Raw genomic sequence first — 288,358 nt, 5'->3', positions numbered from 1 at the left:
TATTACACGAGTCCAGAATTTTCAGAACCACAAACCCTCCTTTTGCCCTTACATAGGCAATTGACCTATCCTCACGCTAATCTGAGTCCAGGTCTATATTCCTAAAGTCATTGAGATGTTGCTGTAACATCATCCTAGTACTTAGCTCGTCTCTTGATACAGGTTTCCTTACACATGATGTAGCACAGAGGCCACATATTGCAGGAGCACACTGCACACACAGACAGAACAGGAAAAGAATGGCCAAGACCATCCCAATGACCATCAGAATTTTCCATCCCCAGGCGGATATCAGTTCCCAGAACCATCCCATTAACGACCAATCTCCTTTATCCACATGAATAGATTCGGAAATCTTATGCAGTTTGGAGATGGCCTGGTACACTGTTGGAGCGTTATCTGGAATGAAAACACAGCAACTCGATTGGATCAATTTACATACCCCACCTCGGTCTGCAAATATGACATCTAATGCGACCCTGTTCTGAAGGGTCATAAGACGGTCCGACTGGAGCTCAGCAGTCAAGGTACTAAGGGCACCAGCAGTTTCAACTACTGTGGACTCAACCACCCTTGTCAATTGCCTTATGTTCCTGCTATTAACCATTGGTCCCCAGAACGGCAGAAAACCCTTTACGAAGTCCCAAAATTCTTGTTCTGCAGTGTCTTCTTTACTCAAGACACCTCTAACTATCCTTGTCTTGTGGTAGTCTGCCGCTGCTGTGTAGGTGGGAGGCAACAGGAACGAAACAAAACATGTGCCCGAAAAGTCAGGGGGCAACCATGTATAGGCTCTATCATGGCAGATGAAATAGGTACCCTTAGCTGCTAAAAACGAAGAGGAAGTCTGAGATACAAAAACATACGTTTCAGTGCAGATACTCTTCCCTAACTGAGCTCTGCGATTCTTGCCAGTACCTTGCAGACACAGGTGACCCTGATGGGGTACAATCCAAATCGGGGAAGATCTCTTAGCTTGCTGTTTCTCACTCAGAGTAGCTCCATATCCGGTCACGTTCCATCCTATGTATACTAGTGTCTCATCTCTCGGGATAGTCTCATAGGAAATATCTTCCTTAATCATATCTACTATACCTTTAACTAGAGCACTATTCTTAGGATTGTCTGTTACAGAACGTAGGGGGTAGACTTCATGTGCATAGATGAACATTGTTCAGTATGCCCACACAGAACCATTGTGGCTGAATGGCAGGACCAGATAAGGGATACCTTTATCTGTTGTGTGAGGCATAATACCACACACCCAACAGTTAGTCGTGTTCATTACTAGTTGGTGTTGGTGCAAAAGCTGAACAAAGGAGTTATTAATAAACTCTAATTCGCTGATTCGTGTTCAGGAAGGGGCTGAAAAGAATGAGAGGAAACAGTAGAAAGAGGAGGTGTAGGCGATGTAGTGGGTGCAAATGTTACTCGAAAAGAGATAAAACATACCCTATTAAAAATATCATCACACTGAATAACATGAAAATGCACAATAGCAAAAAGCTTTTCTTTGTCATCATTTTACATATTCTGCTTTTAAAGTTCGTTTCTTTGGCAGGTCTCTCCATCTCGAAAAACTCCATCCTCTATAATATGCTGCTCGCGATGGTTGGGTGTTCTATGCTAAGGAATGCTTCTGTCAGTCCAGGGCAACTCCCTTAGACCAACCAGAACTGTCGACCTAACGTCTTCAGCTGCACCCCAAAGACTTTGGGCAACCGCGACCCTACAGCGGAACCCGGATGGTGGTTCGAAAAACAAAAATAAAAAAGTTTCTCAGATGGGAGAGCTGCACTTTCAAAAATAGCAAAGGAAAGGAATATCTTTTTATTAGTTCATAGTTCTCGGCCTCAGATTATATCGTTGCTTTCCCGGTATTGTCTGGTCTCGGAACAAGAGTTCAGGTTCTGTAGTGTCCAATCGAGCTGACGGTGATACAGCCGGTTGCAAAATATTGTCACTCTCTTTTTCAGTAAGTGTTCCTTTTACACGTGCATCACTGAAAGGCAGAAAACGAGGCACGGTTTCAGTCTCTGAGTCGGCGACACCCTCCTGGACCCACCGGTCGTACGGCAGAGGCAAGTGCACCCTCTTGCAATGTACACCGTGGATCCAGTCCTTCTTTCCTTCCACTCGAACAGCTTATCTTGTTGAAAGAAGGACGAGGTGTGGGCCGGTCCACCTGGGCTGGTCGTTCTTTGTTCGCTGAAAGTTTTTCACTAGAACCCAGGATCCAGGATCGAACTGATGTCCTGGAGCTTCAGAGACCTGAGGCAGTGTATCATGCACCTGTTGGTGTAAAACACGCAATTTAGCCGTCAATTGGTACAAATAGTCAAGCAAAACAGGGTATTCGATTTCACTGAACTTTGTAGGCCTTGGCACTCCCCATATGTTGGCCGGGCGGCCAAAAACAATCTCATAAGGACTAAGTCCCACTCGCGAATGCACAGTCATTCTGGTTGATAGGAGTGCTAAAGGTAGAGCGTCAGGCCATTTAAGACCAAAGCTCGCTTGAATTTTGGCCAGTTTAAGTTTTAACGTGCCATTGTAGCATTCTACTAGTCCAGAGGGGTGATTTGCAGCGTGGAACTTCTGTTGGATGCCTAGCCCTTCACATACTTTCTTCATCACTCGACCCACAAATTCACTCCCATTGTCACTCCAGACCATTCTCGGCATTCCAAATCTAGGGAAGAACTCTTTCACAAGGGCTTTAGCTGTGGATAAGGCAGTGTTGTCCTTTAGGGGGTAGGCTTCCACCCATCTTGAAAAGGCACAAACAAAAACGGGTACGTATTTTAAATTGTTGCACCTCTCCATGTGGATAAAATCTAGCTGCAAAACCTCCAACGGATACGTAGGAGGTGCAAAATGACCAGCTGGAGTTGGGGTTCCCCTACCAGGATTGTATTTTAGACACACCATGCAATTCTTGACCACATTCTGTGCACACTTAGGAATTCCAGAATTTTACCATACTGGAGCCAACAACTTACAAATCCCTTTCACACTGATGTGAGCCATTCCATGGGCCATTGTAACCACTGCAAGCACATACGCATCGGGTAGCAACCATCTCTGATGCTCTGACAATTGAATCCAACAACCATTTGCATCCATTTTACCCGTACTTTCTCTCCACACACTCAATTCTTTCAGCTTGGATCGATTTCACACTCTCTATCGTGTCTTCACACATACCAACGTCACCAATCCATCTTGCGGGGCCCGCAACATACATTCGGCTCATCACATCCCTCGCTGTTTCTTTTGCGATTTCATGAGCAAATGCATTTCCACGACCAACATCATCAGTCACCTTCTTGTGTGCGCTACATTTCACAATCGCAACTTGCCACGGCAAAGTAAGTGACTCAAGAAGCTCATTCACCAACTGACCATGCTGTATCTTAGCTCTGTGCGAAGTCAGGAACCCACGTTCTTTCCACAATCGTCCAAAACTGTGAGCCACCCCAAATGCATACTGGCTGTTGGTATAGATGGTCACTTTTATTCCTTTCGACAACAAACATGCTCTTGTAAGTGCAATCAATTCTGCTGCTTGAGCTGAATTATGTGGGATACGTCCAGTTTCAACAATTGTATGCAAAGTTGTGACAGCATATGCTGCAGTCGTATCACCATTCGGAAGCTTGAAGCATGAACCATCCACCCATAAGGTACCATCACACTTTACAAGAGGAGTGTCCCTAAGATATATTCTCCCTTTCGTTTATTCTTCTGTTCTAAGAAAACAATCATGCTGTTCTGAAGCATCTAATTCCTCTACACTCGGCAACAACGTAGCTGGGTTAAGAGTGTTGCACCTTTTTATGCGCACATGATTCGCTAACAATGTCAACTCGTAACCTGACAATCGAGCACTAGTTAAGTGCTGTGTCTTGGTTCTGTTTAACAACGTGTCCACTGCATGTGGAACCATCACAATTAACGTGTTAATCATCACTAAACCAGCAGACTGTCGAATAGAAACAGCTGCTGCCGCTGTTGCTCTTAAACAACTCTGCAATGCTTTAGCTACCGGATCCAAAGTCGACGAAAAATACGCACATGGATGCTGCTTGTCTCCAAACAACTGTGTCAACACTGATAATGCACAACCTTATTTCTCATGGACATACAATGTAAAGGGCTTACTGTAGTTGGGGGTACCCAACACAGGAGCCAAACATAATGCCTCACGCAATTCGGAAAAACTTTTCAGACACTCTTCAGACCATGGGACGGGATTCGGTGTATCTTTATAAGTTAATGCCACCAAAGGTTTGGCCAGCAAGGAAAAATTTGGTATCCATTGCCTGCAATATGATGTAATGCCCAAGAAAGCACGCACTTCTCTCTGTGTTCTTGGCACACTCAATTTTGCTATTGCCTGAATTCTTTCTGGGGTCAGTTTCCTTCCCTCCTTCGATAAGAGATGACCTAAGTAGGTCACTTGTCGACAATATTGCAATTTTGAGAGAGACACTTTGTGATGCAACTCACACAAATGACGCAATAAAGACAACGTGGCTTCTTTACAGATTTCCTCAGTATCTGCAGCAACAAGCAAATCATCAACATACTGAATGAGGGTAGCGCCATCAGGTAAAACAATCGTATCAAGCTGTGTTTTTAAAGCTTGACTATATATTGATGGACTTTCACAGTAGCCCTGGGGAGCCCGTTTAAAGCGGAAGCTTCGACCTCCTAAACTGAAGCCAAAAATATCCCTACTCTCCTCAGCAATCGGGATGCTGAAGAAAGCATTCTTCAAGTCAATCACCGAAAACCAGGTGGCAGAAGCTGGAATCATAGTCAATAATGCAGTAATGTCAGGAACAACTGGAAATTGTGGCACAACTATTTTATTCACCTCTCTATGATCAATCCCAAATCTGTAAACAGGTGGCTGGGAAGGGTCAGTTTGCTTTAAAACAGGCATAACAGGACTATTGTAAACGTTTCCTCTTGTCTCTTCAATTACATCTTTTTCAATCAGATCATAAATGATCGCTAGTAAAGCTTTTTCACCTTCACTAGAAATTTTATATTGGGGAATGCGTGGCATTTTAACATTGGCTTTCAAAGTTACAACATATGGTGGTATTTCCAAAAGACCCACATCATTAGGACCAGTAGCCCAAAGAATATCAGGAAGAAACGACAATTCTGTCGGACGTTTATCCCTTGACAAGTACATTGGAGAAACCACTTTCTTACCCAGTGTAAGTTGTACTCTCGAAGGAGAACAGTACAAAGTTGCATACAATCTTTTTAACAGATCCAATCCCAACAAGTTTTCACCACAACCTGTTGTCAGAATAAGGGGTGCTTCGAATTCACAAGGACCAACAGAAAGAGACATAGGACTAGAAACTGTGTTTCTAACCGGGGCGCCAGAAAAACCTACTGATACATTTGTTTCACCAGACAAAGGTGCGCCAGGGAGTTTGGAGTGCATAATAGAACTCTTTGTAGCACCAGTATCCAACAGAAAAGGTTCTGACACACCTGATGTAATCACCTCAACGTAAGGTCCACTCTGATCTACTGGAACTGAAAGAACTCCCTCTCTTTGTCTATGGCTGTCCTAGCAATTATTACCTTCCATATGCTCATCTTCTGCATAGTAATCATCAGCATAGTACTGAGCTGTCCTACCAGACGCGTTATTCTGCTGATCAAAACTATTCATTACATTTTGAGGCGGAAAGGAACGTGCGTTGTGGGGGACGTTTCCACGTCCTCTACCTCTTGGAGCTTGCTGAACACCTCGACCTCGTGCACCTGAAACACCATTTGCGCGCTGTAACAAAACAGGGCAACTATACTTAAAATGACTCTCTTCCTTACAATATGAACACTGATTGGGACCTGCAGGGACACGTGGTTGAGTATACTCGATTATTTGTGAGTTCCTCTGAAACTGTTGAGGCTGCTGATAATTATTCTGATAGTTACTCTGAGCACCACTATTCTAACCACCACGTGGCGGGTACGCTTGCTGTAACAGAACCTTCGATTTCAACTCTTTCGTTTTCTTTTCTGCTCTATCTTTCTCATCTTTGTCTCGATTTTCGTAGTACTGTGCAGTAGCCAATATCTGTGCTGAAGAGGAAACTGCCCAAGAACTTTCTGAATCTTTTAATTTTTTACACAACTCGGGAAGTAAATTATGCACAAATTTATCGACGAACAACCGTTGACCACCTTCTGTGCTCATATCTTGACCACTGTGGTCAACAAACGTTTCTTCAAACCTGGTGAAGAAATCTGACACCGTTTCATCTTTCTTCTGCTTGCACGCAGACAACTTGTCCCAATTCACACGCATCGCAGGCATTAAAGTTTTCATGTAATTAATGATCCTACCAGGGAGATCTGCTACTAAAGGCTCTGGTTTAGCACCACCAACTTGTCGGGCATCTGCAGCAGTAATATTGGCCCATGAGTCACCTAACTCCTGATCATGGTCTGCATGACGAATCTTTCCCCATAAAGGCTGTGGAACAACATTCCCAAACAACATGTCTATATCGGCCAAATTCATAATGCAAGAGCCTGCAGTCTGTGACAATTCTTTGTAATACCCTGCAGGATTTTTACGGGGATCAGGCAATGTCTGCTTAAGGGCCAAAACTTCAGCTCGCTTCCACGGAACATGTACCCAGACACTGAAAATGTGCTGGCACAGCATCAACGTGATTAGCTACATCAGCCGCAACGGCGCCCTTCCATACTGGAGGGACTTCTCTCATTGGGTACTGTCTCACCTTCTTCTTAACAGAGGAATCAGACTCAAACAACGACCTAGAAACACCTTCAGTCCTAAGCGACAACAACGTCGCAACTGCTTTCTTAACATCTGAACCCACAATTGCGCCTTTTGAAAACTCGAACCGTACATGGCTCAATTCGGGCGGATTAGATTCCAAATCATTGTCCTCTAAATCTTCACCTATGAAAGTACACATTTTCTCAAAAACGTACCTCTGTTTTGATGCTTCCCACTGATGGAAGACATCCATAACAGACTCTAGCCCGTACCTCGTCGGGTCGGTAGCCCATTTATGTGCTAAATAATTCAACGTTTCCTTCTCCCTAGAATCAGGCAGTTGACTACGCAACTGCTTACGCTCTGTGTCAGGAGTTACACTTGTTGCACCAAAGAGAGGATATAGGAGACTAGTAACAGTACTAGCCACTCTCTGTCGGACAGAAGGAGAAGTCGATGAAAAGACAAGCGGAAAAGCAGGGTGAGGCAAGGCAGATGCAGAGGCAGTGTCAGGAGGAGTACCAGGAGTGGTAGTCGTTATAGTAGTTAAAGTTGTAGGGAGAAAAGGCAGAGCAGATGTCAAAGCCGGTGGCCCTTGAGGAGGCTGCACCGGAGGAGCAGGAGCCAGCTGGAGAACAGCTGGTGGCTGTGGAGGAGGAACAGGAGACAATACAACCAAAGGTTGCGCAACTAAAGGTTGCGGAGGTGCCGTAGCATTCTGCGCATAAGGGGGTGGCGAACTCAACAAATGTGACATTAGGGGATCTTTTTCAAGTTCTTTTGCTGCATCTTGCTGAAGAGGCGGCAAACTGGATAGCATTTATCTATTACCATTTTACGTTGCCTGTGCAACTGCTCACTCATCTGTTCTTCTTCGTTATCTTTATACTGCATAGCAGCTTGCATTATCGAAATACCCCTTTCTCTCTTATTTTTCTTCGCTAATTTAATTTCCTTCTGTTTGGCTTCCTTACGCCATAGGCGGAAAGAGTCAAACATCGCCGGCCGGGCTTTCTTCTTAAAAAGTTTAACTTCGAGGTTATCTAAGATTTCCGTGTCAAAGCTACCATATTGGGGCCATTTTAAAACACCATCTTTTCTGGTGTATCGGATCCATACTTCATTATATGTGATGGGGCCTACTCCATGTTTCACATATAATTCATAAGTTGGAGTTCCAATCGGAGGAACCGGACACGAGTCCTCCAATCGGGAATCCCTATTACTACCACAACAAAACAAATTTCCAAGTCTGCTAAGACCAGGCATCTTCGCTCTCTAGTCTAGCTTCAAACTTCAAAGGATTATCGATTACCATATTCTCGTGAATACACGAGTCCTTCGGCTTTGGTACTTGCAAGTTCCAAATCAAAGATCCCAAGGGGATACCCAAACTAAGACCAAGTAAGGACTGGGAGACGCTCCACTTATACTTAACTGAGATATCGATGACGTCACCAGAAGATTCGTCTATTGTTTCGCTCTACCAATCATCAAGGGTCCAAATCAGGGCGATAGCCAGGGCAGCAGTCCTTCGTAGCCGTCGGGAAGCGGGGAACCTCGCAGCAAAGACTTTTGGACCACGTCGACATGCAGGGGTCGACGAAGTGGCGGCCTTCCTCCAGAATTTTCACATGAAGCTCCTCACGAACCTCTGGCTTGGACCGGTACCGTTGGTATCGCCCCACGTTGGGCGCCAGCTGAGGTACTGGGTTTTTCAGAACCGGTACCGAACCGGTAACCCAGCGGTGTCAGGGTACACCCTAAGACCTCGAGTACTTTCCTGATTCAGACGCAGAAACTCAGAGTCTTCTAGGTGAAGTCAAAGATCGAATTTATTGGCTGCAACCAAGTAACAGGCGTCCTAGAAGTACAACAACACGGTGTGTATATTCTCAGGAGACTGCTCCATCTCACAAAGCCAGGCTTCTCTTTTTATACAAAATATTAAGCTTTAGGCAAACATTCTTGGCATTACTGTTGACCATTCACATATTTCCACTACAAAGAAAAAGCAGAGTCATGATGACAAGCCCATATTTCAGTTTGTCCAGTCCACAACAAATTACCCGGCAAGGCCCAACATTTTCATCAGATATTGGTGTACCCCCAATAAAAACGGGCACCTCCTCCTCGTAAAACAAGACATATGTAAAGAAACAGGGACAGGTGTGAGCAAGATTAGGCAGGGTGTGTGTGCAATGAAAAGGTTTATGGCATGTTGTGCCTTGATGCTATCTCGCTCGGCCACTGGGAATGGAACTGGCCGGGCAGGTTCGGCCTGGGGCAATGGTTTCAACTTGCCCAGGTCAAAGAAAAGTCAATTAAGGTGTATGTGTCCTTTGGAATCGAATTTGGCTGTATTATAAGCCTATGTGAGGGCAACTCACAAAATGGCTGCCGTACACAAACTGGAAGCCAAGGGTTCAGGACAAAAATGACGATTTCGAGGTGAAATCGTTACTGGAATATGACGAAAATGCTTGTACATAGTGTACTGGCCATTCTCGGTCTTTTGATACCAAAATCGTCATACTGCGGCAAAGTTTATTACACGAGTCCAGAACTTTCAGAACCACACTTTATCTAAAATATAGACACAGAATGCTTTGCTCCAATAGTTACTGTTGCAGATGGTCTAGTAATCCTAATGCCATTGATAGGGGCCAAGTGTGTAAAATGCAGAAAGAATCGGACATGCATTTGCTATTCTTTTAAAAATATTACATTGGTCTTTGAAAAAATGCATTATTTCAATTTTCTGGGTGATTGGATAACGGGACATGACGAGGCTGAGCACAAGAAAACTTATAGTCTTTAGTGTGTCCAAATTCCTTTTCTATATGTGGAATACTAGTCTTTAGAGTATCCAAGTTCCTTGTCTCTAAGTGTACTACAAGAAGGAAGTTCTTCACATTGGAATCTGAATATGTGTTCACTCCATCGGCAAATTGATTTACTGGTAATTCAGGGATACAACTAAAACAACTAGATTATTTCTATCCTAGATATATGATTTCTCCAAGACAACATCAGGTTCCCCAAACCCAGAGGCAATATGATCATGATGACTATTTGTACTTTCCTCAGATTACAAATAGATATAATGCCCTACTAGGTCTAGATAGTCTGGACTGACATAATCATTCCTCGCCTCAAAATGATTCTTCTCATTCCCATTCTAACCTGTTATCTGTTAAAGATGTATCTCCCACAAACACCAACGTCGCTTATCCTATCCCTTCTTATCCAGAACTGTTACCGTTGCCCACTTTAGAAACTCGGGGTACGGTCATGACATGGAATGTGGCAGGTTTAGTCACTAAAATACAAGACCCTCAGTGGCATGCGATCATTTCAACCCACTCGATTATTGCCATCCAAGAAACGTGGGTAACGGAACCACTACACATATTGGGCTATCAGACATTCTTTACCCCAGCTATCCCTAGTAAAAAAGGTAGAGCAAAGGGAGGTTTAGTCACATATGTGTCCATTACGATGGGCCCGACTATTCGGAAGTCATATTTGGATAATTCATACTTCCAAATTTTACTGGCATCCTGGGGACACCAAAAAAACCTGGCCTTTGTAAATTTTTACAATAACATTCCAGCATTAGATCTGGACAAAACATTTAAAAATCTGGTTAATAAACAAAATTCGTTAGAAGACCAAATAATGGGGGATATGGCTGTCATTTGGGCAGGCGACTTCAATTGCTCAACCTGCCCTATGAGTACTAAGGGGCATTGTGGTACAGATGAGGATGAACAAGGGGGAACAGGTCATCATTTTGTCCACACAAAAGTTGGGGACGTATTGAATACACTAATGGGGGATTTCTCACTTGTTTTCTTAAATGAGCTTTGCAACCCACCCAAGAATTTTTTTCTAACTTTTAACGGTAGGGGAGCGAAGACAACAATAGATTTCATATTATTTTCATCTCGGTATGTCTCTTTGGTAGCAGACTGGGAGACCCTCTGTTCCCCAATGAGTGATCATTATCCCATACTAGCTACTCTAATTCTTGAGTCAAAGAGTAAACCCCCTTCTATATGTCCTAAGCATGACTTTAATCTAATCCTGGGCCAAAAAAATGGTTTTACCATCAAGTGGAACAAAGTTGTTCCGGAAACCTTTTTAAAAAACCTTGTGAGTTCATCCTTTAGTGAGTTTAACGTCTGCCTGTCCTTGGAGGGTGATCCGGTCAAGGTGATCGAGGCGTTTGGTAAAATTTGTTCTTCTATAAAAAATCTTTTAACAAGAACATTTTCAAACTCCTCGAAGGGCTCCAAGGGCTGGTTTGACGCAAAATGTACAAGGGCCCTGAGGACCCTAAAGAAGGTCCTTCATACATCCACAGCCAGTAGATCTGAGGTTAAGCTTGCGAGGTTAAATTACCGCAAGTCATTATTGGTCAGGAAACAAGATCTTAAAACCCAGGCTTGGAAAACACTACGGGAGGCTTCAGAAATAAGGGACAACGTGGCCTTTTGGAAGGCCGTCAATGCTCCTTATTATCAGCACCACACTGGCCCTATAATAGATAATGCTATTTCAGCGCAAGACTGGGTTCTTCATTTTGAGCGACTTTATAGCGCCCTTCCCTGCTCGCCAACTCCCATTATCGTGGGACCTAACACAGAATTGCAGGGCTCTACAACCTAGATAGACGTTTGTTTTAATTTACAGGAGGTTCAAAAAGCTTTAAAAGAAAGTTCGGCTGCGAAATAATGTCCCAATTGACATTTTTAAAACATACCCTGACCTCTCGGCTCCTATCCTTACTAACGTCCTTAACTGCTCTAACAAGATCGGCTTCATAAAAACCTGGCAGGAGTCAGTCCTTGTTTCTATCTTTAAAAAAGGGGACAGAAATGATCCTGCCTGCTATCGGCCGATTTCCCTTTTAGACGGCCTTATGAAGATTGCAGGCAGGATCATTCTGTCCCGAATCCAGGAATGGCTTGAAGAGAGGGACGTTCTTTCCCCGCTCCAATATGGGTTCAGGCGTGGGCGGGGAACGATAGAGCAGGGTTTGAACGTAGCTCTTATAACTGCCAAATATACGCACGCTAGAGCTAATAATCTGTACATTACATACTTAGATCTTAGCTCTGCCTTTGATTGCGTAAGGCATGATTTGTTATGGCAAACACTAAGGGACATAGGGCTGGACATAAATATTTTAAATTTTATTAAACAACTCTATTTTGGTGCAGGTGCACAAGTTAGATATGGAAAAAAGGGGGAATGTACAGATTTCTTTCGGATCCATAGAGGGGTTAGACAGGGGTGCATCTTGGAACCCCTGTTGTTTAACCTGTACATTAACGGTGTGGGTGTTAAAATGGTGCAGAATTATAACGATTACCCATACCGATATTGCTTTATGCCGACGATGCGGCTGTCCTTTCACAGACCAAGAGGGGACTTCAAAGGGCTGTGGATACCTTCTCACATTTTATGACTGAACGGGGCCTCAATATAAACATATCAAAAACCTACACAATGTCCTGTGGTACCAAGAAAGTGAGAGCTCCATGTAGTATTTTTTTACAAAATAAACCGCTGGAAGTAACAGATACTTTCTGTTATTTAGGAGTTCTCTTTGATCGCCGTTCTACTTGGAAACCAGCAGTGAAGACAAGAGCCCTTTTGTTTAAAAAAAGCCATTGGAGCTCTTTTAAACTTTTCTAAAAAAATAGGGTCAAGACCTCCTAGGAAGCTCCTTCAGATATACAGAGCAAAATGTGTGTCAATAGGTACATATGGTGCTGGTCTATGGGGATGGTCATCGGCCGAAGCAATTCAATCTGCAGAAAACAAATTTTTCCACTACCTTTTAGCATTACCACCCAGCACGTCTACCTATGTTCTTCATGAGGAGCTGAGACTAGTCTACATTACTGACATCATAAGGGTGGCCCCAGTTTTACTCTGGCACAACATCTGGACCAATCCAGCAACTTCCTTCAATAGATTGATAACAGAGGACTGTCTACAAAGTGATGGAGTTAAAAATGTAAAATGGTTCTCCTATATTAAGAGCTTTGTAAACGATATTGGTCACCCAGAATATTTCCAAAATCCCTCATCATTGGACCTGGTGTCGCGATCAACTTTAAAAAAGGTTTTGTTGGAGCATTTGGAAATTAAGAGATGGGGTAATGAGAGGTTAAAAACAACAGTAAAAAATCATGATGCTGTCATCCTCCATAATACTATCCAGCTCTATCTCTTAATAGTTCACCCTTTATATGATCGTAGACTACTGACTTACTTCAGGTTGGAAACCTTTTTTAGATTAATTATGTTCCCAATATGTAAGGAATGGTCCAAAGAGAAAGTAACTTGTCCATGTGACATGTCTTCCTTTCAATCTAACATTCATTTTACATTGTATTGTACCTTTTATGCATATCCAAGGAGACACATTTTAAGGCCCCTATTGCGTACTTGGGGAGTACGAAAGTCCAGGGAGGCTTACAATAAATTGTGTTGTTTGGCCGATCAACATACAATCATTACAGTAACAGCCTTTTTGAAAGTAGTATTAAGATTACGACGCTCTATCGCATTAGATTAATTGGTCTCCCATTCAAAAATTTTTAATCTTAAATACACTTTGTGCATCTAGGTACAGGTTTTTTAGCATCTTAATTTAGTTATGCAATATTTTAAGGAATTACTATGTGTTATATGAATCTGTTTGTAATTATGATGAAACTCAAATAGATGTATTTTTTTATGTGCTTTTATGAACTGTTTTTACAATTCGAATAAAGCTTTTTGAACTTGAACTACTGGTAATTCACCAGAAGTGTTTTATGTAAGTATAATGGTTTTTAATAACTGCATTTATATTTTTATATATAAGATGTATTTTTTCTGTGGTGTGTTTAATGTGGTTTGCCCTGAAAAAACTCAATTATTGAATAGTTATTAACAATCTAATTCAATTCTAGAGTCAGATTTTTTATAATTTTCAAGGGAAATAATTTTTTTAAACTTACATTTTCCATTCACAAAGTTCCTGGAGGCTAATTTGTATTAGCGCTTCAGCTTCTCCTAGCCTGGACTTGACCAAAATAAATAGTGAGTGAGGTGTGGCATTTCTCCCAGGAGAATACAATAGGCTAGCATAACTGTGCAGAAATTAATCCTCCGAGCTTACCAGAATAAGCATAGCATGTACCTTTTTTTGCAACATCTGTCTGAAATTACTATCTTTTGAATGGTATACCGCCATATTTTTGCCTTGCCTGTTTTACTGACTGTAGAACTCTGTGCTCTTTACTACTGCTCTCCAGTTGTAAATTGCCTGTGCTCCCCCTTTCATCATGTAGAATTGGTATACTCGTACTTGGCATACTTAACTTACCTTCAATTCCCTAGTGTGTACCTAGTATATAGTACAAAGTGTACGCAGAGCTTGTAAGGTAAATGTCACTAGTAGATGCAGAACTCAATGAGCCATCTACTACAGCAAGAGTACAAATATGACTGTAGGCCTACCATTGTCTGACTGTTGCAGTTTTAAACTGCAACTTCAACCAGTCAAAATAACCCCTTTTGATAGGCCAAAGCTGTCTTTTTAAACGATGATATGTCACCCCTAAGTTGGCCTTAATGCCCATAAGGCAGGGTACATGCTATTTAAAAGAAGGACAAAAAGAAAATTCTTGTTAAACATGTCTTCACAGTGAAAAAGTCCCCAAAACGATTTTCATCGGAGCAAGGCTAGCTGTTTCGTAGCAAAGCATTGGGCTGCAATTTTTCATTTAATAATGTAATCCCCGGCTAGGAAACAGCTACAAATTCATTCTTTGACTTTTTGAATTATTTATTAATAGCACAATCCACAGGTGATATAGGATTTTTAATAGAAGTCTACGGTAAACTCCGCTCCTCAATCAGAGTGCCCTGTGGCAGAGTGTTTTTTTCACACGTGGCTTGCTAGCAATATACTGGTAAGCACAAGTGAGAAAATAAAGTGCTAGACCACCTCCTGGCAAGATTTCTCAACATGGACGGGTGCAGCAGGTCGCAACTGTTTGAGTTGAGAAAGCTGCAGCTTGAGTAGAAAATCTACCTAAGTGGGAGAAAAAGCAGCGCCCCATTGTGATTTTACAGTGGTGGACAAGCTCCTGGCACTAAAAGTTAGTGCGGGCAGCATGACGCACCGCAACTCTACCACTCATGGAACTCCGCAGAGCCATACAGAGTTTTTGGTTAACTCCGTGGAACTCAGCGGATTGAAACTCTGCAAGTTCCACCCACCCCTAATTTGTAATACATATTAAGGTAAAGGTACTTTCAGAAAGTTACCTTTGCCCTTCTCAAAGCCTCTTGAGACCTATTTGCATGAGCTCCTGCTGTCACCTGGGAGCTAAATAGCCCCTTGATGAGGAATGAAAACTTCTACCAGAGCAGGGCAAAGGCCTTGGGTGTGGGAAGCTGCTTCTGTTCCACTGGCACCATGAACATTTGGGCTGTGCCAGGGAACAAGATTACCTTACAAGTGGCCTAACCTGTCACAGCAAATATTAGTGCACACCTAAGCAGGATGCTTCTGTTTCCTCAGTCAGGCAGGCACCTATTCCATTGGACATATATCCCTTTATCGAGGAAATGGGACTTAAGGTGTATATATTCTCAACCTTTTTCTACGCTTTTGTAAAATGAAGTTGTGAGCCACTAACAATTAAAAAAAAATCTTTGTATTGAGAGATCTTTGTCACCAAGTTTTCTTAACGATTGATTTGACATTAATGAAATGTTGCCATAACCAATGTTGAATTGTATTGTTATTGTCAAGATTTTAAATAAGCGACAATGAATTCTGAACCTGTTGAAGCACATAGGAAAATGAAATAGGTCAAATAACACTATTTTCAATGTCATTGTCTAACTAGGAGGCCACTAATGTACATCTAAGTGACATTACACATGCAGTCATTCATTGCATATTGCTGATTAGAAAATACATGTATGCATGCCATTAATTAGTTTAAAATGAAACCTGAAACCTGATAATGGCTTTTTTTGCAGTAATAAAACATACAGTTTGCTGATGGAACACAACTCACTGTCCACAAAATCAGTTTCTCTTTTGGTACCTTAAGGAAAACGAAGAATCAAAAGAGCCACGTGCAAACGGTTTGTCTCACAAATAGTTCTTCTCACCCCACTTTCTATCTTGTGTGATGTCAAAGTATTCATTATTTTCTGATATTCTTTTACATTCTTGCGAAAAGATACACAACTGTGGTATCAAATCGTCGACACATTTCAATTATTCAATGATATATATTGATAAATTCTATTGATTTATACCAATGCGACTTAAAAGAAGGAGGCGCCCATTCACAACCCCTCTGCCTTCCAATTCACATAGTGTGGAAAACTGTATCTTTCAGCTCTGAAATACATTTCCAGCTAGTAGAACAACCCTTGTACATTGCGACTCTTATTATTGCGGTCTCAAAAAACTGTGATTTTACTAATTACAGGCTTTGTGCCTGCAGAAATCCAAATCTCATTCAGAAGTCCCAGAGGGCAAAATCTTTGGAATCTCCGAGGTATGCAAACTGTTCCATAAACATTCACGAAAGAAACAAAAAGGAACCTCCTTACACCGGGTCCGTCACTCACCCCTAAAACCTCAAGATTGAAAACTGGTCTTGGTATTTAGAAATTTGATAACCCAAAGGGATTAAGGTGTTTACAATTACACTAGAGAAAAAAATAAGTTAAAATCATTTAACTCATAGTTTATAGGACCGATGAATGGAAGACCAAAATAGATTAACTGCAATCCTAGTTATGGCCATTAAAATGCTATTTTGATTTTGCAGTCCTAAAAGAAGGCGGCCAGTGTACTTGAAAGACTAACTCGTTGTACCATTTGTCAAACGTCTATGAGATTTGCACAGGCGGCACATTTACATTCTCAATTAAATTAAAGGTAATCTTTTGAAGATTCACTATTTATTCAAAACATTAAGTTTAATTTATGTCTGAGGATAGACGGAATTTATCGTTTCCACCTCATGTAGCACCTGAGCTCTACTTACCTTCTTGCTGCGTTTCTTTTATTCGAACTGCTGAAGCCAATAATTGCTGTTAATGGACACTTGACTGATTATGGCCGGTCAGATGCTATTATCTCCACCCTTTGCCTTGTCAGGCAAATTTAATTACAATTAAAAACGAGATTTAGGCCTGCAAGAAATTGCCTCCAAACTAAACTCTAAGAGGGCGTCTAAATAACTGAATTGGAAATGTCAGCACTCCTTACGAAATATTTCCGTGGCACGGAGAGACACAGAGGGCTAATGGTTAAACATTAAAGCTTCTTATTTGTCAACAAATGCAAATGAATGTGCAATTAACTGATGATTAAATGTTAACCTGATTGATTTTACCATCCAAACACAATTATAAAGTCTGTGAATCTAAACCAGACACGAAGGCTTCAGGATAATGGGGATGAAGAAATGAGCAGACATTTTGTTCTCACCTACTCCATCCCCCCCACGCTGCTCTGTGCCAACCTTCACCTAATTCAAGCCCAATCACTTTCTTTTCCTCTGTCTTCTTTGTTAAAAAGAAAAAAAAATGCAACTTGAAAGTCGGCATGGTACGCGTAGATTTTTTCTGCTACTTATATTGTTCTCATTGTTTTTATAGCAAGGAATGTCACGGTTATGATGCAAAACAAAAACAAGATTAGATTTGCAATTCATGGCTAGCTATGTGTAACATAGGACCTCGACTGTTCATTAAACGACACGTAATACCACCGCCACTTCAGTGAAATAATCACTATTAACCTCTCCAGTCGCTAAACTAGTCATACAATGACATCACTAGGTGAGGTACTACTCTCAGCAGGATTCTACTCTTTGTAATTAGGTGTGTCTGCAATGTACACAAAAGAGGAAAAGTCACTGCTGCTTTGCTAAAAATATATATTATTGTACAGATTAATAACAGATGAAATGTTACGAATCTTCTTTCAACATAAAGTTGCCTCTTTAATGGATACCTAAAGATACACAACATTAATTTCACCACCAGCGATGTCAGGGATGATGCAAACAGGTGTTTGATGCTGGAGGTCATCTGTGATGTCAAATAAGGATGCCATTCCTGATACAATACATACACGTCTCGGCAAATCTTAGAAATATTACCAGGTCTGCAGGTCTAGTGACTTGAATTATCTACCCAACTTGAATTTGATGCATTCCACCGACAAACTGAGAGCACAGAACGTAAAGTCTGCTATGTGCGGCAGTGAAAAGGTGGCCAAGTGACCGCCAATCCACATTCAAATGATCTTTACAAATAATTTAAAAGGGAACTCTCATTACTCCTTATAGTACAGTGTCACCTTCCGCTCAAAACAAATGATGGTTGATTACTCAGGGCCAGAGGAGGGTGATATTCTGAAGGCGGCCCACCTACGGTCAGCGAGGGGGCCCGGTGGGCCGAATTTCAGACATGGTCAGTGATCATTAACTTAGTTGACTGGTCTTCCCAAGCAAGCCGGGAAGTGATGACAGACTGTGTGTGTGCCATGACTGATATCACTGCTCGCAATGCTGCTGGCAGGAGGGAGGCCTTTCTCACGCTGGTTTCTTATCGACTAGATGACAATGGGACTCACACATCTCAAGATCGCAGAATGAGTGTGAGATTGTCGTCAGGCTAGAAGGAGCCAGGCACAGCCAATATGATTTTGCACTCCCTGATTAAATGCCAGCAAGAGGCAGTGGCGTCACTAGGGTTGGTGTCACCCAGTGCGGGTAACTCGTGGTGTCACCCCCACACGACTTTTAGCACCACACAGACTTCTAGGCGTCAAGAGGAGGCGATGTTACATGGATACTAGAGGCCGCAGCCACTGTCTGGCAAAATATGATCGCTGAAGAATCACCTTGGTGGCACTCTGCCCTCATGTGGTCAGTCAGGTCCCCAGTTACCTCATACTAATGACGCAGATAATGTGATCAACAATATATTATTAATATTACTATTAAGACTGGATCAGCCAATACATCCCAGGTCTGTTTTGTCCTATGAATAATAGACGCTGTTGGGAGGGAGGGTGAGGGGGGGGGGTTAAAGCAGACCAATGAAACTTGAATGTGGAAAAGGCCGCTTTATTTGGAACAGGTGCGCATCACAATTAAATGAACCTCGGCAAAAGCCTTCCAAAACTAAACCTCACTAAATAAATAAATAACCTTAAACCCGCCCCCCACCCCCTCCCCTAAAATGTCATGGCCCCTCCCCCACCCATACAATACAACATTTCAAAACATTACAACAACATTATAAAACATTACATCATCATTATAAAACATTACATCATCATATCAACCCCATAACTTATAAATACCAGGCCCTCCGATAACCAACTCACATGCCTGCCCCTTCACCTCTGTCAAACCCCCCAAAACGTGTAATCAAACAGCCAATGACCAACTTATCCTTTCCCTGCCGATAACCCAACCTGATCATTAATGAACAAAAATATGTCACAAACTGCCCCGAAACAACTAGACCCCGCACGGCACCGGCTCCACGCGACAAATTACAACTGAAAACCCCCTGCACCACTGCTCCGAACAAAAACCTGCCAAATAAAAAAACATAAACCAAAGAAGAGAGAAAAAGAGGAAAAAACTAAATGTCAACAATAATAAAACGGGACGAAAAACAGTAACTAAGCTGATGATAAAAATTTGGGAGGGAGGGAGGGACAAAAATTCCTAGCTAACCTCCTAGCCACCAGGTCACAAAACCTAAAATGGTGGCTGGGAGGCGGGGACAAGGGACCCTATACGATTGGGCTACAAAATCCTACTAGGAAGCAGCCCAAAATGCCTTCCAGAAAGTTCTGCATACCAAACCCCCCCCCCCGACCCTCCCAAATCGCCCCGGGGGGACCTCCCTACGGTCGGCAACCCCCCCAAGACCCCCTTGGGAGGGAGGGTGAGGGGGGGTTAAAGCAGACCAATGAAACTTGAATGTGGAAAAGGCCGCTTTATTTGGAACAGGTGCGCATCACAATTAAAGAAACCTCAGCAAAAGCCTTCCAAAACTAAACCTCACTAAATAAATAAATAACATTAACCCCGCCCCCCACCCCCTCCCCTAAAATTTCATGACCTCTCCCCCACCCCTACAATATAACATTTCAAAACATTACAACATTATAAAATATTACATCATCATTATAAAACATTACATCATCATATCAACCCCATAACTTATAAATACCAGGCCTTCCGATAACCAACTCACATGCCTGCCCCTTCACCTTTGTCAAACCCCCCAAAACATGTAATCAAACAACCAATGACCAACTTATCCTTTCCCTGCCGATAACCCAACCTGACCATTAATCAACAAAAATCTGCCACAAACTGCCCCGAAACAACTGGATCCCTCCACCCAGGAAGGTGGGGGGGAGCAAAAACTACCCTATCATTCATCGCTGCACGTTCAAAGCTCTAGCCAAAACTTATCTTAATTCCAACAAATATAGGTCCATTCCTACTCTAGATAAATGAACTCCATCATCCCTGAAAAATTCCACAGACTCAAAACGTATCTCTCTATGAGACACTCTTCCAAAACCCAATTGACGGCAAAATCTGGAAACTTCAGCGTTAACCTTCTTCCTAGCATGGTCAATCGCTCTAGGATTCACCGCTCCTCTCCAAATCCTACGCGGAACCAATTCTGTCCATAAAACATGACAACCAGACCAACGCTCCTTAATGACAGCTAAATCCCTCTTAATCGCCCGCAACAAGACCACTCCTTTAGTTGCACAAAGATCATTCTCACCCAAATGAATGAGTAATATATCCGGGCAGCAAATCCCAACCACTCCTTTATTGAGACATGGAACAAGTTCCCTCCAAAGCATCCCCCCTTTTCCTTTCCAAACAATGTTAAACATTTTATCATTGAAACCAAGCATTTCACCAAAATAACTTTGAGTCATTTTAACCTAAGCCCATTTAATGTACGAATGCCCCACAATCCAAACCGTCACCACTCGAGACCAGGGCCTAGCTACTGAACCTGTAAAAGAAAAAACAATGAATACTCAAGGCAAAGAGGATGACGCATGCGCCTCCCCCGCGGTGCCCCGCACATATCGTTTAAAGCACTTAGAAGACCAGCGTCCCAACCGCATGATATCCCTTTGAGACCACCCTCTATTGTATGCTTCTGTCGCAGCACCAATCCTAAAAGAATGCGTTCCATATTGATCCCCATCCAAGCCAATCTTCTACAAAGCTTTACGCAAAACCATGCGCAATTGATAAGCTGTAACAGGCGCCTTATTAATGTGCTGAAAAACAAGGTCACAATCAAGACCCCCAGAAAGCGTGCGCCAACGGTGAGCCAACCGCAATGGACAAGTAACGTTCGGCAAATGAGCCTCCAACCACACCCCCTTTCCCACCTTCTTCTGATCAGTGTTAGAGCTAGAAAGCCACACATGCACATCTTCCTCCGAGCAAAAAACGTCCCGCAAGTTAACCCCTCCCTTAGATTTAGCACCCAACAACTCTGAAACTCGAAAGGCCCCAATAAACATGAAAGCCATCAACATGGCAAACAAACACGCCTCTAAATCATCTCTGCAAACAGGAGGCAGAATCTCTAAAAGCCGAGCCAGCGTCTGCCAAGAGAAGGGAGCCCTAAGCATTTTTCTACCTCCCCGCTCCCTGGCCCAACCCTCAAGCATTCTCCTACCAATCTCACCAGCCGAAGGAGAATAACCCCAAAAAAGCTTACCCATGAAGGAAATCCCTGCCAACTTCCCTGCAATAGTCACCCTAGACAAACCCTTATCCATAAAATCCGAGATGAACTGAATCACATCCTCGGAACGACGCCAATTCTCCTCTCGCCTGCATGCGCCTGATTCCAAGAACCCTTTCTATGCGAGAGAATATGCAGCACGCGTGGACACAGACAAAGAACCTACCACCAGCTGTAAATCCCGACGTTGCCTACGTGCCACAGATGTATTGGCATTGGGGTCGGTGATCTGTCCGCCTCCCTGGCCAGTCCACGGAATCTCCCCCACTGTGAACGAGACAAACCATCCGCTATGACATTGTCCACACCAGGTATGTGCAAGGTTCGAAAAGTAATGTCATGTTTCAAACAGCCAAGTACAAAAACTCTCAGTAGTTTCAATATCTGCTCATCCCTGGCTGACTGTTGATTAACAATCTCCACCACAGCCATGTTATCAACTCGAAACAGGACTTTTTTATTTGCCAGCTCCTCCCCCCAAAGTGTCAATGCCACTAGCAATGGAAAAAGCTCAAGAAATGTAATGCTCCTTCCACCATTCATCCATTCTTCTGGCCATTTCTCTGCACACCATCTCCCATTCCAATACAAGCCCAAAGCCCTCGCTGCCCGCAGCATCCGAGAACATTTGCACGTCCCATTGAAAATCCACATCTCTGACCAGTGGCACACCATTGAATGAATTTAGGAAAAATGACCACATTCGCAAATCCTCCTTGACACCTGCTGATAAGCGTACACGATGGTGAGGCAAATGCTGACCAGCCAGAGCCCTGCCCAATCTTCGACAAAAAGTCCTCCCTGCTCTTACCACTCTGCACGCAAAATTGAGATGTCCCAATAACACTTGAATCTCCTTCACCTTCACTTTCTGTTTCGATAACATAACTCCCAACAATTCCAGCATCTTTACTTTTTTGTCAGCTGGCAAACGAGCCCGCATTGCCACTGAATCAATTTCAATGCCCAGAAATGAAAGGACTGTAGCAGGACCCATCGTTTTCTCTGGAGCTAAAGGCACACCCAGCTCTTCCATGAGCCCATGGAAAGTGTCCAGAGCTGTCTGGCACTCCGCAGGGCCCGTGGAACCAACACAAAATAAATCATCTAAGTAGTGCGTCACAAGCATATGACCTGAATGGTGCGTAAATTGCCACTGCAAAAAAGTACTGAAACATTCAAAAAGAGCACATGACATGGAGCAACCCATTGGTAATGCTTTGTCCACGTACCATTTTTTTCTAAAAATGGATGCCCAGAAGACACCAGTCATCTGACATACCCTAAACATGCCACAGGGTCCCATTCACAGGGCATTACAATAGCCAAAACATACCATGCAGTGCAGGGGAGACCAATAGGTGGCATTGAACCCAATCTGTACTGTTCAGGGTGCATTGTCACCCAGCCTGGTAGGTCATTACTGACCCAGAACTGTTGGGGCCATGTATGGTGCAGGGGATTGCACTCACATGTCATCAGGCCACATGTTGGACAGGGTATTTGATTCCCCCCAAATGGTCACACATACATCTATCTTACAAAAATGGTAATCATTCACATATGAGCCTGTTTGTGCCTTGATTGATCATTGTTCATGTATAGTGCACTGGTCACATGTAAGGAGCTAGGTGAAGAAGATAAACAAGCATGGGTGCTGTCTGATGTGTGTCACATGCTATATAACATATATTGACTTGAGAAGGTCCCAGCATTGCCATCATATGGAAAATCAAATTGGACTGTCTCATAGCAATCAAAGCCTGGCACCCTTGCCCATGTTGCAAGCTAGGATGGCCTTGTACCTTGTCTGTTCTCTGTGCACCTCATATATGATGTGCCTGCTATCTGAATACACTAATATTGCATGCATATGTCCTTCATGATGGCATTCCTACTGTCCCTTATGCTACAGATCAAACATGCAGACAATACCAGGCGTTTGTAATGTCATTGGACTGTGCTTCTTATGTACTAAGTGTACATGTTCAACATTCACAGAGAGATGTACCATGTTTTATCTCGTAGTTGGACCAGCCCCATACACCCGTGGTGAGGTGACGACCTTCTGAGATCCCAATTCTACTAGTGAGTGTCACCTTATTGTTTCTGTGATCTGTAGGGATTGTGTGTGCTTGTTCAAATGGGTTACAGTGAGATGTGTAAGGGGTATCATCACTCTGCAGAAACAAGCTGTACCTTACATGTGGATTCACTACAGAAGTAGGACAAAGTTGCATACAAAGTTGCTATTTGGATTATTTTCCAATGTATACAGGCCCATATGACTGATGTTTCTTAATATGCTGTGCTACTGTTGTGGCAGCTATGGTATGGATGCTTATGGCACATGTACCATCACCTGCCCCAAAACCAATTGATGGTCATTTGTTCTAATGTCTCTCACTCGTACTATGGTCAAAAATTGGCAACATGTTACCTGAAATATGTGACACAAATGTTGCATGGGATAGGCTGTGATTTTCCTGACACAGAATGTTTGCCCAAGTCTGAATATTATCAGGACATAGGTGTGGTTGGGGTGTAACTTACATCCCAGACCATACTTCCAATTGTCAACGGCACATCAAATGTTGAAATGTACACAGTGGACATTTTATCAAAGTATGTGTCCTCCTATATGTGTTCACATCATCCCATGCACATGCCTGTAGATTACCATCCTCCACCCTAGCAACATTGGTACAGTCTGAATGATTGAAGGAATGTCAGACGTTCATGCCACTCAAATAGTGAATTGTTTTGTAATCCATACATGTACTTGTAGCCAACGTTTGGACTCCAATGGAGTTGGGTGATCATGTGAACAGATTCAGTATAACAACTCATGATTCCATCCCAGCATAGATGTTGCATATGTGTTTGTGAGGTGGCATAATTAACATGTATCATTCATGATGGCATAACCAGTAGGCAAGTTAAATATCTCCATTTGTTGCAGTGAGTGCATAAGTCCATTGTCCATGCCAATGACTTACTTGAGTTCACCCTTAGCCCACATGGATCATGATATATGGCAAATGTCATTCAGCATCATGGGTACCAGTGCATCACTCAAAGTATTGCATTTTGGTGATGTGATATAGGATGCCAGAAGAGATATTTCCAAAATGGCATGGTGGTACAAAGGAAGTTGTGATGAAGATCAATGTGAACATGGAAATGGAGGGTTGAACTTCTATCTGGCTATGTACTGCATATTGTCACTGTAGCCGTACACATGGAAATTTATGGTACTTTTGCTGTGGCAAGTCTACCCTGGCTGTGATGAAATCTACACCATTACAGACTGAATGGGTATGAGTGGATGTGGGACAAGTCACCAGTCCACAGATGCCAATTCTAATACATGCCTGACTGCTACCCCATATACCCAATGCCATGTAATAGACACGTGTCCATACCTTTGTAGTGTTTTGTGAAAAATAAGGCCAATGTGTTAAGTACCAAAGGAATGTATGCACTGTCTTGTCAACATACGAAACATTTTACAGTCCAGCTACTGTTGCCGTTATCCATACTTTCTCCCCATGGAATATCACCATTGAACCATTTTTTCCAATTACCTGTTTGACATAGCACAATATACTACTACATATGAGATCTAGAGCATGCATGCACAAACTCATAATATGGATGAAGTATGAGTTGATGTTTATCTAGGTAACAATTTGCACAGAAACTTATGGGCACACTTTTGGATATATGAAGGGCCACATTCCACTAGTAGGTTTCCATTACGTGGTATAGGTTAAAGTGTTCCAGTTATGTGCATTTGTTATCCTTTGAGAAGAGTGAAACAAGTCTTTTGGTTTGGAGGTAACTAGCCACACTCTCTCTATGTCGCAGTGGCAGTGTCAATCTATGCTGCGATGTGTGTGGCCTTGTGTATCTGACATAACAGTGAAACATTGCTGAGGCACAATACTTGTACATGCTACACATTACTAATTTCACATAAGTGATATTCCATTGATTTTACCCTCTAGCATGCTGCATGACTATCCCCAGGAAGTACTTAGAGATGGACCATGTGTACCATTCCTTGTGTAAACAACATCATTGTGCAGAATCTGTGTGAATATGCACATGGGTCAACATTTATTAGGCAAGACACTGCCTTTTCCTGTATCTACAAGGCCAAGACCTGAGTACTTTTGTATTGTAACTTCAGGAGAAGTACATGCTTCTTCTGACGGTTGGTCATAATTTATTCCAGATATGTCTGATATTTGGATGTACATGCCACTTGTGCAGCTAATTGTAACTAATGCAGGCAATTAATAAAAACATAAACAATTTTCAGCTTGGTCTGATTCAGATGTCCTTCCTGTTCAAAAGAAAACATGACCACTGAGCAGGAATGCCAGTGTCCCATCAGAATGCAGAGGTACCGCCACATAAGCCACATGGCCAAGGCCTTTCAGAAAATCGGGAGCCAGTACGAGGAGGCAAAGGCAGCAGGGACCTAGAAGTCACCGCCTCTGGCCCAGAAAGCACAGGACAGGGCAAACACCAGGCTTGAAGTCAACCTCTCCCAAGGTAATCCCGGTCCAGTAAAAGGACCCTCCACAGCACTGCTAGCAGTGGCACCAGAGGCAGTGACCCCTACTCCTACTCAGCCTACGGACTTTCAGAGGAAGGCCCTGAAGTTCAATTCAGACATTACATTGAGTCTGACAAGGCTGGAATGTTACGTGGCAACATTGATGCTGATGGTGCGATCCGTAGACAAATTTGCTGAGCAAGCACATTTAGGCCCTCACTCCAACCTTGGCATATATATATATTCACTGAAAAAGCCATAGGTTTCACACCAGTTATAGTTAGGAATTAGCATTTAAAAAAACCTATTAAATTCACGGAAAAAACCATAGGTTTCACACCAGTTATAGTTAGCTGGAAATTTTACTGACATAAAACCATTGAAATTCCCACGTTATAGTTAGTTGGACTCACTATAACTCGCGCGCCCGCAATGCACTGCTGATGTTGTCACATATTACATCATTCATGACATGGTTAGTGACACGATGATATTCCTTGGCTACAACTTTAAGCCAACCCCATAAGATATAGGTTTGATAAAACTGTGTATTGATAACAAGGGTATACATACACCTCTTTTCTATTCTGTAAACACAGTGACCCCTACCTATAGCTTCTCTGCACAAATCTCATCATGACATAAACTACATAACACTAAATCGCACTACGGTGAATCGCATAGCGATGACAGGTTAATACACTGATTATAGAGATGCGATGCGTGCTTTTTTGCCTGACGCATCTATTCGAAACACATGTTTTTTCGAATAGAATATGAGTCGTTACAGAGAGCTTCAAAATACGTGCTATCACTCGATATGATAATACAACATCTCTAGTTTATCTCCAGTCTATCTGCATCAAAGGAATGTGTTACATTCAATTACCCATGACGCCGCACATTGGCTGTCGGTGTGCCCTTTGGGTGCGATAACCTGTTTACTTTCTACTTGTACTAGTGTCTTTTTAGCAATCGGGGCAATCTGCATCATGAAAGTAAAAAAGTCGACATGACTAAAATAAGGAGACAGCTTCCCTCATCTGGTTAACTTATGCAACACGCTCAATTCTTTGAGTGACTGCTTTCTACAAATACTTGGTTCTCGCATGAAAAACGAGCGTTTATTTCTCCCGGCCGCCTCGCGCTGTCATTGGTAGTTCATTCAACCAATGAGTGAGGAACAACGTAATAATAAATACTAACCGGGACTATTCATTTCCGTTTCCGGTTTTGTGCGCCCAATCAGGTGAACACTAATATCATTACAGCATGGGGAAACAGCGAGGCACACAGTCTCCGTTTTCCGTACTCACTACTGGCTGGGGTCTAGAACTATTGACCAATCAAAATGCAGCCATTTTTTGAGCTAGCTGCCAGTCAGGTCCGCCACAGCCCTTTTTACACGCTCACACACGCAGCCTCACCACCTTCCCCTCGGCTCAGTTAAACGACCGAGGCAACGACGGACAGGTGGGTGAGCGCTGCGCGATTTTTACAGATATCTTTGCAAAATAGACTGTTTGGGTCTATATGGGCGGATACAATGAATAACATTTAGTCTCTCTTTAATACCTGCAAGTTGTTTTGACTTAGCCACATCTGGTTTCATTATTGTCCCAGCAATTCACTATTACTTTGAAACACTTTGTTTTTTAGATATAGTTTTTCATTCTCAATATTGGGGATAACATAGATTGATGGCAAACAGTTGATCAACTCCCTAAGGGGCTTATATAGGAGTCTCCTCTCACTAACCCGATGACCCGTGGTCCTGCCTTGCTCTGCTCGCTTTTTTAGCTGTTGCTCCTCAAAAGTTATATATTCTATGTCTAGAAGTGCAAGTTTATCCCCTTTCTTTTCATTTAGAGCGTGGCCTCTTTCTTCCTGAGCGAGTGCCAGGAGAGGTGAGGCCTTTCCTCCCTTCAATGATGGGTGAGTAGATAATGCATGACTGTAATATGGTATTTACAGTGTTTGGAAATTAGTCTGTACATACTTAGATCCACTCAATTTCTGAGAGACTATTATGTATTGTATATAGACCATTTTCTCTTTTCTTTTTTCTCTGTGTGTTTTGATTTCACAGGAGAGTTCTTGGACTGAAGAGACCATACCATTGGTAGGTCCTTTTTCACAATTGCAGTAGTGTACTTCATAGGTCCTGACGAAAGCCCGTGAGGGCTGAAACATGTTGACCACTTTATATCTTTGATGGTTAGTAATATTTTTCAAAATACTATACCCACTCTGCTTTTAGAACATACCGTCCTGATGGTCACCCTTAATAAAATTATTTGTTAGTCATCACAACAGGTATTTTTAACCTTTTCACCACTATTGTTTTCTTTTGGGCACTGCAATTTTTCCTATCAGCTCTTTGTAACACCCGTCTTCTGTGTGATGGTTGATTTCTTGCGCGTTTGATGATCCGCACTTTACAACCCTCATTGAATTAATTGAGGAGTTGCCTTACGGGCATCATTCGCAGCTATAAAACCCAGATGACGAGGCTTCACCAATCAGGTGTGCTGATGGGTTTCTTCACTCATGAGTTGAGACTTTTCTGACTTTTCTGACTACTCTCCTGTGTTTTCTTATATAACCACTAAATATTAAATGTTCTCTCAGATAACCACTAGGTATCAGACATGCTATTCCTTCATAATAAGTATTATCTATTATGAGAATTTATTAGACCTATTGTATCTTCCGTGTTTTTTGATTATTGAGTTGGGGGACAAGATACCAATTGGTCTTTAAAACTTTTCCCCTAGGACCCCCCTCACATGTTTGTTTTTTGATGGTTAGTGACATCACTGATGACATCACTGATGACATCTCAAATGACATCACTGATGACATCACTGGTGACATCTCAATTGACATCACTGATGACATCACTGATGACATCATCCAGTGTCTGTGTGTTTCTGTAAAGTTAAAATATGTTTTACATATTGAAGAGTAAGTGTATGTATGAGTGTCTGGATGAAGGATTTAGTAGGTGCGTGACTGACTGTATGAGTGAGTGATTAAATGTGTCTTTGTGAATGCATGGGTTAGTGACTAAACTGTCTGAATGTGTACATCATTATGTTTGTTGTTGTGTAAGCTGCTGCATGTGAGAGTTGTCATATATAAATGACTATATCTAACAGCCTGTGATTGCAGAAGTGACTGTATCTATCAATATGTACTTGTATCAGTGATTGTAAAATACAGTAAGTATGTGTTAGTCTATGTTTAAATACGCAAGGTTTTGTGTGTATAACTGTATAGTTGTGGAAATGGGAGTGTGATTGACTCTTTACATGACTGACTAGGTGTATGAGTAACTCCATGGATGAGTGGCAGTGTGTGAGTCTCTGTATAGGTGTATGAGTGCATATGTTGGTCTTGTATTGATGAGTGACTGTATGTATGAAAGATTGTATGGGTGAATAAGTGGATGTGTGTGTAAACCTAGAAATCAGTGAGTGCGTATGTGGTAAGTGGTTTTACTGTGTCAATGGTTTCAGGAATGGTAGTTTCTATTCAACACCAGGTGTATCATGTGTTAGATTAGAGTGTGAGGAGGTGTATTGTATTATCACATGGATGATGTCATCAGTGATGTCATCAGTGATGTCATTTGAGATGTCATCAGTGATGTCACTAACCATGTCATGAATGATATAATATGTGACATCATCAGCAGTGCATTGCGGGCGCGCGAGTTATAGTGAGTCCAACTAACAATAATGTGGGAATTTCAATGGTTTTATGTCAGTAAAATTTCCAGCTAACTATAACTGGTGTGAAACCTATGGTTTGTTCAGTGAATTTAATAGGTTTTTTAAATGCTAATTCCTAACTATAACTGGTGTGAAACCTATGGTTTTTTCAGTGAATTTCATAGGTTTTTTTAATAGCTAATTTCTATAGCTATGAAAGATAATATTTTTTATAATGAATCCTATATTGTATATTTATGTAATACTATTTTTTTTATGTATATTGTACATGTTTATTTATTTATTTATTTATTGGCCTGGAGCGCTCCCGGTGCGCGTACCGGTGAGCGCACCGGTAAGCGCAATCTTGCGGCACGCCCCGGTGACCGTACCTGGGAGCGTCCCGTTAGCACTATTGCCGCGAACGAAAACAGCATCGTGACGTATCGCGTAGCCGCGTGATGCCTCTTATGACGCACGGCGTAAGCGCACCCGGAAGCGCCCGAGTGCATATGATCGCGCAACGTAAGCGCCCCCCGGGGACCTGAAAATAACACTTTTCATTGGTTCAGAACACTTTTGGTTTCCAAATGATGAAAGCCCGGGTCATGTGACCTGAAAATAACACTTTTCATTGGTTTAGAACAGTTTTGTTTTCCAAATGATGAAAGCCCCCACCTTTTTTCCTCATTCTCACTTTGTTCTTTGAGTGAGGAAGACCTGTTTCCATTCATTCAGAAATGGCTACAGTAGCAGCAGCAGCCGGAGCATCTGCCCCACCACCACCACCACCAACACAAGGACCACCACAACAACACATTGGTGGTGAGGAAGAAGAGGAGGAGGAGGAGGAGGAGGAGGAGGAGGAGGAGGAGGAGGAGAGGAGGTTCCTGCCTGAAGACAATCCCCCTTATAAACCAAGAGAGCACATTGTGTGGGAGTTTTTTAAATTCCCAAGAGGCCAAAAGAAAGTCAATGTGGCAAAAGTGACTTGTCTGATCTGTGGCACTGAACTTTCCAGGGGGAACCCTACAAAAAAGTATTCTTTTGGTAATTACACCATGATTCGCCACATGCAACGCAGGCATCCCAACAACTATTCTGCGGCAGAGGTTAGAGAACTGTCCAGAAAACTTCCCCAATCTTCTTCCAGAGCCTCAACAAGCAAACAACCTACTCCATCGGGTCTAGAGGCAAGGGAGGTGGTCCTAAACATCCAAACCCAGTTTGGAGATTTTAAACTTGTTTGTATCTATTGCGGGACTACAATTTCGTATGGCGAGAAAAGTATAAAGCTAATCAACCGTGCAGGAGAGAACCACATCTGCCGAAAGAAGCCTTCATTTTTTTCCTGATTTTTTTTGCTCCAGTTGAGCCGTTTACAATTCCCTGTTTTTTGTTTGTCCCCATAAAAAATACAAAAAAAATATAAAATTGTTCATAAAAGCCAAAAAAAGTAAAAAATGTTCAAAAAAACTATAAAAAAATATAAAACAACAAAAAGAATTAAAAAAAAGTTCTTTTTAGAACTACCTCCAATTTATAAAAAAAATGCTACATTTTTATAAAACTCTGTCATTCTTTTTTCTCCAGGGTACGCGTACCAGTACGCGCACCGGGGCGCGCACCAAAAAAAAAATAAAAAAAAATAATAAAGGAGTGAGCATGAGAGAAGGGGACAGATAGAGTGATGTTAAGAGAAAGAGAGCTAGAGGGAGCAACACAGAGGGACTGTGTATTAGATAGTAAGACAGAGAGAAGGTGTAATAGGGTATAAGTGAGAAAAGGAAAATGAATAAGGGAGCGAAAGAAGGGAAGAGAGAGGAAGAAGACTAAAGCAGAGGTACTGGGAGAATGTGAGTGGGTGTTGAAAGTAAAAGGAAGGACAGTAAAGGATGGGGAATGAGGGGTAGTGACGGAACCGGAGTAAAGGAACAGCGGTGAGGGAGGGTGAGAAAAGAGCAGTGAGTGTAAGTAAAGAGGGGTGAAATAGGGTGGATAAAAGTGAATAAGGGTAAGACATGGGAGTGAACGAGAGAAAGGACAGAGAGAGTAAAGGAAGGAGTGACTGAAAGGGTCTGAGTGAAGCAGCAAAGAAAGGTAAGTGAGGGAGTGTGGGTGAGTTGTAGGGAGTGAGCATGACGAAAGAGTAGTGACAGAGTGAGGGGACAGAGACAGTGACGGTAAGAGAGACAGACTGAGGGAACGGAAGTGAGGAACTGTGAGGATAGAGAGACTGAGAGAAGGAGTGAGAGGAGTGGAGTAAGTGAGTAAGGGAAAGGGAATGAGTGAGGGACCGAAGGAAGGGAACAGAGGGTAAGGGAAGTAAAGCAAGGGGACTGAAAGAAGTTGAATGTGGTGGAGAGTAAGGGAAAGAGGAGTAAACATGGAGGATAAGAATAAGTGAGGAAAGCAGAGTATGGAAACAGGAGTGTGGTAGGGTGAGAGAATAGAGTAGTGAGGTTAAAGCAAAGGGTGATGACAAACTACATTTTTTTAGTCACACTTACCATATAATTAATGTAAATTTAATTACATGTTTATACTACACTTTGTATCTGTGAAAGAAAGAAGGAAAAATAAGTTATAATTAGTAAAATATATATTTTAAAATAGAAGAGACAAGTCAAGAGGTTAAAAATCATAAAAGTGTACTAAGAAATAAAATAAGAGTGAAGGACACAGAAAGGGAAATAAAGTAATGTAGAAGGACAAAAAGAGGGGAAAAAATAGAAGGAGAGCAAATTACTAAGAGTAGGGCAGATACATTCAGTGACAGAGAGGAAGAGAAGAAGAGAGAAATAAACTGAAGGTGAGAAAGATACTAAAAGAATGTGAGTTAGCAAAACTAAATCAGGAAACAGGAGTAAGTAAAAAGAGAATGACTGAGAGGGAAAGGAGTCTGATTGAGGATGCATTTACAAGAATGAGGAATGTAAGATGACTGAGAGTGAGTGAAGGGGAGTCACAGAGTGAAGGGATGAAGGGAGAGAGGATAATATAGAAGGATTGAGGGAAAAGGAGTGAGGAAGTTAGTAGACAGAGGGACTAAGGGAAGGACTGAGTGAAGTGGAGTACAATGAGTGAGGAAAGGAAAATGAGTAAGGGAGCAAAAGAAGGAAAGATAGGGGAGGAGGACTAAAGCAGTGGTACTGAGAGAATGTGATTCGGTGATGAAAGTAAAGAGAAGGACACTGAAAGATAGGAAATGAGGGGTAGTAATGGTACCGGACTAAAAGAAATGGGGTGAAGAACGATGAGAGAGGAGCAGTGAAGTTGTTGTAAGAGAAATGATAGAAGGTAGATAAACACAAGTGAGCATAACACAAGGAGACTGAGGGACTGAGGACATAGAGGTAGTGAACGGAAAATAAAGAGAAGAGGTCAAAAGAAAGGAGCAAAGAAAGATAAGTGAGGGAGAGTGGGTGAGTTATAGTGACAGAGTGCGACAAAAGAGGTGAGTGAGTAAAGAGGAATTACTAAAAGAGCAAAGGAGGAAAAGACGGAAAAGGGAAGTAAAGCAGAGAGACTGAAAGCTGAAAAGTGGTGCAAGGGAGAGAGGGGATGCAGATAGTTGAAATGGAAATGAGGGGTTGTGAAAGAAGTAGAGTAAACGGATGGGGTTGAAACAGAGTGAGAGAAAGGCAGTGTGAGTAAGTAAAGAGAGCTGAAAGTGAGTGGAAAAAGGAAAGTGAGTGTGAGACAATGGGAATACAATTTAAATTACACAATACAAACTATAGAATGAATTGTACAACATGTTAGATAGTTTATTTTTGCTGTTCTCAGAATATATTGAATTTCACTAAAAACAGTGAGTTCAAAATACTCATCATATGACAGCGGGAAAAAAAAACACAATCTAAAAGATTGTGTTTAAAAAAAAACCATATAAACTTAAAATTCACATATGTACACTAATCTTTGATTCACTTACTTTTCTTTTAAGCCAAATAGTACATCATGAAGATCCTTTTCATTGGAAAATACTCTGCTGTTCTCTAAAACTTCCATTTCATCAACTTTCTATAAGAAAAGCTCCAAGAACATCTGAAATATTTTTCAATGTTTTCATTTCCTCCTTGTGTTCAGTCATGACTCTTTGCTCAATCCTTCACTTTTTCTTAAGGCCAAATAGTGTCAGATGCATCAGTATGTTTTCAAATTACTCAAAACAAACTCTGAAATTACCGTTTTCCCGACGTTCTAAAAGAAAAGCTCATAGAACATTTTCACAATGTTTAAATATTCATATTTCCATCTCTGGCTTACTCATATTCAACATTTCCTATAATACTGATATCACTTACTATGAGATCCACTTACAGTACCTATATGACAACTCAATTTTTTATATTATCTTGATCACTTTTACTCAGAATATAATTTTAAACAGTAAACTAACTTTTATTAACTGCTCCGGTCTTCATAGGCCAATTACCTTTACTTAAATGTTGGTTCTAAAAACACTAGGTATGAATTTTTTAAGTCAAAAGGCAAACGTTGTTTGAAAGTCAAATGAGTATCATTACACAGCTTCCACCCTTTTTGACATTTTAAATAGCATGTGTAATGCCCTGATGTTGTCGAAGTACCGTCATGATAAATGATAGCTACAGTTGCAAAGGTTCTTCCTGCTTGGGGAAAACATGTTTTAGGACCCCCCTCTTTTCTCAGCCCCCGCTTGACAAATCGCCGCCAAACTTTCTGGGAAGGAGTGGAAATGAGCTGGCCAAAAGTTTGGAAAATTTCACGCACATTCATCAACTAGCGCAAAAGTTACTCCAAATAGAATGTTGCGGATTTCCTATGGATAATAGGTCCTAACTATATCTACCTAATGGCGATACATATATATGTATAACATATTTAAACTTTAAAAAAACACACATTCACTGGATGATGTCATCAGTAATGTCATTTGAGATGTCATTAGTGATGTCACCAGTGATGTCACTGACCATGTCATGAGTGATGTAATATGTGACATCATCAGCAGTGCATTGCGGGCGCGCGAGTTATAGTTAGCTCTACTAACTATAACAGCTGAATTTCTCTGGTTTTGTATGAGTAAAATGTCCAACTAACTATAACGTCCGTGAAACCTGTGTTTTTTTCAGTGAGTATACAAATATATATATATATATATATATATTTTTTTTTTAAAAAGCCGCGAGGCGAAACGCGTCGATAGGGGGGAGAAGGCTGAGCACCGAATAAAGCATCTTGAAGCTTTAAATCAATACTCTGAGTGTGCCTTTCATTTTCGTAAGCTAGAGGAGTGCTTGCTGTTTGAAGTATATATATTACCTACTGGCGGTCGCCAGTAGGTATATATAGTTAGGATTTTTTCCCTATGGGATTTTTGAAAATTCTATGTCTAATAACTTTGGTGTTTGTGGACGGAATTGGCTGAAATTTTCTGGAAAATGGAACATTTTGTTTCTGAGCAGCCCCCGGAAATTTGGGGGGGGGTTCGTCAAGGGGGGGCCGAGAAAAAAGGGGGGTCCCAAAACGTGTTTTTAACATTGAGTTTTCCATAGGGCGGTTGGCCTCACTTTTAGCCCGAACGGCTGAATGGATTTCCACGAAACTTGGCAAAATTGTAGGGACTGGTAGCCCGATGTGCCTTTGCTAGGTCTCAATATATGTGCTTCAGTGGATTTTGAGAAATTAACGTTCAAAAAAAGATATATATCTGTAACAGCGGACCGGGCAGCGCTCCGGTTCGCGGACTTTACGCGTAACGGAACTTCGCGTAGCGAAGCTGATTGGCTCTCCGGTGTCTGTCAACATTCTAAACAGTCCGGAGCGGCCGCCATCTTGTCTCTCGGTAGGATTGAGAGATAAGAGGAGGCCAAAACAAAGGGGGAAATTACCATAAGGGGGCATAGTAGATCCTCCCTGACTCCCTAGGTTTAATGTGGAGGCTTTAAAAGGGCCCCGCGGGGCAAAAAAAAAAATTTTTTTTTTGTTTTTTTGCGTGGGTAGCGCCCGGTTCGCGAACCGGGAAGCGTTCTGGGCAGCGTACTATAAGGAAAAAAGAATGATAGACTTTTCAAATACTGTATGTTAATTGATTGTTGGTTTTGTTGACTATTTTTTAATTTTTTTATTTTTTAAGCAATTATTTATTATTGTGATTGTGTTTGAAAATGTAATAACATTTCTAACATTTAACTAGTTTATGAATTACATATAAAAATGATTAAAGACTCAAACAAGTTTTTAATATTACATACAATTTTATTTTTCGGATTGTTTTTCAAAATTTAATAGAACGTCTAGCATTTGACTGTCCGATATGTCCTCTTGTTGAGTGAACATAAGTTCCCACATTTGACCGTCATCATAATGAAGTAAATGATCCACAGATTCTACACATTGAACTAATTCATGGTCCCATGATTCATCCATGAAATCTGAGTCATCATTGTCCTCAATATCTTTTTCTGTGTTGTTCTCCAGAACAATTTCGAAGGAAACATTCTGCTCACCTTCCATTTTATTGCTGTAATTTGCATAAAAAATAAATATATCAGTAGAGATAGGGCACTGTTGGGTTTAAGTTCAGACAGGTACTTGTGAGTTTATAACAGAGAAGTAATCTATGGGCACTGTATGGTTTCAGGCGTGAAGTAGTACTATTAAAAAGTGCCTGTGAAGAAGCCTAAGTAAATTCATAATTATACCACAGAAACCTAAATCAATCCATAATTATAATAAAGAAGCCTTTCTCAATGTCTAACTCTTACAGAGGGATAGTATATAACTATCTGAAAATGTTTTCAAATTTATAAAATAATATTTCACCTTCTAAAAACAAGTTTAAGTTGTGAGTGAAAATGATCTTGCAATGTAGTTCTGGAAGTAGTAGTCAAAATGGCTGTGTTTCTCTCTCTTCCTTTATATATATATTCAGGTACATAGCCAATCAAATGTCAGGTAAAAAAAGTAGAAAATGAAAGTAACATTTTAATTGGTTGTCAATTCCAACACTTCAGATGTGTTTTGTGAAGTAATTTACCTCAGGGTATTTAGAGAGGTCTACAGGCTAAATGGTTAAATGGAATTTCAATCAAATTTGTGAAAATGGTAGGCATTGGTATGTAGTATGAGCTAATCTATATTTGGTGAAATTGTCTCCAGTCGCTTTTCTGTAAACTACTTTCCCACCTTTTTTGATGGTGCGCTTCCCAGGGAGCGACCCGGTACGCGAACTGGCGAGCGCCCCGGTTCGCGAACCTTAAGCGTTACGGGAGTCCACCATTTTGTGTTTCGGTCGAATTAAGATACAAGATGGAGGGCAAATAATGTTCAGAATGGGTAGAAGGGGGCACGGTAGACTTATCTTGACCCCCTAGGTTTTCTGAGGGTGGCTGAGGAGGCCCATATGTGCGAAAAAAAACCATTTTTTTAAAAATTTAGCGAGGTTAGCTCCCGGTTCGCGTACCGGGTAGCGCCCCAGGGAGCGTACTTTGCTGAAAATTAGTGAAAAATGTTAGAGTAAAATAATAATTGTGAGTGATCAGATGTAGGGTAGCTCTGAGAAGAGCTTTTGGGTTTATGGTACATTTAGGTACTTATAAGTAGGTACCAATGCACAGTCTTAAATTCAGAATGAAAATTCTGTTGCCCTCATCTGAGAAGTGAACTCCATCTCCTCTGTAGATATCTTGCATGTAGTAACACAAGTTATTGTTGTACAGGGAGCCCATTCCATGGTCTCTCATGTAAGCTGAAACAGATTTGTTTACATGCTTCCTCGACTTCTCAATTTGTGGACAAAATTGGTTTGACCACCTCCATTTCTGTCTTTGGCATATATTTGAATATACCAAGGCAGTCTGAGGAAAAAGTGCCATTAATTGCTCAAAGGTGTCCTTTAAAAGCATTTCCAGACCTACCCCAGTCAAAGTGCCCAAATCATTACCTCCACAGTGCACAATTAACAGGTCAGGTTTTGGCAAATGCATAAAGGTTTTCACCAATGGTATCAATTGGTGACATTTTAATCCTCTGTGGCCAAACCACTTAATTTCCACATCTTGTAAATTGAGGTTAGGTAAATTCCTGTTCTCAGCATACCTCTGAGCCCAATGGATGTAACTATGTCCAACAATCCAGACAGAAAACATGGTGAGAGAAGGTTCTCCTGCAGTCAGATGAAGTGTGGCAATGAAATGGCAGTTGAAAAAATAAGAGTTTAAAATGAAAAAAACTGTGGAATTTCTGTGTTAATGAAGCAGTAACAGTGATTGGTGGATTTTGATTGCTGAAAACAGAAAGTTAGGGTGCATGGATGAGTTCTTTGAAAGATGTATTTTGAGTGGTCAAGAAAAAATCATTAAATGAAAGAATGCACTGGATATGAGGCGCACTGAGAGTTCAGAGTTCAATTGCAACATTGTTGTGTGAACTTGCAAACACCAGAGGCCTTCAAGGAGGTGGTTGCTATGCAAAAAAGGCAGAAAGGGCAGAGGGGGGAAGGGTTTTGATTTGAAAAAAAGTGAGGGAAGAGTTTTGATTGGGTGACATGAGAGATATGTGTGAAGAATTACAGCATTTCTGTGCTTTTGATAGCTGCAGACTCTGGAGTGCATACCTTTTGCTCTGCTGAAGACAAATTGGTGTGTTTCTGAGACTGTTTTGAAACTCAAAGTATTTGCTAAGGTGAGAAAAGATTTCTTTAATTTAGATAGAGAATAGTGTGCTTTAAGGAGAAAATTATGAAGAAAGTTGTGTTTTTCAAATGTTGCTTTGTCTCAAGTGTTTTACAAATAGATTTTGTTTCTTTGAGAAAATGTAATTGGAGAAAATGTGAAGTATTAGTACTGACAGGGTGTTATTGTGCATAGGAGCTGTGGAGTCTTTTCAAATTATGACTTGAAAATCGTTTTTGAGGAAAATGAATGGTTATAATATTTATGACAAGGACATAATGGTGTATGCTTCTTTATAAGGCAATTGAGTGTCTCTGATGTTATTTTTCCCATTTTAATGTGAGACCTTTCTCTGTGGAGCAAATTGCTTGTAAATATGCTCCCACCTGTGCATGGCAAATTTAGATTTTGAATGTTTGCGTTACATAGCCATGTTAAAAGTGACACAACCATGCTGGAAAGGCAATCAAAAAACGCTTTCATGTGTCTTAAGGACATTTTAAGTCATTTCTCCATGCGCAGTGTTTTGAAATTATGATTTGAAAATCGTTTTTGGGGAAAAGGAATGGTTTTTAAATTTATGACAAGGACATAATGGTGTATGCTTCTTTATAAGGCATTTCAGTGTCTCTGATGTCATTTTTCCCATATTACATTAAAAGACCTTTCCCCGTGGGGCACATTCCTTGTAAATATGCTCCCACCTGTGCATGGCAAATTTAGATTTTGAATGTTTGTGTTACATAGCCATGTTAAAAGTGACCCAACCATGCTTGAAAGGCAATCAAAAAACGCTTTCATGTGTCTTAAGGACATTTTAAGTCATTTCCCCATGTGCAGTGTTTTCAAATTATGATTTGAAAATCGTTTTTGGGGAAAAGGAATGGTTTGTAAATTTATGACAAGGATATAATGGTGTATGCTTCTTTATAAGGCATTTCAGTGTCTCTGATGTCATTTTTCCCATATTACATTAAAAGACCTTTCCCCGTGGGGCACATTCCTTGTAAATATGGTCCCACCTGTGCATGGTAAATTTAGATTTTGACTGTTTGAGTTACATAGCCATGTTAAAAGTGACCCAAAAACTTGCAAAGGCTTTAAAAAAACACTTTCATGTGTCTTAAGGACATTTTAAGTCATTTCCCCGTGGGCAGTGTTTTCAAATTATGACTTGAAAATCGTTTTCGAGGTAAGGTAATGTTGTTAAAATTTATGTGTGCCATATGCCCCCAAATTTCTTTTTCAGGGGTGCAGCAGGGTGTTCTTGAGACACCCCTGCACCTTTGGAAAAATTCCTAATTTGCGATGAGCTAATTGCTAATCGCAAATTGCACCTTCATTCCTATGGGCCTCCTGGCCCATGGAAATGAATGGGTAATTTGCAATTAGCAATTTGCTCATCGCAAATTAGGAATGGTAAAGAATCGCTATTTATTCCTTAAAATTCGCTATTTTGGAAATGCAAAATAGTTTGATGATACATATGGCGGTTCATCTCTAACAAGATAAGAAGCTTAGGGATACATTTATGATGACTGGCGCAATGAAGTGGACATCACTTACTTCATTGGTAGGCCTTTACATGTATTATCTCCTCTGTATTGTTCATCAAGTGTAACTTTGATCTGCAATCCTGAGTAGGCCTCACCTTAAACAAACCTCTGGATAGGCCACACCTTATCGTCATCCTGAATTAATCATTTAAAATGCTAGGGACAGATTTATGAAAGGTGTATGCCTCTTTTGCGCCACTGTGCGTCACTTTTCTGATGCAGCGGCGGTGCAAAAGATTTGCTATGAGGCGACAAAATTACAAATTGATGCATTTAGGCAGATGTGTCATGGTGTAAAAAACACCGTGCCACATGAAACTGATGCAGCAGTGATGCAAAAGATGCACCATGTTGCAAGACAGGCCTCACTTGGGGCCATATGTATGAAGCTAATTAGCATTTGCAAAGGCCGAAGTTCTGTGAATTTCGGCCTTTGCGAATGCTAATTAGACAAATGGTATGTATCAAACAAGTTTGATGCAAAATAAGGAATAGCAAAATTTGCTATTCTTTATTTTGCGATTGCACTGAAGGATTTGCAAATTTTGTGATTTCTTAAATGCAATGTATAAAACAAAAAATATGCAAAAAATGCCATTAAGGATTTGCAAATTACCACCAACTTATAGTTGGTGGTAATTTGCGAATTCTTTTCAAAAAGCTTTTTTTCCAAAAAACAAAAGGTGACATATGACGCCCATACATGCCCTTAGGGCATGTATGTGCGCCATATGCCCCCAAATTTCTTTTTCAGGGGGTGCAGCAGGGTGTTCTTGAGACACCCATGCACCCTTGGAAAAATTCCTAATTTGCGATGAGCTAATTGCTAATCGCAAATTGCAATTTCATTCCTATGGGCCTCCTGGCCCATGGAAATGAATGAGTAATTTGCAATTAGCAATTTGCTCATTGCAAATTAGGAATGGTAAAGAATCGCTATTTATTCCTTAAAATTCGCTATTTAGGAAATGCTAAATAGTTTGATGATACATATGGCAGTTCATCTCTAACAAGATAAGAAGCATAGGGATAGATTTATGATGACTGGCACAATGAAGTGGACATAACTTACTTCATTGGTAGGCCTTTACATGTATTATCTCCTCTGTATTGTTCATCAAGTGTAACTTTGATCTGCAATCCTGAGTAGGCCTCACCTTAAACAAACCTCTGGATAGGCCACACCTTATTGTCATCCTGAATTAATCATTTAAAATGCTAGGGACAGATTTATGATAGGTGTATGCCTCTTTTGCGCCACTGTGCGTCACTTTTCTGATGCAGCGGCGGTGCAAAAGATTTGCTATGATGCGACAAAATTACAAATTGATGCATTTAGGCAGATGTGTCATGGTGTAAAAAAAACGTGCCACATGAAACCGATGCAGCAGTGATGCAAAAGATGCACCATGTTGCAAGACAGGCCTCACTTGGGGCCATATGTATCAAGCTAATTAGCATTCGCAAAGGCCAAAATTCTGTGAATTTCAGCCTTTGCGAATGCTAATTAGACAAATGGTATGTATCAAACAAGTTTGATGCAAAATAAGGAATAGCAAAATTTGCTATTCCTAATTTTGCGATTGCACTGAAGGATTTGCAAATTTTGCGATTCCTTAAATGCAATGTATCAAACAAAAAATATGCAAAAAATGCCATTAAGGATTTGCAAATTACCACCAACTTCTAGTTGGTGGTAATTTGCGAATTCTTTTCAAAAAGTTTTTTTTCCCAAAAACAAAAGGTGCCATATGACGCCCATACATGCCCTTAGGGCATGTATGTGCGCCATATGCCCCCAAATTTCTTTTTCAGGGGGTGCAGCAGGGTGTTCTTGAGACACCCCTGCACCTTTGGAAAAATTCCTAATTTGCGATGAGCTAATTGCTAATCGCAAATTGCACCTTCATTCCTATGGGCCTCCTGGCCCATGGAAATGAATGGGTAATTTGCAATTAGCAATTTGCTCATCACAAATTAGGAATGGTAAAGAATCGCTATTTATCCCTTAAAATTCGCTATTTAGGAAATGCAAAATAGTTTGATGATACATATGGCGGTTCATCTCTAACAAGATAAGAAGCTTAGGGATAGATTTATGATGGCTGGCGCATCACCAGGGATGTGCCAGTCATCCTGCGCTGCTGTTCCGCCACCCATGGTGTGCTGCATTTACAATGCGGCGCAGCATGGGGCAAAAATGGCACAGATGCGTGACGCATCTGTGCCGTAAAGGTGGCGCAATGCTGGAGTTGTATCGCAAGTGTGATGCAGCTCCAGCAAGGCTCAGGGGTGCCCCATCTCCACAATGTTGCGTCAAGACCTATGCCTGCTTCAAGCAGGCGCAGGGTTTTGACGTAGCTTTCTCCTATCTGATTGTAAATGCGGCACACCATGGGTGGCAGAGCAGCGGTGCACGTTAACTGGTGCATGCCTGGGGATGTGCCATTTAACATAAATCTGCCCCTTTACATTTAAGTATGTGCAGGGGACACAGAGTCGGTGAGGCTTATCCAAGGTTAAGAAGAGATGAGTCCTGTTCACTGAAAAATTAGACATAGGCTTCACCTGCTCAGCATCGCTGGACATGGCTATATAATAGCTGCAAAATGTTACTCTTGTTAAACAATTTTACTATTATAATCTCTGAGATTTATCTCTTACTCTGCAACATCTCATTGTTGTTATCTTTCTTTAAAGATAAAGACAACATCAACATGAGCGACAATCAGCAATCAGTTGATTTTGACCTCATCATTGAACTCGTAATTGAAACATCAGTCGATGTTGATCCCTTGGATGATTTAAATCCTGAGGATGAAGAAGAACGTGATGAGGATGCAGATTTGTCCGAATTATATGACATAGGATGGGAAGCTGACGTGCTTGAGCCTATGGAACTATAAACATTTATTTTAAAAATTTATAATAAATAAAAAGTAAAAATGTAAACCGTTTAATTTAAAAATAAAGACACCTTCAAAAACAGGTTATGTGTAGTGTCTTCAATAAAATATTAAAATATGCTCATAAAATTAGATCAGATTCACATATAAAATAGCACAGGTAACATGAATATAAATTCCATTTCTTTTCTGCTATTTCTGTATTCTAAATTTGCCAAGCACTAAAAAATCTTCTATGTAAAAATGTCAAGTAGTGTTTTAAGTTTTTGATTACTGTTATTGATTTACTGTTGGGTAATAGTGGTTAATAACATTTTTTAATATATTTTACCACAGATTCAACTGCAGATCATTTCAAGATTTCACCATGCCAACGAAAGAAAGACTGAGAAAGGCTGCAAAACGTCAAAGACAGCAGGTGAATGAAAAAAAGCAGCAGTCCTCTAATAAAAAGATTTGTCAAGTCACCAAGAAAGCACCGGGTAAGAGTACAAAAACATTCATAAGAAATATTTGTAGTAAAAAAAATATTACTACAGAAAATGTTTCAGTCCAGAAAAAGAGAAGCAATTCAAACGGAAAGGAAAGGCAATGAAAAATTTTACTGCTAGAGCAAGAGATAACTCTGTGCATGATATTAGAAGGAAACAACAGTTTAGGGACATTCGTAAACGAATGTTCCGCAACAGGATAATTGGCAATTTGTTAAAAAATATTAAGAAAGGTCAACAGAAAGTGGTTTTTTATAAGAGAAAAAAAAAAGTTGAGAAAGTTATTGATCAGGCATTTGAAATTAAACGTAAGTTATTTATTTTGATAATCAATAGAATTAGGAAGCTAAACAAGGCAATTTATGATTTCAAAAGAAATAGTAGATGGAAGAGAATAGTTAATCGTAGTAATTTTTGTGAAGTTTTTTCTGGAGAATGGATGCATAGTTCAAGCTGTGAGGCATTTTTTAATGAGGATAATGATTTGGTGCATGCAGTTGACACCAGTGGTCGTGCTTATGAAGTGAAAGATGGTTGTCCAGTTCAAAAAGAAAAACTTGTGACAACAGAGGCAGAAGAGGTGTTAGGTAATGAGGTTTTAGGAAGACGTGCTAAGGGTCCTGTGTACACCTGGAAGTGTAGTAGTATTTGCAGTGTGCGACAGGATTCCATCAATTTGCTTTGTGATTTTGTACGGTCATTTAATAAGAAAAGTTTGAAGCAGAAAATGAGGTTGTTGCAAGAATTAGATCCTTGCAGAGTGAGAGAAGTGACAGGTTTGCATGGTCATTCACTGGCTTGTCTTTCCAGGAGAGTATGCCAGAGTGTTTTTCATCATTTCAGGATGCTAGCAGTGCATCATAATAAAGTGAGGAAATTAGTTAGAATGTTGTATTATGCTAAGAGTCCAGCAATTATGCTTAAACAATTATGCGCTGCTCTTTTGCATGGTTCTGAAATAGATGTGAAGAATATATGTGAAGAAATTGAGTTTTGTTACTTTGGAAGTAAAGAGGAGAATGTTGAAATTGACCAAGAAGAAGCGGGTAATGTGGAAGATAGTGTACAGGTTTCCAGTACAGATAATTTCCAGAGGGAAATTGCGACGTTTCAGGTCAAATCAAGTGAGAGGCCAAATTTCACTTGTGTGTGTTGTCGACGCACTTATTATAAGAATCAGACTAAGTTAGTGGATTTATATGCAAAAAGTGAAAGGGAAAATAATAGTGAATGGAAGGATTTCACAACATACTTGATGGCAGAAAATTGTTTTGATTTGGGATTGGATCAACGTGTGTGTACTTATTGTTGTTGCAAATTAAATCAAAACCAGATGCCTGCTAGAGCAGTTCATAATAATCTGGAATTGGTTGAGATTCCTTCTGAATTGAAGGATTTAAATACTTATGAATCTATTTTGATTCAAAGTATCCATCCCTTTCAGGCTATTGTAAGAATGGAGACAGGGAAATTGCCTCCATCAGATTTACAGAGAGGATTAAAGGGAAGAGTTGTTTATTTGCCTCTAGATTTGAAGAAAAACATTAACACAATTGGAGTAGAAAAAGTGGAAGAGGAACCTCTGGTTATCTTAGTTAATGGGGTTCCGACAAAGAATAAGAAAATATGGCAAGATTTAGTGGATGTTAGGAAAGTTAAAAAGGCAACATTGTATTTGAAAAAAAATAATAAATACTATAAGAATGTATATGTTGCAGAAGAGGAAGTAAGTAAGGAAGAGGATAGCGATTTGTGTGCTGGTCAAATTGAGAAAGTAGAACCCTCTACTAGTGAAGAAATATATGAACATTATAGTGTTCATCCTTTGCATTCCAAGGAAGTCATGGGGAATGCTATTGAGTTGTTTCAAATGAAACAAGCCAAAGGGAGTCCCATTAGTGTTTGGGAGGAAAGTTTGGAAGCTCGGTGTTTCCCACAGCTTTTTCCAACAGGTCAGGGAGGAAGATATGATGAGCGACCTCATCAAATTCCTGCTTCTGAATACCGGACTTTGCGATTGTATGCAGGAGATGCTAGGTTTCGACAATGCATTCCTTATTTGTTTCATCTCCTGTTTGAAAGCGATCTGTCTGGACTGTCGTATGCAGTGAACCACATCTTGAAAAGTGGTATACACATGCAAAACATCTCGGCAAGTGACTTTATGGATAAAGTCAATGTCCAAGACAGTATTTTGGATTCTCACCTGATTAATCTCATGGCGTGTCAGCGTGGTACTAATGAGTACTGGTACCGTCGTCATGGTGATTTAAAATGTATGCTGAGGAACTTAGGAACTCCCACATGGTTCCTCATTCTGAGCTGTGCCGAGTATGGCTGGGAAGACTTACTTGAATTTCTACGAGAGGCAAATGCTAACGTAGAAAACATCGAATTCAAGACACCCGGAGAACTGTGCTCTTTGGATCCAGTCAATGTATGTAGGTACTTCAATCATAGATTTGAAGCTATGATGTCTTTCATCATGAATAAGAAGAATCCACCTCTTGGAGAGGTGTTGGATTTCTTCTGGAGAAAGGAGTACCAAGCAAGAGGTGCTCCTCATATACATATGTTGTTGTGGATCAAGGATGTACCTAAATTTGGAACGGATCCAGAAGACTCAGTGATGAGTTTTATACAACAGTATTCTACGTGTGCTGTTCCAAACGCAAAGGAGAAGAAAAGCCTAAGAGAAAAAGTTCTGCGTTTCCAAAGCCATCGATGTGGAAAGTACTGTCGTCGTAAATTCCGAAACAAGGACAAGTTCTACACCAAATGTCGTTTCGGCTTTCCACGACCGGTGATTTCTAAAGGAAGAGTAAACAGTTTGATGTCTTCGCTGCGACATAATGTGATGAAGAAATCACCTAAAAACACATACAATTTGAAGAGGAACGAAGAGTCCAAGTACATCAACGACTACAACCCGGTGATTTTGTCCATGTGGAATGCTAACATGGATATACAGTTTGTGGCTGATAACTGTATGGCTGTGGCTCGGTATGTGACATCTTACATCACCAAAAAAGAGAAGACAGAATTGAAGGATATGTGGGAGGACATTTCCCATGAAAAGAGCCTCAGCAAGAAGTTGTACAGTTTCAGTCTGAAGATGTTGTCGCATCGAGAAATCGGAGCGTACGAATGTTCTGACCGGTTGTCTTCAGCAAGTCTCTATGCCAAGTCCAGGAGTATTGTTTGGGCGAGTCTTGGTCTTGATGCAACGCGTAATCGAGTTCTCAAACCTGTGCGGGAAATTGAGTATTTGGTGGAAAAGGAGCCAAACAGTACCGACATTTTGAAGACCAACATGTTGGATACATATTATCCAAATCGAAGCATTCACCTCGAGAATGTTTGTCTGTATGAGGTTCTTCAAAATTACATATTCAAGAGGAACATCAAAGAAGATACTGAGAAAGGAGTGTATGCTGTGATAGGAAGTGAGGGATGTCTGGTCAAGCAAAGAAAATGCCACTTGGTAAACCATCGAAAATTGAGTGGCGAATCTCCTGAAAAAAAGGAGTTTTTCTATTTAGCACTTTTGCAACTTTTCAAGCCTTGGCGTGCAGAAGAGGAACTGCTTGGAGATTTTCTCTGTTACGAAGACTCTTTCAATGCCGCCAAGGAGACCATAGAATGTCCTGCTTTTCCCAAATATGTAGAAATGTTGAATGCGGAAATTGAGCAGGAAGCAATGATTGCAGCCGAGATTGCCAGAGACAGTTCTCAGGACAGTCAGAGTTCTGCTTCATTGAGTCAGGATCCACTAGGAGGACCTGTTATCGAAAATGAAGCTGCCACTGCTATGAATGAAGTGGAAAGAGCCATGGCACATGCTCAGGAGGATGCGGTTAACTTAGAAGAGTTGGAAAGACAACTCAACGTTGAGCAGAGGAAAATATATGACGAAGTTACCATGCAAATTGATCATGGATTAAGTCATGACAAGAAAGAGTGCTCATGTATGTCGTTGAAGCCTGTCCGACTGTACGTGAGTGGAGAAGCGGGAACTGGAAAAAGTTTCCTTATTAAAGCAATTTCATGTTATTTGCAGGAAAGGACAGAGTCATCGCTGTCTTGTGTTGTCACCGCTCCAACTGGACTGGCAGCACATAACATTAAAGGGATTACTTTACATCGTTTACTGATGCTGCCAGTGGAGCATGACAACAAATTACAATATCACAAGCTATCTGGAGATGCTTGTTTTGAAGTTTCAAGAATCTTGAGGAAAATGAAACTTCTTATCATTGACGAAGTAAGCATGGTTTCCAATGTCATGCTTGCCTTTGTGCATTTGAGAATGCAAGAAGTTCTCAAAACAGAGTATGATGTGTTATTTGGTGGCAAACACATCATTGTTTTCGGAGATCTTCTGCAGCTGACACCAGTGAAAGGGCAACCTGTGTTCAAAATGCTCACGCATGAAGATACGAGGAAGTGCCTAGGCAGCATTGGCAACGTCAATATATGGTTAAACTTCAATTATGCTGAACTGCATGAAAATATGCGTCAGGCGAAGGATGAAGTTTACAAGACTATTCTACAAGATGTTAGAATTGGAAAAGTGACCGAGCATGGGAAAGAAGCTTTACATGCACGATTACTGTCAAATTTATATGCAGAACAAGATGTTGTGCCTGAGAATATTTTTCAGAAAATTACTGAGAAGAAATCTGGAATATGTTTGATGCCAACTCTTGCAGAATGTGCCAAATTCAACAACAAAATGTTGCATTTAGAAAAGCAAGAGATTGTGAAACTGGAAGCTATTGACAGAGTAGAGCATATGGGATCAACAATTATTTTGTCTGAGAATCTGAAAACAAAATTGGATTCATTAGAGAAGAGTATATCTAAAACTGCAGGTTTTGAAAAGACTCTGAATGTGTGCTTGAACTGCCGTATAATTTTAAGAAGGAATTTACATGTTGAAAGAGGTCTGGTAAATGGATCAATGGGTAATGTTGTTGATTTTGTAAAATACAGAAATAGAGATGGAATTGAATTTTTAAAAATTAAATTTGATGGCATTGAGGAAGTACAGCTAATTGGTCGTTGTTCTGCTAGATTTTTGCTTGTAAAAGACTTATATGTTCGCCGTAAGCAGTTTCCTGTTTGCTTGGCATATGCGGTGACAATCCATAAATCGCAAGGTTTAAGTGTAGACAGTGCATTGGTGAATATTGGCAGTTCTGTGTTCAAGGAGGGTATGGCATATGTGGCATTGTCACGAGTTAGAACTTTATCGGGATTGTACTTGATTGAGTGTGATGTCACAAGCATTTGTGCGGATCTTGATTGTGTTAAGGAATATAATAGGTTAAGAAGAGAGTATGCGCCACATTTGCCTCAATATCCTTTGTTTGAGAAACGTGTGGTAGGCCGGAAACGAAGAAATGTGACCAATACTGGGGAGGTTGTAGCAAAAAGACGAAAAGTCGATGAACCTGAAATTATAAGCAGAAACAAAAAGGATTCTGTTGAAGATGTTGTTGGTTTTCAATTTGAAAACAGTTCTGGTGTCAACTGCTATGCTAATGTAGTGGTTAATGTTTTGTTTTCTCTAGAAAATGTAAAAGAAGAGATTGTGGTCAATTCTGATCAAAGATTTTGCAGTTTGTTAAATTCTGTCTTAGAAAAATGTAGCACTGATAGAACAAACATAGAAAGTGTGTCTGAAATTCGAAATCTGTTAGACAGATGTTCAGGCCAAACACAATTCTCTCAAAATATTCAGCAAGATTGTCAGGAGTTTTTAATGTATATGCTTGATGTATTGCATGCTGAAGGTGTAGATGTAGATCAGCTGTTTGGGCTTTCTTATCAATGGCAGCATGACTGCGAGAACTGTAGGGTATCAAGTACTACTAGTGTAGACTCAGAAAGATTTATATATTTAACTTTGCCAGACAGTAAATCAGTCTCCTTTAATAAGCCAGTAAAAGCAGCTGATCAAAACATGGAGTGTAGCCAATGTAAATCTGAAATGATGTCCACATTATTTATACGAACATATGGCCAGTATGTCATTTTAATGTTCCAACGATGTAGGCCTGATGGAACAAAATTGACAACTTTAATTAAAAATTTTGTGGCTTCACAGTTGTCAATATCAGGAAGGACTTTTGTAACTGCAGCAATTATATATCATGACGGTCCTTCAATAACATCAGGACATTACACAGCTTATTTAAAGTCTAGAAATGGCTGGTCATTCTGCAATGATTCTGTTTTAATTTTCACAAAAAATTGCCGTATGACCTTAAAAACTCTTACCTGGTGTTTTTAAAACCAAAATTTTAGGGAAAGAATCTCGGGATGTGCTCTGAGGAATTTCAAGAAGTTCTAATGGCTCCTACACGATTTGGCCTTGAGGATAAGTGTAGTTCAGAGACATAACTTCTAACTATAAGACTGGACGTCATGGAGAAATAAGTGCACTTTGAATGAGTTCAGAAAAACTGTTTCTTTTTATAAGCTAATTGAAGCAGCCAATCAAAACATAGAGTAGAGGGAATGTAAGTCTGCAATGCTGTCTACTGTTTTACATTGCTTTGTGATTAAAAGTGATGTAGAGAATTAAATAATTGTAGTAGTCATAGAGGTAGTGTAAGTCTGCTTCATAGTAAGCAGTATCAGTGTCATAGGAAATGTAGAACATGACTGAGCAAGAAGGGGAAGATATTACTAGTCCAGGATTGTGAAAATGATCTTCAACATTTTAATTGTGAAAGTTGCGGAAATACAACATGACGGGATTGGCTTACAAGAATTCCAAGAGTTATAAATGGCTCTGACACGATTTGGCCTTGTGGAAACGTGTGGTAGAGAGCGAGAAGGCATTTATTGTATTTATCATGTTTTTCAAAACGATGGAGGTTTTCTTTCAGAAAGTGGCGGGCTGAAAGTAATAACAGCACAACAGAGTGTAAGCTGTTCATAGGACATCCTTCGCCGTCATGGAAAGTAAGTTAACTTTAAGGAGTTCTGAATTCTGATTTGTTATGTTGTATGGGTTTTTTAAACACAATCATTTTGATTGTGTTTTTTTTCCCCGCTGTTATATGATGAATACCTTCAAGTCACTGTTTTTAGTGAAATTTGATACATTCTGAGAACAGCAAAAATAAACCATTTAACATGTATAATTAATTCTGTACTGTTTCCATTTATGATGTACATTTAGAACTGTGTAGGAGGCATGGAGAAGGAGAGGCTTCTGTAAGTGTCAAAGTTCTTGCATACAGTGCTCATATTCTACGTAGTCTTTCATATGATAGACTACATTTCCACAATGAGATACCTAAGCAAAGGAAACACAGGTCATATGATTGTGGAATGAGCAAAAAAAATTGCATGTTTTTCAATTATATTACCTGTGTTTCCTAACATTACACACCACATTGTGTAGATGAGGTTTAGGCCTGTTCCTGGAGACAGAGGAGGTCTGACATTTGTTCAAGAGTGCAGTGGACATTACTCACTTCGTTGGTAGGCCTCCACATGTATTATCTTCTCTGTATTCTTCAACAAACCTAAATTCCATCTGCAACCCTGAGTAGGACTTACCTGAAACAAATCTGTGGATAGGTTACACCTTATTGGCATCTTGAAACAATCATTTAAAATGTTAGGGTCAGATTTATGGTGGCCGTGCGCCTCTTTTGCTCCATTGTGGGTCACTTTTGTGTAAAAGATGCACCATGTTGCAAGATAGGTTTCAGTTCATCTCCAGCAAGATACCATCAGTTTAAAATGTATATAATTAGCATTGTGTAGGGGGCATGCAGAAGCAAAAGCTTTTATAAGTGTCAAAGTTGTTGCATGCAGTGCTGCACTTCTAAGTACTGTTTAATATGCTGGACTACATCTGCACTATGAGATACCTAAGCAAAGGCAACACAGGTGATGTGATTGTGAAATGAGGAAAAGAAACTCCACATTTTTCAATTACATCACCTGTGTTTCCTAAGTTTATGAATGACATTGTGCAGATGAAGTTTAGGTCTGTCCACGGACACAGAAGAGGTCTGGCCTTTGTTCAAGAGTGAAGTGGACATGACTTACTTCATTGGTAGGCCTTCACATGTATTATGTCCTCTGTTCTCTTCAAACAACTCGAAATTTCATTTGGAACCCTGAGTAGGTCTCACCTCAAACAAACCTCTGGATAGGACACATCTTATTGGCATCCTGAAGCAATCATTTAAAATGTTAGTGTCTTGCGACACTTTTCTGAGACAACAGCAGTGCAAAAGATGCACCATGTTTTAAGATAGGCCTCACTTCATCTGCATCAAGATACTGTTAGTTTAAAATGTATATCTTTAGGACTGTGTAGGGGTCCTGGAGAAGCAGAAGCTTCTGTCAGTGTCAAAGTTGTTGAAAAACTGTTTGTCCTTCAATCTTTTCCCTTGTCTTTTGTAATTTTTAAATACATGTTTTAATATTTTTCAAATGTTTGTTCTCTCTTTCACAGATTCAATCAATCAATCAATCAATCAGGAGTTTGTTAAAGCGCGACTACTCACCCGTAAGGGTCTCAAGGCGCTAGGGGTGGGGGGGGTTGGGGAGGTGCAGGTTCCATTCCATCAAGGAGGGGGTCTGTCGAAGAGCCATGTTTTGAGGTTTCTTGTGAAGATGGGGAGCGATGTTGTCTGTCTGAGGTGGAGCGGACGGGCGTTCCATGCTTTGGCCGCGAGGAAGGAGAAGGAGCGGCCTCCCGATCTGGTCTTTCTGGTGCGGGGGACCACAGCGTAGGAAAGCTGGGCTGATCGTAGGGTCCTTTGGGGTGCGTGGAATTTGAGTCGGCTGTTCAGGTATGCTGGTCCGGTGCCGTGGAGGGCCTTGTGTGCGTGGGTGAGCATCTTAAAGGTGATTCTCGCCTCGACGGGGAGCCAGTGGAGTGTGCGCAGGTGCTGGGAGATGTGGCAGTGTTTTGGCAGGTTGAGGACCAGTCTTGCGGCGGCGTTCTGGATGTTCTGTAGCTTGCAGATGAGGTTTTTGTTTATTCTGGCGTAGAGTGCGTTGCCGTAGTCGAGTCTGCTGGTGACCAGGGCGTGAGTGACTGTCTTTCGGTGTTCGAGGGGGATCCATTTGAAGGTCTTACGAAGGAGGCGGAGGGTGTGGAAGCAGGAGGATGAGACAGAGTTGATCTGGCGGTCCATTTTGAGCTCGGAGTCCAGGATGATTCCCAGGTTGCGTGCGTGGTCTGTGGGGGTTGGAGGGTTTCCGAGGGCGGTGGGCCACCAGGTGTCACTCCAGGCGTCGGGGTTTGGGCCCATGATGAGTACTACTGTTTTGTTGGTGTTTAGTTGTAGGCAGCTGTTTTTCATCCATTTGGCGACGGCTTCCATGCCTTCTCGAAAGTTGCGTCTGGCGGTGTTGGGCTCGTTGGATAGGGAGAGGATGAGCTGGGTGTCGTCTGCATATGACACGATGTTGAGTCCGTAGGTTCTGACGATGGGGGCAAGTGGAGCCATGTAGATGTTGAAGAGCGTCGGGCTGAGGGAGGAGCCCTGGGGGACTCCGCAGGTGATAGGTGTGGGGTCCGAGAGGAAAGGGGGGAGTCTGACCCGCTGCGTCCTGCTGGAGAGGAAGGAGCAGATCCAGTCGAGGGCCTTGTCCTGGATTCCTGCATCGTAGAGTCTGCGTATTAGGGTGCGGTGGGAGACTGTGTCGAACGCCGCTGATAGGTCGAGGAGGATGAGGGCTACTGTTTCTCCTTTGTCCAGTAAGGTGCGGATGTCGTCTGTTGCGGCGAGGAGGGCGGTTTCCGTACTGTGGTTTTTTCTGAAGCCGGATTGGGAGGAGTCGAGGATGTTGTGTTCTTCAATGAATGTGGCGAGTTGGCTGTTGATGGCTTTCTCGATGACTTTCGCTGGGAACGGGAGCAGGGAGATGGGTCTGTAGTTTTTGAGGTCGGTGGGGTCCGCTGAGGGTTTCTTTAGGAGGGGGTTGACCTCGGCGTGTTTCCAGTCGTCGGGGAATGAGGCGGTCGCCAGGGAGCGGTTGATGGTTTGGCGGAGGATGGGTGCGATGGTGAAAGTATAAAAACAAAAAGTGAGTAATTTAACGACAATTATAAGGTAAATGTTTTGTATTCTTTTCGTTACATTTCTATCACATTCACCTACTATTAGTTCCACAGCTTCATTTCTTTAACCCTCAGTTTCCTGCCTTTGCTACTTTCCTCATTCCTTTCTCTATTACCTACTTACTCAACTCCTTCCACTCTTTTTCTCAGTCCCTCTCTTCTCATAGTTCCTCACTCTTGTTCACTCACTCCGTCTCTATTACTCTTAGTGTCTTTGACTGATCACTCTTTCACTACTTGTTCATAATGCTTTCTCTGTGTAGTTGAAGCACACTAAGGGGCATATTATGAACACAACCAATAAAATTATTGCTGTTTTTATTGGCAGAAAACTGGTGCAAAAGTGGTTTTAGCGGCAGTTTTCTGCTGCAAAAGCGGCTTTGGTGACATATTTCTGCCGATAAAAGCTGCAAAACTTTTATTGCCTATGTTGATGATATGGCTCTATGTTATTTACATTTCTTTGCTGTTTCAATTAATCTTTTTCTGTTACTTCTTCTTTTCTGTTTTCTATTTTTTCTCTCTGTTATTCCCCATGTTTTAATCTTATTTTGAACATTTTTTTCTTTCACTTGCTTATCTATTTTGTTTTTAACAATTATACCCTCTTCCGTCTTTTCTTCGGTAAATAGATCTATTAAACAGTATCTCTGGTTTACTCCCTATAGCTGTCTTTCTTTTAACATCACTCCCTGTTTACTTTCCTTATACTTACTCTTCTTTTTTTTAAAAAAAAAATATTTTTTTTGTTTCGCTCCCGGTTCGCGAACCGGGAAGCGAACTGGGAAGCGAACTAAAAGAAATAGAGCTTGCCAGAGTGCTAAACATTCTAGCAATTTTTTTTGAAAGGGGAGGTAGTTCTGAAAAGAACTTTTTTTTTAATGTTTTTGTTGTTTTATATTTTTTTTTTATTTTTTGAACATTTTTTGTTTTTTTTGTATTTTTTGAACAATTTTATATTTTTTTTGGTTTTTTTGGGGGGGAAACAACAAAAAACAGGCATTGAAAAGGGCTCAACAGGAGCAAAAAAAAAATTACTGTCTGGGGCGGTTAGGACAATTGTGATTGTTATAAGCTAGGTTGATTGAATTAATGCTCATGTTACCACATGATATCAATGCACCGCAGTGCAGACAAGCATATTTCATATGCCCAAAATTCTCCTGGATGTTTAGCACGGTTTCCCGTGCCTCTGCTGCTGTCAATGATATTAACGATGTTGACCTGGCCACAGGAGTTGCTGTTGGGTTTTCTTCCATGTCCCGTATCTCCGCCCGGCTGTAATTCAATGGATGCCACCTGTTCATGTACCGATGCATGGTATAGTTCCCATAGCTATACTTTTTATCAGTCCCTCTTGATAATTTCTCTTTGCAAATGAGGCAGGTGACATACCTCGCATTTACTTTTTTCTGCCTGGAGGGATTGAAAAAAACTGCCAAATGAAACTGGCTTTCCTATGGGAAACTCGGGGCACCTCTTCCAAGAACTGTGGTCCTTCTCTCTCCTCTTCCTCTAGTTCTTCCTCTTCCTCCTCTGTGTTGGTGATGACCTGGGGAGGTGGTCCTCTCTTCCCATGAGGAGGTGGAGGTGGTGGTGGGGGTGCACCAGCTGAAGCAACTACTGAAGCCATTGCTCTACTATGAATAAAGGTCTTCCTCTCACAATGATGAAAGTCAGAGTGAGGAAAGAAGGAGGGGTTTTCATCATTTGGGAAAAACAATAGTTCTAAACCAATGAAAAGTGTTATTTTTAGGTCACCTGACCTAGCCTTACATGATTATGAAACCAAAAGTTAAATGAACCAATGAAAAGTTTTATTAACAAGTCACATGACCTCTCACGCTTATGTTACGCGCTGCGGAACGCGCCCCGGATCGCTTCCGGTTCGCTGCGCTTCGCGCCTCGGTTCGCGCTCCGGAGCACTTCCGGGTGCGCTAACGCGGCGCGTCATAAGATGCATTACGCGGCAACGCGATACATCGCGCTTTCGCGACGCGCCGCGGATCGCTTCCGGGGAGCTGCGCTTCGCGTCCCAATTCACGTACCGGAGCACTTCCGGGTGCGCTAACGCGGCGCGTCATAAGACGCATTACGCGACAACGTGATACGCGCGCTTCCGCGACGCGTCACGATGTTGATTTCTAACGCGGCAGTTGCGCTAACGGAACGTTTACCGGTTCGCGGACCGGGTCGCGGCATCAAATTGAGCTAACGGAAAGCTTCCCGGTTCGCGAACCGGGAGCGAAACAAAAAAAATATTTTTAAAAAAAATTATTAATAAACATATAAAATATATTTTGGGATTTAAAGAAGAATACATTTTACAGCTATAGATATTAGCTTTTAAAAAACCAATGAAATTCACTGAAAAAACCATAGGTTATAGACCATATATAGTTAGGAATTAGCATTTAAAAAACCTTATTTTACTCACACAAAACCATTGAAATTCCATATATAGTTAGTTGTACTAACTATATATCATGCACCCGCAATCCACTGCTGATCATGTCACATATTACATCATTCATGACATGGTCAGTGACATCACTGATGACATCACTGATGACATCTCAAATGACATTTTTTTTTATTTTTTGCCCCGCGGGGCACTTTAATATCCCCCTCATCAATCCTAGGGGGTCAGGAGTGGTCTACCTTGCCCCCTTTCCTTCATTTCCCCCTTCGTTTTTCACCACATCTTGTCTCTCGATCGTACCGAGAGACAAGATGGCGGCCGCTCCGGACTGTTTAGAATGTTGACAGACACCGGAGAGCCAATCAGCTTCACTTCGCGAAGTTCCGTTACGCGTCAGGTACGCGAACCGGGGCGCTAACCGGAGCGCTGTCACAGATATATATTTTTTTAAACGTTAATTTCTCAAAATCCACTGGAGCACATATATTGAGACATAGCAAAGGCACGTCGGGCAAACCATATCTACAATTTTGCCAAGTTTCATGTAAATCTATTCAGCCGTTCGAGCTAAAAGTGAGTCCAACCGCCCTATGGAAAAATGAATGGGAAAAACGCGTTTTGGGACCCCCTTTTTTCTCGGCCCCCCCTTGACAAAAACCCCCCAAATTTTAAGGGGCTGCTCAGAAACAAAATGTGCCATTTTCCTGAAAATTTCAGCCAATTCCGTCCACAAACGCCAAAGTTATTAGACATAGAATTTTCAGAAATCCCATAGAGAAAAAATCCTAACTATATATACCCACTGGCTATCGCCAGTAGGTAATATACATATATAAACATATATAATCTGCATATCTATATAAATATAAATGCATGCATACATATACATATATGCATACATATGCATGTTATTTACATGAAAGTTTTAAAAACACTAATAAAAGCAAAGCTAAAAAGCCACCTCATTACAAACAGAATGGCTTTAACTTAAACGAGGGCGAGATCTATTGCATTTTCAATGCTTGTTTACTTTGGTTCTATCAAGAAGGCATTCAGATGTGTCACACATTTGCCATAAATTCTGAATGTTAGCACTCTAGTTGCTCATTAGATCACTGTAGTAAAGCTAGTGCTCACCAGGGAAGTCTGCTGCTAATCATGGTTTGCAGCCATTTTCCCGCATTTTTTATCCCGCAGACTTTCAGTCCGCATACCATTATCCCGCAAGGTCATTGACCTCGCATACCATAATCCCGCATTTTTTCAAAACGCATGTGCATTTATCGCGCATGCCTTTACAAAGAATTACGTTTTAAAGGCATGTATGGTAAATGCATTTGCGTTGTGAAAACCACGATGACGAGAGAGGTAAGTGGGTTTGTGTTAATTTTTTCGTGGGTTAGTGATTGTGTAGTGTAGTGTTGTGTAGTGTTGTGTTAGTGTAGTGTAGAGTTGTGGTGGTTGTTTAGTGTAGGGTCATGCTGGGGGTAGTGTTTTAGGGTTTAGGGTTGTGTTGTAGTGTTTGCGTAGTGTAGGGTCATGCTGGGGGTAGTGTTTTAGGGTTTAGGGTAGTGTTGTAGTGTTTGCGTAGTGTAGGGTCATGCTGGGGGTAGTGTTTTAGGGTTTAGGGTTGTGTTGTAGTGTTTGCGTAGTGTAGGGTCATGCTGGGGCTAGTGTTTTAGGGTTTAGGGTAGTGTTGTAGTGTTTGCGTAGTGTAGGGTCATGCTGGGCGTAGTGTTTTAGGGTTTAGGATAGTGTTGTAGTGTTTGCGTAGTGTAGGGTCATGCTGGGGGTAGTGTTTTAGGGTTTTGGGTAGTGTTGTAGTGTTTGCGTAGTGTAGGGTCATGCTGGGGTGTAGTATTTTAGGGTTTAGGGTAGTGTTGTAGTGTTTGCGTAGTGTAGGGTCATGCTGGGGGTAGTATTTTAGGGTTTTGGGTAGTGTTGTAGTGTTTGCGTAGTGTAGGGTCATGCTGGGGGTAGTGTTTTAGGGTTTTGGGTAGTGTTGTAGTGTTTGCGTAGTGTAGGGTCATGCTGGGGTGTAGTGTTTTAGGGTTTTGGGTAGTGTTGTAGTGTTTGCGTAGTGTAGGGTCATGCTGGGATGTAGTGTTTTAGGGTTTTGGGTAGTGTTGTAGTGTTTGCGTAGTGTAGGGTCATGCTGGGGGTAGTGTTTTAGGGTTTTGGGTAGTGTTGTAGTGTTTGCGTAGTGTAGGGTCATGCTGGGGGTAGTGTTTTAGGGTTTTGGGTAGTGTTGTAGTATTTGCGTAGTGTAGGGTCATGCTGGGGGGTAGTGTTTTAGGGTTTTGGGTAGTGTTGTAGTGTTTGCGTAGTGTAGGGTCATGCTGGGGGTAGTGTTTTAGGGTTTTGGGTATTGTTGTAGTATTTGCATAGTGTAGGGTCATGCTGGGGGTAGTGTTTTAGGGTTTAGGGTAGTGTTGTAGTGTTTGCGTAGTGTAGGGTCATGCTGGGGGTAGTGTTTTAGGGTTTAGGGTAGTGTTGTAGTGTTTGCGTAGTGTAGGGTCATGCTGGGGGTAGTGTTTTAGGGTTTAGGGTAGTGTTGTAGTGTTTGCGTAGTGTAGGGTCATGCTGGGGGTAGTGTTTTAGGGTTTAGGGTAGTGTTGTAGTGTTTGTGTAGTGTAGGGTCATGCTGGGGGTAGTGTTTTAGGGTTTAGGGTAGTGTTGTACTGTTTGTGTAGTGTAGGGTCATGCTGGGGGTAGTGTTTTAGGGTTTAGGGTAGTTTAGTTGTTTAGTGTATGCTAAAGGCATATTCGTTCTAAAAGTTTTCGTTATTTTAATTTGCGGCCTAATAGTACATGCGGGATTTTTTTTGCGGACTGATGGTATGCGGGATTTCGTCATATATTCGCTAATCATACTTTCTATGGCAAAATGAACCCCCTCATTTTGTTCATTTTTAAATTAAATGTTTTAAGAGTTACCACTTTATTCCAATCAAGATGGCTTCAGGTGTGCCATACCTTTGTAATAAGTAGGACTGTCAGCACTCTAGTTGTTCTTTAGAACACTCTGGGACATTCTGTCATTGGGCTATAGTTGGGCTACATCTGGCTGATATTTGGGCTACATTTGTTTTTTTTGTCTCTGGTGGCCATCTTTGGGCTACATTGGGCTACATTGGGCTACATTGGGCTACATTTGGGCTCCAACATATATATAGCCCAATGTAGCCCAATATATATTTTTCAAAGTTAATTTTCGTAAAAACCACTGGAGCCTATATCTTGAGACATAGCAAAGGCACATCAGGCTACCAGTCCCTACAATTTTGCCAAGTTTGGTGTAAATCCATTCAGCCGTTCAGGCTAAAAGTGAGGCCAACCGCCCTATGGAAAATTGCATGGGAAAAACACGTTTTGGGACCCCCCTTTTTTCTCGGCCCCCCCTTGACGAAACCCCCCCAAATTTTCAGGGGCTGCTCAGAAACACAACATTCCATTTTCCTGAAAATTTCAGCCAATTCCGTCCTCAAACGCCATAGTTATTCGACATAGAATTTTCAAAAATCCCATAGGAAAAAAATCCTAACTATATATACCTACTGGCTATCGCCAGTAGGTAATATATATATATATATATATATATATATATATATATATATATATATATATATATATATATATATATATATATATATATATATATATATATATATATATATATATATATATATATATATATATATATATAAAATTCGATATTTTGTATAACTACATTTTTTTCATCAACATTTTTTTCGATACTTTTGTACTTACCTGTTTAAGTATAGGGAGTCAATATTTTGGCATTCTAATTTTTTGCATCGATATTTTAAACTTCTATATTTTTATCATCAATACTTTGTTAGTGAACCCTACATAGCAATAATGGGTGCCTTATACCGCAACATTGTTGCTGAGCTGGCAAACCAGCAGGCCCTTCTTTGTGATGTGCTGACTTACTTGTTCTTACAGATAAATCCTGCTGGGGACAGGGGATACACGTCTTTAGCCCCTGATGTGTGTGTGTGTGTGCCTCCCTTGCCACCTGCACCGACAACACCTCCCTCACGGGAGGTCCAACATACATCAGAGGACAAAGGTGTGGGTTTTTTCTCTTTCCAATTAAAAACTGGCCTGTAGCATTTCTCTGTGTCACATGGCTGGTTTCCCAATTTACCTGTGCTTATGGCCATGCCATTGTACTTCTCAACTTGTCTGTATTGCTTTCCCAACTGTTGATCTCGCCCATTTGTGGACTGTGTATGTGGCCATTCTTCCACCCTAATGGCAACCTATTCCTCCTCCTCAACGGGAACACTTCTCTACTCCACGTCACATGACATGTATCCACCAAGGACTCTGTCTGGACATCCAAAGGCTCACACACTATGGGGTGATTACGATGGAGGGCAGATCGCCACCGCCCGGCCGGTGGTGGCGATCCACCCGCTAGCACAACCTGATTTACCCCGCCATAATATAATGAGGGGGGGGGTATTGCAGCGGACTTTTCTACCGGTCGGCAATCATTACGATTACCGGCAGGGCGGACTTGGGCACTGATATGGTGGCACCACCATCCATATTAGGATGGGTGTTTTCAAAGACCTTTCCATGGTGCTTTGTAACTCTCTAAATTCATTTTTCTCTGATAAAATTAGCATTATCAAACAAAGCATTCTCATCACTCAGTCTCCCCTTTTACTGGCAGACACTTTCCATAATACTGCGACCCTGAATTTGTTCCCCCCTGTTGACAGCATTATGTTACTCAAACTTCTCGCCAAAGTTAAATCAGGTTCCCCTGATGACATATGCCCCCCTTACATCCTGAAAGAAGTGGGAACTAGTATTCCTGAGGGTATACTTTCTTTATTGAATGGAACGCTCACTCAGGGTAAAGTCCCTGACAAATTTAAAAAAGCCCTTCTCATTCGTCTGATAAAAAAAGTAGGAGCCAACCCGCTGGACCTGCAAAATTATAGGCCCATATCCCTGCTGCCTTACTGTGCCAAACTTCTGGAGGCTCATGTTTGCAACAGCATCTCCAAATTCTTGGAAGAATCAGAGTACCTTGCACCTAACCAGGCTGGTTTCCGCCCATGCCACTCTACTGAGGCGGTTATTCTTTCGGTGCAGAATACTCTGAGACGGAATGCGGACGAAGGAATCCATCAGGCTCTGGTGCTACTGGACCTCTCAGCTGCATTCGACACGGTCGACTATAACATCTTGGTCGACCGTGTCGAGCAGGCAGGTCTTAGGGGCCCGGCGCTGAGCTGGATTCGCTCATTTATCACTGGGCGCACTCAGGCTGTCAGACTGGGACCTTTCACTGCCCCCACCATACCTTCCACCTGTGGAGTCCCTCAGGGCTCTTCGTTATCACCTCTGCTTTTTAATTTATATTTACGTCCCCTTTTGTACTCCCTTAGGAGGGCCAAAGTGACAATCTTCAACTACGCAGATGATTTGCAGCTCATTTTTCCTTTGAACACCAAGGACTCTGTGGTTGAATTTAAAAATACTATGTCCCACATTTTGAATTGGATGAACTGCAATCATCTGAAACTCAACCCTGGCAAGACCGAACTGGTCTTGCCGGGACAGAGTGCTCTCAGTTGGAACCCCAGCTTTTGGCCTTCCAGTATGGGAGCCCCTCCATCCAAGTCCTCCTCGGTTAAGAGCCTGGGAATACACATCAGCGAGGACCTTTCTCTCAAAAAAACAAGTAGGAGCAGTTGTCTCAGCTAGCTTCTTCCAGCTGAAGAAAATCAAGAAAATCGCCTGTTTCTTTTCCCCAGCTGCCCTCACTCAGATTGTCATCTCCCTGGTTCTGTCCAGATTAGATTTTTCCAACAGTCTTTATTTCGGCATTCAAATTGGAGAGCTAAAACGCCTTCAGCTGGTTCAGAATCAGGCAGCCAGACTTCTCCTGAACCTTTCTAAGAGGCAGTCTGTTAGACTCGGCCTGAAGCAGCTACACTGGCTGCCTGTGGAGCAGCGTGTGGCTTTTAAGACAGGGTGCATTTTATTCAAGTCTCTGCATGACTCTGGCCCCCTCTTCATTAGAGACATGTTTAAGAGATACATCCCTCCCCGCAACCTCCGGTCTATCCACAAATCCCTTCTGACTGTCCCACCCTATAAGAGGAAACGTCTTGGAGGCAGCTGTTTTGACCATCTTGCAGCTGGCTGCTGGAACTCTCTTCCCCTCCACCTGAAACTGAATGATAACATCCTCAGTTTTAGACATTCCCTGAAAACTTGGCTTTTCACTCAGGCGCATTGCTGAGCTGCTCACCCTCTACTGTGACCTATGCGCTCGTTCCTTCCTATAGCGCCATGAAGCCCTCGGGCGTACGAGCGCTTACAAATACATACTAACATTAACATTAACATTAACATGGAAAGGCTGGCATGAATTGCTTTGAGGCCCAATACATTGCCATGCATAAGGTGGCCTGCACTGCGCAGTGCTTGCCACCTTGTGCATGGCAATGCACAACATGCCATTTTGGCATTGCAGCGGGTGCAAAGCAGTACCCGCCAAAATGTCAAGATTGTGGAATGCGACCGCCAGGGTGGCGGTCACATCTTAATCATTGGTGCGGGACTGCCGCATGCCTGGCAGCCGGTCCCAGCACCGCTAGGGCCCTGTTAGATCTGGGGGTCTCTAGTTGGCAGAGGTAGGTACCAATGTCCAAATAGGGACCAATGCTTCTAGTCAGGGTAAGGGGGATACGCTCTTTGGATAACCCCTGCTCACCCCCTTGGTAGCTTGGCACGAACATACAGGCTTATCAAAGGCAATGTGTAAATGATTTGTACCAACACTCACAGTAACACAGTGAAAACACCACAAATGGACTCCACACCAGTTTAGAAAACTAAAGTATTATTATGCAGACTACACAAGACCAAAATGACAAAAATCCAACATACAGTGTTCCAAAATACGTCTTTAAAAAGAGTTTAAATGTTTGTACCAAAAAAAACACAGTTGCATCACATTTATCCCAAAGTACCTGTAGATGTGACAAAAGTTCCAAGCGGCAGCTGCAGTGTCAGAAAACAAGTGATGAAACACTCCTGAGACCCTGGGGAGGCGATGCGACAAACCCACTGCACGCAGCGGGCAGGTTGCATCGAATTCATTTTGTATGGGGAGCGATGTGATACCTTGTATGGATTCCGGTTTGCAGGTTCTCCGGTAGGAAACGTCTTGCACAGGCACGATGCGACGATCTTCGGTGCAGCGGCGATGCGCAGCACAGCATTGATCCTATTCTGTCGCGGCCACTCGATACGTTGGTGCTGGACTCTGCAACAATGTTCGCAGCTACGGGATGCGGTTCGCCGGCAAGCGGTGCGACGATTCTCACAGTGACGACAGGCTCTGCGACCATATCCACAGCGACAGGAATCTTCCCGCACCAGGTCGATGCGCTCCGCAAGCGAGCGACGCAGTGGTGCTTGCCGCGGCAACAGGCGCTGCAACGATCTTCGCGGCAACGGGAATCCTCTCGCACTGTGGACGATGCTCTCCACAAGCGAGCGATGCATGCAAAATTGTAGATCTTCTTTTTTTCTTTTCCAGCTCCCCAAACAGCAGGAACAACCTCCAGAGGTCCCAGAACTGGATCAAGCACTCTAGGCAGGTCAGAACTCACACAGCTGAGTTCAGGCGGAAAGCTGAGGGTGAAGTCCTTTTGTTCCTGGGACTTCTAAACAGGAGGCCAGCTCTCCTCAGGCCCTTGGAGATCTCTTCAGGCAGCGGAGACAGCAACAGCAAAGTCCTTCCCCTCTCCTTGGCAGAAAAGCAACTGCAGGTCAGCCTACAAACACACACTAGGGCAGTCCTACCTCTTCAGTCTTACAGGTTTTCTCCTTGGCAGAGGTTCCTGCTTGATTCCAGGATGATCTATAGTCTTGGGGTCTGGTCCCCAATATTTATACCAATATTCTGTTTGTTCTCTAAAGGCAGAGAGGCCTTTGCCTAGTCCAAACCAGTTCTGGTCAGTCCTGGAGCACTCCGTATTAATGATTCCTTCTTTCCTTTCACAGTGCAGGGCAGAGACATCAGACGCACCACAGGAGGTGGATACAGCATTGTGGAGGGAAGGCACAGCCCTATTCAGGTCCCAGCTGCAATTCCTCCCACCCATCTACATGTAGATCTCTCTATTCAGCACTACGCTGACTCACCCTGTATCCTGGAATCCAACAGCCCCTGTCACTCAAACTCCCAACAAGGAATACACAACCTAGCAGAGGCAGGCTTGGATGGTTAGACAAGAAAATACCTACTTTCTATAAGTGGTACTTTCAAACACAGAATGTTAAAACCAACTTCAATAAAAGATGTGTTTCACCATTCCTAGTTCAGGCATCCTAAACTCGAATAGCTACCATGTTCCCTGGGTTAGTTAGGATTATAAGAGGTTATAATCAAACTGCCCATTGTGGCCTATGAGGAACAGGTAGCCTTGCAGTAGTGAAAAACAAAAATGGCTGTAATTCACTATCATTACATGCCACACACATCAGGGCATGTCCTACCGTTTGCCGGCAATGCACCCTGCTCTTGGGCCTACCACAGGGGTGGCTAATATGCAGAAAAGGGAAGGTTTAGGGACCGGCAAGTGGCTGCACTAGCCCAGTCAACATGTCAATTAGCAACTGTACACAGGCACAGCTGTGGCAAGCCTGAGACACCATTTCAGGGCTACTCCTGTGGGTGGCACAATCAGTGCTGCAGGTCTACTAGTAGCATTTGAATCACCAGCCCTGGCACACTCAGTGCACTTTACTAGGGACCTACTGGTAAAACATAAATGCCAAACATGGATAACCAATCACAATAACAATTTATACGGAGAGAATATGCACTTTGGTACTGATCAGCAGTGGTAAAGTGCCCAGGGTCCTATAGCCAACAACCACTGGTCAGGAAAAATAAAGAAGAAAGAAGCAAAAGGTTTGGGTATAACCCTGCAAAAAGGGCCATTTCCAACAGGTCCCTTTGTTTGGGTTGCTGCCCCAAGGACTGTAACTTGCTCTTGGTCCACATACCAATAAATTCACTAACCAGAACCAGTGTGTTGTAAAACTAATCAGGATTGGGCTAAGTAGACAATGATCAAAGTGCTGACCCAGAAGACACTACCTACTATATAAACAAAAATGTGCATCTTAAACCCAATGGTAAAACTGCACCGGCCATGCAAAATTGTGATCCCTTGGTGCATCTAAACTAGCTAATAGTTACCCAAGGTCACATGCATGAAGTGCTACAATAAGCAACTGAATGACATTACTGCCCAGGTGAGGGAAGCAAGGAGGAAGAAGCAAAAAGTTTGGAGATAACCTTGGAAAAAGTGCCATTTCCAACACAACCCCCTTCCAGCCTAAAGCCAGGGTAGACCAAATGATACCTCAATGGGATTCCCTGCTTAGGGCGATAGAACACGGAAACTGGCCCAAACAGCAGGGGACTATTCCTGTTCTACGCCTTCCTGAACCAGTTGGATCCCTCTATCCATACTCTCAGGTCCCACTAGGCTAAACAATGGGAGGCCCTTCTCTTCACCTGGGTACCCCATCTGTGCAGCACCTAAGCTTACTTCACTTACAGATGTGTCCACACTGTAGACAGTACCCATCTGGCCAACACAACAGTGTGGCCCAGTCCACCTCAGGGTGTGACTCCTACCCCTCTTCCAGGGGCAACCCTGTCCACAGGACAACCAGCCACAGGTGCCACTGACAACTCTCAGTGATGAGAGCCAGGTCTCCTGCCTTTCAGATCTCTCTAACCTCTGTGGCATCAGAAGTTTGGGGCAGTAGCCCCAGCTGCCTGGTACCTTACCGCCACTCTCCCTCCTGCCAAGTCAAGTAGGGCAACCTGATACTGGCTCAGCAGCCCAGGGTCTGTACCCTCAGGCTGACCAGAGGTCACAGGCGAGGCTCTCCTCTCCCTACCCTGCCTTCTGGGTTCCCGCACTCTCCTCCCAGGAGAGGTGCCCTGGGAACACAACTCTCCTACCAGTTCAGGACCTTTCTCCAACAACTGGTCTGCAAATCTAGGGTCTAAACCCTTGGGTTGCACCGGGGTCAGAGGTGAGGACTCCCTCTCTCTATACCCCTTCCAGAGGGTTGCACCACCCCAACTGGGGTGGTACCCCAGGAAGCCAAACCAGTCACGATGCTGTTTACAGATGTCCTTCACTCCAGGTCAGGCAGATACTGAACCTGGCCTCACAGCCCAGGGACTAAACCCTGTGGTGGAACACTTGCCTGGCATGCCAGGACTGCCTGGGACTTGCACATTATCCCCCCAAGGGTGACATATGACTCATGTGTCTTGTGACAGTCCGCCTGGTGCAGATCTCCTGACCCCTGTCCACCTGACAGTGTGTGAAGATCCTCCAGGGCAGAAGTGGTGTCACCATGGTCACTCCTGGGAGACTCAGCACTTCTGGCTGGTCCCTGACCCACTGGTTCTCCCACTGGGGAACACATCTCCCTCTCCCCCCTCAGTCTGGACTTCTGCACCGTCCCAACTGGAGTGGTACCGCCAGACACCAGAACCACTGGAGCTCTGGTTACAGATGCTCCCGGTTCTCCTGACACTAGGAAGTACCCCTCAAATGGCCTGCAAGTACAGCCTAGGTCCCCAACCTGGTGCTCCCTTATGGAACCCTTCAGGCCCTGAGACTGGGTTACGGGCACCTTGGGACCCACAGTCCCACACTCACTCCTTCTCCACTGAGACAGAATGTTAGCCCCTCCAACCCCCCACTACAATGGGACCTAACTGGGCTGCACTCAACCTCTTCCACCTCACAGGTCTGGAAGATATCTGCGCCACTCCTTTTGGGATCACTCCCCAATGCCTCTTCAGACTCTCTGGAATCCACCAAGAGGTCTGCCTCCTGCGCAAGTTCCCTAGAATCAAATAACTCACACTCCACCGGGTGTTGGCAGAGCTCTGGAAAACAGGGACTTAAAATATGCTCTCCAAAAAATGAATCACAAAACCCCCTACAAGGGTTAACCAAACTATCCTTTCCCTCACAATCCAGTGCTTTACACATGTACCCCACACCACTCTCCTGAGACTGCAAGACAGTATCTGACTGTCTCTGTCACACAACCCATACTCTTCTGGGTGGTCTTCACACTCACACACCAAGGTTTCCACCATGGGGAAACCCCTCTCCCTGCATCTCTCATCTAGAGTCAGTAGATTATTCCTCCCAGCACTAGGAATACGGTCTCCTGTGTCAGTCCCCCAATCTACTTCAAGGATACTTCACACTACTGGAGCTACCTCATAAACCGGAACCCACTGGTGTACGCCAACCCCCTCCCTCAAGTTAGGTGCCACATCTCTAGGTGTTTGTACCTCTCCCTCAGCACTAGATACTATAATCATGCTGCCACCATCTGAGCTGGACTCCACCTCCAACTCAGCAAAACTCACTTCCTGGGCTGAGACGCTCATGGCCTCAAGCCTCTCGAGCTCCAAAAACAAGCTCCCTCATTCTCAATTCATGGGCCAATCTCGATTCTTCCAAGGCATAAATCTTCTTGCTCTCCTCTTCCTTGTTCTGAATTTCTATTTCCATCAGCTTTGTCTCAAGCCTCATGACTTCTAATTCATGTTCTCTGACCCTTTGGTTTTCCTCCAACTCCTCTGGGGAAAAACTTCTAGTGGAATGGTTGCTGCCAGCTCTGGAGACTGCTCTGGACACAGGCAGATTCTGTGACCTGAAACCATCCCCTTGTTCATCCTCATCCACCTCTGCATCATCTGTCCCTCCAGCCTCTTTGGTCTTCCACCAGGCCCCTAAGGCCTTCCGTAGCTCCTCCTTCCTGGAGCTGCTCTCCGTGGGACATCCAAAGCTCATATGGAACTTCTTGAGTTGTCCTACTTTGTAATCACTTAACATTTCAATATCAAACTCCAGTTCTGCAACATCACTTGCTGGTTTACCCTTCTGAGACATGATGCGTGGATGACTCGAGGATCAGATCAATAATAGAACCAAAATAAAACACAGTATGTGGTTGCGTAGTGGTCTGCACTAAACTAGTGATGTACTCCATTTACTGTGGGTCAAGTACAAATACAAGTTCGAATCCTCACCGCTGACCACCAATTTTAGATCTGGGGGTCTCTAGTTGGCAGATGTCAGTACCAATGTCCAAATAGGGACCCTTGCTTCTAGTCAGGGTAAGGGGGGATATACTCTTTGGGTAACCCCTGATCATCCCCTTGGTAGCTTGGCACGAGCATATGTGCTTATCAAAAGCAATGTGTAAATGATTTGTACCAACACTCACAGTAACACAGTGAAAACACCACAAATGGACTCCTCACCAGTTTAGAAAAATATATATTTGTTATCTAGACTACACAACATCAAAACGACAGAAATCCAACATACACTGTTCCAAAATAAGTCTTTGAAAAGAGTTCAAAGGTGTGCACCAAAATAAGCCACAGTGGTATCACTTTTGGCCTAGAGTACCTGTAGATGAGACAAAAGTTCCAAGCGGCAGCAGCAGCGTCAGAAAACAAGCGATGCGTCGCTCCTGAGACCCTGGGGAGGCAATGCGACAACGCCGCTGCACACAGCAGATGGGTTGCGTCGAATTCGGTCTGTAGGGGAGCGATGCGATACCTTGTATGGATTCTGGTTTGTAGGTCCTCCGGTAGGAAGCGTCTCACACAGGCACGATTCGACAATGTTTGGTGCAGAGGCGATGTGGGGCGCAGGTTTGATCCTCTTCTGTCGCGGCCCTCGATGCTTTGGCGCTGGACTCTGCGATAATGTTCGCAGCAACGGGATGCGGTCGGCAGGCAAGCGATGCGACAGTTCTCACAGTGACAACAGGCTCTGCGATGATATTCGCAGCAACAGGAACCTTCCTGCATCGGGGTGATGTGGTCCGCAAGTGAGCGACGCGTCAGGTCTTGCCGCGGAAACAGGCAATGCGACGAACTTTGTGGTGACGGGAATCTTCTCGCACTGTCGACGATATGCTCTGCAAGCGTGCGATGCATGCAAACTTGTAGATCTTCTTTTCTTCTTTTCCAGCTCCCCAAACAGCAGGAACAACCTCCAGAGGCCCCACAATTGGACCAAGCACTCTAGGCAGGTCAGAACTCATACAGCAGAGTTCAGGGGGAAAGCTGGGGTGAAGACCTTTTGTTCCTGGGACTTCTTAACCGGAGACCAGCTCTACTCAGGCCATTGAAGATCTCTTCAAGGTGGGGGCATAGCAACAGCAACGTCCTTCCCCTCTCCCTGGCAGAAAAGCAACTGCAGGTCAGCCTACAAACACACAGCAGGGCAGTCCTTCCTCTTCAGTCTTCCAGCTTTTCTTCTTGGCAGAAGTCCCTTCTTGATTCCAGGATTATCTAAAGTCATGGGGTCTGGGTCCCAGTGTGTATACCAATTTTTTCTTTGTTCCCTGAAGGCAGAGAGGCTTTTGCCTAGTCCAAACCAGTTCTGGTCAGTCCTGGAGTACTCTGTTTAGATGACTCCTTCTTTCCTTTCACAGTGCAGGGCAGAGACATCAAATGCAAAACAGGAGGTGGAGTCAGCATTGTGGAGGGAAGGCACAGCCCTATGCAGGTCCCAGGTGCAATTCCTCTCACCCATCTATATGTAGATCTCTCTATTCAGCACTGTGCTGACTCACCCTGTCTCCTGGAATCCCCCAGGCCCTGTCACTCAAACTCCAGACAAGGAATACACAACCTAGCAGAGGCAGGCTTGAATGGTTAGACAAGAAAATACCTAATTTCTAAAAGTGGCATTTTCAAACAGAGAAAGTTAAAACCAGCTTCATTAAAAGATGTATTTTATCATTCTAGGTTCAGGCATACTATCTCGAATTTCTAACATGTTCCCTGGGTCAGTTAGGATTATAAGAGGTTATATTCAAACTGCCCATTCTGGCCTATGGGGAACAGGTAGCCTTGCAATAGTGAAATACGAAAATGGATGTAATTCATTATCAGGATATGCCACACACATCAGGGCATGTCCTAACTTTTGCCTACAATGCACCCTGCCCTTGGCCCTACCATAGGGGTGGCTAATATGCAGAAAAGGGAAGGTTTAGGGACTGATAAGTGGGTGAACTTGCCCAGTCAACATGGTAGTTAGCAACTGCACACAGGCACTGCGGTGGCAGGCCTGAGACACCATTTCAGGGCTACTCATTTGGGTGGTACACGCAGTGATGCAGGCCCACTAGTAGAATTTGAATCACCTGCCCTGACACAATCAATGCACTTTACTAGGGACCTACTGGTAAAACAAATATGCCAATCATGGATAACCAATCACAATAACAATTTATACAGAGAGAATATGCACTTTAGCACTGATCAGCAGTGGTAAAGTGCCCAGAGTCCTATAGCCAACAACCACAGGTCAGGAAAAATAAAGAAGGAAGAAGCAAAAAGTTTTGGGATAACCCTGCAAAAAGGGCCATTTCCAACCGGCCCTTTTGTTTGGGTTGCTGCCCCAAGGACTGCAACTTGCTCTTGGTCCATATACCAATAAATTCACTAACCAGAACCAGTGTGTTGTAAAACTATTCAGGATTGGGCTAAGTAGACAATGATCAAAGTGCTGACCCAGAAGACACTACCTACTATCTAAAGTAAAATGTGCATCTTAAACCCAAGGGTAAAACTGCACCAGCCATGCAAAATTGTGATCCCTATGTGCATCTAAACTAGCTAATAGTTACCTAAGGTCACATGCATGAAGTGCTACAATAAGCAACTGAATGACGTTTCTGCCCAGGTGAGGGATACCTCCATGCATACTGACGAGCAGACAACAGTGATGTAACAACAAAGTGGTGCTACCGAAAGTGTGTAAGTGGCTGCCATCAGTATGGCACACAACACATCCAAGTTTAGTCACAATGGTTTGACTCAATCATCCTTCCAAAACACGTAGCATCACATACATTCACAGTGCAACATTAGGTTAAAACCTGTTTTGGGCTGTGTGTCCATTTACAGCAAGGGTGCCATCTAAAGTGCACAAAAACGTTTGAAGATCCCTTAAGTGAGTCCATTACAAACTCAACAGGATCCATTCCTCAGGTCCCTCACATGTTTACAGAGACTGCCAGGAAATCCTACAGCATGTGCTCTACCCAATCAAAGCATACATGGCAAATTCCACACAGTTATTGAGCAAGCAGTGGTGACAGTGCAAAGCATATTTTATTTAAAACACCAATAAAAAACTAATATTCAAAACTAACTAACCTACACTAGCTATCCCTACCTAAATTCTGTCTACACTATCCTATGCTAAATCATCTACACTATCCCTAACTTAAAACTATCCTAACCTACCTAATCTTAACTTATAGAATTCTACACAGATACCACAATGGACAGTTTAAAACATCAACCCTCCACCCCACTTAATACACATTTGCATACGTGATTAACGTAAACTACACCTGTACAAAAACTACCTAAACATTAAAAGCTAAACAAATATATTTGTTTTGCCTTTTTTATACACATACTAAACATTAGCCCCCCAGTTAACAACCTACTCACCCATATCCCAACCTAAGAACACAACATTTTTTACATTGATAAAAACACTAAAACTAACCTACCCTATCACTAAAGCTAAAACCTATACTAACCTTTTTTTAAACTATATACATGAAGTCCACTTGTGTCCTGAGGTCCTCAGGACACAATAGGACCTCATCGCCTCACCAGCAGTGCACCAGAAGATGCGTTTGTAGAGTGGTGAGTAAAGGGGAATGGCCTTGGACCACCACTCTGCAACGCAGCTCTGTGGCGCTTACTGGAGGTACCTAGTGGGCTAATTGGTCCCCAGGGACCCTCAGGATTCAAGGGTGCTTACTCCCCCGTTGTGCAATGGGACAGGGGGCATATTTGCACACTTGTTATGTCAGGCCCCTCCCACTCCCTGCACCACTGTGCAAACACGCCCCATAGTGCATTGTAAGTTGGGGGATTATGTCCCCTTAAATCCTGAGGGACCCTGGGGGCCCACTAGCCCACCAGGTACCTCCAGTAAGCACCCATAAGCGCCACAGAGCTGTGTTGCAGAGAGATGTAAAAAGGGGCTTGGCCTCAGACCATGTCTTTGAGGCTAGGGCTATTAACTAAGCCCTGGAGAGGTGGTGGTCACTGGGACTGGGGGACCCCCGGGCCCCTGTTAGTTAATTTTGGCATTGCCCCCGGGACCTGGCCCAACTGGGAGCTCATTAAAATGAAGCGCGGGAGGCCTTGTTTAAATTAATTTTTTTCTCGGCAGGATTCACTGCCCAGCGCGAATTCTGTTGATTTTATGTTTTAAAAATGCTTTTTTTAGTCCTGGGTGTCTTTGTGGGACCCCCTGATTAGGCCTAGGGGGTCACATTGTTTCTAACCTGCCCCCTTTTCTGGTTTCTCATCTTCTTTTTTCTCTTTTCACTGTTGACATCATCTAGTGATCGTGTCTTTCTCTAAAGTTTAAATTTGTTTTATTTATATGCCAAGCTGTATTGACGAATGATTGGGTGTATGAGTGTCTGTATGGACGATTTAGTAGGTACGTGACTGACTGTATAAGTGATTGATTAAATGTGTCTTAGTGAATGCATGGGTTAGTGACTAAACTGTGTGAAAGTCTGTATCAATCTGTCTGTTGTTGTGTAAGCTGCTGCATGGGTTGGTGAGTAGCTGCATGAGTGTCTATATGAGTCATCGATTGCTTGCCTGAGTATTTGTATGGCTGCCTGAGTGTGTGTGTGTGGGTGGGAGGTGACTCTGTGTATAGATGTGTGCGTGGTTGATTCACTGGGTGTATGGGTTCAAGAGTGCATGTGGAAAGGAAACAATTGTATGGGTGACCGTGTTTATATATGGGTGTGTTGGTGACTGAATGGATGTCTCAGTGGTACATGTGCAAGTAACTACATATGTAAAAGGCAGTATATGTGAGTGATTGTGTATATAAATAACTATATGTGAGAGTCAGTAATTGTGAGAGTGGCTGCATGGATGAGTGTGTATTTGTATCAGTGATTCTATAAGAGAGCAATTATGTGTTAGTATCTTTAATATTAAGTGAGGTTGTGTCTGTATAACTATATAGGTGATTAAATGGAAGTATGAATGATTCTTTGTATGACTGACTAGGTGGCATATGAGTGCATATGATAAAGTTGTATTGATGAGTGACTGCATGTATGCGTGACTATATGGTGAATGAGTGGATGAGTGTGTAGACTTAGGAATCAATCAGTGTGTATTTAGTAACTGGTATTGATGTGTCTATTTTTTCGAAAATGGTAGACTGTATTTTAGAGTGGGTATATCAAAGGTTATAATCAGGTGTGAGGAGGGGCATCAGATTATCACGTGGATGATGTTATCAGTGATGTCACTGACCATGTTATGAATGATATAATATGTGATGTCATCAGCTGAACTAACTATAACGCCGGAATTTCTAACTAACATCCTATCTTTTTTTTATTTCCTATAGATATACACATATATATATTTTATAAAAATTGTCAATAATTTTTAGTTATTTTATACAAAAGTCACACATCCTTCGTGCACCCTACATGGTGGCTGTGCGCATTCTGGTAGCCATTTTGAAAAGATGCGCTAGGGTCACGACTTTGGCGTAATTTTTAAAGTATAAAATATATTTAAATTAATTATAAATAAAAGTTTCCCTTTAAGTGTTTGTCTAAATTTATTTATAAAAGTATTTTTAAAGTATTATTTTCAATATAATTTCGGCAAAAGTAAAAATACGAAATGTGTGGTGTAGCCGCTTAGTGTGCACAACTTCTCCCCGCATGTATTTCCGGGGTCGCACCTTGATCGCGCCAAAACTTGCCAAAGTTATGACTTCGGCGTATTTTTAAAGTTGAAAAAAGAACTATAGAAAGTTTGAATATGAGATTAGAGCAAATAGGTTTGATAATCATGGGCCATATGTAGGAAGCCGAATAGCGACCGCAAATGCCTAAATTCGCAGGAATTTTAGCCTTTGTGATGGCAATTTGGCTTTGAGCAATGTAGGTAAGATTAAACCTACTTGAAAAATAAGGAATCGCAAAAATTGTGATTCCATATTTGCGATTGCATTTAAGGAATCGCTAATTTGCGATTCCCTAAATGCAATGTAAGTAGCACAAAAGAAAGTGCACTCTATCCTTAAGGAACCGCTAATTACTACCAACTTTAAGTTGGTGGTAATTAGCGATTTCCTTTTAAAAAACACTTTTATGCTTTTTTTAAAACTGCCATGTGGCACACATTCATGCCCTTCGGGCATGTATGTGCGCCACATGTGCACACATGCACATTTCAGGGGTGCAATAGGGTGTCCTTTTGGAACCCTTGCACCCTTGAAATTGCGCCTGGATTTAGCGAGTGCCTCTTGGTCACCCGCAAATTGCGGGCGCAAATCCTAATCATTCCTATAGGCCTCCTGGCCCATAGGAACGAATGGGATGGTATTCCTTGATTGCAAATCTCAATTAGCGATTCGCATTTAAGGAATATTAAGGAATCACAAATATTTTTGCGATTCCTACCTACATTCAATTTAGTGAGTCCTTAAATGCGATGCGGTGAAAATCGCTATTGAGGTCTTGGTAAATTGAATTTACCTACATCTGGCCCATAGTTACTAAAATATTATAGAAACTTTTATTTATAGTTTATATTCATGTATGCAATATTTCACGGGTGCACGAAGGGTGCGTGACGTAGCCGCGCACCATACGCGACTTTATGTCAGTGGAAAAAAGAACGGATCAGATTGGTTTACAACATTTTTATTCTAGCTGAGGAAGTATCCATCCCTATGAACTTCCATTTATCTTTAACATCCTTTGAGAGACCTATTCCTTGCTTCTCTGTGTTTTGAATTTTGAATTGAATTTTGTGTGTGTATTTGATTTTTTTATAGCAAGAATGGCATCTAATCTTGCTACAGTAGACCCTTTGCTGTGGAGGAGGAGGAACAACTTCAGCAGAAGAACCAGAAAAAGAAGGAGAGTATTGTATGGATTTTCATTACAGTACCAGAGGGTCATTAAAAAGTCAATGCAATAAAGGTGACCTGTATTACATGCTCCAGAGTGCTTTCCAGAGGGTCTGAGAAGAAGTACTCATGTGGTACTTCTAGTATGAAGTACCACCTGGAAATAATTCATCCAGTCCATCTCGCCAGGGAAGAGTGATGGAGGGAGTTGAATGCTGCAGCAGAGAGAGACCATAATGCTGCATCAACATCTGATCAGCAATTTGCAGCTCCTCCAAGGTCCCACATCGTGCCTGAACTCTTGAATGCAACTTTATGTTGCAAGAATTGCAATGTTGAACTCTGCATTGCCAAACAATGCCTTGATGTTATTACTGATGCATTAAAAGCACCCAAAATGCTATTTTGTTATGTGCTTCTGATTTTGTTAAAGTTTTTTTTCTTGTTCCTCAGTTTTTCTGTTATTTGAAAAATCAAAAACACACTAAAAAATTACAAAAGCTTAAAAAATACAAAATAAAATCAACATTGTTTAGAAAATAAAAAGAATGGTTCTTACGGAGCCACCGTTAATGGTTAAAAAAAGAAAAATAACCTGAGAGATTGTACAAAAGTATGGAGACTGTGTTGGTGATTATTAAACTGCAAGGCTACTGCATGGTTGTTTTATGAATGGTTCAGTAGTGGAACATGATTGAATGAGTTCATGGATAATAGTTTGGATGATTTGAGGTGTACACGTGGAGTGACAGCGTGATTGCTGGACTGCATGGATACTACCTGGGTAATTGAAGGAGTGAATCAGTAGTATGTACCTTGTAACAGGTCTGTATGGATACTGTACAGAGGATTCTAGCAGTGGTTGAGTTAGTGGCTGGGACATTGTATGAGTATGTGAGCAGTGACTGGATGATTACAGTGCTGTAAAGAGTGTGCATGGTTAATTTATAAGTGCTGAGGTATTGGCAGAGTGATTGGAAAAGTACATCGTGCTAGATGGGTGATTGGAGAAGTGCATGGGGAGTGACAGTGTGTTTGCTACACTGCATAGGTAGTACATGGGTAATTAGAGGAGTGTATCAGTAGTGTATAGCTGGTTAGAGGTCTGTATGGATAATGCACAAAGAATTGTAGCAGTGCTTGTTAGTGTCTGCACCATTGCATAAGTACGTGACTAGTAACTGGATGATTAGAGTGCTGTAAAGAGTGTGCATATTGTATTTATAAGTGCTTGAGTATTGGCGGAGTGATTGGATAACATACTGCTAGATGGGTGATTGGAGAACTGCATGGGGACTGACAGGATGATTGATTGCTAGAGTGCATGGGTACTACCAGGGTATTTAGTGGAGTTAATCAGTAGTATATATATGGTTAGAGGTCTGCATGGATAGTGCACAGAGGATTGTAGCAGTGCTTGTGTTAGTTCCTGGGCCATTGTATGAGCATGTGAGCAGTGACTGGATGACTACAGTGCTGTGAAGAGTGCATGATGTATTTATAAGTGCTTGGTGGGTTTTGGTGAAGTGATTGGATAAGTACATTGTGCTAGATGGATGATTGGAGAAGTGCATGGGGACTGAAAGAAGGATTGCTAGACTACATGGGTACTACCAGGGTATTTAGAGGAGTGAATCCGTGGTATGTAGCTGGTTAGAGGTCTGTATGGATAGTGCACAGAGGATTGTAGCAATGCTTGTGTTAGTGCTTGGGCCATTGTATGAGTACGTGAGCAGTGTCTGGATGATTACAGTGCGGCAAAGAGAGTGCATGGTGAATTTATAAGTGCTTTGGTAATGGCCGAGTGATTGGATAAGTAGATAGTGTGGATGGGTAATAGGAGAAGTGCATGGGACTGACATGAGGATTCTTAGACTACATGGTTACTACCTGAGTAATTTGAGGAGTGAATCAGAAGTGAGTTGCTGGTTAGAGGTCTGTATGGATAGTGCATAGAGAATTGTGGCAGTGTCTGTTACTATCTGCACCATTGCCTAAGTACGTGACTAGTAACTGGATGATTAGAGTACTGCAAGGAGAGCATTTGATGAATTTATAAGTGATTGGGTATTAGCAGAGAGATTGGATAAGTATATAGTACTGGCTGAGTGACTGGAGGTGGGCATGGGGAGCAACAGTATCTTTGATAGACTGCATGGGTAATACCTGGGTGAATTAATCTTACCTGTTTTCAAGTAGAGATGAAAGTATTAGTAACATTCTCTCACTTCTTTTTTTTGTAATGTAAATGTAATGATTTTTAAACCTTTGTAGTAGGGTCTATTTTTTTTTTACAACACAACATAATTATACAATTACATCACATATTCAATGTGCCTTTTTTTGCTGTCTTCAGATTCTATTGAATGCCCCCATACACAGTGATTTCAATGTTGATCATCAAATGACAGCGGAGAAAAAATACACTCAATAAGATTGTTAAAAAAAACATATTTCTCTTCAAAATATCCACAACAAACTCAACTTTGTATTTACATTTTCACAAATGAACATCCTTAGTAAGTAAGTAAGTAAGTAAGCTTTATTTCGATACAGTACATATCCTAAAAGCAATACAAAGCATCAAATAAAACAATACAATTTACATAATATAAAATACCTTCAGGTTTGATAATAAAAGCAATAAAAGCAATAAGAGCGAGATGCGCAAATAAGGGTAGCATTAACATTTGAACACCCATACGGAATATAGTTCATCAAGGGGCACTTTACTGAAGCAGCAGCTTCCTTGAGGTTCTTATACACCAGGCCCAACCTAAAAATTTTGCCATACAACATGCAAAAAATGGGCGGGCATCTGAGCATAGTATGCGTAGGGCTTCTGAGTGTGATCTTGTTCCTAGGCTCCTACACAATGGTTTTAGCCATTTCGATCTAGGTGCTGCATAAGCCTTACACTCAAACAGTAAGTGGGCGATGGACTCAACCCTTGAAGCACAGAACGGGCAATGTGGAAGCGTTTGAAGTGGAGGTTTCCAGGTAGAGGTAAACGAGCCTAGGGGGAGCACACCCACTCTAAATTTAAAATACAGTGATCTGTCTCCAGAATTATGAATCAGGTCCAGATAGGGTTCCCTATAGGGGATCTCTTTGACCAACAAGAACTTGGCGACAGATTTGCAATGGTTGGAATTGTGTATTCTCTTATTGTGTACCCATAGCCAATACACCCTCTTCAGGAACTGCTTGGGGGGTGCGGTTTTGTTGACCCAGGCGTCACCCAAATCCAGCTCATAAAGCAGGCGTTTGACTTCCCTAAACCAGGGTATCTTACTGCAACCTGGAAGCGACAGAAGGTCTTTTAGGGCGTCAGCGTAGCTACACAATTCGGGGACGTTCCAGATCCGGGACCAGAGAAGCAAAGGTCGTAAATTAGCTTGCTCACAGATTGGGCGAGTGCCTGTATCTAACAGTAGTGGGATTGTAGGAGTACTATGGGGCAACCTCATCAAATCCTTGTGGAAATTATTTTCAAGGTGGGCCAGGGTATCAACTTTCTGTAAGCCCCACAGTTCAGCCCCATACAGGGCGGCACTCACAACCCGCGCTCTGTAGATATCTATCAATGCCCCGATTGGTTTTAAGGATGAGGCTCGCTGTTCCTTAAGCAAGGCTCCTGTGGCCCTTTTGTGAGTCAGGAATACCTTTTGGTGGTGTGCCTTCCAGCTCATGGTATCACAGAGCCGTATTCCGAGGTAATCAAATTCCCTGACTCTTTCAAGGGGGATAGAGTCTAAGGCAGGAGGGGTAACGGATTTCTTAGGAGGGTTAAGGACAAGGAATTTAGTCTTGCCTATATTTATTGCCAATCCCCTAGAGTCACAAAAAGATTTAAAACTTGTGAGCAATTTCTGAATGCCCGCAGGTGTTTTGGATATCAGAAGGGTGTCGTCCGCAAACAGGAGAGTTGGAACTTTTCTGCCCGCCAGGGTGGGTGCATCTGCTGGATGTTCCAAGAGATGCCCCACCACTCCGTTTACATAAAGAGAAAACAGAGTGGGGGCAAGCACACACCCCTGGCGGACACCCCTGTCTACTGGGATACGAGATGTTTTTTCTCCCTGGACACCCCATCTGATCTGGGCGAAATTGTCTTCGTGGAATTTTCTGAGCAAAAGCAGCAAGTAGGGTGGTAGGCCTAGTCCATCGAGGACATTCCAAAGTAGTGCCCGTGGGACCAGGTCGAAGGCAGTACGCAAGTCTATAAAGACTAAGTACAAACTGCCCCCTCCCAGTACCACCACCTTCCAATATATCATTAGGAGACGGAATGTCTGCTCGATGGTGCCTGTCCCTGATCTGAATCCTGCCTGAAAATCAGACAGAATTTTTCCCTCGTCAACCCACTGCAGAATCCTACCCAGAACCACCTTGCCTGCCACCTTTTGGGTTGAATCCAGCAAACTGATGGGACGGTAGTTGGCTGGATCGTCCCTGCTGCCTTTCTTAAATATTGGCACAACTTCAGCGCCCCTCCAAGAGTCAGGAAAGGAGCCTCCCATCAAGACCTCGTTTAGCAGTGAAGCAATTAATCTGCTCCATACTGCTGGATGGGACTTCAAAAGGTCGCCTGGGATTCCATCGGGGCCCGGGGCCTTGTTAGAAGCAATACCACCAATTGCCCTTTCAACTTCCTGGTTAGTGAAGGGGTCAACGATGACAGGGGAGAAGACTGTTGGGCTGTTCAAGAGGCCCGGGCCCGGGCATGCAAGGGATATCCCCTGAGTCTCAGAGTATAGTTTGGAAAAGTGAGCAAACCAAACGTCACCGGGAATGTTGCAGGTTATCTGCTGGTCAATGGGCTTGTCCCTTGCTCTTAAAAGATCCCAAAAACCCTTCGAGTCCTTCCTTTTACTTGCCTCAGTTAACTCACACCAAAAATAATATTCATAATTCTCCTTGGCCTCAGTCACCGTTTTTTTATAGAATTTCCTTGCGGATTTGATAATGACTGGATCCCTATTCTTTACTGCAGTGATGAGATCCCCCCTAGCAGCTCTACATTTGGCGGAATACCATTTAGCTCTAGCTTTGTTGGCACCATTAGCTACAGACCTGGCCTTGGGTTGAGGAATAACAAACAAATCACTCAAGGATACTACGGTCTCTATGAATAATGGTAGCACTTTAGTGTTCGGTGGGCATAAAGTGTCAAGCCAGGATACCACCACAGACAAGATGGTCCCAGCTTGCATCAGTCTAGCCTCGTCTTTTTTAACTTTAGCCCACTTCAATCGTCTGCCACAGTTCGTTGGTACAATGTTATGGGATGATTTCCAGATGTGGGAAGGCTTGACCTGGTTCTTCATCTGCCACGGGGAAGACAAGGTTAGGGAGAGGGGGTTGTGGTCGCTGTCGGAAGACGTGATGACCTCCATGTCATGGTGAAGAGGCCAGAGATTATAGTTCAACATGATAAAATCTATTCTGGAGGTATGGCCCGTCCTATTATATGTGTGGGCACCCCCAGGATCCGATTTGGATCGACCATTCGTTGAGCGCAAGTTGTGTTCCATGCAAAGTGCAGTGATGTCTATCGCACTTTGCGTCCATTTTGGAATTGGGTCGAGAGTCAAAATCGGTATTCCTCTTTTAGTGTCCTCATCGAAAGACTCCAAAATGTCCTCCCTTGCCAGTGGTTCAAAGCAACAGTTAAAGTCGCCTGCAAGGAGGACGTAGGAGTTAATATTGCAAGCAGCCAGATCTTTACTTAGGCCTGTTGATGGCAAGCTGGATGACCCATTTCTAGCACCTCTCAAGTACAGATTAAAAACCTCTAGCATCCTTCCCCCATCACAATGAATTGAAATCCTCTGTAGGTCAGGAGATTGGGTGGGCCTATGACTCACCTTTAGGCCCAGAGCAATACTGACCCATATCAAGAGGCCGCCAGATGGGCGACCCTTAGATCCGCTTTGCTGGTGAGCTGGGACAAAGTAGGTTGTGAACCCTACCCTATGTTTAGGTTCCTGAGACCAGGTTTCTTGCAGAATGCAGATGTTAAAAGGCTCTAAGAACGCATTCCATTCCGGGTTATCGAGGTTGCGAGCAAGCCCTGCCACATTCCAGCTTACAATCTTTAACAGTGATACCTCTAAGGAGGAATGGTTGATGGAATGGGTAAGTGCAAATGGAGAGGACACAGCCAATGACGGTGGCCTATCTAAGGGCTCATTTTTAGAGTTGTTAGGAGCCATAGTATCCTCCAGTGGGTAAGCCGGTGCTGGGGTGAGCCGGGGTAATGAAGACAGTGGAATATGGGAGGCGACCAACTGGGACTCCCTACCATAATGACAAGGCTCACCTAGGATGGTCGAATCAGCCAATGCAACCTTGCTCATGTCTGTCATCCCACCCTCTAGCAGTGGAATGTTAGGTGTTCCTATTAAGTCAGAAGGGCGTTCAATGGCTAAGGATTCCTTAGAGACAGAGGGGGATTCACAAGGCCTTCCGGCTTGTGGTGATATTACAATCCCCCCTGTGTGGTGATCAGGGTGCTTAAGGAGTCAATCTACTTCCTCTAGGCCTCCAAATCTATTAGAGGTAGGGAAGCCGTTCCAGTGTGAGTAGGGATCCACATTCTTAAAATGGCCTTTCCTTGGTTGGTGGTGGACTAGTGACCAATTATTAATTTGGTTGTGAGTGGGGCGTGGAGGATAAAAAAAGGACAATGGCCTGGGGATAACAGAGGAACCCTCACTACAGGGCCATGAACATATATGCTGCGCCGTGTGGGGGTCATCGAATGTTACGACTATACAGTCCCCAGGAATGGATTTCCTAGTTGGGCCCACCCATGACGTTCTGCGCACCATCAAGACTCTACTTCTATGGCCATTAGGGATGGGTCTATTGACATTAAGCCAATGCATTATTTTGTTGTTCAGGGACCAGTGGTTCTCATGTTGGTCGATACCTATCTGGGGAACTCCCGTCAGGACAACCACAAAATCATTGGCCTCCGGTGGAAGGTCAATGTAACCCCCTCTAAAGTTGTTCTTAACTGAGAAGTCCTGGGTGTGCTGGCTGGCCGGTTTACTAAGTTGTGGTTTGGTGGTGGCTCCAGGTTTGTGGTTAACCGGAGGGTGTGTAGGGGCACGTTTGGGGGCCCTAGGGTTTGAAATGGTTGAAATTTTATCCACAGCCACAGTCCTTGGTTTAGGGACCGGGCGTGTAGTACGTGGAATAGTAGGAGGAGGTTGGGGGACTTGCGGTGTGGGAGCTGGAGGTGTTAAATCAGCGTCAGGGACGCCCTTATTCTCAAGACTTCTCAGACCGAGAGTGGCAAGAGCAATAATGCTCTTTTCCATCTCAAGTAGGTTATTTTCGATCCGCGAGAGTCTGAGATCTAGGGGAGAGAGGAGATGTTTTAGGGTTTCCCACACCAGCTCTATGAATTCTCTGTCATTCTTACCCAACCCATCCGCCTGCAAGCCCTCAGCCTCTACAGTCACATTGGCTGATACAGCGGTAGACCCGACCCCCCCTTCCATCATTTTAGGCTGTACCTCCGGAGCCTGACCACCTTGGATTAGAGTGGTCCGGCCTTCGGGCAATACCAGATCGTGTGAAGCAACGATCTTCGCCTTCTTCCGGGAGTAAGCGGAACGGGAACGATGTTTTGGTTTGGTTTGGGATACACTGGGGGCGTTGAATATCACTGGGGGTGGAAGGTTAGAAATAGGATTCTCGGGACAGACAATGGCAGGTACACTCGTATCGCTAGGTTTGGGTGATAGTGTAGGTTGCGAAGTAAGGGTGTGTGGGAGCAGGGTTGGATGAACTTCGGCCTGAGTAATTACACAACGGGGTACGGTTGTTCGCTTTGGAGTGACCGCGGCAGCTATGGGGCCTAGGGAGGATCTTTTAGAGGTAGCAATAACCTCCGACAGTCTTCTAGCCGCTACCAACTCTAAGGATACACGAGCTTGAAGTTTCGATATTTCCTGATCTATGGCGAAGTTGGTACGGGAAATAAAATCATCCATGGGGCCACTGATTGGATGACCACCTTTAGAGGTTTTACTCCTAGTTAGCCTAGAACACATGTCGTAACAAAAGTGAGGAAAACAATGAGATTATGAATAGGCAGGTAGAAGTAAATCACAGACCTAAGTGGGTACTTGGTGAAGTAGGAAGGGCGAAAGAGAGAGGGCCAGGCCAGTCCTCCTAGGCCTCAAACGGTCCCGCCCTTGTCCCGGGCTTCTCCCGGCGCCCCCGGAAAGATACTGCGGCGGGAAGATACTTCCTCTATATAGCGATTATCTTCGGTTCAAAGCAATTGGCCACCGAGAGGGCGGGGCCGGCAGGGAGAGCAGCCCAGCTGTACACGGGCGGGCGGGGACTCCTGGTCCTTGGAGTCCGCCGCTGTTGCTCGCAGCCCTGCCGGTCACAACAGAAGAGGCCCCTTGCTAGAATTCACAAGCCGCTACAAACCGCGAAGCGGGACCCGCGGAGCGGGTCCGGCGAGGCGTGGCGGCAGTGGCGGCAGTAGCAGTAGTAGCAGGCTGTCAGCAGGTGTAAAAGTTTGCGTGGATGATCCGTTGGAGGGCACAGCGTTTTTGGAGACAGTCCGAATTATATCTGTGCACAGAAGGCTCAGGAGGTATGGGGCAGCGCGTTCCGCGTTCCGAACGCCAAGACTTGAAACGCTGGTGCAATATGCCTCACCTCGTCACACCACCACAGCGCCGTATCCCGCTGCTGTCCGGTTATCCTGCGATGTCCCCGTGATGTCCAGCGACCCCCCGGCTCACACCAGCAGTTACCGACTATCCGCGGCGATCAGTTTAGGCAGTTTGGGCGGCTTAGGCAGCTTGGCAGGGCCGGTGAAATGGCGATGGCGTTTTTGCTTGCTGCCGCTGTCGTTCTTTCCGTTACTGCTCTCTCTCTGCTCACTCGCAGCTCACTAGCGCCCTCTCGTGTCCTCCTTCAGTATGATAACATAAGTAACATAGTATATAATACAAAGATCAAATATGTGACCACCTTCTTTTGAACATAATTTTCCAAATGCAATATGAAAGACCAGAATCAATAATTAAACCGTAATTATCAATAATTTCCCATTTGGCCGAATTATGTTTCTGAAAATATTTCTATTGAGTATATCAAAAATAAACTTTTGAATTCATATTCACACCTTCCCAATAGGCCAAATGATGATTTTGAAAACATTTGCAATGAGGATATCCAAGATAGACTTCAAAATTCGTATTCACATTTTCAATAGAGCGAATGATGTATTTAAAATCATTGATAATGGAAATATCCAAAATATACTTAGTAATTCATGTTGACATCTTCTCAGAATTTTGGCATTAAAAATATTAAATATGAATTTGGTAATTCATTAGGCAACCGAAATTTGAACTCTCAGGAGTCTATTACAATGGTAGACAGACTTTATCAGTCCGCCACCGTAACGTAACTGTAAAGTAATGCAGAACCGTCCGCCAGTGGTGCGGCAGTCCTGCACCCGCAAATAGGATGCTACCGCCACTGTGGCAGTTTGATCCCCTATTCCCAGCATTGTGGTAGGGGTGCTCACAGCACCGCCGCCACAATGCTGGGAATGCATGTTGTGCATTGGCATGCACAAGGTGACAGGCACTGCGCGGTGCCTGCTACCTTGCCCATGCCAATGCAGGGGGTACCATGTGCACCGCCGACCCCCAACTTCCTGGGGGCCTGCTACAGGCCCCCTAAGGCAAAAACACATGCCTTTCCATGGCAGCAATGCTGTCATGGAAAAGCTGATCTCAGCTGTAATCCTAATATAGATGGTGGTGTCTTGCAGTCACCGCCACCATATTAACCATGTTTTCTGCCTGGTCTATGAGGCTACCGGCGGAAAAACGGCGCACGGTCTTCCTGTCCGCTGCGGAACCCCCAGCCATCACAATATGGCGGGGGGTCTTTGAAGTGTGGATGATGGGCGGATCTCCCCCACCGGACCAGCGGTGATTACCGCCGGGCCGGCAGTGGCGATCCGCCCGCCATGCTAATGGGCCCCTTTATGTGCATCATTACATAGTGTCCATCCTTTATTGCACTTTAAATACAAAGTATAGTGTCCAGATGTTGAAGTAGGTCCATCGCGGAAAACAATAGCCACTGTTTTAAAAGTTCTTCCAGAAATCGACACTTGACCTGCCACAAAATGTTTAATTTTGTTCCATCTCCTCTACAACGTTGCAGCATTAAAATGATATATTGTCCACATCCTTCTATAGATAATGTTGACAACATTTTCCGAGTTGAACTGAGTAAATTCCATATCTTGATTAGCTGATTTCACTAATTTGTTGAAAGACACTACTTTGCAATCTGGTATTGTCAAATATATGAATCGTTCAGTGTCTATTTTAGTGGTAGACACTTGTCCCCTTGTGGAAAAGCAATCCTGCTTTGCTTCATTGAAGCAAGAGCATGTTTCCCTGCTCTCACTTCAATGAAGGAAATCAGAGTTGGCTCTTTCAGGGCGGGAGCCGTGTGGCTCCCGCCCTGTCACAGCAAACAGCAGTGTCCCGGGGGTGGGCACCCCGGGACACTTTAGGGGCCGGTCCTCATTGGTGGCAAGCCCCAGGGCCATAGATGGCTTCTGGAAGGGGGCCGGCTGGCCCCCCTCCCAACCTATGCAAAGCCCAGGGGAGGTGGAGGTCCCCGGGGCCTGGGTGTACATAACGGCCCCCCAAATTTAAATATTAAGTGCCCCGTAGAGGTGGTGGTCCCGGGGGCAGTGTGTGGGGGCTTGAGCCCCCCACACTAATTATTATTTAGAGCCTCGGGGAGGTGGCGCTTCCCAGGGCTCGGGGGGGCTTCTTTCATTTACATATATGCCCCAGGGAGGTGGCAGTCCCTGAGGCAGCCCCTACGCATTTATTTTAGAAGCCCCGGGGAAGTTGCGGTCCCCGGGGCTGTGGCGGGGCAGCATGCCCCCTTTGTATTAGATTTAATTAGCCCCAGGGAGGTGGCGGTCCCCGGGGCTGTGGGGGCCCCCGTGGGCCTCTGCAAATTTGAACCACATTGGCCCCGTAACCTGGCCCACCCGGGAGCCTCATTAAAATAAAGCGCGGGAGCTCATGCTTCATTTTTTAAAATAATTTTGGCGGAATTTGCGACCCCAATTCAAATTCCGCCAACATTTTTTTTTTAAATGCTGTTTTTGGCCCTGGGCGTCCTTGTGGGACCCCCTGAGCAGGCCTAGGGGATCAGGGGGTTTCTAGTATGCCCCCTTTTCTTGTTTTTTTTCTTTGTTTTACTCAGTTAACAAGATGGCTGTCAACATCTCCTGGTTTAGAGTGTTGGCAGCCAATGAGAAGGAAGCTCATGCTTGGGAGGGTTCGCAAACCCACCGCGTCCACAGATACATCCATTTTTTCTTTTTCTAATTTCTCAGAAACTACTGAACAGATTTACACCATTTAAACAAAAGGTCTCTTTCTGAACCAAGGGCTATCTTTTTGCCAAATTTGCAGTAATTATGTTCAGCAGTTCGGGCTGTAGCTTTGTCTAAAGTTTCCTATGGAAATTGACATGGGAAAATCACCCTGAAACTTTCGGGACAGGAGCTGACTGGAGTGGGCTACTAGTTTTGAAAAATTCGCAAAGATTCGTCAAACGGCGCAAAAGTTATTGTGAAAAGAAAAAACACGTTTTTAATAGAAACGTGGTCTTAACTATAGCTACTCACTGGTGACCGCCAGTAGGTAATATATATAAATATATCATCAGCACATAAACCTAACTTACCTGTGATCATGCTGTGTTATACAAAACAAAAATATTACTCAATGAGCCCCAAAACCTCAACACCTAGCAGGTCGAGCAGGTCCTGTTTCTAGTCAAATATGTCAGCCCAGTGGTACACCAGCTGCTGCTGGTTGAGCTGGATGCCTGTGCTGTGGAGCACACACCACCACAATTGCCCCCAGAACAGACAATGCTCCTGGAGGGCGTATTCCTATCTGGTCCTGCTGGCAAAATAGCGCTGCACCCAAAAAGATTAGTGCAGCTACCTCAACCTTGCTGAAAATCGGGCCGGCTGCACCCTGCTTGCCTGTGTCGTCCTCAGGGGGTGCAGTTGGCAGTGACGCTATCTGTTTCTGCCATGGTGGACTGAACTGGTTGGGATGGGAGACATTGGCGTAATGAACCTTGAGGGGCCTCCCTGCAAGTCTTGTAGTGGGGCCCCCTCCGGGCTCAATCCAGAGCTCTGCAGCCAGAGTGCTGTGCTGAGGGGGCCCCCTGGAGCTTGGGGCCCCCAGCACCACAGGGGCTTGTGTTACGCCCCTAATGGGATGGAGTCAGACTGGATGGGAAGGAAAAAGGAAACAGGAGGAGGAAAACTAAGGAAAGGAAAACAAACAAAGTACTAAACGTATTAGTTCACAAATGCATATAGACAGATCGAAAGACAGACAGTAATACAAAGAAATAAATGAAAGGTTGGATTTGGAAGTGGGTGATTGGATGGGGTGGATTAGCTAGGATTGAGGTTGGGAAAAGACAGCAGGCAGGAGAAAGCTAGGCAGATGCAGTGGCAAAATGGCCATGCGCTTGCGAACTGCATGATGCTGTTCACACAGATTTTTCAGCGTGGAACGTGGTACCTACACTAAGCGCCCCCACCCACCCTCCTGTGCAGTGTTTGTTTTCCACCCATTCACCGGTATCTAGCGGAGTGTTTTTGTAACTCCGTTCCGTAAGTCCGGCCTAGGTCTGCACAAAGCACAGTTTGTGCAACCTTGTTCCAAAATACTTATAATTTCTATCACGAAGTTTGTCTTGTTGACCCTGACAGAACCAGTGACTCCCTCATGGCATTACTATGAAATAAATGCACGCTACAGCCACCCCTCACTTGGCTGTACTGTTGTGGGAGTGAGGAAAATATATATCAATTATAGATCTCAATTAGACATTTTATTAGACATTTTTAGGACCGCATCTCCTATTAATTTTTCCTAAAGTGTTAGACTGGCATTCTATCGCACAAAGCTAGTTCAGATCAAAAAAGTAACATTTCCATCTCGTTAAGGTTTTTTTAAAGTGCCTTGAATATCTGTAAAACCATCAAAGACAAACTTTGTTTCCTGTTTTACAGATAGTCCTTCTCCCATAATATGATCATCACAGCACGTTCCGCAATTCCCACCAAAATCACGCTGCCTATTTACGGGAGCTCTGTCCCCAGGACAGTTTAATACACAATGCAAGAACTACCGCAGTTGGTTTTATTCCAGCATTTGAGAGCCAATAATCATTGTTTGTAGTGATATGTTCATCTGTTAAACAGTTTCTGTTCTAACTACTGATGCATTCTTTAAATGCTTGCACCAAGAGAATTAATCATTTTTTTTAACTTTATTTCGAGTTGGATGGACGAACTAAAATGGGCAGATTTGTGTCCGATGTATTAGGAGTACATTGATGTCAATGGCAATCTAAGTACTGCGGACAGAACATCTGCTACTTTTTGGCGGCTCTCCCGATCCAACGTATTCTAAATAAGGCACTTAAGCCCTTGTGTTTTAAGACATTTCTCTATAGACACAGAATGAATTACACTTTTTGATACACCAGACCCATGTTGCCCTCATAATTCCTTCAATTAATGTGTTAGAATGCCTTTGAAACATTTCCAATTCACCTCCAAGGGGAATGGTGGAAATTAGATTTACAAATTGCTATTATTATGTGAATAGGGATCTTGTATAGAGCAATGGACTTAGGTGTATTTAGGCATGAAAAATGTGAGTTAATACAGTCTAGAAATGTCAGAAGCTGAGATGAAAACAAATAACATGTTTACAGTTGAACAATAGCCAAATTACAGGCAATTTCAAGCTTTAATAGCTCCACAAATGCCTAGTAATTAATAACACAGTGTACAAAGGCACGGTGACCATAGGGAAGAAACAGAATACAAGGTAATTTTGTTTTTGGTTTAAGGTGAGGGCACTCAAGCATACATACTGTGCAAACAGCTCACCTCGCTGACAAGTATGAGTTATTGGAACAAAGTTAAAAAATATGCAATTGAAATAATTTTTGTACCATTCTCCCCATGGCTAGGGACATTATGGGTTAAAGTTGCTCACAATAGTGCATTGATTCATTTGATGTCTTTAACCTAAATATGTGATCACTTTTTTCTGTGTCTTGAGAAAGTCTACCTGCTCTTACTTCCAGCACGAAAAAAGAAAAAAAAGGATGGAACCTTAAAGCTGAACTTCAGTTATTATCATTTGCTTTTCACTGTGAGCTTTCCAAGCCGAGGGAATACTTCAATATTTTATCGGCTGTATCTCTATAGATTGGTTTTCATGTTCCTCTGGAATAACGCCCTATAAAGGCTACAAATTGCTGCTCTGCCTCTCTGATATATGCTTGAGGCCAAATGGGAATTTTATCGGAGATGCATTTTGCAATTGCCTCCCACAGCTTTTTACTCAACCTTTACTAGACTTTTAGTCTGCTACGCAGCCTGTACGCTTCACACCACGAAATGTTGTTCATTTCCATGATGCTACGATTGGAAATTAAAAATGACAAGAAAAGAATTGGAAGACGAGACCTGCCTCTGAAACTGACTGCAGGAGTCATATTTAAGCGAAAAGAATAGACGCCAGAGCCAATCACCAAGCACTGCACTGGCGACCCATACACAAAATCAGCTCCGCCGCAAGCAGCTCCATCTCAAATGGATTTCTACTAAACGTGCCCTGTAGTATGTATTGCCCATTTACAAGAAAACAACTTTAAATATGTATTTTAAATAGTTGTGAAGTACTCACATCATGGAAAGAAATGCGCGAGGCGTGGCCACTATTGAGTCGATTCCCCAATATGCCATGTGTAGCGGAAGTGACAGCACATGACATTGGGCCTGTGATATGCTCAGGATCAGTAATATAACAAAAAAAAGTTGCTTAAGGAGGCAAAAGTCTATGTTACACACATAGGGCCTGATTCAAAGAACTAACAAGACAAAATCCTAAACTTACTACAATTTTGGTATTCACAGACTGCACTTACTCATTTTGGTATTCACAGAAGGCACTTACTCATTTCGGTATTCACAGAAGTTAGGACTCCCAACTTTAGGACTTCTAAATGCCTTCTGTGAATACCGAAATTCTTAAAGTTAGGATTTTTCTAAGTTTAGGAGTAGGAAAGTTAGGAGTCCTAACTTTACTACTCCTAAACTGAGAAAAATCCGAACTTCACAACTTTCGGTATTCACAGAAGGCATTTAGGAGTCCTAAAGTTAGGAATCCTAACTTCTGTTAATACCGAAATGAGTACGTGCCTTCTGTGAATACCAAAATGGTAGTAAGTTTAGGATTTTGTCTTAAGTTAGTTCTGTTAATCAGGCCCATGCAGTGCTGCCATCATGTCAGAAATGCAGCCTGCACACACCCATGGGCAGCCATCACTTGCCTGAGGACTGTGCAATAACACCCGATACGAGACACCAATGTGAGATTCCTACCCAAGAGGAAAAGGCACAAGTATGATTGGAAGGTAAACTCAGGCACAGGCATCAAGAACGCATCATCTGTTGCTGCAGTGCAGGCTTCAGTCATACTCATGGGATAGATATGTGGCAGAAGTGCAAACTTCACCTATCAAACAAAACAAGGAGTACTAGTGCACACATTATGCCTGCACTTGGGCTAGGCTAAGCCTCTTAAGGACATTCGTGGCTTCCATGCCGAAGAAAAAACTCTCTCTCCTAAAGATTCCAGCTGACAGCAATTTGGGTGAGAAACAAAACAAGCATTGTCTGGTGCTGTCATTAGTATGTAGCTGAATATCGCTACAACCACCTGTGTTCGAATACAAAAGATACTGGATTAATGTGCCAACCTATTAGTTTCTAAACGTCAGCATAAGGATAGGCCAATTCAGGCACACACTTCAATGCCAGTCTGTCAATCCACAAATCAGGCACGCATTTCTATTCTGAACAGTTAGACATTTCACAAACGCCAGTCAATCCATGTAAAAAGGAATCTAGAGACTCATGCAGGAAATCTTCCAACAGTTTAATATGATCTTCTAAGTGTTTCTATGCTTCCACAAGAATAACTGCAGATTGACACGGATAATGTTCTATAGAATATGAAGCATCTCGCTCCTCTTCTACCTTCAACGTCCTACTCGTTTCACATCCTGCTCTTTCCAAACATACATTCAGTCATAATATCTCTGAAAATGTTTTTGAAGGGGGTGGGTTATGGGAAGGAAAAAAGGTACAGATCTCCCCTGTCCTTCCTTTATCCAAACATGCATTTTGAATTCATTGATTTGTAATTTTGCTACATGGTGTAGGCTAATATAATTATAGGATAATCTCAAAATGACCACAGTCATGGCATCCTGGTAACTATCCACATTAATTTGTTTACCTGCTTGGCATACACTGTACACTAACTTGTCTTTATTGTTTTTTTTTGTGTGAAGTTTTATATAGCTGTGAATTAGACCCGAAGTTATCAGAGCGCCTTACCTGAGCATCAGTTACGTTACAGACATACACATTCATTTGTCTTAGGCAAGGGGAGATTAAGTGCTTTGCACAGAATGTTAAGTGTCCCTGCAGAGACTCGAAACCCGTTTCCCACCTCTGAGGTCGACTACCCTAGCAGTTTGGCCACATTATCTCCCAGCAGATTTAGGCAAGCAACACAATTGGTGTAGTAGCTGAAAGCAATGTGCCCAAGATCACACAGTATGGGCATGCCAGAATTTGAACCATTATCTTTACTTCAAGCCAACAATGTTGCCATCAAATGTATCTGCCCTTCAATATATACGTCATGAACAAATTTGCTAGTGAATAGAACTGCCAAAAAAGCCTTAATGAATATTGTGTTTGTCACTTTACTCTTTGCCCAAGGAACACCGTTTATTAAAAATAATAAGCATTCTTATGTATATTGCTGAAGACCATTTATTGTTATATCAGCCAATGCAAATTGTATAATGACAGTCTTTTCTGACTGGCAACCCCGGCTAATGGCTGTGCCTTTAGGAAGGTTAAAAGTTGTGTATCAGTACAGGTGGGACATTCACTGCCAAGGACTGGTGGCCAATGGAGCGTGTTTCTGTTCAATAGGGGTGATGTTCAATCAGTGCACACCTATGCCATATCATCCTATGTTCAAGAGAACCTGCCATGAGGACTTTGCTGGAATCCTTCCCCCTGGCATAATAGGTCATCCACATTCATCCCTTGGTGATTCGTGCTCTTAGTTGATAAACAACGCAGACAGCCCTGTGGAGTCGGTAACACAGAGCCACAATCTTCTTCAGGTGATTCAGCAACCCCTTCCTGCCATGAATCCTCTGTAAAAACTCTGATGTCAGCCTATATGCACTACTGACAGTCCTAAGGCACAACATTTCTCATGAAATGCCTTTCCAAGCATTGTGCAACTCTCTGAATGATTATTTCATTGATAAAATTATTGCTATCAAGGCTGGTATACCCAAGCACCCACTTATCCCGAGTTTACCTGCTTTGTTCCATAACAATAGTACGTTAAGTCATTTTCCTGATATTAATACCGAAACCTTCCATAACCTCTTAGTGAAAGTTAAATCAGGCACTCTCTCTGATTGTTGCCCGCCCCTCATACTTGAGGACTGCCTTGCTGCTTTGCCAGGTCCTGTACTCACTCTTTTGAAAGAGTCTCTCTCATCTGGTCATGTCCCTATGGCTTTTAAGAAAGCATTAGTGGTACCTCTTTTAACAAAAACAGGAGTTGACCCCTCACTTCCATCTAATTACCGCCCAATTTCCTTGTTCCCGTTTTTAGCAAAGGTATTGGAGACCTATGTAGCCAAATGCCTTTCTAATTTCCTGGAGGATTCTAAATACTTTGATCCTCATCAGGCAGGGTTTCAGCCAGCACATTCCACCGAATCTGTCATTCTTACTGTCTTGGATACTCTTCGGGACCATGCTGATAAAGGCTCTCCTCAGGCATTAGTACTATTGGATTTTTCTGCCGCTTTTGACACGGTCGACCATGCTATTTTGGCCGACCATGTCAAACTTGCTGGCATTCAAGCGTGGCAGCTTGTTGGCTCACCTCATTTTTGGATGACCGGTCTCAGGCTGTCCGTCAAGGGCACTTTCTGGCCCCCCCACGTAAAATCACCTGTGGAGTCCCACAGGGCTCGGCACTCTCCTCCCATTTGTTTAACATTTATATTGCCCCCTTGATTCAATCTTTGAAGGAAAGAAAGGTGACAGTCTTCAACTATGCTGACGACCATAAGTTGGTCTTCAAGATTGATGGCTCTCACAGCTCTGCCGTGGATTTTCAGGCCACAATGTTATATATACAACAATGGATGGACCTTTATCATTTTAAGCTAAACCCGGTAAAACGGAGCTTGTTCTGACCGGGGATAGTCATAAGTTCTGGGGCCCACTCTATTGGCCACCAGAGCTAGGTCCCTCTCCGTCTCCGTCCCCTTCAGCCAAAACATTGGGAGTTTCCCTCAATAATGAACTCACGTTGAAATCTCAGGTTGGCACAGTGATTTCTAAGTGTTTCTTCCAGCTGCGTAAGATCAGAAAGATTCACCGCTTCTTCACTCATGATGCATTGATTCAGATTTTAATTGCCACCGTCCTGTCACATCTGGATAATGCCAACTCCGTGTATCTGGGTATGCCACTTGTTTAAACGGCTGCAGCTGGTTCAAAATCATGCAGCCCGGTTGATCTTCCGACAACAAAGATGGCAACCAGCTACGCCCCTGTTGAGGAAACTACACTGGCTCCCCATTTCCCAGAGATGTGCCTTTAAAACAGGCTGCCTTGTTTTTAAAGCTCTGCATGGCAAAAGCCCTGCATTCATTTACAGCCTGATACTTAGGTATTCACCTTCAAGCAACCTTGGATCTGCCCATCTCTCACTCCTCTCTACTCCATTATTCAAGCAAGTTCGTCAAGGAGGCTGCAGGTTTGCGGTCCTCGCTCCTAAACTATGAAATTCCCTTCCACTGGAAATACGGTCCAGCACTGACCTTTTGCAATTCAGAAAGCTTCTTAAAACCTGGCTATTCCGGCAAGCACACAATTAAACATTTCTTGGATAGCACACTGAGCCTGTTAGCGCCATGAAGCAATCCGGTGTAAGTGCGCTCTACAAATGATCATTAACATTAACATTAACATGAGGACTCCTGTGTTGTCTATGAACATTGCAGACACAGAGGACATCTTCAAAGAGGATGAGAATGGGGTTGCATCCTGAGTGTGAGGCTTTTCTAGCATTGTTTATGCCACATTATGCTATCAGGTGTCAAATCAGACCAAGAGCTGTTAAGGTAGCGAATATGAAGAGAAAGAATAAAGAAAAGGGACAGTCAGAAACAGAGGGATAGAGGACTATGAGAAATACCAGGGCCAGTGACACTTAGGTCCAGCCCAGTCTATGTTAGGCGACTCTTTGTATCAGTGATGACGCAAGCAGCACTCATGTGTTCTTAACACTGTCATAACCACATCAGGGGCATAAATACACCAGGGCAAGCGTCAGCACCACCACCATCGGTAAGCTGAATGTGAAGAAATGAACATTGAAAATTTCCTAGGCTAACTTGTACTGCATGGGAGTTGGAAGGGCTACAAAGCAGATCTGCCATTAATCCTTTGCAGCTCATAGGGTATTCATGGCTGCTGGAAGTTTGCCTCTTAGCGTTAGGCTTCTAGATGCAAGGAAACAAAGTGGATCACCACCTCCCTGGACTCCGTACTCCCACTAAGAACCAGGGAGGATAAAAACGGTAAACCCGGGTCCGCCCCGTGGTACACTTCGGACCTCCGACTACTCCGCAAAAACTGTAAAAGAGCCGAATGGCTTTGGAGGAAAGACTGGCAGCACACCAGCAAGGAAGCATACCATAATACAGTCAGACTCTACAAAGATGCCATTAGGCACGCCAAAGCTTCCCATTATGACACGCGGATAACAGAATCCTCCAATTCGGCCAGGGAATCCTTCCTAATTGTTAAGGAGCTGCTTAAAGTACCTAACTCTCCTTCCTCCAGTTCCCCCCCGGTGGACCGAAGTAATGATCTAGCCACCTATTTCGACGACAAAATCGCCCGTATTCTAGCTTCCCTCCCATCTCCTGGTCCCGCCAGCCATTTGGACAATCCTCCACCTCCCAGCCAGACCGAAAATAATCCCCGCCCTCAACTTGCGACATTCAGGCCAGTAACTTACGTAGAGGTAGAACGAACCATGACCAAAATGAGAAGCGGATCACCTCTGGATCCGGCTCCCATTAGATTCCTCAAAACCGTGGCCCCTGTCATCGTCCCCACGGTCATGGAGCTTATTAATAGCTCACTTGCCCAGGGATCTGTTCCTGCCAGCTGGAAGAGCGCCGTGGTAAAAGCACTCCTTAAAAAACCCCAGCTCGATCCAGCAGATATGGCAAACTACCGACCAATATCACTCCTTCCGGCAATCAGCAAGGTAGCTGAGAAACTGGTCAACGGACAATTGTCCCAGTTCTTTGAAACAAACAACGTCCTACGGGAATCCCAAACTGGATTTCGCCCGGGTCATGGCACAGATACTGCCCTCCTCGCCGTCATCGAGGAGGCAAGGCGCATACTGGATTCAGGAGGGTCAGTGGCAGTGATCCTCCTGGATCTCAGTGCAGCCTTCGACACAGTTAACCATCGTGTCCTTCTCCACCGACTCGCGGCAGCAGGGATCACCGGGACGGCACTCAGCTGGATAGAATCCTTCCTCACCGGACGCACGTTCCAGGTATGGGACGGCAATTACCACTCATCCACCCTCCCCCTCACAAGCGGGGTCCCTCAGGGATCTTCCCTGAGCCCAACGCTTTTTAATGCATATATGGCCCCTCTTGAAGACGTGGTGACACCATTTGACATAAAAATGGTAAGCTACGCTGATGACACTCAACTGGTCGTCTCCTTATCCCAACTAGTCGACCACCCAGAGAACCTGGCCAACTGTCTCACACAAATCCACAGCTGGATGAGTGATTCATCATTAAAATTAAATGGGTCTAAGACGGAAGTGATGCTCCTGGGAAAACAATGGGCGACCATCCCCCCAACAGTCTGGCCTGACGTGTACGGAGAAATCCCTTCTCCGAAGCGTGAAATCAAAACCCTTGGAGTGTGGCTAGAACCTGAGCTCACCATGAAGACGCAAGCGGCCAAAACTGCGGGTACCTGTTTTGGGCTCATGCGTACTACCCGTAAGATTCTCCCCTTATTACCACCTGCTTCCAGGAAACTCCTTATCCAGGGACTAGTATTGTCCCGTCTGGATTATAGCAATATGGTCTACCTCGGAGCCCCAGAGGCCACATTGACGAAACTGCAGCGGACACAGAACGCTGCGGCACGTCTGCTCATGAACCTTCCCTCGAGGGTGTCAGCAAAACCAGCCCTCAAGGCCCTGCACTGGCTCCCTGTGCGCCAAAGGGTGGAATTCAAAGCCATGTGCACGACACACAAACTAATCAACGGATCTGGCCCTGCGATCCTCAGCAGCTTGGTCACCCCCTACAAAGCATCCAGATCCCTCCGTTCGGAGAATGAGCACTTAGCCAACATCCCCAAATTCAAAAGGACACGCACAGGAGGACGACGATTCTCGGTTCAAGCGGCCTTGGTATGGAACTCCCTCCCATGCACCCTCAGACTGGAATCCAGTTACCTGGTTTTTCGCAAAAAACTGAAAACGCACCTATTCCCGAAATAAATGTCCCTCCTCCCTTCCCTTCCCTCAATGGATATCAGCCTTTTTACAGCGCGGGGATGCCCTTGGGTCACCAGGCGCTATACAAATCGCTAAATAAAATAAAATAAAATAAATAAAGTGTGTGGTGTTAGAGTGGAAGGAGAAGCCTGCTTGTAGTCAAAAGAGGCTGCCTCGATATGTAGTTCTGTTGTAGAGGACCTTTTTTTTTCTCCCCTTGTTGGACTGGGCCCTTCTGGCAGGTCCACCCCTGAAGTTGTGCTTGTTATATGTGACCTGGGGATGGTGATTCCCCCTCTGAGTGCGTGTAGATGAGAGAAGCCTGCCCTCCCATAGGACTGCATGGGGAATGGGTGTGTCCCTGATAGTTCCTGGTGCGTGGGGGGTACAGGCTCGAGTCTGGTATGTGTGGACTCGTGTGATTGAGTGCTGCAAGATGATGTAAGCGGCGTGTGTGTGACTAGAAGGGAAGTGCCACTTCTAGACATCGGTGTGTGTGTGCAGTGAGTATGCTGGCGCGTGATTGGCTGAAGCCAGCTGGGGAGCCTGACTTCAGGAGTCTGTGTGGGTCTGCCCCGGTTGTGAATGGAGAGATTAACATGCTGATGTGAGGGAGGGGCTGTGCCTGTGTCCTGTATGGGTCTGGGCTTCCCCCCACACTGCTGGCTCCACCCACCTGGGGTGCATCTGGTGTCCTAGCCTGGCCAGTAACAAGAAATTCCTTACAACCAGTTCTAGCTGGTTCTCATCCTGCCTGCCCCTTTTTAGACAAAGGGGTCTCCTGTATAAAAGGAGGGTGTGCCCTTTTCTCTCTCTCTTGCCAGCTTGTCCTGACTGAATCCTGCCAGGGGCATGCTGCTGCTTGGGCTCAGGGGAAAGGATTGCCTCCCTGAGCCCTGCCCTGCTCCTGAACTACTGGGATCCTGGACTTCCTTGGGACTCTGCTATCTATGGCCCTAGCGCTTGAGAGCGCTTTCCTGCTATCCTAGCGCCTTGGGGCGCTTCATTCATGCTTCTAGCACTTGGGAGCGCTTTCCTGCTGTCCTAGCGCCTTGGGGCGCTGCATCCCGGCTTCTAGCGCTTTCCTGTCATCCTAGCGCCTTGGGGCGCTCATGCGTGTTTCTAGCGCTGGGAGCGCTATATTCCACAAGCCGGTGCCCACCCGGCATTTGCCCCGTTCGTGCGAGGGGAGCCCGAGCCCCCAGCGAGTGCCTACCTCGCTTGCCCGTCATGGCTACAATTATTGAGGGAGCCTACTCCTCGTTAATCCCCCCCGTGTTTACCGCCGCAGCCCGGGACCCCTCGTGAGGCCCGCCCCCGGGCCGCGCTCTGATTGGCTGCCGGCCCGGCCTGGGCTGATGACGTTTCCCCGGGCCGCGCTCTGATTGGCCGGCGGCCCGGGGAGCTGTGGAGGCGGAGGAGACAGAGCCGAGCAATGCAGGGGGCAGCGGGAGCCGACTCCGCGCCCCTTGCGTCCACCCAGCAGAAGTGCCGCTTCCCCCCCGGGGCCCCCAGGAGCGAGAGGGAGCCCCGGAGAGCGGGGAGAAACCGGCGTGTCTGCCGCCGACCGGTGAGTGCTGCAGGAGGGAAGGCGGGGCGTCGGAGCACATTGCCGGTGCTCGCCCCTCCCCTCCAGCGCGAGCACACATGTGCTTAGTGGCCCGCGGGGCCCCCAGTGATGCCGGGTCCCCCGAGGGGGACCCCACCTGCCCGCAACTTTGTCCCTGAGCCCCGTGAGGCTCCACCTTTGGCCCCTGTCCCTATGAGCCTGCAAGGCTCCGCCCACCATTTTGTTCTCGAGCCCCGAGATGGCTCCCACGTGGCCCTTGCTTCTCGAGCCCAGAGAGGCTCCCCCATTTGGCGCATTCCTCCTGAGCCTGAGAGGCTCCACCCTAGCCCATTGTTCCGAGTCTGTGAGGCTCCCACGTGTTGGCCCCATCCTTGGTCCCCAGCTGCCCAGCACTTCGTGGGCAGCTGCTACGTGTAGGTGTGCGCCGGGCTGCTTACAGCCTGTCCTGAACATTGAGACTCTGGGCGTCCTAGCCCCAGGAGGCCAGCTGGCCTGTTGAAAGTATTGGCTAATGTTAACTTTGCTTCTTGAGAGTTATTCTGTGTTTCCTTCCTACAGGTACGTCTGTGGGGTTATGTACCGTGCCATTCCTTCCCTCCTGTATAACCTTGCCTCATGTATGTTGATACTGGTTAGAGTGAGTTCTATTGCTAGTCCTATGTAACCCCGGGGCGTGACGTATTCTAATGCTAAGCTCCTGGTGATTATGTGTTCTAGTCCTAGTTCGAGGAACCTCCCAGTTGTTATATGTTCTGAATGCCAACTCCATCATGTGCATATTCCTGGCAGTGGTCCCATGGCCCTGTCCTGTATATTTTCCCTTGTAAATCCTGCCCGTGCCTCAGGCACCCTGTAAGGTATGTGTTCCTATGTGTCCTTTTTAATACAAAGACTATTTTCATATATACTTGGTGTGGAGTTCCTTTTGTGGGGGGGCCCGGGACGTTGTTGCTGGGGGTGCGTGCGCAAATGCTTTACACATGACCTCCGAGATAGGCCTGGCTGCTCGCGCCACGTTACCTAGAGGGCGAGTAGGGGTTGTCTTGGTGGGTGACCCCCTGGCCCTGACGGGGGAGTGGTGGTCTCTGACTGACTCTGGCGCAAGCTCTGGTCAGCCGGGGATCCCATTTCCTACATTGGTGGCAGCGGTGGGATCCGGACTTGTGTTTGCGCAGTACCACAGCGATAACCAGCCCCACTACAACACTCTGCAGTTTAGATTGTCACAAAGAAAAGAAACTATTGGTGCACGTTGCTAAAAATATCGGTTCTGGTGGAAAATGTGGTTCCGGTGCACGTTGCTAAAAATATTTGTTTAGTGAAAAATGTGGTTCTGGTGCACTCTGCTAAAGGTGTCTGTTTTTGTGAAAAATGTGGTTCTGGTGCACTGTGAGTTAGGTGTCCCTAGCTCGGGAGGGTCGATCATCCCCCTAAGTGCAATGTGTTTTCGGGATTCACCAGAATGGTGGGATCCAGTGGTGGCAGGGAAATTGTGTCCAATATGTGCGGTCCTTGTCCCTTCCCTAGAGTAATGGTACCTGCGCCACATGCGTCAGGTTGAGGAATCAGGGACGGTAAAAACTGTCTTACCAGTCAAGGGGAGGGTGTGTGGATGAATGTTGAGGTGTGCTGATTAATGGAGTGTAAGTTCTCTGAGAGGGGGAGCTTGCTGAATAATGGAGTGTAAGTTCTCTGGGATGAGGAGCTTGCTGAAGCAACGATAATTGTATCCTACCTACCCCGCTGAATGTGTTTGATGCATCATGTGTTCCGTACACCGCTGAATGTGTTTTATGCGTCAGGTGTCCTACCTACCCCGCTGAATGTGTTTGATGCATCATGTGTTCCGTACACCGCTGAATGTGTTTTATGCGTCAGGTGTCCTACCTTCCCCGCTGAATGTTGTTGATGCATCATGTGTTCCGTACACCGCTGAATGTGTTTTATGCGTCAGGTGTCCCTCTTGCTGAATGAATGTTAAGTTGTATCCCGGACAAGGAAGACCTGCTGGCGCTGCCGCGGCTTGCCTTGGGGAGAGCTGAACACTGAGACCTGCTGGCGCTACCGCGGCTCATCTTGTGGAATGTATGTTAAGTTGTATCCCGGACAAGGAAGACCTGCTGGTGCTGCCGCGGCTTGCCTTGGGGAGAGCTGAACACTGAGACCTGCTGGCGCTGCCGCGGCTCATCTTGTTGCTTGAATGTTGAGTTGTATCCCGGACAAGGAAGACCTGCTGGCGCTGCCGCGGCTTGCCTTGGGGAGAGCTGAACACTGAGACCTGCTGGCGCTGCCGCGGCTCATCTTGTGGAATGTATGTTAAGTTGTATCCCGGACAAGGAAGACCTGCTGGCGCTGCCGCGGCTTGTCTTGGGGAGAGCTGAACACTGACACCTGCTGGCGCTGCCGCGGCTCATCTTGTGGAATGTATGTTAAGTTGTATCCTGGACAAGGAAGACCTGCTGGCGCTGCCGCGGCTTGCCTTGGGGAGAGCTGAACACTTAGCCTGCTGGCGCTGCCGTGGCTCATCTTGCTGAATGAATGTTAGGTGCGGAACTGGACGGGGGTCAGAGGGAGTCTGACTCCTGGGCATCCGGTGAACTTAGTTCCCAGGTGGTAGACCAGTGGAGGGAGGAAGTTCTGAAACTGGTAGGAGAGCGTGTTCTGAGGGTGCTTCTCCTGGGAGAGCGCGGTACTTCAGAAGTAGAGGTAGGGTGGGACATTCTTGCCCGTGACCTCTGGCCAGTTTTCAGGGAACGCTGTTGTCTTGCTGCACTTTTTGTCACAACTGATGAATGCTTGCTTTTTATTTTTAACACACAACACTTTTTCTCCTAACAGAAGCTTGACTTCTAAGAACACGATCAGGGTCAAGCTCAAGTAGTTCAAACCAGGTGAGAGCTCAGCTCGACCACAAGAAATGTGTCCAATTAATCGTTAGCACTAAGCACTTTTCCATTTTCAGTTAAACGTTTACTTTTATGACAAAGTTGATTTTAATAAATGTGTTTAGTTTTAATAAAGCTTTTAAACTTAAATAGACTCTGTGGTTTTTGGTCCTCCAGACTAGAGTGGATGAGCTAAAGGTTTTGGAATTTTTGCAAGCATGAGTGCCTCTGACACTTCTTGACTGTGACTCCGTACTCTTGCCCTGCGTAGGATAATCTAATGATCATTGGGGATCAATTATCGGTGACTTAGGGAGCTAAATGACTCTGCCACACTATCTAGTCAGTAAGGAGATTGGGGGTTCTTCAAAGTCTGATATCACTGAGGTATGTGGAAAGAAAGTCTACCTGCGCCTATTATAATTGATAAACAATGCACTATTTAGTGTTCATAGTTCGGTTTGTGCAGATTTGTCCCTGCAACAGTGGTAGAATGGATTGTCCTTCTATCCAAAACAAAAGTAAAGTAGTATCTTATTCTTTCTTGGTGGTCATTCACCTTTTTATTGTTGGCAATTGTCAAAGCATAAACATTTAGAAGACTTGAAAAGACATTATGGACAATCCCAGAGGACTGCACTCAGTGCATAGAGCTATTGCTGACTAGAATGGGAGTCCAATGGAATTGCCAAATGTGCAATCTTAGTTAGCTACACAGACAGACTAATAAGAATAATCTAGTAATACCACAGGGAGTCATAGTCGAGGCAGGATAAGAATTTAGATCCAGTCTACAAGAAGATCAAAGACGATTTAGAAAAAATCGAATGAGGAACGCTAGGAAAAAATAGGTACTCTTTATTAAAATTAAAACTTACTGGGGCCAGCAAAGGAGCCCTCGCCTGCCCGATCCTGGCCTGCATCCTCCTGAACAGCACTCTCCTCCTGTGTCCTCTTGCCCTTGGGGGGAGCTGATGTACAACATGAAAGAAAGAAAGACCAGAAAACATGGATGAGATTTGTCAACCAAATCAAACATTTCAAAAGAACTATAACCAAATATTTTTGAGAAATAGCAAATAGATAGACAACTATTCCACGGGATATATTGACCTATCTCATGTGGTATACTACGTTATTCGTATTGCCTGATTTGCGGACCGTTGACTTTCAAAGTTCCAATGTAACTCAATAAACAGACTACTAAAAAGGTTTGCCTAGGCCTGGCAGGCAGCAGTCCGCAGCACGCAAAGTGACAGACAAAGTCCATCCGGCTTGCAGATCAGTGAATACTCAAACTATCAATCCACCGACCACCACCACTATTTCTTCTTATAGCCATGTGTCTAAAGGAAGGACTGGACTTCAGTCTGTTGGGGCTGATTTAGAAGTCCCTTGCGGCTCATTTTCCTCCATTGTTGCGTGACTTTTGTGACACAGCGGCAGAACAAAAGAGTCGCCATGGTGCGACGTATATATTAAAAAAAACGCATATGGGAGATGCATCACGTTGTAAAGCCCTGCGCCATCAGGGGGCGTTCCGGCGCAAGGGAGGGCGTTCCTGCGCAGGAACGAATCCAAAATGTGGGTGAGGGAAATCTACAAGATGTCAATCAGTCACTTTTAGGACAATGATGCGTGACTCAAACCCTGCGCCTGCTTGAAGCCGACGTACGGCTTGATGCAGCATTGGGGAGATAGGGCACCCCAGAGCATTGCTGGAGCTGCGCCATCGTTGGCACGCAACTCCAGCAATGCGCCGCCTTTACGGCACAGATGCGTAAGGCTTCTGTGACGTTTTGGGCCAGTGGGTGGTGGTGGCATGGCGCACAATTACTGCTGCATCCCTGCTACTTTGCAGGGATGCGCCGGTAATTGAAAATATGACCCTTAGTGTCTAGCATTACGCAGTTCTTATCTTTACACTACACTCATACATAATTTCTCAGGCCAATGAAATGAACACAAAATACAAAACAAATAAGCATAGTAGCAAGCAAGGCTACTGAGAAGGAGAGCAGTGCACCTGAAATGCATAGAAGATTTTGAAATATAATTTACCTACAATGTAATCGGCAGCATTATTGCTCTTGGTAAAGAACAAAGATTTGCAAATACCAGAGCCGGATAAAACAGAGTAGTGATGAATAGCTACTACTACTCACCAAGCCCGGGGACCTCTACGCCGAGCGCGTCCAGCAAGTCCCGTTCCCGGTCCATGACATCCGTCCAGCGGTGGGTGGCCTGGTTATAGGTGCGCCGGACCCCAGAGAGCTTAAACATGGCCCGGCACACCTTCTCCCACCGCTTCCGGCGCTCCCGGATGCCATAGCCGGTTGCGATCTTGCCGCCTCCCAGGATGGTCTTGGGGAGGCGGCGCTGGACGTAGAAGATTAGTGCGGCCACCTCCTCCGCGCTAAAGATCTCCCGTGGCACCACTTGCTCCCCCCTCAAACGCCCGCACGGGAGCCGGGCACGGGGTGCGGGACCCTTCCCCTTCTCAGGGTGCTTCCCGGCTCCCTTTACCATGGTCTGGGCAGAAATAAAGTTAAATGATAAAGAAGAAATAGAATAGTGAAGAAGAAAAGAAAAGAGTTTAAAAAAGTAGTTTAAAATTAACTAAAAGTAGCAGAAAACACAAAAATATAGAGCTAGAAAAATAGAGGGATAGATAATAAGTAAAGTAGATCAAATAAACTTCAAACAAGCAAAGGATGGCAGAGATTCAGAGAGGATACAGAAAGCATGCCCAGAACCATAGCAATGAATGAGAAACAAGATGGCCGCGCCCATTCACGACCGCGTGGGTAAGTTTGCGCGAGATTTTCCTCGCGATCACGTGCGAAATTGTACTAGCGAGCAGCACACTTTGCGAGATTACACATAGCGGCCGGAAACGGAATTACGTCACGCAAACAAGATGGCCGCGCCCGTGTACGACCGCGTGGGTAAGTTCGCAAACGTATCACTACAAGCGCCTTGCGAACATGCAAAAAATCACGCGAACATACACGCCGCAAACAAAAAATTAATGTATTCGCACGCATTCGCGGCTTCCGAAATCGATCTCGCACGGATTCGCGCCCCGCGAATAGCGCAAAATTGCAGAAAAACGATTTTTGCTAAACTGAAAGCAATCACCAGGTGCAAAAGTTCAAACTTAACATTAGTAACCATTCACTCTAGTGCTTCCTGAGGGGCCCCTCCAGAGTTCAGTTGCCTATTTGCAACTATTCTATGACCCTGCTATGACCCAAACAGCAGGCTCATAGAATAGCTACAAGTAGACCATAAAGGTCCTGTGAAAAAAAATAGCACTGCAACAGAAAGCAAATTACAGATAAGGAAGGAAGCAGGTGCCAGCCAGACTGAAAGTTTCAAAATTACTGACACATTAATCACCCCCAAATTAATTCATGACAGTTGAAGAAGGGCAGGTGTGCTTGCTTTCACTGCAACAGAAAGCAAATTACAGATAAGGAAGGAAGCAGGTGCCAGCCAGACTGGAAGTTTCAAAATTACTGACACATTAATCAACACCAAATTAATTCATGGCAGTTGAAGCAGGGCAGGTGTGGTTGCTTTTTTTCACCCCCATAATATACAGTGATAAACAAACCTAATGGGTGGCAGTGAGGAGGATGTACCAGAGGGTGGCATGGGTGTACCAGAGGGTGGCAGTGGTGAAACAGAGGGTGCTGTGAACCTGTGATGATAAACCAGACGTATAAACAACAAAGTCGGTGCCGTTGCGAGCCGAAAAGTAAGTTCGCAATTGCGAAATGGTCCACAAATCCTCGCGAACACGCGCCAACACAAAAAATGTAAAAATCCGCAAATCCGCGAGAGTTCGCGTATGTTTGCGGATTGCGAATCCGTAAATACGCAAATTCGCGTACGCGAGATCCGCTAGATCCGCCCATGCTTAGTGCGGACCCTAGGTGGGAGAGAAAGTGGTAAAGTGGAACTACACGAAGAAGGGGAGTGGAGAGTGGCTGTCGTGGGCCAGAGGTTACCACCCCCCACTCCGGGTTGGCATGGACCAGTAGTATCTGGGTGGCCTAGGGCCAGGTCCTAGCCGTGGTCAACTAAGGAGTACCAGTGGGGTAGCCTAGTTGGGCCTATGTTTTTTTATTTTTTTTCTGTATTTTTAAGTATGTGTGTGTCGATAAGATCAAAGTGGCGTAGAACTGGAGGGGGGCCCTGCAGTGCGGGCCTGCGTCCATGTTTTTTTTCCGCCCAAAGCAGGGAAGTCCATCACGGTGGTGATTGGCCTACCCTGCGTTTTGGCTGGAAGGGGGCCGTGTTGGACTGGGCCCTTCTGGCAGGTCCACCCCTGAAGTTGTGCTTGTTATATGTGACCTGGGGATGGTGATTCCCCCTCTGAGTGCGTGTAGATGAGAGAAGCCTGCCCTCCCATAGGACTGCATGGGGAATGGGTGTGTCCCAGATAGTTCCTGGTGCGTGGGGGGTACAGGCTCGAGTCTGGTATGTGTGGACTCGTGTGATTGAGTGCTGCAAGATGATGTAAGCGGCGTGTGTGTGACTAGAAGGGAAGTGCCACTTCTAGACATCGGTGTGTGTGTGCAGTGAGTATGCTGGCGCGTGATTGGCTGAAGCCAGCTGGGGAGCCTGACTCCAGGAGTCTGTGTGGGTCTGCCCCAGTTGTGAATGGAGAGATTAACATGCTGATGTGAGGGAGGGGCTGTGCCTGTGTCCTGTATGGGTCTGGGCTTTCCCCCACAATTCTGGCTCCACCCACCTGGGTTGCGTCTGGTGTCCTAGCCTGGCCAGTAACAAGAAATTCCTTACAACCAGTTCTAGCTGGTTCTCATCCTGCCTGCCCCTTTTTAGACAAAGGGGTCTCCTGTATAAAAGGAGGGTGTGCCCTTTTCTCTCTCTCTTGCCTGCTTGTCCTGACTGAATCCTGCCAGGGGCATGCTGCTGCTTGGGCTCAGGGGAAAGGCGTGCTCCCTGAGCCCTGCCCGCTCCTGAACTACTGGGATCCTGGACTTCCTTGGAACTCTGCTATCTATGGCCCTAGCGCTTGGGAGCGCTTTCCTGCTATCCTAGCGCCTTGGGGCGCTTCATTCATGCTTCTAGCGCTTGGGAGCGCTTTCCTGCTGTCCTAGCGCCTTGGGGCACTGCATCCCGGCTTCTAGCGCTTTCCTGTCGTCCTAGCGCCTTGGGGCGCTCATGCGTGTTTCTAGCACTGGGAGCGCTATATTTCACAAGCCGGTGCTCACCCGGCATTTGCCCCGTTCGTGCGAGGGGGCCCGAGCCCCCAGCGAGTGCCTACCTCGCTTGCCCATCATGGCTACAATTATTGAGGGAGCCTACTCCTCGTTAATCCCCCCCGTGTTCACCGCCGCAGCCTGGGACCCCTCGTGAGGCCCGCCCCCGAGCCGCGCTCTGATTGGCTGCCGGCCCGGGCTGGGCTGAGGACGTTTCCCCGGGCCGGGCTCTGATTGGCCGGCGGCCCGGGGAGCTGTGGAGGCGGAGGAGACAGAGCCGAGCAATGCAGGGGGCAGCGGGAGCCGACTCCGCGCCCCTTGCGTCCACCCAGCAGAAGTGCCGCTTCCCCCCCGGGGCCCCCAGGAGCGAGAGGGAGCCCCGGAGAGCGAGGAGAAACCGGCGCGTCTGCCGCCGACCGGTGAGTGCTGCAGGAGGGGAGGCGGGGCGTCGGAGCACATTGCCGGTGCTCGCCCCTCCCCTCCAGCACGAGCACACATGTGCTTAGAGGCCCGCGGGGCCCCCAGTGATGCCCCCGCGAGGCTCCGTCCCGGCCCCTGGGGCCCCCAGTGATGCCGGGTCCCCGAGGGGGATCCCGCCTGGCCAAACCTTGCCCCCTGAGCCCCGAGAGGCTCCATCTGCATTTCCGGCCCCTGAGCCCGAGAGGCTCCATCTGCATTTCTGGCCCCTGAGCCCCGAGAGGTTCCACCACAGACACCGAGCTCCGAGAGGCTCCACCATTGTCCTCGAGCCCCGAGAGGCTCCACCTTTGGCCCCTGTCCCTATGAGCCTGCAAGGCTCCGCCCACCATTTTGTTCTCGAGCCCCGAGATGGCTCCCACGTGGCCCTTGCTTCTCGAGCCCAGAGAGGCTCCACCATTTGGCGCATTCCTCCTGAGCCTGAGAGGCTCCACCCTAGCCCATTGTTCCGAGTCTGTGAGGCTCCCACGTGTTGGCCCCATCCTTGGTCCCCAGCTTCCCAGCACTTCGTGGGCAGCTGCTACGTGTAGGTGTGCGCCGGGCTGCTTACAGCCTGTCCTGAACATTGAGACTCTGCGCGTCCTAGCCCCAGGAGGCCAGGTGGCCTGTTGAAAGTATTGGCTAATGTTAACTTTGCTTCTTGAGAGTTATTCTGTGTTTCCTTCCTACAAGTACGTCTGTGGGGTTATGTACCGTGCCATTCCTTCCCTCCTGTATAACCTTGCCTCATGTATGTTGATACTGGTTAGAGTGAGTTCTATTGCTAGTCCTATCAAACCCCGGGGCGTGACGTATTCTAATGCTAAGCTCCTGGTGATTATGTGTTCTAGTCCTAGTTCGAGGAACCTCCCAGTTGTTATATGTTCTGAATGCCAACTCCATCATGTGCATATTCCTGGCAGTGGTCCCATGGCCCTGTCCTGTATATTTTCCCTTGTAAATCCTGCCCGTGCCTCAGGCACCCTGTAAGGTATGTGTTCCTATGTGTCCATTTTAATACAAAGACTATTTTCATATATACTTGGTGTGGAGTTCCTTTTGTGGGGGGGCCCGGGAGGTTGTTGCTGGGGGTGCGTGCGCAAATGCTTTACACATGACCTCCGAGATAGGCCTGGCTGCTCGCGCCACGTTACCTAGAGGGCGAGTAGGGGGTGTCTTGGTGGGTGACCCCCTGGCCCTGACGGGGGAGTGGTGGTATCTGACTGACTCTGGCGCAAGCTCTGGTCGGCCGGTGAATCCACATGATGCTTATCTTCGGAATTTATCACTCCAGCAGTAGTAAAGTGTCACCCAAGGTGTCAAATGTAAGCAATTGTAAATCCCCAAATGAGCACAATGAAAATATGAAAATGTCAGCCATATTTACATTGGAAATGTGACAGCTATGTGGTGCTGTAGGAGACACAGAAACACTCACTGGTGTAAAGTATCCTTGCAAAGTGTTGGTGATCTTGGATTTGACTAAGACTTTTTTATTAATATGCCCCCATCATCATGAGGTTTGATGATTGCCATGTTAATCTAGATGAGTAGCAAAACTAATTGTGTTACATGTATTTCTCTCTCCTCACCTCGTGGTAGTACAAACAATAATTTATGACATGGCAGTGGCACATCATGGCTGGTTGGACCCAAGCTTGACATTGTGTGTTGGTTATGACAGGGTTCAGCGCATTTAGTCTAAGTCTGAACTCTAATTGGACAACAACTGTGTGATCTTAGCTCCTCCATGAAAACTGTTACTTCATTGATCAATTCCCACAATTGTGTAGTCATCACCAAGATAGCTGTGAGGAAATAACTAGGGAAGAGTGGAGGATATGCCTTATTACTAGGCCAGGGCGGGGTTTGCATAGTCATGCTATGCGGAACACCTCTAAGTGTGCAAAAACTCTGTGTGCTATGCAGAGTTCAGCGTTTGTGTGGAGTTCCATTCTTATGCCCCTTCGTATGAAGTTTACGTTATGCATCAACACAAAGTGCGTTCTCAGGCAGAAATCTCACGTGAAAAGCACCTCGTAGGGCACATGGGTGCAGCCATCTTGTTTTTCACTCTGTTTATGGTGCTGGGGCCTACTTTTTCATCTTCTCTTAATCTGTTTAATCCTTCCCATTATTAAACTTATTTCCCCTCATTTTTATTTATTATCTTACCATTTGTATTCGTGTATGTGTTTTTAAATTTTTTTGCTGTTTTTGCATGAGCTTTGTACTTTTTACATTTTTTGCTTTACATCCTTATTTTTTTACCTTTGTTCCTTTTTTCCTGTTTCTTTTTTCTCCCTTCACTTTAGTCCAATGGCAGAAAAGGGCAGCTGCAGTTCTAGGCTGTACAAAAGCACCAACAGCTGCCTTCCTTGCACAAGGGGGTGCGTGAAGGTATGCAGCCCGCAAACTCTTTTTCTGAAGGTGGAGGTGGGAGGTGGGAGCCCTGGCATTTTAGGTCCATCGCAACCTCCCCGGCAGCAGGCAGCATTCCTAGTAGTGGGTATGGACTCCAGAAGCTTCAGCAACATTGGAAGAGGGTGATACACCAGTGGACCGATGTCCTGGACCTAGACCAGGACCTGCTGGACCTGCTGGACCTGCTAGGTGTTGAGGTGTTGAGGCCGGGGGGCTCTGAGAGTAATTATTACTACTTGTGTTCTAAACTTCTATGCTAATATTTTTTTCCCAAATAGCAAGCATGCATACTGACACGCAGGTAAGTAAAGTTTACAATTATTGAGATATTGTTATTCTAGACAGGTGCTCGGCGCTACCTAATCGTATTTGTTGGCGCTCGCTTGGGCTGATCATGTAAGAAGTCATGCAGAGAATCCTGTGTGCTTTCATTAAGAAAGTGGTAGTTACTATTAGTGAGTTACAGTGTTCTCTCATCCTTTATTGTTTTGTAGCTCGTACAGTGTCAAGCAATTTCCGAGTGATATGTATGTATGCATCCATCTATGCATTGAAAAATGCAGACTTTAAATTGGCCCATTAAAGGGGGTTGAGAGTAGGCCTAGTTGAGAGACTGCGAAGGAGAAAAGAAGCAAATCTCATTTGTTGCAAATTATTAATAGTTCTAAAATCTGGTTTAGGAAATTTGGAATCGGGTTAGGTAGGTTTTGGAGATTTGGAATAGGATGGTCCGAGATACTACTAGTCGATCAAATTTAGAAAAAGTTAATGTTATTGCGATTGCCATTTCTTGCTCAAAATATTTGAAAGAGTATTTACCACCAATCTTTTTTCTTTTCTTTATGTCTTACATCAAAATCCAGGGGCGAGAAGAGGGCTGATGAGGCTGGTGAGGGAGCTGGAGGTGCCTCTCAAAGTTCTGCGACCAATTGATCTGATGGCCTCAGTAATATGTATTTCCTTAACTAGTACCGCTCCACATTTTAAATTATTTCTGTCTGTCTCTTAATTTTTTTCCAAATCCTGTTCGATCTTTCCATTTTCTAAATTCTTATTATCATATTTACCTATTTTATATATGTCCAGTTTCTGTACTTTACTTCAAACTGTCTGTGCAGTCTGTCTGTAGCTTCCTTTCTTCTGCTATGTCAGTAAGCTGTCCCTCTCCCCTTATACATTTTGTGGACTGGTGTTGGTACTGTAAGTCTCAGAGAACCCATTGGTCACTTACTACTACTCTGCTGTGAATATTGCATACCCATTTAAGGTATTCTACGCAAGTTTGTTGAGATGAGAAGGCTTTCTTCTTCTTGCTCATGCTCAAACAGTGAAATGAGAGAGTGGCCATGGTCATGTTGGACCCCCCAATGATGTGCATGTGTTCTTAAAGTATATCAGCAGTTCATGATGACCATGTACCATGGCTAGAAGAACGTATGAGGAGGATAGCTCAGGTGCATTTGCCAATATACATATATATATATATTCACTGAAAAAACCATAGGTTATAGACCATATATAGTTAGGAATTAGCATTTAAAAAACCTTATTTTACTCACACAAAACCATTGAAATTCCATATATAGTTAGTTGCACTAACTATATATCGCGCACCCGCAATCCACTGCTGATGATGTCACATATTACATCATTCATGACATGGTCAGTGACATCACTGATGACATCACTGATGACATCTCAAATGACATCACTGATGACATCACTGATGACATCTCAAATGACATCACTGATGACATCACTGATGACATCTCAAATGACATCACTGATGACATCACTGATGACATCATCCAGTGACTGTGTGTTTCTGTAAAGTTTAAATATGTTTTACATATTGAAGAATGAGTAGATGTATAAGTGTCTGGATAAAGCATTTAGTAGGTGGGTGACTGACTGTATGAGTGAGTGATTAAATGTGTCTCACTGAGTGCATGGGTTAGTGACTAAACCGTCTTAATTTGTGCATTATTATGTCTGTTGTTCTGTAAACTGCTGCATGTGTTGATCAGTAGCTATATGAGTAACTATATGGGTTATTGATTGATTGTCCAAGTATTTGTATGGGAGACTGAGTGTGTGTGTGGCTGGCTGGGAGATGTGTGACTCTGTGCAGATCAATGTGTACTTGTATCAATGATTGTATAAGAGAGTAAGTATGTGTTAGTATATGTTTGAAAATGTAAGGTACTCTATGTTTAAGTGTATAGATTAGAAAATGGAAGTGTGATTGATTCTTTACAGGACTGACTAGGTGTGTGAGTAACTCCATGGATGAGTGGCAGAGTGTGAGTGTCTGTATAGGTGTATGAGTGCATATGATAGTGTTGTAAAGATGAGTGATTGTATGTATGAATCATTGTATGGGTGAATGAGTAAATGTGTGTGTAGACATAGGAATCAGTGAGTGCGTATGTAGTAACTAGTATTGGTGTGTCAATGGTTTCAAAAATTATACTCTGTATTTAACACTGGGTGTAACAGAGGTTATATTAAAATGTGAGGAGATGCATTGTATTGTCACATGAATGATATCATCAGTGATGTGGTCATTGATGTCATTTGAGATGTCATCAGTGATGTCATCAGTGATGTCATTTGAGATGTCATCAGTGATGTCATCAGTGATGTCACTGACCATGTCATGAATGATGTAATATGTGACATCATCAGCAGTGGATTGCGGGTGCGCGATATATAGTTAGTGCAACTAACTATATATGGAATTTCAATGGTTTTGTGTGAGTAAAATAAGGTTTTTTAAATGCTAATTCCTAACTATATATGGTCTATAACCTATGGTTTTTTCAGTGAATTTTCAAGGTTTTGTAAATGCTCATTCCTAACTATATATGGTCTATAACCTATGGTTTTTTCAGTGAATTTCATTGGTTTTTTAAAAGCTAATATCTGTAGCTGTAAAATGTATTCTTCTTTAAATCCCAAAATATATTTTATATGTTTATTAATAAAAAAAATTTAATACTTTTTTTTTGTTCGCTCCCGGTTCGCGAACCGGGAAGCTTCCCGTTAGCTCATCTTGATGCCGCGACCCAGTCCGCGAACCGGTAAACGTTCCGTTAGCGCAACTGCCGCGTTAGAAAACAAAATCGTGACGCGTCGCGTCCGCATGACGTTTCGCGTTGTCGCGTGATACGTCATATGACGCGCCGCGTTAGCGTACCCGGAAGTGAACCGGTACGCGAACGAGGCGCGAAGCGCAGCTTCCCGGAAGCGATCCGGGACGCGGCCCAAAGCGCGTAACGTAAACACAGCAGGTCATGTGACTTGTTAATAACACTTTTCATTGGGTTCATTTCACTTTTGGTTTCCTAATGATGTAAGACTAGGTCATGTGATCTAAAATTAACACTTTTCATTGGTTTAGAACTATTGTTTTTCCCAAATGATGAAAACCCCTCCTTCTTTCCTCACTCTGACTTTCATCTTTGTGAGAGAAAGACCCTTTGTTACCAGTGAGCAATGGCTTCTTTAGTAGCTTCAGCTGGTGCTTCCCCACCACCTCCACCACATCCAAGGAAGAGAGGACCACCTGCTGAAGTTATAATTCAGCAAGAAGAGGAAGAAGAGGAAGAGGAGGAAGAGCAGGAAGAGAGGCATTTTTTGCCTGAGGAGCCCAGGAGGTCTCACCTGAAAGAGAATTTTATTTGGCAATTTTTTAAATTTCCCAAAGGCCAGAAAAAAGTAAATGCAAGGTACGTAACTTGCCTTATATGTCAAGATAGACTGTCCAGAGGGATCGAGAAGAAATACAGCTACGGAAACTACACAATGCATCGCCATATGAGTAGGTGGCATCCAAACAACTACAGTGCTGCACAGTTACGTAATGAACAAGATAATCCCCCTATTATGGCCAGAAGATCTGTTGTACCGGAAGTGACGGGACCAGAGGGGAGGGAGATGGTGCCGAATATACAAATGAGATTCGGGGAAGTAAAGCAAGTCTGCGTACATTGCAATGGGTCCATTTGCTACAGAGAAAGTAGCATCACTCTGATCAACAGAGCTATCGAGAATCATGTTTGTCCGAAACGCCCCAGACAATAAATTCTTTTTTTTTGTTGCTCCTGTTGAGCCCTTTAAAATGAATCGTTTTCGTTTCCCCCCCCCAAAAAAAACAAAAAAATATAAAACCGTTCAGAAAATACAAAAAAAGTAAAAAAATGTTCAGAAAAATAATAAAAAAAATATAAAACAACAAAAACAATACAAAAAAAAGTTCTTTTCAGAACTACCTCCCCGTTATAAAAAATTGGTAGAATATTTGGAACTCTGCCAACCTCTATTTCTCTTGGTTCGCTTCCCGGTTCGCTCGACGGTACGCGAACCGGGAGCGAACCAAAAAATGTTTTTTAAAAAAAAGAACAGTAAGTATAAGGGAAGGAAACAGAAAGTTATGTTAAAAGAAAGACAGCTATAGGGGAGTAAACTAGAGATACTGTTACCCGCAATCCACTGCTGATGATGTCACATATTACATCATTCATGACATGGTCAGTGACATCATCAGCAGAGGATTGCGGGTAACAGTATCCCTAGTTTACTCCCTATATCTGTCTTTTTTTTGACATAACTGTCTGTTTCCTTCCCTTATACTTACTGTTCTTTTTTTAAAAATTTTTTTTGATCAGTCAGAAACAGTGACAGTAATAGAGACAGAGTGAGTGACCAAGAGTGAAGAAGTATGAGAAGAGAGGGACTAAGAAAAATAGTGGAAGGAGTAGAGTAATTAAGTAATAGAGAAAGGAATGAGGGAAGTAGCAAAGGCAGGAAAGTGATGGTTAAAGAAATGAAGCAATGGAACTAATAGAAGTTAAATGTGATAGAAATATAACGAAAAGAGTACAAAACATTTACCTTATAATTGTCATTAAGTTAGTCATTTGTTATTTTTATACTTTCAATCTGTGAAAGAGAGAACAAAAATTTGAAAAATATTAAAACATGTTTTTAATAAATTAGAAAAGACAAGGGAAAAAATAGAAGGACAAACAGTTTTTCAACAACTTTGACACTTACAGAAGCCTCTGCTTCTGCAGGCCCCCTACACAGTTCTAAAAATATACATTTTAAACTAACAGTATCTTGATGCAGATGAAGTGAGTCCTATCTTGCAACATGGTGCATCTTTTGCATGACTGCTGCATCGGTTTCATGTGGCATTGTTTTTTTACAGCATGACACATCTGCCTAGATTCATCATTTTATAATTTTGTCTCCTCATAGCAAATCTTTTCAACCGCCACTGCGTCACAAAAGTGACGCACAGTGGCGCAAAAGAGGCACACACTTATCATAAATCTGTCCCTAACATGTTAAATGATTGATTCAGGATGACAATAAGGTGTGGCCTATCCAGAGGTTTGTTTAAGGTGAGGCCTACTCAGGGTTGCAGATCAAATTTACACTTGTTGAACAATACAGAGGAGATAATACATGTGAAGGCCTACTAATGAAGTAAGTCATGTCCACTTCACTCTTGAACAAAGGCCAGACCTCTTCTGTGTCCGTGGACAGACCTAAACTTCATCTGCACAATGTCATTCGTAAACTTAGGAAACACAGGTGATGTAATTGAAAAATGTAGAGTTTATTTTCCTCATTTCACAATCACATCACCTGTGTTGCCTTTGCTTAGGTATCTCATAGTGCAGATGGAGTCTAGCATATCAAACAGTACACAGAAGTTGAGCAGTGTATACAACAATTTTGACACTTAGAAAAGCTTCAGCTTCTGCATGCCCCCTACACAGTGCTAATTATATACATTTTAAACTGATGGTATCTTGCTGGAGATGAACTGAAACCTATCTTGCAACATGGTGCATCTTTTACACAAAAGTGACCCACAGCGGAGCAAAAGAGGCGCACAGCCATCATAAATCTGACCCTAACATTTTAAATCATTGTTTCAAGATGCCGATAAGCTGTAACCTATTCACAGATTTGTTTCAGGTAAGGTCTACTCAGAGTTGCAGATGAAATTTAGGTTTGTTGAAGAATACAGAGGAGAAAATACATGTGCAGGCCTACCAACCAAGTGTGTCATGTCCACTGCACTCTTGAACAAATGTCAGACCTCCTCTGTCTCCAGGAACAGGCCTAAACCTCATCTACACAATGTGATGTGTAATGTTAGGAAACACAGGTAATATAATTGAAAAACGTGCAATTTTTTTTGCTCATTCCACAATCATATCACCTGTGTTTCCTTTGCTTAGGTATCTCATTGTGGAAATGTAGTCTATCATATGAAAGACTACGTGGAATATGAGCACTGTATGCAACAACTTTGACACTTACAGAAGCCTCACCTTCTCCATGCCTCCTACACAGTTCTACATGTACATCATAAATGCAAACAGTACAGAATTAATTATACATGTTAAATGGTTTATTTTTGCTGTTCTCAGAATGTATCAAATTTCACTAAAAACAGTGACTTGAAGGTATTCATCATATAACAGCGGGGAAAAAAAAACACAATCAAAATGATTGTGTTTAAAAAACCCATACAACATAACAAATCAAAATTCAGAACTCCTTAAAGTTAACTTACTTTCCATGACGTCGAAGGATGTCCTATGAACAGCTTACACTCTGTTGTGCTGTTATTACTTTCAGCCCGCCACTTTCTGAAAGAAAACCTCCATCGTTTTGAAAAATATGTTACATACAATAAATGACTTCTCGCTCTCTACCACACGTTTCCACAAGGCCAAATCGTGTCAGAGCCATTTATAACTCTTGGAATTCTTGTAAGCCAATCCCGTCATGTTGTATTTCCGCAACTTTCAGAATTAAAATGTTGAAGATCATTTTCACAATCCTGGATTACTAATATCTCCCCCTTCTTGCTCAGTCATGTTCTACATTTCCTATGACACTAATACTGCTTACTATGAAGCAGACTTACACTACCTCTATGACTACTACAATTATTTAATTCTCTACATCACTTTTAATCACAAAGCAATGTAAAACAGTAGACAGCATTGCAGACTTACATTCCCTCTACTCCATGTTTTGATTGGCTGCTTCAATTAGCTTATAAAAAGAAACAGTTTTTCTGAACTCATTCAAAGTGCACTTATTTCTCCATGACGTCCAGTGTTATGGTAAGAAGTTATGTCTCTGTACTACACTTATCCTCAAGGCCAAATCGTGTAGGAGCCATTAGAACTTCTTGAAATTCCTCAGAGCACATCCCGAGATTCTTTCCCTAAAATTTTGGTTTTAAAAACACCAGGTAAGAGTTTTTAAGGTCAAACAGCAATTTTTTTTTGAAAATTAAAACAGAATCATTGCAGAATGACCAGCCATTTCTAGACTTTAAATAAGCTGTGTAATGTCCTGATGTTATTAAAGGACCGTCATGATATATAATTGCTGCAGTTACAAAAGTCCTTCCTGATATTGACAACTGTGAAGCCACAACATTTTTAATTAAAGTTGTCAATTTTGTTCCATCAGGCCTACATCGTTGGAACATTAAAATAACATACTGGCCATATGTTCGTATGAATAATGTGGACATCATTTCAGATTTACATTGGCTACACTCCATGTTGTGATCAGCTGCTTTTACTAGTTTATTAAAAGAGACTGATTTACTGTCTGGCAAAGTTAAATATATAAATCTTTCTGAGTCTACACTAGTAGTACTTGATACCCTACAGTTCTCGCAGTCATGCTGCCATTGATAAGAAAGCCCAAACAGGTGATCTACATCTACACCTTCAGCATGCAATACATCAAGCATATACATTAAAAACTCCTGACAATCTTGCTGAATATTTTGAGAGAATTGTGTTTGGCCTGAACATCTGTCTAACAGATTTCGAATTTCAGACACACTTTCTATTTTTGTTCTATCAGTGCTACATTTCTCTAACACAGAATTTAACAAACTGCAAAATCTTTGATCAGAATTGACCACAATCTCTTCTTTTACAATTTCTAGAGAAAACAAAACATTAACCACTACATTAGCATAGCAGTTGACACCAGAACTGTTTTCAAATTGAAAACCAACAACATCTTCAACAGAATCCTTTTTGTTTCTGCTTATAATTTCAGGTTCATCGACTTTTCGTCTTTTTGCTACAACCTCCCCAGTATTGGTCACATTTCTTCGTTTCCGGCCTACCACACGTTTCTCAAACAAAGGATATTGAGGCAAATGTGGCGCATACTCTCTTCTTAACCTATTGTATTCCTTAACACAATCTAGATCCGCACAAATGTTTGTGACATCACACTCAATCAAGTACAATCCCGATAAAGTTCTAACTCGTGACAATGCCACATATGCCATACCCTCCTTGAACACAGAACTGCCAATATTCACCAATGCACTGTCTACACTTAAACCTTGCGATTTATGGATTGTCACCGCATATGCCAAGCAAACAGGAAACTGCTTACGGCGAACATATAAGTCTTTTACAAGCAAAAATCTAGCAGAACAACGACCAATTAGCTGTACTTCCTCAATGCCATCAAATTTAATTTTTAACCCCTTCGACGCTCATGACGAGCTGGGCTCGTCATGAGGTAGCCTCCTGCTACGCTGATGACGAGCCCAGCTCGTCATGAAACATGCGATACCGCAAATCTCAGCGTACGGGCGGAATTCCGCCCGCACGCATGCGGTTAAAAATTCAATTCCATCTCTATTTCTGTATTTTACAAAATCAACAACATTACCCATTGATCCATTTACCAGACCTCTTTCAACATGTAAATTCCTTCTTAAAATTATACGGCAGTTCAAGCACACATTCAGAGTCTTTTCAAAACCTGCAGTTTTAGATATAGTCTTCTCTAATGAATCCAATTTTGTTTTCAAATTCTCAGACAAAATAATTGTTGATCCCATATGCTCTACTCTGTCAATAGCTTCCAGTTTCACAATCTCTTGCTTTTCTAAATGCAACATTTTGTTGTTGAATTTGGCACATTCTGCAAGAGTTGGCATCAAACATATTCCAGATTTCTTCTCAGTAATTTTCTGAAAAATATTCTCAGGCACAACATCTTGTTCTGGATATAAATTTGACAGTAATCGTGCATGTAAAGATTCTTTCCCATGCTCGGTCACTTTTCAAATTCTAACATCTTGTAGAATAGTCTTGTAAACTTCATCCTTCGCCTGACGCATATTTTCATGCAGTTCAGCATAATTGAAGTTTAACCATATATTGACGTTGCCAATGCTCCCTAGGCACTTCCTGGTATCTTCATGCGTGAGCATTTTGAACACAGGTTGCCCTTTCACTGGTGTCAGCTGCAGAAGATCTCCGAAAACAATGATGTGTTTGCCACCAAATAACACATCATAGTCTGTTTTGAGAACTTCTTGCATTCTCAAATGCACAAAGGCAAGCATGACATTGGAAACCATGCTTACTTCGTCAATGATAAGAAGTTTCATTTTCCTCAAGATTCTTGAAACTTCACAACAAGCATCTCCAGATAGCTTGTGATATTGTAATTTGTTGTCATGCTCCACTGGCAGCATCAGTAAACGATGTAAAGTAATCCCTATAATGTTATGTGCTGCCAGTCCAGTTGGAGCGATGACAACACAAGACAGCAATGACTCTGTCCTTTCCTGCAAATAACATGAAATTGCTTTAATAAGGAAACTTTTTCCAGTTCCCGCTTCTCCACTCACGTACAGTCGGACAGGCTTCAACGACGTACATGAGCACTCTTTCTTGTCATGACTTAATCCATGATCAATTTGCATGGTAACTTCGTCATATATTTTCCTCTGCTCAACGTTGAGTTGTCTTTCCAACTCTTCTAAGTTTACCGCATCCTCCTGAGCATGTGCCATGGCTCTTTCCACTTCATTCATGGCAGTGGCAGCTTCATTTTCGATAACAGGTCCTCCTAGTGGATCCTGACTCAATGAAGCAGAACTCTGACTGTCCTGAGAACTGTCTCTGGCAATCTCGGCTGCAATCGTTGCTTCCTGCTCAATTTCCACATTCAACATTTCTACATATTTGGGAAAAGCAGGACATTCTATGGTCTCCTTGGCAGCATTGAAAGAGTCTTCGTAACAGAGGAAATCTCCAAGCAGTTCCTCTTCTGCACGCCAAGGCTTGAAAAGTTGCAAAAGTGCTAAATAGAAAAACTCCTTTTTTTCAGGAGATTCGCCACTCAATTTTCGATGGTTTACCAAGTGGCATTTTCTTTGCTTGACCAGACATCCCTCACTTCCTATTACAGCATACACTCCTTTCTCAGTATCTTCTTTGATGTTCCTCTTGAATATGTAATTTTGAAGAACCTCATACAGACAAACATTCTCGAGGTGACTGCTTCGATTTGGATAATATGTATCCAACATGTTGGTCTTCAAAATGTCGGTACTGTTTGGCTCCTTTTCCGCCAAATACTCACTTTCCCGCACAGGTTTCAGAACTCGATTACGCGTTGCAGCAAGACCAAGACTCGCCCAAACGATACTCCTGGACTTGGCATAGAGACTTGCTGAAGACAACCGGTCAGAACATTCGTAAGCTCCGATTTCTCGATGCGACAACATCTTCAGACTGAAACTGTACAACTTCTTGCTGAGGCTCTTTTCATGGGAAATGTCCTCCCACATATCCTTCAATTCTGTCTTCTCTTTTTTGGTGATGTAAGATGTCACATACCGAGCCACAGCCGTACAGTTATCAGCCACAAACTGTATATCCATGTTAGCATTCCACATGGACAAAATCACCGGGTTGTAGTCGTTGATGTACTTAGACTCTTCATTCCTCTTCAAATTGTATGTGTTTTTAGGTGATTTCTTCATCACATTATGTCGCAGCGAAGACATCAAACTGTTTACTCTTCCTTTAGAAATCACCGGTCGTGGAAAGCCGAAACGACATTTGGTGTAGAACTTGTCCTTGTTTCGGAATTTACGACGACAGTACTTTCCACATCGATGGCTTTGGAAACGTAGAACTTTTTCTCTTAAGCTTTTCTTCTCCTTTGCATTTGGAACAGCACACGTAGAATACTGTTGTATGAAACTCATCACTGAGTCTTCTGGATCCGTTCCAAATTTAGGTGCATCCTTGATCCACAGCAACATATGTATATGAGGAGCACCTCTTGCTTGGTACTCCTTTCTCCAGAAGAAATCCAACACCTCTCCAAGAGGTGGATTCTTCTTATTCATGATGAAAGACATCATAGCTTCAAATCTATGATTGAAGTACCTGCATACATTGACTGGATCCAAAGAGCACAGTTCTCCGGGTGTCTTGAATTCGATGTTTTCGATGTTTCCATTTGCCTCTCGTAGAAATTCAAGTAAGTCTTCCCAGTCATACTCGGCACAGCTCAGAGTGAGGAACCATGTGGGAGTTCCTAAGTTCCTCAGCATACATTTTAAATCACCATGACGACGGTACCAGTACTCATTAGTACCACGCTGACACGCCATGAGATTAATCAGGTGAGAATCCAAAATACTGTCCTGGACATTGACTTTATCCATAAAGTCACTTGCCGAGATGTTTTGCATGTGTATACCACATTTCAAGATGTGGTTCCCTGCATATGACAGTCCAGACAGATCGCTTTCAAACAGGAGATGAAACAAATAGGGAATGCATTGTCGAAACCTAGCATCTCCTGCATACAATCGCAAAGTCCGGTATTCAGAAGCAGGAATTTGATGAGGTCGCTCATCATATCTTCCTCCCTGACCTGTTGGAAAAAGCTGTGGAAAACACCTAGCTTCCAAACTTTCCTCCCAAACACTAATGGGACTCCCTTTGGCTTGTTTCATTTGAAACAACTCAATAGCATTCCCCATGACTTCCTTGGAATGCAAAGGATGAACACTATAATGTTCATATATTTCTTCACTAGTAGGGGGTTCTACTTTCTCAATTTGACCAGCACACAAATCGCTATCCTCTTCCTCACTTACTTCCTCCTCTGCAACATATACATTCCTATAGTATTTATTATTTTTTTTCAAATACAATGTTGCCTTTTTAACTTTCCTAACATCCACTAAATCTTGCCATATTTTCTTATTCTTTGTTGGAACCCCATTAACTAAGATAACCAGAGGTTCCTCTTCCACTTTTTCTACTCCAATTGTGTTAATGTTTTTCTTCAAATCTAGAGGCAAATAAACAACTCTTCCCTTTAATCCTCTCTGTAAATCTGATGGAGGCAATTTCCCTGTCTTTGCCTCCATTCTTACAATAGCCTGAAAGGGATGGATACTTTGAATCAAAATAGATTCATAAGTATTTAAATCCTTCAATACAGAAGGAATCTCAACCAATTCCAGATTATTATGAACTGCTCTAGCAGGCATCTGGTTTTGATTTAATTTGTTACAACAATAAGTACACACACGTTGATCCAATCCCAAATCAAAACAATTTTCTACCATCAAGTATGTTGTGAAATCCTTCCATTCACTATTATTTTCCCTTTCACTTTTTGCATATAAATCCACTAACTTAGTCTGATTCTTATAATAACTGCGTTTACAACACACACAAGTGAAATTTGGCCTCTCACTTGATTTCACCTCAAACGTCGCAATTTCCCTCTGGAAATTATCTGTACTGGAAACCTGTACACTATCTTCCACATTACCCGCTTCTTCTTGGTCAATTTCAACATTCTCCTCTTTACTTCCAAAGTAACAAAACTCAATTTCTTCACATATATTCTTCACATCTATTTCAGAACCATGCAAAAGAGCAGCGCATAATTGTTTAAGCATAATTGCTGGACTCTTAGCATAATACAACATTCTAACTAATTTCCTCACTTTATTATGATGCACTGCTAGCATCCTGAAATGATGAAAAACACTCTGGCATACTCTCCTGGAAAGACAAGCCAGTGAATGACCATGCAAACCTGTCACTTCTCTCACTCTGCAAGGATCTAATTCTTGCAACAACTTCATTTTCTGCTTCAAACTTTTCTTATTAAATGACCGTACAAAATCACAAAGCAGATTGATGGAATCCTGTCGCACACTGCAAATACTACTACACTTCCAGGTATACACAGGACCCTTAGGACGTCTTCCTAAAACCTCATTACCTAATACCTCTTCTGCCTCTGTTGTCACAAGTTTTTCTTTTTCAACTGGACAACCATCTTTCACTTCATAAGCTCGACCACTGGTGTCAACTGCATGCACCAAATCATTATCCTGGAAATAACTCTCCTCATTAAAAAATGCCTCACAGCTTGAACTATGCATCCATTCTCCAGAAAAAATTTCACAAAAATTACTACGATTAACTATTCTCTTCCATCTACTATTTCTTTTGAAATCATAAATTGCCTTGTTTAGCTTCCTAATTCTATTGATTATCAAAATAAATAACTTACGTTTAATTTCAAATGCCTGATCAATAACTTTCTCAACTATTTTTTTTCTCTTATAAAAAACCACTTTCTGTTGACCTTTCTTAATATTTTTTAACAAATTGCCAATTATCCTGTTGCGGAACATTCGTTTACGAATGTCCCTAAACTGTTGTTTCCTTCTACTATCATGCACAGAGTTATCTCTTGCTCTAGCAGTAACATTTTTCATTGGCCTTTCCTTTCCGTTTGAATTGCTTCTCTTTTTCTGGACTGAAACATTTTCTGTAGTAATATTTTTTTTACTACAGATATTTCTTATGAATGTTTTTGTACTCTTACCCGGTGCTTTCTTGGAGACTTGACAAATCTTTTTGTTAGAGGACTGCTGCTTTTTTTCATTGACCTGCTGTCTTTGACGTTTTGCAGCCTTTCTCAGTCTTTCTTTGGTTGGCATGCTGAAATCTTGAAATGATCTGCAGTTGAATCTGTGGTAAAATATATTAAAATTTTTTATTAACCACTATTACCCAACAGTAAATCAATAACAGTAATCAAAAACTTAAAACACTACTTGACATTTTTACATAGAAGATTTTTTAGTGCTTGCCAAATTTATAATACAGAAATAGCAGAAAAGAAATGGAATTTATATTCATTTTACCTGTGCTGTTTTATATGTGAATCTGATCTAATTTTATGAGCATATTTTAATATTTTATTGAAGACACTACACATAACCTGTTTTTGAAGGTGTCTTTATTTTTAAATTAAACGGTTTACATTTTTACTTTTTATTTATTATAAATTTTTAAAATAAATGTTTATAGTTCCATAGGCTCAAGCACGTCAGCTTCCCATCCTATGTCATACAATTCTGACAAATCTGCATCCTCATCACGTTCTTCTTCATCCTCAGGATTTAAATCATCCAAGGGATCAACATCCACTGATGTTTCAATTACGAGTTCAATGATGAGGTCGAAATCAACTGATTGCTGATTGTCGCTCATGTTGATGTTGTCTTTATCTTTAAAGAAAGATAACAACAATGAGATGTTGCAGAGTAAGAGACAAATCTCAGAGATTATAATAGTAAAATTGTTTAACAAGAGTAACATTTTGCACCTATTATTTAGCCATGTCCAGCGATGCTGAGGAGGTGAAGCCTATGTCCAATTTTTCAGTGAACAGGACTCATCTCTTCTTAACCTTGGATAAGCCTCACCGACTCTGTGTCCCCTGCACATACTTAAATGTAAAGGGGCAGATTTATGTTAACTGGCACATCCCCAGGGATGCACCAGTTAACGTGCACCGCTGCTCTGCCACCCATGGTGTGCCGCATTTACAATCAGATAGGACAAAGCTGCGTCAAAACCCTGCGCCTGCTTGAAGCAGGCATAGGTCTTGACGCAGCATTGTGGAGATGGAGCACCCCTGAGCCTTGCTGGAGCTGCATCGCACTTGCAATACAACTCCAGCAATGCGCCACCTTTACGGCACAGATGCGTCACGCATCTGTGCCGTTTTTGCCCCATGGTGCGCCGCATTGTAAATGCAGCACACCATGGGTGGCGGAACAGCGGCGCAGGATGACTGGCACATCCCTGGTGATGCGCCAGTCATCATAAATCTATCCCTAAGCTTCTTATCTTGTTAGAGATGAACTGCCATATGTATCATCAAACTATTTTGCATTTCCTAAATAGCGAATTTTAAGGAATAAATAGCGATTCTTTACCATTCCTAATTTGCGATGAGCAAATTGCTAATTGCAAATTACCCATTCATTTCCATGGGCCAGGAGGCCCATAGGAATGAAGGTGCAATTTGCGATTAGCAATTAGCTCATCGCAAATTAGGAATATTTCCAAGGGTGCAGGGGTGTCTCAAGAACACCCTGCTGCACCCCTGAAAAAGAAATTTGGGGGCATATGGTGCACATACATGCCCTAAGGGCATGTATGGGCGTCATATGGCACCTTTTGTTTTTTGGAAAAAAAGCTTTTTGAAAAGAATTCGCAAATTATCACCAACTAGAAGTTGGTGGTAATTTGCAAATCCTTAATGGCATTTTTTGCATATTTTTTGTTTGATACATTGCATTTAAGAAATCGCTATATTTGCAAATCCTTCAGCGCAATCGCAAAATAAGGAATAGCAAATTTTGCTATTCCTTATTTTGCATCAAATTGTTTGATACATACCATTTGTCTAATTAGCATTCGCAAAGGCCGAAATTCACAGAATTTCGGCCTTTGCGAATGCTAATTAGCTTGATACATATGGCCCCAAGTGAGGCCTGTCTTGCAACATGGTGCATCTTTTGCATCACTGCTGCATCGGTTTCATGTGGCACGGTGTTTTTTACACCATGACACATCTGCCTAAATGCATCAATTTGTAATTTTGTCGCCTCATAGCAAATCTTTTGCACCGCCGCTGCATCACAAAAGTGACGCACAGTGGCGCAAAAGAGGCATACACCTATCATAAATCTGTCCCTAGCATTTTAAATGATTAATTCAGGATGTCGATAAGGTGTGGCCTATCCAGAGGTTTGTTTAAGGTGAGGCCTACTCAGGATTGCAGATCAAAGTTACGCTTGATGAAGAATACAGAGGAGATAATACATGTAAAGGTCTACCAATGAAGTAAGTGATGTCCACTTCATTGCGCCAGTCATCATAAATGTATCCCTAAGCTTCTTATCTTGTTAGAGATGAACCGCCATATGTATCATCAAACTATTTTGCATTTCCTAAATAGTGAATTTTAAGGAATAAATAGCGATTCTTTACCATTCCTAATTTGCGATGAGCAAATTGCTAATTGCAAATTACCCATTCATTTCCATGGGCCAGGAGGCCCATAGGAATGAAGGTGCAATTTGCGATTAGCAATTAGCTCATCGCAAATTAGGAATTTTTCCAAGGGTGCAGGGGTGTCTCAAGAACACCCTGCTGCACCCCTGAAAAAGAAATTTGGGGGCATATGGCGCACATACATGCCCTAAGGGCATGTATGGGCGTCATATGGCACCTTTTGTTTTTTGGAAAAAAAGCTTTTTGAAAAGAATTCGCAAATTACCACCAACTAGAAGTTGGTGGTAATTTGCAAATCCTTAATGGCATTTTTTGCATATTTTTTGTTTGATACATTGCATTTAAGAAATCGCAAAATGTGCAAATCCTTCAGTGCAATCGCAAAATAAGGAATAGCAAATTTTGCTATTCCTTATTTTGCATCAAATTGTTTGATACATACCATTTGTCTAATTAGCATTCGCAAAGGCCGAAATTCACAGAATTTCGGCCTTTGCGAATGCTAATTAGCTTGATACATATGGCCCCAAGTGAGGCCTGTCTTGCAACATGGTGCATCTTTTGCATCACTGCTGCATCGGTTTCATGTGGCACGGTGTTTTTTACACCATGACACATCTGCCTAAATGCATCAATTTGTAATTTTGTCGCCTCATAGCAAATCTTTTGCACCGCCGCTGCATCACAAAAGTGACGCACAGTGGCGCAAAAGCGGCATACACCTATCATAAATCTGTCCCTAGCATTTTAAATGATTAATTCAGGATGACGATAAGGTGTGGCCTATCCAGAGGTTTGTTTAAGGTGAGGCCTACTCAGGATTGCAGATCAAAGTTACGCTTGATGAAGAATACAGAGGAGATAATACATGTAAAGGTCTACCAATGAAATAAGTGATGTCCACTTCATTGCGCCAGTCATCATAAATGTATCCCTAAGCTTCTTATCTTGTTAGAGATGAACCGCCATATGTATCATCAAACTATTTTGCATTTCCTAAATAGTGAATTTTAAGGAATAAATAGCGATTCTTTACCATTCCTAATTTGCGATGAGCAAATTGCTAATTGCAAATTACCCATTCATTTCCATGGGCCAGGAGGCCCATAGGAATGAAGGTGCAATTTGCGATTAGCAATTAGCTCATCGCAAATTAGGAATTTTTCCAAGGGTGCAGGGGTGTCTCAAGAACACCCTGCTGCACCCCTGAAAAAGAAATTTGGGGGCATATGGCGCACATAAATTTTAAAAACATTCCTTTACCTCAAAAACGATTTTCAAGTCATAATTTGAAAACACTGCCCACGGGGAAATGACTTAAAATGTCCTTAAGACACATGAAAGTGTTTTTTTAAAGCCTTTGCAACTTTTTTGGGTCACTTTTAACATGGCTATGTAACTCAAACAGTCAAAATCTAAATTTACCATGCACAGGTGGGAGCATATTTACAAGGAATTTGCTCCACGGGGAAAGGTCTTTTAATTTAATATGGGAAAAATAACATCAGAGACACTGAAATGCCTTATAAAGAAGCATACACCATTATGTCCTTGTCATAAATTTTAAAACCATTCCTTTTCCCCAAAAACGATTTTCAAATCATAATTTGAAAACACTCCACATGGGGAAATGACTTAAAATGTCCTTAAGACACATGAAAGCGTTTTTTGATTGCCTTTGCATCATGTTTGGGTCACTTTTAACATGGCTATGTAACGCAAACATTTCAAAATCTAAATTTGCCATGCACAGGTGGGAGCATATTTACAAGCAATTTGCTCCACAGGGAAAGGTCTTACATTAAAATGGGAAAAATAACATCAGAGACACTCAATTGCCTTATAAAGAAGCATACACCATTATGTCCTTGTCATACATTTTAAAACCATTCCTTTTCCCCAGAAACGATTTTCAAATCATAATTTGAAAACACTCCACATGGGGAAATGACTTAAAATGTCCTTAAGACACATGAAAGCATTTTTTGATTGCCTTTGCAGCATGTTTGGGTCACTTTTAACATGGCTATGTAACGCAAATATTCAAAATCTAAATTTGCCATGCACAGGTGGGAGCATATTTACAAGCAATTTGCTTCGCAGGGAAAGGTCTTACATTAAAATGGGAAAAATAACATCAGAGACACTCAATTGCCTTATAAAGAAGCATACACCATTATGTCCATGTCATAAATTTTAAAACCATTCCTTTTCCTCAAAAACGATTTTCAAGTAATAATTTGAAAACACTCCACAGCTCCTATGCACAAAAAAACCCTGTCAGTACTAATACTGCACATTTTCTCCAATTACAATTTCTCAAAGAAACAAAATCTATTTGTAAAACACTTGAGACAAAGCAACATTTGAAAAACACAACTTTCTTCATAATTTTCTCCTTAAAGCACACTATTCTCTATCTAAATTAAAGAAATCTTTTCTCACCTTAGCAAATACTTTGAGTTTCAAAACAGTCTCAGAAACACACCAATTTGTCTTCAGCAGAGCAAAAGGTATGCACTCCAGAGTCTGCAGCTATCAAAAGCACAGAAATGCTGTAATTCTTCACACATATCTCTCATGTCACCCAATCAAAACTCTTCCCTCACTTTTTTTCAAATCAAAACCCTTCCCCCCTCTGCCCTCTCTGCTTTTTTTGCATAGCAACCACCTCTTGGAAGACCTCTGATGTTTGCAAGTTCACACAACAATGTTGCAATTGAACTCTGAACTCTCAGTGCACCTGCATATCCAGTGCATTCTTTCATTTAATGATTTTTTCTTGACCACTCAAAATACATCTTTCAAAGAACTCATCCATGCACCCTAACTTTCTGTTTTCAGCAATCAAAATCCACCAATCACTGTTACTGCTTCATTAACACAGAAACTCCACAGTTTTTTTCATTTTAAACTCTTATTTTTTCAACTGCCATTTCATTGCCACACTTCATCTGACTGCAGGAGAACCTTCTCTCACCATGTTTTCTGTCTGGATTGTTGGACATAGTTACATCTATTGGGCTCAGAGGTATGCTGAGAACAGAAATTTACCTAACCTCAATTTACAAGATGTGGAAATTAAGTGGTTTGGCCACAGAGGATTAAAATGTCACCAAGTGATACCATTGGTGAAAACCTTTATGCATTTGCCAAAACCTGACCTGTTAATTGTGCACTGTGGAGGTAATGATTTGGGCATTTTGACTGGGGTAGGTCTGGAAATGCTTTTAAAGGACACCTTTGAGCAATTAATGGCACTTTTTCCTCAGACTGCCTTGGTATATTCAAATATATGCCAAAGACAGAAATGGAGGTGGTCGAACCAATTTTGTCCACAAATTGAGAAGTCGAGGAAGCATGTAAACAAATCTGTTTCAGCTTACATGAGAGACCATGGAATGGGCTCCATGTACAACAATAACTTGCGTTTCTACATGCAAGATATCTACAGAGGAGATGGAGTTCACTTCTCAGATGAGGGCAACAGAGTTTTCATTCTGAATTTAAGACTGTGCATTGGTACCTACTTATAAGTACCTAAATGTACCATAAACCCAAAAGCTCTTCTCAGAGCTACCCTACATCTGATCACTCACAATTATTATTTTTCTCTAACTTTTTTCACTAATTTTCAACAAAGTACGCTCCCCGGGGCGCTACCCGGTATGCGAACCGGAAGCTAACCTCGCGAAAATTTTTTAAAAAATGTTTTTTTTCGCACATATAAGACTCCTCAGCCACCCTCAGAAAACCTAGGGGGTCAAGATAAGTCTACCGTGCCCCCTTCTACCCATTCTGAACATTATTTGCCCTCCATCTTGTATCTTAAGTTGACCGAAACACAAAATGGTGGACTCCCGTAACGCTTAAGGTTCGCGTACCGGGGCGCTCGCCAGTTCGCGTACCGGGGCGCTCCCCGGGAAGCGCACCATCAAAAAAGGTGGGAAAGTAATTTACAGAAAAACGACTGGAGACACTCTCACCAAATATAGATTAGCTCATACTACATACCAATCCCTACCATTTTCACAAATTTGATTGAAATTCCATTTAGCCATTTAGCCTGTAGACCTCTCTAAATATCCTGAGGTAAATTACTTCACAAAACACATCTGAAGTGTTGGAATTGACAACCAATGAAAATGTTACTTTCATTTTCTACTTTTATTACCTGACATTTGATTGGTTATGTACCTGAATATATATAAAAAAAGAGAGAGAAACACAGCCATTTTGACTACTACTTCCTGGAGTACATTGCAAGTGCATTTTCACTGACAACTTAAACTTGTTTTTAATAGGTAAGATGTTATTTTATAAATTTGAAAGGAGAACTATGTTATGCACTTTAAATTAATTTGGGAAAACATTTTCAGATAGTTATATACTGTCCCTCTGTAAGAGTTAGACATTGAGAAAGGCTTGTTTATTATAATTATGGATTGATTTAGGTTTCTGTGCTATAATTATCAAATTACTTAGACTTCTTCGCAGGCACTTTTTAATAGTACTACTTCACGCCTGAAACCATACAGTGCCCATAGATAACTTCTCTGTTATAAACTCACAAGTACCTGTCTGAACTTAAACCCAACAGTGCCCTATCTCTACTGATATATTTATTTTTTATGCAAATTACAGCAAGAAAATGGAAGGAGAGCAGATTATTTCCTTCAAAATTGTTCTGGAGAACAACACAGAAAAAGTTATTGAGGACAATGATGACTCAGATTTCATGGATGAATCACGGGACCATGAATTAGTTCAATGTGTAGATGCAGTAGATTCGCTGATTGAAAATGAGGACATTTCCGACAATTTGTTGTTAAATGTTCTGTTAAATTTGGAAAAAGAATCACAAAAATAAAATTATTTAATAATCAAAAATTGTTCGAGACTTTAATCATTTTTATATGTAATTCATAAACTAGTACCTAATTGATTATAATGTAAAGTCAGACTTATAGTATACTGTGCAACTTTTTTATGTTACATAGTAATTTTGCTCATAGTTACTTCCTTTCTCCAACTATATTATCTCCAATGTGTATTTAACAACTCTTTTTCATCTCCTGCCTCCATGTTCTTTCTGCTTTCCTGACAGACTATGATATGGATTCCATATTCCACAATAACTTCTGAAACAACATGCAAGATATCTACAAAGGAGACGGTGTATATTAATTTTTTGACTCTGCATTGGTACCTACATATTGCTACTTAAATAAAAAAAAAACAAAAAAAAAACAACAAAACGAACAATCAATAAACTTACAATATTTTAAAAGTCTATCATTCTTTTTTCCTCATAGTACGCTCCCCAGTACGCTTCCCGGTTCGCGAACCGGGCGCTCACCACGCAAAAAACAAAAAAATTTTTTTTTTTTTTTGTTGCCCTGCGGGGCCCTTTTAAAGCCTCCACATCAAGCCTAGGGGGTCAGGGAGGATCTACTATGCCCCCTTATGGTCATTTCCCCCTTTGTTTTGGCCTCCTCTTGTCTCTCGATCCTACCGAGAGACAAGATGGCGGCCGCTCAGGACTGTTTAGAATGTTGACAGACACCGGAGAGCCAATCAGCTTCGCTTCGCGAAGTTCCGTTACGCGTAAAGTACGCGAACCGGAGCGCTGCCCGGAGCGCGCTTACAGATATATATCTTTTTTTAAACGTTAATTTCTCAAAATCCACTGGAGCACATATATTGAGACCTAGCAAAGGCACATCGGGCTAACAGTCCCTACAATTTTGCCAAGTTTCGTGCAAATCCATTCAGCCATTCGGGCTAAAAGTGAGGCCAACCACCCTATGGAAATTAACATTGGAAAAACACGTTTTGGGACCCCCCTTTTTTCTCAGCCCCCCCTTGACGAACCCCCCCCAAATTTTCAGGGGCTGCTCAGAAACAAAATGTTCCATTTTCCTGAAAATTTCAGCCAATTCCGTCCACAAACGCCAAAGTTATTAGACATAGAATTTTCAAAAATCCCATAGGGAAAAAATCCTAACTTTATATACCTACTGGCGACCGCCAGTAGGTTATATATGTATGTATATATATATATATATATATATATATATATATATATATATTCACTGAAAAAACCATAGGTTATAGACCATATATAGTTAGGAATTAGCATTTAAAAAACCTTATTTTACTCACACAAAACCAATGAAATTCCATATATAGTTAGTTGTACTAACTATATATCGCGCACCCGCAATCCACTGCTGATCATGTCACATATTACATCATTCATGACATGGTCAGTGACATCACTGATGACATCACTGATGACATCTCAAATGACATCACTGATGACATCACTGATGACATCTCAAATGACATCACTGATGACATCACTGATGACATCTCAAATGACATCACTGATGACAACATCCAGTGACTGTATTTTTCTGTAAAGTTAAAATATGTCTTACATATTGAAGAATGAGTGGATGTATAAGTGTCTGGATGAAGGATTTAGTAGGTGCATGACTGACTGTATGAGTGAGTGGTTAAATGTGTCTCATTGAGTGCATGGGTTAGTGACTAAACTGTCTTAATTTGCGCATCATTATGTCTGTTGTTCTGTAAACTGCTGCATGTGTTGATCAGTAGCTATATGAGTAACTATATGGGTTATTGATTGGTTGCCCAAGCATTTGCATGGGAAACTGAGAGTGTGTGTGGGTGGCTGGGAAGGTGTATGACTCTGTGCATAATGTATGGGTTCAAAAGTGCATGTGGAAACAGCTGTATGGGTGGTTGACTGTGTGCATGACTGTATTGGTGAGTGAATGGATATCTCAGTGCTACATGTCAAAGTAAGTACATATGTAAAACACAGTACATGTGAGAGTTGACATATATAAATAACTGTGCATAAGAGCCAGTGAATGTGTGAGTGGCTGTATGGATCATTGTGCTCTTGTATCCAGGATTGTATAAGTGAGTAAATATGTTTAGTATATGTTTGAATAAGTAAGGTGTGTTTAACTGTATAGTTAAGGAAATGGAGGTGTGATTGATTGTTTGCATGACTGACTAGGTGTGTGTGTAACTTCATGGATGAGTGACAATCTGCGAGTCTGTGTTTACACTGAGTGTATCTAAGGTTATATTAGAGTCTGAAGAGGTTCATCGTATTATCACATGAATGATGTCATCAGTGATGTGATCAGTAATGTCAAATGAGATGTCATCAGTGATGTCATTTGAGATGTCATTTGAGATGTCATCAGTGATGTCATCAGTGATGTCATTAGTGATGTCATTTGAGATGTCATCAGTGATGTCATCAGTGATGTCATTTGAGATGTCATCAGTGATGTCATCAGTGATGTCATTTGAGATGTCATCAGTGATGTCATCAGTGATGTCATTTGAGATGTCATCAGTGATGTCATCAGTGATGTCACTGACCATGTCATGAATGATGTAATATGTGACATGATCAGCAGTGGATTGCGGGTGCGCGATATATAGTTAGTACAACTAACTATATATGGAATTTCATTGGTTTTGTGTGAGTAAAATAAGGTTTTTTAAATGCTAATTCCTAACTATATATGGTCTATAACCTATGGTTTTTTCAGTGAATTTTCAAGGTTTTGTAAATGCTAATTCCTAACTATATATGGTCTATAACCTATGGTTTTTTCAATGAATTTCATTGGTTTTTTAAAAGCTAATATCTATAGCTGTAAAATGTATTCTTCTTTAAATCCCAAAATATATTTTATATGTTTATTAATAATTTTTTTTAAATATTTTTTTTGTTTCGCTCCCGGTCCGCGAACCGGGAAGCTTCCCGTTAGCTCAATTTGATTCCGCGATCCGGTCCGCGAACCGGTAAGAAATCAACATAGTGACGGTATCGCGTTGCCGCGTAATGCGTCTTATGACGTACTGCGTTAGCGCACCCGGAAGTGCCCCGGGGCGCGGACCGAGGCGCGAAACGCAGCTCCCCGGAAGCGATCCGCGGCGCGAAAGCGCGACGTATCGCGTTGCCGCGAAATGCGTCTTGTGACGTATCGCGTTAGCGCACCCGGAAGTGTCCCGGGGCGCGGACCGAGGCGCGAAGCGGAGCGACCCGGAAGCTAACCGGGGAGCGTTCCGCAGCGCGTAACATGAGCGTGAGAGGTCATGTGACTTGTTAATAAAACTTTTCATTGGTTCATTTCACTTTTAGTTTCATAATTATGGAAGGCTAGGTCAGGTGACCTAAAAATAACACTTTTCATTGGTTGAGAAGTATTGTTTTTTCCAAATGATGAAAACCCCTCCTTCTTTCCTCACTCTGACTTTCATCATTGTGAGAGGAAGACCTATTTTGCTTGTTGGAAGACCTATTTTGCTTGTGTGAAAATGGCTTCATTGGTTGCTTCAGCTGGTGGACCCCCACCACCACCTCCACCTCCTCATGGGAAGAGAGGACCACCTCCCCAGGTGATTACCAACACTGAGGAGGAAGATGAAGAAATGGATGAGGAGGGAGAAGAACCACAATTCCTGGAAGAGTTGCCCCGGGTTTCCAGAAAGAAAGCCAGTTTCATCTGGCAGTTTTTTTCGATGCCTCGTGGACAAAAAAAAGTAAACGCGAGGTATGTCACCTGCCTCATATGCAAGGAACAATTGTCCAGAGGGACGGACAAAAAATACAGTTATGGTAATCACACCATGCATAGGCACATGACGAGGAAACATCCCCTAAATTACAGCCGGGCGGAATTAAGGGATATGCTGGACAATCCTAGACCAACTCCTGTGGCCAGACCAACAATACCGGTTTCTTTAACACCAGAGGAGGCACGGGAAACTGTGCCAAATATCCAACAAAATTTTGGGCATATGATACATTTATGTATGCACTGTCGTGCATTATTAGCTTGTGGCAACATGAGCATCAATGCACTCAACCTTGCACATGAACACCATGATTGCCCTAACCGCCCACAGTAATTTTTTTTTGCTCCTGTTGAGCCCTTTTCAACGCCTGTTTTTTGTTGTTTCCCCCCCCCAAAAAAACCAAAAAAAATATAAAATCGTTCAAAAAATACAAAAAAAACAAAAAATGTTCAAAAAATTAAAAAAAAATATAAAACAACAAAAATATTTAAAAAAAAGTTCTTTTCAGAACTACCTTCCCTTTCAAAAAAAATTGCTACAATGTTTAGCACTCTGGCAAGCTCTATTTCTTTTGGTTTGCTCCCGGGTTAGCTTCCCGGTACGCGGACCGGGAGCTAACCAAAAAATTTTTTTTTTTTAAAAAAAAAGTGTAAGTATAAGGAAAGTAAACAGAGAGTGATGTTAAAAGAAAGACAGCTATAGGGAGTAAAGAAGAGATACTGTTTAATAGATCTATTTACCGAAGAAAAGACAGAAGAGGGTATAATTGTGAAAAACAAAATAGATAACGAAGTGAAAGAAAAACAAGCATTGGCATAGCCAATAGGTCTCGCCTTTGGGACCTTCTAAGTATTTAGTTATGCAGCATAATATCCTTGGTGCAGCAACATCAACTGTTGCATGGCTAAACACGTATAAGGTCCCAAAGGCGAGACCTATTGTCTATGCCAATGCTTGTTTCTTAAGTAGTATTGCAATACGTCTGACTCTTCCATGTGAAAAGATCTTATCTTGTGCTCTAAAGATTGCTAAAGTCTCGACAGAGAACAGGCTAGGCTGTAAGTAGGGTAAATTGCGCTTGGTGATCTGTTTGAGGGAGCGTCTGCTTTGCCTGGTGTCTTTGGAGAGCAATTTTGATTGGTATACTGGACAATGTTAGTTTTATTGGTCCAGTAGACAATTAAACTGCTGCATGACCACACTGTGTGATCCTGGGCACACTTTACAAATTCTACCTACCATCCAGCGGCTGAAGTGCAAATTGTAAAACCTGATAGCTGGGCACAATTACAGTGTCATTGCAGGCACACCCTGTGTGATCTTGGACATTTATCACATCTCAAAGTACTTTTAAATGCTTGAGCTTGGGATAAACCCTAGAAAAATACTCTCATGCATTTGACCTACCCAGGTGTTTGCTGCTACGTGCTTGATAAGAAATAATGCAACACACAATTGCAACTTCTGTGCCCCTTCCAAATAAACACTAGAAATCAGAGTTCTAATTAGTCTCTAGAATGAGTAAGATGCCCTCCAGCCTCCACTTGAAAGCAGTGGTGTATAGTTTGAGGGGAGTGAGGGGGGAGCGAGGGAGGCATGCAATACTTTAACGCAGGTAAAAGTGTCCAAAGTCACACCATCTGCCCACTAAAGAGCGGCTCGCAGTGGCCGGCTGGCCCGGCTGATTAGGGGAGCTGTTGGTGCCGAGCCTGGTGGGGCAGGTCCCAGCTGTGCTCTGCCGGGCTGCAGGCAGCTCAGTTATTAGGCAGCTGGTGGCGTGGGGACCACTGCTATTCCGTCTGTAATGTGCCCGAGCCTCCCGGCAGGTGGGGGGATCACAAGAGCGACCGCTCCCACCCTCGGAGGCTAATTAATTGGCAGAACAAGAGCGCATTAAGGCGGATATAGGAGGGAGCCCTGTGCTGGCACCTTCTGAGTGTATGAGCTAAAGGCAGGTGGTTGTGTGTTTCAAATGCCTCTCAGACTACAAAACGCAGCGAATGCTACGTCCAAATCTGAAATTAGGAGTGCTCGTGTGCACGTGCCTAGGTATGTCTATCTAAGTGTGTGTGCTTCATAGTAATAGTCTATGTGTCACTGCATCTTAGACTGTGTGCCACTTTAAGCATGTAACAGTGTGAGGGTATGCACTACTGCGCTTGTGAGTCACGCTGTTTGCGAGTGGGTTTGTACCTGACAATTACTGACCTTGCAGTTGTGTGTGACTCACTCTGTGTCTGTGCCACTTTATGCGTGTGCATTTAACCTTGAGTGCCTGTGTATGTGGAGCGTGATGTACTGCGTGTGTGTGCGCATGTGTGTACAGCGAGTTACTGTATGTGGCCTACTGTGAGTGTGCGTGTGTGAGCCACTGTGTTTGTGTGCGTGTCCCACGCTGTGCTGTGTATCTATCTATGTTTGTTAGTGTGTGTGTGCTGCTGTGTAGGTACCACTGTATGTGTAAGCGGGTGCTGGAGTGTATAGACAAACACACGTGAATCCTCAGTTTGTATGCAATGTACGTCACACGTAATTTACGGTCCTGTTCCGCTTTATTTTATTTTGATTACAGTATAAAAAATGCTTGTTTATATTAGACTGGGGAATACAAACAGGAATCTAGTCTTCAAAGGGAGAGCTGCATGCCAATGTAGAACAAGCACCGGGCAGCTTATAACCCTACTCTGCGATGTTCTTGACTCCCATGCCATTGTTCACCATTTGAGTGAAGTCATGACCCCGCCTACCGAGCGGGGTAAGAAATGCTGTTCACAAGTGTGGTTGTAGCTGTCTGGGCACTTAAATATGTTGCAGCTGTCACGTTACTTAAAAACATTGTGAGAGCCTAAGTAAAACTAGAGTGAATTATCGCATGGCATTTTATGTACAGCCCTAATGCTGCTGCGGCAGAATGGCACCATGTCCTGGAAATACAATAACAGAGACCAGAGCGTCTGTAAATGTCCATGAATCGGGCACCACGCTGAGCCAGGGAAACACTCGAACAATAACAAGGAGAAACACGAGAGATGGCCTGCGGCCGTCAAAGTGAAAGTACGGCCGGCGGAGGAGAAATGCGACACGGCGGGCAGGGGAGGGGGCGGAGCGGGGAGAGCGGCATGAGGGTGTGAAGCAGCAGGGGCCTGAGACGAGGCCGCCTTGCCTTTGATGTGGTAATGCGAGGCAAGCGGCTGGTGGCATTGTGCACGCGCTTTCACGTGCACTGGAAGAAATCGCCTGGGAATCGCCTGATCTCGGTAAGCTCTGTTTAAGCTGCAATAGATCGAGCTCCCGCTCTCAATGCGCACATGCGCATTGAGATAGGTCGCTCGACCTAAAAAAGAGAGTATAACATTAACAAAGAAGAGTTTCTTGGAGAATGTGAGTGAATGTTCAAAATAAGATTAAAACATGGGGAATAACAGAGAGAAAAAATAGAAAACAGAAAACAAAAAATAACAGAAAAAGATTAATTGAAACAGCAAAGAAATGTAAGTAACATAGAGCCATATCATCAACATAGGCAATAAAAGTTTTGCAGCTTTTATTGGCAGAAATGTGTCGCTAAAGCTGCTTTTGCGGCAGAAAACTGCCACTAAAACTACTTTTGCACCAGTTTTCTGCCAATAAAAACAGCAATAATTTTATTGGCTGTGTTCATAATATGCCCCTTAGTGTGCTTCAACTACACAGAGAAAGCATTATGAACAAATAGTGATACAGTGATCAGTCAAAGACACTAAGAGTAATAGAGACGGAGTGAGTGAACAAGAGTGAGGAACTATGAGAAGAGAGGGACTGAGAAAAAGAGTGGAAGGAGTTGAGTAAGTAGGTAATAGAGAAAGGAATGAGGGAAGTAGCAAAGGCAGGAAACTGAGGATTAAAGAAATGAAGCAGTGGAACTAATAGTAGTTCAATGTGATAGAAATGTAACGAAAAGAGTACAAAATATTTACCTTATAATTGTCGTTAAATTACTCACTTTTTGTTTTTATACTTTCAATCTGTGAAAGAGAGAACAAACATTTGAAAAATATTAAAACATGTATTTAAAAATTACAAAAGACAAGGGCAAAGATTGAAGGACAAACAGTTTTTCAACAACTTTGACACTTACAGAAGCTTCTGCTTCTCCAGGCCCCCCTAAAGATATACATTTTAAACTAACAGTATCTTGATGCAGATGAAGTGAGGCCTATCTTAAAACATGGTGCATATTTTGCATTGCTGTTGTTTCAGAAAAGTGTTGCAAGACACTAAAATTTTAAATAATTGCTTCAGGATGCCAATAAGATGTCTACTATCCAGAGTTTTGTTTCAGGTGAGGCCTACTCAGGGTTGCAGATGAAATTTCGAGTTGTTGTGTTGTATAGCTCCTATATATCCTTATATCGTGTTAAGTTAGCATAGGTACATTTGAGATTTAAACGCCATTTTTCCTTTCTTGCAACTTCTGCACACGACCCTTAATTGTTGACTTAGCTTTCAACCTAGTGGTTTGCCGTGGTGTATGTGAGAATAATATGTTATTGCTCTGATATCAGTTTTGTTTAATAAACCATGTCTGCACGGAGAGTGCTGAAGTTTCAGGAGCAACACGATATGGAATTGTTATGAGGTCTGATCTCCACGCCTTCATAGTCATAACACAAGTGCAGCCTTTGCCAACTTGGGCTTGAGGCGGGATTGATATTGCTTTGCACGAGAATTGTTAACACACTTGATGCGGTGCACATGCAGAGAGAGCTGGTGTATGCTGATGTGATTCCTTCATGCTAGGACACTAAGGTATGGGCCCGCCCTAAAACGACCCAAAGAGACCTTCTTAGCTAATAATATAGTATATGTGTTAGGGAGGGTGAGATATAAGTGTTGTTAACTCTTATTCATTACAGCATGTTAACATGCTGTCACCATTCGCTTTTTATGTCTTAGTAACTATGCTGCTAATTTTGCTACTGATAATAAGTATACTTGTATTATCTAAGATACTGCGCCTGAGAAGACGGCATTAGTAAATAAACATTTCAAATGCACATGTGTCTTCTTTACTCCATGTTCTGGTTTGTAATGATAATATAACGAAAGAGTGTTCATGAGTCCCACGTACCCTGAGGTACTGTAAGTTCATGTTCTGGTTTGTCTAAACATTGGGAGTTTTGATATGTCCAATGAGACACTGTAGCTAGCTAGGTAAGGGGTGAGTTGGTTGCTAAGGTAAGTTTTGGGACACCCTAATTTGCCGAGGTTCCACTCCTCTGTGCACAGTTCTGTGTGAGTACAGAAACCCTGCAACATGGCGCCCAACGGTTTCGGTGGTCTTATATCATGACACTCGAGTAGTTTATCGTTCATGCCTTAACCCCTTCACGTCCGTTTCCGGAAAACGGGGTGTTGGTGAAACCTACCTATTTTTTGAAATAGGTCTTTATTCAAGCTTGATTCTTACTTCAACGGTTTCTTTGAATTACTACCCAGTTGTGCTACAAAGTATTCTTTGTGTTTTCTAGTTTCCAATTCTGTAATGGCGGCAGCGGTGGCTATTGCGCAGCATAGTCGCGTAGCGGTACGCAACCATCTTCAGACGTACCAGGTCCCAGTAGATGGGATGGCTGTGATTTTCGTGGTATGTGCAGATCCGGCGTTTCCTTACGAGTTGTTTTACTCTTGGGTTACGTTTCCGGCTGTGGACGCTAATTCTGGTTTGTTCCACTCCTACACCGCCTCGGATGTCCCGGCTGAATATACGCCGTACAGGGCATTGGAAATACCTATTGATCATTGGCAGCATCGAGTTTGGTTTGATGGCGCCCTCCCCCACTCTTTGTCCCCTGCGAGGTTAGGTCCACTCTCAATTCCAGGTACAAATTGGCCTGCGTTGGGTGGCTTTACCCCGCACCCGAATCACGGGGCTTGTACCCTGGCAGAAATTCGCAGGCTACATGTAGTTTCCATTTCCGTGATTCGTGCTTTAGTGCAATAAATCGGTCGACATCTTCCTGGTGGTCCCCAGGGGGGTGCGGCCGCTCCCATGGAACGAGGCGGAATGCGTCTCAATCCAGTGATGGTTAATTCGGTTTTTGGTGCGCGTCCTGTTGACAACGATGACTTCCCATTCTGGCTAGCGGAGAAGTTTGATCAACTGGAGGCGGTTTTTCCGAATTCTACTCCTGCTGATAAACATAGAATGTTAACGATTACTCTACCGAAGGATATTACTCCTGAACTTGCTGACTGTGAAAGCTGGGGAAAAACTTTTGCAGCGGTTTATACGAGGTGCTTCGGCACCTCGTCTATGAATGCTCTGCCTGAAATCATTAGACGTGTTCAGAATGATCACGGTCCAGAGGCAGCGGTTGAATTGGGTATGCGCCTGTGTGGTTCTTTTGAGATTGTAAGTGATCTCATTCTCTCCAATGTTAAAGGAGATGCAGTTAACTTTCAGGTGTCGAATGCTTTGGCTGCTCTGCCCGATGCCGACAAACCCCGCCAGTTAGCAAAGATTGTGGTGGCCGCTTATAAGACAATTGGCCGCACAAGTAGAGGTCTGAAATATTTTCCAGTGAAGGATAAAAAACAACCTCAGGGACAATCTGCAGTGACAGATGTCCAGCCCAAGTCCAAAAAACAGATTTGGCCTAAAAAACAGACACAGGGGAAGCAGACTAGGCAAACTCAGGATCCTGCTCCTGCAATACAAGCTCCTGCGCCGGCCGACAGAGTTTATGATTTGCGCGATCGCGCGATGATTAAATCACCTGATCGTTTTCAGGGTTCTGATCAACGCTCTCCTCGTTCCTTTCAGGAAACATCGGCCCAGAAGACCGGTGGTGGAGGAGGGGGTGGACGTGGACGTGGTGGCCAGCAAGGACGTGGTCAGTCCCGCCAGACTGACGGCGCAGTGAAGCAGGAGGATTCTACGCCTAAGCGTCCGCAGTTTGCGAAGAAGAAAGTCGCGGCCTTAACTGCGCATAGATATGCCACAGATAGTGAGAACGCGGCTTCGGAATCTGACGTGGGCTCTGACCTTGCTGGACAGCGCGGCGGAGATTACCATAGTCAGAGAGGCGCTCCGTACACTACTGAAGGTGACAGCGACTGAAGTTTTTGTTGTTATAGAAACAGCCGATACGAGATTGGCTCCCCCTGAAAGGCTTTTTGAAATTGTCCTGTTAATTGAAGGTGACATACAGCGTACTGTCAGAGGGGTATTTTGGGAGAACCTTTCGTCTACGTACGACATTTTGCTTTCCGAGGCTGACTGGCCCCCACCTTTTGTGCTCGCGGCGCCGCGAGGGGAGGAGGTGATCCTACCCAGTTTCGCGAACACTGTCTCGAAAGAGCATGCGCAGCATTTTGCAGAAGAGTGGGCTCGGGCTCTCGCACCGGCTCTGTACCGTAACCAATGTGGTTGGGATAGATTGTCGCCTTGCCACGAAATTCCGTTGCGGTCTCAGCCGCAGCCTCAACCTCAATATCCCGTTCGTCGCGGAAATCCTTGAACAATTGGAATATCAGGGAGTTATTGAAACGTGTGTGTCACCGATGAATAATCCCCTTTTTACTGTGAACAAACCTGACGGATCATATCGTTTGGTTTTGGATTACCGGCATTTAAACTCGCATTGCCGTAACTGTGCTGTACAGAATACCCACGGCTCTGCCCTAGTGGATAGTCTCGTGCGTAAGCGTTTCAAGACAACGCTTGACATATCCAATGGTTTTTATGCCCACAGATTGGACAGCTTTAGCTCCCAATGGACCAGTTTTACGAGCGCTGGAGTCCAAAAGCAATTCCGGCGTCTTCCAATGGGCTACAAGAATAGTCCTGGTATATTTACCGCTCGAATTGTCTCTATTCTGGAGGCACTCGACCCTGATGCTTTTTCGTATGTGGATGACATATATCTCACAGACGACGATATTTGGGAGCATTTGTGTCGTGTAAATTCTGTTATTTGCAACTTCGCTGACATGGGTTACAAATTTAACTTTGCAAAATCGCACATTGCTGAACACACAGTGTTGTTTTTGGGCTATGAGCTCAACAATGAAGGTAGAGGTTTGGCTCCTCACTTCTTGGAGAAGTGCGCACAATTGCGCGCTCCAACAACACTGAAAAAATTACAATCTTTACTGGGCTTTTTGAATTTCGGCAGGACTTACATTCCGGAATATGCCCAGCGTATCAAGCCTTTGTATGCTTTGATACAACCAACTTTCTCAAAATCATGCTGGCTGCCTGAGCATTCAGCAATTTTGCAATCCTTGCAGGCTGATCTGCTCGCTTCTAAATATTTACTGACTCGTGATAACCACACCAACCTGGTAATAAGAATAATTCCTGGGACGGTGGGTTTCACATACCTCACTTTTAATGAAGGTGACACAGTACCTATTGCTTACAAGTCACACTTGTACACTTCGGCTGAGATGCGGTTTCCCACAGTAGAAAAGGTTTTAACTGCTGTACAGATGGCTATTCTAAAGGAACGAGCACTGTCTCAGGGGAAACGCATCCTAGTGGTAACACCCTGTCCTCACTTGGAGGCAGTCACGAAAGCCAGTGTACCGAATTCAAAGGCTTTGCACCCTCGGTGGATTCAGTGGGCAGCGTCATTGTCATCCACGGATGTCATGTTTATTTTTGACGCTTCCTTACGGTCGCAGGAGTACTTGCAGTATGAATTCGTTCATCCTGCTCCTCTGGCTATGCGACCTTTGGAGGACTTCCATTGCATCATTTACACTGATGGGTCGGCGCAGGTTGCGCATGGCTCTAAACATGCCTACGTTTCCGCATGCGCCATTGTGGTCGGTGCTATGTTGAATGATGAGTTCGTTTCCAGGGAAGTGCACACGTTGCCCCTGGGAGATTGCACCGCACAATTGGCAGAGCTTCGTGCTCTCTTACTAGCTTTGGAGTACGCAGATCCAAGTGTTACTACTCTAATTGTAAGTGATTCTTACTACTGTGTCCAGTCTTACAATGAAAACTTGTTCTTTTGGATTCAAAATGATTTTCATGATTCCAAGGGTAGCACAATAAAACATAAAATGATCTGGGTTCGAGTGGCAGAGCTTAAGGCTATGTTGCCACTCGTTTATGTGATTCATACTCTCGGTCATCAGCGCGTGGGAGTTCACGCTGTTGGCAACTCGCTTGCTGATGAAGCGGCGAAATCAGCAGTATCTACATACTTAGTTGCAGCAGTTACTAGGTCTAAAACCAAGATTGATAGCGACATCTTGGCAGCGATTGCTGCCTCTGAGAAGGGAAGTAAACATCCTGCGGGGTTCCCTTCGAAGTATAAATACCACTTAAGTCCCGAAAAGGTTCCTTTTGTGACAATTCCTGATGTTGGGGAACGGCTGATTCCCAACTCGGATCGCAGAGCAGACTTGATTACAGCGGCTCATGAAGGTGTGGCGTCTGCGCATGCGGGCGTCTCGGCCACTGTAACTCAATTACAATTACGTTTCTGGTGGCGGGGACTGTACAAACAGACGCGTGATTATGTCCTTCTTTGTGACATATGCCAGCAGATTAAACCTTCAACTGCTACGCGTCCGCCTCAGACTCAGTTGTACATTTCTAATAAACCGCTAGGCTGTGTTTATTTAGATCACTGCGGTCCATTTTCATCTGATACTGCGTATAAATACATCTTAGTAGCAGTTGACTCATGCACACGCTTTGTGTGGGTATGGCCACATCGCAGCGCTGATTCACGGACTGTCATTAGAGATTTGCGTATCTTTATAGGGATTTTTGCCTGTGGTACCTTCCATTCGGATCAGGGTCCGGCTTTCGCCTCTAAGGCGTATAAGGATGCCATGACTTCGATGGGGGTCCAAGTCAAGTTTTCGTCACCCTACAGACCTGAGGGTAATAGTGTAGTTGAACGAATGAACCGTGATTTAAAGCAATCTTTGACAGCCCGAGTTATAGGCACTGGCAGAAACTGGCTGGCTCACCTCTATGGCGTGCAGCGTGCTCTTAATAATCTCCCTAGAAGGTCTCTGGGTGGGCGGACCCCATACGAAATGCTCTTTGGCATCAAGATGTACGTCCCTGACCTTGACGGTCTAGACTCTGTGGTTCGCGCCACTTCCTTTGACGCAGATGAACATTGCAATGTTTTACAGAATATACAAAAGACCAGAGACAGTCTTGCAAAGGAACATTTGCCCTCCACATCGGATGATGCGTTGCAGATCCCGGTAGTTGGCTGGCTACCCCAAGTTGGAGAACTGGTTCGGGAGAAGATCGACAACAAGAAAGAGTTTGGTCCCTCCTATCGAGCTCCGGTCCCAGTGCTTGGAGTGAAGGGCACAAGAACAGTCATTTTACCACCACTTCCAGGTCGTAAGGAAAACAGATTTATTTCTATTGACAATGTCAAGATACACAGAGTGGCCGATTCTTCTTAGCATGACACCAGCTGTTTCCTGTCCTTCCATTGTGAGAAATTCAATCATGCCCACTGCTTCTAATAATGAACCTGAGGTGGCCATCGAATTGCCTGCTGTTTCCAGTCCATTATTGAATAATTTACCGGGAACTAACCTTGATGAGACAGACTATACATACCCCACTGATTTGTCCATGCCTGACCTGCAAGCTCGTTTAGCCACGGAATCCAGATTTTCATTTGACTCTGCTTCCCTTGCCTCGAAAAAACCCTCTCAAATTGCAGTATATGCTAGCCTGTTTAAAAAACATTTTTTAATACCTCCTTGGATATACATTTGGCTGGTCCTTTTTTCGGTTTACCTTTTTATGTCAATTGGTTTTGTGTTTTATTTTTTTCGAATTATGAATGGACACTATGTCGAGGAGAGAACATGCATTACTCATTTAAATGGAACTTTGGCCCCACTTTCCTCTTCACATTCTACACACAGATTAAAAAGGGACTTGACTTTGGTTAACATCACAGCCTGGCCTGTTCTGGATGGAATCGCGTGGGATGCAGTTCGGTTTCAAATACATGGCCCAACGGAAGTCGTTAATGTTCCTAATGTACTTAGAGTGAATATGGGGGATGTGGTGAAACAAAACATTCGTTCTGATGATTGGGATGTTAATGCTGTGGAAAGTTTGTTTTCTGATTTGAAATACTATGCTGCTTTTGATGCTGAGGATTTATATTTAGAATCTGCTAATTATGGTGAATTGTTCTGTTACCAACATTATGGCAATCACTTCTTACACAAAACATCTTCCCGAAGGGATGCTGTTAATTTTACTCAGTGGGAACATTGCCCGGCACCTACACAAGGGAGTTCAGAAACGTTTCTTAAAAAGTATACTTATTTCACTGACTTTAATCAGTCCAATCCCGAGTCCTTTTATTTTAGGTTTCAAAGACAGCCACTGTCCAAGGTTAGACTTACCGATACCAAATTGTTGTATTCGAGGGCCTTCCTAAATCAATTAGTTACTGGGGGCTATGAGTTATGGAAGGAAACCATAGACCTTAAATCGGTTTGGGGTTCAAGGGTCTGGCAGGTACGAGGCACTGAGGCTTTGCACCGTGCATGTCTCATCCCGAATCATATGTTGTTTTTAAATGAAACCATTTCCCAGACCACATGCTTTGGATTGGCTACATCTAAAAGGTTGAACACCCCGTCATTCCCGGAGTTGGAGGAATATGAGGATTGGAGTAATTTTACTCAATTGTCCATTAAAGATATACAGGCTCTGCTTCTTAATTCCTCCTTTAACATTTCCAGTATGAATCCTAAGGGTTGGCTGCTTTGGCACCGTAGTGCTGATTCTTGCCAAAAAAGATTTTTGAATATAACTGACAGTTTTAAGACTGTTAGATCTGATCCCCGGTTTGATTTGAGTCATACTGTCACCTCTTACTCTGTGGGCAAATTGTGTCAAGCTTGGCTGAAACATTCAACTTTACCTGCGGTTCAGTATCACCTTTCCAAACTGAATGCAGACGTGGATTTAAATGATTTCATTAAAGGCCCAGCTAGTGGCAGGTCGAAAAGGTGGTTATATGGGGTTTACAATGAAATTTGGAAACTATCACAGATTGAGGCTGCTTCACGCCTTAGGGCTATTGATCAGGCGAATCTCGAGAAAGTGCTTGCAGTTGTTGACAATAGCATTAACGTGCTTTCCTCTAGAATTTACACATTGGATAATATTGTGTCGTCTGTTGTTGATATTGTGCATGATGAAGTGTCTGTATTATACCATGGTCAAAATCAATTACGGTCAATCATGCAGTTTGCATGGACACTTCAGACTCTGAAAATGGGTAAAGTTCCCTGGGGATACATGAACGTTTCCTCTTTGTTTGCACCGTTTAATTTGACAGACAAACAACGCTTGCTTTCAATGCGTGATGCTTCCTTTTCTATGCTACATATTGAAAGGTTGGATTCTTTGCCTCTTTCTGTGGCAGAGGCCACTGCTGCTACGTGGCTTATCCACGGTTTAATAACACTGCCTTTTGCTTTATATAAGTTTTCAAATTGTATGAAATATGTGCCAATAGGTCGTTTTGAACCCATGGGTAGCGGTTTTCTTCATGAGGTCTGGTCACTCCCATACACATACAGATGTTTCAAGGATGAACAGGAGGTTTATCTAACAGGGGATGAGTGTACTGAGACGCCAGATCATTCTTTAATGTGCAGACACATACAGTTACACGGTTCATGTAACAAGGACCGACCGAATATGGCTTGCGTTTTACAGGGCACGCCAGTTCCTGCTATCATCCCCACGTTTAAATTGTTAGAGAATGGTAGTTATTTAATGCTCAATAATGAAAACTGTTGTGGTTTAATTAAAGGTATAGCTTTCATAGTAACAGTCAGTGAGCGAGTTATTTGCTGCAGAAATGTTCTTTATCCTCCCACACGTGAACATAGGGAGTCTTCCATTTGGCCACAGATACCGACCTTGGGAGCAGAATTCAGCGGCATGGCTAGAATAAGAGCTCTATTGTCCCAGAAGGAGGTGGCCTTGAGCTCGGCCCGTGAAACTTTCGTGCTTCACATTGCTAACACCCGTACGGAGGTTCAGGCTCTTTTAAACACTGATTTGCCTTTGCATTTCGGAGCCATGGTCCGTTCAATCTTTAACGCATCCTCCACAACGGGCCTAGCACATTTTTTTAAAGTTGTTAGCGGTGGTCTCGTGACTTCCTTTGAGAAGATTTTTGGAGTCATCCCTGCCTTCTTCCATTCTATTTTTTCGTCCTTATTTGGAGGGTTCCCGTTTTTACTTGCATTAGCGGCTGGCGCATTGGTGGTTTTCTGCCTTTTTAAATATGGATGCCCTTCCTGTGCAAGACCACGCTCAGCTGCTACTGACGCGGTTTCGCAACCGCATGCTTGATTATTATGGCACACTGCCGTTGGCGACTCTAAGCACGGCGTTTGGATTATCTTTTCGGTTCTCCTATTTCACCTGTGTCCAGCCTGTATTTCGCTGCCTGACCTGTGATTTCCTTTGGGCCATTGATTTGTGTCTCTGCGGACCAATATCTTCTGACGTCGATTTTGATCAACTGATGAGTCCTATCATGGCTCACGAGTTGGTTTGTTCTGACGAAAGGATTATGGCCTTGGCGGTGGCACATGGACTAATGGGTCCCTGGGATGTGTTGTCGGCAGCGCAAAATTTCTTGGAACGAAGTTTTCTTGAAAACCCACCGAGCTGTCCTCTGATGGTTATAGAGGATCCGGTGCTGGAGGATCACGTATGTTCCTTTCATCTTTTAAATTGGATGGCTGAACTGTTTTCGGATGAGGACAGTGACTTCCTCCTGGAGGCTGTTGCAGCTTACTTTTCATATACAGTCTTATCATAGACACTGCCTCAAATTGACATGCTGATTGATAGCATTTCCTTGATTTTATTGACTTTTGGTCATGACATTTTATTTTTGCTTGCCTATTGGCTTGAGCCACATTATACTTGTGGGCTATTTTTTAGCATTAGTTTTTATAATTGAATTTTTATTCATGCTCGTTTACAATTGGATTCTGCTCTCATGTGATGGCACTTCTGTTATCTTATTTAGTCCGTTCTCGGATCATGGGGGGGTGTTGTATAGCTCCTATATATCCTTATATCGTGTTAAGTTAGCATAGGTACATTTGAGATTTAAACGCCATTTTTCCTTTCTTGCAACTTCTGCACACGACCCTTAATTGTTGACTTAGCTTTCAACCTAGTGGTTTGCCGTGGTGTATGTGAGAATAATATGTTATTGCTCTGATATCAGTTTTGTTTAATAAACCATGTCTGCACGGAGAGTGCTGAAGTTTCAGGAGCAACACGATATGGAATTGTTATGAGGTCTGATCTCCACGCCTTCATAGTCATAACACAAGTGCAGCCTTTGCCAACTTGGGCTTGAGGCGGGATTGATATTGCTTTGCACGAGAATTGTTAACACACTTGATGCGGTGCACATGCAGAGAGAGCTGGTGTATGCTGATGTGATTCCTTCATGCTAGGACACTAAGGTATGGGCCCGCCCTAAAACGACCCAAAGAGACCTTCTTAGCTAATAATATAGTATATGTGTTAGGGAGGGTGAGATATAAGTGTTGTTAACTCTTATTCATTACAGCATGTTAACATGCTGTCACCATTCGCTTTTTATGTCTTAGTAACTATGCTGCTAATTTTGCTACTGATAATAAGTATACTTGTATTATCTAAGATACTGCGCCTGAGAAGACGGCATTAGTAAATAAACATTTCAAATGCACATGTGTCTTCTTTACTCCATGTTCTGGTTTGTAATGATAATATAACGAAAGAGTGTTCATGAGTCCCACGTACCCTGAGGTACTGTAAGTTCATGTTCTGGTTTGTCTAAACATTGGGAGTTTTGATATGTCCAATGAGACACTGTAGCTAGCTAGGTAAGGGGTGAGTTGGTTGCTAAGGTAAGTTTTGGGACACCCTAATTTGCCGAGGTTCCACTCCTCTGTGCACAGTTCTGTGTGAGTACAGAAACCCTGCAACAGTTGAAGAGAATAGAGGACATAATACATGTGAAGGTCTACCAATGAAGTGAGTCATGTCCACTGCACTCTTCAACAAAGTCCAAACCTCCTATGTTTCCCTGGACAGACCTAAACTTTATCTGCACAATGTGATTCGTAATGATAGGAAACACAGGTGATGTAATTGAAATACATGCAATTTATTTTGCTCATTTCACAATCACATCACTTGTGTTTCCTTTGCTTAGGTATCTCATTGTGCAGATGTAGTCTAGCATATGAAAGAATACGCAGAAGTGCAGCACTGCATGCAACAACTTTGACACTTACAGAAGCCTCACCTTCTCCATGCCTCCTACACAGTTCTACATATACATCATAAATGCAAACAGTACAGAATTAATTATACATGTTAAATGGTTTATTTTTGCTGTTCTCAGAATGTATCAAAATTCACTAAAAACAGTGACTTGAAGGTATTCATCATGTAACAGCGGGGAAAAAAAACAACACAATCAAAATGATTGTGTTAAAAAAAACCCATACAACATCAGAAATCAAAATTCAGAACTCCTTAAAGTTAACTTACTTTCCATGACGTCCAAGGATGTCCTATGAACAGCTTACACTCTTTTGTGCTGTTATTACTTTCAGCCCGCCACTTTCTGAAAGAAAATCTCCATCGTTTTTAAAAACACGTTACATGCAATAAATGACTTCTTGCTCTCTACCACAATTTTCCACAAGGCCAAATCTGGTCAGAGCCATTTATAACTCTTGGATTTCTTGTAAGCCAATCCCGTCATTTGGCATTTCCGCAACTTTCAGAATTAAAATGTTGAAGATCATTTTCACAATCCTGGAATAGTAATATCTTCCCCTTCTTGCTCAGTCATGTTCTACTTTTCCTATGACACTGATACAAGCAGACTTACACTACCTCTATGACTACTACAATTATTTAATTCTCTACATCACTTTTAATCACAAAGCAATGTAAAACAGTAGACAGCATTGCAGACTTACATTCCCTCTACTCCATGTTTTGATTGGCTGCTTCAATTAGTTTATAAAAAGAAACAGTTTTTCTGAACTCATTCAAAGTGCACGTATTTCTCCATAATGTCCAGTCCTATGGTTAGAAGTTATGTCTCTGAACTACACTTATCCTCAAGGCCAAATTGTGTAGGAGCCATTAGAACTTCTTGAAATTCCACAGAGCACATCCCGAGATTATTTCCCTAAAATGTTGGTTTTAAAAACACCAGGTAAGAGTTTTTAAGGTCATACGGCAATTTTTTTTTGAAAATTAAAACAGAATCATTGCAGAATGACCAGCCATTTCTAGACTTTAAATAAGCTGTGTAATGTCCTAATGTTATTGAAGGGCCGTCATGATATATAATTGCTGCAGTTACAAAAGTCCTTCCTGATATTGACAACTGCGAAGCTACAAAATTTTTAATTAAAGTTGTCAATTTTTTTCCATCAGGCCTACATCGTTGGAACATTAAAATGACATACTGGCCATATGTTCGTATAAATAATGTGGACATCATTTCAGATTTACATTGGCTACACTCCATGTTGTGATCAGCTGCTTTTACTAGCTTATTAAAGGAGACTGATTTACTGTCTGGCAAAGTTAAATATATAAATCTTTCTGAGTCTACACTAGTAGTACTTGTTACCATACAGTTCTCGCAGTCATGCTGCCATTGATAAGAAAGCCCAAACAGCTGATCTACATCTACACCTTCAGCATGTAATACATCAAGCATATACATTAAAAACTCCTGACAATCTTGCTGAATATTTTGAGAGAATTGTGTTTGGCCTGAACATCTGTCTAACAGATTTCGAATTTCAGACACACTTTCTATGTTTCTTCTATCAGTGGTACATTTCTCTAACACAGAATTTAACAAACTGCAAAATCTTTGATCAGAATTGACCACAATCTCTTCTTTTACATTTTTTAGAGAAAACAAAACATTAACCACTACATTAGCATAGCAGTTGACACCAGAACTGTTTTCAAACTGAAAACCAACAACATCTTCAACAGAATCCTTTTTGTTTCTGCTTGTAATTTTAGGTTCATTGACTTTTTGTCTTTTTGCTACAACCTCCCCAGTATTGTTCTCATTTCTTCGTTTCCGGCCTACCACACGTTTCTCAAACAAAGGATACTGAGGCAAATGTGGCGCATACTCTCTTCTTAACCTATTGTATTCCTTAACACAATCTAGATCCGCACAAATGTTTGTGACATCACACTCAATCAAGTACAATCCCGATAAAGTTCTAACTCGTGACAATGCCACATATGCCATACCCTCCTTGAACACAGAACTGCCAATATTCACCAATGCACTGTCTACACTTAAACCTTGCGATTTATGAATTGTCACCGCATATGCCAAGCAAACAGGAAACTGCTTACGGCGAACATATAAGTCTTTTACAAGCAAAAATCTAGCAGAACAACGAGCAATTAGCTGTACTTCCTCAATGCCATCAAATTTAATTTTTAAAAATTCAATTCCATCTCTATTTCTGTATTTCACAAAATCAACAACATTACCCATTGATCCATTTACCAGACCTCTTTCAACATGTAAATTCCTTCTTAAAATTATACGGCAGTTCAAGCACACATTCAGAGTCTTTTCAAAACCTGCAGTTTTAGATATACTCTTCTCTAATGAATCCAATTTTGTTTTCAGATTCTCAGACAAAATAATTGTTGATCCCATATGCTCTACTCTATCAATAGCTTCCAGTTTCACAATCTCTTGCTTTTCTAAATGCAACATTTTGTTGTTAAATTTGGCACATTCTGCGAGAGTTGGCATCAAACATATTCCAGATTTCTTCTCAGTAATTTTCTGAAAAATATTCTCAGGCACGACATCTTGTTCTGGATATAAATTTGACAGTAATCGTGCATGTAAAGCTTCTTTCTCATGCTCGGTCACTTTTCCAATTCTAACATCTTGTAGAATAGTCTTGTAAACTTCATCCTTCGCCTGACGCATATTTTCATGCAGTTCAGCATAATTGAAGTTTAACCATATATTGACGTTGCCAATGCTGCCTAGGCACTTCCTGGTATCTTCATGCGTGAGCATTTTGAACACAGGTTGCCCTTTCACTGGTGTCAGCTGCAGAAGATCTCCGAAAACAATGATGTGTTTGCCACCAAATAACACATCATACTCTGTTTTGAGAACTTCTTGCATCCTCAAATGCACAAAGGCAAGCATGACATTGGAAACCATGCTTACTTCGTCAATGATAAGAAGTTTCATTTTCCTCAAGATTCTTGAAACTTCAAAACAAGCATCTCCAGATAGCTTGTGATATTGTAATTTGTTGTCATGCTCCACTGGCAGCATCAGTAAACGATGTAAAGTAATCCCTTTAATATTATGTGCTGCCAGTCCAGTTGGAGCAGTGACAACACAAGACAGCGATGACTCTGTCCTTTCCTGCAAATAGCATGAAATTGCTTTAATGAGGAAACTTTTTCCAGTTCCCGCTTCTCCACTCACGTACAGTCGGACAGGCTTCAACGACGTACATGAGCACTCTTTCTTATCATGACTTAATCCATGATCAATTTGCATGGTAACTTCGTCATATATTTTCCTCTGCTCAACGTTGAGTTGTCTTTCCAACTCTTCTAAGTTAACCGCATCCTCTTGAGCATGTGCCATGGCTCTTTCCACTTCATTCATAGCAGTGGCAGCTTCATTTTCGATAACAGGTCCTCCTAGTGGATCCTGACTCAATGAAGCAGAACTCTGACTGTCCTGAGAACTGTCTCTGGCAATCTCGGCTGCAATTGTTGCTTCCTGCTCAATTTCCGCATTCAACATTTCTACATATTTGGGAAAAGCAGGACATTCTATGGTCTCCTTGGCGGCATTGAAAGAGTCTTCGTAACAGAGGAAATCTCCAAGCAGTTCCTCTTCTGCACGCCAAGGCTTGAAAAGTTGCAAAAGTGCTAAATAGAAAAACTCCTTTTTTTCAGGAGATTCACCACTCAATTTTCAATGGTTTACCAAGTGGCATTTTCTTTGCTTGACCAGACATCCCTCACTTCCTATTACAGCATACACTCCTTTCTCAGTATCTTCTTTGATGTTCCTCTTGAATATGTAATTTTGCAGAACCTCATACAGACAAACATTCTCGAGGTGACTGCTTCGATTTGGATAATATGTATCCAACATGTTTGTCTTCAAAATGTCGGTACTGTTTGGCTCCTTTTCCGCCAAATACTCAATTTCCCGCACAGGTTTGAGAACTCGATTACGCGTTGCTGCAAGACCAAGACTCGCCCAAACGATACTCCTGGACTCGGCATAGAGACTTGCTGAAGACAACCGGTCAGAACATTCGTACGCTCCGATTTCTCGATGCGACAACATCTTCAGACTGAAACTGTACAACTTCTTGCTGAGGCTCTTTTCATGGGAAATGTCCTCCCACATATCCTTCAATTCTGTCTTCTCTTTTTTGGTGATGTAAGACGTCACATACCGAGCCACAGCCATACAGTTATCAGCCACAAACTGTATATCCATGTTAGCATTCCACATGGACAAAATCACCGGGTTGTAGTCGTTGATGTACTTGGACTCTTGGTTCCTCTTCAAATTGTAAGTGTTTTTAGGTGATTTCTTCATGACATTGTGTCGCAGCGAAGACATCAAACTGTTTACTCTTCCTTTAGAAATCACCGGTCGTGGAAAGCCGAAACGACATTTAGTGTAGAACTTGTCCTTGTTTCGGAATTTACGACGGCAGTACTTTCCACATCGATGGCTTTGGAAACGCAGAACTTTTTCTCTTAGGCTTTTCTTCTCCTTTGCGTTTGGAACAGCACACGTAGAATACTGTTGGATGAAACTCATCACTGAGTCTTCTGGATCCGTTCCAAATTTAGGTGCATCCTTGATCCACAGCAACATATGTATATGAGGAGCACCTCTTGCTTGGTACTCCTTTCTCCAGAAGAAATCCAACACCTCTCCAAGAGGTGGATTCTTCTTATTCATGATGAAAGACATCATAGCTTCAAATCTATGATTGAAGTACCTACATACATTGACTGGATCCAAAGAGCACAGTTCTCCAGGTGTCTTGAATTCGATGTTATCTACGTTAGCATTTGCCTCTCGTAGAAATTCAAGTAAGTCTTCCCAGCCATACTCGGCACAGCTCAGAGTGAGGAACCATGTGGGAGTACCTAAGTTCCTCAGCATACATTTTAAATCACCATGACGACGGTACCAGTACTCATTAGTACCACGCTGACACGCCATGAGATTAATCAGGTGAGAATCCAAAATACTGTCTTGGACATTGACTTTATCCATAAAGTCACTTGCCGAGATGTTTTGCATGTGTATACCACTTTTCAAGATGTGGTTCACTGCATATGACAGTCCAGACAGATCGCTTTCAAACAGGAGATGAAACAAATAAGGAATGCATTGTCGAAACCTAGCATCTCCTGCATACAATCGCAAAGTCCGGTATTCAGAAGCAGGAATTTGATGAGGTCGCTCATCATATCTTCCTCCCTGACCTGTTGGAAAAAGCTGTGGGAAACACCGAGCTTCCAAACTTTCCTCCCAAACACTAATGGGACTCCCTTTGGCTTGTTTCATTTGAAACAACTCAATAGCATTCCCCATGACTTCCTTGGAATGCAAAGGATGAACACTATAATGTTCATATATTTCTTCACTAGTAGAGGGTTCTACTTTCTCAATTTGACCAGCACACAAATCGCTATCCTCTTCCTCACTTACTTCCTCTTCTGCAACATATACATTCTTATAGTATTTATTATTTTTTTTCAAATACAATGTTGCCTTTTTAACTTTCCTAACATCTACTAAATCTTGCCATATTTTCTTATTCTTTGTCGGAACCCCATTAACTAAGATAACCAGAGGTTCCTCTTCCACTTTTTCTACTCCAATTGTGTTAATGTTTTTCTTCAAATCTAGAGGCAAATAAACAACTCTTCCCTTTAATCCTCTCTGTAAATCTGATGGAGGCAATTTCCCTGTCTTTGGCTCCATTCTTACAATAGCCTGAAAGGGATGGATACTTTGAATCAAAATAGATTCATAAGTATTTAAATCCTTCAATTCAGAAGGAATCTCAACCAATTCCAGATTATTATGAACTGCTCTAGCAGGCATCTGGTTTTGATTTAATTTGCAACAACAATAAGTACACACACGTTGATCCAATCCCAAATCAAAACAATTTTCTACCATCAAGTATGTTGCAAAATCCTTCCATTCACTATTATTTTCCCTTTCACTTTTTGCATATAAATCCACTAACTTAGTCTGATTCTTATAATAAGTGCGTCGACAACACACACAAGTGAAATTAGGCCTCTCACTTGATTTCACCTCAAACGTCGCAATTTCCCTCTGGAAATTATCTGTACTGGAAACCTGTACACTATCTTCCACATGACCCTCTTCTTCTTGCTCAATTTCAACATTCTCCTCTTTACTTCCAAAGTAACAAAACTCAATTTCTTCACATATATTCTTCACATCTATTTCAGAACTATGCAAAAGAGCAGCGCATAATTGTTTAAGCATAATTGCTGGACTCTTAGCATAATACAACATTCTAACTAATTTCCTCACTTTGTTATGATGCACTGCTAGCATCCTGAAATGATGAAAAACACTCTGGCATACTCTCCTGGAAAGACAAGCCAGTGAATGTCCATGCAAACCTGTCACTTCTCTTACTCTGCAAGGATCTAATTCTTGCAACAACATCATTTTCTGCTTCAAACTTTTCTTATTAAAGGACCGTACAAAATCACAAAGCAAATTGATGGAATCCTGTCGCACACTGCAAATACTACTACACTTCCAGGTGTACACAGGACCCTTAGCACGTCTTCCTAAAACCTCATTACCTAACACCTCTTCTGCCTCTGTTGTCACAAGTTTTTCTTTTTCAACTGGACAACCATCTTTCACTTCATAAGCACGACCACTGGTGTCAACTGCATGCACCAAATCATTATCCTGGAAATAACTCTCCTCATTAAAAAATGCCTCACAGCTTGAACTATGCATCCATTCTCCAGAAAAAACTTCACAAAAATTACTACGATTAACTATTCTCTTCCATCTACTATTTCTTTTGAAATCAAAAATTGCCTTGTTTAGCTTCTTAATTCTATTGATTATCAAAATAAATAACTTACGTTTAATTTCAAATGCCTGATCAATAACTTTCTCAACTTTTTTTTTTGTCTTATAAAAAACCAGTTTCTGTTGACCTTTCTTAATATTTTTTAACAAATTGCCAATTATCCTGTTCCGGAACATTCGTTTACGAATCTCCCTAAACTGTTGTTTCCTTCTACTATCATGCACAGAGTTATCTCTTGCTCTAGCAGTAACATTTTTCATTGGCCTTTCTTTTCCATTTGATTTCCTTCTCGTTTTATGGACTGAAACATTTTCTGTAGTAATATTTTTTTTACTACACATATTTCTTATAAATTGTTTTGTGCTCTTACCCGGTGCTTTCTTCGTGACTTGACAAATCTTTTTGTTAGAGGACTGCTGCGTATTTTTTTTCACCTGCTGTCTTTGACGTTTTGCAGCCTTTCTCTGTCTTTCTATTGTAGGCATGGTGAAATCTTGAAAGGATCTGCAGTTGAATCTGTGGAAAAATATAATAAATAATGTTATTAACCATTATTACCAAACAGTAAATCAGTAACAGTGATAAAAAACTTAACACACTACTTGACATTTTAATTAGAAGATTTTTTAGTCGTTGGCAAATTTACAATACAGAAATACCAGAAAAGAAATGACATTTATATTTATGTTACCTATGCTATTTTATATGCGAATCTGATCTAATTTTATGAGCATATTTTAATATTTTATTGAAGACACTACACATAACCTGCTTTTGAAGGTGTCTTTATTTTTAAATTAAACGGTTTACCTTTTTACTTTTTATTAATTATAAATTTTAAAAATAAATGTTTATATTTCCAAAGGCTCAAGCAGGTCAGCTTCCCATCCTATATCATATAATTCGGACAAATCTGCATCCTCATCACGCTCTTCTTCATCCTCAGGATTTAAATCATCCAAGGGATCAACATCCACTGATGTTTCAATTACAAGTTCAATGATGAGGTCAAAATCAACTGATTGCAGATTGTCGCTCATGTTGAGGTTGTCTTTATCTTTAAAGAAAGATAACAACAATGAGATGTTGCAGAGTAAGAGACAAATCTCACAGATTATAATAGTAAAATTGTTTAACAAGAGTAACATTTTGCAGCTATTATTTAGCCATGTCCAGCGATGCTGAGCAGGTGAAGCCTATGTCTAATCTTTCACTGAACAGGACTCATCTCTTCTTAACCTTGGATAAGCCTCACCGACTCTGTGTCCCCTGCACATACTTAAATGTAAAGGGGCAGATTTATGTTAAATGGCACATCCCCAGGCATGCACCAGTTAACGTGCACCACTGCTCTGCCACCCATGGTGTGCCGCATTTACAATCAGATAGGAGAAACCTGCGTCAAAACCCTGCGCCTGCTTGAAGCAGGCATAGGTCTTGACGCAACATTGTGGAGATGGTGCACCCCTGAGCCTTGCTGGAGCTGCATCGCACTTGCGATACAACTCCAGCAATGCGCCACCTTAACGGCACAGATGCGTCAAGCATCTTTGCCGTTTTTGCCCCATGCTGTGCCGCATTGTAAATGCAGCACACCATGGGTGGCGGAACAGCGGCGCAAGATGACTGGCACATCCCTGGTGATGCGCCAGTCATCATAAATCTATCCCTAAGCTTCTTATCTTGTTAGAGATGAACTGCCATATGTATCATCAAAATATTTTGCATTTCCTAAATAGCGAATTTTAAGGAATAAATAGCGATTCTTTACCATTCCTAATTTGCGATGAGCAAATTGCTAATTGCAAGTTACCCATTCATTTCCATGGGCTAGGAGGCTCATAGGAATGAAGGTTTAATTTGCGATTAGCAATTTGCTCATCACAAATTAGGAATTTTTCCAAGGGTGCAGGGGCGTCTCAAGAACACCCTGCTGCACCCCTGAAAAAGAAATTTGGGGGCATATGGCACACATACATGCCCTAAGGGCATGTGTTGGCGTCATATGGGACCTTTTGTTTTTTTAAAAAAAAGCTTTTTGAAAAGAATTCACAAATTACCACCAATTTACCACAATAGTTTCCAAATCCTTAATGTCATTTTTTACATATTTTTTGTTTGATACATTGCATTTAAGTAGTCACAAAATTTGCAAATCCTTCAGTGCAATTGCAAAATAAGGAATAGCAAATTTTGCTACTCCTTATTTTGCATCAAACTTGTTTGATACATACCATTTGTCTAATTAACATTCGCAAAGGCCAAAATTCGTAGAATTTTGATCTTTGCGAATGCTAATTAGCTTGATACATATGGCCCCAAGTGAGGCCTGTCTTACGACATGGTGCATCTTTTGCATCACTGCTGCATCGGTTTCATGTGGTACGTTTTTTTTACACCATGACATATCTGCCTAAATGCATCAATTTGTAATGTTGTCGCCTCATAGCAAATCTTTTGCACCGCCGCTGCATCATAAAAGTGACGCACAGTGGCACAAAAGAGGCATACACCTATCATAAATCTGTCCCTAGCATTTTAAATGATTAATCCAGGATGACGATAAGGTGTGGCCTATCCAGAGGTTTGTTTAAGGTGAGGCCTACTCAGGATTGCAGATTAAAGTTACGCTTGATGAAGAATACAGAGGAGATAATACATGTAAAGGCCTACCAATGAAGTAAGTAATGTGCACTTTATTGCGCCAGTCATCATAAATGTATCCCTAAGCTTCTTATCTTGTTACAGATGAACCACCATATGTACCATCAAACTATTTTGCATTTCCTAAATAGCAAATTTTAAGGAATAAATAGCAATTCTTTACTATTCCTAATTTGCAATGAGCAAATTGCTAATTGCAAATTACCCATTCATTTCCATGGGCTAGGAGGCTCATAGGAATGAAGGTTGCAATTTGCGATTAGCAATTAGCTCATCACAAAATAGGAATTTTTTCAAGCGTGCAGGGGTATCTCAAGAACACCCTGCTGCACCCCTGAAAAATAAATTTGGGGGCATATGGCACACCTACATGCCCTAAGGGCATGTATGGGCGTCATATGGGACCTTTTGTTTTTTGGAAAAAAATGCTTTTTGAAAAGAATTCGCAATTTACCACAAACTAGAAGTTGGTGGTAGTTTCCAAATCCTTAATATCATTTTTTACATATTTTTTGTTTGATACATTGCATTTAAGGAATCGCAAATTTTGAATTAAGGACATTTTAAGTCATTTCCACATGTGCAGTGTTTTCAAATTATGATTTGAAAATCGTTTTTGGGGAAAAGTAATGGTTTGCAAATTTATGACAAGGACATAATGGTGTATGCTTCTCTATAAGGCATTTCAGTGTCTCTGATGTCATTTTTCCCATATTACATTATAAGACCTTTCCCCATGGAGCACATTCCTTGTAAATATGCTCCCACCTGTGCATGGCGAATTTAGATTTTGACTGTTTGAGTCACATAGCCATGTTAAAAGTGACCCAAAAAAATTGCAAACGTTTTAAAAAAACACATTCATGTGTCTTAAGGACATTTTAAGTCCTTTCCCCATGGACAATGTTTTCTAAGTGGCGCAAAAGAGGCATACACCTATCATAAATCTGTCCCTAGCATTTTAAATGATTAATTCAGGATAACAATAAGATGTGGCCTATCCAGAGGTTTGTTTAAAGTGAGGCCTACTCAGGATTGCAGATTAAAGTTACGCTTGATGAAGAATACAGAGGAGATAATACATGTAAAGCTCTACCAATGAAGTAAGTGATTTCTACTTCATTGCGCCAGTCATCATAAATGTATCCCTAAGCTTCTTATCTTGTTAGACATCAACCGCCATATGTATCATATAACTATTTTGCATTTCCAAAAAAGCGAATTTTAAGGAATAAATAGCGATTCTTTACCATTCCAAATTTGCGATGAGAAAATTGCTAATTGCAAATTACCCATTCATTTCCATGGGCTAGGAGGCTCATATAAATGAAGGTGCAATTTGCGATTAACAATTTGCTCATCACAAATTAGGAATTTTTTCCAACGGTGCAGGGGTGTCTCAAGAACACCCTGCTGCACCCCTGAAAAAGAAATTTGGGGGCATATGGCGCACATAAATTTTAACAACATTCCTTTACCTCAAAAACGATTTTCAAATCATAATTTCAAAACACTACACATGGGAAAATTACTTAAAATGTCCTTAAGACACATAAAAGCGTTTTTTGATTGCCTTTCCTGCATGGTTGGGTCACTTTTAACATGGCTATGTAACACAAACATTCAAAATCTAAATTTTCCATGCACATGTGGGAGCATATTTACAAGCAATTTGCGCCACAGAGAAAGGTCTTACACTAAAATGAGAAAAATAACATCAGGGACAGTCCATTGCCTTATAAAGAAGCATACACCATTATGTCCTTGTCATGAATTTAAAAACAATTCCTTTTCCCCAAAAACGATTTTCAAATCATAATTTCAAAACACTGCACATGGCAAAATTACTTAAAATGTCCTTAAGACACATAAAAGCATTTTTTCATTGCCTTTCCAGCATGTTTGTATCACTTTTAACATGGCTATGTAACACAAACATTCAAAATCAAAATTTTCCATGCACATGTGGGAGCATATTTACAAGCAATTTGCGCCACATAATTCATAATTTTCTCCTTAAAGCACACTATTCTCTATCTAAATTAAAGAAATATTTTCTCACCTTAGCAAATACTTTGAGTTTGAAAACAGTCTCAGAAACACACCAATTTGTCTTCAGCAGAGCAAAAGGTATGCACTCCAGAGTCTGCAGCTATCAAAAGCACAGAAATGCTGTAATTCTTCACACATATTTCTCATGTCACCCAATCAAAACTCTTCCCTCACTTTTTTTCAAATGAAAACCCTTCCCCCCTCTGCCCTTTCTGTCTTTTCTGCATGGCAACCACCTCTTGGAAGACTTCTGGTGTTTGCAAGTTTACACAACTTTGTTGCAATTGAACTCTGAACTCTCAGTGCACCTGCATATCCAGTGCATTCTTTCATTTAATGATTTTTTATTGACCACTCAAAATACATCTTTCAAATAACTCATCCGTGCACCCTAACTTTCTGTTTTCAGCAATCAAAATCCACCAATCACTGTTACTGCTTCATGAACACAGAAACTCCACAGTTTTTTTCATTTTAAACTCTCATTTTTTCAACTGCCATTTCATTGCCACACTTCATCTGACTGCAGGAGAACCTTCTCTCACCATGTTTTCTGTCTGGATTGTTGGACATAGTTATATTCACTGGGCTCAAAGGTACGTTGAAAACAGGAAATTACCTAACCTCAATTTACAAGATGTGGAAATTAAGTGGTTTGGCCACAGAGGATTAAAATGTCACCAATTGATACCATTGGTGAAAACCTTTATGCATTTGCCCAAACCTGACCTGTTAATTGTGCACTGTGGAGGTAATGACTTGGGCACTTTGACTGGTGTAGGTCTGGAAATGCTTTTAAAGGACACCTTTGAGCAATTAATGGCACTTTTTCCTCAGACTGCCTTGGTATATTCAAATATATGCCAAAGACAGAAATGGAGGTGGTCAAACCAATTTTGTCCACAAATTGAGAAGTCGAGGAAGCATGTAAACAAATCTGTTTCAGCTTACATGAGAGACCATGGAATGGGCTCCCTGTACAACAATAACTTGCGTTACTACATGCAAGATATCTACAGAGGAGATGGAGTTCACTTCTCAGATGAGGGCAACAGAATTTTCACTCTGAATTTAAGAATGTGCATTGGTACCTACTTATAAGTACCTAAATGTACCATAAACCCAAAAGCTCTTCTCAGAGCTACCCTACATCTGATCACTCACAATTATTATTGTACTCTAACATTTTTCACTAATTTTCAACAAAGTACGCTCCCTGGGGCGCTACCCGGTACGCGAACCGGGAGCTAACCTCGCGAAATTTTTTAAAAAAATGGTTTTTTTTCGCACATATGGGCCTCCTCAGCCACCCTCACAAAACCTAGGGGGTCAAGATAAGTCTACCGTGCCCCCTTCTACCCATTCTGAACATTATTTGCCCTCCATCTTGTATCTTAATTCGACCGAAACACAAAATGGTGGACTTCTGGAACGCTTAAGGTCCGCGAACCGAGGCGCTCAACGGTTCGCGTACCGGGTAGCTCCCTTGGAAGCGCACCATCAAAAAAGGTGGGAAAGTAGTTCACAGAAAAGCCACTGGAGACAATTTCACCAAATATAGATTAGCTCATACTACATACCAATCCCTACCATTTTCACAAATTTGATTGGAATTCCATTTAGTCATTTAGCCTGTAGACCTCTCTAAATACCCTGAGGTAAATTACTTCACAAAACACATCTGAAGTGTTGGAATTGACAACCAATGAAAATGTTACTTTCATTTTCTACTTTTTTTACCTGACATTTGATTGGTTATGTACCTGAATATATATAAAGGAAGAGAGAGAAACACAGCCATTTTGACTACTACTTCCTGAACTACATTGCAAGATCATTTTCACTCACAACTTAAACTTGTTTTTAGAAGGTGAGATATTATTTTATAAATTTGAAAACATTTTCAGATAGTTATATACTATCCCTCTGTAAGAGTTAGACATTGAGAAAGGCTTCTTTATTATAATTATGGATTGATTTAGGTTTCTGTGGTATAATTATGAATTTACTTAGGCTTCTTCACAGGCACTTTTTAATAGTACTACTTCACGCCTGAAACCATACAGTGCCCATAGATTACTTCTCTGTTATAAACTCACAAGTACCTGTCTGAACTTAAACCCAACAGTGCCCTATCTCTACTGATATATTTATTTTTTATGCAAATTACAGCAAGAAAATGGAAGGTGAGCAGAATGTTTCCTTTGAAATTTTTCTGGAGAACAACACAGAAAAAGATATTGAGGACAATGATGACTCAGATTTCATGGATGAATCACGGGACCATGAATTAGTTCAATGTGTAGAATCTGTGGATCATTTACTTCATTATGATGACGGTCAAATGTGGGAACTTATGTTCACTCAACAAGAGGACATATCGGACAGTCAAATGCTAGACGTTCTATTAAATTTTGAAAAACAATCCGAAAAATAAAATTGTATGTAATATTAAAAAATTGTTTGAGTCTTTAATCATTTTTATATGTAATTAATAAACTAGTTAAATGTTAGAAATGTTATTAAATTTTCAACCACAATCACAATAATAAATAATTGCTTAAAAACTAAAAAAAAAAAAAATAATCAACAAAACCAACAATCAATTAACATACTGCATTTGAAAAGTCTCTCATTCATTTTTCATTGCAGTACGCTGCCCAGAACGCTTCCCGGTTCGCGGACCGGGCGCTACCCACGAAAAAAAACAAAAAAAAAATTTTTTTTTTTTTGCCCCGCGGGGCCCTTTTAAAGCCTCCACATTAAACCTAGGGGGTCAGGGAGGATCTACTATGCCCCCTTATGGTTATTTCCCCCTTTGTTTTGGCCTCCTCTTGTCTCTCAATCCTACCGAGAGACAAGATGGCGGCCGCTCCGGACTGTTTAGAATGTTGACAGACACCGGAGAGCCAATCAGCTTCGCTACGCGAAGTTCTGGTACGCGCCCCGGTCCGCGAACCGGGGAGCTGCCCGGTCCGCTGTTACAGATATATATCTTTTTTTAAACGTTAATTTCTCAAAATCCACTGGAGCACATATATTGAGACCTACAAAAGGCACATCGGGCTACCAGTCCCTACAATTTTGCCAAGTTTCGTGCAAATCCATTCAGCCGTTCGGGCTAAAAGTGAGGCCAACCGCCCTATGGAAAACTCAATGTTAAAAACACGTTTTGGGACCCCCCTTTTTTCTCGGCCCCCCCTGGACGAACCCCCCCCAAATTTTCAGGGGCTGCTCAGAAACAAAATGTTCCATTTTCCAGAAAATTTCATCCAATTCCGTCCACAAACGCCAAAGTTATTAGACATAGAATTTTCAAAAATCCCATAGGGAAAAAATCCTAACTATATATACCTACTGGCGACCGCCAGTAGGTAATATATATATATATATATATATATATATATATATATATATATATATATATATATATATATATATATATATATATATTCACAGAAAAAACCATAGGTTATAGACCATATATAGTTAGGAATTAGCATTTACAAAACCTTGAAAATTCACTGAAAAAACCATAGGTTATAGACCATATATAGTTAGGAATTAGCATTTAGAAAACCTTATTTTACTCACACAAAACCATTGAAATTCCATATATAGTTAGTTGCACTAACTATATATCGCGCACCCGCAATCCACTGCTGATGATGTCACATATTACATCATTCATGACATGGTCAGTGACATCACTGATGACATCACTGATGAAATCTCAAATGACATCACTGATGACATCACTGACAACAACATCCAGTGATTTTTTGTTTCTATAAAGTTTAAATATGTCTTACATATTGAAGAATGAGTGGATGTGTAAGTGTCTGGACGAAGGATTTAGTAGGTGCATGACTGACTGTATGAGTGAGTGATTAAATGTGTCTCACTGACTGCATGGGTTAGTGACTAAACTGTCTTAATTTGTGCATCATTATGTCTGTTGTTCTGTAAACTGCTGCATGTGTTGATCAGTAGCTATATGAGTAACTATATGGGTTATTGATTGATTGCCCAAGTATTTGTATGGGAGACTGAGTGTGTGTGTGGCTAGCTGGGAGGTGTGTGACTCTGTGCAGATCAATCTGTACTTGTATCAATGATTGTATAAGAAGGTAAGTATGTGTTAGTATATGTTTGAAAATGTAAGGTGCTCTATGTTTAACTGTATAGACAAGAAAATGGAAGTGTCATTGATTCTTTACAGGACTGACTAGGTGTGTGAGTAACTCCATGGATGAGTGGCAGACTGTGAGTGTCTGTATAGGTGTATGAGTGCATATGATAGTGTTGTAAAGATGAGTGATTGTATGTATGAATGATTGTATGGGTGAATGAGTGAAGGTGTGTGTAGACGTAGCAATCAGTGAGTGCGTATGTAGTAACTAGTATTGGTGTGTCAATGGTTTCAAAAATTATACTCTCTTTTTAACACTGGGTGAAACAGAGGTTATATTAAAATGTGAGGAGATGCATTGTATTGTCACATGAATGATATCATCAGTGATGTGGTCATTGATGTCAAATGAGATGTCATCAGTGATGTCATCAGTGATGTCATTTGAGATGTCATCAGTGATGTCATCAGTGATGTCACTGACCATGTCATGAATGATGTAATATGTGACATCATCAGCAGTGGATTGCGGGTGCGCGATATATAGTTAGTGCAACTAACTATATATGGAATTTCAATGGTTTTGTGTGAGTAAAATAAGGTTTTCTAAATGCTAATTCCTAACTATATATGGTCTATAACCTATGGTTTTTTCAGTGAATTTTCAAGGTTTTGTAAATGCTAATTCCTAACTATATATGGTCTATAACCTATGGTTTTTTCTGTGAATTTCATTGGTTTTTTAACAGCTAATATCTGTAGCTGTAAAATGTATTCTTCTTTAAATCCAAAAATATATTTTATATGTTTATGAATAATTATTTTTTTAAATATATTTTTTTCTTCGTTCCCGCTTCGCGAATCGGGAAGCTTCCCGTTAGCTGACCTTGATGCCGCGAAATAGACCGCGAGCCGGTAAACGTTTCTTTACCGCAAGTGCCGTGTTAGAAAACAACATCGTGACGCCTCCCGTCCGCATGACGTTTCACGTTGTCGCGTGATACGTCATATGACGTGCTACGTTAGCGAACTGGTACGCGAAGCGAGTCGCAAAGCGCAGGTTTCTGGAAGCAAACCGGGAGGCCCTGCAAAGCGCTTAACGTAAACACAGCAAGTCATGTGACTTGGTAATAACACTTTTCATTGGTTCATTTCACTTTTGGTTTCCTAATGATGTAAGACTAGGTCATATAATCTAAAATGAACACTTTTGATTGGTTGAGAACTCTTGTTTTTCCCAAATGATGAAAATCCCTCCTTCTTTCCTCACTCTGACTTTCATCATTGTGAGAGAAAGACCCTTTGTGATCACTGAGCAATGGCTTCTTTAGTAGCTTCAGCTGGTGCTTCCCCACCACCTCCACCACATCCAAGGAAGAGTGGACCACCTGCTCAAGTTATAATTCAACAAGAAGAAGAAGAAGAGGAACAGGACGACGAGCACGAAGAGAGGCAGTTTTTGCCTGAGCAGCCCAGGACGTCTCACCGGAAAGAAAACTTCATTTGGCAATTTTTTTAAATTCCCAAAGGTCAGAAAAAAGTAAATGCAAGATACGTAACTTGCCTTATATGTCAAGATAGACTGTCCAGAGGAACCGAGAAAAAATACAGTTTCGGAAACTACACAATGCATCGCCATATGACTAGGTGGCATCCTAACAACTACAGTGCTGCACAGTTTCGGAACGACCTAGATAATCTCCCTATTATGGCCAGAAGATCTGTTGTACCGGAAGTAACGGGACCAGAGGGCAGGTAGATGGTGCCAAATATACAAATGAAATTTGGTGAAGTAAAACACATCTGCGTATTTTGCGATGGATTCATTTCCTACGGAGAAAAAAGCATCACTCTGATCAACAGAGCTATTGACTATCATATGCAAGTTTGTACGAAACGCCCAAAATAATAAATACTTCTTTTTTTGTTTTGTTGCTCCTGTTGAGCCCTTTACAATGAATCGTTTTCATTGCCCCCTCCAAGAAAAACCCAAAAAAATATAAAACTGTTCAGAAAAATTCAAAAAAAGTAAAAAAATGTTCCGAAAAATAATAAAAAAAATATAAAACAACAAAAACAATAAAAAAAAAAGTTATTTTCAGAACTACCTCCCCGTTATTAAAAAATTGGTACAATATTTGGAACTGTGCCAACCTCTATTTCTCTTAGTTCGCTTCCCAGTTCGCTCGCCGGTACGCGAACCAGAAGCGAACCAAAAACAGTAAGTATAAGGGAAGGAAACAGACACTTATGTTAAAAGAAAGACAGCTATAGGGGAGTAAACTAGAGATACTATTACCCGTAATCCACTGCTGATGATGTCACATATTACATCATTCATGACATGCTCAGTGACATCATCAGCAGAGGATTGCGGGTTTTTTGGCAACGTGCCTTATCCACGGTTTAATAACGCTGCCTTTTGCTTTATATAAGTTTTCAAATTGTATGAAATATATACCAATAGGTCGTTATGAACCTTTAGGTAGTGCTTTTCTTCATGAGGTCTGGTCGCTTCCATACACATACAGATGTTTCAAAGATGATCAAGAAGTTTATCTGAATGGAGAGGAATGCACTGAGACGCCAGATCATTCACTAATGTGTAGGCACATACAGTTACACGGTTCATGCAACAAACACCGACCAAATATGGCTTGCGTGTTGCAAGGCACGCCAGTTCCTGCTATCATCCCCACGTTCAAGTTGTTGGAAAATGGTAGTTATTTGATGCTCAATAATGAAGATTGTTCTGAGTTAATTAAAAGTATTCCTTTTATCGTAACAGTAAGTGAACGGGTTATTTGCTGCAGAAATGTTCTATTTCCTCCCACACATGAACATAGGGAGTTTTCAATCTGGCCACAAATACCAACCTTGGGACAGATTTCAACGGCATGGCAAGAATAAGAGCTCTTTTGTCTCAGAGAGAGGTGGCCTTGAGTTCGGCCCGTGAAACTTTCGTGCTTCACATAGCGAACACCCGTACAGAGGTGCAGACCCTTTTCAATTCAGATTTGCCTTTCAATTTCAGCAAGATGGTTCCGACTATCTTTAACGCATCCTCCACAAGACCCTGGCGCACTTTTTTAAAGTTGTTACCAGTGGTCTCGTGACTTCATTTGAGAAAATCTTTGGAGTCATCCCTGCTTCCTTTCATTCTATTTTCTCCACTCTGGTTCGTGGATTGGCATTTTTACTTGCATTACCAGCGGACGCTCTTGTGCTTTTTTACATTTTTAAATATGGATGTCCCTCCTATGCAACCTCCCACCCTGCAGCTGCTGACACTGTTCCGCAATCGCATGCTAGAATATTATGGCACAATGCCGTTGGCGATATTAAGCACGGCATATGGATTATCTTTTCGATTCTCCTACTTCACCTGTGTCCAGCCTGTATTTCACTGCCTGACCTGTGATTTCGATTGGGCCATTGATTTGTGTCTCTGCGGACCGGTTTCTCCTGACGTCGACTTTAATCAGCTGATGACTCCTATCATTACTCACGAGTTGGTTTGTCCTGGCGAAAGGATTATGGCTGTGGCATTGATGCATGGACTACTTGGTCCCTGGAATTTACTGGCGGCAGCACAGTCTTTCTTGGAACAGAGCTTTCTTGAAAACCCACCGAGCTGTCCTCTGATGGTGATAGAGGATCCGGTGCTGGGAGAGCACGTATGTTCTTTTCCGCTTTTAAATTGGATGGCTGAACTGTTTTCGGATGAAGACGGTGACTTCCTATTGGAGGCTGTTGCAGCTTATTTTGCATACACAGTTATGTCATAGACCTTTTTCATGTTTGATATGCTGAGTACTAGCATTTCATTGACAATTCATTGACTTATTTGTCAAGTTTTTATTATTTACCTTGCCTATTGGCTTAAGACTCGATAAAGTACTTGGCTGTTTTATTTTTCTTTAGCATTAAATTTTCCTAGTTTTTAATGCTTTACCTTGCGGACCGTCCACATATAAACTTGCAATCTGCTCTCATGAGATGGCACTTCTATTATCTAATTCAGTTCGTTTCCGGATCATGGGGAGGTGTCATCTAGGTCCTAGATATCTTTACACCGTGTTAAGTTAGCATGGGCTCATTACCGGTTTAAACGCCATTTTTCCTTTTTTGCAACTTCTGCACACGACACTTAGTTGTTGCTTTAGCTTTCCACCTAGTAGTTCATCGTGGTTTACATGAGAATAATATGTTATTGCTCTACTATCTGCTTTGCTTGTTAAACTATATCTGTACAGCGAGTGCTAAAGTTTCAAGAACAACACGATACAGAATTGTTATGAGGTCTGATCTCCACGACTTCATACTCATAACATAAGTGCAACTTCTGCCAATTCTGGGCATGAGGCGGGTTTTATATTGCTTTGCCGAACACACATACACAACAGTTGATGCGGTTCACATGAAGAGAGAGCTGGTGTATGCTGATGTGATTCCTTCAAATCTAAGACACTAAAGTATGGGCACGCCCTAAACCAACACAAAGAGACCTTCTTAGCAAATAATATAATATGTGTATTAGGGAGGGTGAGATATAAGCAGCCGCGGGCCGTGGAGGGAGTTACGGTGAGGCAGGGAGGCGGGGAGGGGGAGAAGCAGGGTGGAGCCCTCTCTACCTTGCCCCTCCCCCTCCCCGCCTCCCTGCCCCACCGTAACTCCCTCCACGGCCCGCGGCTGCTTATAAGTGTTGCTAACTCTTATTCATTTACAGCATGTTAACATACTGTCACCATTCGCTTTTTATGTACTAGTAACTATGCTGGTAATTTTGCTACTGATAATATGTGTACTTGTATTCTCCACCCTGCTTCTCCCCCTCCCCGCCTCCCTGCCTCACCGTAACTCCCTCCACGGCCCGCGGCTGCTTATAAGTGTTGCTAACTCTTATTCATTTACAGCATGTTAACATACTATCACCATTCGCTTTTTATGTACTAGTAACTATGCTGGTAATTTTGCTACTGATAATATGTGTACTTGTATTATCTAAGATACTACGCCTGAGAAGACGGCATTAGTAAATAAACATTTCAAATACACATGTGTTCTTCTTAACTCCATGTTCTGGTTTCTAAGAAATATATAACGACCGACTGTTCATGAGTTCCACGTATCCTGAGGTACTATAAGTTCATATTCTGGATTGTCTAAACATTGAGAGTTTGTTATATCCAATGTGACACTGTACCTAGCTTGCTAAGGAGTTTTTGATTACTAACGTGAGTTTTGGGACACCCTAATTCGCCGAGGTTCCAATCCTCTGTCCACAGTTCTGTGTGAGAACAGAAACCCTGCGACAGGGGCACCCCCGACCCTTGCTGGAGCTTCATCACACTTGCGATACAACTCCAGCAATGCGCCACCTTTACGGCACAGATACATCACGCATCTGTGCTGTTTTTGCCCCATGATGCGCCGCATTGTAAATGCAGCACACCATAGGTGACGGAACAGCGGCACAGAATGACTAACACATCCCTGGTGATGCGCCAGTCATCATAAATGTATCCCTATGCTTCTTATCTTGTTAGAGATGAACCGCCATATGTATCATCAAAGTTTTTTTCATTTCCTAAATAGCGAACTTTAAGGAATAAATAGCGATTCTTTACCATTCCTAGTTTGCGATTAGCTATTTGCTAATTACAAATTACCCATTCATTTCCTTCATTTCCATAGGGCGGTTGGACTCACTTTTAGCTCGAACGGCTGAATGGATTTCCACGAAACTTGGCAAAATTGTAGGGACTGGTAGCCCGATGTGCCTTTGCTATGTCTCAAGATATATGCTCCAGTGGTTTTTACGAAAATTAACTTTGAAAAATATATATTGGGCTACATTGGCCTATATATATGTTGGAGCCCAAATGTAGCCCAATGTAGCCCAATGAAGCCCAATGTAGCCCAATGTAGCCCAAAGATGGCCGCCAGACACACAAAAAAACAAATGTAGCCCAAATATCAGCCAGATGTAGCCCAACTATAGCCCAGTGACAGAATGACCAATCAGCTTCGCAAACCTCCGTTACGCGAAGCGGAGCGCTGTTACAGATATATATCTTTTTTTGAACGTTAATTTCTCAAAATCCACTGGAGCACATATATTGAGACCTAGCAAAGGCACATCGGGCTACCAGTCCCTAATATTTTGCCAAGTTTCGTGCAAATCCATTCAGCCGTTCGATTATTATTATTATTATTTTTTTTTGCCCCGCGGGGCCCTTTTAAAACCTCCACATCAAACCTAGGGGGTCAGCGAGGATCTACTATGCCCCCTTATAGTTATTTCCCCCTTTGTTTTGACCTCCTCTTGTCTCTCGATCCTACCGAGAGACAAGATGGCGGCCGCTACGGACTTTTTGGAATGTTGACAGACGCCGGAGAACCAATCAGCTTCGCTTCACAAAGCTCCGTTGCGCGTAAAGTACGCGTCCTGGGACGCTGCCAGGTCCGCTGTTACAGATATATATCTTTTTTTAAACGTTAATTTCTCAAAATCCACTGGAGCACATATATTGAGACCTACAAAAGGCACATCGGGCTACCAGTCCCTACAATTTTGCCAAGTTTCGTGCAAATCCATTCAGCCGTTCGGGCTAAAAGTGAGGCCAACCGCCCTATGGAAAACTCAATGTTAAAACCACGTTTTGGGACCCCCCTTTTTTCTCGGCCCCCCCTTGACGAACCCCCCACAAAATTTTCAAGGGCTGCTCAGAAACAAAATGTGCCATTTTCCTGAAAATTTCAGCCAATTCCGTCCACAAACGCCAAAGTTATTAGACATAGAATTTTCAAAAATCCCATAGAGAAAAAATCCTAACTATATATACCTACTGGCGACCGCCAGTAGGTAATATATATATATATATATATATATAATACCTACTGGCGGTCGCCAGTAGGTATATATAGTTAGGACCTAGTTACCATAGGAAATTGCGAACATTCTATTGGGAATAACTTTGACGCCGATTGAGGGATCTGCCTGTAATTTTCCTTAAATTTGCCTCGCTGTGCTCCGCTCCTTCCCTGAATGTTTCGGGGGATTCGTCAAGCGGGGGCCGAGAAAAAAGGGGGGTCCCAAAACATGTTTTTCCCATGTTAATTTCCATAGGGACATTCTGACAAGGCTACAGCTTGAACGGCTGAACAGAATTACACCAGATTTGGCAAAATGGTAGGGGCTGGTATGCAGCAGTGCCTTTTGTATGTTTGGTGTAAATCCCTCCAGTAGTTTATGAGAAAATTGAATGTGAAATTGAGTTCAATGCAATTTTCCATAGGACCTTTAGACACAGCTACAGCCCGAATGGCTGAATGGAATTACTGCAAACTTGGCTAAATGGTAGAGCCTGGTATGCAGATGTGCCTTTTGTATATTTGGTGAAAATCCCTTCAGTAATAGTTGAGAAAATCGACTTTTTTCAAAATATATAGCTATAGGCGGGACACGGTGCGCTCACAGGCTTGCACCATCCTTGCACTGTCCTTGCACGTGCGCGGACCTTAACGTGTGCGCGCGGAATTCTGATTGGCTGTTGGACGTCTGTCAACATTCCATTCAGTCGAAATGAGGAAGTGTTGTCCGCCATCTTGTTTTTGTGGCAGATGATAGTGGTTGTAAACAAAAGTGTAATAGTTGACAAGGAGGCAGGGTAGAGATGCCTGAGCGCCCAAGGTTTTGTCATGGTGTCTGTAAAGGACCCCGAAGGTTGAAAAAAATAAAAAAATAAAAAAAATTAAATCGCGCAGTCCGCGCACCGTGCGCGGACCGCGGCTCAAAAAGACAAAAAAGAAATACATTAAAATAGCAAGTTGCAATGTTTAGATGTTGGTTGAGTGCAACATTGAGTGATGACTCTTTCACCTTTGGGTTTAGGTAGGTGTTTTGTGGAGAGTTAGTATGGTAATTGGTAGAGAGCATTGGGGGTAGGTTGAAGATTATGTGAGTTTGAATGTGTTGATAATTTGAACCAATTAAAATGTTACTTTGGTTTTGATTTTGTGTGTGATGAAATGTGATTGGTTGGGTATTTGAATATGTATGAAAAATGAGAGGGAAACACAGCCATTTTGAGATTTTAGTGTTTGAGGTATACTTCTGAGGTGTGAGATTGAAACAGAATTTACTGTATAACAGTTTTCTAGAAGGTGAGTTGTTAATTTGTAAGGAGAACTCTGTTGTTCACTTTAAGTTAATAGGAAAAATGTTTTCTGTTAGTTATTTAATGTTTTTCTGTTATACTTATGGATTGAGTAGGGCAACATCAGATGCAGTGCTTTATATTTCTAATTCTTGCTTGATACTATACATTGTCCAGGGAAACACGGCCATTTTGTGACTATAGTGTCTGAGGTACTTTTGTGTTGACATTTTGGTGTTCAATTTCTGGTGTGAGATTTACACTGTAGTAACTCTTCTTATATAATTTAATCGTTTTTCTCTGCCCTATCTCACTCTTACCCTGCAACATCTCACTGTCTTTCTTTTTCTTTTAATAGTACACTTACATCAATAATGGTTGAAAATGAAGAGTCATTTGACATCGTTATAGACATTTTTGTGACTGTTATTGAGGATGTTCCTGTTGATGAGAGTAATCCTGAAGGAGAGCTTTATGATGGAGGAGGTGGCAAGGACGATTTCTATGATGAATCCTTGGATTCAGATTTAATGGAAGCTTTGGAGTTCATTGCGTTTGAGGATTCTTTTTGGGAGATTTTCAATATTGACATTGCTGATGATGCAATTTTAGACGATCATTTAAATTTTGGAAATTCCCAACAATAAATTTAAATTTAGTAAATAAATATTGTATGAGAATGTATACTTAACTAAATGTAATTTATGAGGTAGTAGCAAACTGATAATTATTTGTGTTACATAGTAAGTTTACTCATAAGTACTTCCGTTCTTCCCCAAAATTTTCTTGAATGTGTATTTGCCATCAATTCTTCATGTCCTGCATCCTTTCTCTCACTGTCTGTCTCTGATGCAGAAGATTGCAACATAAGTAAGTTTAAAGAACAGCAAGTGTGTCTCACCAGAGCAGGAAATCATGCAGTAAGTGCTGTTTCTCTTTCTTTTAATAGTACACTAACATAAAATGATGAATGAAAATGAGGAGCCTACCAACATCTTCTTTGAAAGAACAGCAACGTTTATTGAGGCAACTTATTCTGAGGTGTATATTGATCCTATAAATGAAACAAATCATGAAGAACACGAAGGAGATACCATGGCAGATTTTTTTGATGAAACAGTAGATATGGAATTAATGAAATGTGTAGACGTTGTCGAGTTTGATGAATCAATTTCAGACACTTTGATGGATGAAATTTCTGATGAAGAAATGCTACAAGTTCTTTTAGATTTTGAAAATTCTGATAAATAAATGTTAATTTAGTAAAGAAAAATTGTTTTGAAAATTATACTTATTTAAATGTAATTTATGAGGTAGTAGCAAAGTGATACAATTTTGTTTTCTTCATGTCCTGTATCCTTTCTGTCACTGACTGTCTCTGATGCACTAGTTTACAACATAAGTAAGTATATAGAACAGCAAGTGTGTTTCACCAGAGTAGGGACTCAAGACCCCCTACGCCAATTCTGACGACACATTGAGAAAGGAAGGAATCATGTGAACAAATCTGTTTCTGCTTTCCTGAAAGACTATAGTATGGATTCAATATACCACAATAACTTGTATTACAATATACAAGGTATCTACAGAGTAGACGATGTCCATTTCCATTTAGTTTTATTTAAAAAAAAAAAAATTCCAATAGGTCCGCGCTCCGTGGGTGCTCGGTAAATGCACGGTGCGCGAACCCTATCACTGCCATTTTGTGGTTTCAGAAGAGAGTGAAAAATATAACTTAAAATTGTGGAAGGGGTAGCGTAGAGTGTTCCTGACCCCTTATGCCTTCTCAGGGGGTCATTCAAGGACTCCTAAGGTTAAAAATAATGTTTTTAAAAAAAAAATAACAACAGAAAATAATATAGGTCCGCTCACGGGGAGTGCTCGGTGAGTGCTCAGTGCGCAGACCTCGGTAAAAATTAATACAAAAACTAAAGTTAAAAATTATATTTGAGTGTTTACATGTTAGTTGGCTCTAAAAAGAGCCGTTGTGCATGGTCAGCGACTAGCTGCCGCCTCCCCCCCAATCCGGCACCCAACACCCAGGAACGTGGACACGAGACGTGTTTTACTTTTTGGAAGGCGGGCGCTAGTCGCCCGGCCGTATTTATTAAAGTATGAAATTAAAAAAAGGTTTTAATTGCATAATCAACAATGAATACAAAAATCAGCAGGACATTCAGTTATACAATTGTTATCAACAAGTTTGAGAGCCTGACCTTAACAAAACTCTAATACAAGTTGTTCCTAGCTTAACTAAACATCCTACCTTGATTTTTGTACATTTCTGGCCATATGGCAGGGTCACTACCGGTGTCAGGTCCTACAAGCTGCGCCTTCCCCCTAGAAGTGCGCATGCGCAGTGTTACCCCGGGAATTGCCCGGTCTACGCCCCAAACTCCATTTACCCACTAAAGGAGGGCCCTTCCTCTGCGCCGGTGGCGTCATGAGTCCACGCGCGCGGGGTGGCTACCAGCCTAAGGAAAGCGTGAACTACTCCTACCCGCGCTCCTTTGCATATTACCTTGCCCCTGGAGTACTGGGAGTGGCCCGCAGGCCCCTCCCCCCGGGCGGGAACCTCCATAGGATGATGCCCGCCCCCTCAGACCTCAAATATGTGCTCACCGATAATGACCTTACCGCCACAGGCCAGTATTGTTAACCGACGATCTGGCCTCCCCCTCTATCCCCTGCCTAAGGACACACTCTTCCTATCCCAGCCCTCTAGCCAAGCCCAGATATTGTCAGACCATAGGACATTACCCTCCTCTGTCAAATGAACCCCGTCCTTCAAGTAATACTTGTGACCCCAGATGCACCCATGAGGTATTGACTGTAACACAGGGGTTCGAAACAACCTATCCAACCGTGTGTTGATCCTCTTTACCGAGTGATTCAACGCCCTGACCGAATGACCCCCCCGCCACTGAAGTCGAGGTATGAGTTGTGACCATACTAGCGTGCACCCGGGGCAGGTCCTAGCTATCCAACCCGCTGTTGAGATAATCTCTTCAATCAAGATGCGCCTGCCCAGTGTTGCCAAGTCGTTCTCCCCAAGGTGAAGTATCACCACTGACGGTGGAGACCGCTGGCGTGCTAACAGCCCTTGGAAGAAACCCCTAAACTCATGAAGACACAACCCACCTCTGCCAAAGAACGTGATATTCAACCCTAGTTGTGCCGCCCTTTCTTTCTTATCACCTGACAGGAATACACATTCCGCTCGCTTCACATATGAATGACCGACAATCCAGACATTGTTCTTTGTTGTTTCCTGTTCGCCGCTCCGTGCTGATGAATCTTGGCGGTGCCCGACGCCAAATTCCTCCCCTGCGTAACAGGTCTGAGAAACTGTAAGAGAGCGGAAAGAGACCAAGCGTGAGTGACAAGTAATCATAGCATGTCAATCCGAACATAACGTTTATAGCAGTCTGATGACCACCGTCCAATTGTCTTCACTCTTTCCACCGGGAGGCCCCCCGCCACCGCCTCAGTTGCTGCCCCAATCCTGAAGGAATGAGATCCAAAATCTCTAGGATCAAGACCTGCTTTCGTAACCCCTATTTCGAACACTCTCCTGAATTGATACCTGGTTAAGGGGCTCCCGTCGGCGTGACAGAGCAACGCCCTGCCTGCTGAACCGACCATCCGTCCCATGAGTGCTTCTACGTGCCTCACCGGGCAGCACGGGTTGGCGGGTGCCCGTTGCAGAACTATGGTGTGACCCCTAGCTTCTTGATCGGTCTTTGATTTCTGGATAATCACCCACATGGTGTCACCCCTTATCGTCACCCCAGCCTTCTGCAAGCCACCTAATATGTCAGACTTGGATCCTGCCACAAGTTCACTAATTCTCAGCGCCCCATAAAATGCCAGGGAGAATGCCGCCTTAAAAAGAAGCACCTCCCACTCCGAGTTACAAACAATCTCCAGCGTGGCCAGTAAGGCTGTTAGCCGGGCCAACCCCATGGGCTTCCTCTTATCCTTCTGGTGTCCCTGAATACGGCGCCATCCCCTTAAAGCCTTGCGTATCATAAAGGTATTAGTGGGATCCCTGAAGCCCCTAGCTTGAGCGAAGAATGACACTGCTGCCCTATGTCTGGTCGCCGCTGCCACTGAGCGCCCCTCTTTGTGCATCCATTCTAGATAGGCTGCAAACCCATCCTCCTTCGCCCAAAGCACTTCCCACTGTGGCCCCAAGAAAGAACAATACGACAGAAACGCCCCTTCGTAAGCCGTCTTGGTCCTGGGGGCTAGGCTAGCGACCACGAGGTCCTGTAATCTGGGGCACCAATCTGCCAAAGTACTGCTGGGAAGTGTGCTGGCGAGGGGTCTGCTGTGGGGAGATGTTCCCTGAAAACCTGCATTTTGAAGCGAGAAAGGGAGTCAGCAGCATTGTTTAAAACACCAGGGACATGTTTGGCTCTAAAATTAGCATTCAGTTTAAGGCACCGCAGAACAATTTCTTTGATCAGACGAAGTATGAAAGGACACCGCGCCCCCTGCTGATTGATACATTCCACCACTGTCATGTTATCTGACCAAAACACCACTGATTGGTTACATAGGTGTTCGGGCCAAACCATCAGTGCCACCCATATTGGAAAAAGTTCCAGGAAGCCAATGTTGCTGAGCAAGCCCCATGTGTTCCATTCTTCTGGCCATTGTTGAGCGACCCACCTATTCCCTAGGATGGCACCAAAGCCCACACTACCGGCCGCATCTGTCCATAATCCCAACTCCGCCGATGTCGTGAGCGGGCCGGGCCAGACCACCCTACCGTTAAAATCTTCCAGGAATGCCATCCAAATGAGCATATCCTGGCGAATTTCAGACGATAGGCGCGTGCGGTGGTGCTTTTCCTTCAGCCCCCTCATCGCATGCGCGATGGAGCGAGAGAAGGGGCGCGCCATTGGGATGATTCTTAGCGCGAAATTCAATTGCCCTACCACCTCCTGTAATTGCTGCAAAGTGACCTTCTCCTTCCGGAGGCATAACTGTAGCGATGTCTTGAATTTGCACACCTTGTCCTTAGGTAGTCTAAAACATCTCTCCATTGAGTCAATCTCGATGCCCAGAAATTCCAAGCAGGTGGTCGGGCCCACCGTCTTCCCAGGCGCAAGCGGGACCCCAAAAGCCCGCATGAGCACGCAAAATTCCTGCAATGCCAGTGCGCACTCCTGAGAACCCGCTGTACCGAGGAAGAGGAAATCATCTAAGTAATGCATGACCCTTTGATGGCCCGTCACTTGTCTCATGGCCCATTCAAGAAATGAACTAAACATCTCAAAGTAGGCGCAAGAAATAGAACAACCCATAGGCATGCATTTGTCCATGTAGAACCTATCCCTAAAGGTGAAACCTAAAAGATGCTGGTCCGCCGGGTGGACTGGGAGGAGGCGGAAGGCGGATTCTATGTCCGATTTCGCCATTAACGCCCCGGGTCCAGTGGCCTGCAATAAGGTAACAGCCTGATCAAAAGAGGCGTACTTAACACTACAGATACTTTCGTCAATGGCATCATTCAGTGACGCCCCCTTTGGCGCTGACAGGTTATGAATCAATCTGAATTGCCCCTTCTCTTTCTTGGGGACAACTCCCAGTGGGGAACACACAAAATTGGGTACTGGCACTGCAGGAAAAGGGCCAGATATCCTGCCTAAGGAAAGCTCCTTGTCAATTTTGGCGGCCACAACAGCCGGATTGTGTGTGACTGATAATTGATTTCTACAGTGCGCACTGCCTGTGTATCCCCCGGCCGGGATCCTAAAACCTTTAGAAAAACCTTCCTGGAGTAGGGTGGCCGCTTTGTGGTCAGGGTATCTGTTCAACAATGGAATCATTGCCACCACATCCACTGGAGTGGGGGGGCGTAACCTGTCTGACTTATAGTGGCTTTCCCCTACCCCTCTGTCCTGTGTTACCTTGCTTGGACCTACAGGCAGTTTCTGGATGAGAGGGGTGCCCACAGGAGGAACATGCATGCCTAAACTTACACGCGGCCCTTGTGCAGGTACGCCTATTAAAATCCCAGCACACCCCTTTCTTCTCTGGCCCACCTGCCCTAAATTTCCCAGGTACTTCACTCGTTTGGGGGGGCCGAAAGGGCTGCTGCGGTCTAGTGAACACCTTGACCGCACCGAACTGGGGGGGAGGTGCAGTGTCAGAGAACTGTTTGTGCCAAGCCAAGGAATCTACCGAGTCCCATGGCAACGATCTATTGAATTCCAACGCCTTCCTAAAATTGACATCATAACCCTTCCATGCATCCCCAGAATACTGTTGACTCCACCCCACAATCCTGCTCGAGTAGCAAGCCAATGCAGCCTGCAGATCTGGAGGACGCTCAGCCTTAATTGCAGTGAAAACAGCCCATGCTTGCATCCAATTATTGAGATTTTCCTCAACCCTGAATCTAGTACACTGCGCCCTCCATTCACTTGGGAGCATCCACTCTTTCAGTGCTTTTGCCTGCTCCATTTCCCTATTATCCAACAATAAAGAATAAATGTACACGTATTTATCAGCCCAAATCATTTCTTTCACAGCTACTGACACATGCTGAGCTAGATTTTCGCTCCTGGAAGGTATCACACCGTCCCCTAAGAGCGGCAATGCCACTTCCTTACCAAGTGCGGGCACCGGGGGCGGCTGCCCTTTAACTCCGTCCAGCTGGGGAACACTTGGACCTGCAAGGGGAGAAGAAATTGGCAATGCAAGACTGTCGGCGACCGGTGCCGATCTGATTTTTTCTACAAACCTTGCCGCCTCTGCCGCATGGTCTGCAGAATTCGGGAAGGCTCCCCCTTTTTGGAGCCATGGCATCATGGCCGTTAACTGAGATAACAATTCGGGTGGCATTGAATCTACATTACCCCCCGGAACAACAGGTACCACTGGGGTTATGCCCAGTGGTCCTGGCACAGCTGGCAGGGCGGGCGCCGGGTGTGGCCAGCCTGTACCCGGGATTGTGGGCACCGGTGCGGGAGCAGACCCAGCGTCTACTGGTTGACCTGCCGGCACCGGCACCACGGGAGCAATGGGTGTAGGCACCTGCGGGGGTGGGACCACCGCGGGCGGTGCGGCGGGTAATGGATCCACTGGGCCTGGGGTGGGGACCGCCTCCTTGGGTCTTTTGGACCTAGGTTTCCCTTGCGGGGTGACAAATTCCCCTCTTGGCACTGGTGCCACCCTCTTGCGGATCGGTCTCCCGGACGGGCCTGGTGCCTCGCCCTCTCTGTCCTCAAACCGCGCTTCCCGCTCCTTAATTTGTCCTAGCTGTTGCCTAATGTCGCTCATCTCCCGCATCATAGCCCGCATCATAGCCTCCATGTTGGACCCCCTCTTTCCACCCCTTGGACCTGGCATGATGCTTACCCGCTGCCTACGTAGTTCCCAACAGTTCAACTGTGTGTACCTTTCAGATGGAGGGTCACCAGGGGGCTTTCAGCACCATGCAACGGCGACCGCAACACTAGCGGCTTGTCCGCTTATGTAAGGGGTGAGTAAACCTAATGTAGACCCACCCGGCGGTCACCAGGAGCGATGAGTGCTAGCCCCCCGTACCCCTCTTACCGACCAGTCCCGTGCACTCGCCGGCGGTGATGATCCGTGGTCACAGCCCTCAACACGTCGTGTGCCTTGTCTGCGAGTAAAAGGTGCCAATAATGTAGTTAAGATTGCCTGGAATTGAAAACAGGTATTACTACCATGTAATAAAGCAGGAAAAGGACACTACCTCTTATAACTGTTACCGTTGGTAGCGGTCACTAACATAGAAAGGCAAGGACAGCCGTGAAGAACAGTTATAAAATAGCAATTCACTATTATTTCCGATGAGAAAAAGGGGATAGTAATGAAGCCTCAAGGTACTTTTCCTTCAGTTGCACACGTTTAATTAAAACAGTGAAAAGAAAACAGTTGTCCAATATCACTTGCTTAAAAACCCCTGCTTCTTGTACTCCCCCCTTCAGCAATGGAAAGATAATTCAGAACATAGAAGGTAATTATCGGTTTAGGCAATCACAAGGTTATATTAGGCAATGCAATACACTTTTAACACAGTTACTGAATGTTACTTCACCCTTTCCTCCACAATATTCCTGGAAAAACCGATATCCCCTGAATCCTAGTTTTTTCCCTTGCAATTGCGCTGTATTCTAGGGGTCTCCCTTCCAGGTGCTGCCCTGGTCGACCCTGCTTCGCTTCCCTGCTCGGCTTATTGTAACCTGCTCCCCCCGGCTTGATTGCCGTTTAAGAAAATGCGCCCTAACCCGTTTTTTAAAATGGCGCTCCTATCGTAATCCACTGTGGTGAGGCACAAAAATCACCCGTATTTCTACCGCCGCTCCCGTGTATCACAGCAGCGTACTCAAGAAATTATGCGTTTTATGTTTTCCCGGACTCGGCGGCCGAGGGGGAGATCACCGGCCTTCGAGCTCAGACTGCCCTGCGAGCCACATGCGAGTGTATCAGCCCGATGTAAGAACAACCCCCCGCTCCCAAGGGGGGCCCTCCACCGGAGTCCCCTGCCCAACACAATACCTTACGGGGCCTTAAGCGACCCGCACCGCGCTCTCTCCCCCTTGCTAGTCCGGACCGGCGAGGCGCTGTTCCCGACGGCTCCCCGCTCCACGGCGATGCTCCCGAGCAAGGCACTCCGCTCTTCCGATGCGCCTGGCCCACCACGCGGCTGGAACTCCGGACGCCCAAACCTACGAGGGAACAAAGGAGAAATTACCACGTTCCGGCACAAACGTGACTTCCCGCGAATTCCCGCTCCGGAATGCCTGAAAAAGAAAGCAGAAAGCGATTAAAACAAACAAAGAAGCCCCGAACGCGGGGCACAGCGTTCAGCGAGGGAGCGTCCAGGGACAAGGGGGTCTCCTGGGCGCTCCCCACCTCTTATTCCCGAGGGGCCGGGTGGCCCCTCCTATCGCCCGCCCCCCCCGACCCGGAACCAGTCCATTGAATCCGGGTCAGGAGGGGCGCCGGCCAATCGGCGGTGGGCCGCGCCCCAGGGCACGCCCCCACCGTCGAAGGACCGAGGGGGAGAGGAGGTGAGGCGGGCACCGCGCCGCCATGCGTGCGGGGGGGCCGAGGGCCCCCCCTTTTCATTCATTGTGTTTTTTTTGGTACCTACAAGTAAGTACCAATGCAGAGTCTGATGTTACAGAGATAGACTCTGTTCCCTTCATCAGTGAAATGTACACCATCTGTCCTATAGATGCCTTGCATGTTGTAACGCAAGTTGTTGTAATATATACAACCCATTCCATAGTCTCTCATGTATGCAGAAACAGATTTATTTACATGTTTCCTTGCTTTCTCAATCTGTGTACAAAATTGATTGGACCAATTCCATTTTTGTCTTTGGCATATATTGGAATAGACAAAGGCAGTTTGAGGAAAAAGTGACATCAATTGTCCAAAGATGTCCTTTAATAGCATTTCCAGACCAACCCCAGTCAAGGTGCATAAGTCATTTCCACCACAGTTCACAATTATAAGGTCAGGATGTGGGAGATGCATGAAGGATTTCACCAATGTTATCAATTGGTGACATCTCAATCCTCTCTGGCCAATCCATAAAATATCCACATTTGGTAAATCAAGGTTTAAAATTCCTCTGTTTGTTGCATACCTTTTAGACCAGAATACAAAACTGTGTCCTACAAACCATACTGAAGGCATCTTCAAGGCAGGTCTGGTTGTACTCAGATGAGGGCTGTAAATGAAATGGCAGTTGGAAAGCTTGCATTGTAGAAAAAAAAGAGGAGGACATTCACTGCCCTTGAAGCTTAAGAAATGATTGGTGCTTTCTGAAAATGGAAAAGAGTATATTAGGGTGCATAGTTTTGTTTTTTAAAAGAAGCAATTCTATTGGTTCAGAAAAGGTCATTGAAAGCAACATTGCACATGATTAGCTGTTATTTTGAAAGCTCTAACAACCTTGGTGGATTCATTTGCAACAAAGTATAATGAACTTTTAAACTCTGTTCTTCCTTAGGTGGGAGTTACCATGGTGACAGGTTGAATGAGCACTAGGGGGATGGGTGAATATTATGTGAGTTTGAAATTGTGGGAATGTAGAACTAATTGAAATGTTAGTTTAGTTTTGAAATAGTGTGGCAGAGATTTCATTGGTTAAGACCTGAAATATGTGTGAAGAATGAGTGGGAAAGTGTGCCATTTCTGGTTTCAGTGTCTGAGGTGCATTTCAGAGATTCTGCTTAAGAAAATCTGCTCTGTGTTTGACACTGTTCTATTTTTTCAAAAGCGATTTTAAAGGTGAGTAATATAGAGAGAGTGCTGTTTGCAGTATTGCATAAAATGAGTCAGGTTTCTGCATTGTAGTGTAGTGTTCATTTAAATGGGTTGTGCTCTGTGTGTAAAATGATTTACCATGCTAAATGTTTTTTTGAAAACATGTGTGGCTTAAAGATTTTTGACAAGGATCACAGTTAGTGTCTGTGTGAATTAAGGAATTATATTTTTACCTTTTTCCATAATGTTAGCTGTGTGTGCTTACAGTTTGTATTTTTTAGTTTATAAGCTAGACTTCTTTGTAAATAGTTTTTTATGCTTGGATTCAATGCTGGTATAGAGATAGTGTAATGGTGTCATTGGCATATTTACAAGCCGCTTGCGCAATGTTTAACATTTATGCTGGTATAGAGATAGTGTAATGGTTTCATTGGCATATTTACAAGCCCCTTGCGCAATGTTTGACATTAATGCTGGTATAGAGATAGAAGAAGAAGAAGAAGAATTCTTTATTGCTCAGTTAATTAAAACCATTGCAATCAGCATATTTACATGTAGATGATCTTAAAATAAAACATTTGTCTAATAAAATAATACTATCAGGCATTTCAGTTAAATAAACTTTAAAATGTTCTAAGAACTTACTTGAGCAAAGAAAATTTATGTTGGAAGGCGATTAGGCTTTCGATTATCTAAATGCTTAGTCATTATGTGAGCAGGTAATAAAAGGCAAGCTCGCAGGCTCCCTGCGGCCTTTACAGATTCTTTGGAGTTCGTAATCTGTCCATGATGATTGTGGCTTGAGTTTGTGGTAGAGGCTTGCTGGGGCGGTAATCGGAGTTAAATGTTGTGTGGGTTAGTGTCTTCCGGGCTCTCCCTTCTGTCGTTCTGCTTCTTACCAGCTTTTTCCAGGAATTTTACCAGATGACTTGCTAGTTGGATTTTTTTTCCATCAAAGCATGCTTTGACTGCCTGCCGGCATGTCCTTATTCCCAGTTTCTTTAGGGTTGGCTTTAGCTGTTGTCAGCGCTCCTTGTCCAGAGCTTTGCAGATTCATATTAGGTGAAGGATGTTCTCTTTTGTGTTCCCACATAATCGGCAACTTGATGGCATTTGTGGCCGTTTCCACGGGGGAAGATGGATTTGAGATGGGAGGATGCCCAGCCTTAGTTGTATAAATTTCTCCTTTGTAGACCGTGTAAAACCGGCTCCTAAGTAGCTTTGGCATGAGCTGCTGGTGTAGTTTTGGATGACGGTCCAACCGTGTGCCCTTTTCCTTAACGCAGCTTTGTCCTCTATTAGAGACATAGTCCTTACAGATTTATTTGCTAGTTGTTTGAACAAATTATGTGAGGTATTGCTCTTCCAGGCTTCTTGTAGCTCCAAAGTTTGTATGGAGTGCTTTAGATAAGTTGCGGCGGCACTCGTGTTTCTCCCTGATAGCTCATTCCAGAGATGATAATCCATGGATGAGGCATCGGCTCCTCGTATTTTGTGCCAACTTTTGGCGTAAGCCCCCATTCTTTCTGTTACTTGGTTTCTCAGGCCAAATTTGAGTCTTATCTGTGCTTGAGAGGTGTATTTGGGCAGATTAAATAGCATGCGCATTGCCCTGGCTGTTGTGTTGTTCAGTATCTGTGCGTCCCTTCCTCGGAGGCATTCGCTTCCATAGGTGATAGCCGGTGTTAGTTTTGCTTGGATTATTTGTAGGAGTGGAGTGAAACTGCGGCCTGATACTTTCTTTTTAAGGTTTCTCAGTGCAGCTGATATTATGGTACCTCTCCTTGATATTGCTTCCTTCTGAGGGAGGAATGTCCCTTTTCTGTCAACAATTACACCCAGGTATTTGTACTCGTCCACGGTTTCCACTGTTAGGCCTCCCATTTGCCAGTGAAATTTAGATGTGGCCGACTTCTCATTTACTCTCATGGCTTTTGTTTTGGAGAGGTTTATGCTGAGGCCGTTCGTGGCTGCATGGGTGTAAGTTGTGTTGATTAGGCGTTGTAGCCCTATCGGCGTTCGGCTTATGAGCACGATGTCATCGGCGTACATCAAGTTTGAGACTATAAGTCCTCCTAGTTTTGGGGCGTGAGGATTACATTCGTCTAGCATTGGAGAAAGATCCGACATAAAAATATTAAAAAGGGTCAGGGCTAGAACGCACCCTTGTTTGAGGCCCTTGGTCGTCTGTACTTTTCTTGACAGGCAGTCTCCTGAACCTAGCTTGATTTGTACCCATGTGTCCGTATGTAATAGCACCAGTTGTGATAGTAAAGTTGTCGGCATTTTCCTGTTGGCAAGCTTCTCCCATAGTAAGTTTCTATTGATGTTGTCGAAAGCCGAAGTGAAATCGATGAAGCATATATAGAGGGGTAAACTGGCGAGTTTGGCGGATTCAATTAGCTGAGTTAGGGCCAGAATGTTTGTCGTTGTTCCTAGTTTTTTTCGAAACCCTGTTTGGGTGATGGGGATTACTGCATTTTCGTTTACCCATTCTGTGAGCTCCTCTAGTAATAGACCAGCATAGTATTTGGCCTCATTGTCAATTAAGGCAACAAGTCTATAATTTTTTGGTTCATTTTTGCTGCCTTTCTTATGAATGGGAGCTATTATTGAGCCTTTCCATGAGTCAGGAATCGTTCCCGTTTCAGAAATCTGTTTGAATAGTGGCAGTAGGGCTGCTGCCCAATATTCCGGATTTCGTTTGTACAAAATGGGAGGAATTCCATTGGGGCCTGGCGCCTCCTCTGTCTTCCCTTTTGCTATCCTGCTTATGATTTGTTTTTCTGAGAAGTGCATTGAAGTTGGCTCTATTTGTTGTATGCAGTCTAAAATTTTTCTGTTGAGTTCTGATGACTTCTTGACAGAGTTATTTGTTATTGTATTGAAATGGAGCCATAAAAATTCAGACCAGACTTCTTCGGTGATGTGTGAGTTTATGCTGGGTTTTCTGGAGTCCTGGAGGTCATTTACTGTCTTCCAGAATCTTCCACTGGTGTTAATTCCTTTTGCATCATGGAGCAGCTTTGCCCATAGGTCTTCCTCTGCCTCCCTTTTCAGGTTCCAGATTAATTTCTTCTTGATGGATTTTTGTTTTTGCAGTTCCATTTGGACTTCTTTGTTCGGACCTTCTCGATGTAATTGCCTCAGTAGTTTGTTAATGTTTTTCTTATGGATCTTTAAGTTTGTGTTCCCTTTTATTTTCTTATCTTCCTCTTCCTTGTTGCGGGATCTCTTTTTGGAACTTGATTGATTTTGATTTTCCAAGTTATTATGGGCCGTTTTTGAGCTTGTTTGGGCAGTTCCAAGGCTGCTGGTGAATAATTCCCATCGGCTTAGATTGTCTGTCCGGGACTCTATGCTTTTTTCCCACAGTTTTTTCGCTTCTTTTTCGAAACCTTCTAAGTTATGCGTTTTGCATTTTATCCTTTTTTGTGTAACCAAGTATGATAATCCCTCATTAGCTACTGGTAAGGTGGCCGCGGCCCCATAAGTGTCAAGAGTGATCTCTTGGGGTAGGTGGTCGCTGGCTGCGGTTGTTCCTATTCAAAAATCCAGAATTTTGCCAAACAGTTGTAGAGATGAGAATGTGAGGTCTATTGTGGAGCTTGCCGTTGTGTTGTGAAAAGTGGCTGACGATGGGATGTCGTTTATGAAACGACCGTTTAGTGCTACAAGGTTGAGATGTTCCAAATCTTTCAGGCTGTCTCTTGACAATCTGCTTTGTTTTCCCCATTTGCTGGCCACCTGTTGGGGGATTCCCCATATGTTAAATTGTTTTTCTAGGAGTGAGTCCCTTAGCTGGGGCCCGCCTAAGTACATATTGAAGTCCCCTGTTACTAAGAGATTGGTTGTTGACTCCTCTGACAGTATCTTTGTTACTTCTGCAATTAGTAGTTTCATCCCGGCTTTTTTTTCCCGGGGGTGAACGTATACGTTTAGCAGTATTAGCTTTTGGTTTTGATCTTTTCCCCCTAGTTCCAGCTCTATTGTTTTTATGCTGTTGTTACCCGACTGTGTGTCATCTTTACTCTTTATTTCATTTATGCTCTTTATTGAGGTGTATGTTGTTTGGCCACCTTTTGAATGGCCGTGTTTGGCATTTCTTGAAGCTGGTATGTGGTGTGCCTTAAAGCCCTGTATTTGGTACGGCTCATCCGACCAGGTCTCTTGAAGGGCAATTATGTCGAATTTCTGGAGGTAAAGTAGGAGCTGAGCGTCGTCTGCTTTGTTTCCTAAGCCGTTTATGTTCCAGGAACAAATTCTTAGTTGATTGTTTTTTGGATTGTTTTGTTGCGAGCTTTGTAATTTCTTCTCAGGCCTTGTGTTGATGGTCCTTGCTACCCAATTCCAATAGAGACAGTGTATTGGTTTCATTGGCATATTTACAAGCCCCTTGTGCAATGTTTGACATTAATGCTGGTACAGAGATAGTGTAATGGTTTCATTGGCATATTTACAAGCCGCTTGCGCAATGTTTGACATTAATGCTGGTATAGAGATCGTGTAATGGTTTCATTGGCATATTTACAAGCCGCTTGCGCAATGTTTGACATTAATGCTGGTATAGAGATAGTGTAATGGTTTCATTGGCATATTTACAAGCCGCTTGCGCAATGTTTGACAATAATGCTGGTATAGAGATAGTGTAATGGTTTCATTTGCATATTTACAACCGCTTGCGCAATGTTTGACATTAATGCTGGTATGGAGATAGTGTAATGGTTTCATTGGCATATTTACAAGCCGATTGCGCAATGTTTGACATTAATGCTGGTATAGAGATAGTGTTATGGTTTCATTGGCATATTTACAAGCCGCTTGCGCAATGTTTGACATTAATGCTGGTATAGAGATAGTGTAATGGTTTCATTGGCCTATTTACAAGCCCTTTGCGCAATGTTTGATATGGGTGCCAGCAGAAAGTGCATGCAGAGTAATACAATTGGTACACAGACAAGAATATGAAATGCTTTGAAAGATCTGTAAAGAATTTTACGAATGGCATAAATTGAGATGGAATATACAAAAAAGAGAGGCATATTTACAAGCCCCTTGCGCAATATTTGACATGGGTGCAAGCAGAAAATGCATGCAGAGTAATAAAATTGGCACACAGACAAGAATATGAAATGCTTTGAGAGATCCATAAAGGATTTTATTAATGGTATAAATTGAGATAGAATATATAAAAAAAAGAGGCATATTTACAAGCCCCTTGCACAATGTTTGACATGGGTGCAAGCAGAAAATGCATGCAGAGTAATAAAATTGGCACACAGACAAGAATATGTAATGCTGTGAGAGATGCGTAAAGGGTTTTACTAATGGCATAAATTGAGATAGAATATACAAAAAAGAGAGGCATATTTACAAGCCCCTTTGCACAATTTTTGACATGGGTGCAAGCAGAAAATGCATGCAGAGTAATAAAATTGGCATACAGACAAGAATATGAAATGCCGTGAGAGATGCATAAAGGGTTTTACTGTATGCATTTTCTGCTTGCATCCATGTTAAACATTGCGCAAGGGGCTTCTAAATATGCCCCTCTTTTTGTATATTATATCTCAATTGATGCCATTAGTAAAATCCTTTATGCATCTCTCACGGCATTTCATATTGTTTTCTATCTGCTATTCCTATCCCTCTCCATATATTCACTGCTTGCACCCATGTTAAAGGTTGCGCAAGGCGCTTGTAAAAAAGGAGCATATTTACAAGCCAAATTAAACTAAAAGCACTATCTCTGTACCAGCATTGAATTCAAGCATGAGAAACACTTTAAAAAGAAGTCTACCCTGTAAGCTAAAAGATACAAATTGTGAGCACACACAGCTAACATTATGGAAAAAGATGAAAATATAATTCCTTAATTCACATACACACTCAGTGTGTTCCTTGTGAAAAAACTTAAAGCCAGACATTTCAACAAAAAAAATGTGTATGGTAAATCGTTTTAGACACAGAAAGTGAGATGAGATACACACACAAACAGACAGATGGTGTAAGCAGAGATTGAGATGACACACACATACAAACAGAGATATGGTGGAAGGAGAGAGTGAGATGAGGCATGCAAAGAGGGAGATGGTGCAGGCAGAGAGTGATATGAGACACACAAAGAGAGATGTGAACTAGTGTTTATATTGTTTAGTTAATGTAATTGCTATGTGCTATGTTGGTAGTGGTCTATAATATGTCATATTTTTCTTTTCAACAGATTGTAAATATCTACAGAGTCATAAAAGATTATGCCTACCAAGAACCGCAAACAAAGACTCTATAAGCAAGCTTTATCAATCAGGAGGACTCAATTAGAAGATTCATCCAGAAGACAATCTTCAGAGAAAAGAAAAAATGCTCCTGGTAATGCACCTGTGCTTCCTGTTGCTTCAGAAGAAGTGCTGGGAGTAGAGCCCTGCTCCTCTGATGATATTTTTATTACAGCTTTACTCCAATTGTTTGGGTGTATATTCCGGACATGGCATTCCATGCTATAAGTTCCAAAGCTGTACTGTTTCTGTGGATTCCCTCTTGAAAGTACTGTGTGACAGATTTTACATGTGACAAAAGGCGCATTTACCTTTTTCTCTCTTTCTGTTTTTTTTTTTAATTTCCGTACTATGGACTCGCTCTGTGTTCTCAGGGTTTTAGGAACAAACTCTTCTGAAGATGAAGTAGAAGAATCCTCAAGTTCCTTGTGTTCAGAATGCTCTTGTCCAAAGGCTATTAGTTTCTGGCAACAAATGCATTGCATCATCAAATTGTTAAGTTCAGGTTCGATATTTGCAACCATTGTTGCTTGCATTGGTGGTGCTGTTGCTTCAGAAGAAGTGCTGGGAGCAGAGCCCTGCTCCTCTGATCTTTTCATTACAGCTTTACTCCAGTTGTTTGGGTGTATATTCCGGACATGGCATTCCATGCTATAAGTTCCAAAGCTGTACTGTTTCTGTGGATTCCCTCTTGAAAGTACTGTGTGACAGATTTTACATGTGACAAAAGGCGCATTTACCTTTTTCTCTCTTTCTGTTTTTAAAAAAAAAAATCCGTACTAAAGACTCGCTCTGTGTTCTAAGGGTTTTAGGAACAAACTCTTCTGAAGATGAAGTAGAAGAATCCTCAAGTTCCTTGTGTTCAGAATGCTCTTGTCCAAAGGCTATTAGTTTCTGGCAACAAATGCATTACATCATCAAATTGTTAAGTTCAGGTTGGATATTTGCAACCATTGATGCTTGCATTGGTGGTGCTGTTGCTTCAGAAGAAGTGCTGGGAGCAGAGCCCTGCTCCTCTGATCTTTTCATTACAGCTTTACTCCAATTGTTTGGTTGTATATTCCGGACATGGTGTTCCATGCTATAAGTTCCAAAGCTGTACTTTTTCTGTGGATCCCCTCTTGAAAGTACTGTGTCACAGATTTTACATGTGACAAAAGGCACATTTACCGTTTTCTATTTTTCTGGGTATTTAAAACATTTCCGTACTATGGACTCTCTCTCTGTTCTAGGGGTTTCTCAGGTTCCTGCTGTTCAGCCATTTCAGTTGATTTTTCAAGAGCAAAGTGCTGATGAAAAAAGGTGTTGCTTCCTCGAAAGCCAAAGAAGAATGATAAAGATGGGAGGGGTCTTTCAAGAATTAGAGTAGGAAGTATTATAAACCAATAAAATCTTTTGTTATAAGGTCACATGGTTGGACGTAAGCTTACGGAGTGTTTACGGAGTGTTTACGGAGCGTTTACGGATTGCTCACGTAAGCTTATGTTGCATTTACGTTTTATTTACGGAGCGCTTACGTCAGCTTATGATGTGCTTACGTGGTATGCACCCTTGTGACATTGAGAATTGTTTTAATAAAGTTATATATGTTGTTTAAAAGTTTAAAATAAACATGTTCTTTTTTATCTCAGTTAATATGTTCCTTTATATTGTATAATGAATATGTAGATATAATGATTTAGCACCCTCGTGATATTTATAATTGTTTACATAAAGTTATATATGTTGTTTAAAAGTTTAAAATAAACATGTTCTTTATTATCCCAGGTAATGTGTTCTTTTATATTGTTCAATGAATACGTAGATATAACGATTTAAAGTTTATAAAACTTTCGGAGGTAAATAATGAATTCCTGTGTACATGCATATCTGTACATGTAAATTTGTGCCATGTGGCACACATACATGTCGTAAGACCATGTATGTGTGTGACATGGCACACAAGTCAGAATCAGGGGTGCAACAGGCTGTCAAAGTGACAACCTGTCCCCCTTGTCAATTCGGTAATTTTACCGATTCGGTATTTACTGATTCGGTAATTGCCATTGATTCCTATTGGCCTCAAAACTTATAGGAATCAATGGCAATTACCAAATCGGTAAATACCGATTCGGTAAAATGACTGAATTATACAGATTCGGTAATTTCAAAAGAGAAATTACCTACATCCGAATTACCTACTCTTAAATATTGAAGTGGTATGATTTGGTATTTATGAGTAGGTAAATCGAGATTACGTACATCTGGCCAATTGAGTTGTAACATATTATATACATATGTTACATTTCAGTGCTTTGGAAGTAGTACAGTATACTATAGGTAAACACCTGATAGGTTTATGCTGTACCACATCCTTATAGTTTTGCACTTTGACATTCAGTATGACAATCTTTTACATAAAAACATAGAAATGTTGTTCTTTTTTTAACCAGTAGAGGTAGTTGAAAAAAGAACTGTTTGGTACGCACCCTTACAAGATTTGTTATATATGTTTTTTAAAAGTTGCTTAAATAAAGTTATATATGTTGTTTAAAAGTTGCTTAACTAAAGTTATATATGTTGTTTAAAAATTAAAATAAACATGTTCTTTATTATCCCAGATAATTTGTACTTTTATATTGTACAATGAATATGTAGATATAACGATAACACTTTCAGGGGTAAATAATGAATTGCTGTGTACATGCACATCTGTGCATGTACATTTGTACCATGTGGCACACATACATGTCGTAAGACCATGTATGTGTGTGACATGGCACACAAGTCGGAATCAGGGGTGCAACAGGCTGTCTAAGTGACAACATGTCCCCCTTGACAATTCGGTAATTTTACCGAATCGGTATTTACTGATTCAGTAATTGCCATTGATTCCTATTGGCCTCAAGGCCCATAGGAATCAATGGCAATTACTGAATCGGTAAATACGAATCTTCGCGAATTTCTCAAAGAAGATGGCCCGCTCCGCTTCTTCCCTGAAAGTTTTGGGCGGATTTGTCAAGTCCGAGGGATATCTGTCGTCTTTTTATTTTTCCAATGAACTTGGTCACATGGTCACAGATCATCCCAGCAAGTGGTTTTTGCTATGAAGCAACCCGGATCTGACGGGGGAGCACGGACACTGAGCTGTTGTTCCGTGACCCTGCTGGTGAAAGTATTTTGAGGCAGAGCTTTAGGGGACCCAAGGGAGATCGAGCTTTTACATAAGGACAATAATTTGGCACCACAACTTACCTCAAAAATGGCACGGACAGCGCAAACAGGTTAAAGAGCCCCACGGAAGACAGTTCTCAACCTGTTGTTTTCTGGGATTGGTAGTCTCTGACATCGGACTACGCAATAGAAACTATTTGTTGTGAATAGGGGCCAGCTGTACTCCATTGTTATGAGAGGAGTCACGAAGGTTTAAATCGAGATGCTGCCTTATTCCTTTTTGCGAAGGCATCTGATGAAGCTCATGTCAAAATGCATTATGCCGCATCTACTAGCAATAAAGCGATCTTCCTGTTAAATCCCCGTTGTGTCCTTTTGGGTTTCTTGGACAGACGTTGCCTTTGGTTGTGATTTTAACGCGCAAGCCAGCCACGTGTGGAAGGACCCGCCCGCAAGAGTCCGAGGGATATCTGGCGTCTTTCTGTTTTTCCAATGAACTTGGTTTCAACCTCGGACCGCCTCACAGATCATCCCAGCAAGTGGTTTTTGCTTGGAAGCAACCCGGATCTGACGGGGGAGCACGGACACTGAGCTGTTGTTCCGTGACCCTGCTGGTGAAAGTACTTTGAGGCAGAGCGTTAGGGGACCCAAGTGAGATCGAGCTTTTACATAAGGACAATAATTTGGCACCACAACTTACCTCAAAAATGGCACAGACAGCACAAACGGGTTAAAGAGCCTCACGGAAGACAGTTCTCAACCTGATGTCTTCTGGGATTGGTAGTCTCTGACATCGGACTACGCAATAGAAACTATTTATTGCGAATAGGGGCCAGCTGTACTCCATTGTTATGGGAGGAGTCAAGAAGGTTTAAATCAAGGTGCTGCCTTATTCCTTTTTGCGAAGGCATCTGATGAAGACTCATGTCGAAATGCATTATGCCGCATCAACTAGCAATAAAGCAATCTTCCTGTTAAATCCCCATTGTGTCCTTTTGGGTTTCTTGGACAGAAGTTGCCTTTGGTTGTGATTTTAACGCGCAAGCCAGCCACGTGTGGAAGGACTCGCCCGCAAGATTCCGAGGGATATCTGGCGTCTTTCTGTTTTTCCAATGAACTTGGTTTCAACCTCGGACCGCCTCACAGATCATCCCAGCAAGTGGTTTTTGCTTGGAAGCAACCCGGATCTGACGGGGGAGCACCGACATTGAGCTGTTGTTCCGTGACCCTGCTGGTGAAAGTACTTTGAGGCAGAGCGTTAGGGGACCCAAGGGAGATCGAGCTTTTACATAAGGACAATAATGTGGCACCACAACTTACCTCAAAAATGGAACGGACAGCGCAAACAAGTTAAAGAGCCCCACGGAAGACAGTTCTCAACCTGTTGTCTTCTCGGATTGGTAGTCTTTGACATCGGACTACGCAATAGAAACTATTTGTTGTGAATAGGAGTCAGCTGTACTCCATTGTTATGAGAGGAGTCACGAAAGTTTAAATCGAGATACTGCCTTATTCCTTTTTGCGAAGGCATCTGATGAAGACTCATGTGGAAATGCATTATGCCGCATCAACTAGCAATAAAGCGATCTTCCTGTTAAATCCCCGTTGTGTCCTTTTGGGGTTCTTGGACGGAAGTTGCCTTTGGTTGTGATTTTAACGCGCAAGCCAGCCACGTGTGGAAGCACCCGCCCGCAAGAGTCCGAGGGATATCTGGCTTCTTTTTGTTTTTCCAATGAACTTGGTTTCAACCTCGGACCGCCTCACAGATCATCCCAGCAAGTGGTTTTTGCTAGGAAGCAACCCGGATCTGACGGGGGAGCACGGACACTGAGCTGTTGTTCCGTGACCCTGCTGGTGAAAGTACTTTGAGGCAGAGCGTTAGGGGACCCAAGTGAGATCGAGCTTTTACATAAGGACAATAATTTGGCACCACAACTTACCTCAAAAATGGCACAGACAGCACAAACAGGTTAAAGAGCCTCACGGAAGACAGATCTCAACCTGATGTCTTCTGGGATTGGTAGTCTCTGACATCGGACTACGCAATAGAAACTATTTGTTGTGAATAGGGGCCAGCTCTACTCCATTGTTATGGGAGGAGTCAAGAAGGTTTAAATCAAGGTGCTGCCTTATTCCTTATTGCGAAGGCATCTGATAAAGACTCATGTCGAAATGCATTATGCTGCATCAACTAGCAATAAAGCATTCTTCCTGTTAAATCCCCATTGTGTCCTTTTGGGTTTCTTGGACAGAAGTTGCCTTTGGTTGTGATTTTAACGCGCAAGCCAGCCACGTGTGGAAGGACCCGGCCGCAAGAGTCCGAGGGACATCTGGCGTCTTTTTGTTTTTCCAATGAACTTGGTTTCAACCTCGGACCGCCTCACAGATCATCCCAGCAAGTGGTTTTTGCTTGGAAGCAACCCGGATCTGACGGGGGAGCACGGACATTGAGCTGTTGTTCCGTGACCCTGCTGGTGAAAGTACTTTGAGGCAGAGCGTTAGGGGACCCAAGGGAGATCGAGCTTTTACATAAGGACAATAATGTGGCACCACAACTTACCTCAAAAATGGAACGGACAGCGCAAACAAGTTAAAGAGCCCCACGGAAGACAGTTCTCAACCTGTTGTCTTCTCGGATTGGTAGTCTTTGACATCGGACTACGCAATAGAAACTATTTGTTGTGAATAGGAGTCAGCTGTACTCCATTGTTATGAGAGGAGTCACGAAGGTTTAAATCGAGATACTGCCTTATTCCTTTTTGCGAAGGCATCTGATGAAGACTCATGTCGAAATGCATTATGCCGCATCAACTAGCAATAAAGCGATCTTCCTGTTAAATCCCCGTTGTGTCCTTTTGGGGTTCTTGGACGGAAGTTGCCTTTGGTTGTGATTTTAACGCGCATGCCAGCCACGTGTGGAAGCACCCGCCCGCAAGAGTCCGAGGGATATCTGGCATCTTTTTGTTTTTCCAATGAACTTGGTTTCAACCTCGGACCGCCTCACAGATCATCTCAGCAAGTGGTTTTTGCTAGGAAGCAACCCGGATCTGACGGGGGAGCACGGACACTGAGCTGTTGTTCCGTGACCCTGCTGGTGAAAGTACTTTGAGGCAGAGCATTAGGGGACCCAAGTGAGATCGAGCTTTTACTTAAGGACAATAATTTGGCACCACAACTTACCTCAAAAATGGCACAGACAGCACAAACAGGTTAAAGAGCCTCACGGAAGACATATCTCAACCTGATGTCTTCTGGGATTGGTAGTCTCTGACATCGGACTACGCAATAGAAACTATTTGTTGGAATAGGGGCCAGCTGTACTCCATTGTTATGGGAGGAGTCACGAAGGTTTAAATCAAGGTGCTGCCTTATTCCTTTTTGCGAAGGCATCTGACGAAGACTCATGTCGAAATGCATTATGCCGCATCAACTAGCAACAAAGCGATCTTCCTGTTAAATCCCCGTTGTGTCCTTTTGGGTCCCTTGGACAGAGGTTGCCTTTGGTTGTGATTTTAACGCGCAAGCCAGCCACGTGTGGAAGGACCCGCCCGCAAGAGTCCGAGAGATATCTGGCGTCTTTTTGTTTTTCCAATGAACTTGGTTTCAACCTCGGACCGCCTCACAGATCATCCCAGCAAGTGGTTTTTGCTAGGAAGCAACCCGGATCTGACGGGGGAGCACGGACACTGAGCTGTTGTTCCTTGACCCTGCTGGTGAAAGTACTTTGAGGCAGAGCGTTAGAGGACCCAAGGGAGATTGAGCTTTTACATAAGGGCAATAATTTGGCACCACAACTTACCTAAAAAATGGCACGGACAGCGCAAACAGGTTAAAGAGCCCCACGGAAGACAGTTCTCAACCTGATGTCTTCTGGGATTGGTAGTCTCTGACATCGGACTACGCAATAGAAACTATTTATTGCGAATAGGGGCCAGCTGTACTCCATTGTTATGGGAGGAGTCAAGAAGGTTTAAATCAAGGTGCTGCCTTATTCCTTTTTGCAAAGGCATCTGATGAAGACTCATGTCGAAATGCATTATGCCGCATCAACTAGCAATAAAGCAATCTTCCTGTTAAATCCCCATTGTGTCCTTTTGGGTTTCTTGGACAGAAGTTGCCTTTGGTTGTGATTTTAACGCGCAAGCCAGCCACGTGTGGAAGGACCCGCCCGCAAGATTCCGAGGGATATCTGGCGTCTTTCTGTTTTTCCAATGAACTTGGTTTCAACCTCGGACCGCCTCACAGATCATCCCAGAAAGTGGTTTTTGCTAGGAAGAAACCCGGATCTGACGGGGGAGCACGGACACTGAGCTGTTGTTCCGTGACCCTGCTGGTGAAAGTACTTTGAGGCAGAGCGTTAGGGGACCCAAGTGAGATCGAGCTTTTACATAAGGACAATAATTTGGCACCACAACTTACCTCAAAAATGGCATAGACAGCACAAACGGGTTAAAGAGCCTCACGGAAGACAGTTCTCAACCTGATGTCTTCTGGGATTGGTAGTCTCTGACATCGGACAACGCAATAGAAACTATTTATTGCGAATAGGGGCCAGCTGTACTCCATTGTTATGGGAGGAGTCAAGAAGGTTTAAATCAAGGTGCTGCCTTATTCCTTTTTGCGAAGGCATCTGATGAAGACTCATGTCGAAATGCATTATGCCGCACCAACTAGCAATAAAGCAATCTTCCTGTTAAATCCCCATTGTGTCCTTTTGGGTTTCTTGGACAGAAGTTGCCTTTGGTTGTGATTTTAACGCGCAAGCCAGCCACGTGTGGAAGGACCCGCCCGCAAGATTCCGAGGGATATCTGGCGTCTTTCTGTTTTTCCAATGAACTTGGTTTCAACCTCGGACCGCCTCACAGATCATCCCAGCAAGTGGTTTTTGCAAGGGAGCAACCCGGATCTGACGGGGGAGCACGGACACTGAGCTGTTGTTCCGTGACCCTGCTGGTGAAAGTACTTTGAGGCAGGGCGTTAGGGGACCCAAGGGAGATCGAGCTTTTACATAAGGACAATAATTTGGCACCACAACATACCTCAAAAATGGCACAGACAGCGCAAACAGGTTAAAGAGCCTCACGGAAGACAGTTCTCAACCTGATGTCTTCTGGGAATGGTAGTCTCTGACATCGGACTACGCAATAGAAATTATTTGTTGGAATAGGGGCCAGCTGTACTCCATTGTTATGGGAGGAGTCACGAAGGATTAAATCAAGGTGCTGCCTTATTCCTTTTTGCGAAGGCTCTGATGAAGACTCATGTCGAAATGCATTATGCCGCATCAACTAGCAATAAATCGATCTTCCTGTTAAATCCCAGTTGTGTCCTTTTGGGTTTCTTGGACAGAAGTTGCCTTTGGTTGTGATTTTAACGCGCAAGCCAGCCACGTGTGGAAGCACCCGTCCGCAAGAGTCTGAGGGATATCTGGCGTCTTTTTTTTTTTCCAATGAACTTGGTTTCAACCTCGGACCGCCTCACAGATCATCCCAGCAAGTGGTTTTTGCTAGGAAGCAACCCGGATCTGACGGGGGAGCACGGACACTGAGCTCTTGTTCCGTGACCCTGCTGGTGAAAGTACTTTGAGGCAGAGCGTTAGGGGACCCAAGGGAGATCGAGCTTTTACATGAGGACAATAATTTGGCAACACAACTTACCTCAAAAATGGCACAGACAGCACAAACAGGTTAAAGAGCCTCGCGGAAGACAGTTCTCAACCTGATGTCTTCTGGGATTGGTAGTCTCTGACATTAAACTACGCAATAGAAACTATTTGTTGTGAATAGGGGCCAGCTGTACTCCATTGTTATGAGAGGAGTCACGAAGGTTTAAATCAAGGTGCTGCCTTATTCCTTTTTGCGAAGGCATCTGATGAAGACTCATGTCGAAATGCATTATGCCGCATCAACTAGCAATAAAGCGATCTTCCTGTTAAATCCCCGTTGTGTCCTTTTGGGTTTTTTGGACAGAAGTTGCCTTTGGTTGTGATTTTAACGCGCAAGCCAGCCACGTGTGGAAGGACCCGCCCGCAAGAGTCTGAGGGACATCTGGCATCTTTTTGTTTTTCCAATGAACTTGGTTTCAACCTCGGACCGCCTCACAGATCATCCCAGCAAGTGGTTTTTGCTTGAAAGCAACCCGGATCTGACGGGGGAGCATGGACATTGAGCTGTTGTTCCGTGACCCTGCTGGTGAAAGTACTTTGAGGCAGAGCGTTAGGGGACCCAAGGGAGATCGAGCTTTTACATAAGGACAATAATTTGGCACCACAACTTACCTCAAAAATGGAACGGACAGCGCAAACAACTTAAAGAGCCCCACGAAAGACAGTTCTCAACCTGTTGTCTTCTGGGATTGGTAGTCTCTGACATCGGACTACGCAATAGAAACTATTTGTTGTGAATAGGAGTCAGCTGTACTCCATTGTTATGAGAGGAGTCACGAAGGTTTAAATCGAGATGCTGCCTTATTCCTTTTTGCGAAGGCATCTGATGAAGACTCATGTCGAAATGCATTATGCCGCATCAACTAGCAATAAAGCGATCTTCCTGTTAAATCCCCGTTGTGTCCTTTTGGGGTTCTTGGACGGAAGTTGCCTTTGGTTGTGATTTTAACGCGCAAGCAAGCCACGTGTGGAAGCACCCGCCCGCAAGAGTCCGAGGGATATCTGGCATCTTTTTGTTTTTCCAATGAACTTGGTTTCAACCTCGGACCGCCTCACAGATCATCCCAGCAAGTGGTTTTTGCTAGGAAGTAACCCGGATGTGACGGGGGAGCACGAACACTGAGCTGTTGTTCCGTGACCCTGCTGGTGAAAGTACTTTGAGGCAGAGCGTTAGGGGACCCAAGTGAGATCGAGCTTTTACATAAGGACAATAATTTGACACCACAACTTACCTCAAAAATGGCACAGACAGCACAAACAGGTTAAAGAGCCTCACGGAAGACAGATCTCAACCTGATGTCTTCTGGGATTGGTAGTCTCTGACATCGGACTACGCAATAGAAACTATTTGTTGGAATAGGGGCCAGCTGTACTCCATTGTTATGAGAGGAGTCACAAAGGTTTAAATCAAGGTGCTGCCTTATTCCTTTTTGCGAAGGCATCTGATGAAGACTCATGTCGAAATGCATTATGCCGCATCAACTAGCAATAAAGCGATCTTCCTGTTAAATCCCCATTGTGTCCCTTTGGGTTTTTTGGACAGAAGTTGCCTTTGGTTGTGATTTTAACGCGCAAGCCAGCCACGTGTGGAAGGACCCGCCCGCAAGAGTCCGAGGGACATCTGGCGTCTTTTTGTTTTTCCAATGAACTTGGTTTCAACCTCAGACCGCCTCACAAATCATCCCAGCAAGTGGTTTTTGCTTGGAAGCAACCCGGATCTGACGGGGGAGCACGGACATTGAGCTGTTGTTCCGTGACCCTGCTGGTGAAAGTACTTTGAGGCAGAGCGTTAGGGGACCCAAGGGAGATCGAGCTTTTACATAAGGACAATAATTTGGCACCACAACTTACCTCAAAAATTTAACGGACAGCGCAAACAAGTTAAAGAGCCCCAAGGAAGAGAGTTCTCAACCTGTTGTCTTCTGGGATTGGTAGTCTCTGACATCGGACTACGCAATAGAAACTATTTGTTGTGAATAGGAGTCAGCTGTACTCCATTGTTATGAGAGGAGTCACGAAGGTTTAAATCGAGATGCTGCCTTATTCCTTTTTGCGAAGGCATCTGATGAAGACTCATGTCGAAATGCATTATGCCGCATCAACTAGCAATAAAGCGATCTTCCTGTTAAATCCCCATTGTGTCCTTTTGGGGTTCTTGGACGGAAGTTGCCTTTGGTTGTGATTTCAACGTGCAAGCCAGCCACGTGTGGAAGCACCCGCCCGCAAGAGTCCGAGGGATATCTGGCATCTTTTTGTTTTTCCAATGAACTTGGTTTCAACCTCGGACCGCCTCACAGATCATCCCAGCAAGTGGTTTTTGCTAGGAAGTAACCCGGATCTGACGGGGGAGCACGGACACTGAGCTGTTGTTCCGTGACCCTGCTTTTGAAAGTACTTTGAGGCAGAGCGTTAGGGGACCCAAGTGAGATCGAGCTTTTACATAAGGACAATAATTTGGCACCACAACTTACCTGAAAAATGGCACAGACAGCACAAACAGGTTAAATAGCCTCACGGAAGACAGATCTCAACCTGATGTCTTCTGGGATTTGTAGTCTCTGACATCGGACTACGCAATAGAAACTATTTGTTGTGAATAGGGGCCAGCTCTACTCCATTGTTATGGGAGGAGTCAAGAAGGTTTAAATCAAGGTGCTGCCTTATTCCTTTTTGCGAAGGCATCTGATGAAGACTCATGTCGAAATCCATTATGCCGCATCAACTAGCAATAAAGCAATCTTCCTGTTAAATCCCCATTGTGTCCTTTTGGGTTTCTTGGACAGAAGTTGCCTTTGGTTGTGATTTTAACGCGCAAGCCAGCCACGTGTGGAAGGACCCGCCCGCAAGAGTCCGAGGGATATCCGGCGTCTTTCTGTTTTTCCAATGAACTTGGTTTCAACCTCGGACCGCCTCACAGATCATCCCAGCAAGTGGTTTTTGCTAGGAAGAAACCCGGATCTGACGGGGGAGCACGGACACTGAGCTGTTGTTCCGTGACCCTGCTGGTGAAAGTACTTTGAGGCAGAGCGTTAGGGGACCCAAGGGAGATCGAGCTTTTACATAAGGACAATAATTTGGCACCACAACTTACCTCAAAAATGGCACAGACAGCGCAAACAGGTTAAGGAGCCTCACGGAAGACAGTTCTCAACCTGATGTCTTCTGGGAATGGTAGTCTCTGACATCGGACTACGCAATAGAAATTATTTGTTGGAATAGGGGCCAGCTGTACTCCATTGTTATGGGAGGAGTCACGAAGGATTAAATCAAGGTGCTGCCTTATTCCTTTTTGCGAAGGCTCTGATGAAGACTCATGTCGAAATGCATTATGCCGCATCAACTAGCAATAAATCGATCTTCCTGTTAAATCCCAGTTGTGTCCTTTTGGGTTTCTTGGACAGAAGTTGCCTTTGGTTGTGATTTTAACGCGCAAGCCAGCCACGTGTGGAAGCACCCGTCCGCAAGAGTCTGAGGGATATCTGGCGTCTTTTTTTTTTTCCAATGAACTTGGTTTCAACCTCGGACCGCCTCACAGATCATCCCAGCAAGTGGTTTTTGCTAGGAAGCAACCCGGATCTGACGGGGGAGCACGGACACTGAGCTCTTGTTCCGTGACCCTGCTGGTGAAAGTACTTTGAGGCAGAGCGTTAGGGGACCCAAGGGAGATCGAGCTTTTACATGAGGACAATAATTTGGCAACACAACTTACCTCAAAAATGGCACAGACAGCACAAACAGGTTAAAGAGCCTCGCGGAAGACAGTTCTCAACCTGATGTCTTCTGGGATTGGTAGTCTCTGACATTAAACTACGCAATAGAAACTATTTGTTGTGAATAGGGGCCAGCTGTACTCCATTGTTATGAGAGGAGTCACGAAGGTTTAAATCAAGGTGCTGCCTTATTCCTTTTTGCGAAGGCATCTGATGAAGACTCATGTCGAAATGCATTATGCCGCATCAACTAGCAATAAAGCGATCTTCCTGTTAAATCCCCCTTGTGTCCTTTTGGGTTTTTTGGACAGAAGTTGCCTTTGGTTGTGATTTTAACGCGCAAGCCAGCCACGTGTGGAAGGACCCGCCCGCAAGAGTCTGAGGGACATCTGGCATCTTTTTGTTTTTCCAATGAACTTGGTTTCAACCTCGGACCGCCTCACAGATCATCCCAGCAAGTGGTTTTTGCTTGAAAGCAACCCGGATCTGACGGGGGAGCATGGACATTGAGCTGTTGTTCCGTGACCCTGCTGGTGAAAGTACTTTGAGGCAGAGCGTTAGGGGACCCAAGGGAGATCGAGCTTTTACATAAGGACAATAATTTGGCACCACAACTTACCTCAAAAATGGAACGGACAGCGCAAACAACTTAAAGAGCCCCACGAAAGACAGTTCTCAACCTGTTGTCTTCTGGGATTGGTAGTCTCTGACATCGGACTACGCAATAGAAACTATTTGTTGTGAATAGGAGTCAGCTGTACTCCATTGTTATGAGAGGAGTCACGAAGGTTTAAATCGAGATGCTGCCTTATTCCTTTTTGCGAAGGCATCTGATGAAGACTCATGTCGAAATGCATTATGCCGCATCAACTAGCAATAAAGCGATCTTCCTGTTAAATCCCCGTTGTGTCCTTTTGGGGTTCTTGGACGGAAGTTGCCTTTGGTTGTGATTTTAACGCGCAAGCAAGCCACGTGTGGAAGCACCCGCCCGCAAGAGTCCGAGGGATATCTGGCATCTTTTTGTTTTTCCAATGAACTTGGTTTCAACCTCGGACCGCCTCACAGATCATCCCAGCAAGTGGTTTTTGCTAGGAAGTAACCCGGATGTGACGGGGGAGCACGAACACTGAGCTGTTGTTCCGTGACCCTGCTGGTGAAAGTACTTTGAGGCAGAGCGTTAGGGGACCCAAGTGAGATCGAGCTTTTACATAAGGACAATAATTTGGCACCACAACTTACCTCAAAAATGGCACAGACAGCACAAACAGGTTAAAGAGCCTCACGGAAGACAGATCTCAACCTGATGTCTTCTGGGATTGGTAGTCTCTGACATCGGACTACGCAATAGAAACTATTTGTTGGAATAGGGGCCAGCTGTACTCCATTGTTATGAGAGGAGTCACAAAGGTTTAAATCAAGGTGCTGCCTTATTCCTTTTTGCGAAGGCATCTGATGAAGACTCATGTCGAAATGCATTATGCCGCATCAACTAGCAATAAAGCGATCTTCCTGTTAAATCCCCATTGTGTCCCTTTGGGTTTTTTGGACAGAAGTTGCCTTTGGTTGTGATTTTAACGCGCAAGCCAGCCACGTGTGGAAGGACCCGCCCGCAAGAGTCCGAGGGACATCTGGCGTCTTTTTGTTTTTCCAATGAACTTGGTTTCAACCTCAGACCGCCTCACAAATCATCCCAGCAAGTGGTTTTTGCTTGGAAGCAACCCGGATCTGACGGGGGAGCACGGACATTGAGCTGTTGTTCCGTGACCCTGCTGGTGAAAGTACTTTGAGGCAGAGCGTTAGGGGACCCAAGGGAGATCGAGCTTTTACATAAGGACAATAATTTGGCACCACAACTTACCTCAAAAATTTAACGGACAGCGCAAACAAGTTAAAGAGCCCCAAGGAAGAGAGTTCTCAACCTGTTGTCTTCTGGGATTGGTAGTCTCTGACATCGGACTACGCAATAGAAACTATTTGTTGTGAATAGGAGTCAGCTGTACTCCATTGTTATGAGAGGAGTCACGAAGGTTTAAATCGAGATGCTGCCTTATTCCTTTTTGCGAAGGCATCTGATGAAGACTCATGTCGAAATGCATTATGCCGCATCAACTAGCAATAAAGCGATCTTCCTGTTAAATCCCCGTTGTGTCCTTTTGTGGTTCTTGGACGGAAGTTGCCTTTGGTTGTGATTTCAACGCGCAAGCCAGCCACGTGTGGAAGCACCCGCCCGCAAGAGTCCGAGGGATATCTGGCATCTTTTTGTTTTTCCAATGAACTTGGTTTCAACCTCGGACCGCCTCACAGATCATCCCAGCAAGTGGTTTTTGCTAGGAAGTAACCCGGATCTGACGGGGGAGCACGGACACTGAGCTGTTGTTCCGTGACCCTGCTTTTGAAAGTACTTTGAGGCAGAGCGTTAGGGTACCCAAGTGAGATCGAGCTTTTACATAAGGACAATAATTTGGCACCACAACTTACCTGAAAAATGGCACAGACAGCACAAACAGGTTAAATAGCCTCATGGAAGACAGATCTCAACCTGATGTCTTCTGGGATTTGTAGTCTCTGACATCGGACTACGCAATAGAAACTATTTGTTGTGAATAGGGGCCAGCTCTACTCCATTGTTATGGGAGGAGTCAAGAAGGTTTAAATCAAGGTGCTGCCTTATTCCATTTTGCGAAGGCATCTGATGAAGACTCATGTCGAAATCCATTATGCCGCATCAACTAGCAATAAAGCAATCTTCCTGTTAAATCCCCATTGTGTCCTTTTGGGTTTCTTGGACAGAAGTTGCCTTTGGTTGTGATTTTAACGCGCAAGCCAGCCACGTGTGGAAGGACCCGCCCGCAAGAGTCCGAGGGATATCTGGCGTCTTTCTGTTTTTCCAATGAACTTGGTTTCAACCTCGGACCGCCTCACAGATCATCCCAGCAAGTGGTTTTTGCTAGGAAGAAACCCGGATCTGACGGGGGAGCACGGACACTGAGCTGTTGTTCCGTGACCCTGCTGGTGAAAGTACTTTGAGGCAGAGCGTTAGGGGACCCAAGGGAGATCGAGCTTTTACATAAGGACAATAATTTGGCACCACAACTTACCTCAAAAATGGCACAGACAGCGCAAACAGGTTAAGGAGCCTCACGGAAGACAGTTCTCAACATGATGTCTTCTGGGATTGGTAGTCTCTGACATCGGACTACGCAATAGAAACTATTTGTTGGAATAGGGGCCAGCTGTACTCCATTGTTATGGGAGGAGTCACGAATGTATAAATCAAGGTGCTGCCTTATTCCTTTTTGCGAAGGCATCTGATGAAGACTCATGTCGAAATGCATTATGCCGCATCAACTAGCAATAAAGCGATCTTCCTGTTAAATCCCCGTTGTGTCCTTTTGGGTTTCTTGGACAGAAGTTGCCTTCGGTTGTGATTTTAACGCGCAAGCCAGCCACGTGTGAAAGCACCCGCCCGCAAGAGTCCGAGGGATATCTGGCGTCTTTTTGTTTTTCCAATGAACTTGCTTTCAACCTCGGACCGCCTCACAGATCATCCCAGCAAGTGGTTTTTGCTTGGAAGCAACCTGGATCTGACGGGGGAGCACGGACACTGAGCTGTTGTTCCGTGACCCTGCTGGTGAAAGTACTTTGAGGCAGAGCGTTAGGGGACCCAGGTGAGATCGAGCTTTTACATAAGGACAATAATTTGGCACCACAACTTACCTCAAAAATGGCTCAGACAGCACAAACAGGTTAAAGAGCCTCACGGAAGACAGTTCTCAACCTGATGTCTTCTGGGATTGGTAGTCTCTGACATCGGACTACGCAATAGAAACAATTTTTTGCGAATAGGGGCCAGTTGTACTCCATTGTTATGGGAGGAGTCAAGAAGGTTTAAATCAAGGTGCTGCCTTATTCCTTTTTGCGAAGGCATCTGATGAAGACTCATGTCGAAATGCATTATGCCGCATCAACTAGCAATAAAGCAATCTTCCTGTTAAATCCCCATTGTGTCCTTTTGGGTTTCTTGGACAGAAGTTGCCTTTGGTTGTGATTTTAACGCGCAAGCCAGCCACGTGTGGAAGGACCCGCCCGCAAGATTCCGAGGGATATCTGGCGTCTTTCTGTTTTTCCAATGAACTTGGTTTCAACCTCGGACCGCCTCACAGATCATCCCAGCAAGTGGTTTTTGCTAGGAAGAAACCCGGATCTGACGGGGGAGCACGGACACTGAGCTGTTGTTCCGTGACCCTGCTGGTGAAAGTACTTTGAGGCAGAGCGTTAGGGGACCCAAGGGAGATCGAGCTTTTACATAAGGACAATAATTTGGCACCACAACTTACCTCAAAAATGGCACAGACAGCGCAAACAGGTTAAGGAGCCCCACGGAAGACAGTTCTCAACCTGCTGTCTTCTGGGATTGGTATTCTCTGACATCGGACTACGCAATAGAAACTATTTGTTGTGAATAGGGGCCAGCTGTACTCCATTGTTATGAGAGGAGTCACGAAGGTTTAAATCGAGATGCTGCCTTATTCCTTTTTGCGAAGGCATCTGATGAAGACTCATGTCGAAATGCATTATGACGCATCAACTAGCAATAAAGCGATCTTCCTGTTAAATCCCCGTTGTGTCCTTTTGGGTTTCTTGGACAGAGGTTGCCTTTGGTTGTGATTTTAACGTGCAAGCCAGCCACGTGTGGAAGGACCCGCCCGCAAGAGTCCGAGAGATATCTGGCGTCTTTTTGTTTTTCCAATGAACTTGGTTTCAACCTCGGACCGCCTCACAGATCATCCCAGCAAGTGGTTTTTGCTAGGAAGCAACCCGGATCTGACGGGGGAGCACGGACACTGAGCTGTTGTTCCTTGACCCTGCTGGTGAAAGTACTTTGAGGCAGAGCGTTAGAGGACCCAAGGGAGATCGAGCTTTTACATAAGGACAATAATTTGGCACCACAACTTACCTCAAAAATGGCACGGACAGCGCAAACAGGTTAAAGAGCCCCACGGAAGACAGTTCTCAACCTGATGTCTTCTGGGATTGGTAGTCTCTGACATCGGAATACGCAATAGAAACTATTTGTTGTGAATAGGGGCCAGCTGTACTCCATTTTTATGGGAGGAGTCACCAATGTTTAAATCAAGGTGCTGCCTTATTCCTTTTTGCGAAGGCATCTGATGAAGACTCATGTCGAAATGCATTATGCCGCATCAACTAGCAATAAAGCGATCTTCCTGTTAAATCCCCATTGTGTCCTTTTGGGTTTCTTGGACAGAAGTTGCCTTCGGTTGTGATTTTAACGCGCAAGCCAGCCACGTGTGAAAGCACCCGCCCGCAAGAGTCCGAGGGATATCTGGCGTCTTTTTGTTTTTCCAATGAACTTGCTTTCAACCTCGGACCGCCTCACAGATCATCCCAGCAAGTGGTTTTTGCTTGGAAGCGACCTGGATCTGACGGGGGAGCACGGACACTGAGCTGTTGTTCCGTGACCCTGCTGGTGAAAGTACTTTGAGGCAGAGCGTTAGGGGACCCAAGGGAGATCGAGCTTTTACATAAGGACAATAATTTGGCACCACAACTTACCTCAAAAATGGCACAGACAGCGCAAACAGGTTAAAGAGCCTCAGGGAAGACAGTTCTCAACCTGATGTCTTCTGGGAATGGTAGTCTCTGACATCGGACTACGCAATAGAAACTATTTGTTGGAATAGGGGCCAGCTGTACTCCATTGTTATGGGAGGAGTCACGAAGGTTTAAATCAAGGTGCTGCCTTATTCCTTTTTGTGAAGGCATCTGATGAAGACTCATGTCGAAATGCATTATGCCGCATCAACTAGCAATAAAGCGATCTTCCTGTTAAATCCCCGTTGTGTCCTTTTGCGTTTCTTGGACAGAAGTTGCCTTCGGTTGTGATTTTAACGCGCAAGCCAGCCACGTGTGAAAGCACCCGCCCGCAAGAGTCCGAGGGATATCTGGCGTCTTTTTGTTTTTCCAATGAACTTGCTTTCAACCTCGGACCGCCTCACAGATCATCCCAGCAAGTGGTTTTTGCTTGGAAGCGACCTGGATCTGACGGGGGAGCACGGACACTGAGCTGTTGTTCCGTGACCCTGCTGGTGAAAGTACTTTGAGGCAGAGCGTTAGGGGACCCAAGGGAGATCGAGCTTTTACATAAGGACAATAATTTGGCACCACAACTTACCTCAAAAATGGCACAGACAGCGCAAACAGGTTAAAGAGCCTCAGGGAAGACAGTTCTCAACCTGATGTCTTCTGGGAATGGTAGTCTCTGACATCGGACTACGCAATAGAAACTATTTGTTGGAATAGGGGCCAGCTGTACTCCATTGTTATGGGAGGAGTCACGAAGGTTTAAATCAAGGTGCTGCCTTATTCCTTTTTGTGAAGGCATCTGATGAAGACTCATGTCGAAATGCATTATGCCGCATCAACTAGCAATAAAGCGATCTTCCTGTTAAATCCCCGTTGTGTCCTTTTGCGTTTCTTGGACAGAAGTTGCCTTTGGTTGTGATTTTAACGCGCAAGCCAGCCACGTGTGAAAGCACCCGCCCGCAAGATTCCGAGGGATATCTGGCGTCTTTCTGTTTTTCCAATGAACTTGGTTTCAACCTCGGACTGCCTCACAGATCATCCCAGCAAGTGGTTTTTGCTAGGAAGAAACCCGGATCTGACGGGGGAGCACGGACACTGAGCTGTTGTTCCGTGACCCTGCTGGTGAAAGTACTTTGAGGCAGAGCGTTAGGGGACCCAAGTGAGATCGAGCTTTTACATAAGGACAATAATTTGGCACCACAACTTACCTCAAAAATGGCACAGACAGCGCAAACAGGTTAAGGAGCCTCACGGAAGACAGCTCTCAACCTGATGTCTTCTGGGATTTGTAGTCTCTGACATCGGACTACGCAATAGAAACTATGTATTGCGAATAGGGGCCAGCTGTACTCCATTGTTATGGGAGGAGTCAAGAAGGTTTAAATCAAGGTGCTGCCTTATTCCTTTTTGCGAAGGCATCTGATGAAGACTCATGTCAAAATGCATTATGCCGCATCAACTAGCAATAAAGCGATCTTCCTGTTAAATCCCCGTTGTGTCCTTTTGAGTTTCTTGGACAGAGGTTGCCTTTGGTTGTGATTTTAACGTGCAAGCCAGCCACGTGTGGAAGCACCCGCCCGCAAGAGTCCGAGAGATATCTGGCGTCTTTTTGTTTTTCCAATGAACTTGGTTTCAACCTCGGACCGCCTCACAGATCATCCCAGCAAGTGGTTTTTGCTTGGAAGCAACCCGGATCTGACGGGGGAGCACGGACACTGAGCTGTTGTTCCTTGACCCTGCTGGTGAAAGTACTTTGAGGCAGAGCGTTAGAGGACCCAAGGGAGATCGAGCTTTTACATAAGGACAATAATTTGGCACCACAACTTACCTCAAAAATGGCACGGACAGCACAAACAGGTTAAAGAGCCCCACGGAAGACAGTTCTCAACCTGATGTCTTCTGGGATTGGTAGTCTCTGACATCGGAATACGCAATAGAAACTATTTGTTGTGAATAGGGGCCAGCTGTACTCCATTTTTATGGGAGGAGTCACCAATGTTTAAATCAAGGTGCTGCCTTATTCCTTTTTGCGAAGGCATCTGATGAAGACTCATGTCGAAATGCATTATGCCGCATCAACTAGCAATAAAGCGATCTTCCTGTTAAATCCCCGTTGTGTCCTTTTGGGTTTCTTGGACAGAAGTTGCCTTCGGTTGTGATTTTAACGCGCAAGCCAGCCACGTGTGAAAGCACCCGCCCGCAAGAGTCCGAGGGATATCTGGCGTCTTTTTGTTTTTCCAATGAACTTGCTTTCAACCTCGGACCACCTCACAGATCATCCCAGCAAGTGGTTTTTGCTTGGAAGCAACCTGGATCTGACGGGGGAGCACGGACACTGAGCTGTTGTTCCGTGACCCTGCTGGTGAAAGTACTTTGAGGCAGAGCGTTAGGGGACCCAAGTGAGATCGAGCTTTTACATAAGGACAATAATTTGGCACCACAACTTACCTCAAAAATGGCACAGACAGCACAAACAGGTTAAAGAGCCTCACGGAAGACAGTTCTCAACCTGATGTCTTCTGGGATTGGTAGTCTCTGACATTGGACTACGCAATAGAAACTATTTATTGCGAATAGGGGCCAGCTGTACTCCATTGTTATGGGAGGAGTCAAGAAGGTTTAAATCAAGGTGCTGCCTTATTCCTTTTTGCGAAGGCATCTGATGAAGACTCATGTCGAAATGCATTATGCCGCATCAACTAGCAATAAAGCAATCTTCCTGTTAAATCCCCATTGTGTCCTTTTGGGTTTCTTGGACAGAAGTTGCCTTTGGTTGTGATTTTAACGCGCAAGCCATCCACATGTGGAAGGACCCGCCCGCAAGATTCCGAGGGATATCTGGCGTCTTTCTGTTTTTCCAATGAACTTGGTTTCAACCTCGGACCGCCTCACAGATCATCCCAGCAAGTGGTTTTTGCTAGGGAGCAACCCGGATCTGACGGGGGAGCACGGACACTGAGCTGTTGTTCCGTGACCCTGCTGGTGAAAGTACTTTGAGGCAGAGCGTTAGGGGACCCAAGGGAGATCGAGCTTTTACATAAGGACAATAATTTGGCACCACAACTTACCTCAAAAATGGCACAGACAGCGCAAACAGGTTAAAGAGCCTCAGGGAAGACAGTTCTCAACCTGATGTCTTCTGGGAATGGTAGTCTCTGACATCGGACTACGCAATAGAAACTATTTGTTGGAATAGGGGCCAGCTGTACTCCATTGTTATGGGAGGAGTCACGAAGGTGTAAATGAAGGTGCTGCCTTATTCCTTTTTGCGAAGGCATCTGATGAAGACTCATGTCGAAATGCATTATGCCGCATCAACTAGCAATAAAGCGATCTTCCTGTTAAATCCCCGTTGTGTCCTTTTGCGTTTCTTGGACAGAAGTTGCCTTTGGTTGTGATTTTAACGCGCAAGCCAGCCACGTGTGGAAGGACCCGCCCGCAAGAGTCCGAGAGATATCTGGCGTCTTTTTGTTTTTCCAATGAACTTGGTTTCAACCTCGGACCGCCTCACAGATCATCCCAGCAAGTGGTTTTTGCTAGGAAGGAACCCGGATCTGACGGGGGAGCACGGACACTGAGCTGTTGTTCCGTGACCCTGCAGGTGAAAGTACTTTGAGGCAGAGCGTTAGAGGACCCAAGGGAGATCGAGCTTTTACATAGGGACAATAATTTGGCACCACAACTTACCTCAAAAATGGCACGGACAGCGCAAACAGGTTAAAGAGCCCCACGGAAGACAGTTCTCAACCTGATGTCTTCTGGGATTGGTAGTCTCTGACATCGGATTACGCAATAGAAACTATTTGTTGTGAATAGGGGCCAGCTGTACTCCATTTTTATGGGAGGAGTCACGAATGTTTAAATCAAGGTGATGCCTTATTCCTTTTTGCGAAGGCATCTGATGAAGACTCATGTCGAAATACATTATGCCGCATCAACTAGCAATAAAGCGATCTTCCTGTTAAATCCCCGTTGTGTCCTTTTGGGTTTTTTGGACAGAAGTTGCCTTTGGTTGTGATTTTAACGCGCAAGCCAGCCACGTGTGGAAGGACCCGCCCGCAAGAGTCCGAGGGACATCTGGCGTCTTTTTGTTTTTCCTGTGAACTTGGTTTCAACCTCGGACTGCCTCACAGATCATCCCAGCAAGTGGTTTTAGTTGGAAGCAACCCGGATCTGACGGGGGAGCACGGACACTGAGCTGTTGTTCCGTGACCCTGCTGGTGAAAGTACTTTGAGGCAGAGCGTTAGAGGACCCAAGGGAGATCGAGCTTTTACATAAGGACAATAATTTGGCACCACAACTTACCTAAAAAATGGCACGGACAGCGCAAACAGGTTAAAGAGCCCCACGGAAGACAGTTCTCAACCTGATGTCTTCTGGGATTGGTAGTCTCTGACATCGGAATACGCAATAAAAACTATTTGTTGTGAATAGGAGCCAGCTGTACTCCATTTTTATGGGAGGAGTCACGAATGTTTAAATCAAGGTGCTGCCTTATTCCTTTTTGCGAAGGCATCTGATGAAGACTCATGTCGAAATGCATTATGCCGCATCAACTAGCAATAAAGTGATCTTCCTGTTAAATCCCCGTTGTGTCCTTTTGGGTTTCTTGGACAGAGGTTGCCTTTGGTTGTGATTTTAACGTGCAAGCCAGCCACGTGTGGAAGGACCCGCCCGCAAGAGTCCGAGAGATATCTGGCGTCTTTTTGTTTTTCCAATGAACTTGGTTTCAACCTCGGACCGCCTCACAGATCATCCCAGCAAGTGGTTTTTGCTAGGAAGAAACCCGGATCTGACGGGGGAGCACAGACACTGAGCTGTTGTTCCGTGACCCTGCTGGTGAAAGTACTTTGAGGCAGAGCGTTAGGGGACCCAAGGGAGATCGAGCTTTTACATAAGGACAATAATTTGGCACCACAACTTACCTCAAAAATGGCACAGACAGCGCAAACAGGTTAAAGAGCCTCACGGAAGACAGTTCTCAACATGATGTCTTCTGGGATTGGTAGTCTCTGACATCGGACTACGCAATAGAAACTATTTGTTGGAATAGGGGCCAGCTGTACTCCATTGTTATGGGAGGAGTCACGAAGGTTTAAATCAAGGTGCTGCCTTATTCCTTTTTGCGAAGGCATCTGATGAAGACTCATGTCGAAATGCATTATGCCGCATCAACTAGCAATAAAGCGATCTTCCTGTTAAATCCCCGTTGTGTCCTTTTGGGTTTCTTGGACAGAAGTTGCCTTTGGTTGTGATTTTAACGCGCAAGCCAGCCACGTGTGGAAGGACCCGCCCGCAAGAGTCCGAGAGATATCTGGCGTCTTTTTGTTTTTCCAATGAACTTGGTTTCAACCTCGGACCGCCTCACAGATCATCCCAGCAAGTGGTTTTTGCTAGGAAGGAACCCGGATCTGACGGGGGAGCACGGACACTGAGCTGTTGTTCCGTGACCCTGCAGGTGAAAGTACTTTGAGGCAGAGCGTTAGAGGACCCAAGGGAGATCGAGCTTTTACATAGGGACAATAATTTGGCACCACAACTTACCTCAAAAATGGCACGGACAGCGCAAACAGGTTAAAGAGCCCCACGGAAGACAGTTCTCAACCTGATGTCTTCTGGGATTGGTAGTCTCTGACATCGGATTACGCAATAGAAACTATTTGTTGTGAATAGGGGCCAGCTGTACTCCATTTTTATGGGAGGAGTCACGAATGTTTAAATCAAGGTGATGCCTTATTCCTTTTTGCGAAGGCATCTGATGAAGACTCATGTCGAAATACATTATGCCGCATCAACTAGCAATAAAGCGATCTTCCTGTTAAATCCCCGTTGTGTCCTTTTGGGTTTTTTGGACAGAAGTTGCCTTTGGTTGTGATTTTAACGCGCAAGCCAGCCACGTGTGGAAGGACCCGCCCGCAAGAGTCCGAGGGACATCTGGCGTCTTTTTGTTTTTCCTGTGAACTTGGTTTCAACCTCGGACTGCCTCACAGATCATCCCAGCAAGTGGTTTTAGTTGGAAGCAACCCGGATCTGACGGGGGAGCACGGACACTGAGCTGTTGTTCCGTGACCCTGCTGGTGAAAGTACTTTGAGGCAGAGCGTTAGAGGACCCAAGGGAGATCGAGCTTTTACATAAGGACAATAATTTGGCACCACAACTTACCTAAAAAATGGCACGGACAGCGCAAACAGGTTAAAGAGCCCCACGGAAGACAGTTCTCAACCTGATGTCTTCTGGGATTGGTAGTCTCTGACATCGGAATACGCAATAAAAACTATTTGTTGTGAATAGGAGCCAGCTGTACTCCATTTTTATGGGAGGAGTCACGAATGTTTAAATCAAGGTGCTGCCTTATTCCTTTTTGCGAAGGCATCTGATGAAGACTCATGTCGAAATGCATTATGCCGCATCAACTAGCAATAAAGTGATCTTCCTGTTAAATCCCCGTTGTGTCCTTTTGGGTTTCTTGGACAGAGGTTGCCTTTGGTTGTGATTTTAACGTGCAAGCCAGCCACGTGTGGAAGGACCCGCCCGCAAGAGTCCGAGAGATATCTGGCGTCTTTTTGTTTTTCCAATGAACTTGGTTTCAACCTCGGACCGCCTCACAGATCATCCCAGCAAGTGGTTTTTGCTAGGAAGAAACCCGGATCTGACGGGGGAGCACAGACACTGAGCTGTTGTTCCGTGACCCTGCTGGTGAAAGTACTTTGAGGCAGAGCGTTAGGGGACCCAAGGGAGATCGAGCTTTTACATAAGGACAATAATTTGGCACCACAACTTACCTCAAAAATGGCACAGACAGCGCAAACAGGTTAAAGAGCCTCACGGAAGACAGTTCTCAACATGATGTCTTCTGGGATTGGTAGTCTCTGACATCGGACTACGCAATAGAAACTATTTGTTGGAATAGGGGCCAGCTGTACTCCATTGTTATGGGAGGAGTCACGAAGGTTTAAATCAAGGTGCTGCCTTATTCCTTTTTGCGAAGGCATCTGATGAAGACTCATGTCGAAATGCATTATGCCGCATCAACTAGCAATAAAGCGATCTTCCTGTTAAATCCCCGTTGTGTCCTTTTGGGTTTCTTGGACAGAAGTTGCCTTCGGTTGTGATTTTAATGCGCAAGCCAGCAACGTGTGAAAGCACCCGCCCGCAAGAGTCCGAGGGATATCTGGCGTCTTTTTGTTTTTCCAATGAACTTGCTTTCAACCTCGGACCGCCTCACAGATCATCCCAGCAAGTGGTTTTTGCTTGGAAGCAACCCGGATCTGACGGGGGAGCACGGACACTTATCTGTTGTTCCGTGACCCCGCTGGTGAAAGTACTTTGAGGCAGAGCGTTAGGGGACCCAAGTGAGATCAAGCTTTTACATAAGGACAATAATTTGGCACCACAACTTACCTCAAAAATGGCATAGACAGCACAAACAGGTTAAAGAGCCTCACGGAAGACAGTTCTCAACCTGATGTCTTCTGGGATTGGTAGTCTCTGACATCGGACTACGCAATAGAAACTATTTATTGCGAATAGGGGCCAGCTGTACTCCATTGTTATGGGAGGAGTCAAGAAGGTTTAAATCAAGGTGCTGCCTTATTCCTTTTTGCGAAGGCATCTGATGAAGACTCATGTCGAAATGCATTATGCCGCATCAACTAGCAATAAAGCAATCTTCCTGTTAAATCCCCATTGTGTCCTTTTGGGTTTCTTGGACAGAAGTTGCCTTTGGTTGTGATTTTAACGCGCAAGCCAGCCACGTGTGGAAGGACCCGCCCGCAAGAGTCCGAGAGATATCTGGCGTCTTTTTGTTTTTCCAATGAACTTGGTTTCAACCTCGGACCGCCTCACAGATCATCCCAGCAAGTGGTTTTTGCTAGGAAGCAACCCGGATCTGACGGGGGAGCACGGACACTGAGCTGTTGTTCCTTGACCCTGCTGGTGAAAGTACTTTGAGGCAGAGAGTTAGAGGACCCAAGGGAGATCGAGCTTTTACACAAGGACAATAATTTGGCACCACAACTTACCTCAAAAATGGCACGGACAGCGCAAACAGGTTAAAGAGCCCCACGGAAGACAGTTCTCAACCTGATGTCTTCTGGGATTGGTAGTCTCTGACATCGGAATACGCAATAGAAACTATTTGTTGTGAATAGGGGCCAGCTGTACTCGATTTTTATGGGAGGAGTCACCAATGTTTAAATCAAGGTGCTGCCTTATTCCTTTTTGCGAAGGCATCTGATGAAGACTCATGTCGAAATGCATTATGCCGCATCAACTAGCAATAAAGCGATCTTCCTGTTAAATCCCCGTTGTGTCCTTTTGGGGTTCTTGGACGGAAGTTGCCTTTGATTGTGATTTTAACGCGCAAGCAAGCCACGTGTGGAAGCACCCGCCCGCAAGAGTCCGAGGGATATCTGGCATCTTTTTGTTTTTCCAATGAACTTGGTTTCAACCTCGGACCGCCTCACAGATCATCCCAGCAAGTGGTTTTTGCTAGGAAGTAACCCGGATGTGACGGGGGAGCACGAACACTGAGCTGTTGTTCCGTGACCCTGCTGGTGAAAGTACTTTGAGGCAGAGCGTTAGGGGACCCAAGTGAGATCGAGCTTTTACATAAGGACAATAATTTGGCACCACAACTTACCTCAAAAATGTCACAGACAGCACAAACAGGTTAAAGAGCCTCACGGAAGACAGATCTCAACCTGATGTCTTCTGGGATTGGTAGTCTCTGACATCGGACTACGCAATAGAAACTATTTGTTGGAATAGGGGCCAGCTGTACTCCATTGTTATGAGAGGAGTCACAAAGGTTTAAATCAAGGTGCGGCCTTATTCCTTTTTGCGAAGGCATCTGATGAAGACTCATGTCGAAATGCATTATGCCGCATCAACTAGCAATAAAGCGATCTTCCTGTTAAATCCCCATTGTGTCCCTTTGGGTTTTTTGGACAGAAGTTGCCTTTGGTTGTGATTTTAACGCGCAAGCCAGCCACGTGTGGAAGGACCCGCCCGCAAGAGTCCGAGGGACATCTGGCGTCTTTTTGTTTTTCCAATGAACTTGGTTTCAACCTCAGACCGCCTCACAAATCATCCCAGCAAGTGGTTTTTGCTTGGAAGCCACCCCGGATCTGACGGGGGAGCACGGACATTGAGCTGTTGTTCCGTGACCCTGCTGGTGAAAGTACTTTGAGGCAGAGCGTTAGGGGACCCAAGGGAGATCGAGCTTTTACATAAGGACAATAATTTGGCACCACAACTTACCTCAAAAATTTAACGGACAGCGCAAACAAGTTAAAGAGCCCCAAGGAAGAGAGTTCTCAACCTGTTGTCTTCTGGGATTGGTAGTCTCTGACATCGGACTACGCAATAGAAACTATTTGTTGTGAATAGGAGTCAGCTGTACTCCATTGTTATGAGAGGAGTCACGAAGGTTTAAATCGAGATGCTGCCTTATTCCTTTTTGCGAAGGCATCTGATGAAGACTCATGTCGAAATGCATTATGCCGCATCAACTAGCAATAAAGCGATCTTCCTGTTAAATCCCCGTTGTGTCCTTTTGGGGTTCTTGGACGGAAGTTGCCTTTGGTTGTGATTTTAACGCGCAAGCCAGCCACGTGTGGAAGCACCCGCCCGCAAGAGTCCGAGGGATATCTGGCATCTTTTTGTTTTTCCAATGAACTTGGTTTCAACCTCGGACCGCCTCACAGATCATCCCAGCAAGTGGTTTTTGCTAGGAAGTAACCCGGATCTGACGGGGGAGCACGGACACTGAGCTGTTGTTCCGTGACCCTGCTTTTGAAAGTACTTTGAGGCAGAGCGTTAGGGGACCCAAGTGAGATCGAGCTTTTACATAAGGACAATAATTTGGCACCACAACTTACCTGAAAAATGGCACAGACAGCACAAACAGGTTAAATAGCCTCACGGAAGACAGATCTCAACCTGATGTCTTCTGGGATTTGTAGTCTCTGACATCGGACTACGCAATAGAAACTATTTGTTGTGAATAGGGGCCAGCTCTACTCCATTGTTATGGGAGGAGTCAAGAAGGTTTAAATCAAGGTGCTGCCTTATTCCTTTTTGCGAAGGCATCTGATGAAGACTCATGTCGAAATCCATTATGCCGCATCAACTAGCAATAAAGCAATCTTCCTGTTAAATCCCCATTGTGTCCTTTTGGGTTTCTTGGACAGAAGTTGCCTTTGGTTGTGATTTTAACGCGCAAGCCAGCCACGTGTGGAAGGACTCGCCCGCAAGAGTCCGAGGGATATCTGGCGTCTTTCTGTTTTTCCAATGAACTTGGTTTCAACCTCGGACCGCCTCACAGATCATCCCAGCAAGTGGTTTTTGCTAGGAAGAAACCCGGATCTGACGGGGGAGCACGGACACTGAGCTGTTGTTCCGTGACCCTGCTGGTGAAAGTACTTTGAGGCAGAGCGTTAGGGGACCCAAGGGAGATCGAGCTTTTACATAAGGACAATAATTTGGCACCACAACTTACCTCAAAAATGGCACAGACAGCGCAAACAGGTTAAGGAGCCTCACGGAAGACAGTTCTCAACATGATGTCTTCTGGGATTGGTAGTCTCTGACATCGGACTACGCAATAGAAACTATTTGTTGGAATAGGGGCCAGCTGTACTCCATTGTTATGGGAGGAGTCACGAATGTATAAATCAAGGTGCTGCCTTATTCCTTTTTGCGAAGGCATCTGATGAAGACTCATGTCGAAATGCATTATGCCGCATCAACTAGCAATAAAGCGATCTTCCTGTTAAATCCCCGTTGTGTCCTTTTGGGTTTCTTGGACAGAAGTTGCCTTCGGTTGTGATTTTAACGCGCAAGCCAGCCACGTGTGAAAGCACCCGCCCGCAAGAGTCCGAGGGATATCTGGCGTCTTTTTGTTTTTCCAATGAACTTGCTTTCAACCTCGGACCGCCTCACAGATCATCCCAGCAAGTGGTTTTTGCTTGGAAGCAACCTGGATCTGACGGGGGAGCACGGACACTGAGCTGTTGTTCCGTGACCCTGCTGGTGAAAGTACTTTGAGGCAGAGCGTTAGGGGACCCAGGTGAGATCGAGCTTTTACATAAGGACAATAATTTGGCACCACAACTTACCTCAAAAATGGCTCAGACAGCACAAACAGGTTAAAGAGCCTCACGGAAGACAGTTCTCAACCTGATGTCTTCTGGGATTGGTAGTCTCTGACATCGGACTACGCAATAGAAACAATTTTTTGCGAATAGGGGCCAGTTGTACTCCATTGTTATGGGAGGAGTCAAGAAGGTTTAAATCAAGGTGCTGCCTTATTCCTTTTTGCGAAGGCATCTGATGAAGACTCATGTCGAAATGCATTATGCCGCATCAACTAGCAATAAAGCAATCTTCCTGTTAAATCCCCATTGTGTCCTTTTGGGTTTCTTGGACAGAAGTTGCCTTTGGTTGTGATTTTAACGCGCAAGCCAGCCACGTGTGGAAGGACCCGCCCGCAAGATTCCGAGGGATATCTGGCGTCTTTCTGTTTTTCCAATGAACTTGGTTTCAACCTCGGACCGCCTCACAGATCATCCCAGCAAGTGGTTTTTGCTAGGAAGCAACCCGGATCTGACGGGGGAGCACGGACACTGAGCTGTTGTTCCTTGACCCTGCTGGTGAAAGTACTTTGAAGCAGAGCGTTAGAGGACCCAAGGGAGATCGAGCTTTTACATAAGGACAATAATTTGGCACCACAACTTACCTCAAAAATGGCACGGACAGCGCAAACAGGTTAAAGAGCCCCACGGAAGACAGTTCTCAACCTGATGTCTTCTGGGATTGGTAGTCTCTGACATCGGAATACGCAATAGAAACTATTTGTTGTGAATAGGGGCCAGCTGTACTCCATTTTTATGGGAGGAGTCACCAATGTTTAAATCAAGGTGCTGCCTTATTCCTTTTTGCGAAGGCATCTGATGAAGACTCATGTCGAAATGCATTATGCCGCATCAACTAGCAATAAAGCGATCTTCCTGTTAAATCCCCATTGTGTCCTTTTGGGTTTCTTGGACAGAAGTTGCCTTCGGTTGTGATTTTAACGCGCAAGCCAGCCACGTGTGAAAGCACCCGCCCGCAAGAGTCCGAGGGATATCTGGCGTCTTTTTGTTTTTCCAATGAACTTGCTTTCAACCTCGGACCGCCTCACAGATCATCCCAGCAAGTGGTTTTTGCTTGGAAGCGACCTGGATCTGACGGGGGAGCACGGACACTGAGCTGTTGTTCCGTGACCCTGCTGGTGAAAGTACTTTGAGGCAGAGCGTTAGGGGACCCAAGGGAGATCGAGCTTTTACATAAGGACAATAATTTGGCACCACAACTTACCTCAAAAATGGCACAGACAGCGCAAACAGGTTAAAGAGCCTCAGGGAAGACAGTTCTCAACCTGATGTCTTCTGGGAATGGTAGTCTCTGACATCGGACTACGCAATAGAAACTATTTGTTGGAATAGGGGCCAGCTGTACTCCATTGTTATGGGAGGAGTCACGAAGGTTTAAATCAAGGTGCTGCCTTATTCCTTTTTGTGAAGGCATCTGATGAAGACTCATGTCGAAATGCATTATGCCGCATCAACTAGCAATAAAGCGATCTTCCTGTTAAATCCCCGTTGTGTCCTTTTGGGTTTCTTGGACAGAAGTTGCCTTCGGTTGTGATTTTAATGCGCAAGCCAGCAACGTGTGAAAGCACCCGCCCGCAAGAGTCCGAGGGATATCTGGCGTCTTTTTGTTTTTCCAATGAACTTGCTTTCAACCTCGGACCGCCTCACAGATCATCCCAGCAAGTGGTTTTTGCTTGGAAGCAACCCGGATCTGACGGGGGAGCACGGACACTTATCTGTTGTTCCGTGACCCCGCTGGTGAAAGTACTTTGAGGCAGAGCGTTAGGGGACCCAAGTGAGATCAAGCTTTTACATAAGGACAATAATTTGGCACCACAACTTACCTCAAAAATGGCATAGACAGCACAAACAGGTTAAAGAGCCTCACGGAAGACAGTTCTCAACCTGATGTCTTCTGGGATTGGTAGTCTCTGACATCGGACTACGCAATAGAAACTATTTATTGCGAATAGGGGCCAGCTGTACTCCATTGTTATGGGAGGAGTCAAGAAGGTTTAAATCAAGGTGCTGCCTTATTCCTTTTTGCGAAGGCATCTGATGAAGACTCATGTCGAAATGCATTATGCCGCATCAACTAGCAATAAAGCAATCTTCCTGTTAAATCCCCATTGTGTCCTTTTGGGTTTCTTGGACAGAAGTTGCCTTTGGTTGTGATTTTAACGCTCAAGCCAGCCACGTGTGGAAGGACCCGCCCGCAAGAGTCCGAGAGATATCTGGCGTCTTTTTGTTTTTCCAATGAACTTGGTTTCAACCTCGGACCGCCTCACAGATCATCCCAGCAAGTGGTTTTTGCTAGGAAGCAACCCGGATCTGACGGGGGAGCACGGACACTGAGCTGTTGTTCCTTGACCCTGCTGGTGAAAGTACTTTGAGGCAGAGAGTTAGAGGACCCAAGGGAGATCGAGCTTTTACATAAGGACAATAATTTGGCACCACAACTTACCTCAAAAATGGCACGGACAGCGCAAACAGGTTAAAGAGCCCCACGGAAGACAGTTCTCAACCTGATGTCTTCTGGGATTGGTAGTCTCTGACATCGGAATACGCAATAGAAACTATTTGTTGTGAATAGGGGCCAGCTGTACTCCATTTTTATGGGAGGAGTCACCAATGTTTAAATCAAGGTGCTGCCTTATTCCTTTTTGCAAAGGCATCTGATGAAGACTCATGTCGAAATGCATTATGCCGCATCAACTAGCAATAAAGCGATCTTCCTGTTAAATCCCCGTTGTGTCCTTTTGGGTTTCTTGGACAGAAGTTGCCTTCGGTTGTGATTTTAACGCGCAAGCCAGCCACGTGTGAAAGCACCCGCCCGCAAGAGTCCGAGGGATATCTGGCGTCTTTTTGTTTTTCCAATGAACTTGCTTTCAACCTCGGACCGCCTCACAGATCATCCCAGCAAGTGGTTTTTGCTTGGAAGCAACCCGGATCTGACAGGGGAGCACGGACACTGAGCTGTTGTTCCGTGACCCTGCTGGTGAAAGTACTTTGAGGCAGAGCGTTAGGGGACCCAAGTGAGATCGAGCTTTTACATAAGGACAATAATTTGGCACCACAACTTACCTCAAAAATGGCACAGACAGCACAAACAGGTTAAAGAGCCTCACGGAAGACAGTTCTCAACCTGATGTCTTCTGGGATTGGTAGTCTCTGACATCGGACTACGCAATAGAAACTATTTATTGCGAATAGGGGCCAGCTGTACTCCATTGTTATGGGAGGAGTCAAGAAGGTTTAAATCAAGGTGCTGCCTTATTCCTTTTTGCGAAGGCATCTGATGAAGACTCATGTCGAAATGCATTATGCCGGATCAACTAGCAATAAAGCAATCTTCCTGTTAAATCCCCATTGTGTCCTTTTGGGTTTCTTGGACAGAAGTTGCCTTTGGTTGTGATTTTAACGCGCAAGCCAGCCACGTGTGGAAGGACCCGCCCGCAAGATTCCGAGGGATATCTGGCGTCTTTCTGTTTTTCCAATGAACTTGGTTTCAACCTCGGACCGCCTCACAGATCATCCCAGCAAGTGGTTTTTGCTAGGGAGCAACCCGGATCTGATGGGGGAGCACGGACACTGAGCTGTTGTTCCGTGACCCTGCTGGTGAAAGTACTTTGAGGCAGAGCGTTAGGGGACCCAAGCGAGATCGAGCTTTTACATAAAAACAATAATTTGGCACCACAACTTACCTCAAAAATGGCACAGACAGCGCAAACAGGTTAAAGAGCCTCAGGGAAGACAGTTCTCAACCTGATGTCTTCTGGGAATGGTAGTCTCTGACATCGGACTACGCAATAGAAACTATTTGTTGGAATAGGGGCCAGCTGTACTCCATTGTTATGGGAGGAGTCACGAAGGTTTAAATCAAGGTGCTGCCTTATTCCTTTTTGCGAAGGCATCTGATGAAGACTCATGTCGAAATACATTATGCCGCATCAACTAGCAATAAAGCGATCTTCCTGTTAAATCCCCGTTGTGTCCTTTTGGGTTTTTTGGACAGAAGTTGCCTTTGGTTGTGATTTTAACGCGCAAGCCAGCCACGTGTGGAAGGACCCGCCCGCAAGAGTCCGAGGGACATCTGGCGTCTTTATGTTTTTCCAATGAACTTGGTTTCAACCTCGGACTGCCTCACAGATCATCCCAGCAAGTGGTTTTTGCTTGGAAGCAACCCGGATCTGACGGGGGAGCACGGACACTGAGCTGTTGTTCCGTGACCCTGCTGGTGAAAGTACTTTGAGGCAGAGCGTTTAGGTACCCAAGGGAGATCAAGCTTTTACATAAGGACAATAATTTGGCACCACAACTTACCTCAAAAATGGCACGGACAGCGCAAACAAGTTAAAGAGCCCCACGGAAGACAGTTCTCAACCTGTTGTCTTCTGGGTTTGGTAGTCTCTGACATCGGACTACGCAATAGAAACTATTTGTTGTGAATAGGAGCCAGCTGTACTCCATTGTTATGAGAGGAGTCACGAAGGTTTAAATCGAGATGCTGCCTTATTCCTTTTTGCGAAGGCATCTGATGAAGACTCATGTCGAAATGCATTATGCCGCAACAACTAGCAATAAAGCGATCTTCCTGTTGAATCCCCGTTGTGTCCTTTTGGGTTTCTTGGACGGAAGTTGCCTTTGGTTGTGATTTTAACGCGCAAGCCAGCCACGTGTGGAAGCACCCGCCCGCAAGAGTCCGAGGGATATCTGGCGTCTTTTTGTTTTTCCAATGAACTTGGTTTCAACCTCAGACCGCCTCACAGATCATCCCAGCAAGTGGTTTTTGCTAGGAAGCAACCCGGATCTGACGGGGGAGCACGGACACTGAGCTGTTGTTCCGTGACCCTGCTGGTGAAAGTACTTTGAGGCAGAGCGTTAGAGGACCCAAGGGAGATCGAGCTTTTACATAAGGACCATAATTTGGCATCACAACTTACCTCAAAAATGGCACAGACAGCACAAACAGGTTAAAGAGCCCCACGGAAGACAGTTCTCAACCTGATGTCTTCTGGGATTGGTAGTCTCTGACATCGGACTACGCAATAGTAACTATTTGTTGTCAATAGGGGCCAGCTGTACTCCATTGTTATGGGAGGAGTCACAAAGGTTTAATTCAAGGTGCTGCCTTATTCCTTTTTGCGAAGGCATCTGATGAAGACTCATGTCGAAATGCATTATGCCGTATCATCTAGCAATAAAGCGATCTTCCTGTTAAATCCCCGTTGTGTCCTTTTGGGTTTCTTGGACAGAAGTTGCCTTTGGTTGTGATTTTAACGCGCAAGCCAGGCACGTGTGGAAGGACCCGCTCGCAAGAGTCCGAAGGGATATCTGGCGTCTTTTTGTTTTTCCAATGAACTTGGTTTTAACCTCGGACCGCCTCACAGATCATCCCAGCAAGTGGTTTTTGCTAGGAAGCAACCCGGATCTGACGGGGGAGCACGGACACTGAGCTGTTGTTCTGTGACCCTGCTGGTGAAAGTTCTTTGAGGCAGAGCGTTAGGGGACCCAAGGGAGATCGAGCTTTTACATAAGACAATAATTTGGCACCACAACTTACCTCAAAAATGGCACGGACAGCGCAAACAGGTTAAAGAGCCCTACGGAAGAAAGTTCTCAACCTGATGTCTTCTGGGATTGGTAGTCTCCGACATAGGACTACGCAATAAAACTATTTGTTGTCAATATGGGCCAGCTGTATTCCATTGTTATGGGAGGAGTCACGAAGGTTTAAATCAAGGTGCTGCCTTATTCCTTTTTGCGAAGGCATCTGATGAAGACTCATGTCAAAATGCATTATGCCGCATCAACTAGCAATAAAGCGATCTTCCTGTTCAATCCCCGTTGTGTCCTTTTGGGTTTCTTGGACAGAAGTTGCCTTTGGTTGTGATTTTAACGCGCAAGCCAGCCACGTGTGGAAGGACCCGCCCGCAAGAGTCAGAGGGATATCTGGCGTCTTTTTGTTTTTCCAATGAACTTGGTTTCAACCTCGGACCGCCTCACAGATCATCCCAGCAAGTGGTTTTTGCTTGGAAGCAACCCGGATCTGACGGGGGAACACAGCCACTGAGCTGTTGTTCCGTGACCCTGCTGGTGAAAGTACTTTGAGGCAAAGCGTTAGGGGACCCAAGGGAGATCGAGCTTTTACATAAGGACAATAATTTGGCACCACAACTTACCTCAAAAACGGCACGGACAGCGCAAACAGGTTAAAGAGACCCACGGAAGACAGTTCTCAACCTGTTGTCTTCTGGGATTGGTAGTCTCTGACATCGGACTACGCAATAGAAACTATTTGTTGTGAATAGGGGCCAGCTGTACTCCATTGTTATGAGAGGAGTCACGAAGGTTTAAATTGAGATGCTGCCTTATTCCTTTTTGCGAAGGCATCTGATGAAGACTCATGTCGAAATGCATTATGCCGCATCAACTAGCAATAAAGCGATCTTCCTGTTAAATCCCTGTCTTGTCCTTTTGGGTTTCTTGGACGGAAGTTGCCTTTGGTTGTGATTTTAACGCGCAAGCCAGCTACGTGTGGAAGCACCCGCCCGCAAGAGTCCTAGGGATATCTGGCGTCTTTTTGTTTTTCCAATGAACTTGGTTTGAACCTCGGACCGCCTCACAGATCATCCGAGCAAGTGGTTTTTGCCTGGAAGCAACCCAGATCTGACGGGGCAGCACGGACACTGAGCTGTTGTTCCGTGACCCTGCTGGTGAAAGTACTTTGAGTCAGAGCGTTAGGGGACCCAAGGGAGATCGAGCTTTTACATAAGGACAATAATTTGGCACCACAACTTACCTCAAAAATGGCACGGACAGCGCAAACAGGTTAAAGAGCCCCACGGAAGACAGTTCTCAACCTGCTGTCTTCTGGGATTGGTAGTCTCTGACATCGGACTACGCAATAGAAACTATTTGTTGTGAATAGGGGCCAGCTGTACTCCATTGTTATGAGAGGAGTCACGAAGGTTTAAATCGAGATGCTGCCTTATTCCTTTTTGCGAAGGCATCTGATGAAGACTCATGTCGAAATGCATTATGCCGCATCAACTAGCAATAAAGCGATCTTCCTGTTAAATCCCTGTTGTGTCCTTTTGGGTTTCTTGGACAGAAGTTGCCTTTGGTTGTGATTTTAACGCGCAAGCCAGCCACGTGTGGAAGGACCCGCCCGCAAGATTCCGAGGGATATCTGGCGTCTTTCTGTTTTTCCAATGAACTTGGTTTCAACCTCGGACCGCCTCACAGATCATCCCAGCAAGTGGTTTTTGCTAGGGAGCAACCCAGATCTGACGGGGGAGCACGGACACTGAGCTGTTGTTCCGTGACCCTGCTGGTGAAAGTACTTTGAGGCAGAGCGTTAGGGGACCCAAGGGAGATCGAGCTTTTACATAAGGACAATGATTTGGCACCACAACTTACCTCAAAAATGGCACAGACAGCGCAAACAGGTTAAAGAGCCTCACGGAAGACAGTTCTCAACCTGATGTCTTCTGGGAATGGTAGTCTTCGACATCGGACTACGCAATAGTAACTATTTGTTGTCAATAGGGGCCAGCTGTACTCCATTGTTATGGGAGGAGTCACAAAGGTTTAATTCAAGGTGCTGCCTTATTCCTTTTTGCGAAGGCATCTGATGAAGACTCATGTCGAAATGCATTATGCCACAACAACTAGCAATAAAGCGATCTTCCTGTTGAATCCCCGTTGTGTCCTTTTGGGTTTCTTGGACGAAAGTTGCCTTTGGTTGTGATTTTAACGCGCAAGCCAGCCACGTGTGGAAGCACCCGCCCGCAAGAGTCCGAGGGATATCTGGCGTCTTTTTGTTTTTCCAATGAACTTGGTTTCAACCTCGGACCGCCTCACAGATCATCCCAGCAAGTGGTTTTTGCTAGGGAGCAACCCGGATCTGACGGGGGAGCACGGACACTGAGCTGTTGTTCCGTGACCCTGCTGGTGAAAGTACTTTGAGGCAGAGCGTTAGGGGACCCAAGGGAGATCGAGCTTTTACATAAGGACAATGATTTGGCACCACAACTTACCTCAAAAATGGCACAAACAGCGCAAACAGGTTAAAGAGCCTCACGGAAGACAGTTCTCAACCTGATGTCTTCTGGGAATGGTAGTCTTCGACATCGGACTACGCAATAGAAACTATTTGTTGTGAATAGGAGCCAGCTGTACTCCATTGTTATGAGAGGAGTCACGAAGGTTTAAATCGAGATGCTGCCTTATTCCTTTTTGCGAAGGCATCTGATGAAGACTTATGTCGAAATGCATTATGCCGCAACAACTAGCAATAAAGCGATCTTCCTGTTGAATCCCCGTTGTGTCCTTTTGGGTTTCTTGGACGGAAGTTGCCTTTGGTTGTGATTTTAACGCGCAAGCCAGCCACGTGTGGAAGCACCCGCCCGCAAGAGTCCGAGGGATATCTGGCGTCTTTTTGTTTTTCCAATGAACTTGGTTTCAACCTCAGACCGCCTCACAGATCATCCCAGCAAGTGGTTTTTGCTAGGAAGCAACCCGGATCTGACGGGGGAGCACGGACACTGAGCTGTTGTTCCGTGACCCTGCTGGTGAAAGTACTTTGAGGCAGAGCGTTAGAGGACCCAAGGGAGATCGAGCTTTTACATAAGGACAATAATTTGGCACCACATCTTACCTCAAAAATGGCACAGACAGCACAAACAGGTTAAAGAGCCCCACGGAAGACAGTTCTCAACCTGATGTCTTCTGGGATTGGTAGTCTCTGACATCGGACTACGCAATAGTAACTATTTGTTGTCAATAGGGGCCAGCTGTACTCCATTGTTATGGGAGGAGTCACAAAGGTTTAATTCAAGGTGCTGCCTTATTCCTTTTTGCGAAGGCATCTGATGAAGACTCATGTCGAAATGCATTATGCCGCATCATCTAGCAATAAAGCGATCTTCCTGTTAAATCCCCGTTGTGTCCTTTTGGGTTTCTTGGACAGAAGTTGCCTTTGGTTGTGATTTTAACGCGCAAGCCAGGCACGTGTGGAAGGACCCGCTCGCAAGAGTCCGAAGGGATATCTGGCGTCTTTTTATTTTTCCAATGAACTTGGTTTTAACCTCGGACCGCCTCACAGATCATCCCAGCAAGTGGTTTTTGCTAGGAAGCAACCCGGATCTGACGGGGGAGCACGGACACTGAGCTGTTGTTCTGTGACCCTGCTGGTGAAAGTACTTTGAGGCAGAGCGTTAGGGGACCCAAGGGAGATCGAGCTTTTACATAAGACAATAATTTGGCACCACAACTTACCTCAAAAATGGCACGGACAGCGCAAACAGGTTAAAGAGCCCTACGGAAGAAAGTTCTCAACCTGATGTCTTCTGGGATTGGTAGTCTCCGACATAGGACTACGCAATAGAACTATTTGTTGTCAATATGGGCCAGCTGTATTCCATTGTTATGGGAGGAGTCACGAAGGTTTAAATCAAGGTGCTGCCTTATTCCTTTTTGCGAAGGCATCTGATGAAGACTCATGTCGAAATGCATTATGCCGCATCAACTAGCAATAAAGCGATCTTCCTGTTCAATCCCCGTTGTGTCCTTTTGGGTTTCTTGGACAGAAGTTGCCTTTGGTTGTGATTTTAACGCGCAAGCCAGCCACGTGTGGAAGGACCCGCCCGCAAGAGTCAGAGGGATATCTGGCGTCTTTTTGTTTTTCCAATGAACTTGGTTTCAACCTCGGACCGCCTCACAGATCATCCCAGCAAGTGGTTTTTGCTTGGAAGCAACCCGGATCTGACGGGGGAGCACAGCCACTGAGCTGTTGTTCCGTGACCCTGCTGGTGAAAGTACTTTGAGGCAAAGCGTTAGGGGACCCAAGGGAGATCGAGCTTTTACATAAGGACAATAATTTGGCACCACAACTTACCTCAAAAACGGCACGGACAGCGCAAACAAGTTAAAGAGACCCACGGAAGACAGTTCTCAACCTGTTGTCTTCTGGGATTGGTAGTCTCTGACATCGGACTACGCAATAGAAACTATTTGTTGTGAATAGGGGCCAGCTGTACTCCATTGTTATGAGAGGAGTCACGAAGGTTTAACTCGAGATGCTGCCTTATTCCTTTTTGCGAAGGCATCTGATGAAGACTCATGTCGAAATGCATTATGCCGCATCAACTAGCAATAAAGCGATCTTCCTGTTAAATCCCTGTTGTGTCCTTTTGGGTTTCTTGGACGGAAGTTGCCTTTGGTTGTGATTTTAACGCGCAAGCCAGCCACGTGTGGAAGCACCCGCCCGCAAGAGTCCTAGGGATATCTGGCGTCTTTTTGTTTTTCCAATGAACTTGGTTTGAACCTCGGACCGCCTCACAGATCATCCCAGCAAGTGGTTTTTGCTAGGAAGCAACCCGGATCTGACGGGGGAGCACGGACACTGAGCTGTTGTTCCGTGACCCTGCTGGTGAAAGTACTTTGAGGCAGAGCTTTAGGGGACCCAAGGGAGATCGAGCTTTTACATAAGGACAATAATTTGGCACCACAACTTACCTAAAAAATGGCACAGACAGCATAAACAGGTTAAAGAGCCTCACGGAAGACAGTTCTCAACCTGACGTCTTCTGGGATTGGTAGTCTCTGACATCGGACTACGCAATAGAAACTATTTGTTGTGAATAGGGGCCAGCTGTACTCCATTGTTATGGGAGGAGTCACGAAGGTTTAAATCAAGGTGCTGCCTTATTCCTTTTTGCTAAGGCATCTGATGAAGACTCATGTCGAAATGCATTATGCCGCATCAACTAGCAATAAAGCGATCTTCCTGTTAAATCCCCATTGTGTCCTTTTGGGTTTCTTGGACAGAAGTTGCCTTTGGTTGTGATTTTAACGCGCAAGCCAGCCACGTGTGGAAGGACCCGCCCGCAAGAGTCCGAGGGATATCTGGCGTCCTTTTGTTTTTCCAATGACCTTGGTTTCAACCTCGGACAGCCTCACAGATCATCCCAGCAAGTGGTTTTTGCTAAGAAGCAACCCGGATCTGACGGGGGAGCACGGACACTGAGCTGTTGTTCTGTGACCCTGCTGGTGAAAGTACTTTGAGGCAGCACGTTAGGGGACCCAAGGGAGATTGAGCTTTTACATAAGGACAATAATTTGGCACCACAACTTACCTCAAAAATGGCACGGACAGCGCAAACAGGTTAAAGAGCCCCACGGAAGACAGTTCTCAACCTGATGTCTTCTGGTATTGGTAGTCTCTGACATCGGACTACGCAATAGAAACTATTTGTTGTCAATAGGGGCCAGCTGTACTCCATTGTTATGGGAGGAGTCACAAAGGTTTAAATCAAGGTGCTGCCTTATTCCTTTTTGCGAAGGCATCTGATGAAGACTCATGTCGAAATGCATTATGCCGCATCAACTAGCAATAAAGCGATCTTCCTGTTAAATCCCCGCTGTGTCCTTTTGGGTTTCTTGGACAGAAGTTGCCTTTGGTTGTGATTTTAACGCGCAAGCCAGCCACGTGTGGAAGGACCCGCCCGCAAGAGTCCAAGGGATATCTGGCGTCTTTTTGTTTTTCCAGTGAACTTGGTTTCAACCTCGGACCGCCTCACAGATCATCCCAGCAAGTGGTTTTTGCCTGGAAGCAACCCAGATCTGACGGGGCAGCACGGACACTGAGCTGTTGTTCCGTGACCCTGCTGGTGAAAGTACTTTGAGTCAGAGCGTTAGGGGACCCAAGGGAGATCGAGCTTTTACATAAGGACAATATTTTGGCACCACAACTTACCTCAAAAATGGCACGGACAGCGCAAACAGGTTAAAGAGCCCCACGGAAGACAGTTCTCAACCTGCTGTCTTCTGGGATTGGTAGTCTCTGACATCGGACTACGCAATAGAAACTATTTGTTGTGAATAGGGGCCAGCTGTACTCCATTGTTATGAGAGGAGTCACGAAGGTTTAAATCGAGATGCTGCCTTATTCCTTTTTGCGAAGGCATCTGATGAAGACTCATGTCGAAATGCATTATGCCGCATCAACTAGCAATAAAGCGATCTTCCTGTTAAATCCCTGTTGTGTCCTTTTGGGTTTCTTGGACAGAAGTTGCCTTTGGTTGTGATTTTAACGCGCAAGCCAGCCGCGTGTGGAAGGACCCGCCCGCAAGATTCCGAGGGATATCTGGCGTCTTTCTGTTTTTCCAATGAACTTGGTTTCAACCTCGGACTGCCTCACAGATCATCCCAGCAAGTGGTTTTTGCTAGGGAGCAACCCGGATCTGACGGGGGAGCACGGACACTGAGCTGTTGTTCCGTGACCCTGCTGGTGAAAGTACTTTGAGGCAGAGCGTTAGGGGACCCAACGGAGATCGAGCTTTTACATAAGGACAATGATTTGGCACCACAACTTACCTCAAAAATGGCACAGACAGCGCAAACAGGTTAAAGAGCCTCACGGAAGACAGTTCTCAACCTGATGTCTTCTGGGAATGGTAGTCTTCGACATCGGACTACGCAATAGTAACTATATGTTGTCAATAGGGGCCAGCTGTACTCCATTGTTATGGGAGGAGTCACAAAGGTTTAATTCAAGGTGCTGCCTTATTCCTTTTTGCGAAGGCATCTGATGAAGACTCATGTCGAAATGCATTATGCCGCATCATCTAGCAATAAAGCGATCTTCCTGTTAAATCCCCGTTGTGTCCTTTTGGGTTTCTTGGACAGAAGTTGCCTTTGGTTGTGATTTTAACGCGCAAGCCAGGCACGTGTGGAAGGACCCGCTCGCAAGAGTCCGAAGGGATATCTGGCGTCTTTTTGTTTTTCCAATGAACTTGGTTTTAACCTCGGACCGCCTCACAGATCATCCCAGCAAGTGGTTTTTGCTAGGAAGCAACCCGGATCTGACGGGGGAGCACGGACACTGAGCTGTTGTTCTGTGACCCTGCTGGTGAAAGTACTTTGAGGCAGAGCGTTAGGGGACCCAAGGGAGATCGAGCTTTTACATAAGACAATAATTTGGCACCACAACTTACCTAAAAAATGGCACGGACAGCGCAAACAGGTTAAAGAGCCCTACGGAAGAAAGTTCTCAACCTGATGTCTTCTGGGATTGGTAGTCTCCGACATAGGACTACGCAATAGAACTATTTGTTGTCAATATGGGCCAGCTGTATTCCATTGTTATGGGAGGAGTCACGAAGGTTTAAATCAAGGTGCTGCCTTATTCCTTTTTGCGAAGGCATCTGATGAAGACTCATGTCGAAATGCATTATGCCGCATCAACTAGCAATAAAGCGATCTTCCTGTTCAATCCCCGTTGTGTCCTTTTGGGTTTCTTGGACAGAAGTTGCCTTTGGTTGTGATTTTCACGCGCAAGCCAGCCACGTGTGGAAGGACCCGCCCGCAAGAGTCAGAGGGATATCTGGCGTCTTTTTGTTTTTCCAATGAACTTGGTTTCAACCTCGGACCGCCTCACAGATCATCCCAGCAAGTGGTTTTTGCTTGGAAGCAACCCGGATCTGACGGGGGAGCACAGCCACTGAGCTGTTGTTCCGTGACCCTGCTGGTGAAAGTACTTTGAGGCAGAGCGTTAGGGGACCCAAGGGAGATCGAGCTTTTACATAAGGACAATAATTTGGCACCACAACTTACCTCAAAAACGGCACGGACAGCGCAAACAGGTTAAAGAGACCCACGGAAGACAGTTCTCAACCTGTTGTCTTCTGGGATTGGTAGTCTCTGACATCGGACTACGCAATAGAAACTATTTGTTGTGAATAGGGGCCAGCTGTACTCCATTGTTATGGGAGGAGTCACTAAGGTTTAAATCAAGGTGCTGCCTTACTCCTTTTTGCGAAGGCATCTGATGAAGACTCATGTCGAAATGCATTATGCCGCATCAACTAGCAATAAATCGATCTTCCTGTTAAATCCCCGTTGTGTCCTTTTGGGTTTCTTGGACAGAAGTTGCCTTTGGTTGTGATTTTAACGCGCAAGCCAGCCACGTGTGGAAGCACCCGCCCGCAAGAGTCCAAGGGATATCTGGCGTCTTTTTGTTTTTCCAATGAACTTGGTTTCAACCTCGGACCGCCTCACAGATCATCCCAGCAAGTGGTTTTTGCTAGGAAGCAACCCGGATCTGACGGGGGAGCACGGACACTGAGCTCTTGTTCCGTGACCCTGCTGGTGAAAGTACTTTGAGGCATAGCGTTAGGGGACCCAAGGGAGAACGAGCTTTTACATGAGGACAATATTTTGGCCCCACAACTTACCTCAAAAATGGCACAGACAGCACAAACAGGTTAAAGAGCCTCACGGAAGACAGTTCTCAACCTGATGTCTTCTGGGATTGGTAGTCTCTGACATTAAACTACGCAATAGAAACTATTTGTTGTGAATAGGGGCCAGCTGTACTCCATTGTTATGAGAGGAGTCACGAAGGTTTAAATCAAGGTGCTGCCTTATTCCTTTTTGCGAAGGCATCTGATGAAGACTCATGTCGAAATGCATTATGCCGCATCAACTAGCAATAAAGCGATCTTCCTGTTAAATCCCCGTTGTGTCCTTTTGGGTTTTTTGGACAGAAGTTGCCTTTGGTTGTGATTTTAACGCGCAAGTCAGCCACGTGTGGAAGGACCCGCCCGCAAGAGTCCGAGGGACATCTGGCGTCTTTTTGTTTTTCCAATGAACTTGGTTTCAACCTCGGACCGCCTCACAGATCATCCCAGCAAGTGGTTTTTGCTTGGAAGCAACCCGGATCTGACGGGGGAGAACGGACATTGAGCTGTTGTTCCGTGACCCTGCTGGTGAAAGTACTTTGAGGCAGAGCGTTAGGTGACCCAAGGGAGATCGAGCTTTTACATAAGGACAATAATTTGGCACCACAACTTACCTCAAAAATGGAACGGACAGCGCAAACAAGTTAAAGAGCCCCACGGAAGACAGTTCTCAACCTGTTGTCTTCTGGGATTGGTAGTATCTGACATCGGACTACGCAATAGAAACTATTTGTTGTGAATACGAGTCAGCTGTACTCCATTGTTATGAGAGGAGTCACGAAGGTTTAAATCGAGATTCTGCCTTATTCCTTTTTGCGAAGGCATCTGATGAAGACTCATGTCGAAATGCATTATGCCGCATCAACTAGCAATAAAGCGATCTTCCTGTTAAATCCCCGTTGTGTCCTTTTGGGGTTCTTGGACGGAAGTTGCCTTTGGTTGTGATTTTAAAGCGCAAGCCAGCCACGTGTGGAAGCACCCGCCCGCAAGAGTCCGAGGGATATCTGGCATCTTTTTGTTTTTCCAATGAACTTGGTTTCAACCTTGGACCGCCTCACAGATCATCCCAGCAAGTGGTTTTTGCTAGGAAGCAACCCGGATCTGACGGGGGGAGCACAGACACTGAGCTGTTGTTCCGTGACCCTGCTGGTGAAAGTACTTTGAGGCAGAGCGTTAGGGGACCCAAGTGAGATCGAGCTTTTACATAGGGACAATAATTTGGCACCACAACTTACCTCAAAAATGGCACAGACAGTACAAACAGGTTAAAGAGCCTCACGGAAGACAGATCTCAACCTGATGTCTTCTGGGATTGGTAGTCTCTGACATCGGACTACGCAATAGAAACTATTTGTTGTGAATAGGGGCCAGCTCTACTCCATTGTTATGGGAGGAGTCAAGAAGGTTTAAATCAAGGTGCTGCCTTATTCCTTTTTGCGAAGGCATCTGATGAAGACTCATGTCGAAATGCATTATGCCGCATCAACTAGCAATAAAGCAATCTTCCTGTTAAATCCCCATTGTGTCCTTTTGGGTTTCTTGGACAGAAGTTGCCTTTGGTTGTGATTTTAACGCGCAAGCCAGCCACGTGTGGAAGGACCCGCCCGCAAGAGTCCGAGGGATATCTGGCGTCTTTCTGTTTTTCCAATGAACTTGGTTTCAACCTCGGACCGCCTCACAGATCATCCCAGCAAGTGGTTTTTGCTAGGAAGAAACCCGGATCTGACGGGGGAGCACGGACACTGAGCTGTTGTTCCGTGACCCTGCTGGTGAAAGTACTTTGAGGCAGAGCGTTAGGGGACCCAAGGGAGATCGAGCTTTTACATAAGGACAATAATTTGGCACCACAACTTACCTCAAAAATTGCACGGACAGCGCAAACAGGTTAAAGAGCCTCACGGAAGACAGTTCTCAACCTGATGTCTTCTGGGATTGGTAGTCTCTGACATCGGACTACGCAATAGAAACTATTTGTTGGAATAGGGGCCAGCTGTACTCCATTGTTATGGGAGGAGTCACGAAGGTTTAAATCAAGGTGCTGCCTTATTCCTTTTTGCGAAGGCATCTGATGAAGACTCATGTCGAAATGCATTATGTCGCATCAACTAGCAATAAAGCGATCTTCCTGTTAAATCCCCGTTGTGTCCTTTTGGGTTTCTTGGACAGAGGTTGCCTTTGGTTGTGATTTTAATGTGCAAGCCAGCCACGTGTGGAAGGACCCGCCCGCAAGAGTCCGAGAGATATCTGGCGTCTTTTTGTTTTTCCAATGAACTTGGTTTCAACCTCGGACCGCCTCACAGATCATCCCAGCAAGTGGTTTTTGCTAGGAAGCAACCCGGATCTGACGAGGGAGCACGGACACTGAGCTGTTGTTCCTTGACCCTGCTGGTGAAAGTACTTTGAGGCAGAGCGTTAGAGGACCCAAGGGAGATCGAGCTTTTACATAAGGACAATAATTTGGCACCACAACTTACCTAAAAAATGGCACGGACAGCGCAAACAGGTTAAAGAGCCCCACGGAAGACAGTTCTCAACCTGATGTCTTCTGGGATTGGTAGTCTCTTACATCGGAATACGCAATAGAAACTATTTGTTGTGAATAGGGGCCAGCTGTACTCCATTTTTATGGGAGGAGTCACGAATGTTTAAATCAAGGTGCTGCCTTATTCCTTTTTGCGAAGGCATCTGATGAAGACTCATGTTGAAATGCATTATGCCGCATCAACTAGCAATAAAGCGAACTTCCTGTTAAATCCCAGTTGTGTACTTTTGGGTTTCTTGGACAGAAGTTGCCTTCGGTTGTGATTTTAACGCGCAAGCCAGCCACGTGTGAAAGCACCCGCCCGCAAGAGTCCGAGGGATATCTGGCGTCTTTTTGTTTTTCCAATGAACTTGCTTTCAACCTCGGACCGCCTCACAGATCATCCCAGCAAGTGGTTTTTGCTTGGAAGCAACCCGGATCTGACGGGTGAGCACGGACACTGAGCTGTTGTTCCGTGACCCTGCTGGTGAAAGTACTTTGAGGCAGAGCGTTAGGGGACCCAAGTGAGATCGAGCTTTTACATAAGGACAATAATTTGGCACCACAACTTACCTCAAAAATGGCATAGACAGCACAAACAGGTTAAAGAGCCTCACGGAAGACAGTTCTCAACCTGATGTCTTCTGGGATTGGTAGTCTCTGACATCGGACTACGCAATAGAAACTATTTGTTGTGAATAGGGGCCAGCTCTACTCCATTGTTATGGGAGGAGTCAAGAAGGTTTAAATCAAGGTGCTGCCTTATTCCTTTTTGCGAAGGCATCTGATGAAGACTCATGTCGAAATGCATTATGCCGCATCAACTAGCAATAAAGCAATCTTCCTGTTAAATCCCCATTGTGTCCTTTTGGGTTTCTTGGACAGAAGTTGCCTTTGGTTGTGATTTTAAGGCGCAAGCCAGCCACGTGTGGAAGGACCCGCCCGCAAGAGTCCGAGGGATATCTGGTGTCTTTCTGTTTTTCCAATGAACTTGGTTTCAACCTCGGACCGCCTCACAGATCATCCCAGCAAGTGGTTTTTGCTAGGAAGAAACCCGGATCTGACGGGGGAGCACGGACACTGAGCTGTTGTTCCGTGACCCTGCTGGTGAAAGTACTTTGAGGCAGAGCGTTAGGGGACCCAAGGGAGATCGAGCTTTTACATAAGGACAATAATTTGGCACCACAACTTACCTCAAAAATGGCACAGACAGCGCAAACAGGTTAAAGAGCCTCACGGAAGACAGTTCTCAACCTGATGTCTTCTGGGATTGGTAGTCTCTGACATCGGACTACGCAATAGAAACTATTTGTTGGAATAGGGGCCAACTGTACTCCATTGTTATGGGAGGAGTCACGAAGGTTTAAATCAAGGTGCTGCCTTATTCCTTTTTGCGAAGGCATCTGATGAAGACTCATGTCGAAATGCATTATGTCGCATCAACTAGCAATAAAGCGATCTTCCTGTTAAATCCCCGTTGTGTCCTTTTGGGTTTCTTGGACAGAGGTTGCCTTTGGTTGTGATTTTAACGTGCAAGCCAGCCACGTGTGGAAGGACCCGCCCGCAAGAGTCCGAGAGATATCTGGCGTCTTTTTGTTTTTCCAATGAACTTGGTTTCAACCTCGGACCGCCTCACAGATCATCCCAGCAAGTGGTTTTTGCTAGGAAGCAACCCGGATCTGACGAGGGAGCACGGACACTGAGCTGTTGTTCCTTGACCCTGCTGGTGAAAGTACTTTGAGGCAGAGCGTTAGAGGACCCAAGGGAGATCGAGCTTTTACATAAGGACAATAATTTGGCACCACAACTTACCTAAAAAATGGCACGGACAGCGCAATCAGGTTAAAGAGCCCCACGGAAGACAGTTCTCAACCTGATGTCTTCTGGGATTGGTAGTCTCTTACATCGGAATACGCAATAGAAACTATTTGTTGTGAATAGGGGCCAGCTGTACTCCATTTTTATGGGAGGAGTCACGAATGTTTAAATCAAGGTGCTGCCTTATTCCTTTTTGCGAAGGCATCTGATGAAGACTCATGTCTAAATGCATTATGCCGCATCAACTAGCAATAAAGCGAACTTCCTGTTAAATCCCCGTTGTGTCCTTTTGGGTTTCTTGGACAGAAGTTGCCTTCGGTTGTGATTTTAACGCGCAAGCCAGCCACGTGTGAAAGCACCCGCCCGCAAGAGTCCGAGGGATATCTGGCGTCTTTTTGTTTTTCCAATGAACTTGCTTTCAACCTCGGACCGCCTCACAGATCATCCCAGCAAGTGGTTTTTGCTTGGAAGCAACCCGGATCTGACGGGTGAGCACGGACACTGAGCTGTTGTTCCATGACCCTGCTGGTGAAAGTACTTTGGGGCAGAGCGTTAGGGGACCCAAGTGAGATCGAGCTTTTACATAAGGACAATAATTTGGCACCACAACTTACCTCAAAAATGGCATAGACAGCACAAACAGGTTAAAGAGCCTCACGGAAGACAGTTCTCAACCTGATGTCTTCTGGGATTGGTAGTCTCTGACATCGGACTACGCAATAGAAACTATTTATTGCGAATAGGGGCCAGCTGTACTCCATTGTTATGGGCCGAGTCAAGAAGGTTTAAATCAAGGTGCTGCCTTATTCCTTTTTGCGAAGGCATCTGATGAAGACTCATGTCCAAATGCATTATGCCGCATCAACTAGCAATAAAGCAATCTTCCTGTTTAATCCCCATTGTGTCCTTTTGGGTTTCTTGGACAGAAGTTGCCTTTGGTTGTGATTTTAACGCGCAAGCCAGCCACGTGTGGAAGGACCCGCCCGCAAGATTCCGAGGGATATCTGGCGTCTTTCTGTTTTTCCAATGAACTTGGTTTCAACCTCGGACCGCCTCACAGATCATCCCAGCAAGTGGTTTTTGCTAGGAAGAAACCCGGATCTGACGGGGGAGCACGGACACTGAGCTGTTGTTCCGTGACCCTGCTGGTGAAAGTACTTTGAGGCACAGCGTTAGGGGACCCAAGTGAGATCGAGCTTTTACATAAGGACAATAATTTGGCACCACAACTTACCTCAAAAATGGCACAGACAGCGCAAACTGGTTAAGGAGCCTCACGGAAGACAGTTCTCAACCTGATGTCTTCTGGGATTGGTAGTCTCTGACATCGGACTTTGCAATAGAAACTATTTGTTGGAATAGGGGCCAGCTGTACTCCATTGTTATGGGAGGAGTCACGAAGGTTTAAATCAAGGTGCTGCCTTATTCCTTTTTGCGAAGGCATCTGATGAAGACTCATGTCGAAATGCATTATGCCGCATCAACTAGCAATAAAGCGATCTTCCTGTTAAATCCCCGTTGTGTCCTTTTGGGTTTCTTGGACAGAGGTTGCCTTTGGTTGTGATTTTAACGTGCAAGCCAGCCACGTGTGGAAGGACCCGCCCGCAAGAGTCCGAGAGATATCTGGCGTCTTTTTGTTTTTCCAATGAACTTGGTTTCAACCTCGGACTGCCTCACAGCTCATCCCAGCAAGTGGTTTTTGCTAGGAAGCAACCCGGATCTGACGGGGGAGCACGGACACCGAGCTGTTGTTCCTTGACCCTGCTGGTGAAAGTACTTTGAGGCAGAGCGTTAGAGGACCCAAGGGAGATCGAGCTTTTACATAAGGACAATAATTTGGCACCACAACTTACCTCAAAAATGGCACGGACAGCGCAAACAGGTTAAAGAGCCCCACGGTAGACAGTTCTCAACCTGATGTCTTCTGGGATTGGTAGTCTCTGACATCGGAATACACAATAGAAACTATTTGTTGTGAATAGGGGCCAGCTGTACTCCATTTTTATGGGAGGAGTCACGAATGTTTAAATCAAGGTGCTGCCTTATTCCTTTTTGTGAAGGCATCTGATGAAGACTCATGTCGAAATGCATTATGCCGCATCAACTAGCAATAAAGCGATCTTCCTGTTAAATCCCCATTGTGTCCTTTTGGGTTTCTTGGACAGAAGTTGCCTTCGGTTGTGATTTTAACGCGCAAGCCAGCCACGTGTGAAAGCACCCGCCCGCAAGAGTCCGAGGGATATCTGGCGTCTTTTTGTTTTTCCAATGAACTTGCTTTCAACCTCGGACCGCCTCACAGATCATCCCAGCAAGTGGTTTTTGCTTGGAAGCAACCCGGATCTGACGGGGGAGCACGGACACTGAGCTGTTGTTCCGTGACCCTGCTGATGAAAGTACTTTGAGGCAGAGCATTAGGGGACCCAAGTGAGATCGAGCTTTTACATGAGGACAATAATTTGGCACCACAACTTACCTCAAAAATGGCACAGACAGCACAAACAGGTTAAAGAGCCTAACGGAAGACAGTTCTCAACCTGATGTCTTCTGGGATTGGTATTCTCTGACATCGGACTACGCAATAGAAACTATTTATTGCGAATAGGGGCCAGCTGTACTCCATTGTTATGGGAGGAGTCAAGAAGGTTTAAATCAAGGTGCTGCCTTATTCCTTTTTGCGAAGGCATCTGATGAAGACTCATGTCGAAATGCATTATGCCGCATCAACTAGCAATAAAGCAATCTTCCTGTTAAAGCCCCATTGTGTCCTTTTGGGTTTCTTGGACAGAAGTTGCCTTTGGTTGTGATTTTAACGCGCAAGCCAGCCACGTGTGGAAGGACCCGCCCGCAAGATTCCGAGGGATATCTGGCGTCTTTCTGTTTTTCCAATGAACTTGGTTTCAACCTCGGACCGCATCACAGATCATCCCAGCAAGTGGTTTTTGCTAGGGAGCAACCCGCATCTGACGGGGGAGCACGGACACTGAGCTGTTGTTCCGTGACCATGCTGGTGAAAGTACTTTGAGGCAGAGCATTAGGGGACCCAAGGGAGATCGAGCTTTTACATAAGGACAATAATTTGGCACCACAACTTACCTCAAAAATGGCACGGACAGCGCAAACAGGTTAAAGAGCCCCACGGAAGACAGTTCTCAGCCTGATGTCTTCTGGGATTGGTAGTCTCTGACATCGGACTACGCAATAGAAACTATTTGTTGTGAATAGGGGCCAGATGTACTCCATTTTTATGGGAGGAGTCACGAATGTTTAAATCAAGGTGATGCCTTATTCCTTTTTGCGAAGGCATCTGATGAAGACTCATGTCGAAATACATTATGCCGCATCAACTAGCAATAAAGCGATCTTCCTGTTAAATCCCCGTTGTGTCCTTTTGGGTTTTTTGGACAGAAGTTGCCTTTGGTTGTGATTTTAACGCGCAAGCCAGCCACGTGTGGAAGGACCCGCCCGCAAGAGTCCGAGGGATATCTGGCGTCTTTTTGTTCTTCCAATGAACTTGGTTTCAACCTCAGACCGCCTCACAGATCATCCCAGCAAGTGGTTTTTGCTAGGAAGCAACCCGGATCTGACGGGGGAGCACGGACACTGAGCTGTTGTTCCGTGACCCTGCTGGTGAAAGTACTTTGAGGCAGAGCGTTAGGGGACCCAAGGGAGATCGAGCTTTTACATGAGGACAATAATTTGGCACCACAACTTACCTCAAAAATGGCACAGACAGCACAAACAGGTTAAAGAGCCCCACGGAAGACAGTTCTCAACCTGATGTCTTCTGGGATTGGTAGTCTCTGACATCGGACTACGCAATAGTAACTATTTGTTGTCAATAGGGGCCAGCTGTACTCCATTGTTATGGGAGGAGTCACAAAGGTTTAATTCAAGGTGCTGCCTTATTCCTTTTTGCGAAGGCATCTGATGAAGACTCATGTCGAAATGCATTATGCCGCATCATCTAGCAATAAAGCGATCTTCCTGTTAAATCCCCGTTGTGTCCTTTTGGGTTTCTTGGACAGAAGTTGCCTTTGGTTGTGATTTTAACGCGCAAGCCAGCCACGTGTGGAAGGACCCGCCCGCAAGATTCCGAGGGATATCTGGCGTCTTTCTGTTTTTCCAATGAACTTGGTTTCAACCTCTGACCGCCTCACAGATCATCCCAGCAAGTGGTTTTTGCTAGGAAGAAACCCGGATCTGACGGGGGAGCACAGACACTGAGCTGTTGTTCCGTGACCCTGCTGGTGAAAGTACTTTGAGGCACAGCGTTAGGGGACCCAAGGGAGATCGAGCTTTTACATAAGGACAATAATTTGGCACCACAACTTACCTCAAAAATGGCACAGACAGCGCAAACTGGTTAAGGAGCCTCACGGAAGACTGTTCTCAACCTGATGTCTTCTGGGATTGGTAGTCTCTGACATCGGACTTTGCAATAGAAACTATTTGTTGGAATAGGGGCCAGCTGTACTCCATTGTTATGGGAGGAGTCACGAAGGTTTAAATCAAGGTGCTGCCTTATTCCTTTTTGCGAAGGCATCTGATGAAGACTCATGTCGAAATGCATTATGCCGCATCAACTAGCAATAAAGCGATCTTCCTGTTAAATCCCCGTTGTGTCCTTTTGGGTTTCTTGGACAGAGGTTGCCTTTGGTTGTGATTTTAACGTGCAAGCCAGCCACGTGTGGAAGGACCCGCCCGCAAGAGTCCGAGAGATATCTGGCATCTTTTTGTTTTTCCAATGAACTTGGTTTCAACCTCGGACTGCCTCACAGATCATCCCAGCAAGTGGTTTTTGCTAGGAAGCAACCCGGATCTGACGGGGGAGCACGGACACTGAGCTGTTGTTCCTTGACCCTGCTGGTGAAAGTACTTTGAGGCAGAGCGTTAGAGGACCCAAGGGAGATCGAGCTTTTACATAAGGACAATAATTTGGCACCACAACTTACCTCAAAAATGGCACGGACAGCGCAAACAGGTTAAAGAGCCCCACGGTAGACAGTTCTCAACCTGATGTCTTCTGGGATTGGTAGTCTCTGACATCGGAATACGCAATAGAAACTATTTGTTGTGAATAGGGGCCAGCTGTACTCCATTTTTATGGGAGGAGTCACGAATGTTTAAATCAAGGTGCTGCCTTATTCCTTTTTGTGAAGGCATCTGATGAAGACTCATGTCGAAATGCATTATGCCGCATCAACTAGCAATAAAGCGATCTTCCTGTTAAATCCCCGTTGTGTCCTTTTGGGTTTCTTGGACAGAAGTTGCCTTTGGTTGTGATTTTAACGCGCAAGCCAGCCATGTGTGGAAGGACCCGCCCGCAAGAGTCCGAAGGGATATCTGGCGTATTTTTGTTTTTCCAATGAACTTGGTTTCAACCTCGGACCGCCTCACAGATCATCCCAGCAAGTGGTTTTTGCTAGGAAGCAACCCGGATCTGACGGGGGAGCACGGACACTGAGCTGTTGTTCTGTGACCCTGCTGGTGAAAGTACTTTGAGGCAGAGCGTATGGGGAGCCAAGGGAGATCGAGCTTTTGCATAAGACAATAATTTGGCACCACAACTTACCTCAAAAATGGCACGGACAGCGCAAACAGGTTAAAGAGCCCTACGGAAGAAAGTTCTCAACCTGATGTCTTCTGGGATTGGTAGTCTCTGACATCGGACTACACAATAGAAAGTATTTGTTGTCAATATGGGCCAGCTGTACTCCATTGTTATGGGAGGAGTCACGAAGGTTTAAATCAAGGTGCTGCCTTATTCCTTTTTGCGAAGGCATCTGATGAAGACTCATGTCGAAATGCATTATGCCGCATCAACTAGCAATAGAGCGATCTTCCTGTTAAATCCCCGTTGTGTCCTTTTGGGTTTCTTGGACAGAAGTTGCCTTTGGTTGTGATTTTAACGCGCAAGCCAGCCACGTGTGGAAGGACCCGCCCGCAAGAGTCCGAGAGATATCTGGCGTCTTTTTGTTTTTCCAATGAACTTGGTTTCAACCTCGGACCGCCTCACAGATCATCCCAGCAAGTGGTTTTTGCTTGGAAGCAACCCGGATCTGACGGGGGAGCACGGACACTGAGCTGTTGTTCCGTGACCCTGCTGGTGAAAGTACTTTGAGGCAGAGCGTTTAGGGACCCAAGGGAGATCAAGCTTTTACATAAGGACAATAATTTGGCACCACAACTTACCTCAAAAATGGCACAGACAGCGCATACAAGTTAAAGAGCCCCACGGAAGACAGTTCTCAACCTGTTGTCTTCTGGGATTGGTAGTCTCTGACATCGGACTACGCAATAGAAACTATTTGTTGTGAATAGGAGCCAGCTGTACTCCATTGTTATGAGAGGAGTCACGAAGGTTTAAATCAAGATGCTGCCTTATTCCTTTTTGCGAAGGCATCTGATGAAGACTCATGTCGAAATGTATTATGCCGCAACAACTAGCAATAAAGCGATCTTCCTGTTGAATCCCCGTTGTGTCCTTTTGGGTTTCTTGGACGGAAGTTGCCTTTGGTTGTGATTTCAACGCGCAAGCCAGCCACGTGTGGAAGCACCCGCCCGCAAGAGTCCGAGGGATATCTGGCGTCTTTTTGTTCTTCCAATGAACTTGGTTTCAACCTCAGACCACCTCACAGATCAACCCAGCAAGCGGTTTTTGCTAGGAAGCAACCCGGATCTGACGGGGGAGCACGGACACTGAGCTGTTGTTCCGTGACCCTGCTGGTGAAAGTACTTTGAGGCAGAGCGTTAGGGGACCCAAGGGAGATCGAGCTTTTACATAAGGACAATAATTTGGCACCACAACTTACCTAAAAAATGGCACAGACAGCACAAACAGGTTAAAGAGCCCCACGGAAGACAGTTCTCAACCTGATGTCTTCTGGGATTGGTAGTCTCTGACATCGGACTAAGCAATAGTAACTATTTGTTGTCAATAGGGGCCAGCTGTACTCCATTGTTATGGGAGGAGTCACAAAGGTTTAATTCAAGGTGCTGCCTTATTCCTTTTTGCAAATGCATCTGATGAAGACTCATGTCGAAATGCATTATGCCGCATCATCTAGCAATAAAGCGATCTTCCTGTTAAATCCCTGTTGTGTCCTTTTGGGTTTCTTGGACAGAAGTTGCCTTTGGTTGTGATTTTAACGCGCAAGCCAGCCACGTGTGGAAGGACCCGCCCGCAAGAGTCCGAAGGGATATCTGGCGTCTTTTTGTTTTTCCAATGAACTTGGTTTCAACCTCGGACCGCCTCACAGGTCATCCCAGCAAGTGGCTTTTGCTAGGAAGCAACCCGGATCTGACGGGGGAGCACGGACACTGAGCTGTTGTTCCGTGACCCTGCTGGTGAAAGTACTTTGAGGCAGAGCGTTAGGGGACCCAAGTGAGATCGAGCTTTTACATAAGGACAATAATTTGGCACCACAACTTACCTCAAAAATGGCACAGACAGCACAAACAGGTTAAAGAGCCTCACGGAAGACAGATCTCAACCTGATGTCTTCTGGGATTGGTAGTCTCTGACATCGGACTACGCAATAGAAACTATTTGTTGTGAATAGGGGCCAGCTCTACTCCATTGTTATGGGAGGAGTCAAGAAGGTTTAAATCAAGGTGCTGCCTTATTCCTTTTTGCGAAGGCATCTGATGAAGACTCATGTCGAAATGCATTATGCCGCATCAACTAGCAATAAAGCAATCTTCCTGTTAAATCCCCATTGTGTCCTTTTGGGTTTCTTGGACAGAAGTTGCCTTTGGTTGTGATTTTAACGCGCAAGCCAGCCACGTGTGGAAGGACCCGCCCGCAAGAGTCCGAGGGATATCTGGCGTCTTTCTGTTTTTCCAATGAACTTGGTTTCAACCTCGGACCGCCTCACAGATCATCCCAGCAAGTGGTTTTTGCTAGGAAGAAACCCGGATCTGATGGTGGAGCACGGACACTGAGCTGTTGTTCCGTGACCCTGCTGGTGAAAGTACTTTGAGGCAGAGCGTTAGGGGACCCAAGGGAGATCGAGCTTTTACATAAGGACAATAATTTGGCACCACAACTTACCTCAAAAATGGCACAGACAGCGCAAACAGGTTAAAGAGCCTCACGGAAGACAGTTCTCAACCTGATGTCTTCTGGGATTGGTAGTCTCTGACATCGGACTACGCAATAGAAACTATTTGTTGGAATAGGGGCCAGCTGTACTCCATTGTTATGGGAGGAGTCACGAAGGTTTAAATCAAGGTGCTGCCTTATTCCTTTTTGCGAAGGCATCTGATGAAGACTCATGTCGAAATGCATTATGTCGCATCAACTAGCAATAAAGCGATCTTCCTGTTAAATCCCCGTTGTGTCCTTTTGGGTTTCTTGGACAGAGGTTGCCTTTGGTTGTGATTTTAATGTGCAAGCCAGCCACGTGTGGAAGGACCCGCCCGCAAGAGTCCGAGAGATATCTGGCGTCTTTTTGTTTTTCCAATGAACTTGGTTTCAACCTCGGACCGCCTCACAGATCATCCCAGCAAGTGGTTTTTGCTAGGAAGCAACCCGGATCTGACGAGGGAGCACGGACACTGAGCTGTTGTTCCTTGACCCTGCTGGTGAAAGTACTTTGAGGCAGAGCGTTAGAGGACCCAAGGGAGATCGAGCTTTTACATAAGGACAATAATTTGGCACCACAACTTACCTAAAAAATGGCACGGACAGCGCAAACAGGTTAAAGAGCCCCACGGAAGACAGTTCTCAACCTGATGTCTTCTGGGATTGGTAGTCTCTTACATCGGAATACGCAATAGAAACTATTTGTTGTGAATAGGGGCCAGCTGTACTCCATTTTTATGGGAGGAGTCACGAATGTTTAAATCAAGGTGCTGCCTTATTCCTTTTTGCGAAGGCATCTGATGAAGACTCATGTCGAAATGCATTATGCCTCATCAACTAGCAATAAAGCGAACTTCCTGTTAAATCCCAGTTGTGTACTTTTGGGTTTCTTGGACAGAAGTTGCCTTCGGTTGTGATTTTAACGCGCAAGCCAGCCACGTGTGAAAGCACCCGCCCGCAAGAGTCCGAGGGATATCTGGCGTCTTTTTGTTTTTCCAATGAACTTGCTTTCAACCTCGGACCGCCTCACAGATCATCCCAGCAAGTGGTTTTTGCTTGGAAGCAACCCGGATCTGACGGGTGAGCACGGACACTGAGCTGTTGTTCCGTGACCCTGCTGGTGAACGTACTTTGAGGCAGAGCGTTAGGGGACCCAAGTGAGATCGAGCTTTTACATAAGGACAATAATTTGGCACCACAACTTACCTCAAAAATGGCATAGACAGCACAAACAGGTTAAAGAGCCTCACGGAAGACAGTTCTCAACCTGATGTCTTCTGGGATTGGTAGTCTCTGACATCGGACTACGCAATAGAAACTATTTGTTGTGAATAGGGGCCAGCTCTACTCCATTGTTATGGGAGGAGTCAAGAAGGTTTAAATCAAGGTGCTGCCTTATTCCTTTTTGCGAAGGCATCTGATGAAGACTCATGTCGAAATGCATTATGCCGCATCAACTAGCAATAAAGCAATCTTCCTGTTAAATCCCCATTGTGTCCTTTTGGGTTTCTTGGACAGAAGTTGCCTTTGGTTGTGATTTTAAGGCGCAAGCCAGCCACGTGTGGAAGGACCCGCCCGCAAGAGTCCGAGGGATATCTGGCGTCTTTCTGTTTTTCCAATGAACTTGGTTTCAACCTCGGACCGCCTCACAGATCATCCCAGCAAGTGGTTTTTGCTAGGAAGAAACCCGGATCTGACGGGGGAGCACGGACACTGAGCTGTTGTTCCGTGACCCTGCTGGTGAAAGTACTTTGAGGGAGAGCGTTAGGGGACCCAAGGGAGATCGAGCTTTTACATAAGGACAATAATTTGGCACCACAACTTACCTCAAAAATGGCACAGACAGCGCAAACAGGTTAAAGAGCCTCACGGAAGACAGTTCTCAACCTGATGTCTTCTGGGATTGGTAATCTCTGACATCGGACTACGCAATAGAAACTATTTGTTGGAATAGGGGCCAGCTGTACTCCATTGTTATGGGAGGAGTCACGAAGGTTTAAATCAAGGTGCTGCCTTATTCCTTTTTGCGAAGGCATCTGATGAAGACTCATGTCGAAATGCATTATGTCGCATCAACTAGCAATAAAGCGATCTTCCTGTTAAATCCCCGTTGTGTCCTTTTGGGTTTCTTGGACAGAGGTTGCCTTTGGTTGTGATTTTAACGTGCAAGCCAGCCACGTGTGGAAGGACCCGCCCGCAAGAGTTCGAGAGATATCTGGCGTCTTTTTGTTTTTCCAATGAACTTGGTTTCAACCTCGGACCGCCTCACAGATCATCCCAGCAAGTGGTTTTTGCTAGGAAGCAACCCGGATCTGACGAGGGAGCACGGACACTGAGCTGTTGTTCCTTGACCCTGCTGGTGAAAGTACTTTGAGGCAGAGCGTTAGAGGACCCATGGGAGATCGAGCTTTTACATAAGGACAATAATTTGGCACCACAACTTACCTAAAAAATGGCACGGACAGCGCAATCAGGTTAAAGAGCCCCACGGAAGACAGTTCTCAACCTGATGTCTTCTGGGATTGGTAGTCTCTTACATCGGAATACGCAATAGAAACTATTTGTTGTGAATAGGGGCCAGCTGTACTCCATTTTTATGGGAGGAGTCACGAATGTTTAAATCAAGGTGCTGCCTTATTCCTTTTTGCGAAGGCATCTGATGAAGACTCATGTCGAAATGCATTATGCCGCATCAACTAGCAATAAAGCGAACTTCCTGTTAAATCCCCGTTGTGTCCTTTTGGGTTTCTTGGACAGAAGTTGCCTTCGGTTGTGATTTTAACGCGCAAGCCAGCCACGTGTGAAAGCACCCGCCCGCAAGAGTCCGAGGGATATCTGGCGTCTTTTTGTTTTTCCAATGAACTTGCTTTCAACCTCGGACCGCCTCACAGATCATCCCAGCAAGTGGTTTTTGCTTGGAAGCAACCCGGATCTGACGGGTGAGCACGGACACTGAGCTGTTGTTCCATGACCCTGCTGGTGAAAGTACTTTGGGGCAGAGCGTTAGGGGACCCAAGTGAGATCGAGCTTTTACATAAGGACAATAATTTGGCACCACAACTTACCTCAAAAATGGCATAGACAGCACAAACAGGTTAAAGAGCCTCACGGAAGACAGTTCTCAACCTGATGTCTTCTGGGATTGGTAGTCTCTGACATCGGACTACGCAATAGAAACTATTTATTGCGAATAGGGGCCAGCTGTACTCCATTGTTATGGGCCGAGTCAAGAAGGTTTAAATCAAGGTGCTGCCTTATTCCTTTTTGCGAAGGCATCTGATGAAGACTCATGTCCAAATGCATTATGCCGCATCAACTAGCAATAAAGCAATCTTCCTGTTTAATCCCCATTGTGTCCTTTTGGGTTTCTTGGACAGAAGTTGCCTTTGGTTGTGATTTTAACGCGCAAGCCAGCCACGTGTGGAAGGACCCGCCCGCAAGATTCCGAGGGATATCTGGCGTCTTTCTGTTTTTCCAATGAACTTGGTTTCAACCTCGGACCGCCTCACAGATCATCCCAGCAAGTGGTTTTTGCTAGGAAGAAACCCGGATCTGACGGGGGAGCACGGACACTGAGCTGTTGTTCCGTGACCCTGCTGGTGAAAGTACTTTGAGGCACAGCGTTAGGGGACCCAAGGGAGATCGAGCTTTTACATAAGGACAATAATTTGGCACCACAACTTACCTCAAAAATGGCACAGACAGCGCAAACTGGTTAAGGAGCCTCACGGAAGACAGTTCTCAACCTGATGTCTTCTGGGATTGGTAGTCTCTGACATCGGACTTTGCAATAGAAACTATTTGTTGGAATAGGGGCCAGCTGTACTCCATTGTTATGGGAGGAGTGACGAAGGTTTAAATCAAGGTGCTGCCTTATTCCTTTTTGCGAAGGCATCTGATGAAGACTCATGTCGAAATGCATTATGCCGCATCAACTAGCAATAAAGCGATCTTCCTGTTAAATCCCCGTTGTGTCCTTTTGGGTTTCTTGGACAGAGGTTGCCTTTGGTTGTGATTTTAACGTGCAAGCCAGCCACGTGTGGAAGGACCCGCCCGCAAGAGTCCGAGAGATATCTGGCGTCTTTTTGTTTTTCCAATGAACTTGGTTTCAACCTCGGACTGCCTCACAGCTCATCCCAGCAAGTGGTTTTTGCTAGGAAGCAACCCGGATCTGACGGGGGAGCACGGACACTGAGCTGTTGTTCCTTGACCCTGCTGGTGAAAGTACTTTGAGGCAGAGCGTTAGAGGACCCAAGGGTAATCGAGCTTTTACATAAGGACAATAATTTGGCACCACAACTTACCTCAAAAATGGCACGGACAGCGCAAACAGGTTAAAGAGCCCCACGGTAGACAGTTCTCAACCTGATGTCTTCTGGGATTGGTAGTCTCTGACATCGGAATACGCAATAGAAACTATTTGTTGTGAATAGGGGCCAGCTGTACTCCATTTTTATGGGAGGAGTCACGAATGTTTAAATCAAGGTGCTGCCTTATTCCTTTTTGTGAAGGCATCTGATGAAGACTCATGTCGAAATGCATTATGCCGCATCAACTAGCAATAAAGCGATCTTCCTGTTAAATCCCCGTTGTGTCCTTTTGGGTTTCTTGGACAGAAGTTGCCTTCGGTTGTGATTTTAACGCGCAAGCCAGCCACGTGTGAAAGCACCCGCCCGCAAGAGTCCGAGGGATATCTGGCATCTTTTTGTTTTTCCAATGAACTTGCTTTCAACCTCGGACCGCCTCACAGATCATCCCAGCAAGTGGTTTTTGCTTGGAAGCAACCCGGATCTGACGGGGGAGCACGGACACTGAGCTGTTGTTCCGTGACCCTGCTGATGAAAGTACTTTGAGGCAGAGCATTAGGGGACCCAAGTGAGATCGAGCTTTTACATAAGGACAATAATTTGGCACCACAACTTACCTCAAAAATGGCACAGACAGCACAAACAGGTTAAAGAGCCTAACGGAAGACAGTTCTCAACCTGATGTCTTCTGGGATTGGTATTCTCTGAAATCGGACTACGCAATAGAAACTATTTATTGCGAATAGGGGCCAGCTGTACTCCATTGTTATGGGAGGAGTCAAGAAGGTTTAAATCAAGGTGCTGCCTTATTCCTTTTTGCGAAGGCATCTGATGAAGACTCATGTCGAAATGCATTATGCCGCATCAACTAGCAATAAAGCAATCTTCCTGTTAAATCCCAATTGTGTCCTTTTGGGTTTCTTGGACAGAAGTTGCCTTTGGTTGTGATTTTAACGCGCAAGCCAGCCACGTGTGGAAGGACTCGCCCGCAAGATTCCGAGGGATATCTGGCGTCTTTCTGTTTTTCCAATGAACTTGGTTTCAACCTCGGACCGCATCACAGATCATCCCAGCAAGTGGTTTTTGCTAGGGAGCAACCCGCATCTGACGGGGGAGCACGGACACTGAGCTGTTGTTCCGTGACCATGCTGGTGAAAGTACTTTGAGGCAGAGCGTTAGGGGACCCAAGGGAGATCGAGCTTTTACATAAGGACAATAATTTGGCACCACAACTTACCTCAAAAATGGCACGGACAGCGCAAACAGGTTAAAGAGCCCCACGGAAGACAGTTCTCAGCCTGATGTCTTCTGGGATTGGTAGTCTCTGACATCGGACTACGCAATAGAAACTATTTGTTGTGAATAGGGGCCAGATGTACTCCATTTTTATGGGAGGAGTCACGAATGTTTAAATCAAGGTGATGCCTTATTCCTTTTTGCGAAGGCATCTGATGAAGACTCATGTCGAAATACATTATGCCGCGTCAACTAGCAATAAAGCGATCTTCCTGTTAAATCCCCGTTGTGTCCTTTTGGGTTTTTTGGACAGAAGTTGCCTTTGGTTGTGATTTTAACGCGCAAGCCAGCCACGTGTGGAAGGACCCGCCCGCAAGAGTCCGAGGGATATCTGGCGTCTTTTTGTTCTTCCAATGAACTTGGTTTCAGCCTCAGACCGCCTCACAGTTCATCCCAGCAAGTGGTTTTTGCTAGGAAGCAACCCGGATCTGACGGGGGAGCACGGACACTGAGCTGTTGTTCCGTGACCCTGCTGGTGAAAGTACTTTGAGGCAGAGCGTTAGGGGACCCAAGGGAGATCGAGCTTTTACATAAGGACAATAATTTGGCACCACAACTTACCTCAAAAATGGCACAGACAGCACAAACAGGTTAAAGAGCCCCACGGAAGACAGTTCTCAACCTGATGTCTTCTGGGATTGGTAGTCTCTGACATCGGACTACGCAATAGTAACTATTTGTTGTCAATAGGGGCCAGCTGTACTCCATTGTTATGGGAGGAGTCACAAAGGTTTAATTCAAGGTGCTGCCTTATTCCTTTTTGCGAAGGCATCTGATGAAGACTCATGTCGAAATGCATTATGCCGCATCATCTAGCAATAAAGCGATCTTCCTGTTAAATCCCCGTTGTGTCCTTTTGGGTTTCTTGGACAGAAGTTGCCTTTGGTTGTGATTTTAACGCGCAAGCCAGCCACGTGTGGAAGGACCCGCCCGCAAGATTCCGAGGGATATCTGGCGTCTTTCTGTTTTTCCAATGAACTTGGTTTCAACCTCGGACCGCCTCACAGATCATCCCAGCAAGTGGTTTTTGCTAGGAAGAAACCCGGATCTGACGGGGGAGCACAGACACTGAGCTGTTGTTCCGTGACCCTGCTGGTGAAAGTACTTTGAGGCACAGCGTTAGGGGACCCAAGGGAGATCGAGCTTTTACATAAGGACAATAATTTGGCACCACAACTTACCTCAAAAATGGCACAGACAGCGCAAACTGGTTAAGGAGCCTCACGGAAGACAGTTCTCAACCTGATGTCTTCTGGGATTGGTAGTCTCTGACATCGGACTTTGCAATAGAAACTATTTGTTGGAATAGGGGCCAGCTGTACTCCATTGTTATGGGAGGAGTCACGAAGGTTTAAATCAAGGTGCTGCCTTATTCCTTTTTGCGAAGGCATCTGATGAAGACTCATGTCGAAATGCATTATGCCGCATCAACTAGCAATAAAGCGATCTTCCTGTTAAATCCCCGTTGTGTCCTTTTGGGTTTCTTGGACAGAGGTTGCCTTTGGTTGTGATTTTAACGTGCAAGCCAGCCACGTGTGGAAGGACCCGCCCGCAAGAGTCCGAGAGATATCTGGCGTCTTTTTGTTTTTCCAATGAACTTGGTTTCAACCTCGGACTGCCTCACAGATCATCCCAGCAAGTGGTTTTTGCTACAAAGCAACCCGGATCTGACGGGGGAGCACGGACACTGAGCTGTTGTTCCTTGACCCTGCTGGTGAAAGTACTTTGAGGCAGAGCGTTAGAGGACCCAAGGGAGATCGAGCTTTTACATAAGGACAATAATTTGGCACCACAACTTACCTCAAAAATGGCACGGACAGCGCAAACAGGTTAAAGAGCCCCACGGTAGACAGTTCTCAACCTGATGTCTTCTGGGATTGGTAGTCTCTGACATCGGAATACGCAATAGAAACTATTTGTTGTGAATAGGGGCCAGCTGTACTCCATTTTTATGGGAGGAGTCACGAATGTTTAAATCAAGGTGCTGCCTTATTCCTTTTTGTGAAGGCATCTGATGAAGACTCATGTCGAAATGCATTATGCCGCATCAACTAGCAATAAAGCGATCTTCCTGTTAAATCCCCGTTGTGTCCTTTTGGGTTTCTTGGACAGAAGTTGCCTTCGGTTGTGATTTTAACGCGCAAGCCAGCCATGTGTGGAAGGACCCGCCCGCAAGAGTCCGAAGGGATATCTGGCGTCTTTTTGTTTTTCCAATGAACTTGGTTTCAACCTCGGACCGCCTCACAGATCATCCCAGCAAGTGGTTTTTGCTAGGAAGCAACCCGGATCTGACGGGGGAGCACGGACACTGAGCTGTTGTTCTGTGACCATGCTGGTGAAAGTACTTTGAGGCAGAGCGTATGGGGAGCCAAGGGAGATCGAGCTTTTACATAAGACAATAATTTGGCACCACAACTTACCTCAAAAATGGCACGGACAGCGCAAACAGGTTAAAGAGCCCTACGGAAGAAAGTTCTCAACCTGATGTCTTCTGGGATTGGTAGTCTCTGACATCGGACTACGCAATAGAAAGTATTTGTTGTCAATATGGGCCAGCTGTACTCCATTGTTATGGGAGGAGTCACGAAGGTTTAAATCAAGGTGCTGCCTTATTCCTTTTTGCGAAGGCATCTGATGAAGACTCATGTCGAAATGCATTATGCCGCATCAACTAGCAATAGAGCGATCTTCCTGTTAAATCCCCGTTGTGTCCTTTTGGGTTTCTTGGACAGAAGTTGCCTTTGGTTGTGATTTTAACGCGCAAGCCAGCCACGTGTGGAAGGACCCGCCCGCAAGAGTCCGAGAGATATCTGGCGTCTTTTTGTTTTTCCAATGAACTTGGTTTCAACCTCGGACCGCCTCACAGATCATCCCAGCAAGTGGTTTTTGCTTGGAAGCAACCCGGATCTGACGGGGGAGCACGGACACTGAGCTGTTGTTCCGTGACCCTGCTGGTGAAAGTACTTTGAGGCAGAGCGTTTAGGGACCCAAGGGAGATCAAGCTTTTACATAAGGACAATAATTTGGCACCACAACTTACCTCAAAAATGGCACAGACAGCGCATACAAGTTAAAGAGCCCCACGGAAGACAGTTCTCAACCTGTTGTCTTCTGGGATTGGTAGTCTCTGACATCGGACTACGCAATAGAAACTATTTGTTGTGAATAGGAGCCAGCTGTACTCCATTGTTATGAGAGGAGTCACGAAGGTTTAAATCGAGATGCTGCCTTATTCCTTTTTGCGAAGGCATCTGATGAAGACTCATGTCGAAATGTATTATGCCGCAACAACTAGCAATAAAGCGATCTTCCTGTTGAATCCCCGTTGTGTCCTTTTGGGTTTCTTGGACGGAAGTTGCCTTTGGTTGTGATTTCATCGCGCAAGCCAGCCACGTGTGGAAGCACCCGCCCGCAAGAGTCCGAGGGATATCTGGCGTCTTTTTGTTCTTCCAATGAACTTGGTTTCAACCTCAGACCGCCTCACAGATCATCCCAGCAAGCGGTTTTTGCTAGGAAGCAACCCGGATCTGACGGGGGAGCACGGACACTGAGCTGTTGTTCCGTGACCCTGCTGGTGAAAGTACTTTGAGGCAGAGCGTTAGGGGACCCAAGGGAGATCGAGCTTTTACATAAGGACAATAATTTGGCACCACAACTTACCTAAAAAATGGCACAGACAGCACAAACAGGTTAAAGAGCCCCACGGAAGACAGTTCTCAACCTGATGTCTTCTGGGATTGGTAGTCTCTGACATCGGACTACGCAATAGTAACTATTTGTTGTCAATAGGGGCCAGCTGTACTCCATTGTTATGGGAGGAGTCACAAAGGTTTAATTCAAGGTGCTGCCTTATTCCTTTTTGCGAAGGCATCTGATGAAGACTCATGTCGAAATGCATTATGTCGCATCAACTAGCAATAAAGCGATCTTCCTGTTAAATCCCCGTTGTGTCCTTTTGGGTTTCTTGGACAGAGGTTGCCTTTGGTTGTGATTTTAACGTGCAAGCCAGCCACGTGTGGAAGGACCCGCCCGCAAGAGTCCGAGAGATATCTGGCGTCTTTTTGTTTTTCCAATGAACTTGGTTTCAACCTCGGACCGCCTCACAGATCATCCCAGCAAGTGGTTTTTGCAAGGAAGCAACCCGGATCTGACGAGGGAGCACGGACACTGAGCTGTTGTTCCTTGACCCTGCTGGTGAAAGTACTTTGAGGCAGAGCGTTAGAGGACCCAAGGGAGATCGAGCTTTTACATAAGGACAATAATTTGGCACCACAACTTACCTAAAAAATGGCACGGACAGCGCAATCAGGTTAAAGAGCCCCACGGAAGACAGTTCTCAACCTGATGTCTTCTGGGATTGGTAGTCTCTTACATCGGAATACGCAATAGAAACTATTTGTTGTGAATAGGGGCCAGCTGTACTCCATTTTTATGGGAGGAGTCACGAATGTTTAAATCAAGGTGCTGCCTTATTCCTTTTTGCGAAGGCATCTGATGAAGACTCATGTCGAAATGCATTATGCCGCATCAACTAGCAATAAAGCGAACTTCCTGTTAAATCCCCGTTGTGTCCTTTTGGGTTTCTTGGACAGAAGTTGCCTTCGGTTGTGATTTTAACGCGCAAGCCAGCCACGTGTGAAAGCACCCGCCCGCAAGAGTCCGAGGGATATCTGGCGTCTTTTTGTTTTTCCAATGAACTTGCTTTCAACCTCGGACCGCCTCACAGATCATCCCAGCAAGTGGTTTTTGCTTGGAAGCAACCCGGATCTGACGGGTGAGCACGGACACTGAGCTGTTGTTCCATGACCCTGCTGGTGAAAGTACTTTGGGGCAGAGCGTTAGGGGACCCAAGTGAGATCGAGCTTTTACATAAGGACAATAATTTGGCACCACAACTTACCTCAAAAATGGCATAGACAGCACAAACAGGTTAAAGAGCCTCACGGAAGACAGTTCTCAACCTGATGTCTTCTGGGATTGGTAGTCTCTGACATCGGACTACGCAATAGAAACTATTTATTGCGAATAGGGGCCAGCTGTACTCCATTGTTATGGGCCGAGTCAAGAAGGTTTAAATCGAGATGCTGCCTTATTCCTTTTTGCGAAGGCATCTGATGAAGACTCATGTCGAAATGTATTATGCCGCAACAACTAGCAATAAAGCGATCTTCCTGTTGAATCCCCGTTGTGTCCTTTTGGGTTTCTTGGACGGAAGTTGCCTTTGGTTGTGATTTCATCGCGCAAGCCAGCCACGTGTGGAAGCACCCGCCCGCAAGAGTCCGAGGGATATCTGGCGTCTTTTTGTTCTTCCAATGAACTTGGTTTCAACCTCAGACCGCCTCACAGATCATCCCAGCAAGCGGTTTTTGCTAGGAAGCAACCCGGATCTGACGGGGGAGCACGGACACTGAGCTGTTGTTCCGTGACCCTGCTGGTGAAAGTACTTTGAGGCAGAGCGTTAGGGGACCCAAGGGAGATCGAGCTTTTACATAAGGACAATAATTTGGCACCACAACTTACCTAAAAAATGGCACAGACAGCACAAACAGGTTAAAGAGCCCCACGGAAGACAGTTCTCAACCTGATGTCTTCTGGGATTGGTAGTCTCTGACATCGGACTACGCAATAGTAACTATTTGTTGTCAATAGGGGCCAGCTGTACTCCATTGTTATGGGAGGAGTCACAAAGGTTTAATTCAAGGTGCTGCCTTATTCCTTTTTGCGAAGGCATCTGATGAAGACTCATGTCGAAATGCATTATGTCGCATCAACTAGCAATAAAGCGATCTTCCTGTTAAATCCCCGTTGTGTCCTTTTGGGTTTCTTGGACAGAGGTTGCCTTTGGTTGTGATTTTAACGTGCAAGCCAGCCACGTGTGGAAGGACCCGCCCGCAAGAGTCCGAGAGATATCTGGCGTCTTTTTGTTTTTCCAATGAACTTGGTTTCAACCTCGGACCGCCTCACAGATCATCCCAGCAAGTGGTTTTTGCAAGGAAGCAACCCGGATCTGACGAGGGAGCACGGACACTGAGCTGTTGTTCCTTGACCCTGCTGGTGAAAGTACTTTGAGGCAGAGCGTTAGAGGACCCAAGGGAGATCGAGCTTTTACATAAGGACAATAATTTGGCACCACAACTTACCTAAAAAATGGCACGGACAGCGCAATCAGGTTAAAGAGCCCCACGGAAGACAGTTCTCAACCTGATGTCTTCTGGGATTGGTAGTCTCTTACATCGGAATACGCAATAGAAACTATTTGTTGTGAATAGGGGCCAGCTGTACTCCATTTTTATGGGAGGAGTCACGAATGTTTAAATCAAGGTGCTGCCTTATTCCTTTTTGCGAAGGCATCTGATGAAGACTCATGTCGAAATGCATTATGCCGCATCAACTAGCAATAAAGCGAACTTCCTGTTAAATCCCCGTTGTGTCCTTTTGGGTTTCTTGGACAGAAGTTGCCTTCGGTTGTGATTTTAACGCGCAAGCCAGCCACGTGTGAAAGCACCCGCCCGCAAGAGTCCGAGGGATATCTGGCGTCTTTTTGTTTTTCCAATGAACTTGCTTTCAACCTCGGACCGCCTCACAGATCATCCCAGCAAGTGGTTTTTGCTTGGAAGCAACCCGGATCTGACGGGTGAGCACGGACACTGAGCTGTTGTTCCATGACCCTGCTGGTGAAAGTACTTTGGGGCAGAGCGTTAGGGGACCCAAGTGAGATCGAGCTTTTACATAAGGACAATAATTTGGCACCACAACTTACCTCAAAAATGGCATAGACAGCACAAACAGGTTAAAGAGCCTCACGGAAGACAGTTCTCAACCTGATGTCTTCTGGGATTGGTAGTCTCTGACATCGGACTACGCAATAGAAACTATTTATTGCGAATAGGGGCCAGCTGTACTCCATTGTTATGGGCCGAGTCAAGAAGGTTTAAATCAAGGTGCTGCCTTATTCCTTTTTGCGAAGGCATCTGATGAAGACTCATGTCCAAATGCATTATGCCGCATCAACTAGCAATAAAGCAATCTTCCTGTTTAATCCCCATTGTGTCCTTTTGGGTTTCTTGGACAGAAGTTGCCTTTGGTTGTGATTTTAACGCGCAAGCCAGCCACGTGTGGAAGGACCCGCCCGCAAGATTCCGAGGGATATCTGGCGTCTTTCTGTTTTTCCAATGAACTTGGTTTCAACCTCGGACCGCCTCACAGATCATCCCAGCAAGTGGTTTTTGCTAGGAAGAAACCCGGATCTGACGGGGGAGCACGGACACTGAGCTGTTGTTCCGTGACCCTGCTGGTGAAAGTACTTTGAGGCACAGCGTTAGGGGACCCAAGGGAGATCGAGCTTTTACATAAGGACAATAATTTGGCACCACAACTTACCTCAAAAATGGCACAGACAGCGCAAACTGGTTAAGGAGCCTCACGGAAGACAGTTCTCAACCTGATGTCTTCTGGGATTGGTAGTCTCTGACATCGGACTTTGCAATAGAAACTATTTGTTGGAATAGGGGCCAGCTGTACTCCATTGTTATGGGAGGAGTCACGAAGGTTTAAATCAAGGTGCTGCCTTATTCCTTTTTGCGAAGGCATCTGATGAAGACTCATGTCGAAATGCATTATGCCGCATCAACTAGCAATAAAGCGATCTTCCTGTTAAATCCCCGTTGTGTCCTTTTGGGTTTCTTGGACAGAGGTTGCCTTTGGTTGTGATTTTAACGTGCAAGCCAGCCACGTGTGGAAGGACCCGCCCGCAAGAGTCCGAGAGATATCTGGCATCTTTTTGTTTTTCCAATGAACTTGGTTTCAACCTCGGACTGCCTCACAGCTCATCCCAGCAAGTGGTTTTTGCTAGGAAGCAACCCGGATCTGACGGGGGAGCACGGACACTGAGCTGTTGTTCCTTGACCCTGCTGGTGAAAGTACTTTGAGGCAGAGCGTTAGAGGACCCAAGGGAGATCGAGCTTTTACATAAGGACAATAATTTGGCACCACAACTTACCTCAAAAATGGCACGGACAGCGCAAACAGGTTAAAGAGCCCCACGGTAGACAGTTCTCAACCTGATGTCTTCTGGGATTGGTAGTCTCTGACATCGGAATACGCAATAGAAACTATTTGTTGTGAATAGGGGCCAGCTGTACTCCATTTTTATGGGAGGAGTCACGAATGTTTAAATCAAGGTGCTGCCTTATTCCTTTTTGTGAAGGCATCTGATGAAGACTCATGTCGAAATGCATTATGCCGCATCAACTAGCAATAAAGCGATCTTCCTGTTAAATCCCCGTTGTGTCCTTTTGGGTTTCTTGGACAGAAGTTGCCTTCGGTTGTGATTTTAACGCGCAAGCCAGCCACGTGTGAAAGCACCCGCCCGCAAGAGTCCGAGGGATATCTGGCGTCTTTTTGTTTTTCCAATGAACTTGCTTTCAACCTCGGACCGCCTCACAGATCATCCCAGCAAGTGGTTTTTGCTTGGAAGCAACCCGGATCTGACGGGGGAGCACGGACACTGAGCTGTTGTTCCGTGACCCTGCTGATGAAAGTACTTTGAGGCAGAGCATTAGGGGACCCAAGTGAGATCGAGCTTTTACATAAGGACAATAATTTGGCACCACAACTTACCTCAAAAATGGCACAGACAGCACAAACAGGTTAAAGAGCCTAACGGAAGACAGTTCTCAACCTGATGTCTTCTGGGATTGGTATTCTCTGAAATCGGACTACGCAATAGAAACTATTTATTGCGAATAGGGGCCAGCTGTACTCCATTGTTATGGGAGGAGTCAAGAAGGTTTAAATCAAGGTGCTGCCTTATTCCTTTTTGCGAAGGCATCTGATGAAGACTCATGTCGAAATGCATTATGCCGCATCAACTAGCAATAAAGCAATCTTCCTGTTAAAGCCCCATTGTGTCCTTTTGGGTTTCTTGGACAGAAGTTGACTTTGGTTGTGATTTTAACGCGCAAGCCAGCCACGTGTGGAAGGACCTGCCCGCAAGATTCCGAGGGATATCTGGCGTCTTTCTGTTTTTCCAATGAACTTGGTTTCAACCTCGGACCGCATCACAGATCATCCCAGCAAGTGGTTTTTGCTAGGGAGCAACCCGCATCTGACGGGGGAGCACGGACACTGAGCTGTTGTTCCGTGACCATGCTGGTGAAAGTACTTTGAGGCAGAGCGTTAGGGGACCCAAGGGAGATCGAGCTTTTACATAAGGACAATAATTTGGCACCACAACTTACCTCAAAAATGGCACAGACAGCGCAAACAGGTTAAAGAGCCCCACGGAAGACAGTTCTCAGCCTGATGTCTTCTGGGATTGGTAGTCTCTGACATCGGACTACGCAATAGAAACTATTTGTTGTGAATAGGGGCCAGATGTACTCCATTTTTATGGGAGGAGTCACGAATGTTTAAATCAAGGTGATGCCTTATTCCTTTTTGCGAAGGCATCTGATGAAGACTCATGTCGAAATACATTATGCCGCATCAACTAGCAATAAAGCGATCTTCCTGTTAAATCCCCGTTGTGTCCTTTTGGGTTTTTTGGACAGAAGTTGCCTTTGGTTGTGATTTTAACGCGCAAGCCAGCCACGTCTGGAAGGACCCGCCCGCAAGAGTCCGAGGGATATCTGGCGTCTTTTTGTTCTTCCAATGAACTTGGTTTCAGCCTCAGACCGCCTCACAGTTCATCCCAGCAAGTGGTTTTTGCTAGGAAGCAACCCGGATCTGACGGGGGAGCACGGACACTGAGCTGTTGTTCCGTGACCCTGCTGGTGAAAGTACTTTGAGGCAGAGCGTTAGGGGACCCAAGGGAGATCGAGCTTTTACATAAGGACAATAATTTGGCACCACAACTTACCTCAAAAATGGCACAGACAGCACAAACAGGTTAAAGAGCCCCACGGAAGACAGTTCTCAACCTGATGTCTTCTGGGATTGGTAGTCTCTGACATCGGACTACGCAATAGTAACTATTTGTTGTCAATAGGGGCCAGCTGTACTCCATTGTTATGGGAGGAGTCACAAAGGTTTAATTCAAGGTGCTGCCTTATTCCTTTTTGCGAAGGCATCTGATGAAGACTCATGTCGAAATGCATTATGCCGCATCATCTAGCAATAAAGCGATCTTCCTGTTAAATCCCCGTTGTGTCCTTTTGGGTTTCTTGGACAGAAGTTGCCTTTGGTTGTGATTTTAACGCGCAAGCCAGCCACGTGTGGAAGGACCCGCCCGCAAGATTCCGAGGGATATCTGGCGTCTTTCTGTTTTTCCAATGAACTTGGTTTCAACCTCGGACCGCCTCACAGATCATCCCAGCAAGTGGTTTTTGCTAGGAAGAAACCCGGATCTGACGGGGGAGCACAGACACTGAGCTGTTGTTCCGTGACCCTGCTGGTGAAAGTACTTTGAGGCACAGCGTTAGGGGACCCAAGGGAGATCGAGCTTTTACATAAGGACAATAATTTGGCACCACAACTTACCTCAAAAATGGCACAGACAGCGCAAACTGGTTAAGGAGCCTCACGGAAGACAGTTCTCAACCTGATGTCTTCTGGGATTGGTAGTCTCTGACATCGGACTTTGCAATAGAAACTATTTGTTGGAATAGGGGCCAGCTGTACTCCATTGTTATGGGAGGAGTCACGAAGGTTTAAATCAAGGTGCTGCCTTATTCCTTTTTGCGAAGGCATCTGATGAAGACTCATGTCGAAATGCATTATGCCGCATCAACTAGCAATAAAGCGATCTTCCTGTTAAATCCCCGTTGTGTCCTTTTGGGTTTCTTGGACAGAGGTTGCCTTTGGTTGTGATTTTAACGTGCAAGCCAGCCACGTGTGGAAGGACCCGCCCGCAAGAGTCCGAGAGATATCTGGCGTCTTTTTGTTTTTCCAATGAACTTGGTTTCAACCTCGGACTGCCTCACAGATCATCCCAGCAAGTGGTTTTTGCTACAAAGCAACCCGGATCTGACGGGGGAGCACGGACACTGAGCTGTTGTTCCTTGACCCTGCTGGTGAAAGTACTTTGAGGCAGAGCGTTAGAGGACCCAAGGGAGATCGAGCTTTTACATAAGGACAATAATTTGGCACCACAACTTACCTCAAAAATGGCACGGACAGCGCAAACAGGTTAAAGAGCCCCACGGTAGACAGTTCTCAACCTGATGTCTTCTGGGATTGGTAGTCTCTGACATCGGAATACGCAATAGAAACTATTTGTTGTGAATAGGGGCCAGCTGTACTCCATTTTTATGGGAGGAGTCACGAATGTTTAAATCAAGGTGCTGCCTTATTCCTTTTTGTGAAGGCATCTGATGAAGACTCATGTCGAAATGCATTATGCCGCATCAACTAGCAATAAAGCGATCTTCCTGTTAAATCCCCGTTGTGTCCTTTTGGGTTTCTTGGACAGAAGTTGCCTTCGGTTGTGATTTTAACGCGCAAGCCAGCCATGTGTGGAAGGACCCGCCCGCAAGAGTCCGAAGGGATATCTGGCGTCTTTTTGTTTTTCCAATGAACTTGGTTTCAACCTCGGACCGCCTCACAGATCATCCCAGCAAGTGGTTTTTGCTAGGAAGCAACCCGGATCTGACGGGGGAGCACGGACACTGAGCTGTTGTTCTGTGACCATGCTGGTGAAAGTACTTTGAGGCAGAGCGTATGGGGAGCCAAGGGAGATCGAGCTTTTACATAAGACAATAATTTGGCACCACAACTTACCTCAAAAATGGCACGGACAGCGCAAACAGGTTAAAGAGCCCTACGGAAGAAAGTTCTCAACCTGATGTCTTCTGGGATTGGTAGTCTCTGACATCGGACTACGCAATAGAAAGTATTTGTTGTCAATATGGGCCAGCTGTACTCCATTGTTATGGGAGGAGTCACGAAGGTTTAAATCAAGGTGCTGCCTTATTCCTTTTTGCGAAGGCATCTGATGAAGACTCATGTCGAAATGCATTATGCCGCATCAACTAGCAATAGAGCGATCTTCCTGTTAAATCCCCGTTGTGTCCTTTTGGGTTTCTTGGACAGAAGTTGCCTTTGGTTGTGATTTTAACGCGCAAGCCAGCCACGTGTGGAAGGACCTGCCCGCAAGAGTCCGAGAGATATCTGGCGTCTTTTTGTTTTTCCAATGAACTTGGTTTCAACCTCGGACCGCCTCACAGATCATCCCAGCAAGTGGTTTTTGCTTGGAAGCAACCCGGATCTGACGGGGGAGCACGGACACTGAGCTGTTGTTCCGTGACCCTGCTGGTGAAAGTACTTTGAGGCAGAGCGTTTAGGGACCCAAGGGAGATCAAGCTTTTACATAAGGACAATAATTTGGCACCACAACTTACCTCAAAAATGGCACAGACAGCGCATACAAGTTAAAGAGCCCCACGGAAGACAGTTCTCAACCTGTTGTCTTCTGGGATTGGTAGTCTCTGACATCGGACTACGCAATAGAAACTATTTGTTGTGAATAGGAGCCAGCTGTACTCCATTGTTATGAGAGGAGTCACGAAGGTTTAAATCGAGATGCTGCCTTATTCCTTTTTGCGAAGGCATCTGATGAAGACTCATGTCGAAATGTATTATGCCGCAACAACTAGCAATAAAGCGATCTTCCTGTTGAATCCCCGTTGTGTCCTTTTGGGTTTCTTGGACGGAAGTTGCCTTTGGTTGTGATTTCATCGCGCAAGCCAGCCACGTGTGGAAGCACCCGCCCGCAAGAGTCCGAGGGATATCTGGCGTCTTTTTGTTCTTCCAATGAACTTGGTTTCAACCTCAGACCGCCTCACAGATCATCCCAGCAAGCGGTTTTTGCTAGGAAGCAACCCGGATCTGACGGGGGAGCACGGACACTGAGCTGTTGTTCCGTGACCCTGCTGGTGAAAGTACTTTGAGGCAGAGCGTTAGGGGACCCAAGGGAGATCGAGCTTTTACATAAGGACAATAATTTGGCACCACAACTTACCTAAAAAATGGCACAGACAGCACAAACAGGTTAAAGAGCCCCACGGAAGACAGTTCTCAACCTGATGTCTTCTGGGATTGGTAGTCTCTGACATCGGACTACGCAATAGTAACTATTTGTTGTCAATAGGGGCCAGCTGTACTCCATTGTTATGGGAGGAGTCACAAAGGTTTAATTCAAGGTGCTGCCTTATTCCTTTTTGCAAATGCATCTGATGAAGACTCATGTCGAAATGCATTATGCCGCATCATCTAGCAATAAAGCGATCTTCCTGTTAAATCCCTGTTGTGTCCTTTTGGGTTTCTTGGACAGAAGTTGCCTTTGGTTGTGATTTTAACGCGCAAGCCAGCCACGTGTGGAAGGACCCGCCCGCAAGAGTCCGAAGGGATATCTGGCGTCTTTTTGTTTTTCCAATGAACTTGGTTTCAACCTCGGACCGCCTCACAGATCATCCCAGCAAGTGGTTTTTGCTAGGAAGCAACCCGGATCTGACGGGGGAGCACGGACACTGAGCTGTTGTTCTGTGACCCTGCTGGTGAAAGTACTTTGAGGCAGAGCGTATGGGGAGCCAAGGGAGATCGAGCTTTTACATAAGACAATAATTTGGCACCACAACTTACCTCAAAAATGGCACGGACAGCGCAAACAGGTTAAAGAGCCCTACGGAAGAAAGTTCTCAACCTGATGTCTTCTGGGATTGGAAGTCTCTGACATCGGACTACGCAATAGAAACTATTTGTTGTCAATATGGGCCAGCTGTACTCCATTGTTATGGGAGGAGTCACGAAGGTTTAAATCAAGGTGCTGCCTTATTCCTTTTTGCGAAGGCATCTGATGAAGACTCATGTCGAAATGCATTATGCCGCATCAACTAGCAATAAAGCGATCTTCCTGTTAAATCCCCGTTGTGTCCTTTTGGGTTTCTTGGACAGAAGTTGCCTTTGGTTGTGATTTTAACGCGCAAGCCAGCCACGTGTGGAAGGACCCGCCCGCAAGAGTCCGAGAGATATCTGGCGTCTTTTTGTTTTTCCAATGAACTTGGTTTCAACCTCGGACCGCCTCACAGATCATCCCAGCAAGTGGTTTTTGCTAGGAAGCAACCCGGATCTGACAGGGGAGCACGGACACTGAGCTGTTGTTCCGTGACCCTGCTGGTGAAAGTACTTTAAGGCAGAGCGTTAGGGGACCCAAGGGAGATCGAGCTTTTACATAAGGACAATAATTTGGCACCACAACTTACCTCAAAAATGGCACAGACAGCACAAACAGGTTAAAGAGCCCCACGGAAGACAGTTCTCAACCTGATGTCTTCTGGGATTGGTAGTCTCTGACATCGGACTACGCAATAGTAACTATTTGTTGTCAATAGGGGCCAGCTGTACTCCATTGTTATGGGAGGAGTCACAAAGGTTTAATTCAAGGTGCTGCCTTATTCCTTTTTGCGAAGGCATCTGATGAAGACTCATGTCGAAATGCATTATGCCGCATCAACTAGCAATAAAGCGATCTTCCTGTTAAATCCCCGTTGTGTCCTTTTGGGTTTCTTGGACAGAAGTTGCCTTTGGTTGTGATTTTAACGCGCAAGCCAGTCATGTGTGGAAGGACCCGCCCGCAAGAGTCCGAGGGATATCTGGCGTCCCTTTGTTTTTCCAATGAACTTGGTTTCAACCTCGGACCGCCTCATAGATCATCCCAGCAAGTGTTTTTTTGCTAGGAAGCAACCCGGATCTGACGGGGGAGCACGGACACTGAGCTGTTGTTCCGTGACCCTGCTTGTGAAAGTACTTTGAGGCAACACGTTAGGGGACCCAAGAGAGATCGAGCTTTTACATAAGGACAATAATTTGGCACCACAACTTACCTCAAAAATGGCACGGACAGCGCAAACAGGCTAAAGAGCCCCACGGAAGACAGTTCTCAACCTGTTGTCTTCTGGGATTGGTAGTCTCTGACATCGGACTACGCAATAGAAACTATTTGTTGTCAATAGGGGCCAGCTGTACTCCATTGTTATGGGAGGAGTCACAAAGGTTTAAATCAAGGTGCTGCCTTATTCCTTTTTGCGAAGGCATCTGATGAAGACTCATGTCGAAATACATTATGCCGCATCAACTAGCAATGAAGCGATCTTCCTGTTAAATCCCCGTTGTGTCCTTTTGGGTTTCTTGGACAGAAGTTGCCTTTGGTTGTGATTTTAACGCGCAAGCCAGCCACGTGTGGAAGGACCCGCCCGCAAGAGTCCGAGGGATATCTGGCGTCTTTTTGTTTTTCCAATAAACTTGGTTTCAACCTCGGACCGCCTCACAGATCATCCCAGCAAGTCGTTTTTGCTTGGAAGCAACCCAGATCTGACGGGGCAGCACGGACACTTAGCTGTTGTTCCGTGACCCTGCTGGTGAAAGTACTTTGAGGCAGAGCGTTAGGGGACCCAAGGGAGATCGAGCTTTTACATGAGGACAATAATTTGGCACCACAACTTACCTCAAAAATGGCACGGACAGCGCAAACAGGTTAAAGAGCCCCACGGAAGACATTTCTCAACCTGCTGTCTTCTGGGATTGGTAGTCTCTGACATCAGACTACGCAATAGAAACTATTTGTTGTGAATAGGGGCCAGCTGTACTCCATTGTTATGAGAGGAGTCACGAAGGTTTAAATCGAGATGCTGCCTTATTCCTTTTTCCGAAGGTATCTGATGAAGACTCATGTCGAAATGCATTATGCCGCATCAACTAGCAATAAAGCGATCTTCCTGTTAAATCCCTGTTGTGTCCTTTTGGGTTTCTTGGACAGAAATTGCCTTTGGTTGTGATTTTAATGCGCAAGCCAGCCACGTGTGGAAGCACCCGCCCGCAAGAGTCCGAGGGATATCTGGCGTCTTTTTGTTTTTCCAATGAACTTGGTTTCAACCTCGGATCGCCTCACAGATCATCCCAGCAAGTGTTTTTTTGCTAGGAAGCAACCCGGATCTGACGGGGGAGCACGGACACTGAGCTGTTGTTCCGTGACCCTGCTGGTGAAAGTACTTTGAGGCAGCACGTTAGGGGACCAAAGGGAGATCGAGCTTTCACATAAGGACAATAGTTTGGCACCACAACTTACCTCAAAAATGGCACGGACAGCGCAAACAGGTTAAAGAGCCCCACGGAAGACAGTTCTCAACCTGCTGTCTTCTGGGATTGGTAGTCTCTGACATCGGACTACGCAATAGAAACTATTTGTTGTCAATAGGGGCCAGCTGTACTCCATTGTTATGGGAGGAGTCACAAATGTTTAAATCAAGGTGCTGCCTTATTCCTTTTTGCGAAGGGATCTGATGAAGACTCATGTCGAAATACATAATGCCGCATCAACTAGCAATGAAGCGATCTTCCTGTTAAATCCCCGTTGTGTCCTTTTGGGTTTCTTGGACAGAAGTTGCCTTTGGTTGTGATTTTAATGCCCAAGCCAGCCACGTGTGGAAGGACCCGCCCGCAAGAGTCCGAGGGATATCTGGCGTCTTTTTGTTTTTCCAATGAACTTGGTTTCAACCTCGGACCGCCTCACAGATCATCCCAGCAAGTGGTTTTTGCTTGGAAGCAACCCGGATCTGACTGGGCAGCACGGACACTGAGCTGTTGTTCCGTGACCCTGCTGGTGAAAGTACTTTGAGGCAGAGCGTTGGGGGACCCAAGGGAGATCGAGCTTTTACATAAGGACAATAATTTGGCACCACAACTTACCTCAAAAATGGCACGGACAGCGCAAACAGGTTAAAGAGCCCCACGGAAGACAGTTCTCAACCTGCTGTCTTCTGGTATTAGTAGTCTCTGACATCGGACTACGCAATAGAAACTATTTGTTGTCAATAGGGGCCAGCTGTACTCCATTGTTATGAGAGGAGTCACAAAGGTTTAAATCGAGATGCTGCCTTATTCCTTTTTGCGAAGGCATCTGATGAAGACTAATGTCGAAATGCATTATGCCGCATCAACTAGCAATAAAGCGATCTTCCTGTTAAATCCCCGTTGTGTCCTTTTGGGTTTCTTGGACAGAAGTTGCCTTTGGTTGTGATTTTAACGCACAAGCCAGCAACGTGTGGAAGCACCCGCCCGCAAGAGTCCGAGGGATATCTGGCGTCTTTTTGTTTTTCCAATGAACTTGGTTTCAACCTCGGACCGCCTCACAGATCATCCCAGCAAGTGTTTTTTGCTTGGAAGCAACCCGGATCTGACGGGGGAGCACGGACACTGAGCTGTTGTTCCGTGACCCTGCTGGTGAAAGTACTTTGAGGCAGAGCGTTAGGGGGCCCAAGGGAGATCGAGCATTTACATAAGGACAATAATTTGGCACCACAACTTACCTCAAAAATGGCACAGACAGCACAAACAGGTTAAAGAGCCCCACGGTAGACAATTCTCAACCTGATGTCTTCTGGGATTGGTAGTCTCTGACATCGGACTACGCAATAGAAACTATTTGTTGTCAATAGGGGCCAGCTGTACTCCATTGTTATGAGAGGAGTCACGAAGGTTTAAATCGAGATGCTGCCTTATTCCTTTTTGCGAAGGCATCTGATGAAGACTCATGTCGAAATGCATTATGCCGCATCAACTAGCAATAAAGCGATCTTCCTGTTAAATCCCTGTTGTGTCCTTTTGGGTTTCTTGGACAGAAGTTGCCTTTGGTTGTGATTTTAACGCGCAAGCCAGCCTCATGTGGAAGCACCCCCCCGCAAGAGTCCGAGGGATATCTGGCGTCTTTTTGTTTTTTCAATGAACTTGGTTTCAACCTCGGACCGCCTCACAGGTCATCCCAGCAAGTGTTTTTTTGCTAGGAAGCAACCCGGATCTGACGGGGGAGCACGGACACTGAGCTGTTGTTCCGTGACCCTGCTGGTGAAAGTACTTTGAGGCAGCACGTTAGGGGACCCAAGGGAGATTGAGCTTTTACATAAGGACAATAATTTGGCACCACAACTTACCTCAAAAATGGCACAGACAGCGCAAACAGGTTAAAGAGCCCCACGGAAGACAGTTCTCAAACTGATGTCTTCTGGGATTGGTAGTCTCTGACATCGGACTACGCAATAGAAACTATTTGTTGTCAATAGGGGCCAGCTGTACTCCATTGTTATGGGAGGAGTAACGAAGGTTTAAATCAAGGTGCTGCCTTATTCCTTTTTGCGAAGGCATCTGATGAAGACTCATGTCGAAATACATTATGCCGCTTCAACTAGCAATGAAGCGATCTTCCTGTTAAATCCCCATTGTGTCCTTTTGGGTTTCTTGGACAGAAGTTGCCTTTGGTTGTGATTTTAACGCGCAAGCCAGCCACGTGTGGAAGGACCCGCCCGCAAGAGTCCGAGGGATATCTGGCGTCTTTTTGTTTTTCCAATGAACTTGGTTTCAACCTCGGACCGCCTCACAGATCATCACAGCAAGTGGTTTTTGCTTGGAAGCGACCCGGATCTGACGGGGCAGCACGGATACTGAGCTGTTGTTCCGTGACCCTGCTGGTGAAAGTACTTTGAGGCAGAGCGTTAGGGGACCCAAGGGAGATCGAGCTTTTACATAAGGACAATAATTTGGCTACACAACTTACCTCAAAAATGGCACAGACAGCGCAAACAGGTTAAAGAGCCCCACGGAAGACAGTTCTCAACCTGATGTCTTCTGGGATTGGTAGTCTCTGACATCGAACTACGCAATAGAAACTATTTGTTGTCAATATGGGCCAGCTGTACTCCATTGTTATGGGAGGAGTCACGAAGGTTTAAATCAAGGTGCTGCCTTATTCCTTTTTGCGAAGGCATCTGATGAAGACTCATGTCGAAATGCATTATGCTGCATCAACTAGCAATAAAGCGATCTTCCTGTTAAATCCCCGTTGTGTCCTTTTGGGTTTCTTGGACAGAAGTTGCCTTTGGTTGTGATTTTAACGCGCAAGCCAGCCACGTGTGGAAGGACCCGCCCGCAAGAGTCCGAGGGATATCTGGCGTCTTTTTGTTTTTCCAATGAACTTGGTTTCAACCTCGGACCGCCTCACAGATCATCCCAGCAAGTGGTTTTTGCTAGTAAGCAACCCGGATCTGAGGCGGGAGCACGGACACTGAGCTGTTGTTCTGTGACCCTGCTGGTGAAAGTACTTTGAGGCAGAGCGTTAGGGGACCCAAGGGAGATCGAGCTTTTACATAAGGACAATAATTTGGCTACACAATTTACCTCAAAAATGGCACGGACAGCGCAAACAGGTTAAAGAGCCCCACGGAAGACAGTTCTCAACCTGATGTCTTCTGGGATTGGTAGTCTCTGACATCGGACTACGCAATAGAAACTATTTGTTGTCAATAGGGGCCAGCTGTACTCCATTGTTATGGGAGGAGTCACGAAGGTTTAAATCAAGGTGCTGCCTTATTCCTTTTTGCGAAGGCATCTGATGAAGACTCATGTCGAAATGCATTATGCCGCATCAACTAGCAATAAAGCGATCTCCCTGTTAAATCCCCGTTGTGTCCTTTTGGGTTTCTTGGACAGAAGTTGCCTTTGTTTGTGATATATATATGTATATATATATTACCTACTGGTGGTCGCCAGTAGGTAGTTATAGTTAGGACCTACTTTCCATAGGAAATCCACAACATTCTATTTTGGAATAACTTTGGCGCCGGTGGACGAATCTTCGCGAATTTCTCAAAGAAGATGGCCCGCTCTGCTCCGCTTCTTCTCTGAAAGTTTTGGGGGGATTTGTCAAGTGGGGGCTGAGAAAAAAGGGGGGTTATTTTCCATAGGACGATTAGACACGGCTACAGCCCGAACTGCTGAACGGAATTTCATGTACATAACATGCATTTGTATGCGTATATGTATATGTATGCATAGATTTATATTTGTATTTATATAGATATGCATTTGATATATATGTTTATATATGTATGTATATATATATACACATACATATATATAAATGCATATATATATTTGCATATGTGTGCATGTAGAGAGAGGTAGAGAGATTTAGAGAGGTAGAGGTAGAGAGGTAGAGGTGTAGGGGTAGAGAGGTAGAGGTAGAGAGTAGTAGAGAGAGAGGTAGAGAGTAGAGAGTGAGTATTAGAGAGTAGAGAGTGAGTAGTAGAGAGTAGTAGAGAGAGTAGCAGAGAGTGAGTAGTAGAGAGTAGTAGAGTGAGTAGTCGAGAGTGAGTAGTAGAATAGTAGAGAGTGCCTATTAGAATGAGTAGTAGAGAGTAGTAGAAGAGAGTAGTAGAGAGTGAGTAGTAGAGAGTGAGTAGTATTATGAGTAGTAGAGTGAGTAGTAGAGAGAGAGTAGTAGAGAGTAGTAGAAAGAGAGAGAGTAGTAGAAAGAGAGAGAGTAGTAGAGAGTCAGTAGTAGAGAGTGAGTAGTAGAGAGAGTAGTAGATAGTAGTAGAGTATTAGAGAATGAGTAGTAGAGAGTAGTGTAGTAGAGAGTGAGTAGTAGAGTGAGTAGTAGGGAGTAGTAGAGAGTGAGTAGTAGAGTGAGTAGTAGAGAGTAGTACAGAGCAAGTAGTAGAGTGTGTAGTAGAGAGTAGTAGAGAGCGAGTAGTAGAGAGTGAGTAGTGGAGAGTGAGTGGTAGAGAGTAGTAGAGAGCGAGTAGTAGAGCATGAGTAGTAGAGAGTGAGTAGTAGAGAGTGAGTAGTAGAGAGTAGTAGAGTGAGTAGTAGAGAGAGAGTAGTAGAGAGTGAGTAGTAGAGTAGTAGAGAGTGAGTGGTAGAGAGTAGTAGAGAGTGAGTAGTAGAGAGCTAGTAGTAGAGAGTGAGTAGTAGAGAGCAAGTAGTAGAGATTGAGTAGTGGAGAGTGAGTAGTGGAGAGTAGTAGGGAGTGAGTAGTAGAGATTGAATAGTAGAGAGTGGTAATGAGAGTAGTAGAGAGTGAGTAGTAGAGAGAGAGTAGTAGAGAGGGAGTAGTAGCGTAGTCGAGGGGGTGTGGTAGAGAGTAGTAGATAGTAGTAGTGAGTAGTAGAAAGTAGTAGAGAGTGAGTAGTAGAGAGTAGTAGTAGAGAGTAGTAGAGAGTGAGTAGTAGAGAGTAGTAGCGAGTGAGTAGTAGAGAGTAGTAAAGAGTGAGTAGTAGAGAGTGAATAGTAGAGAGTGAGTAGTAGAGAGTGAGTACTAGTGAGAGAGTAATAGAGAGTGAGTATTGGAGAGTAGTAGATTAGTAGAGAGTGAGTAGTAGAGAGTCAATAGTAGAGAGTAATAGAGAGAGAGTAGTAGAGAGTGAGTAGTAGAGAGTGAATAGTAGAGAGTGAGTAGTAGAAAGTAGTAAATAGTGAGTAGTAGAGAGTGAGTAGTAGAGATTAGTAGAGTAGTAGAGAGTGAGTAGTAGAGAGTGTGTAGTAGAGAGTGAATAGTAGAGAGCAGTAGAGAGTGAGTAGTAGAGTAGTCAGTCAGTGTCAGTCAGTGTCAGTCAGTCATTGTCAGTGTCAGTCAGTCAGTAAGTGTCAGTCAATCAGTGTCAGTCAATCAGTGTCAGTCAGTGTCATTCAGTCAGTGTCAGTCAATCAGTGTCAGTCAGTCAGTTTCAGTCTGTCAGTATCAGTCAATCAGTGTCAGTCAGTGTCAGTCAGTCAGTGTCAGTCAATCAGTGTCAGTCAGTGTCAGTCGGTGTCAGTGTCAGTCAATCAGTGTCAGTCAGTGTCAGTCAGTCAGTCAGTGTCAGCTAGAGCAGCTCTGCTGACCTGATTCTCTGGCTCTAAAGCAGCTCTGCTGACCTGGTTCTCTGGCTCTAAAGCAACTCTGCTGGACTGGTTCTCTCCCTCTAAAGCAGCTCTGCTGACCTGGTTTTTCTGGATCTACAGCAGGTCTGCTGACCTGGTTCTCTGGCTCTAGAGCAGCTCTGCAGACCTAGTTCTTAGGCTACAGAGCAGCTCTGCTGACCTGGTTCTCTCCCTCTAGAGCAGCTCTGCTGACCTGGTTCTCTCCCTCTAAAGCAGCTCTACTGACCTGGTTTCTCTGGCTCTACAGCAGCTCTGCTGGCCTGGTTCTCTGGCTCTAGAGCAGCACTGCTGGCCTGGTTCTTAAGCTCTAGAGCAGCTCTGCTGACCTGGTTCTCTGGCTCTAAAGCAGCTCTGCTGACCTGGTTCTCTGGCTCTAAAGCAGCTCTGCTGACCTATTTCTCTGGCTCTAAAGCAGCTCTGCTGACTTGGTTCTCTGGCTCTAGAGCAGCTCTGCTGACCTGGTTCTCTGGCTCTAAAGCAGCTCTGCTGACCTGGTTCTCTGGCTCTAAAACAGCTTTGCTGGCCAGGTTCTCTGGCTCTAAAGCAGCTCTGCTGACCTGGTTCTCTCCTTCTAAATCAGCTCTGCTGATCCGGTTTCTCTGGCTCTACAGCAGCTCTGCTGACCTGGTTTTCTGGCTCTAGAGCAGCTCTGCTGACCTAGTTCTTAGTCTCTAGAGCAGCTCTGCTGACCTGGTTCTCTGGCTCTAAAGCAGCTCTGCTGACCTGGTTCTCCGGCTCTAAAGCAGTTCTGCTGAAATTGTTCTCTGGCTCTAGAGCAGCTCTGCTGACTTGGTCCTTTGGCTCTAAAGCAGCTCTGCTGACCTGGTTCTCTCCCTCTAAAGCAGCTCTGCTGACCTGGCTCTAAAGCAGCTCTACTGACCTGTTTTCTCTGGCCTCATGCCCCAGAAATAGTCATCTTTCAAGCGTTGACGGAGTGTCCACCCATCCCCTCATCTACCAGCTCATGTGGTACTCTAATATAGTAAGTTCCTTCTTTGAACTCCTCTCCTATCTCATGGCGTATAATTGACTATGGCCCATGTCTAACTTGACCCTTACTTGTTGTTTTTCCTTAGAATAATCCTGGCTGCCCACTGACTACACAGTGGCTGTCTTCATATTCATATGCAATGGGGCTACACTCCCCTTGATCTACTTGCTAAGCCTACCATCCCCGGAGCCTAATACCCCTGACCAGATACCTTTGAGTAAGTGATTGCACTTTTACTTCACCTGTGGTAATTACACAAGCGCCACATACATCTATTAATTTCACCCATTGGTCTAATAGGAAATGCTTCTTCAGGGCATTTCTCTCCCCATACCACGTTCTACCAACTGGTTCAACTATCCATAAATGTGTAGAGTAAGTACACTTCACGTTATAGGCATGATTTTGTAGGTGCCTTGTCATGATTCACCCACGACTAGTCCATTCACTAGGAAATAACTGTGAGTGCCTCACTACATCTGGCTCATCCTGTCTGCTGAGTGATTTCTCAGTTGATAATATTTTCCTCTTTTTTAATGAAACCGCTTTCTTACCCGTTGACTCATTCATATTGAGCTTCTGAATTTCTCAACTCTCCCTTTACTCTTTGGCTATTATGGATTGCATTATATTGTATAACCTATTATGTCACATACCTCAAATGGCAATTTTTCTTGGTACACATTTTTTTGTGAATTTATAGTATTTACCTTTTTGATATAAGTTGCTCATATACCAGTCCTGATGATAATCTTGAATAATTGAGATCGAAACGTCATTGACCCTCTCACAACACAACTCCTAACACATGTAAATCGTAAATAAGGAGTTGTTACTATGTTGTCAATGCAATGTATGCTTTTATATTTTCCTCCTTTGCCTACCACAGCACGCCCTTGCTTCAATTATTTGTGAGCACCAAATCTATCTATATATTTTCAAGGTTTGTAAAATAAATCTTTTGACTTACAATGTTTATAAGTGTCCCACCCTATATTTGTTAAAAGATGATCATATGACACGAGAAACTGAAATTATGTTAATTTAAAACTAGTCTGCCAATGGGCCATCCAGACAGTATTAGTCATTGGGTACATGAAACAACTGTTTCTGTGGTATATGTTGTTTAAAAAAGTTAATTTTGTTGGGATAATATTTGATGCATTGAGAGGACGTTTTGTTATAAATCTTTTATAGCTCTATTAATTTTCAGTTGTGGCATTGCTGTACTAATCGTACTATTTTCTTCATTGCTCACCATATATACATTTTTGACCAGTGTAGTTGTATGTTTGCCATAGGCCACCATTTTGTCTTTGTTTTCCATGCCATGTGTTAGGCACACATTTTGTGTACTCCATAGGCCTGCATGTGTTATTTATTTGTCCATGCCTCATTGCTTGTTGTTGATGTTTAGCCATGTGGCCAGTGGCCAATTTGTATAGCCAGCTAGAGTGCTTTTCACACAGGCCTGCATTGATTCTTCGTTGGCCATGCCTCCTTGCTTGTTGTTGTTGTTTGATCATGTGTTCAGTGGCCACGTTGTGTAGCCAGTCAGTGTGTTTTTTTCAAAGGCATGCATGTGTTCTTTGTTGTGTGCCTCTTTGCTTGGTGTTGTTATCTGACTATGTGGCTGGCAGCCATTTTGTGGAGCCAGCTAGTGTGCTTTTGTCATAAGCCTCCATGTACTCTTTATTGTGCATGAATCCTTGCTTCTTCTTGTTGTTTTTTGACCATGTGGCCATTTTATGCAGTCTGCTGGTGTTGTTTGACATATGCTTGCATGTGTTCTTTGTTGTCCATGCCTCCTTGCTTGTTGTTTGACCATGTGGCCCGTCAAATATCTGACACAAATGTTACTTTCTTTTGAGGTTTTCAGATGGGAAGTTACCAAGGAGGACAGCACGATGAGCCAAGCTATCACATTGTTGCCTCTGGTACAAGACCACTTAAAAAAGTTGTTACAACGTTTTGCCTGTGTGAACAGAGAAGTGCATGAGTTGATTGAGAACGTAATCCTGCACTTGGCTGTTAATCCAAGGCTGCAAAGAGGGATTGTGGTCTCTGTGCCACAATACTTGATCCACGGTACAAAACAATATTGCCCACTTTAAATTCTTTTTCAGAAGTCGGTTTTTCACTATACAAGATGAGGATATTGAACAAGTGAGAGACCTGGAAAAAGAATGGCTGGAAATTAGAGTGCCAGGCAGAGATTCTGGCATGAAGCCTTTAACCTCAAATGAGGGCAGTGCTGCTGACTCACAGCAGCCAACACCAGCAACAACCATATCAGCAACAACAACACAAACAGCAGAAGAATCATACCCAACATCTGCAATGGCTTGGTTTCAAGTGGCAGGGCTTAAGTCAAGTGCAGAGGTGAAGGCAACAGAGGTTGACCAAGTGGGAGCATTAATGACTATTCAGAGGATGGTCCAGGCTATCTGGACAACCCAAAAGAGATTCATGTGGACCAAAACCTGTTGATCCATTAGTATGGGAAGTTGCACCAAAGGCCAGAGATCTGCAGACTGGCAATAAAGTTTCTGGCTTGTTCAATAGCCAGTGTGTCTGCTGAGCATCTGTTTAGTGCAGCTGGCACAGTTGTCACAATCAAAAAAACGAGTCTCTCTCCTTAAAACGTGGAGAGATTGACCATGATTTAAATGAACAAACACTTCATTCCACACAATTACACTGCTCCTGAAACACCACAGGAGGAGGGTGAGGGTGATTGATCAGACTCAAGTGCATTAGCTGACCAACTTCTCGGCAAATCCCCTGAGTTTGAGGACAACCCCTACTTCCCTGGTTGAATAGGCCAGCATAGAACTTTCAGGCCAACATCAAACTGCTTTGCCCCCCCAAAAATATATTTAGCTAGTGGTACATTATATATTTTGTGTATGACGTATGCAGCCCAACCATTTATTCACATGTTTGGCCAGATTGGAGTTGGACAGTGTGCATTGAAGAAGCCTTCTCATTCCCTCCAAGGACACAGGAGACAATGCCTGCTTCCTTCCCATGTCTATCTTTCTTTTTTCATTCCCTAGCAGGGCTGCCCCAGTAAAGATTATTAATTTGCTAGACTGCCAATGTATTGCTTCTATTGGAAAAGAGGAGATGCAATATTATAATTGTGTACCGCCGTGCTTGGATTAGAACATGTAACTATTGCTCTAATGAGTGATATATTTTTGAGTCAGTGTGAGTGATGATGATTTATGTGGTGGCAGACAGTGAGGATGTTGAACTAATTTGTAAACTTGATTTAATTGATTTTTAATGTTTGGGGGCTGATGGGTGATTTTGCCTGATTTACCCTTTCACATTTAGCTAGATTTACTTGATGGTCCCCTCCTTGCTGTACTTTTTTTCTGGTTCTTCTGAGACCAGACAAGTCAGTTTACTTAACAAATACAAATCTACAGAAAATGATCTTTGCTCTTCTTGTTTATCAACAGCAGTGCACAACAGGTCTATCTCTCTCAATCTCATTTGGATTGGGAGTCCGACTGATTCATTACTCAGAGTCAGGACTTAGGGCGGGACTACTTTAACAGCCAGAAGAAAGAATTTATCTACTTCAAAGGGAAACCGACATGATGATGACTTGAGGCGGCCTACTTAGCCCTGTGGACTGGGGAGAGGTGCATTAATTTGTAAAATTCTGAGTAATGTGTTGAATCAAATGTCAAACTATTCTATAATATGGTTGTGGTTGGGGGGCTGTAACTCATACCAGACATGTGATGTCCCATCATCACATGATGGATACACACAGCTAAATGTTATGACAGTTGTGAGATTGATCACACAGATACATGTAGCTACTTGCCTGGCAATGGTTGTAAAATTACTCTCACTTCTCTGGTGGCATAACAAAGAAAGTCAATAAAGGTTTGCAGATGCGCAATAAAGGAACATAATGTTTAGTTTACCTTGGCATAGATTAGCAAAATTTGTATCTCCAATATTAACCCTTTTGTTTCAAAGATAAATCCAGAAATGGGATAATCATCAAACCATTGTTGCCACTGTAATTCCTTTATAGTTTCTGGAGAAATTGTTTTCTGTTTATCATAGCATTTTGTCAGCCTGACTGGCGCTTCCTTAAAAGCAGTACTATCGAGCTCAGTGGGATTCTCTAGCCAGTTAGTGAGATGTCATTCATCAGTAATAGAGCAAACATCAACGTCTAATAAATCTCCTTCCCATCATTTTTTTATTAGGTCCTGGCACACCTCTTCTTCCACTGACTCGGGTGGGTGTGTTAATAGGTTGAAAGTGGGCTCAGGGCATACAGGGTTTACCTATGGGGCTTAAGGCAGTGGCCTGGAGATCTGTTTGAGGAGAATGTCCTCTAGCAAATGGTCAGGCTCATCCTTGTCTTCTGGTGCCTAAGCATGGGGAACCGGGAGAGATGGATAAACACGCACTAAATCCATGACTTATGTAAACCAATTTAATGTTTTTCTGTTCATAAAACAACCTTGGCACAAAATTGTGTAAGTTCAAAAGTTGAACATTCTTGTCCTTGAACAACAACATCTGTTTATGTAACCTAGAAGCAATATTTCAATTCAAAGGTATACCTCAAAGGAAACTGTACCTCAACCCTTTTTCTCATGATGGAATGCCACTTTGACTTCCATAAAGACGCATTTAGCCCATTTATTATGTCTATTTGATATGCTGATGAACTCTTGGGAGGAGCTAGTCTTCTCTCATCCAGTTTCTTACTATTTTGAGAGCCCAATTTACTTGGCAGAAACATTTTGCAGCTGAGACAATCACTTTCCCTTATATCAAGATGCTAGACAGTACTTTGAACTAAATTCTGTCACTCATAACCAACAATCAAAGATGCTTACCAAGAGTGTAAATATACAAAAACACATCATAAAGGGACATGGAATTGCTCTACAGTGTTAATAGCCAGAGAAAAAAAGGCACCAAGTCAAAGGAAACATTATGAAATTGCCTAACAATGACACGAGCTAGCCCGCCAGGAACGCAAATTCATTCTCACAAGTACTAAGTATAAGTATAAAGAACATCCGCTAGAGTTATGTGGTCTTTGTAAAGATGTGTCTCCTTGTCACTGAAAAGGCAAAGTAGGTGCTAGGGGTACGTGATCTGAAACAGGGACCCACATCCTTGCCACTCAAAAAGATGACGCGGTACAAAAGGGGTAGTGATGGACGGAGCAAAAAGATGAGGCAGGGCAGCAGAAAACAAGTTGAAAAGGAAGCTTTTAGAGTCAGGGACATGTCCACTCCTTGTTTTCAAAGAAGGAGAAGTTTCCCTCCCTTGGTGTAGCTGCTGAACACACCCTTAGAAACATTCATAAGTCACTCAGATATATCAGCTACTGACACATATTCTTTCATGCACACATATTCTAAACTGACCCTAAACTAGTGCCCTTAATCTACCCGAGCACCACTTCCACTGTTTAATAAATGCATACAATCGTACTACATCAATAACTGTATAACAGGGAATCCACATTTTGTAACTATGCATTGTCAGTAAGTACAACCACATTCCTGTGTTGGCCAATCTGACATCTTAAACTTCTGGTATACCAAAACTTTAGCTGTGTCCAACTTAAACTATGTTTACACATTGATTCCCTTTACACAAAACCCTTTGGAAATGCTTTTCAACACTGGGTAACCATACAAGCCCTAATCAATGGCTACCCTAAAGGGTTTGCCTTTTTTCTGGCAGTTCCTCCATGGATGTAACAAAAATAGTTGCATATTCTTCACCAAAATGTTGAAGTCTGAAATAAAAAAAAGACACAAAGCAGTGAGATTATAACATATCTTGTTATTCAACTGCTGCAAGGAGCTAGGTACCAGTGAGGACCCGCTCAACACACAAAAGCAGCATGTTTTTAATATACACAGTAGAAAGGTTGCCAAAATATACACAGCCAATGGTGCATTCCTGGCATAGGTGCTTTTCAAACATTTGTCAAATCATACAACAGTCCAGCCATTGCCACACGGGCGGTCCGAACACCCTATTAAGACTTTGACGGCCGGACCACCACTGCATCGCCAGAACCATTCTTCCTGGTGGTCCCACTGTGGTCTGAGGGCCACAATATGCTTGGTGGTGCCCCGAGGTACGGGCAAGCATATTACGCTTTACCTCATGGCAAGCAGTTACATGGAAGTGTTTCCTCCATGTAACTGCTGGTGGTGAGGAAACGAAGATGGTCCTACAGGGCCCCCTCTTGCCCGTGTGCATGGGTGTGAATGTAGGGTGGCCCATTTTGTGGCTCCCTGTAGTTTTTCACCCCCAGTTTCTGAGAATGCAAGCAGGACATTGTGTATTCCATTCTGTGCAGGCACGTGCACTGGCAGTCCCCTGCGCGGTGCTGTTTAAGGCTCACAATGAGCCTTTACACAGCACCGCCCCAGGACCGCCACACCCCCCGTCTACCAAACCACAAAAGTCCTTGTAATCTGATGGGTGGACGGCAGCAACTCTTGGTGGTGCGGGAGCATGTTGGTGGTGCATTGCCCACTTCAGCACTACCAAAAGTTGCAATCATGCCCTTAGTCATTTTGCAAGGCCTTGTGGTCACAGTAAAGGTACAGTAGTTCAGAAACACGTCAGCAACATTAGCTCATTCTGCAAGATTCTGTATTGAGAGCCACTAAGTGGAACCTGAAATAAAATGGATTCCACACTAGCTAGGAAAAAACGGGCAGTATTGCTGAATCTACACTATGGAAGCAGAACAATAATAAGGTCTATAAGTCCAAGAGTTGATCAATGAGCTGTGTAGGACCCTTCAAATACTCAATGCCAATTAGTGTCCAGCACATCCCACAATTTTAGAGGGTTGACAAATCAGGGTACATCCCAGTTTCCCTTCTAACATAGGTCTCTGTCATAGCACCCTTCTCAAAAACCGTCACACAGCAACAGCAGAACAGAAGAGCTTGGAGATACTGCTGTCCTCTTTGTGCAACACCCGTTCTCCCTCTTTTGATTTCAATTTTTTCATTAAAGTAATTGTTTATGAAAAGTTACTGATAATCTTAAATGCAGGTGCACTGATAATATGTATGTAATATTTGAGCATACTGGTGATCATATATAGTGTTCATGAACATTGCATTTAAATAAACTATAAAATAATATATGAAGAGGCATCCATAAGCTGTGAGCCTCTGTACTTCGATTTACATGTTGATGCTGATCGGTAAGTCCTTGGAATGAACTCCATACCCAAAAAAATATAATCAACTGCAACCAGCCAAAGAAGCATAGGATGTAGGCAGTGGGCTGTTGCAGAGGGGGAGTTTAAGCTTGTGCAACCAGCGAAGGAAGCATACAATTGGGGGGATGTGAGGGGCTACACTTCAAGAACATGAAGCGGGAATCAACAGATGTTCTCTCAAATCTCAAGGCACGTCAAGGGTATCCAGGAGATTGAAAAGGTCCCTATTTGTATGGGTCTTCAGGTGTTAGACCTGTGAGACTTAGGGTGGTATTCTTTCAAACATTTACCTTTTCTGAAATTATATATTCTGGCCTTAGGACTTTACCACTGCTAACTAGTACGAAGTGCTTGTGCTCACTACCAAAAACAAGCTAAAATTGACTTACACATAATTACCATATTTACTTTATTTATAAGTCACTTGAACAGTGGTATACCATATATCAAGAGCCTGTAAATTAAATGCTACTAGTGGGTTTGCGGCACCCACTTATACAGCCCCTTACAACACATCCCAGGCATGTCATTGCAGCCTGAAAGCAGTTTTAAACTGCTAATTTGACTTGGCATTATAACTCCGGTATCAAGCCTTAAGCTTCCATTTTACTCCATATATGTCACACCTAAGGTAGGCCCTACGTATCCCATTGGGCAGTGTGCATTGAAATTAAAAGATGGGACATGTACATTTACATTAAACTGTCCTAGTAGTGAAAAACTCCTAAGTTCATGTTTCACTGCTGTGAGGCCTACCTCTCCCATAGCAAAACATTCGAGTTGTCTTATTACATTTAATAAGTGCTACATTTTGATTGGGATCAGGTAAGTATTTCATGTTTGGTGTCAGAGAAATTGTAATTAAAAATCCTTATTAATGGTGAAGCTTAATAAGTTACAATGTTGACATCCTCCCAGACAGTCATACAGTAGAGGGACTAGGTGTGACTGGATGGGCCATCAACTGACAAAATAGGGGGTCAGAGCCGCGCACAGCCCCTTTTGCAACTGAATCGACTGTGCTCTGCTTTCACACAAAGTATTTGTCACCCCTACATTGTTAATGCAGCCAACTTGGATCCAGGGCAGGGCAGTCAGGAAACTACAAGCCCTTCAAAGGGAATTCATTAGAAACTTCTACTTCAAAGAAGGCACCAGGTATCAAAATTGGGCCATCAGACCCACTCTTCAGTATATCTCTTGGTCTGTGGAAGACTTAGAATGACTGCTGTGCTGATCTGCTGAAGGACAGCTACTCTGTTGCCCTGCTGCTCTGCTGCCTGAGTGAACGACAGGACCTGCCTGTTGAATCCAGGATTACTGGAGTGACTTTAAGGACTAGTTTGCTACCTTCCTTATCAGAGCCTCAGGAAAAGAACAGATCTCCAACCACCCTGAACCTAGCACCTGGAACCTGTCGGCTGTTAGTCCTGCCCCCCAAATGGGGTGAGCCCATTCTTGGCCGCTTGGAAGTGGGCCTGAAGGTGCTGTGCCAACCCAGCTGAGGTCCTGTAGTCAGATTAGATACACCATGGTGCAGCTCACCGCAGTCTCCATGGAACTGCAGCTGCTCAATGCATTCTCGTTGCAGGCCTTTGCCTCTCAAGATCCTTGTTGACAGCATCCCCAATGACTATGCAGGCCTTCATATTGCATGCTATTCATTGATGGCATCTTCAAAGATGATGCAGGACCTCACATCACAGTCTTGCAACGCCCTGTACCCACCACTGTGCGGCACATCCTTACATGTGATCTTGCAAAGCTCTTCAGCGAGGTTTTAAGGCACATTGTTTAGCAGGCTTATCCTGGTCCCTGTATCTGGCCCGCATCCAGGGAGACCGGCTGAACTTGTAACTTTGTCCCAGCCCGACATGGGCAGATAATTACAGTTGGCACTTTGTGCCTCTGGGCACGGTTTTGTAGATACAACTTTTAAATTGCATATCTCCAGTACTACTAATTGGATTTATGTCATTTTGGAATCAAATAATTTATTAAATATGCTCAATTTTACTAAATGAATGTGGGGTTTTTAAATGTGGGTTGTTTCTCCTGTTGTGTTTTCACATTATCACTGTTTGAGTGCTGCATACACACATTACACTTTGCCTCAAAGTTAAGCACGACTGCTTGTGTGCATAGTTACCCGAGAGTTAAGCACAAGTTAAATTAGGGACTTTTGTGGCTCACCCTTACAGGTTTTGTGGTCGTTGCTTGAACGTGAGTCACTTTCCATTCACCCAGCAACCCAGTTTATCACACTAGCATTTGAAATCCACAGTAGCTTTGGATGAAGGAAAATGGTGAGCATAGCACAGCCACTGTGCAGGTTCTCAACTTTCATTCCTATATTTGGCACACCAAATGCATCATGTTATTTTTGTTATGAATAATTGTGCTGCTGAACGGCTTGTGGGCTACCGTGATTACAAAAAAGGCACTTATTTCATATTTTCTTTATCTCACACAGGAGTATTGCTTATGAAACTACTTTTTAAAGATTTCCATAATGTAATAGTGTCTGAGCATTGCTTCTGCGAAGACATAAGGTAAATTTACATAATATGTGATTGTAAAAAAAAAGAAATTGCCACCGTAACTTTGAGATGTAGATAAATACACATTCCTCATTTTGGAAGACAGAATACTTGAAAATCATTTAATCACAAACATATACCAATATGCAGTTATAATCTGATTTAGTTATATTTTACTTAAAAGGATTGTCATTAGGCACCCTAAAATACTGTTACGAGATGCTGTGGCAGTAGAGTTTAAAAAAAATATCAAATAAAATCATCTTCTAGCTATTCCATGACAAATATGTCTGTGCATTTTAAATAGCCACTGTTAATATCAGGAACCTGTCAGATTTGTGTTTCTTAATGGAGTTTACTTAATTAAAATTCATGTTATGAGCATATATGGTCGAAATGACAAGGATGAATCATTTCACGCGTCGTAGATTCCTCAGAACATAGAGATGTTGAAGACAAGTGTTTAAAATGGATTTAGTTTGAAAATTATCATTTTCATACTTTTGTTTGTTAATTACTGAACTGGTAATGTCCTGTAATTGCAAAGAGAAGCGCAGGCAGTCAGACACCCTATTTTTGTAAATTCTCCCCGAGGGATTAATAACAATAATTAACATGTTCTTGTCTGAAGTCTCGATGCAAAAGCTTACATGCGGAACTTTTAATATGCATTACCTATAAACCCAAAGTCGTATGGTATTCTGTTTGTTGTTATCAAAACCCACTACATGCTGGATTTGCGCATCTCAGAGTCTAACTACAGAAATCTAGGGCCCGATGTACGAAGCATTTTACCAGTCGTAAATGGTCCCTTGGGCCGTTTGCGACCGGTAAAATGCTTTTTGCCATGTGCCAACCCTATTTTGTGAGTCAGTAACCTATTGTTCTCATCGACCACTGCCTTCTCTTAAAAAAATTGAAAAGGTAGCTTTTCATTTTTATTTTGGAGATGCATCCTGTTTTCCTTTAAGGAAAACAAGTTGCATTATAAAAAATAAAATTGCTTTATTTGAAAAGCAATCACAGAAATGGTGGTCTGCAGTGCCCAGCAGGCCACCATCTCTATGAGTGCAATCCATTCCCAAATGGGTCACAAAGTGAGACCTACCTCATGAATAGTGAGAAGGGTTTATTTGCAACCCACTGGGAAACACAATATGTGTTTAAGGGACTGATTACGAGTACAGCGGTCCATAGGACTGATGTACTAGCGGTGACAATCTGACCACCGTGATACTGCGGGCCTGCCCGCTGTATTACCAGGGTAGCAGCCGGATCACCACATGACTGCTGTGTCCGCCAGGGATCCAGGATCCCAGGGCAGTCACGCAGCTGTAAGGGCGCTGTAATACACTGGAGGCGTCACTGTGGTACTGCTGAGCAAATCTTACAAGTTGGCTTTCACCACCCTGTTCGTGGCGGGTGGCGGAGAGGCAACAAAGGGGGGCATAGGGGTGCATGTTGAAGGGCACATGTAGTGCCTCCCTGGATTTGCACCCCCAGTGCCTGCATGGTGCGGCATTGAACTCTAATCTTGTGGGCAGGCGCACAAGGGTTTTGGCAGTCCTACAGCAGATGGTGAGTTGGCATTGCTGTTGTAGGACTGCCAAAGTTAGAATCTGGCCCAAAGACAAATTTGTACATGAGTGTTTGAGATTTCCTAAATGTGAATCGTTAAAATTCACCATTAGGAAATAGCAAACTGACTTTTTTGTACATGTGACCCTTAGATGTTAAAGAAAAAGTGGTCCCAATGGACGAATTTCCGGGGGAGGATCAATCCATCTACATTGATGAAGATTTTATTTGTTAATGGCGTACTTAAATGGCCGTAGTCCTATTAATTTGGATTCTTCAGGGAAGAGGGTGTACAGTTATAGGATCAGATGCCTTCCAGTAACCGTAACAGTGTATGCTCCCTGTGGATACCATGGGTGCCTGAGTCCTGTGTCTGCCACGGTAGGTGAACTGTTTGCCTGGGGCTGCAAGCAGTGCTATCCTACATTTATAATCACCCTCAAATAACTGTGACAGTGGAGTGGTAATGGCACTTGGACCCCTGCGAAATCGAAGGGCATTTAGGGGTATATTATCAAGGGGTTTATCTCCGCTTTTTTGGCTTTAAAAGCCAAGAAAGCGGAGATAAAATTATCTCCCTATTACCAAGCTGTCGCTAGCACCAGTTAGCGACAGCTAGTAGGAGATAGCGACCATCTTGGGCCCCGCTTTGCATGTCAGTGATATTTATCACTAATGACATGCAAAGTGGGCGTGCCAAGATGTTAGCGACTGGAAACAGTCGCTAACATCGCTATCTCCTATTACCAACTTTTGGAGATATTTGCGCTAAGCGCGAATATCTCCAAAAGCTAACACCTGCCCTGAGCAGTTCTTAGCCATGTTATCCAATGGGAGGTGGATAACATGGCTAAGAGCATTTGCTCGATAATGCATGAATATCGCTGACTTTTCAGCGATATTCATGCATTGCGGGAGTTTTTTATCGCATTTGCGATAAACCTTGCTAATAGCAAGGTTTATCTGCGATAAAAATCGCCGATGTGCGGCGATAATTTTTGTCTCTAAACAAGTTAGAGACAAAAATTATCGCTAGTTGTTGGTAATATACCCCTTAGACTTCTTCTTCAAGCTGCTACAAAGCTCAAAGATGAAAACAGCCTCTTTAAGCTTGAGAAATCTTTTTGGACAACAGACCTTACCTAGAATTTAGAAAAAAACATCAGGAAATAGCACTGGTAAGTGTGTACATGTTTCCATCTATTTCTTGGTGCTTTATGCAATTGAATTATGAAACTCTTACTCTAAAAGTTAAGGGTTCAAATCCTTTAATCTCCATAGAAATATGTTTTCTCAATGGTCTGTTTTGTTATAAATGATCCCAGTATTAATTGGAATATGTAAAAGATGAATTAATGTTTTGGAATGCATAAGAGGCCTAAAGATTCTTTAGGCTCTTTTTATGATAAATGTTTTATTTGGGCCAGGATGGAAGGTTGTTATTCTCATCTCTTACGGTCTTCAATAAATTGTATTTTTTAAACTTGTGGGCCAACCTTTTTCTTCTGTATGCAATTATGGCCCTATTAATGCATATATTTGAGAAATTGGTTCTTGTTCTATTGACGCAAGTTCGGATCTAGGTAGGTCCATTTTGCTTTTCATCCTTCTGTTGTCGATTCAGAGAGCACCTTATGGTGGGCAACGACAACAAATCATTATATTTGACCATGTAGAAAGGTACAGAAAATGGAGCATTGTAAGAGCCTTTACAGGTGGGAATTTGTAAATGCGGTGTGAAATTAGACAATGTTTCTCACGCCTTAGTCAAATGTGTATTTCAACTCTTTTTCCGATATTCAAAAGTATGAGCTATACTGAGCCTTTTAGCACAAACTTTCAGAAATTACTACAGGTGCTGTATTTTGGCCATAAATCCGCTGTTTTCAATAGATGGCAGCAAGAGCACCAAGAACGATTAGTTATTGGGATTTATATTTTGGTGAATGTATTGTCTTAGTGAAGAGCAGAGGGAGGTACTGTATCCTCCTTTTTTCGGTTAGAAAGAGATATATTTTGAGGTAATAAACAGAAGAGAATTCAACCATTTAAAATGTTATTTTTTCTTTTGTTTTTAGCATGTCTTGCTTCTGCATGTGGTTGGCCAGAACAAGAGTCTCTTGCTATATTTCCAGGGTTAAGAAAATTGAGTTGTGTCAAAGCATGTCCCAGATATGTGTGTCACTTCAGTTTCTAATTTTCAGACAGGGCTTACTTCTGATACATGATGACTAGGGTTGGCGGTATGGTCGAGTGATGCGTCTCTCCAGGGACTTGTGTTTGAGATGGTGGCCATTGTTTTGAGTCCTTTAGAGCCCTATGGCATTTCTTTCTTTCTTCTGGGGTCAATGGAATGGGTGCTGTTGGGTAGGGTAGTAATGCACACCTGATGTTCGGCACCGACATGAGCCCATGATGTGGACGTGCACTTTGCAGTTACGTGTGTTATTGTATGCCTCACACAACTGAAAAGTTTTCAGTAGGAAACAGTGTGGAATTGTGCTTAATTATGAGTAGACCAGTTCTGTCAGCCCCTCTTCAGCAAAGGTAGATAGGTTGGAATGCATAGTTTTGTAAGGTACTAGAAAGCGTCATGGTACTTTGTGCAA

This window comes from Lissotriton helveticus, chromosome 2_2 (genome assembly GCF_964261635.1).
Source record: "Lissotriton helveticus chromosome 2_2, aLisHel1.1, whole genome shotgun sequence".
Taxonomy (NCBI): domain Eukaryota; kingdom Metazoa; phylum Chordata; class Amphibia; order Caudata; family Salamandridae; genus Lissotriton; species Lissotriton helveticus.
Note: the sequence above shows the minus strand (reverse complement) of the source record.